Here is a 214,871-nt window from a genome sequence, read left to right as displayed (position 1 = left end):
TGGTTGTGATTTTCTTTTTGGTTGCTGTGCCAGAGGGACCCTTGCTTTTCAGGATTCCCAAGGATTAGAGCTTCCATGTGTCGAAGGTAAGGACAGAGTAAACAGGATGCATAATTCTTAGGCAGCATGCATGGCTGCAAAAAGGCCTTGAGGTTTCATCAGCCAGCATTTCTGAAGCATCTTCTATGCAGCAAGCATTCTGTAAGGTGATGCCCTCAGCAGTAGGCTGGTACCTCAATAAATATTTATGCAATAAATATTTGCTGAATGGAATATGTGTGTGGCATTTAGTGACCTTTGGTTCATTCTCGCTGAAGAGCCCAGCAGCTTCTCACATGCAAATGATGCCACAGTCACCCAAGCCCCTGTCACCACTGCAAACACAGACAGCTGCACCTTGGAAGATGGGAACCTGAAACATTTTCATGGGCTTACTTAGTTGATGGAGGTGATGGTGAAGGTGGGAGTGGAAGCTGTGGAGGTGTGGCAATTGAGAACACTGGGTCTCAAACTGTAGCATGTATTCAAATCACCTGGAAGGCTTGTTAAAACAGATTCCTGGGCTCCGCCCTAGTAGGTCCTTGGCAGGCCTGAGAATTTGCATTTCTAACAAGTTCCCAGGTAATACTGATTCTGCCGGCTGACTTTGAGAACCACAGAGCTATCAGAGTGGCCCTTCTCAAGCCTGGCTACACATTAAAAATCACCTGGTAGCCCCCTCCCCACTACCCTAGCAGAGACCAACTAGATGAGAATCTCTGGGAATTGGTCTGAGGTTATGTCTCAGCTCTACAGGTGATTCCAATGTGCATCCAGAGGCCATAATCAGTGCCTTACATCAACCAAGACAAATGTAAACATGATAGGGCAGAGAGAAGGCCCTTGGAGAGAGCCTTAGACACATGAAGTATAAGCTAAAATTCTTCTATGTCAGTTAGTTTGATTAGTACTGACTGCCAAATAGCAAAAGAAGCCCCCACAGATCCATGGGGTGGGGGGAGGCTCAGTACTTTTAAGATTTGTGAAGGGGTCCCAAGAACAAAACAATTGAGAACTAGCATTATTAGCTCTATGGTGAACAATAGGACCCTCAGGAAGTGCCAGACCTGGGAGGGAACTTGGGTACCCTACAACCAGGCTCTCATTTTACAGATGAGAAAACTGAGGCTCGGCTCTCTAGCGGTTTGCCGGCAGGTCACCCAAGGGGCAATGACAGAGCCAGCCCTGGGCTCTGATGGCAGCTTCTGTGCTTCCTGATTCCCATCCCTGGGATTGAGACCGGGGCAACGCTTTTCCATAGGTGTTCCTAGATTAGCAGAGGATGCTGGGAACAGCTTTCTGTGGCTCATTCTTGCATAGAAAGAAAACCCTCCTAAAGGTTTTGGAATCTCGCCCTTCATGTTCACTGTGCTCACACAAAGCTCTTCTTTTCAGAAGCAGTTCTTTTCTCAGAACACTTCAAATGTAACAAATATACATCCATCAGCGTGGAGCGGCAATCAGCTCACTCACTATTCATTCGAGTCGGTGACCCAGGGCCTCCGCGCCCTGGAAACGCTCCACGGGGACACCGCGCCGTGGCAGAGAAGCTGGCCTCCACACAACCCGCTGTAAACAGCTTTGCAGAGATCTTCCTCTGGAGGGCACAGATCCCTGGGATTGCTAGGATGAGGTTTCTCATTCTTTCCGAAGTAAAGGGAACTGGCAAAGTTAAAGCAGGAATGAAAGAGCTTTGATCTTATGAGGCGGAGGTGCTTATCCCAGCTGGGGTTAACAAGGAGGACATTCAAGCACTGCGAGTGGTCCACTCCTCGTTCTTGCATGCCCCAGCCCTGAAGGCAGTGGGTTGCAGCTCTCGTTACCCACCCTCCAGGTGGATCCGCTTCCTTCTGCCCGCCCTCAAAAGGCAAAGAACCACTGCGGGCTGATGGCGCCCTCTGGAGGCCGTGATGGGAAACTGTGTGCCTCAATTTTGCAGCCACGGCTGCCTTCCCCTCCCCCACTTTCCAGGGGCTCCTGCCCAGGTCGGGCTTCCCAAGGTCTCTTCCCCAGTACATTACACACACTCCTTCCTATGTGTGAGCACATAGATAGCAAAGCACCCAGAGGCACGCATACCCTTCTTTAACCCCCCGGTTCATCTCAAGTCTTACCTGTCAGTTATCTCACGTTAAAAAAAAAAAAAATTCCACCTCCCTCTTTTCATTCCATTTGTGTTGCCCAGAGTTTAATCACATCTGACAAGACTCACAGGGGTGTTAGTGAAAGAACTCTACCAAGCGAAAGAAACACCACCTGCAATGAAGGAAAACTGAGTGCAGTCAACAGATGTAATCCTGTAGGGCCTGGCGGGGGTGCCAGGCTCCCAGGTAGAGGAAACCACCATCGCAGTTTGCAGAAGACTAATGGAGCTCCCGGGTCATGAGATTATTAAGTGCTAAAACTGGGACACTCCCATTAAAACTGTGGCAGTGGGTCGCCCTACTTCAAGGACTTGGTGGTCCAGAGGTTTCGCCTTCCTGGGAGATTTCTCCTTGATTCATTCGGGAGAAATGAAAGAACTGAGTGGGGAAGGAAAAATGAAAGTAAGTATTAAATAGCTCTTATAAATTACAGGCATTTGGGGCGCACCCATGCTCACGCAGACACGTAGGCAGATGTATAGAGTACACCGATTTGGATTTAATGTAGGATGACTATTGATTCCGTTTTTGAAGCATTCATATTAACAATGTCCCTTAAATAAAAGCAATCTCACATTTTTGTCAAAGAAACATTAATAATTTCCACTTATGCACGTTTGCGTAATTTCTTATTACTCTAGTTAAAAAGCTTATGCATCTCATAAAAGCTAAAAAGTAATAGCTGCTTTTAAATTTTATTTTTTATTTTTATGAGTACATAGTCGGAGTATGTATTTATGGGGTATATGAGATGTTTTGATACAGGCATACAATGCATTATAATCACATCAGGGTAAATGGAGTATCTATCACCTCAAGCATTTATCATTTCTTTGTGTCACAAACATTCCAATTATACTTTTAGTTATTTTTAAATGTACAATAAATTACTGTTGATTGTAGTCACCCTGTTGTGCTATCACATTATTTATTCTATCTAACTATATTTTTGTACCCATTAACCATCCCCAATGTCTTCCACTCCCTACTGCCCCTCCCAGCCCATGGTAATCATCATTGTGTTCTCTATCTCCATGAATTCAATTGTTTTAATTTTTAGTTCCCACAAATGAGTGAGAATATGTAAAGTTTGTCTTCTGTGAATGGCTACTTTTTATTGAGCACTTGACTACTGAGAACTGCACTGTCTTTTTATCATACACAAATGATGGATGAGGAAACTGAGCCTTAGAGAGGCAGGTGACCTGCCCAAAGTAAATGGCAGAGAAATATTTGCATTCAGGTCCCTGACCACAAAGCCTGTGCTCTCAACCACACATATTAGATTTGTTTTGTATGTGGTCTATTACCTCATAAAAATAACAATTGCTTAACATTTTATAAGCATCTCCCTCCACTGTCATCCCAATAGTCTTTCAGCCTGCAATTAATCCTCCTCCAGTTTGTTTCCTGTGGCTTAGAATTTTGTTCCCTGGTAAAGGGCAAGTATCCCCTGTAAATTTCCCAGTTGACCAGGAGAGATCAGACTTGAGCTGCAGTCACACCTTGAGCTGATTTTTTATGGGGGAACATTGGCGAGAAGTCACAAGCCCTAGCTGGCAGTCATGGGACAGGGAATTGACTTCCTGAGAAAGAAACCCAAGGTACTTATACAGCATTTGGAGTACACCATAGATTTTGCCCTTTCTGAGATCATTTTTTATCTCTTTATGTTTGTTGCTTCCTGATACGGGGAACAAATTTGATGATATGGAACAGAATGAAGCTAAAAGTGAAAGGGTCTCATTACTTTCTCCTCACCTCAAACCAACTTTCTCCTCACCTCAAACCACATGCTTCATTTTATTTTTCTGTAAATATTACCTTGAAAATAAAATTCAATCACAATATTTTCTACTTATTAAGCTTACTCTTATACATTTATTTTAAAAAATCATTTAACTTTCACCCACATTGCATGAGATCACATTATGCTGGCATCACGACTTAAGGGAAAAACAGTAGGTTTCTCTTTTACAAATAAAGATTACAGATAAAAAAGAATCATTGATTAAGCTGGAAATTCTTTAGGCTGTTTGCATTTTATTTCCATTAGCCTCTAGCAGTTAAATTCACAAATAACATTTTTCTGTGGCTCTATGCAGGGATCAAGTGTACCTGCTATCTTTCGTTGAGCATTCCTTGAGTATCTTTCTGGTTGGCCATGTCCAGGCTATGACCCCTGCAGTAGCCTGTTGATACAGTAAAAAGAAAACCAAAAGCACAGAAGTAATAGATTAAGTAACTGTAAGATGCAAGAAATGAGGATTCCCAAACCCAGAACCATCTGGTCCAGGCGATATGACTGACATATTCCCTCTTTTCTCTTCCTTGTTTGTCCACAACATGAAACCCCTAAGTTCTGAGATCTTTGGACCTGACCAGTTTCTCTCTCTGCATCATAGTCCCCAAACTCTAGAATTCCACTCACAAAGAAAAGGCAAGATAGCCCACGGGTCTTTGAGATTATGTGCATTCCTGAGCGGCTGTATGTTGGTTCTGCAGTAAAGCAAAGGGAAAGTTAAAGAGAAGCAGTAACCACAGAATACAATTTAGTGCATATTTTTGCAGATCTTTTCCTAAGCTATAATCTATTATATTCTTGAGGTTTTGTTGGACTCTTCTAAATAGGTCGAATTATCTGGTGGTTAGACAGTTGTGACCTTTCAATGACTGGATAGACAGCACATGCTTTTGTTCCTTGTCTCTAACTTAATATGTTCTTTTTAGCTCTTACTTTTGAAGGGATTAACTTTAAACCATTATCAAGATTTCTCTTTTAAAACAACCCATTCTTTGTCACTTGAAACTCTATCACTTAAGAACTTTGAGTCTTTTTCACATTTGTATGTAGGAGGCCTTATGGGTTTTCAACCCATTTATAATGGGAACCAATGATACAGGGAAGAGGTCAACCTTAATTCAAGGCCCACCATATGGAGGCAGAGAATTTCAGATTCCTCAGCACCCAGTCACTTCACCAATAAAAACTTGGAGGGGTTGGGGAGGGGGATATGAAAGATAGGTTTTGTCAAAATGGAATTTTCTTTTTAAAAAATTGATCTGTCACTCAAAAAATATGCATTGAGCACTTCCTGTATTCCAGGCACTGTTGTAAGTACAGTGGAGATGATGGTGAGAAAAGGTGGACAAAGTCTCTGCTTATATGGAATTTACATCCTAGAGAGGAGAGAAAGATCATAAACAAGCAAATTAATCACTTACATTACTGGAGATTTTAAGCTAGAAATATAACATATTTTTGTCATAAATTTGGATAATACAGAGGAGTATAAAGCAAGAAGTAACAGTGACCTTCCCAAGCTCCCTCCAAGTCCTTCCTGAAAGGTAACCATTGTTGTAATTTAATGTGTAATTTCTACCACGTGTATGCAAACATATACGTTGATTGTGGGGGAGGGATCACAATGTACATATTACACGGCAACTTGCCTTTTTCCTCCTTGGCCAGGTATTAGATGCAGCTTTCCTCATCAGAACATAGATCTACCACATTCTTTGCAAGGTCATAGTGTGAATGTATGAATCCATTCCTCTATTGGCAGGCATCTTGTTTCCATTTCCTTGTCATTACAAACACTGCTGCTGTGAACACTCTTTGTATTATGTCATTTGTAATGATAGCAGTATTTCTAGGAGCTAGAATCCTTCAGCTGAAAGATCTGGGTCAAAGGGCATGCATATTAGATTGATTTTGCTGATGATGAATGCATTTGAAAAACACATAGGAGGGAAAAAGAGAAGAAGAGATGAGGACTCATAAAAAGTATCAGGAAAAGCAGTGCTTAGTAAAGAGTGCAAGCAGAGCAGGATGGGAGCAGAACTGACCACAGAATGTAATTATACCATCTCTTCATTGGCCTCCCATGAATTCCCCATAAATTCCATAGCTGGACAGTTATTTCATTTAAGCTCCACAAAAATACATGTCAATGGTTCTCATTTGGTACTATTTGCCTTAACTCATAGTATGTTTTAGGGAAACCCAGTAAGTGTTGGTCAAATTCAAGCCATGAAATATGTATTGAATTTATCCATACATTACATTGTATTTATTTAATTCAATGAGTAAATATTCCTGGAGTGCCTGCTATGTGTCAGACACTGTGCTGAACCCTAGAGATTCAGCCGTGAATCCAGTAGAGCCCATCAAACTCAACAGCCTAGTGTGGGAGAGAGTTATCAATCCAATCCCGGAGCATAAAGTTGCCAGTGTGACATGCTAAGAAGATATCTGATATTTACAAGAGCCTCTGATGGGAGGCTTGATCCAATTGTGAAGGCCAGGAAAGTTTTCTCTGAAGAAAGTTCTCCTGAGTTGAGTTGGGAAAGGTTTGCTTATTAGGTAATAATGTGTAGGCTAAGACAGGAAGGGCTGCTTGGATTTACTTAGCTACGTAGATCAAGAGGGAGGTAGGAGGGGACCTGATCCAAGCCTCAGTAAGGCGATAAAATTGGCAAGGATGGGGTGAAAGAAAGCCAGGTGGGTCTGGATGGAACTTATAGTTCATGACTAAGCATGAGACTTTGTGGAACAATGTCAGCTTCACTGGAGAAGCTGATGAGGACAATGAGATCCTTAAAGAACCTGACACTAGCACAATATCCAGCACATAGTAGGAACTTTAAAAAGATTGATTAAAAGCACAAAGGAATGATAGCTCATGACTAATTAAGCCTGAGCATTGAGCAACCATGCAGATACACCCCTGAATTTGCAGGGCTTGAAGCAAGTGTACAAATGAAGCCCACACAGCATGTGCCTAAATATTTTAAAGTTGTATATAATGCCACATCCACAGCCATCCTCTGTTCTTACCCAGTGCCCTGCAGTGTGATCCCCAGAGAATGATGCTGGTGTTCTTCCCCTGGGCACTCCTGCTGCCTGTGAACTTGAGTGATTTCATGGCCCTATCAAGGCAGGTGGGGCAGAAGGTGGCCCAGGCTCCCAGGTTACCTGGACCCACCTGGACCCACTGGACCTGGGATGGAGGCTGACTTATCAAGCTGCCCAGGAAGCCAAGGTTTCCTGAAACTGTCATCCAAGCAAAGGTGAAGTAGAAGGCACAGTGATCTGTCTGCCTGGACATCCACTTGGGGTGATTTGGGGTGTGTGACTTGAACCAAATGGCAGCCCTTGTACACTTCCCAGGGCAAAAACCATAATCCTTCACTTCCCCTCCCTACAACCTCCTGTGGCCTGAGAGGCCCAATTGGATGGCATGTTCTCTTGCCCCAGTCTAGGGGTGGTGTTGATACTGAAACTGTTTCTGGATTAATAATAGCATCATTGAGTTTATAGTGTAGGAGAGTTACTGCTCATATTATTCACTCAGGTGCTTCTTTTTTCTGGAGACCTCCCATGGGCCAGGCCCAGCTGGGACAATAGGGTTGAACACCAAGGCCTGGTCTGTGTGCTCAGGGAGCTTGCACTGTGGCTGGGATGACAGATTCTACACAAGCAGTTGCAATTGAGATGAGTGTCACGAGAAGGGAAGTCCAGGGTGAAGAAGAGGGGAAGCGACCTACCCATGGTCACAGGGCTAGTCCAGTGAGTGGCTGAACTATGAATAAATCCCACCTTGGTTGGACTCTTGGATCCTTTCTCACCTCCCCATCACTGCACCGTTCAACCCGGAGCTATGGGGCCGCCTTGGAGGGGAACTCTAGTGGCAGCTCCCGGACGCCCCTCAGTGAGCACATCTTGAAGAATCACAGACACCGTCCTCGGGCTCTTTCCATCTCACTTCTGGGTCAGCCCAAAGGGGAAAACTTCCCCAAACACATCCTGCCCCTTCAGCAAGTGCTCTCCAACTGCTTCCATGTGGGGAGCTTGAGAAAGGTAGGGCGTTTGATGCCGGTAGGCAGTACTGACCAGCCCAGAACAGCTGGCACTGACTCCGTGGTCAGGGCAGAGCCCTCTGCATTTAGATCAGCAGCAGATTTGGCCCATGGTGCGTCGGACAGAGCTTCACTCTCCCTCTCTACAGGCCAGCCCTCGGCTCTCAGCGGTGGCTGTTCTGAAAGACCCTGGACTGGACACGGCAAAGCAGAGCATGGGTGGCTCTCTCTTCATCTGCTTTTGCCATCAGGAGCTGGATTATGCTTGAAGGGCTGTATGTCCTCTTGCATCTGGACGAGGTAACCATAGAGAGAGCCATGTTTTCCTGGGAGCCTGGACAACCTCTGTTCCTCTGGCCATGAAGGTGGAAGAAATGCAGAGGGAGAGTCTGCTCAGATCTAGTGATGATAAAGTGTCCAGGGGCTCTGGTTGCCTGGATGGCTGGGACTCTCTTTCCAGTTTTCAAAGATATAGTCCAGGAAATAAGGAGAGAAATCTTAGGCAGAGGCTTTGTGTGGTGTGAGCTGTGCTGTGAACACCGTTCCTCCAGGCAGAGGGGTGGAGGGTGCTGTTCCCTTCTCCCAAACGAGTGGGAGTGGGGCTTCAGCAGCACCTTAGGAAGGCTTGACATGTGTGACTGCAGTTAAGGGAGGCCTTGCCCAGAGCCAACGGACCCAGAGGGATCTGAAGACTAGAGGCTGTGCCCTCGGCCAGAGGCATGGGGCAGAAGAAGGGAGAGAGAGCATGGCTGCTGCGTGGATAAACACAGACTCTTCTTTGAGAATGGGTCAGTGTTGCTTGACTCTTGGGAATGGTGTGAGGACTTGCAGTTGGAATATCAGTCAGGAGCCACTTAAGAGGAATCCTGCCCAAGATGGTGGCCTATGGGAAGAGCACATCCCTGTAGAAAGAGGCTGTGGGCTCTAACCCTGGAATAGGTGAGGGTTATGGGAAACTGCCCACTGAGATGGAGGCATGGCCCCTGGCAAGGTGAGTGGCAGCTGAGAGTCAGGGAGAGGACCCTCCAGAAAACCAAGAAAGATTTCTGAGAGCTTTAAATATCAGGCAGGCCCAGATGGCCTGGAGCTGGTTTACAACCTCCTCTGCTTTCCATTCACCTTCCTCCCCAACCATGTACCACAACTAGGAAGGAGAGGAGAGGGAGGGCAGCAGAAAACGTCCAGGGACTGCTGAAGTTTTATCAGTGGAGAGGGTCTGTGAGAGGTACAGATAAAATAGGCAAATGTTTTAATTACGTCTTTTGGGTTCCGTTAGTTCAGTGTTGCATTTACATTTGTGGCACATTGGCTACTTGGGAGAGATTATGGGATTTACCCATACTGCAGCAGGTCAGTGGTGGAACCCAAACTGGAATCATGGCTATGCCACTCCAGTACCGGTGACAGGGCAGGATGTGCAAAGGGCTCTGGAGGGGAGCAGGCAAGAACCACCTCTGGGGAGGGCGGAGAGTGGGTGGCACTGAAGAAGGCATGGCAAGGCAGGTGCTGGGGCTGGGCCTCGCTGGAGGGGTGAGGGGCTGAGCTGGGGTGCTTGGCAGGGCAGCTGGTTCTGTGGGGAGCCCCTGGATAGGGCTAGTGGAAAAGGCTTTTCAGAATCCTTTCTCTCCTTCTCTCCACTCTCATCTAGAGCTTCACCCATGACCTAAAAACTCAGGTTACATTGAACTGAGGTCCCGTGCACCGAGGCACAGACGACCCCACTCTTCTCCATCAGCATCTATTTTCATCTTGAGCACCACTGGCACCGCCCTGGGCTCCTTGCATTGTTCGCTTTTCACCTGGACTACTGCACTAGGCTTTTTATCTGTTTCCATTTCTATCCTACCCCTACTCCCTGACAGTCTATTTTCCACCAAGCTCCCAGCGTGATCATTTAAAAATATAAATAAGATGATGTCAGTTCCCTGTTTAAAAAATCCTCTTACTGTGCTCGGAATAAAATACCAGCTTTTAAATATGGCCTGAAAGTGTCTCTGCGACCCGGCCCTGCCTCTTTCTGCAGAGTCCTCTCCCAGCCCTCCTCCTGCTTCCCACTCTGGCCACACTGGCCTTCTGCAGGTCGCTGGGCTGCTGGAGCAGTCATCACAATGATAACTTTTTCTCAGGAATATTCTTCCCCCTGCCCTTTGCCTGGCTAGCTCCAGCTTATCTTTCGGGTCTCAGCTTCACTGCCATTTTCTTAGAAAGGTCCTCTCATTCTCATCAGGCTTATTCTCTTCAGAACATTCACCACCAGTCTTTTTATTATGTGTTTATTGTATGTGTTTACCATACAATACTACAAGCTCCGCTTTTGTAAACGTGGAACCTGCTCAGCTTACCACCAAGTCCCAGAGCCTAGCACAATGCCTGGTATGTTGTGGGTACTCAACACAGTGTGACCACGTGAATGATGTACATGTTGTCTTTGACACACGCTGGCCTCCAAGTGTCTGTCTTCCACACTGTCCCTCTTCCAGTGGCCAGGAGGGCCTAAGTACAGTCTTCTCTAGATCTCTCAGCTTTCAAACCCAAAGAGCCAGTGCCCCTGAGGACAGGGCTACCCTTGGAAAAAGACAGACCCATGGTGGAGACACAAATACATCCCTGGTGATTGTTTGCTAGTTACTTAGATTCAGATTCACATCAATGAGATTAAGAATACCTGCCTTGTAAGTCTGTTCTGATGACTAAATGAGTGTGAGAGAAAGGGAGGACATTTCCAAAGTGCTTACTATGCAGTAGACCCTGTGCTATTAATAGGTCCTTTATGTATCAGGACATTCAGTGGGAATGACTTTTATGAACCATCCTGTGAATGGAAAAGCTCTAGGCAAGCAGGATTTTGCTTACTTGGCAGAATTTTAGGTCTTAAAGCAAATCAAATACAGAACATTGATATAACTAAGGGTAGCAATCTGCAGATGATCAGATAGAAAGAGATTGAAAACAACAGTGCTGTCTTTTAGTGTGTCCTCTGGCATTGCTCTGAATGCTTTATAACACATTTCATTCCTCCACAAACCTATGGGATACATTATAATGATTTCTGCTTCATAAATGAGGAAACTGAAGCTCAGTGAGGTTAGGTAAATTGCCCAGTTATACAACAGAATGACCCTGCATTTGGAGCCGGTCTGTAGGGCACTGCATAGCTCCGTTTTGGACTGAATTTGTGTCCTCCGCAAATTTGTATGTTAAAGCTCTAAGCCCTAGAGCCTTAGAATGTGACTATATTTGGACACAAGGCCTTTAAAAATGTGGTTTAGGTTGAATGAGGTTATAAGGGTGGGCCTCAGTGCAATATGACTTGTGGCCTTAAAAGAAGAAGAGATATTGGGGTGCCTGTGAACAGAGGCAGGGCCATGTGGGGACACAGGGAGAAAGCAGCCATCTGCAAGCCCAGGGGAGAGGCCTTAGGAAGAACTGAACCTGACAACACCTTGACTTTGGACTTCCAGCCTTTAGAACTCTGAGAAAAATAATTTTCTGTTGTTTAAGCTACCTAGCCTGTGGTATTTTTTTATGTCAGTCCTAACAAACTGATCTTACCTTCTGAGAAAGGCTGTTATCTTGCTGGCCCTTGGGCCTTATTAGAGAGGTCTGGCTGGAGGTTGGAAGCATTTACTGAAGGATCCAAGCTCAACTGCTCCTCCAAGATGCTCTCTGCTGTTTCCATTTCCCACTGTATGTGTGTGTGAAGTGAGTGGAAATCTGGTTTACAAAGGAGAGTGACTCCTGGAGTGGGGCAGAAGACCAAAAGGAAAGAAGATTTGGATCTGGAAGAGGAGGGAGAAGAGAAAGAAAAAGGATAAAGAGAATGAAATGAAGCTATAAACAGGAGTACATGAAATGACAGAAACAAACTGGAAAAGGGAGAGGCAAGGAAGAAACCCGTGGGAAAAGGAAGGGAGATTGTTGGAAGTGGCTGAGGACAGAGAAGAGACCAATAAAGGAGGGAAAGAGGTAAAACAAAAGTGCAAGGTAAAGAGGGAAGAAGAGGGAAAACAGAAAACGAGAGGTAGGAGATGATAGTGAGGATGAAAAAATGCAGAAAGGAGGGGAGAGAAAAGAAGACAGAAATAACAGGCTCTGCTTTCCCTGAGAGCCGGCTGGCGTGTGCTGCTGTATCTCCTCTGCTCAGCCTCTCCCTCCTCCCACTGAAGTCGGTGCCATGCAGTTGTGGGCCAGTTGCCTGGAGTCAAGAACACAGAGCTGGACCTGGGGAAGGGGAGGAAGCCACAGGCTACTGGGCAGCAGCCCTTGCCTGGGCCCCTGCTCTTCAGGCCTCTGTGGTCTAGCATGAATGCCTAACTTTGCTCCCAGTAGGTCCCACGTGCTAAGAACTTCAGTAAGCTAATTTCAGTGAAGAGGAAAAGGAAGGGAGAGAAAAAGACAGGGAAAAGGAGAGGCTGGCTGGGGACTGGCTGACACCATGATGTGAGCAATGACCAGTAAGAGATCCCCGGGGACCACAGCTCCATGCCAGAGCCCAAGGGATGGGAATTTGTTTCTTCACCCATTCATTCCAGTATTGTCTGGCATATGAATCTGGGAATATGGTGAGAAAAGGAGGACAGTTCCTGCCTTCCTAGTACTTAATAAGCCAGTGGTGAAGAGGGAAGCATGTTTGCAAGGGGAGGAGGTACACAGTATATCTAAAAGCTCATGATCTAACAGGTGACTGCTGAGATCCTGTTTTCCTTGGCAGATAACGCTTCACGGAATTGGCTTCCTTTCTATGTCGCTACTTCCTGCTTTCCCAGGGGTTCCACTTGGGCCATTGGTTTCATGCCTGTCTACTGACTAATGATCACTAAGCCAACTTTAGCTTGTCACCTCATTTGAGGCTCACCAAAGCAGGTGGGACAAATGATCTGATGCTACACAGCCTTCCTCTAGAAACTTTTATTGTAAGAGGAGACGTTGTCCACCCAAAGGAACAAATCTTAATACTGGGATCTTACACAAGAGGATCAGGGTGTCTATTTTTAAAGTGAAGAGATGGCCACCTGGAACCTTGCCATCTTTCACATACTTACTATACCAAAGTTCTGAAGTTGGAGATGGAGCCAGTCGGGGGACAGAAGACTGTCTGGGAAAGTCCTGAAGTCTATGTCAGCAATGCTTGTCTTTCTGAAATTCAGTTTCTTTCCCCACTGTATACTGGTGCCAGTAACTATGCAAGTGTGTGTGTCTGTGAGGGTGGGGATATACCACAATAACTAAGTCAGCATTTCTTCCAAAGCTCACAATCTAATGAGAGGGCAAACAAACATCAATGACTGTGGTTGTGGTAAGAGAACTAAGTGTTATAGAAGGGGGAGAAGTCTGGATAAGCTTGAGATGATGGACTATAAATTGGTCTATGTAGCATGAACAGGGCTTTGTAAAGAGAAACAGGCATTGGTAGGAAGAACAAGCTTTTGGAAGGTGGAGCAGGCTTGGTAGGAGGAGCACAATTTCTAATGAGAAGGGGTGTTATGGTGCTGAGATTTGTAAGAGGAGTTGCACTTTGTAACGAGGCATGCGGGCTTTGTAGGAGGCACAGGGATTTAGGAGGAGCAGGGCTTTTCTAGAAGGAATAGAGCTTTGTAAAGAGGAGTGGGCTTTGTAGGAAGAGTAGGGCTTTTAAATAAGAAACAGGGTTTGTATGATGGGTGGGGCTTTGCAAGGAGAGGCTGGGCTTTGTAGGAGAGCAGGGCTGTGTAAGTAGGAGCAGGTCTTTGTGAAGAGGAGCACATATTTATAAGGAGAAACAGTGCTTGTAACAGCATCAGGACTTTGTAAGGAGGAGCAGGGATCTGTAGGAAGGGCAAAGCTCTATAGGGAGAAGTAGGGCTCTGTAAAGGAGCAGGGTTTGTAGGGGGGTTGGGGCTTTGAAGGAAGAGCAGGACTTTGTAAAGACGAGTTGGACTTTGAAGAAGTGGGGATTTCTAGGAGCAACAGGGCATTGGAAAAAGAAGCTCTCTTTAAAAAGGAGGACTTTGTAAGTAAGAGCAGGGTCTGCAGGAGGAGCAGGGCTTTGTAAGGATATAGTGGAATTTGTAGGAGTGGTGCTTTGTGAGGAGGAACAGTGCTTTGCAGGAGAAACAGGACATTGTTAGGAGGAGCAGGGCTTCCTAAGGATAAGTTGGGATTATTGAAGAAGTAGGACTTTGTAAGGATGAGCAGGGCTCTGTCTGAGGAAAAGTGATTTGTAGTAGGAGGAATGCTTTGTATGAAGAACATTGCTTTGCAGGAGAAGCAGGGCTTTGTAGGTAGAGTGGGGCTTTGTAGGGGAAGCAAAGCTTTTTAAGGAAGATCAGGGCTTATAGGAGGAGCAGAACTTCACAGGAAGAGTAGGGTTTGCTGAAGGAGCAGGACTTTGTAGGACAGCAAAGTCGTGAAGGAGGAAAAGGCCTTTGTAAGGAGAAAGAGGCCTTTGTGAGGAAGAAGAGGTATCTGTAGAAACAAGTTTTGTAAAATGGAGCAGGGCTTTGTAGGAGCAGCAGGCTCTGTAGAGAGGAGCAGGGCACTGTAAGAAGGAATAGGACTTTGTAGGAGGAGCAAGACTTCCAAGGTTTCCTTGGGAGGACTAGAGATTCTTTGGAGGAGCTGGGATTCCTAAGAAGAGCAGGGTTTGTAGGAGGAGCAGGATAAGGATAAGCAGAGCTTTTGAGGAAGAGCAAGGCACTATATGCAGAAACAGGGCTTGTAGAAGGAGCAGGGCTTCCTAAGAGGATCAAAAGTTCTTTGCAGGAACAGGTCTTTTTAGGGAGGAGAGGCTTTTGTAGTGGAGGTGCTTCCTGAGGAGCAGTTGGGCTTTGAAGAGGGAGCAGGTTCTATAGGGACGAGTGGGGCTTTGTAAGAAGGAGCAGGGCTTCTTAGAAGGAGGACTGTGTAAGGAAGGCTGGGCTTTGTAAGGAGGAACAGGGCTTTGCTGGTTTCTACTGGTAGTGATCACTGCATATTTGTCCTCTCCAGGCATTATTCTCTATTTGATTGCTAGTGGCAAATCCTGGCACTGCAAAGTCCATGGCAAGGGTTGGGGTGCCAAGTGGGGTTGTACATGGCTTCCAGCAAAATACTACCTGCATGTTCCCCAGCCACACGAAGAGCAGAGTGACTCCCAAGCTTCTCACGCCTGGCCTGAGTGCAAGACCCCTCTTTCCCTTTCCAAACCAGTGAAAAGATAAGTGCTGAGCCTGTGTGGACAACACACTTCTAAGACCTAAGGCAACTGTGACCTCTTTTTGCAAATGTAGGGTGTGGCAGACATTAGCAGGTCACAAAACTTTCCTCTTCCTCCTTGGGATGTGGCTTCACTAGGTCCTCCAGCCTTGCTTGCTGTTAGGTGAGGCCATGTTCTGGCCAGTGACATGTGATGAAAGCAATGTGTGCTACATGTTCCAGCACTTCCCATGCGCAGTCCTCCACATTCTTTCCCATTCTGCAGCAGCCTTGAAGAGAGTGGAGCTCAAATACAGAAGGAAGCCAAATTCTGCTCAGAGGAAAGCTGCTTTCCCTATCTCACCGAAGGACTAGGGTTTCTAGCTACCTCCAACGTTTCACTAACATTAAGACAAAGCTTCAGGCATCAAAATCACAATGGGGCCAAGCTAGAAACCATCACAGTGTTCCTGACATAAATGTCTTGCTTTGGCCTAATGAATTTCTGAGGCAAGTGCACATGGAAAGTATTAATAAACAAAGCTTAGCTATCTAACTGGCTGAAGGAAACAGTCTTTCTTTCAATTCACTTGGGCCTGCCTTTGATTCCTAATTACTTTCAAAACGTTCTTTTGGATTTGATTAATCTAACAAAACAAAAAATCCTTCAAGGGTGTGTGTGTATACACCTTAACTAGTATTTGAGGGACAGTGTGCCATTTAAAAATAAACAGCTGAAGAATCCTTAGAAAATATTTATGATCTCAAATACTCAATAAATTTCAATAAAATTTGCTACAGGACTAGTACTTAAAGGAGATATTTTTAATGAAGGCTGCAATCTACAGTGACTAATATTAAAGATGACAAACAATAATAAATTATGCAATTTAATTTTTAATAACAAAGATACTGTATTTTAACATGGTGAAATATACTTGGCTAAGTCCAGATTAAAAAAAAAAAGTATCTAGCCCAACAGTACAATTATACAGCTTTGTACAGAACATTCCATAGATCAACAGAAAATACATTTGAGCACAAAAATAAAAAATATTTAAAGAGAATCTCTAAGCAGCATTTTATTTCTGCAAAAGACATATCTTGTACTGATTAAATATCTACAAGTGCTTTTCCTTTACAAAAATACATATATTCTTAATAGACTAAGTCATTAACAATGACCTGGTAATTCTTTCACTTCAATTTGAATGATTTATAAGCTAAATCTTACAACCACAAAAAGGTTTTTATTTGTATTAAGATGTTACCACTTTTGACAAAAAGCTTAAAATATTTTATATTTCAAAGGAAAATTAGCAACATAACTTTACAATATATTCTATGATATTTTGATTGTGAGGGCTACTCTATTTAAAACTGATGATCTCTGTTGTGTTGCTCAGATGCAGGAAAGCAGCAGAACACTGGTACTCCCCCAACAAGCTCCTGTCGTGGACCACAGCTTCATAAGGACACTTAGGCCCCCACCCCCATTCTAAAAAATACAACAAAAGAAAACCAAACAATGCTAGGCTGATCCCATTACATTTTTAATGTGTAGAACTCCTGCTCCAGTGGACTGATGTGCAGAGGATGGATAAATAAATTTGTTGACTATCTCTCCATCACCCAGAAATATTTAATCTTCATTTGCACTAGATTAGTTTCTTATTCCATGAAGCTCCATAAGATGGAAGAAAACTAGACTCAGTATTTAACATATCTGTTTCACTTGATTCTAGATTTAAAATTATTAAAATTAAAAATCTCTGAAAAATCAGTCTCAGTTTGGAATTATAGAAAAAGGGGCATAGCAAGTATACAGACACATTTGAATGAGCATTTAAAATAATTATTTTTAATTTTATAACTTTCTGAAAGGAAGTGCTCAAGCATTTTAATTTTATTTGAAAATATAAAGAAAGCAAGTAAACATTATTTATGAAAACTGTATTATACTAGGAAGATAATTACTTAAATTATTGGAAAAACATCACTGCAATAAAAACTATTGAACACTGTATTGTACATTTAAGTACATTTGAATGAACTTTCAGTCTGATATTTTCCGTCAAAATGCTACTCAACTAGGTTTGTCAGGTAAATCCAGAAACAGTTGTTGTGTGCCTTGAAAGGGTTTGAGTCTCTGGTGTATTTAATATTTTTCACTTTTTCATAAACCAGATCTAGCAGACATGTTCCTTACTTCTACCCAAACTGTAGGAAAATATATTACAAAATATTGATAATTGCATTTCAAGTTTTGTGTTTCTAATCCAGAAAATTAAAGTTATGGCAAACTCATTCATTTTTGAAGTTCCTACTACCAACCAATATCTTATTAGTATAAAGCTTGGCTTTCTGGAAAATTCCTTATGATAAACCAGAGTATGTAATAGAATGTGCATCCATTTTCACCCTATCCAAGGAGTTTTACCTAGTGACCTATCAGAAAGACTCCATAAGATAAGTTTTACCTTTAAGGTAGCTCATAGCATGAGTTCCCAAGGAGAAACGGTACAATGGGGATATGGAACTTCCTCTTGATGTACATGCTTGTTCTGTGACCCATTTTGTCAAAGTTGGCTGTATGGCTAAATTCTAATAACAATAAACTAAGTGCTGAGAAACAAGACCAAGAGTTGCATTTTTTTTGGAGATGGAGACTCGCTGTGTCACCCAGGCTGGAGTGCAGTGGTGTAATTGCGGCTCACTGCAACCTCCACCCTCCTGGGTTCAAGAGATTCTCCTGCCTCAGCCTCCCATGTAGCTGGGATTACAGGCATGTGCCACCACACCTGGCTAATTTTTGTATTTTTAGTAGAGACGGGGTTTCACCATGTTAACCAGCTGGTCTCGAACTCCTGACCTCAAGTGATCCACCTGCCTTGGCCTCCCAAAGTGCTGGGATTACAGGCATGAGCCACTGTGCCCGGCCTAGAGTTGCTTTTTAAGGGGAAAAAAACCACAGGCCCTTATGAAATATTTTGAATATAGAGAAAGCACTTACTTATATAAATCCCATAGAATGAAGTCTTTTCTATACAAGTAAGTGTGTTGGCACTTTTACCAAAGTCTGCCTTTAATAAAATTTCTCATATTATGAAGAATACAGGAGCTAAATCTAAGCTTAATTTTAGTTAACACTGCCTCCATGAAATAAAAAGCCTCTCAAATTAAAAATCTGAACTTTCTTTTCAAAGTATGTATTTCTCTCACTTTTCATGCAGAGGAAGGCTATTTGTTGTGTTTACCTCTTTCTCATCTTTGAGGATTTACTAAGATCTGTTAGATGATGCTGAAAAACAATGAACATATTTGAAAGGAAGTGTGTTCTGATTATTGCAAGAAAAGCCTGCATTTGACTGATCTCACCAAGAAAATTCAGTTTAAAGCCTTTCTTTGGTGATATTTTAGCAATTAATCAAGGTTATTGCCTAACTATATAAAATTAAATTGCAATCTAAAAATTTCCAACCTCCAAACTGTTAAAACCGTCTCTCCAACATGGTTATTAATTTACTGTAAAATGTCTTTGGTGATATCTATATTCTTATGAAAATCTTCCAAAAAAATTAACTTACAAGAGCCTATTTAGATATGAAACCATTCATAAGAGACAGGTACAGATAACTCAAACTTTATGCAGTAAATTTAAAACAGAAATGCACTTTAGTAATGAGGCACTTTCTCTTAAATATTTCAGTAAAGCTAAACAGTTCACAATATTATATAACGAACTTTTTTTCCTTAAAGAATCAGTTTAAATTTAGATTACATTTGAGTGTGTAATGTAGTTGAGCAAAGTCATCACGTTTATAAAATGTGGCACATTACTATGGGATAGATGTTTAATGTATAAAGAAATAATATACTCCTCTAAGAGTAGTTAAAAGGCATTACCCAAGTTACCTGTACTCCAGACTGAGTATTACCTCACAATGAGCATTTTAGTTTATTTTTTCATACTTTGTAAAGCTGTTTTGCTAATCTAGAGAAAAGGCCATATATATTTTGATTTCTCTATTAACTGATGTGATTACTTCAATTAAAGTAATGTTTATAAACCACAGTCATTCTTTATATCTAAGTTCCCTTGACCCTTTTATACTTATAATTTCTAAGGCAGATAAAAGAGATAACAAAATCTTTTATGGAAGTAAAGGTCTTTCAGTTTATTGCTTAAGAAACAACAGATTAAAGAAAACTTTTAGTTTTAGTCTCTGATGTTACAGATTCAGATGATTCCTATAGGTTATTTATATAAAGAATTCATTTTATCATTTTATAAGCACCCTAAATTTATAAAGCTAACCACAAAAGTTGCCTGTACATTTTTTCTATACCTAGTTTCTTGCAAATTCTACAATCTGACTTAAGGGATAATTAACGGGGAATACAGTGTATTACTAGACATGAAAGTAGTCCTATCCTTAGAAAGCTGTAGTTGAATATACCAAAATAAGTCAGTTGAAGAAATCTGTGATTCTAGTAGTAATACCATATCACTTATGACCATCAAAAAAATGTGTACCTTTCTCCAAACGACAACTGATGCCTTTCTTTATGTAAGCGTTTCACGTGTTTTGGCACATATTCCATTGCATTTCAATAAAAATGTTAATGCATTATCAGTAAATAAAAGAATTCTATATAAAACTATTCTCAGTTTCATAATTGCTTCCTATATATTTCCTTGGAAAATAGTGAAATTACATATGACAAGGCAACCAGCCAAATTTAAAGAGATTTTGTAGATAAAATTCATTTATGACCATTAAGTTTTGGCTGGGGGGCCAAAACATGAAAGTCTCACTTGTGATTTTTAAAATGCACTCTTAATTCATTTTGAGTTAATTAAAATTCTATTTGCAAAACACTATTTTAATCGCTGACCTAGGTGTGACAAATTTATAATAATTTGTAAAAGTTCTTAGGGATGTCTGGGAACAGTTTCACAGCATAGAAAAATAATTTCTGTAGCTAGACAGTAAATTCAGTTTTTTCAGCCATTTACAGTTAATGAAAATCTGCCTTTTAAATTCTGCTTGGGAGCCATTCCAAGAACAAAAACAATGTAACAAAACAAAGTTAAAGTATTGCCATAACCTTTTTCACCAAAGTTGGAACAACAACAGAAAAATTTAATAGACTTTTTGACTCAAAAAAAGATAGAAGGAACAGATAATTATGAAGTTTCAGCCTTTTACATAGTGAAATATATTAAGATTTAGCTGTACTTTGTATGTTTGCTAGAGTTGTACAATATCTTATTTCTAAGAATCATTTTGAAATTCAGAAGGCATTGATTTCTGATACATTTTACTGGAAAATGTGACACATTTACCACATATGCAGTATAAAAACTAAATGTGTGTAACACACAGATTGTGCTCGTCATATTTCTCAAATATTTTTCCTAACTTTCAAGATTTTTTTCCTAAGTTTCAAAGGTTAGCTTGTTTGTTTCAAAGCAATTTCCAAGTAAGGTTTTTGAAAACTGTAAATACTAAAAGATTTAAAATGACAGTTTTCATATAATTTAAGGTAACAAGACTTTCTTTGACTTGCAGACTAATCCTAAAACGAATGGAAGACTTAACAAAACTGCAAAATACAAGACATTTTGTACTTCTGATCTTAATGAACTCATGTATAAAATAATAATCTTCTCATTTCCCCAATTACTACAGGATTTAAAATAAAATACCCTTAACCTATTAATTTTGGTTAGCATAGTTCTATACTGCATTTATTCTATTTTATGCACATAGTTTGGAAATGTGAAAGGTAACTAACAGTTTTAATCTACAACTGTTTTGAGACTTTTGAAATCCATAAAATAGCTAATGTTATGTGCTCTAAAAATCCTAATATTTAAAATCGTCATAACCCTCTGCATGCCACAATGACATATACCTAAGGCCAACTTAAAAAGAGAAATAATGCACTCATTAAATAACAGAAACAATGTAATGATACATGAAATGGGCTATACAATGACGTTTCATGAAGCAGCACCTGCTTGTCATAAGGCATTATGAAAGATTAACCTTACTTACACATTAATTTTATCAGAAGTAAATGTGATCAGCTGCCAACATTTTGAATGGTTGGGAATCTAACTTCAGTTCAAGAGGTCACATACATTTTCAATCTGGAGGGCTAACATGCCTTCCTTGTGCAATTGGTAGACTACACGGACAGATGCTTAGAATGTCTACAATTATGTTGTGCTCTAATGTTACAGAATAATTGGAATTCTTGGCAAAAGGACTTGCACACTCAAGAATGAACTTTTTTTCACACAAAAAGCTTACCAAGAACAAGACAGTGGCTCAAAAACCACTTTTCTAAATATATTTCCATACAAAATAATTTCAAGATATAATTATTAGTTTCTTGTACAGTACGCTATTTAAACAAGAATAAAAGAGTAAGTATGTGAAAACTGCAACACCACAAAAATTGAGCCGTTTTACTAGTGTAATTAAACATTAGAACAATCTTGGAACAGGCAAGCAAAATATTCAGAAGGGTGAATCATGGCGGCACAGCTAACTGATTTTTACCATGACTTGCACACTTTGAGACAACACAAATACCTTATGCAGATGGTTCAGTAGCAGAATGGCACTTGGTTTGCTCCTAATAGAAACAACATGAATGCAACTGACAATTTAGAGATAGACAATGGCCTTATTTGCATGCTGAAAATCTGGTTGTGTTCCTCTAGTCCACACACCGTTAACTGTGCAATCTGTTGACGAGTAAACAAATAGTGCAGGATTCATCTCAGTGAGGTCTGGGCCCCTTGGTCTAACCGAAATCAATTCTTGGTCGATACTGCAATACCATAGGGTATGACTACAAAATAAAGACAGATAATAAATAAGACTGTATTTGGATAAAAACAATACAGTTTATATACGAAAGATTTTAAGAATTCGGAGTTATAATTTACAGTATTTCCTGGTACTAGTGATTACAACAGTTAAAATTCGAGTTACCATTAAAACTCTATTTCTTTTGATTGCCATTATTTTTCTAGAATCAGCCAAGTTTTCAATAATATGCAGCAGAGGTCAAGTTCAAAGGCCTACAGACATCATACAGGTTGTATATATGACTAGTGCTAGCACAACACTTAGGAGAGGCAAGAACTGGGAAGGACTGAAAGTTACACACCCTGCTTATAGGCATTCAGTTAGTAACCCTAGGAGGCGAACAAGACAAATCAGCAGCCTGGATTCCACTAAAGCTTAGGCTGGTGAGAGCCCACTAAATCACAAATCAACAAAGAGACCCCCTCTGCTAGGAACCTGTAAAACTGGAGTAGTGTTCACAAATCATATTTCTTACAAGTTTGAAACATTTTTTTAATTTAAAATTTATTTTAATGATCCTTTAAAAATATTGAAAAAGTAGCTGATTGTTACATGAAACATTTAGGTCACTACCTCCTTTCAACAGTTGATACTAATAAACATTTGGATTTGACTATTACATAAAATAACTGAATGGTTCATATTGTTTTTCATGTCACTATGTAGAAAAGGTATCATATATCTGGCTATCATACAGAACTAGAGAGGAAACAGCTTCTTTGGAATAAAGGCATATGGCATATGCAGAGGTAGCTCTGTGTTTGTTTTTACCCTGTACCATATCTTATAGAACCAAAACATCAGTGGTTTTCCTTTTCTTAAAGCTGCAGATACCCCCTCTTAAAATGAAATTTGAGGAGCTACTTTTATGGAATCAAGAAGGGGCTTAGATGGTCACTGACTAATGTTTCTCCATCTTGGTATACATGAATGTAAAAATACGGTATAGAGAACTTTGTATTCTTTCATATAGATAAAAGGGCTAGACTGAGATTTAACAATCCTGAAAATGACCATTTCAGTGCTTACTATAGCTATGCTACACACTGGGAAGACTCAATGTTGGAATCGGTAACCATTCAGCTCAGGATGGAACTAGAGGGCAGGAATACAAATGCCCTAGGTCTTGCTCTCCCAGGTGAAGTACAGCAGATGCTACTACAGCTGTCTAAGGGCTGGAGTAAAAGTCTCAGATAGTCTCTCAGGGTTTCCAAGGTCTAAAACTTCTAAAACTGTTCTGGTTTTACTTGTTTTTATTTTAAACTTTATTTAGTTCCCCCTGAATCAGAATACCTGGGAGGGAGCAAGACACAGATTATCTCCATTTTACTAAACTCTGGATGTTTCTGAAGCCCAGCGAGATTCTGAGACGACCAATATCCTTTCCATTCTACCTCACCCAACCCACAGCTTGCCCTTCACTATACTAACTGCTCTAGTTTTGCATTTGATTCCTGACTCTATTGAATCTGCACATTTTCTGCAAATACATAAGCCACTCATTTTAGAATGCATTCATCATATATGGAAGTATCCATTAATTCTACTAGGGATAAAGGTACAGAGGGAAGTAAAATGGCTTGACTGGCAATGCTTGGGATTTTCTCAGTTTCGGGCTGAAAATGATTTTGTTTTCTCCTCCAAGTAGCCATTTGTTGTGTGTTCTATAAGAACATATGAAGTTTAATAATTTTATTGAAATGTGTCACAACACTGAAAATTGTAAAGATATATTTTAAGTTCTATTTGTGTTTTGGTTTGTTTTCTGAAATAAAATGGCACCACACTAACAATAATCAAATATGGCTTATAATTACCTCTTAGTGTTAAGTGACTGCACTAAATAGACCTGCGTTTCAGTTTCTAGTCCTCAAGGCTCATTATGTAATAAAAATAAAGAACAGATACTTTCAGAGAATACATTTCAAATAATTTTAGAAAATGATAAAACTGTCTTTGATGTACTTTTTTCCTTAAAGAATGAATTATTTTTGTCAAAACTTGTTTTTAGTGTAGATTTGGAAAATACAGAATGGTATCAAGAAAAAAAGGAAAAATATTTAAATCCTACCATCCAAAGATAATTACCATAATAATTTTAGTGTATATTCCTCTACTCATTTTATCTACATTCATTTTTTTTCTCAAAACTGGAATCATGCTAAACATATTATTTAGTATCATTTAAATTTTTTATCTATTTAGCAATTCCACAAACCTATTTCCATACCATTTGGTACGGTGCTACATAATTTTTAACAGCTGTATATTATGCTGTTATAGAAATGAACTGTGAGTTATCAGTAAGTCTCCTTTTGCTGTACATTTGAGTTTAGTCCTTTTTTCCTTTGCTATTATAACTTAATCTTAACCCACTGATCTATTTCTTTTGCCCCAGGATAGATTCCTAAAAGTGGAACTGCTAGTTCAAACAGCATACATATTTTAAAGAGCTTTTTGATAAACACTTTTACACTGGTCTTCAAGAAGGTAGTTCTGGCTGGGCGCAGTGGCTCACGCCTGTAATCCCAGCACTTTGGGAGGCCGAGGCGGGCAGATGACGAGGTCAAGAGATCAAGAACATCCTGGCCAACATGGTGAAACCCCGCCTCTACTAAAAATACAAAAAAAAAAAAAAAAAAAAATTAGCCGGGCATGGTGGTGCATGCCTGTAATCCCAGCTACTAAGGAGGCTGAGGCAGGAGAATCACTTGAACCTGGGAGACGGAGGCTGCAGTGAGCCAAGATCGCACCACTGCATTCCAGCCTGGCAACAGAGCAAGATTCCATCTCAAAAAAAAAAAAATAAAATGTAGTTTTATTTTTCTACATTTTTAAAAGAAATTTGAATGCCCATTCCTCTATAGCCTCATCAATAATGAGTACTATCTTTCCCCACCTCCTAATTTGGCAATTTAATAAGCATAAGATAGTATTTTTTTTCATTTCTTGACTAAGAAAGTTAATCATTTTAATATGTTTATTAGCCCATTGTGTCTCCTTCTTGTGTATCTTGCCTGATCATGTCCTTTGCTCATTTTTATGAAAAGCTGAGCTTTTTCTTACATATTTGTATGAACTCTTTATGTATTAATAACATTAAACCTTTTTCTATCATACATTGCAAATATATTTTATGATATTTTTGCCATGTGCTTTTAATATTAATAGTCAATTCAATTTTTTTAGGTACAATGTGAAAGGCCATCCCCACTCTGAGATCAGTTCTTCAACTATATTTTCTTCTTGATCTTTTATAGTATCATTTAAAATATTTACCATTTTAAGCCATCATAAACCTATACTGATATAAAATGTGAGGTAGAATTGAATTCCCCACCCAGTCTCAGTATAATTAATTAAAAATAAGCCCTACTAGATCTGCACTGTCGTGCTCCAGCCCCACTGGCCTCCTTGCAATTCTCAAATAACCAGACATAATCAATTCTCAGGGCCTTTGCAGTGTGTTGCCTCAGGCTTCAGTGCTCTACCTCTGATATTCACATAGCAACGTCTCTCAATTTCTTTTGATCAACAATCCACCACCTCAAAGAGGGCTTCTCTTGGCTATCTTATCAAAACTATTCTACTTATCTATTTTACTTTTTCTTCTAACACTATAAATTTTAACCTGTTTATTTTTTGTCTGTTACCATCATTAGTGTAAGTTCCATGAAAGAAAAGATTTGTGTTCATTTTTACTTCTGTAACTTGAAAGGCCTAGAAGACTGCCCAATGCATAATACTCAATAGATATTTGTTAAATTAATCATTTTACTGCATTAATTTGAAATACCCTCTTTACAGACTCACACATACTAGGGGTCTGTTGCTGAGCTATTCTTTTTATTCATATGTCTATGTTTAAGGCAAGACCTTATTTTAATTACTTCAGCTTTAAAATATGTTTTAGTATGTGGTAGTACACATTCCCTCTCATTACTCTTTGTAAACACATGACTGATCGAAGCACCTGCTGATATTTCCTTATGAGCTTTAGAATGACTGACTTTGTCAAGTTAAACAAAGATCTGGTAAAAGTGTGTTTGGAATTACATTTAACTTTATAATTTAATTGTGGGGTGAACTGGCATCTCTATAAAATGTAATGTACTATTACATATATATATACATACACAGATTGATTAATAAGGAGATGAGAAGAGAAAGAGAGGGGAAGAGGAGGCAAAAAATGTGGCAAAATGTTAACTGATGAATCTAGGTAATCATAAAGAATATTCCTTTGTATAATTATTTCAATTTTCTGTTGTTTTGAAAAATTTTTCAATAGGAAAACATCAGGACTTCACATTGAATTTTATCAAACACCTTCTCAGTATCTACTGATGATTTTTAACCTAGAGTATATATGTATAAAATATATAAAATGTATAAAATATTTTATATTATACACTATATAATATACACTATATTATACACTATTATAATACACTATATTAGTGTATTATTTATCATCTACTTATATTCAAAATCAGATTTGGTACCAGTTTTCTAATTGTGGGTTCTCTGTCAGTTTTTGCTATTAAGAATGGCAAAGTGGAAGGATTCCACCTTTTCTAATGATTAACAATAGATACAGCATAGGAGTGATATATTCCTTGAAAATTAGAGAGAATTCAGAACATAAAACCATTTAGTTATCCTTTCAGGAAGTTAAGGGTGCATCCTATTAGGTACAAGTTCAATTTCCTTACAGGACTATTAATGAAGACTATTAATGAGCCATTAATGAGGTGTTGAAGGAAGAAGAGGAAATTTGTATGGATTTAGAAATTTGGTCTCACTCCAGTTTTTCTCTAATACTTTGGATCATGGTTTAAGGACATCTTCATTTCTAAGGAAATACATAGGCATCAACACCAAGAGCAAAAGCAGAAAGCCACATATTGCACAGGTTATAGCTACAGGCAGTGTTATCGTTACAATTCAGCATTCCCAAATCAGCCATGAGGCTAAAGCAGCTGAAACATCTATACACCTCGGATATACACAAATCTCACCAGCTCAGTTAAATTATTTACCCCAGACCCTTATCTGCATAAAGAGAAGAATGATCTTTCTCCCTCAGACTTGGCCTTCAGAGATGTTAAATTTACTTACTAGATTGCTGAAAAGCTAGGACTTAAAGAGTATGTATCAAAAAGCACACATTTTAATGAAGGCATGAGAATTCCCATATCATAGCACTGACAAAAGGCTGAAGAAAATTCTAGATAAACTGCTAATTAAACATTTTCAATTAGCAATTTCAAGTGATTCTTTTAATGCTTAACATACATTCATTTGTCCCAACGCCAAAACTGTAACACTGGAGGTAAGTATGCCAGTTAAGTTTGTTATGTAATTACAATTATCCTTTCTCCCTGGCTCCAAGGAAATAAAGATGAAGACTCATTTAATTATTGAAATAAAAGAACGATGGATTTTATTATTTTATTATTTACTTGTTTGTCTGAGACAGAGTCTTGCTCTGTCACCCAGGCTGGAGTGCAGTGGCACAATCTCAGTTCACTGCAACCTCCATTTCCTGGGCTCAAGCGACCCTCCCGCCTCAACCTCCTTAGTAGCTGGGACTACAGGGGTGCGCCACCACACCCAGCTAATTTTTGTATTTTTTGTAGAGATAGGGTTTCACCATGTTGTCAAGGCTGGTCTCAAACTCCTGGACTCAAGAGATCTGCCCGCCTCAGCCTCCCAAAATGCTGAGATTACAGAGGTGAGCCACTGTGTCTGGCCTAAAAAAAAATTTTTTTTTGTCTTGCTATATTGCCCAGACTGGTCTCAAACTCCTGGCCTCAAGCAATCCTACATCCTCAGCCTCCCAAAGCACTGGGATTACAGGCATGAGCCACCATGCCTGGCCCAACAATGGATATTTTAAAGAAATGGTATGATTAATTCACAGGGTTAAGGCTGATCATCAATCACATCTGTACCCAACAATAATCTTTACTATACCCTTGTCTGTTTCCCAAATTTTTAAAATGTATCTTTATCAGATAAACTTTCCTCAGACACATGTTCAACTTTTCTTAGTGCATTACTAAATTAGCTCACTATCATTTTTAAAGAGGTAACTCAAGTACTAGGGAAGGGCTAATAAGCAAGCTCATAATTAGAATCAGCTGTTGCTGTTATTTAGCTTCACCTAATTTGGCATTTTATATTTCACTTGTGGTTGAATGATTCACTGAAAAATAACATTCATACAAAGAAAGTAACGTCTCAAAATCCAATATGGAGTAGAGATTTCTCAAGGACTGAAAGTAGTAATTATTAAAAATTCCTGATTCATAAGTAATAGCCTTAACATTTCTAATTTTTTAGTTCAGTAAAATTAAATAGATAATTCAGGAGAACTAAAATAATGGGAAATCTTGGGTATATAAGTTGAAAAGATAAGTTTTTGTAGCTCCAGTAACAGTTTTACAAAGTTAAATGTCTTAGGAATTGAGTTTGGGATGAATGTGCTCACCGCCATGGTGTCATGATGGTCATATGTACAGTCGTGAGTGCCTCTTACCTGATACAAAGGGCCATCCTGAGAGCAGACTTGCGAAGCTGAGCAGTTCAGACACCGAAACTGCGGAGGAGATGAACTCATCAGATAAGAGGCATCCACAACTGGACACATATTTAAAATTGATTATTTAAAATAGTTTAACGTCAAACACAAGAGTCAACATGATTAATGGTAAATAAACACTTTCCAAAAAAATGGTGGTTGTTTTTGAAAAAAAGATTTTAATAACTTAGTAACTGGTAAAATTTAGCTTGAAGTAATTTTAGCATCTAGATGAGTTTTGTTTAATATTCTGCAAATGCAAAAATGGTGGCCTCTCCTTTCCATATCCTTTACAAATACTATTTCCTGGGAAAATCTCACTTCTTGCATACACGAGGGACATCCTCTTTCTTCCATCCCTTCCTCTGATCACTGTCTCCTAGATCTCTTCTTCAACTTCCCCTGAAAGTAATATTGTTCAAGGAAATCAGAGCTCTGGGAGGGACGTGGAACTCCGCTCAACCTGTCAGGCATCTATTTTCTGTTTCATAGTAGGTTCTTTATGTTGCTTTACATTGCTGATTATATTAGCATTAGATTATATATATATATATTAGATTATATATATATATAGCATTAGATCTATATTTTAGTCACATTTGTGGTCTTAATAGCTAAGGCCCAGAACTGGCATATATCAGCCATCAGATGTTTTATGAGTAAAGCAATGAGTGAACACACTTTAAAACTATTGAGTAGATTCATTTGTAAACCTACTACTTTAAAACAGTTTATTCACATTTAAAAAAATCATTCCCAAATCCTAATTCTTAAATACTATGCTAAACTCTTATTAAATGTAATTTTAATTGTAATTGGACTACAAAACATAAAATGTATACTTTAAAATTATGCATATATGAATTCAACATTGCATACTTTTCAAAATGGAAAAAATTAAATACATAAAAAATATAAGGCACAAATTAACCAGGATATTTCTAACATAGCAAAGTAGGTTTTTAAAAGATATACTTTGAAAGATTTAAATAAGCATTGATTAAAACAAATATATTTGTAGCCTTTTAAATAAAATTTAAGGAATTTTCTATTTTCCCGAAATACTTTAGTAATTTTTTTCTCTAGCAGTCAGTCCTTGATTTTAGGTACAGTGTGCATCAACATGCTGTAAGGCGGGCTCAGCTCAGCTCTCTTTTAGCAACCTTCTCCTTTCTCTCCAAAGAGTCCCCAAGCTCTGGTCCATCAGACTTTGCATAACATTGAAAATTCTAAACAGGGTCAACAAGAGTAAGCTGGAAAGTGGCAATTTCACTAAGTGATTCTTTTTTTTTTTTTTTCTATTGATCTCTTTGGTATCGGTCAAGATGTATATACTTGCTTTTCTTACAATTGCCTACTAATGCAAATAAAGCAAAGGAAGACAAGCATGGTGTAGTAACTTTAGGTGCTGGACTGGCAGAGGTTGCTGGAAGAGATAAAACTAAATCAGGATGAGCTGGGAAAAGGGGCTGTACTGAGAACTACCCAAGAAAAGGTGAGCAGGAAGAACGTGAGTACACGATGAAAGCTAAGGCTGGATAGAGATATTGACAATAAGCTCTCAGGGATGAAACTAAGTGAAGGAGGAGAGAATTATAATCATAATAAACGTTAATATGCATAAGCTATTAATAAAATAACATTTATCATGTCAGACACTCTGCTAAACACTTCAGTATATAATATTTCATTAATTCTTAGTTTTACTCAAATTTGAAAGAATCAAAAAACTGAGGCAAAACTAGGAAGCAGGACACAATTAGAAGAAAATAGCTGTAACACATAACAGCAAAAGATTCATATTCAGAACACATAAAGAGATCCTAGAAGTCATTAACAAAAAGACAAACATGATGAAAAAGAACCAAGGGAATGAATATGATAGGTAAGTTCACAGAAGATATATAAAATAGATGATATGCAGTGTTGGGGAGGATGTCAGAAAATGGGCACTCTCATTCATTATTGGTATGATTATAAATTTCAAATAATATCCACTAAAACCTTTTCAGAGGACAATTTGTATCTATAAAAATTTAAAACATATATACTCTGCTGAAAATCTACTTCTAAGAATCTAGCCAATGGATATGCTTGCACATGTGTAGTAGGTACTGGAACACCTTGCTTGTAATGTCAAAAAATTTGAAAAAAACTAAATGTCCATCAAAGGGGTGTGTTAATCAAATTATACTACAGCCACAAAAGGAGTTATTATTAATGTATTAAAAATTGTTTCAAAGTTTACTGATTCTGCACAAGACACATTATCAAATTTTAAATAAGTTGTAAAACAATACATATGATTCCATTTATGTTTCAAAAAATGTGATGACCCCTGGGTATGAATATTGTGAAGAAAGTCCAAGTATTAGATGGATGACAGATCAGATGATATGACATAAGTCCCTTCCAAACTGAGATCTGATTCTGTAATTCTGCATCCTCAATTTATAGATGTGGAAACTACAGGGAAAGTCAGTAGTCACAGATCACATCTCCTGAAACACTATTACTCAAAGGATGGTCCAAAGATCGGATGCATTAGCATCTCCTGGGAGTTTGCTGGAAATACAGTATCTTGAGTCTTATTCCCAGACCTACTGAGTCAGAATCTGTATTTTACCAAGATCCTGAGATGATCTGAATTTGCATTAAAGATCAAGAAGCATGTTTTTTTTTCCTTTTTTCTCCCACTAATAAGAAAAAGATTAATGCCAAGCTTGAGTATAGAAACTTGAGGTGGCAATACTGATATGAACTGAAAAAATTTTAAGAGCTAAGTCTGACCAGCTGTTTGTTTTGATTCCTAAAGATAAAAATCTTTCAAAAATGCATCACAATGGAGACAAGGGTCTAGAGAGGGCAGGGACCATAGAAAACAGGCTTAGCCTGAAGTGGAACTACCCCAAGACAAAGGAGAGCAGTGGCACAGAATATGTATGGTGCAGGTGAAATACTCCACTATACTTGAGAAATTGAGGCAAAATCAATTATCCTGAGATTCTTCCTAAGAGGCTAGAAGCAGAGCAAGATAAAGGGGTAATCTGAATATGGAGTACCCTTGTCAGAGATGAAAGACTCCACGGGGCAGAGAGTGGTATCCAATATGAGGAGGAAAGAAAATGACAGATCTACTCACAATGTGTAGAATAGATGAGGAGACATCCCATAGTGCCAAATAGAATAAAAAACCCGCAAAGATGCCAATTCCAGCCAAATCAATCTAGAAATATAACGCAATGCCAGTCGCAATCCTATTCTAAAGCTCATTTGGAAGAATAAATGGGTAAAACTAGTCAACACAATTTTCAAAAGAATAATTGGGGATTTTTCCCTAATAGGTACTAATACACATGATAAAGCAACCTAGAAGGCCCAACTATTTTGCCTTATAAAACATGTTTAAACTTCATCCAAATTTATCCCAAAGAAAGTAGACAACTGGAGGGTTTTAGATAGGGGTGTTATGTGGCCAGATCTTTATAAAAGGTAGATGATGTGTAATGCTCGTACAGAGTAAGACTTGCTCACAAGAACAAAACAATGTCTAGGAACACACACACAGACATATGCACACACACACATATACACACATACGCACAGACATGGTGACATCTCAAAACAATAAGGTTAAATATGGATTATTCAATATTCAATACATTGTATTTCTGATTTAAAAACAATTTGAAATAAATTAGAATCTTAACCTTGTGTTTTTGTATAAATAAATTAATCTTGGGTAGCTTAAAATGCTTAATACAAAAAAGCAATAGAAACAAGAAAAAGAACCACATAGTGGTCATTAGTTTAGGAAATAAGCTGACTCCAGCCCAAGGCAGAGCTAGTTAGCCAATAGGTAGACTAATAAGAGCTCTTCAGACATGCTGGCATCTTGCTGGCAGTGGATGATTAAATAAGAAGGGATGTGATCACAACAATATGCTATAGGAGCTTAATCAAGAAATGATTGTTTTAGTGATACTGCTGCATTCATCCATGTCACTCAACTGTCAGAATTCATCTATTAATATTATAATAATTTGTAATTGGAAGTTGAACAAAAATTGAAAATTTAACAGAAAAAAAGGAAGCTGAGATTCAGATAAATAAAAATTATCTGTAGGATATATTTTGCATAACCATTACCTTGTAAAAGATAACATTTTCATTCAATTTATTCTTTGAACAAGTATTGATTGAGTATATATGCTGGGCACTGCCCTAGGTGCTGGAGATTTAGCAGTGAACAAACAAAAATCCCTGTCCTCAGATTATATTTTACTTGGAGGACAAACAATAAACATAAATAAGAGGCATAATATGCTGGAGGTGGTATGAAATACTATGGAAAACAATAAGGCATGAAAAGGGAGTAAGAATGCCATCGGGAGAGGGGGTTGTAGTTTTAGAGGAGGTCAGAGGCCTCACTGAGAAGGTGAGGTAGAAGCAAAATTATTTAAGTGAAGGGGGTAAAGGAAACGAGGTAGGTGGATACCAGGGGAGGTGAGGGCAAGTGGGGTGTGGTTGAGAAAACAGGCCAGTGTGGCTGGAGTGCTGTGAGGCCAGGGAGACAGAATAAACGAGGAGACAGAGTATCTGGGGAAGACTGTATGGGGGCCACATATGTAGGTCTCTAGAAAGATTCTGAATTTTACCTAAATTAAACATTATTGGAGGAATCAGAGAACGGAGTGGGCATGTTCTAACCTGTCTTAAGAGGATCACGCTGGCTGCTGTGTGAGGTGAAGATAGAGGTGGGACAAGGGTGGTGGCACAGAGCCTTGCTAGGAGAATGGCGATGGTGGGTTGGACTAGTAGTGAAGTGGATGTAGTGAGACATAGCTGGATTCTGAATGTATATTTTGATGGTGAAGGTTACAGAATTTGCTAAGAAAGGATGGATGAAAGAAAAAGGCAGCAATCAGTGCTGACATCAGGGATTCTGGTCTGAGCAACTGGAAAAATGGAGCTACCAATCTTAGAACTATTGAGGTTGTGATGACTGAGGGTGAAACAGGTTTGGAGAAGGAAAGCAACTAAAAAACAGGTTTGTCACACCAAGAAATGAAATGGGCTAATATATTACTTTACTGTTGCACTAAATGTAAAAGGTAGTAATTTTTCTGTTTATTGGTTTAGTTTCCACCTGAATGATGAACCATAGCTACTGAACCACTTTTTGAACTTTTATTAAAATATGCCTTAAACAACCAAAAAATTTAAACTATTCACAAATATGTAATCAGAAATGTAATTACAGTAAGGACTGATTTAAATCATAGTCTCTTACTAAAAATGTCTATAAATTAGCTCTTTCATACTTTGACATTAAAATAATGGCAGCTGGGGCAACTTTGGGAGGAGTTCTTGTAAAGAACAAGTGAGCCACTTGTAGAGGTCGTGCAGTGGATGACCACTTACATCTCTTTAACCTTAAGGCAAGTCTATTCATCACGATGATTTCAGTCACTAAAACACACTGCAATGCCTGCTAAACTATCAAAGAAAGCTGAAGTTACATTCAACACAATATTATGTGTAATATCATAATATCCATTCCTCAACAGTATTGGGTAAGAAAGAATTTACTACCTGTGCAATCTGTACCTGGTACCTGGAACATTTTGGTTGTAAGGATTAACTGAGGGTGATTGATGTATGTACAATCATTTAAAACATTATAAAATGTTACAGAAAGGCAGGTTGTTAATTTACCAAATACAAAGGTAGTTAGATCTTTAAAAATATGAGCCACAAACATGTATGATGAGTTCTTCAAGGCCACACACTATTTGGTGGCTGGTGTTAGAATGTAATTTTTTCCTCCTGCTGCTAGCGAAAGCGTTCAGTCTCACAAAGAAGGCTTTAAGCAGGGCTTTTACTACATCTCAAGCAGGAAAATAACTTCTGATTTACAAATGTAGGCGCTTCATTTATTATTATATGACATCAAGACATTTCTTCTGCAAAAGAGCCAAATATCTTACCCATAAGACAATGAGTTTTTGAGGCTTGTTTTATAATAATTCCACAAATGTTTACATTCAATATAAATATGTTTTGGAAATATGGTAACATGGCAACCCTCATTATATCTGGATTCTTATTTCTTATTCTTGTGTGAGGTCAAATTTCTTAATTTTGTGTTTTTTTATGATTTACATTTTCATGAGAAAATATAATAAATCTAGTTTACAGAATAAATTACAAAGAGTATGGCATATTGTATCATAAACACAGAATCTTAATGTCCAAAAGATAATCTTAGATGTTATCTACTCCAACCTTATAGCCAATCTTAATTCATATTTATTTATGCACTCAGATTATGAAGATAATTTCTGATAGCATTACTGCTATATTCCTTAGTGTCATATATGAGTCCTACAATCCCTAGTACCTCAAATTTGCCTAATATCCCATGCTTGAACCTAAGTTATAGTTACTACTATAGAACTTAGTAGAACCTAAGTTACTACTGTATTCCTTAGTCTCATATCTCAGTCTCATATATTAGTCCTACAGAATTAACCAGAATCAAAGACATAGTTCAAAATACAAAATTCACCTTTTGGGTTTTTTGGGTTTTCTTTGGTTTTCTCCTTTGAATCATTTCTCCCATATGCTTAGGGCCTAAGGCACAATAATCTAATTCTGGCATCAGAAAGCACTGCAAACTCACTTACCCTTAAGTCCGAGTTTATATTTTCAATGAAAAGGAGGTAGCTGAAAGAAGATTATTTAGATTCTACCCTATGTGTCCCCTCTACCACAACCAAAAACAAACACCCTTATCAACCATTAATCATATTAGGGGAGAACTTAAGTTTCCCCCACTCCCATTCCATATACATAAATGTTCCAACAACTTATTGGGTTTAAAAATATGTCATTTTCTCTGTCTTGGTTAGTAGAGTCCTGAACATATTTAGATAGGGTTTTAATCTCACTTTAAATCTAATACAATCACATTTACCACAGACCTTGATTTTATACATAGGACCAATTATCAGAGTGCTAGGAGAAACAGTAGCAAGAAAAACCAGTTTCTTCTCCTTCCCAAGCTAGTTTGTCTTTTTTAGTTTCTAATATTGTTAAACTTGAGTAACATAATGGTATATAACTAAATAAACACATAGGTAAATATAAAAGCAATTTACGTTTTCGCCTCTTAGTCGCCATCTTGTCATGTAGATGAATTCCATAGTATGATCCTTCCCCATAATTTCACCATTGCACAGCACATCCAACTTTAAAAAGAATCATTATAGATCTATTAACATAATGTTGAATTCAAAAGTATTTTGCATATTTTTTGAAATTTCAAAAAATATTCAAAGAGTTGGAACAAAAGTATTATCCATTATTTTAAATAGGAGGCATTTATTCTCCTAAAGCATTAACAATTTGGATATGTTACTCATATACTGTTACTATGCTGTATACTATATACAAGATACTGTTTATCTTGTCACATATACCTGTATCTCAAGTTCATACACATAATTTACAAATGCAATGTAACCTTTCTTAGTCCAAATCTCTGTCATGTCTCTTAGAGGTTTAAGGCATAGTTCTGTGACTGCCCCTTTCTGAACAAGAACCTGCAGAAACCTCACAGTTCCTCTCAGCTCCTTTGGCTTCTCAATTCCTCTCTCAGAATTCTTTCACCTTCCTGAGATTTGAAGGGGTTACTATCTTCTTATTAGTTTGGGGTTGAAGAGGGAAATTAATGAATGTGGATACAGTGATTTATGGGGCCTTAAAGGTATATGAGAATTTTCAGTAATTACCAATAGCTAATTTGATACAAAAGTTACGACTATGCCACAGGTCTGTGTCTCTTAGGGCTGTCTGGCTTCTCTGGTTTGCCTGGTCGGTGATTTGCACAATACTTACAGGATCCTCTTCCCACTTTGCACAAAGCTTCAAAAAAGCGTACTTATCAGCGTTAAGTTTTGCTCCAAGTTGCAAGAACTGAACAACCCCTAAATCTTTAAGAAGGCTACAGGAACGGTGGCTATAATTCACTAATTCAAGAAAGCATAATTAAGCAAATGTTTATCATCGATCCCTATAAATAATATAACATTTTAGTTCTCCAGCTATTAAAAACAAACTGGAAAGATTTCATTTGAAGTGTGGGAGGGGAAGAAGAATGAGTTTTAAATAATTCTGCATCTGGCTAGACAGAGACTACAGTTTTGAACTTTAAGATGAGTATAGTTTCAGTTAATTGTATTAGACATGTGAAGCAAAATTATTGATTTTTTGATGATTTATGATGACTTATATGGACCTCAAAATGTTTTTCAGGCATCATTTTATTAACTTTTGAAAGAATAAAGGAGATAATTTCATTTTTCTTTATCTTTTTTGTAAATTAATTCATAAGCAAAGTAAAGGGTCTCACTTAGGATGCATTTTGCTAATCAGGTATACTGCATCTGTTAATGTCGTTTAACAACTAAACTATCTTGCCCCAGTTAGCAATGCTGTTACAAAAGCTTCAGCTGTCAGGTATTTCATTAAATAATCCCCCTGCATGCTAGGCAGCAAAATAAGGGGGGAACAGAAAAAGATTCCCAAAAGTCACAGGAAAAGTCCTTTGCATTGGGATACATAAGGAGGTGTCAGCGTACTGAATCTCTCCCCCTTCCATCTTTGTTTATAGCAAAATATATACATGCCAGAAGTAAGACTCTCTTAGTAATAACAGCTTTCTAAAAATTAGAAAATGCTAACTCAATGAATCAGACTTAAAAGGAAATAAAACCGTACATGGTATTTTGCGTGAAGAAAATAAAGTGCAAACCAAATCATAAAAACAATTTATTATCTATTTTTCACTGTAGTTGTATCCATACATTGTTACTATCATTTATTTTTACCAAGTACATTGGGCTTTATAGTTAACTTCCATAATTTTTTCCTAATACAAACGTTGATGTCTCTAGAATTTTAAAAAATATTTGTAGAACCATACCATAATAACAATTTTCAACCCATAGACTAGTCATCTGAGAGAAATTTTCAAATAAGCTCAGGATCAGCAGCTTCCTCAAAACATGGACATAATACCTATCAATGTCTATCACATTTTATTTCTCCTATGACGACTCTTCATGATATTCATATTACTGCAGATAAGCCAGAAAAACTATGCTGCCTTTTCTTCGATGTCTTTGTTTATATAGGAAACTAGTCCTGGTCTTTAATTTTCTTTTCTTTTCTTTTTTTGAGATGGAGTCTCACTCTGTCGCCCAGGCTGGAGTGCAGTGGCGTGATCTCGGGTCACTGCAACCTCCGCCTCCCAGGTTCACGTAAGTGATTCTTGCCTTGTCCTCCTGAGTAGCTGAGATTACAGGCACCCGCCACCACACCCGGCTAATTTTTATATTTTTAGAACACACAGGGTTTTACCATGTTGGCCAGGTTGGTCTCAAACTCCTGACCTTGAGTGACCCCACTAGTCTCAGCCTCCCCAAGTGCTGGGATTACAGGCATAAGCCACCACGCCTGGCCTAGTCTTTAATTTTCTAGATGCTACTATCAGAACTCGAAAGGGAAGAAGGGGAAATTAATGAGTTGTAAGATTATCATTTAGGCAGGTGAGAGATGATATTTCCTTACTATGTTTTAGTCATAACTCTAGGATTAAAAACATTCTCTAAACATGGAACACATGAAAAGCTATGCTGTGATCAATATCAGGGCAGTTTACCTCTTCTGTAAATAAACTGGTAAATTACATTTATGCAGCTATAATATGTTGGTTATATCTACTGCTAAACAAAACCACTTCTGCATTTCACGGAAATGTGATTACTTATGAAATTCCTTGTGATAAAAAGACAATGTTTTACATTCTGAAGAAGTCTATAAAGAATTGGTAATAATGGATCTCAAAGATCTCAGATAAAAAATGACATGCCCTAAGGCATGAATACATTTAGCTGGTATATTTATTTTGGGAGTACTTAATGTTAAGTTCTTTAAATATCTCCTCTAATTATAAAACACTAAATGTATTAGTATCATAGTTTATTCAGGATATGTTCAATTAGAGTATACATATTACCTAAGTAGATTAATACATTCTGAAAATTAAATTTTTAACACAAAAATAATAAAAGTTTCCACAAAAATTAATTTGAATATATTCTCAGTTTTCACTTTTGTTAGAATTTTACTTCAAATCAGAATTATCAAAATGATCAAGCTTAGATATTATTTAACTTACCTCATAAGAACTTGGAAGTTTTAGTTTTAAACTTAGAAATTTTTTAATAGTTCCCACAGTTACACGTGTAGAACATCGAATGAATTTCTTCATTAAACCCTAAAGGAAATAAAGATTACCAGTTAAAATGTTCTATCTTGCTTCTGGTGAAACCATAGCTACCAGTTTCACTATCATTTTGAGTATTTTTAAAATGTATTGTGAAGACATTTCAATTTATAGCTTTTTAGTATTTGCGAGTAAAAATATTCCTAATTATTGGATACTTACATGACATTCTTCAAGAATATATTATCATGTGTACTAGGAAAATCCTGGCAAATAGGCAATCTGCTTACCTCTAGACATTTTAGTAAAGAAAACATGAGCTTAAATTAAAAAGAAAAAAAGGTCACAAAAAGCATAAAAATATATATTTTTTTTATTATTTAAGCTTTTATTATTATTATTATTATGCTTTAAGTTTTAGGGTACATGTGCACAATGTGCAGGTTTGTTACATATGTATACATGTGCCATGTTGGTGTGCTGCACCCATTAACCCGTCATTTAGCATTAGGTATATCTCCTAATGCTATCCCTCCCCCCCCCCCCCCACCCCACAACAGTCCCCAGAGTGCGATGTTCCCCTTCCTGTGTCCATGTGTTTTCACTGTTCAATTCCTACCTATGAGTGAGAACATGTGGTGTTTGGTTTTTTGTCCTTGTGATAGTTTGCTGAGAATGATGGTTTCCAGCTTCATCCATGTCCCTACAAAGGACATGAACTCATCATTTTTTATGGCTGCATAGTATTCCATGGTGTATATGTGCCACATTTTCTTAATCCAGTCTATCAATGTTGGACATTTGGGTTGGTTCCAAGTCTTTGCTATTGTGAATAGTGCCACATTAAACATATGTGTGCATGTGTCTTTATAGCAGCATGATTTATAATCCTTTGGGTATATACCCAGTAATGGGATGGCTGGGTCAAATGGTATTTCTAGTTCTAGATCCTTGAGGAATCGCCACACTGTCTTCCACAATGGTTGAACTAGTTTACAGTCCCACCAACAGTGTAAAAGTGTTCCTATTTCTCCACATCCTCTCCAGCACCTGTTGTTTCCTGACTTTTTAATGATGGCCATTCTAACTGGTGTGAGATGGTATCTCATTGTGGTTTGATTTGCATTTCTCTGATGGCCAGTGATGATGAGCATTTTTTCACGTGTCTGTTGGCTGCATATATGTCTTCTTTTGAGAAGTGTCTGTTCATACCTTTTGCCCACTTTTTGATGGGGTTGTTTTTTTCTTGTAAATTTGTTGGAGTTCATTGCAGATTCTGGATATTAGCCCTTTGTCAGATGAGTAGGTTGCAAAAATTTTCTCCCATTCTGTAGGTTGCCTGTTCACTCTGATGGTAGTTTCTTTTGCTGTGCAGAAGCTCTTTAGTTTAATTAGATCCCATTTGTCAATTTTGGCTTTTGTTGCCATTGCTTTTGGTGTTTTAGACATGAAGTCCTTGCCCATGCCTATGTCCTGAATGGTATTGCCTAGGTTTTCTTCTAGGGTTTTTATGGTTTTAGGTCTAACATGTAAGTCTTTAATCCATCTTGAATTAATTTTTGTATAAGGTGTAAGGAAGGGATCCAGTTTCAGCTTTCTACCTACGGCTAGCCAGTTTTCCCAGCATCATTTATTAAATAGGGAATCCTTTCTCCATTTCTTGTTTTTGTCAGGTTTGTCAAAGATCAGATAGTTGTAGATATGCGGCATTATTTCTGAGGGTTCTGTTCTGTTCCATTGGTCTATATCCCTGTTTTGGTACCAGTACCATGCTGTTTTGGTTACTGTAGCCTTGTAGAATAGTTTGAAGTCAGGTAGCGTGATGCCTCCAGCTTTGTTCTTTTGGCTTAGGATTGACTTGGCAATGTGGGCTCTTTTTTGGTTCCATATGAACTTTAGTTTTTTCCAATTCTGTGAAGATTATAAAGTATAAATTCTGAAACATGAGGGACATTTTCTAAAACATGGTATCACAGCTTTTAAATAATTTTAGAAAGAGCAGTGATGTCAAATGGGACTCTGAGGAGCCATAGGGTTCAACAGAGAGAGGCTGGTTAGGCCACAGCATGCCTCAGAAATTAGAAGTTGCATAGTGTGGACCTTGTGTTGGGGAGAATAGTGTCTGATAGGCTGTGCCAGTACTTTACTGGAAAAACAAACTTCTCTGTGCCCGATGTGTCTCATTTGTAAAATGTGCAGAGCAGTACTAATTCACTCTTTAAGCTTGACTATCACTAAAATATAAGAACCAATCCAGAAGGGACACCCAAGCTGAAAATGAAGTAAAATGAGGTTGCAGACATAATAAACATGAACCAATATGTGAAACAAAATTACATTCCACAACCTCAAAAGTTATCAGAATACTAAAACACACAAAACAACAATAGAATCTTTTAAAGATATTACTCCTATTTGTATGTATAGGAAATGAGGTCAGCATCACTAAGTCACAACTGTTCAGTCAATGTTTATTTCCTAGCAAATGTTTTCCTAGCAAAACATATTTCCTGGCAAAGACCAACAGAAATAAATTAACAAATAACAACCTGGTCACAATACAGATGATAAAATATCCATTAAAAGAAAACAGAAGTTAAAAGTTACATCTAAATCAACACATATTCTACCCATTTCAAATGTGAAGATGGATATTCTAGACAGCATGAAAACAAAGGGATAAATGTACAAGTCTATCTTCTCTGTTATCTGTTCACCTTCTCAACTATCCCAAGGTTTCCTGTCAATTTTCTTCTTGCCCCAAACAGCTTACAAAGAATCATTAGCACATTTTTACAAGCCCCAGTTAAGTCAGAGAAGAATATAAGGGTGTAGGTTGATCATCCCCAGTCTGAAATCTGAAATGTCCCAAAATCTGAAACTGAGGGCTGAAATGAATGACATTCATTTCAGATTTGGGAGGTTCAACTGTAAGTATATACAATGCCAATATTCCAAAACCCAAAAAACTTCTGGTCCCAACCATTTTGGATAAGGGATACTCAACCTGTACTGGAAGACTCTTAATTTGTGTATTTTTCATCTGTCAAGAAATCAGGAAGAATCTCCAGAAATGATGTTGGTATCACTACTTACAATCTTTCACAGATTAATTATAGTTTTTATACTATTCGCAAAGTTGTACAACCATTACTATGATATAATTCCAAAACATTTTCATCATCCTCAAAAGTAACCCAAATCTATTCACAGTCACTCCGCAACCTTCCCTCCTCCCATCCCCTGACAACCCTAATCTACTTTGTCTTTATCCTTGTCTGGACATTTCGTATAAATGGAATCACATAATATGTAACCTTTTGTGTCTGGCTTCTTGCACTTAGCATAAAGTTTTCAAGATTCATCTATTTTGTAGCATGTATCAGTACTTCATTGCAGTTTATGACTGAATAGTATCACATTTCCTTTCATTCTGCTTTTCCATTCATCAGCTGATAGACATTTGGGTTGTTTTCACTTTCTGGCTATTACGAATAATGCTATTATGAATATACATATACAAGATTTTGTGTGAACATGTTTTCAATTCTTTTATACAGTAGTCCCTCCTTATCTGCAGTTTCATTTTCCTTGATTTCAGTTACCCAGTCAATATATCACTGTCCAAAAATACAAAATGGAAAATTCTAGAAATAAACAATTCATAAGTTTTAAGCTGCATACAATTCTGTGTAGCATGTTAAAATCTTGCACCATCCTACTCCGTCCTGCCCAGGTTGTGAATCCTCCCTTTGTCCAGCATATTCATGCTGTATAGGCCACCTGTCCATTAGTGACTTAGCTATCTCAGTTATCAAATTAAAAAAACCAGTATATACAGGATTATTTGGTACTATCTGTGGTTGCAACATCCCCTGGGGGTCTTGGAACATATGCTCCACAGATAAGGGGGGGACTACTGGATATGACCACATACTTAGAAGTGGAATTACCACGTCAACTCTTTGAGGAACTGCTAAAGTGTTTTCCACAGTACCTGCACTTTCACCTTCCCACTAGCAACGTATAAGGTTTCAAATTGTCCACATTCTCTAACATTTATTATTTTCCTTAAAAAAAATTTCTGGCCATCCTAGTAGGTATAAAATGATATCTCATTGTGGTTTTGATTTGCAGAGCCCCAGTGACTAGTGATATTTAGCAACTTTTCCTGTGCTTATTGGTCATTTTTATAACTTCTTTAGAGGAATGTTTACTCAAGCCTTTCGCCTTTTTCCAAATTGGGCCATCTTTTTATTGTTGATTTATAAGAGTTCTTCATATACCTGTACATTAAAGGCTTATCAGACATGATTTGCAAATATTTTTCCCGTTCTGTAACTTTTTTCACTTTAAGTGTCCTTTGATACACAAGAGTTTTACATTTTAATGAAGTTTTACATTTACAATTTATCTATTTCTTTTCTTTTGTTGCTTGTGCTTTTGGTGTCATTTCTAAGAATCCACTGCCAAATCCAGGGTCATGGGAATATCTTAATTTCTCCTTCCTTTTGGAAGGCTATAGATTTTTGATGAATATAAACTTAACTAGTTGACAGTTTTCTTTCTTTGAGCACTCTGCATATATTATCCTATTGCCTTCTATCCTCCACAGCTTTTGGTGAGAAATCAGCCACTAACCCTACTGGGGGTCCTTTGTGCATGAGTCACTTTTACATTGTTGCTTTCAAGATTCTCTCTTTGTCTTTGAATAGTTTGATTATGATGTGCCTAGGTATGAATTTCTTTGAATTTATCATACCTGAAGATTGTTAAGCTTCTCAAATATTTAATATTCTTCATCAAATTTAGTTGGTTTTTAGGGGCCATTATTTCTTCAAATATACTTTCTGTCCTTTTTTCTCCATTTCCTCTCCTTCTGGAACTTCCATTATGTGTATGCTGGTAAGCTTGATGGTGTCTACAGGTCTCTGAGGACCTGTTCATTCTATTCTGAGGACCTGTTTCTTCATTCTATTTTTCTGTTTCTCAGACTGAATAATCTCAATTCATTTAACTTCAATTTTACAGGTTATTTTTCTTTGGCTCAAGTCTGCTGTTGAGCCTCACCAGTAAAATTTTCATTTCTGTTGCTATACTTTTCAACTCCAGAATATTAAAAGACATTTAATATTCTGTATTTGGTGAGATCATTTTTGTATTTTCATATAGTGCCCAGACCATGGTTTTAGTTCTTTGTACATATTTAAATAGATAATTTCAAATCTATGCCTAATAAGTACAATGTCTGGGCTTCCTCAGCGACAGTTTCTATTGACTGCTTCTTTTCCTGTGTATGGGTCAAACAATCAGCTCTCTGTAACTGCAGTCCTGCATTTGTGAATTCAAGCAATCACAGATCAAAAATATTTTTAAAAACAATAAAAATAACAATAATAAAAATAATATAGTATTAACAACTATTTACATAGCATTTTCATTGTATTAGGTATTACAAGTAATCTAGAGATGATTTAAAGTATATAGCAGGTTGTGCATACGTTACGTGCAAATACTACACCATTTTATATAAGGGACATGGGATCCACAGATTTTGTTATCCATGAAGGGTCCTGGAATTAATCCCCAACATATACTGAGGGACCACTGTATTTGTTAGTATCTCTCATATTTTGTTGTTGTTGTTGTTGAAACTAGACATTTTAAATAATATAATGTTGCAATACTGGAAATCAGATTCCTGCCTGCTCTTCAGTCCTAAACTAATTCCATAAAGTCTGTATTCTTTACCATATGTAGTGATGAAAGTTTCTGCCTAGAGGTCAGCTAATAATGGAACAGAGATTTCTTTACACATCTGGAGCCATTAAGTTGTTCAGTCTTTCCCAAGAATCTGGGTATGTGTTTGGGGGCATACCACCAATATTCAACTAAGGTGTTGACAACTCTGCCTTGGTCTTCACTTCCTACTCGTGCAGACCACCTCAAGGTGAGGCAGAGGTGAGGGCTTAGGGCCTTCTCAGGTCCTTCCCGAACATGCATACAACTCTACATATGCACGTGGCCCTCTAGATTTCAAGGAATATGTCACAGCCTTTTGAAGCTCCTAGGGACAGCTCACTCTCCAGCTTTTCCATTTAAGCTTTTTGGTTAGTCTCTTGTTTGCTCCAAATGTTATCTATACCTCAGGCAGTTGTAAAGTTGAAACATTTGCCTGTAATTGTTTTTGACAAATGCCCCTTTCCCCCACCCACAGAGAAGGCTTTTTCCATGGGGGCAAGCTCCAAGTCAAGTCGAATACTGACAATCTTGTAAGTGGGGTCTCCGAGGAAACAACCAGACAAGTCAAATAATGACCATTCTTTGGCAATGAGGCTTTGAAAGAGCTCTACCTCTGTTCTTTCCCTTTGGTCCCTGAGAGGCTGCAATGGGAAAGCAGGCTGTTATTTTCAAGGCTACTGCAGAATTTGAGCAGGGGCTGGAACTAAAGCAAGTTAAAATGCCACAAAGCTCACCCTTTATACTGACAGTTAGTCATCTTCTTGATAAAATGCTCTATATGCATCTATAAGCCTTTGTTTAATATCAGATCTCTGACAAAGCTGACACTGAACATTTTTGCCAGTATTTTTATACTTTTATGGAAAAGTGAATTTTCAGAGATACTTACTCTACTCTTTTTATTGACATCCCACTCTTGACTTTGACTTCTGTATTATAAAAGCAGTAGATATTCTGTATAAACTATACATGCAACTACTGCCCCACCACATTTGTGAATCACATCCTACTGCAGAGGAATGAGATGGCTGAGAAGGCTATAAAGCAATACAGACATTGTGCCTCTGCCACTAAGGGATTTACAGTCTAGTATCAAGGACAACACACATATAAAAAAAAGATAGTATCAGTGCCTAGAACTCTTAGGCGCATCCTTAATAGATAACAAACTAATCCCTAATTGACAGATAAATATAAGTACTACAGAATTTCAGAAAAGGGATTCACTAGGTTGGGAAAAGCGTCACAAAAAATAAAAATCTCTGGGTCTTGACAGAAGCATAGGATGGTGGAAGAGGAAAGAACACGCCAAAAAGGAAGGGTTGTTCAAAGTTTTAGAGGTCTTAAATATTCGTAACACAAGCTTTTATAAAATCTAGATACAGATCTTTTGTCAGATATACGGTTTCCAACACACACACACACACACACACACACACACACACACACACACACACACGAGGTGGAGGGGAAGAGACAGAGAGAGAGAACGAACACATACATAAAGGAATAATCACTTGTTTTGAAAGGACGATTTACTAATGGGTTTAATGGGAGATAAACTTATTAAAAGAGGTGCTTGTTAGTGAAGGGCCTTGAATACTAATGTAAGGAGTTATGACTTAATTGTAGAGGCCAAAAGGTGGCAAACTTTTGGCCTGTACAATGGCCATGTACTCAGGCCAAATCTGGCTGGCCATCAATTTCTGTAAGTAATGTTTTATTGAAACACAACCATGCCCATTCATTTACTATTGTCTGTGCTGCTTTAGTGCTATAATGAATAAGTTGAGTAAATTGCAACAGAGACCATATGGCCTACAGAGCCTAAAATACTTACCATCTGACCCTGAGATTGGTCATGGCCCTCACTCTGGGCCTTACACACACTCAGGCAAGTGGCCCTAGCCCTGGATAACAAAAGAAAAATTAAGGGTACAGAAAACACTTAATAACTACTTAAAAAATGTAGATATAAGGGTGAGCAGCACTAAACTGGGGGAATTTTGCAGGACTTAGTGACTGGTTGAAAGAAAAGAGTAACAGGTCAAAGATGACGCGAAGCTTTTGAACTTATTTGATTGGCTGAAAGACAGCAGTCATAACTAAAACTGCATGTTTGGACCAAAGTTAGATGAAAGTATAATGAATTAGACAACTTAGACAAGTCAAGTTTCCGGTGTTAGTGAAACTCTCCACTGGTCTATTTAAAAATAGAGACATAACACTTCAGCTTGGGAAAAAAAGCAGGGCTGGAAATGAGGACTTAAAAGTCCTTTGCATAAAGAAGAGCACAACAGACACGAGGCCCTACTTGAAGGTGGAATGGTAGGGGGAGAGACAGGATTGAAAAACTACCTATTGACTATTATGCTTATTACCTGGGTGACAAAATAACCTTATGCCAAACCTGTGACACACAATTTACTTATGTAAGAAACCTGCACATGTACTCCTGAACCTAAAAGTTAAAAAATCCTTTGCGTAGTTGAAGCCACACAGAAAATGGAGAAGATCTCCTAAAATAGATACAGAGAAAGTATTAGGACATACTTACATATATCAAGTAGAAGGCAAGAAGTAGAGGCAGTGGAGACAAAGCAGGAATGGCCCAGGAAAAAAAGGAAGAATCAGGGTAGCTTAGTAAAAGTCATTTATAAACTAAGAATGAAGGTACAAGGATGAAGAAAAGAAAGAGTGAATGGATAAAAGGTCAACTAGAATAGCAAAGTGTCAAAGATGTCAAAAAGGAGAACAACAAGCAGGGGTGGTTAATTTTTCAAATAAATTTCTAAAATTCAATCTTTTATACTTTCATATGAGAAATCATGCAGAGAAGTGGACTTTACGTTTGTTTATGAGAAGATATTCAGCCTTTCCATTTATTTAACTTTCAGTATGAGCTAACTCATGTATTGGAGAGCTAAAGGATGACCATGAACTCTATGAAAAAGAACTTCCCAAAAAGGGGGATGACTTTTGGGAAAGACCATAAGAAACAACTGAAAATACTGTAAGGATTAATAGGTACAGTGGTCATTTCTCTAAAGATAGATGCACTTTATTACATGCCCTGTCCAATAAATTCCCCTTAACAAAATCAATTACCTTAACTATTTGTATGTATAAGACCTAACCAAGTTCCTTGAGTGAAAGATGTTTTTTCTTACTACTTACATCTTCACTGTCTACTATTCACATAGTGGATAAATATTCACTGAATTACTGTGCTCATATATGTTGTTATAAGATGCTAGGAAAACTTAATCTGAAGTGAAAAATTGTTTTTCACTTCCTAATAGGAAAATGCCATTAAACGTATTAGTAAAAAATTCAACCCACTAGCCTATAGATTTACACAGAGGAAGTAAAAGAAAATTAGAGACAATGAATATATGCATTTGAATAAAACACAGAATACAGAGAGATAAACAATATTCTCAGTGGCTGACATTTGCTAGGATAAAGTGACAAAAATCTAACAGCTGAAGTAGTGAAGATTTGTAATAAAAATAAAAGCTGCTTTGTAATAAAAAGGTAGAAAACATTATTAAAGTAACACCATTTAAAGACCAAAGAAAATCTATAAAAGCAGAGTGTTTTAAACTTCCTATAAAGATCCTCTAAGGAAAGATTCAATTAGCAGAGGCAGAGGAAAACAGTACCAGAAATGGAGATTCTATAGGAAATAACTGACGGCCTTCAAGGAATTTAAAAGTTCAGAGGCATTTTACAACATCTAATTTTACTTCAAAACTAATTGATTAAATTATTCACAAAATATGTTAGCTCCGACCTGGAAATCTTGTTGAGTTGCAAATAAAAATAGAGAAATAAAGGATAAAATTAGAAGAGAATGAATAAAAGGGCTAGAACTACCAGTGACATGAAATTCTCTAAGTTGGTCACCACTCTAAAAAACAGAAACCATGCATATGAATTCCCAGCAAAGGTATAAAAGGAGAAACAGAGGTGTGATTCTGGGCATTAGCCACTAGATGGTGGCATTGGCCCAAGACGGTTCAGTTGTGGGAACTGTAACCATTTGTAAGCATAGGATTGTCAAAGAATGGCATTTTATTTAATTATGTTAATTAAAACTTTGAAAGCAAACATTTTGAAGCATTAGAAAATTTGTCAACAAATTATCAAGGGTTTACTATAAACTGATCATAAAAATACCACAGTACTTGTTCACTCACCTTTACTACATTGTCCCCTGATTGCCCATTATTTCGTAAACAATCTAGACAGATAGCAATTTGTGGGTCACTTCTGTGATAATCTTTATCATCTTCATTTTCATCACCTTCTTCATCTACTTTCGGTTTGTCAGCTTTTGCAGTATCATCTGTATAATTTAAACAAAACTAAGTTAGCTATAAATCAAAGTTGATTTTAAAGTTAAGCAATCATACATTGATAATCAAAACAAAAATCAACTTTAAAAAATTTCCTAACAGTTTTTGAAGAAGAACTTAGTATCTTTAAAATGTTCCAACCAACTCAGCAATGGAAATATTTTGTAAAAAAAAAAAAAAATTGGAAACTTATTAACATGGCTTAAGATTTCTAGGCTCATTGGGACATCCAAATGAAAGATTCAGGACTAGCTGTATTTAGCCAAAAAAATGATTACAATTACTAATTAGACTATATTAGAAAGTGGACAGGATATATAAAAATACTTCCAAATTATTTATAGGTGTATATATAAATTATACTCAAGTTTATAAATAAGTATACAAATTAAAACCAAATACTTTTCAAATGATAAAATTAAGTTCTCAAAATTTCAAATTACTATTCATAAAATCAGCCAGTGAAAAAAACGAGTATAATGAATTAGCTTTTTAACATGTATATAGCTATTAATACATAACATGTTACAACTCCATTAAAGAAATCTCAATGGCATACTTTATATTATATACAAATGTATTTCACCTATTACAAACCTGTAGCCTATAAATAATGCAGCTATATTTATCATTCATCTGTTGAGTAGTTTTAACTATATGTTGGATACACATCATACAAGGCCTGAGGGAACAATACTGAAACTAGAGCTATCATCCTTTCTCTCACAGTGGTCAGGGTATGGAATCAAATAAAGGCAAGTAAAAAAAAAAAAAGAAAAAAACCAGACAAATACAGGATGTGAGAGGTAAAATGGACTATGCATGCACATATAAAAGAGACAATAAACCCAAACTTTGGGAGTGAAGCAGGGACGATTTCCAGATGAGATACCTCTAAGCTAACACTTGAAAAAATCAGCCAGCTAAACATTACATTGTAGAAAAGCTTCCCTGCAAAGTGACTGGCCAGATCCTTTTTGATGACTGTAGTAAAAGCACTACAGGTATACCATAGAGCGGGGAGGTGGGTTCTCTTTTTTCTACATGTTTTCTTCTCCTTATTTATAGAGAATATACATAGATAGGAGTTGCCTTCTATGAACCAAACTCCTAGCTCCAACAAAAAATCCCAATTCTCCACCCAAGCTAAAGACCAAATACCAGAAATACTTTAAAATGGGAGAAACAATAGGAAAAGGGAGATAAAATTCACAAAGTAGGCTACAGCCCTTCACAAGTTAAACTGTGATACGTAGAACCATAGAGTAAACCTACCACGTAACTTCTGATGACAATCCCTCAGGCTCCTGTCCTCTTGAATAGGCAGTCAAAAACTGGAATATTTAATTAGCCTTATCTTATCTGTATTTTTACTAGAGCACTACTACTATAATTGGTTGTTATTGTTTAATTGCAGTGTACACGTGGGTAAAACAAGCCCTAGTTATTTTTTTGGCCAGGCTTAGCTTCTTTGCCATTTTTTTGTTGTTGTTGTTACAGATAAAAAATAGTCTCTTGCTACCTTATTCTAGTCATCAAAACTATTCTCAAACTTCCCCTGCTCTAACAGCCTTGCACAGTTAAGTTGAACGAATAAAATGATAATCTCCATTTTACAGATTAAAAAAGAGAGATCTCATCCACCTTAATCATGTATAATTGACAATCCTATGATCTTATGGGAAAACCAAGATTGGGAGGCTGAACTTACAAGTGACCCTATAAGAACACACACACATTCTTGAATAAATGATATTTAGGACATCCTAAATTAAATCTCATATTTAAAAAAATGGGAGCGATACTAGTTTCTTATAATTTTAATATCCCTTTGTGTAGATTTTATACATATATATATACACTAAAAGCCTTTTATCTGCTCAGCAATGTTTGCCCCTTTGCTGAAATTATTATTAAAAATTACTAATTGCTGAGTCTTTTGGGACCCAGAGGAGAAATCTGGGTGATGGAGAAAATTCCCATAAGCACCCAGAAATACTTTCTAAATTTCCATGATGTATAAGTTTGTATCACCTGAGCTCTACTTATAAAAACTTCATTCCAGAATATCAGAGCATAGTAAAATCTCCTGATCTGGCTCTCAGCCACATCTCAGCTCCCTCTCCTTTAGAGGCAAACTACAAAATAAACAAAACAAAAAACTCTTCACTGTTTAGTTGCAAGCTGTGGCTATTTCTTACTTCAGCTTCCTTTAGCTCCCTAGAAATTACCACTATAAACATCTAGCCAATCTTTTCTTTTATCTCCCTTTTCTCTTCCCAAAGTCCAATTTCCTCTATTTCCAATTACCCTCACTAAAGTGACTTCAGATTTACACTCATTTATATAAAATCTCATATAGAGAAAAAGGTTCGTAATGTAAATAAAAGGGTGCATGAATTTTGTGCAGGAAAAATGTGAGCCTGAAGAGACATATTAGTTCACCTAAACTACGAAAAGCTGACCAGTTTAAGAGGTGCTGTCAGAAACAGATATAAGAAAAAGTCACCTTGTCCATTTTCTTGAGGCTTATTTTTCTTCCAAAATTCAGATTCACGCTCAAGTTCTTCTAATTTAAAAGAAAGAGTATAAAAGTAAAAGTCATGAAATCTTTAATAGAAGTGTTGATTTCATAAAACACAAAAGTCTGCAAGAACCTAAAGAGCCACTTACGTTCTCGTAGTCCAGGGACCAGCTTAAATATAATTTCCTCTAATGTATTGTCCAACCTTCGAAAGGGGGGAGAAAGAAAATACTAACAATGAAGACACCAAGATCTGACATGTAAATAGTCTGAGATGTATAATCTCATATATGTTACAAAATACATACACAATTTTAGCACATCTACTATACCACACTCTTCTGTCCACGGAACACACTTATTTACAGCCTTCCCCAGTAGTAGACTGATAACAAAAATGGTCCCAGTCCCCAGCTCTCTCTATATCCAGACTCTTGAGCAAGACTTTGAAATTCCTTCCTTGACTAAGGATGGAGTTTATTCCCCTGCCTTGGAAATACGGTCTGGCTTTAAAACTTGTTGAGGCCAGCAGAATGTGGCACAAGTGACTGCTTGGTTCTAAGCCTAAGCCTTAAGAGGCATCAAATGCTTTTGTCTCTATTTCTCTCTCTCAGAATCCTGCTACCACGAGAACAAGGCTGGAGGATGAGAGACCATGTAGAAGAGAGCCAAGCTGCCCTGCTGAGGCCATTTTAGACTAGTCCACAGACAGCCCATCCCCCAAGATCAGCACAGCAGATTACCCAATGCACAGCTAACTGCAGTTGCATGAGTGAGCCCAGCCAAGACCAGATGAACCACCCAGCTAACTCAGGGAACCAGGAGGAATAATAAATGCTTGCTTTTTCAAGCATCAATTTAGGGGTTGTCTGTTATGCAGCAACAGCAGATACGCCCATTCTCAAAATCTCTACCACAGCTCTGGCTCTTTCCTCTAAAGGAAATAATCTCCATTCCTCTCTTCTGAGAAATTTAGACCACTTTATTGTTCTACCTTCTGAAATGAAAACTTAAAATGTTTATCTTGACATTTTTCTCATTTTCTTTCCTGCCATATAACTAACTCATCTTTTTCATGGCTTTTTGTCTTCAATCCCATTCTCTTGCCCCCACAACACCCCCTTCCTGCCTCATCTCCTTCATCCTGCTCAACAACATTACTCTTCTACAAGACTACAAACACATAGAGGTTTCTCACATCTTAAAAAAAACCCCAAAACCTTTCTCAACTCATTAACTCTTTTCAAACTATTATTCTGTTTCTCAATCTTTCCTTCTAACTGGAAAAAAATGTGAAAATAAAACCTACATTATTTCTGTCACATACTCTGTTTTGCTTCTTTTACTCTACTGAATTCTCAAAATCATCTATAACTTCCATACTGAATAGGTTTAAAATTTTTAGAATTAAAATTTAAACTTAAAAATTATTTTTTAAGTTTATATTTCTTCCATATTGCTCTGCAGCAGTTTGACAGTGTTGTCTAACACTGCCTGCCTCCCTGAAAATTTCCTTTTTTTTTTTTTAATGTTCAAGTCTGTTCTTTCTTTATTACTAAGCATTTTTCTTTTTCCCAGCTACTTTTAAATCTGATATTCTCCCTTGCTTTGTACTCTGAACTCTTTGACCTTTTCTGTCTTCCTTGTGGATTTCATCTGCTTTTGTGGCTTCAAAACTAACATATAGGCAGATTATCTATCTATCTATCTATCTATCTATCTATCTATCTATCTATCTATCCATCTGCCTGCCTATATATCACATCTCTCTATTGATTTCAAGTTCCATATTTCCAACAGATGCTAAACATTTCAAGTACCTCCTTTTATTAATCTATGTCAAGATTGTCTCATCTATCCTCCTCCAATAAAATACTAAGTACCCCAGTCATTGTCTTGCTTTTTTTAAACTAAATTTTTAAGTGATACCATAATTCTTCCAAATCAGCTCAAAATATGAGAATGATCTTAACTTCTCTCTTTCCCTTCATTTACACATTTACTCACCAAGCCACATTCAGAGCTCCCTCTCAATATCTGTCCCACCTATTCTCCCAACAATTCTTCCATTCCTTCAATTAATTACCATTCTGCTTTGAGCAGAGCAGAGACATGTTCATAATAAATCTTCCTAAAGTGCTAATCTGATTGTGTTAGTTCCCTGCTCAAGGACTAATTTCTCTCTACTACCTGACTTCATGTGTTTATATAACTTGAGTCCAACCTACAAACCATAACTGGTACTGTTTGCTCACTGTCTCCCTTCTCTAGCCAACTGGCTTATTCAATTATCCCAAGAATTCCTTGTCTTTTCCAATTCATTTTTCTCCCTCATGTTTTACATCCTGGCTCAAATACTCTCTGTACTCTCCGACCAAACCAATGCTACCTTATTCTTCAAGACAAGGTCATTCGTAAAGTTTTCCCAGACTATTTAATAGTAGGAGTGCATAAAAAACAGCACTTCTCACTACATACAAACAGATCAGGAACCAACTTAGTTTCATTTCTGTTTCCTCTGAAACATTACTTACTACTTTGATGCCCTTTCTGTCCTTCCAGCCCAATTTAGGACTAATCTGTTCTATGGGCAGTCATTAAATCACTTCCTTATATGTACCCTTGATTTGTCTCTCTCTTACTTGCTCAAAATTATTTAGTACAACTCAGGTTAAATCCAACTTTCCATCAACTCTGCACTGGCACCCATGGCTGGATAAAAACACAACCATACTCCTTCAAATTCCTAACTACAACCCAAACATGCCTTTAAGTTTGCCAGGAATCATACTACACTCACAAGTGCACTGATCTTCTCACTCCCCTGGACAACACGCTTTTTTCTCGCCCTAACTCTCCAAATCCCTTTCCTCTATCCTTAATTTTGACAGACAAACACTTTCTTCTCAATGAAAAATGTCAAAGCAATGAAAAACAAACTTTCACAGGCCCCGGCCACCATACCTACCTATAGCATCTGCACCATGTACTCGCTGTCTGCCTGCCTGTTGCTACAATTTTTTTTGTCAATGCTCCCACTGAAAACCAGTGTCTCCTCTTAGGCTGTGAGATTGCATTCCCTACTCTCCCACATGATTAACTTTCTGCTTTCTACTGGATCATTCCCTTCAAATATGCCATTATTTCTCCTATATCGAAACAAAATAAAGAACCTTCTTGGCTGCACTTGACAGCAACCCCCCACCCCATTTCTTTGCTCCCATTTGTAGCAAAACTCCTTGAAAGAGTTGTCAATACTATACTCACTGTTGCTAATTCCTCTCCCTCCTTTCCTCTCTTAAAACAACCCAGTTAGGTTTTTGGCCTCACAGCTCTAAAGAAAGTGCTCTTTTCAAAGTTGATGACCTCCATGTTGCTAAATCCAACCAAGAATTCTCAGTTTTCACCTTACTTGTACCCATGAACAACAAATGACACAGGTGGATCACTCCGTCTCCTTTGACATACATACTATCTTCACTTGACTTCTAGAGCACCACACACTCATGGATTTTCCTCTACCTCACTGGTTGTGCCTTCTCAGTTTCCTGTGCTGGCTCCTCCTCTTCTCTCTGAACACTTAATGCTGGAGTTCTCCAGGGCTCAATCCTTGGTCCTTTACTCATGCCTCTCTGTACTCACTCCCTGAAGTGATCTCATCCTGCCTTACAGTTTGAAAGACCTTCTATATGTTGAAGACTACCAAATGTTTTTCTCCAGCCCAGACCTCTCCCTTTGAGTTCTAGACACATATATCCACTTACCAACTTCCTCTCTTCTCTGAAATGAATAACTCAGCATGTCCACAATTGAAGTCCTGATCTACCCCTTCCTTGCTCTATTATTAATCTTCCCAACTCAGTTAATGGCAACTCCATTCTTCCAGTTGCTCAGGTCAGAAATCTTAAAGTCATGTTCAACTCTTTTCTTTATCCCATATCCTATATCCAATCCATCAGCAAACCTTGCTGGATCTACTTTCGAAATATATTCAGAATATGAGCATTTCTTGTCCCCTCTACTGCTACCACTGCTCACCAGGGTCATTGCAATTACTTTCTAACTGTTCTCCCTGCTTCTACCCTTGCCTTGTTATATGCACGGTGTTCTCAACACCGTCATCAACATGTTCATATCGGATCAATCCTCCAACCAAAATCCTGCAGAGGCTCCCCATTTCATTCAGAGTAAAAGATAAAATGTTTACAGTGGCCTACATGGCCCTTCATATTCTGGAATCTCATGATCTCTCTGCTCCTGTTGCCCAGTATTCTGTCCCTCACTCACTGTTCCCCAGCCGCCCAGGTCTCCTTGCTGGTCGTCCAACAAGGTGTAGATACACTCCTGACTTAGGCACTCTGCACTGGCTGCTCCCTTTACCTGGAATAGGCATGCTTTCCTAGACCTATCCATGGTTAACCTCTCACAGTCTCCAAGTCTTCGCTTAAGTCTCACTTTCCCACAGAAGCCTATCATCACCATCTTATTTAAAATTGCAATCTGCCCCCACTTCACACTCTTGACCTCCTCACCCCACAACACTTTCCTCTTTCTTGCCTTTGCAATTTTCACTTTCTAACATACCATGTAAATTACTTATTATATGGTTTATTGACTGTCTCTCACTACAAAAATATTAAATCTACAAGGGCAAAGATCTTTATTTTGTCTGCGAATGGACCTCAAGCACCTAGAATAGTGCCCAGACATAGCAGGCATCCAGTAAATATTTGCTGAATGAATGATTCCCCTCATGGAGCTCTCCATCTTCCTTCTATTGTCTATATAAGTGATGTCCAATAGAAATATAATGTGAGTCAAATATGTAATTTTAAATTTTTAGTAGGAACATTAACACCAGTACTTTATACTTTTTATATAAAACTAACTTTAATGTTTTGCTATATATTAAAATATCTTTAATAATACATTTAGTAATTTTTATTTATTGAACAATAAAGTTATATTTAGTGGAAAAATATTTACACTGCTTCAGGTTTTAATTGAAATTAAATTAGAAATCCTATTCCTCAGTTGCACTAGCAACATCCAAAGTGCTTAAGAGCCACATGTGGCTAATTGCTACCGTACTGGAGAGTACAAATACAGACTGCTTGTTCCCCAGGCCTGCTGCACAACTGTCATATCCCTTCACCTCTCTGCTATGCTAGAGTCATTTATTCTTTCTTGGTTTATGCTCCAGCACATCTCCCAATAGCTTACTGAGAAAAAGTACATAGAAGGTAAATTTTTTGCTACATGTGTCACAGGCAATTTAGGCTTCTAATGAAGGAGCCTAAATTCCCCTTATTTCTGGCTAACAAAATCCAATTATGTTCTGGCTGCAATGTGGCCACCTGCAGGGATAATTCATGATTTGTTAAAGCATTTCAAAACCCACCACATCACTTTACCTAGTGGCTGTCATGTGACCTAGTTTTGGCTAAAAAGAAGCCTGCTGTAGGAAACTTTGGTAAAGATCTTCCCCTCCCCACAACCTCCTTAGTCTCCTGGTATACTCAGGCCTCTGAGCTCAACTATCACCATCACCAGTTTGCTTTCTAGCTTTCAGTTTCTGCTGACATCTCTTCTGCTACCATTTCTTCTTATCCTTTAAAAAGTGTTTACTGAGAACCTATCATGTTTCAGGAGCTATCCTAGCTGTCAAAGATACAGGATATCTTGTTTTTATTATCTCTGAGTTTATGTCTTTAAAAAAATTCCTTTGTGGTAATTTCGGTGGAATTTTAGGAGGAAAAGATCTCTATAAAGGACATCATTAAATTAAGAAAACTGGAATATGGAAGTTAGGTTAAAGTATTATACCAACGCAATCATACTGTGGTTATGTAATATAATATCCTTATTCTTAGGAAATATACACTAAAGCATTTAAGAGTAAGGGGCCATGACACATGTAACTTACCCTCAAATAGTTCAGAAAAAAATAAAGCATCCAATACACATATGCACATGATAAAGCAAACGAGATAAAATGTTAATAAGAAGCTAATCTGGGTGAACAGAATGCAAGTGGCTCTTGTACTACTTTTATTTGGGGGATTCTAAGTTTGAAGTTATTTCCAAATAAAAAGTTAAAAAATATATGATGTTATACTTTAGCCAAGGCAGCGGGTTTGATTAAACAGTGACTGGATTCCTTCAGGTATCTAATGGTCAGAATCAAAAGATTAAGATAAATTGCCTTATGATGTGGCCCTTTAAGAACAGAGAAGGTAATAATTATTAACTGTCTGTTTTTATTAACAGTTTATTTTAATAAAAATAAGTTATTATAGATTTTAACAGTTGGTAATAATCTTTCATTACAACTGGATATTAACAGTTTTTTATTTTAAAATTAAGAAAAGAATTACTTGAGAGAAAATGTTTGCTTTATTCAGTTTCCTTACTGCAGTACTACTGACATTTGAGGCTGGATAAATTTTGCTGTGTGGGGCCTATCCTGTGCATTGTAGGATGCTTAGTAGCATCCCTGTGCCCTGTCTACTAGATGCCAGGAGCACCCACCCAGATCTGACAACCAAAAATGTCTCCAGATATTGCTAAATGTATCCCGGGGGCAAAATCACCCCTGGTTGAGAGGCACTGATATAGATCTAACCAGAACAAGGCTTACTCAGAATTACAGACCAGAGTTGACCAGTGGTTCCCAAATGTTAGCATATATTAGCATCATCTAGAGAGCTTGCTAAACGAAGTGATCTCCAATCCCAAAGTTTCTGAGTTAGCAGGTCTGATGTGTGGTCTGAGACCTGTCACTTCTAACATGATACTAATGGTTTGGGAACCACACTTTGAAAACCACAGGGCTAGACATTTACCTGTAGACAAATTATCCCAAACAGGCATTAAACTTGAAAAACAAAAGGCTGAAATGTAAGATTTGCAAATCCAGATTTATAGAATGATGGCAAATATCACACAGATAAGAGAGTTATGAAAGGTTCCAGAGACTATCTAGCTCTATCTTTAGATGAGTAGCTTCTTTTTTTTTTTTTTAAGTTCAAAAGTACTAAAAAGCTAACTACGGAATTGACCCCTTTTGTGCTTTTCACTGGATTCTAGACGAGTAGTTTCTTAAAGATCACACAGGTGATCTGCCTTAGAGCTATGGTGGGAACAATGAAATGAAAATGGGTCTAGTGGTGAGGACATATGGCCTGTAGCTGGGAAGTGGCATTTGAGGTATTCTGTGAAACCTTAAGTCAAGTCATATCACTTCTCTAGATTTCCTAATTGGGAATAAAGGGATTTGGATTAGAATCTCATAGACCACTTCCAGTTTTAAAAATATATGATTAGGCCAGGTGTGGTGGCTCACACCTTTATCCCAGCACTTTGGGAGGCCGAGGCGGGCAGATCACCTGAGGTCGGGAGTTTGAGACCAGCCTGACCAACATGGAGAAACCCTGTCTCTACTAAAAATACAAAATTAACATGGTGGCGCATGCCTGTAATCCCAGCTACTCAGGAGGCTGAGGCAGGAGAATCACCTGAACCTGGGAGGTGGAGGTTGCGGTGAGCTGAGATTGCACCATTTTACTCCAGCCTGGGCAACAAGAGTAAAACTCCACCTCAAAATAAATAAATAAATAAATAAATAAAATATATATTATATATATATATGATTATACTGCTAAAGTTGAGGGGTAAATAAATGGTAGTCTTAAAAAAATCTTTTAGGTTTTACATAAATGTTTATATACTTTTTGAATATATGGTAAATTAAAAAATTAACAGTCCTAATATTAGTCTTTCTATGAGTTCTTCCTCTTTCTACTACCACGTAGCTCAACATAACATAGACTATTAAAATACTGAAAATACCTGTAACCTAAAGTCACTCTTACAGCCTAAGAGAAAGTTGTACTTTTAGTTTGGAAATGTATTTCTTAAATATTTAAGATGTAAAACCTTATTTTTAATACTCCTTAATAAAATACTTTAAAATAAAATGCTTTAAAATGAAAATCATAAGTCCTATATTAACTGAGTCAAGACAACATGAAATATTATGACATACAATAAAAATTAAGAGCCTATTCAATTTATGTAAATTAGATGAACTGTAAAATATAACATCCTTACCTCAACATTTCTAATGGATTTGTCTCATGAACTTGGTTGCCACACCTTGGGCAATCATTGCTATCTTCAAAGTGCTGAACAATACAAGTCTTACAGACTAAGAAGAAAGAAGATGTTAGGTTAAAATGCATCATATGAACGCTCATTTAATGTTAAACTAAGTGTAATTAGAAACAGACCTTAAAACTACCTACTACAAGTAGAACATCATTATTTAATTAAGCTTCAAAAACTTTACAATTGTAACACTGTAATAAAACCCAACTGCAATAAAAGTCTACTGCCACAAACAAAAAGCATATGCTATTTTGCTTATTGTTTTCTTAAATGCATTCACACACCAAATACTACTCTACTTATCATCATATTAAACTAAAAAAGCCGGTGTATTTACATAAAATAGGTTTTTCTCATTTAAAGAAGTAGGACAGAAAAAGATAAAAACTAAGTCTGCATTTATTTCCTTTGCTAAACATTTATTTAAATGCAACATAAATAACTCAATACAACTTGAGAGTTTTCAACCTGTTTGCATTACTTTTATTGGCAGGGTGCTCCAGGGACAAACTGGGAGTTACAATGGACTTTGCTGGCCTTGGCAGGGTGTAATGAGTTTCTGCTCATAGGTACTATAATTCCATGGAGCACAAAGTATGAATAATGGTATCAAGTTGGGACAAAGACATGAGAGGTAAATTGGAAGAATGACTGAAAAACTGACAGGGATAAATAAAATTTCAAATAAAGATTCTAAACAAAGACAATGGAAACATGACTTGTGGATTTGGGGCCACAAGCCTATATAGCCCACATTTCCTACAAACACTACTAATCTCTCTGGCTATAAATCTCTCTTATCTTTCACCTAAGCTTCTACTATATACTATGCCAAGTTTTGCCCCAAAACCTTAGACAATATTTACAGTACCTGAACTATAAAATATTAATTCAATTCCTCATCCCAATACTCCTCCTCCATTCTATTACCCCGTATAACCTGAAATTTTCACATGGTATAGATTGGCTCTCCTACTCCCCTTTCACAGCTGCATTTCAAGCTACTTCTTTCTCCTCAAGATCAACACTATCTAAAAGTTTACTTAAATGATTGGTCAAAACTAAACACTAGGATTCTTACAAATGAGATTAGGTTTGAAAATGTGACATATCACATATACTGACCAAAGCAACAATGGTCATGGAAGAACTCTACCAGGTATCTAATTTTAAAATCATTTAGTACATACAGAGATTAGCAGCATTTCCTCTTGTTTGTTTATTCATTGATTCAATAGGAATTTACTGAATGCTAGACATTATATTAGGAGTCGGGGATGCAGGGGCCAACAAAACAAAGCCCAAATTCTTATGGAGCTTATACTTTATTTAGGAAGGCAAACAAACAATTTTAGTTAGTGATAAGTGGTATTTTTACCTGCCTCCCCCTCTGCCCCCCAAAAATAAGATAGAGACAGGGTGCTGGGAGCCGGCAGCTATTTTAAATAAAGTGATCAGGATAGGACCCCTTAGCGACCCCTAAGTTGGTGACATTTGAGCAGTTTTGTTGGATGAATGTACCTGAATCCCATACTCTCTCTTTTCACCATTACACACAGCTATTAGGATAACATTGCCTTCATGACAATTCTCACAAAATGTGGGTAAAAGACAGTATCAGAAAACCTTAAAAAAAGAAAAAGCTTAGATATAAAAGCTTGGCCTAGAGCTATTATGTACAATTGAATACTTTGCCTTCTTCCCAAATTTCTTGTCCCCAAAAGGGTTTCTAAATGTCTTCTCAAGTCAAAATAATCTTTGGGAAGAGAGAACTGCCTTATTATGCCAAGCTGAAGTAGAAGACAGAGAAGCTGAATTCCTTCAGAACATTGCTGGTATTTGCTCTTTTCCCAGGGATGATAGATAAGTCTCTGAAATTTGGGAAAGAGGCAAAAAAAAAAAAAAAAAAGAAAGAAAGAAAGAAATGAGAGTGGAGGGATTTTAAAAGCCTGATCCTGACATGGAGCTCTGATCTTTGTAGTTCAAAAGGTTTATTGTACTCAACGGGTTGGCAATCCTTGGTTGTCTACCAGGCTTGACCAAATAGAGAGGTATGTGACATGCCCAGAACAAGTCCTCACCTGGATCAGCCAAAAGGCTAAGGGTAGGACCCTATCCTCCCAGAAGCTATACTAAGCTAGGCTGCTCATGAAAGAGTTGTAGGGCTCAAGCATCCAAAGGTGCACACATTAAAGAGTAAAGTTATGCTAATTGCTTAAAGTCAAAGCAGCACCAGTACCCAAGAACAGTGATGGGGAATATTAATCTATATTCTAGATCTGGACTAACCAATAGAGAAGTCACCAGCCACATGTGGCTACTAAGCATTTGAAATGTGGCCAGTTTAAGTTCAGATGTAATGTAAGTATAAAATACACACTAGACTTCAGACATAACCTGAACAGGTAATCTCAATAATTTTATATTAATTACATTTTGAAATGAAAATATTTTAGAGATATTGTGTTAAATATATTATTAAAATTAATTTTACTTGTTTCTTTTTTAGTGTGGCTACTAGAAAAATTTAAATTATACACATGGCTCACATTTTATCTCTACCGAAGGGTGCTATTCTAGATGGAGACAGAATCCCTCCTATCAAGAGGTGAATTTATTTTCACACCAACAACTGAGATGCAGTATCTTATTCCACTTTTGCTGGTAAAAAAGAGGTTTCAATAGGCCCAGTCACCTGCCTATTCTGGTGAATGGCAGCAAAAAGACCTAAATTCAGGTTTTCTGATGCAATTTTTTTTTTTTTTTTTCAGATGGATTCTCACTCTGTCGCCTAGGCTAGAGTGCAGTGGCGCTATCTCGGCTCACTGCAACCTCTGCCTCCCAGGTTCAAGTGATTCTCCTGCCTCAGCCTCCCTAGTAGCTGGGATTACAGGTGCCCATCACCATGCCTGGCTAATTATTTGTATTTTTAGTAGAGACGGGGTTTCGCCATGTTAGCCAGGCTGGTCTCCAACTCCTGGCCTCAAGTAATCTGCCCACCTCGGCCTCCCAAAGTGCTGGAATTACAGGCGTGAGCCACTGCGCCCAGCGTTGATGTGAATTTTTGAAAGCATTTTTTCAGAGGCTAATACCAAAAACTGTCTTTCCTGACAATTTTTTTTCAGATAGTTTTAGTAAAAGACAACTTTAAGATGCTGAACAATGTAATATTCTGACTTGCTTTGTTTTTCGTTTGGATGATTTGGTAGTAGTTGTCATTACTGTTATTATCATAGTTAACACTTAATGGGTTTACGTACCAGGCATTATCTTAAATATGCACATGTATCCAACATATTATGTCCATGTATGTCCTAATCAACATATATTTAATTCAATACAATTTAATAATCTAATCTTTACTACATTCCTATTAATTAGATAGCATTTGGCCTCTTATAGATAAAAAAATGAGTAGAGAATTTGAGCAAGTTGTCTAAAATTATGAAGCTAGTAAGTGGTTAAAACCAATATTTGAATCCATTTTCTTAACCAATGTATGTGTGATACATTTTCTTCACACTTTATTTACATAGGTCTACAATATATAGAAAAAGAATGTCTTATTCCTTATTTTAGGAGCCTTAAATATGTCTACTTGTACAATTAGATCTCCTTTTAAACTGTATAGAGCCCTCTTCAGTAGCTTATTTGTTCCTTTAAAAAAATCTCTAGAAGATACATCTCCCACATGGCTTTTAAAAACTGTTAAAGCACAACCTTACATAAATTAGAACCTGAGGAAATCCAGGCTTGAAGCTCGGTGAAACTGGAAAAAGTAAAATGAGGATTTGGTTTCCCTTAGATGCTTAAAAAACTTCTCATTACTACAAAACTCACTTCTAATTCTTAGTTTATAATTTGAAGTCCATACTAGCAGTACAGCACATTTTAAAAATATCTTAAAGATTTCATGCCAAACTCTCTAACTGCTCAACTACTGTAGTGGTTAATCCAATTGGTCCAAGAATGATGTTAAAAAGGTCCTGGTCTAAGGTTAAGACTATGTATACAGACCAAGTAGAGTCTTCATTCTCAACAGCTACTCCACACAGATTCTATAGCCCTAAGAAGCACCTGGGTCAGAAAGGGAGTTAGGCTCACCAAAGATGTCCTCAGGTGGGAAAACACTTAAGTAACAACTTAGCTAATATTTAATGAGCACTAACCAAATATCAGGCTTGGCCTCAGGACTCCGTATGGATTATAGTATGGACAGTTACTATCCTCCCTGGGCAAGTGAGGAATGTAGTGCTGGAGAGCCTGAGTAGGCTGCTCACAGCTGCACAGCTGTGCAGCAAAGATGGTATCCATCCCTGGACTGCGCAGCTCCAGGCCTAAAATCCAAACCACTATGCAATGCATCTTAGAATTAATAACATTTGGTCCCTGGCATCAAAATAAAAAATTCATATCATATATTTTTTAAATTTATTATTATTTCTTTGTTTAAGACAGGGTCTTACTCTGGTCATCCAGGCTGGAGTGCAGTGGCATGATCATGGTTCACTGCAACCTCAAACTCCTGGGCTCAAGTGATCCTCCTGCCACAGCCTCCTGAGTAGTTCGGACTACAGGCATGGGCCACTGTATTAGTCTGTTTTCACGCTGCTGATAAAGACATACCTGAGACTGTGCAATTCACAAAAGAAAGAGGTTTATTGGACTTACAGTTCCAAATGGCTGGGGAGGCCTCACAATCAAGGCAGAAGGCAAGGAGGAGCAAGTCACATCTTACGTGAATGACAGCAGGCAAAAAGATAGAGTTTGTGCAAGGGAACTCCTCTTTTTAAAACCACCAGATCTCGTGAGACTTATTCACTATTGAGAAAACAGCGTGAGAAAGACCCGCCCCCATGATTCAATTACCTCCCACTGGGTTCCTCCCACAACACATGGAAATTGTGGGAGTTACAATTCAATTTGAGATTTGGGTGGGGACCCAGCCAAACCATATCGGCCACCATGCCCAGCTAATTTTTAAAATTTTTGTAGAGACAGGATCTTGCCATATTGCCCAGGCTGGTCTCAAACTCCCATATTAAAGCGATCCTCCTGCCTCAGCCTCTCAAAGTACTGGGATTAACCAGCACACCTGGCCCTTTATACTTACCTCATCACAAACATCATTAAACTTTTGCCTAATGTTTACTAAGTGAATTCCCTACTTTTACCATTTGTTAGATTTGAACCAGGTTGTTGGACAAATTAATAGAAAAATGGCCACTGCATCATCTAAAGCAGTGGTTCTAAAATTTAAATGGGCATCATGATCACTAATTAGAATTTTTAAAGAATTGACTCACAGGCTCCATCCCAGACCAATTAATTCAGAATATCTAGGAGATTAGCACCAGGACTATAACTCTACAAAACCCTCTCACTGATGCAGCCAAAAGATGACTGGGAAACATTGGCCAAGGGAGACTAGGAGGTAGTCACAAAAATCTTACTGACTAGTACCATTGTTAGGGTGCCCATTCCAGGATTTGGCTCTCTGCTAAACCATCATCAGAAGTCACTTTATTATCACCATTAAGAAACCATTATGACAGGACAAAAAATAATTAAAGAATTTGTGATCAATGTACTCTCCCTATAATGCAGATATACATGAAAAACCAAGGTAGTATAGCATAGTTGTTCCAGATAATCTTGAGGCAGACTGCCTAGATCTGAATCCCAGTACTGCCATTAGGCAAACTACTTTGTGTTTCTGTGTACAAGGGAGATAACAAAGGTACCTATCTCACAGGGTTCTTGTGAGGCTTAAAGGAGATAACATATGTAAAGTTTACTGGTTTACAGTGTCCGGTAACTTGTAAGTATTCAATAAATGTGAGCTTTACCATAAATTAGATCACTGGATAAGCATAAAATGATAAGGAGAATCAGCATCACAATACTGAATAATATCAGACTATGATTAGCTTGATGCACTAATCATAAATAACAGATATCATGCTGATGGAACTTGAAATGTGTATCATTCACTGGTATTAATTCCCTGCCGCCATTTCTACCCTAGCCATTTCTACCCTAGTGATAGTCTTGCAACTCAAGTATGAAATTTAAGACACATTGCTTCACCTGAATAGGAAGAGCCTATCTTTGAATGCAGTACACTTCTTTTACTGGGGTAGGGTGAGGTGTGTGTCCAAGATTGACCAATGCTTTTCTATTATGCATTCTTTCCTTCACTTTATGTTTAATTTATGTTAAAAATAAACATATGTTTAAATTCCAGTACAGTCCCACTGGTCTAGAAGCTATTTTGTTTTGCCTCTTCCCAATTCCTTTGCATATACCCTCTCTGATGCACTATTACATGTTGATTTCATAGTTTAACTATTATAGAGCTATCCTATTTCCTATTTTCAAGTTCTTGAGGGTGTCTATACAAAAGGTACAAGGTCATTTGTTGTTGCTATCTTAGATGTATGTGTGGTCCACCCAGGTCTCTTATGTATCACAGAGAGTGAGCTTCCCAGCTTTGATGTCAAAATATACAAATTTCTGCTCTTGAGTGCTAATTCTGCTATCATTGATGATAAAACAATAATAATCTTTTCTCTCATGTCTTTAAGTGTCTTCATTCATTAGTAATGCTCTGTTTATTAAAACTGACCAAAGGCTGACTTCCTTTGTTAAAATCTTTTAGATGTGTTGGTTTTATCTGTCAACTTAGATGCATATTTTTTCTTCCTTCCTTAAGCAGTTCACAATCTTCATACACATTTCTTGATAATGCTCATTTTATATACATTTTTGTCTTGAAAACTCTTATCTGTTAACAGTTTATAAGTAAACTGTGGTCATGTTCAAAGAGAAGAGGCATCAGTTTCCTGCTTTTGATACCTATTCTTACACGTGAAACTAACACTAATTTAAAAAATCCAGAATAGCTGTAATTCGCTTCCATGCATCTTCTTGTTTTATTTGTATAATGAACTAATTATTCTCTTATGTATGTATATGTGTATATATATTACATAATGTGCCATATATTGGCACGTTTCTTTCTTTCAAAGGCCTACACGAGTTGCAATTTCACAGAGAACCCTAAGGACAGCATTTTCTTCTACTGAGTACAACACTTTATTTATTTTTTATTTTTATTTTTTGCTAAGACAAAGCAACAGGCAGCGAAGCACACCTTGCTTGAACAGGGTTAGGAAAGAGTCTGGGGGTTTAAGCATGGTCTGGGGATCTTAGACTGAGCAGGCCAGCAGACCTTGAAAGGTCTAGGAAGGCAGAAAAGGTTACCCTACTTCTGTAGGCTGGCTTGTAGAGTCGAGTGGGACCCCAAGGTCATAGAGGCTGGTAGCTCAGTGGTAAGACTGGGATGGCCCCATTCCCTGTCTTACCAATATAAATTCCATGATCAATCAAAATAATCAATTCCTCACACATACCCTTGATAGTGTCACTCTTTTGTACTTCGACTCCCCTTCCCCTCTCTTCTTTGGTCATACTTGCTCAACTAAACTCTAATCCTGGCTAACTCTATCTAACTCTCTATGTACTCTGCCTCTACAAGATTACAGTGGAACTTTGTGGAAGAAAAACATGCAACCATGCTGACTGGTCTCTCACCTTAAATTCATGACCATGAACCTCAAGTGAATCCTTCATCTGCCAGGCTGTCATACTCAATGCCCCAAGTCCATTATGCTTCTTGCTAGTATTTCACACCTTCTCCTCTCTCTTCAAACCCCCAACATATCCTCCTCCATCCTCACTCTCCACTGAGGACCTCACTTTCTATTTTACTGAAAACAAAAGGAAATAAAATAACTGAAACAAAGAGAACTTTTACCACCACACCTATTCACCTACTAGCATCTATACTTTGTGTTCTTGCCTATTTCCAGAACTTCATGTACCTATCTAAAGCCATCCTCTGCCCTATATGCCAGATCCTGTCACCATGACCTAAGAACACTGATCAAGTAATTGTCCCCTTTCACTTACATCTTTTGCCATCTACTGAAGATTCTTAATGACATTTAAACATATTTCCCCCGCTCAAAAAGAACCCCCTAAAAACACTTCTGTTGACCCTACTTCCCTTATTAGCTATTTATTTGCCTTCTTTTGCAGTAAAACTCCTTGACATAGTGGCACTTATTCTCTTTAACTCCTCTCTTCCCATTCTTTTTTCACCTTTTCTTTACTTTATTAAGATTAAATACTTACGTATTCATAGTACAATATTCAAAACCAGAAAATAAAAAAATTTCCAACTGCTGACATTATCCAGACTTTTGCTCCTACCACTTCATTGAAACTGCTCTTGAAAAGACCACCATGACCTATGCATTGCTAAATCTAGGAATCTATTCTCAACCCCATCTTACTCAACCCACTTAACACAGTTGATCCCACCTCCTCAACACTGTGTTTACTTTGCCTTCCAGGACCTACTATTCCCATTGTCCTCCTATCTCACTGATTTCTCCTTTTAGTGGTACCTCAGGGCTCAGTCCTTGGTCCTCCCTTCAAACTTTCATTGTTTAAATAATGATGCATATGCTGATCATTCCAGGAGTCATAAGTCCAACTCCCAAATGGACATCTCCATTTGAATATGTTATAGCTTACATTCCTTTTTCTTTTCATGACCCACATACAATTCATTAGCAAATATGAATTTACCTTCAAAACCTATTAAGATTCTGATCACTTTTTACCACCACCTTGATGCAAGCCATTACCATCTCCTGCCTGGATTACTGCAATGGCCTCCTAACAGGTCTGCTTTCAACATAGTAGTCTGAGTGATTCCTTTAAACATAAATCAGATCATATAATTCTTCTACTCAAAACCCTGCCTGAAACGGATCTTCATTTCTCTCAGAGTAAAAGCAAAATCCTTAAGATGGCTCTACAAGAACTGCACCATGTGCCTGCGGCCATGCCCAACCCCATCACCTCTAACACTCCTTCACTCACTGCTGTCTAGTCATATGGGCCTCAGGTCATTTCTCAACAACTCAGTCACACTCCTGCTTTAGAGTCTTTAATTTTGCCATTCCCTCTACCTGAAACACCTCTCCCCTCAGATATCTGGCTAACTCCTTTACCTGGTCTTTGTTCAAAAGTCACTCTTAATGAGGCCTACCCTCAACACAAGTTTACTTAAAATTGTAACACCTCACTGGCCAATTTCCTTTACTCAGCTTGACTTTCCCCTTTTCTACAGTATTTATCACCTAATATAATACACACTATCATTTGTTTATTGCCTACTAGGTTGTTTGATGAGTCTCAAGTGCCCAGAATTGTATCTGGAAGACAAAGTGCTTAGTAATGATTTATAATATAAATGAGAACACAATGGTTAGGAATACTAAAGGGAACCAAAATTGTAGACCCTACCCGTGTTACTATTGCAGTCAAGTCAGAAAGAAGCTTACATTTTCAACTAAAGCAAGGGAGACGACTGAGTTTACTAGTAATTTTTTTGACAATTAAAGTAAGTTAGGCCAGGCACTGGTGGCTCATGCCTGTAATTCCAGCACTATGGGAGGCTGAGGTGGGAGGATTGCTTGAGTCCAGGAGTTCAAGAGCAGCCTGGGCAACATGGTAAGATCCCGTCTCTAAAATAAATAGGCTGGGCACGGTGGCTGACACCTATAATCCCAGCACTTTGGGAGGTCAAGGCAGATTGATCACTTGAGCCCAGGAGTTCAAGACCAGGCTGGGCAACATGGCCAAACCCCGTCTCTACACAAAATACAAAAAAAACTAGCTGGGCATGGTGGTGCACACCTGTAACACAGCTACTCAGAAAGCTGAGATAGGAAGATCGCTTGAGACTGTGGGGGATGGAAGTGGGGTAGGGAGGTTGCAGTGAGCCGAGATCTTGCCACTGCACTCCAGCCTGGGCGACAGAGTGAGATCCTGTCTCTAAATAAATAAATGTTAGTTCAATATAAACTAAAATATAACATTGATCATTTGCTATTAATTGAATGTCAGTGGTTCTGACATTATATATTCATATATGTATATATGAATACATATATATTCTGAGAAAATATAGCTTTGTGCACTGGCTTTAAATTTTTGACATAATACTGGTAAAAATCAGTACATATAAAACACCAGAAGTCTTCAGAGTACCCAAATGAAAATTATCTTTTGTCTTTTTTACAGTTAGACTAATTGTTTATAATGCTTATATTGAACCCTTGTGCTAGACTCTTAAACATACCTGTATACTGATCATGATTTCTAACCATGAATATTTTTGTAGTTTAGGTTACACACTTTTTCTCAACCCAACCCTGATATCAGTTCCAACTCATTCTGACCAAGATATATTCTCATAAGTCAATATAGAAGATTTCACTTTTTTACGTCTGTTGTCCTTTGGTTTTGTGCTTTAGTGTCCACTATGACGTTTTGCTCAACTATTTAAACATTCCTTGCTATCTAATACATAGTTTCAAAAGCTAAAAGAACTATACACATAACTTTAACATTATTACTAATAATAGATGACACCGAGATTAAGACCTATAATTATTCTTTCTTATTTAAAAAAAGTCATCAAAATGAACATTATAATCATTTTCATGAATGAATGACTAGTTTCTGCCAAAATACTGTTTGAAATATGTAACATCAGTATACCAATGACATCATTTCTAGTATATCTTAAAACATTATATTTGCACCTAGTGAGACGATAAATATAATTTCTATTTTGGCCTTTTTTATTCCAAAACATGTTTTTTATTCTTATTAAGAATACATTATTGTAAAGTTCAATTTATATCTTTTTTTCATTAAAATGGCTATTCATTCAGAATCATAAATTCAGATCAGTATTGGGTACATAACAGTTACATAGTCATGAAAACAGGTTTATTTTATAAATATTAGCTATAATTTTAATTAACATGTTGCTTAAAAATTTTTAGAAAATAAAGCTAAGCAGAAAAAAGAAAAATAAAATTAGGAAAATGTCATAACATATATTATGTAGATGTACCTGAGTCACATATCCAGGATTCAGAACTCAGCTCTAGCACTTACTGGCTGTTACTTAACCTCTCTCAGTCTTACCTCTGGAATAAGAATCTGAAATACTCTTCCCTTAAACCTTTTCATAGATTGATCCTTCCTATTATTTTAGTCCCTGCTCAGATGGCCACTTCCAAGAAAGACATTTCTGTTTTTAACTCATAGCATTTGTCATGTATAGCACCTGAAATTCCACTTTACTTACTTATTGTCTGTCTGTCCTATTAGAATGTTAAGTTCTAGGAAGGCACAGACTATGCCTGTTCTATTTATTGCTGTGTTGCAGTGGCTAGAATGATGACTGGCACATGTAAAAGTTAATGAACATCTGTTGATGCTTAAATAATACCACCTAACTAGAAAGGTTCTTGGTTGGGTAAAATAAAACAATGAATGTAAAGCTCATGATGCCCCATATAACAAACATTCAATAAAACAATAGCTAATATTTCATTCCTTTATTAGCATTTGTTTTAACAATTCTATGATTAAAAATACAAACTGCCTACTTTAAAGGATGCTAGTATTATAAATGTCTGATCCAAAGCAGTGCTTCTTAAACTTTAGTGTACCAGAGAATCACCTGCAGGGCTTGTTATTACAGATTTCTGGCCTTCTCTCCAGAGATTCTGATTCAGTAAGTCTACAGTGAAGCCCCAAAATGTGCACTTCTAATAAGTTCCCAGGTGATGTTGCTGATGGTGGATGCAGCTAATTCAGAGGTTTCCTTTGGGTAGCATGTGTATGTAGTGTAAGATTTTCAAATATTGAATATCAAAGCATCATGAGTTTTCTGTACCTTAAGTACTTGTATATTTATGGTATTTGTTCAAAAACAATAAATGGTTGGTAATACTTAAATTCTGTCATCTTAGGGTTAAGTTATTCCTTCCTACATATTACCACATAAAATCGCCGAGTCTCTCATCACGTCAACTATATTATCAATTAATCCTTCTTTGTAGAAGTTAAAAAATTAGTATAACAATGTGTTTTTGCAAATAATTTATTCTTAGGTTAGGGATTACTGCCATAATCTCTGAAGAGCAGAAAGAGGAAAGAAAGCTTTCCTTTTCTGTACCACAGAATTCTATGTCTATAAACATCCTTTTTTTTCTGAGGAAAGAATCACTAGATTCTTAGAGGGGCCTCTGACCACAAAAGGGTTAAGAACCAATACACTGTATTGGTCACATTTGAGCTGCTGGAACATAGCCCCTTTGTCCTTAGTTTAAGTAAAAAGTCTTTTGTTTTAAATCAACAACCTATACCACACCCAGCAGATACATTCTAAGCAGCTTTAAAGTTTCTCTTTTCACCAGGGTCACCTGGTGAAAGAGACAGAACATCCCTTAATCTAGGGCCATCAATTTCTAGTCCCCAGTCCAGAGTCTCTCCCTCTCCCTAAGACCCCAAAGATGCCTATGTAGATCCTAGGAGACAGTTTTCCTAAATTTGTAATTCCTAACCAACACTGCCTGTATGTTTCAAGTTACTTATCACTGCATTTGAATCTTTGAAAGGAAAAATACACAATAAAATAACTTATTAGCCATGCATTTATTCATTTAAGATTTTATTGAGACACTTAACCCAAATCTGCACGTGGTAGGGCACATCTTAGAGGGGATGAGTTTTAAAGGATGGGTAACTGCTAGCTGGGCACAGAGGAGGCATTCATTTCAAGGAGAGCAAACAGCTGAACCAAGTATTTGTATGTGTGAGTGTTAGGTGGTAGGGGAGGAAGTGGTAGGCAGAAACCAGTCACCACTAAGTAGCTTTAATGTATCCTGAGGTCAACGGGATACCTTTAGGAAATTTTAGGGTGGGTTAAGAGTGATAATGATAAAGACAGTAAGCTGTTTCTAATTATTACCACTTGGACACAGTTAAGAATGTGCTGCAGTGGCTTTGGTGAGATGTAATAAGAATCTGAATGAGAACAGTAACAGAGGGATGAAACTAAAGGGACAGATTTGAGAAGTATTAAAGAGAGAGACCAGCAGGACTTTGCCCAGTTTTGTTAGTGAGGGTAAAGAGTCAAGCATGGAGCGTATTTCTTGCTTGGATAACTGAGTGCTGGCATCCCATTTGATCATTCGTAGATATGCTGAGTTTCAGGTGGCTTCAGGACATCCAAGTGGACATCCAGTAGGATTCTGCAGCTAAGAAGAAAAGCGTAAGCCAAAAATAAAGATTTGAGAGGCCTCAGCATAGGTAGCTGAAGTCTCAGAATACATGAGTTCACACAGGAAAAAAAAAAGAACATACATCTAAATACATGTGTTAGAAATTTCTTCTTGGCATATAAGTTTGCTCAATAGTGTATACATTTCACATTTATCTTATTTACCACTCTACCCCCAGTGGCTAGCAAAGTGCCTGATATGTAATTACTTAGTTTAAATAATAAAATAATTATTTGTGCAGACGTGTTTATTTCCTTTGGTTTGTTAGGCTATTAAAATTATCTCACAGCCATGTAAACCATGGTTAATGCGGATTTAGTTCATCTAGTATTAAGTGATCATTTAAAGCTAAAACTCATTTGTGTTTGAAAATTTTAACTCATTTAAAAATTTTATCTATTTATCAAATGTCCCTGGCCTACTGAAGGGAAGAGGTATTAGTAGGTAAAAAGAGTCTAAATATGTGGTTTTTATGATGCTGATTTGATCATGTCATCAAATGTGATCATGTGATATGATGATGTGATTTTTTGCATCTCCTGCCAGGACCCTGGGCTGCCCCACCATCTCTACCTCCTATTTCCTTTTGATGAGCTCACCTTTTGGGCCCTTCTTTCTACATCTACCTACATCTACAGGGCAGCCCAGCAGTGCTGGATCCAGAATTTCTCTCTGAGAGAATGGGGAAGCACCAACCTATCTGGTTTGAGGTGAGAAAGAGTTGAAATGCACTTGCATAGTCATCTGAAAGAAGACTGAAGTAACTTCATTTACCCATATCAAAGCAGAGAGAGCTACTAATAATCCCTGCCTCCCGCCCATAAGTAGTCCTCTGCACCACTACTCAAGGGCTACTATCTGCCTGAGATGGCATATGGTCTGTAGCTTCAGGAATTTCACAAAACACGAGTTTCTTCTGCATATCATTCTGCTCCAGTATCCTGATACACATCTGCTAATCTGCTATTATATCACAGTCTGTCCTTCCTCATTGCACTTAACAGCATTTTTTATTTTTATTTATTTATTTATTTTTTTACATTTCTTAACTTGATTACTCTTTCTTCACTTGACCAGAGAGTCCAGAAGGACAGGTTCTATGTCTGGTTTTGCACACCAATTATAAAGCTTCATTTATGCATTTCAAACTTGAACAGTAAGATGAAAATCTTTATATTTTCTTATGAGTCTCCATAAAACCTAGCGTTTACTCATTCTTAACTCATTCTTTGTAGCATCATAACATTGTAGACTTTGTATAAAATAAGTAAGATACTCTTTGTATATGCCTAAGTCAAGATCTAAAATATTATATGGTACTACAATGTCACTTAACATTTCTCACTTTCTGCCTTTCCATTTGGTTATTTAATTTTATAACCATCCCAAATCACAGAACAACTGTATCTATCCTACATTATATATAAGAAAACCTTGTAGAAGAGTTGAAACCCAGGATATCACCACATATCAAAGACCCAACCAAAGACTGAGGAATACTGCTTTGCAGTACAATTTATGTTATCAATATTTGTTTGTATTTATATTGAGGCTTAGAGGCAAAAACTATCCCACTTGCAAAGTATTCTTTTATTTGTATAAATATATATTTGTATTTATTTGTATATAAATATTTCTAACAAGGGAATACCTTGCAAGTCGGATAGTTTTCACCTATAAGCTTCAATATAAATACAAACAAACAATACAGAAATCAAAGGACCTGCGAGCACATAAAGATTAGTGCTACTGGAATCCTCAGATCTCCTCAGAGATGCGATGGAGTACCTGACTCTATTATTTACTCTACTTTCTGTGTTCTCTGTTGACGATAAAGGCCACATTTGGGACTTACCATTGTATTTAAATCACATTTCTACAATGTTCATTCTCTCTCAGTAAAGGGGCTTGATGGCCACCAAGGGATCTTTCAGGCCAGGATGACATGTGCAGTTAAACTGTCATTTAATTTACCCCTTTAGGCTTTAAATTGCTGTTGAGAACATATATATGTTATATATATGTTGTATATATGATATATATCATATATATCATATACATGATATATATCATATATACATATATATGTATATATCATATATATGTATATATGATATATATCATGTATATGATATATATAAAAAATATATCCCTTTGCTTATAACCTAATTGTTTATACTTCTATAATCTTTTGTTTTCCTTTTTTTAAAAGTTACATTTAAATTGGGATTTCACTATGACCCAAAGAAAATTTTCTTCCAAAGGACATATATAAAATTTGTAGCATATAGATAGAAATGCGAGAGTTTGTGCTTTCTTCTCATCATCCAGAGTTGACAGTTTTTGCTGGATGAATCCAAAAATTAAAAACAATGAACAAATGTTCAAAGAAGCAAAACAAAACACACTGTGGACTGGGTCCAGGTTCCATGCTTGGTGCAACGGGAAACAGGGAAGTAGAATATAACTCTAGGGTAGCCAATTGGTTCTTCCTTCAAAGTATGTCCACAATACAACCACCCTTCTCCACCTCCATTTCATATCTTATAGCCTTGGTTGGAGGCCCTATAATCTTTTAGCTTTCCTACAGTAAGAGGCTTCTAACTGATTTGCTATTCCTTAAACTGGCCAAGTGTATTTCCATCTCAAGGCCTCTGTACTTAATTTTCCCTTTATACAGACTGCTTTCCCATATATCCACAGAGTCCTTCAGTCCCTTCAGGTTTCTGTTCAAATGTCATCATATCAAAGAGGCTGACCCACTATAAATTACCTCCATGTCTCCTATCTACAATTGTGCTTTGTTCTTTTTCATACTACTTATCACTAATATGGCATTTTTTAAAATTAGTTTTCCTACTAGAATTATACTTCTTGAGCAGAGACTTCTTTATTATCTTGTGCCCTTCTTTATTATCTCGTGCCCCAGCACAGTGCCTGACACACATAAAGTACTCAATAAATGTCTGTTCGATGATAGTTAATTAACTGTTCAAGTTAAATAACAATACAGGGCAACAGCAAACTAGTAATACAAGATAGTACATAGTTAATTGCTAATTGAATAAGATGTGCCAGTAATACCCCAAAGGAGTATACATCAGCATCACTTGGGGAGCTCTTCCAAAATATGCATGCCCAGGCCTTACCACAAGACCCACTTTATCTCCCCAGGCAGGGTCCTGAGCATGTGTATGCTTAAATAGCTTCCCAGATGATTCTATTTTTTATTGTGGTAAAATAAATGTAACATAAATGTAACATAAAATTTGCCATTTCAACCATTTCCAGATTATTCCATCTAGCATTCATTTAAAACTACTGGTATAACATTAAGTCAATTCAGCAGAGCAAGAATAGCTGAAAAACGAGGCTTACTAACAAAAATAAAAATAAAAATAAAAGTACCATGGTATATTAAAGAGCATGGGTTTTGGAGTTGAATGTAGGTCCACCACTCATTAGCTATGAGACTAGACAAGTTACTTATCCATTAGTTTCCACATCCATAAAATGAAGTTAAATCTCTATACCTTCTCTCTCCCCCTACATCTACTCCAAACTGCTCCCAGGTCATTGTAAAGCTAAGATGAAATCACATATATCTCTATTTTGATGCACATACTAGGCATTAAACTATAACTTACTGGAATTACTTTTACTGAAATAAAAATGAAATCATGCTGGCAGAAACACAAAGAGTATGTGTAATCTTGGCATAAGTGGCAGTAAAAAATGCCTCTTCCTCTTCCAATGGGACAGTTGAGAATGAAATCTGCTAGGAGCTCCACAGGTATACTACTACTAGAACAGTGATTCTCAAACTTAAGCATGCTTCAGAATCACCTGGAGGGCTTGTTAAAACAGATTGCTGGGCCCACTCTCGGAGTCTCCGGTTCATTAAATCTAGGGTAGGGCCTGATAATCTGCATTTCTAACAAGTTCCTAGAACTTGTAATGACACTGGTGCTGCTAGTCTAGGAATCACACTTTGAGAACCAGCGAATTAGAGTCTGCATATCCTAAAAGAATCTCTGAGATTAATTCCTTGAGTATAAATTTTTAAAATAAAAAAACCTGAAATAGTTCACTTAAAAAAACCATAACTGATAATATGCTTATGATTTTTAGAATATTTTACAATGTGATAAGAGTCAACTACTGAGATTCAAATAAAAGCAAAATTTCATGCCACTGGCAACCCAATGACAAATATTCTGAAAATTCAAAGTTAAAATAATTATTAGAATACTCATTTCTTAAAAGTTACAACATAGATAAAAACAAAACATGGCAATTTTAAAAGAACAAAATGTACATATAAACTTTGATAGGTATAATAACCTAAAAGAATACTTACATGTATGGAGGCATTCCGTCACTGTTGTTGGCTTGATCAGATACCCTTTACAGATATAGCAGGTAATGTAAGGATTAAAATCTTTCACCAAGTGTTTCCTTTGGGTAGCCATTCGTGGCTAGTGAAGACTGGCTTTAGTAGTTTGGGCAAAGAGGGGTCCTAAGTAGATGAAAGTCTGATCCCAGGAGCTGGTGTGTCGTTCCCAGTAGGATGTCCTGAGGCATGAGAACTAGCATCCAGATTTATCATGAGATCGCTGATCATCACTCCTTTTGGTGGTTCCGCTTTCCCATGTCTGTTTCCAAAATCATTTCAAAAAGATGAGAGAAAAAAGCGTCAAATTCCTCATAATGTATTAATATCATTCTATTAACAGCAAGTGTTACATGTTCCCAATTGGGTGAATAGGTGAATAGAACATATCCTTCATTGTATCATTAACTTGCAAATCTGCTATAATTCAGAATAATGACAAATTCATCCAGTCCTGGAACCTCAACTATCACCTCTATACTAATGACACCCAAAGCTATTAACTACAGTTTGATATCTTTACCTCTTCACTAATGCATTTTAACTATCTGCTTGACTGCTCTATTAGGAGTCCCTGCCAATACAAGTTAAAAGATTAAAAACTGAAGTAATTATCCTCCCTATCAAAATGTTCCCCATTTCCATTTTTAACCCTTCATCCAGTTACGAGTCAAACCAAGTTGATATCCTCTGCTATTCCATGCCCGGCTGCCCTACTTGTATATCGCCTCTCCACCTGCAGTCCATCTTATATTCTGCTACGAGGCACATTTTATTTTGTGACACTTGGGTCTTCTTATCAACGAATGTCAGTGTCTTCTCTTTACAAACAGAAAAATGTTTCTCATTCTGTCACATAAGACCTTCTACAGGTTAACCTTAATATACCCTTCAACAACTTTCTTCAACCTGAAGGGATCACTCCTCTCCCACCGTCTCCTCTGCAGGTTCTAAGCACTCTATCCAACACGCCCTTTCTCTCCTCTGTCTGCATGCCACCTATCCTTCAAGCCCTTCTCCAATGCTATTCTCAGTGCAATCTTTCCCTAGTTTTTAATGCGTACTTCTTTCCTATTACATTTGCCTTTTATTTTGATTTATAGTTACAATTCATTCTTTACCTTCTTTATTAGACCAAAAACTCTTCAATAGAAACTGGTCATATTTAGTAGATATATAACCTGGATAATGCTACTTTCCTGTCTCAGGTTTTTTTTTTTTTTAACTGTAAAATATGTATCCTCTTAGAAAACACAACATGAAAGGTGTTGATTTTCCTAAGTGCATTCTATAAACAGGAACTTTCCCCCATCTTAGCTGTTAACTCATTGGTAAATATAAAGCAACCGGAAAGGTAAAAGGCATTCCATCAACACATACCCACTGCGAATGTGCAGGGAATAGGCTCTGCGTGTAATCATCCTATCCTCTTGGGAAACCGTATTCGCGCGTGTAACAGAAAGCAAGCATAATCAAAAGACAGGGAATCAGGGTTCTGGCCCTTAGCCCTGTATGACCTTCAGCAAAGCGTTTCATATCTGTGCCTGGGTCTCGGCTTCCTCCTCTATAAGTTGGGATTAACTGCCTTGCCTTTCCCACAGGTTTGCCATGAAGCTCCAAAGTAAGAGAAAGTCCTCTGGAAGAGGAAATGCACGGTCCCGACCTGGGGTGGTGCTAAGATCCTAAGGCACAGAGCCCTGTGACCAAGACAGTTAAGGGAAGCAAGAACTTGCAATGACGGGGCGGGGGCAAGGGGGAACTTTTCTGCGTTCTCCGGCAGGACCCAGCGGTACAGCCCTGTGGGGTCCCAGCACAGCCGCGCCCGCCCGGCAGGTGCGCGGGCCCAGGCCCCGCGGGCGCGCTGCTCAGGCCGGGGAGAGCGAGCAGCCTTTGCCGGGGCCGGCGTCCGCAGCCGGCCGCTCTCCCCGCCGAGGTAGGCACAGATCCGAAGCCCCCGCCCGGGTTGGTAGCCCCCTGCACCCGAAGGGCCCTCCCGGCTCCAGGCTGGGCCGGCCAGGGCAGGTGTCTAGAGGTGTCGCTCTCGCCTGAGGCGCAAACTTGGGTGAGGAGTCTGGCGTCCCTGCAGCTCCCCAGCCCGCCCGGTACCTACCCAGCGGCCGCCACCGCCGCCGCTCCTCGCCCGCCAGCGCGCCGGCCTCAGAGCGAAGGAAAGTGAAACAGAAACAGCACCCGCCGCGGCCTGGCCGGTCCCCGCGCCCCGTCTGCTCTCCCCCTGCAGGCGGGAGCGCGCCGGCTCTGTGGGGCCACTCGGCTCAGGCCCGACAGGGCGCGGCGGGCCTCGGGGCCCAGGTCCGGTGCCGCCTCCAAGGGCAACTCCACCCACTTCCAACCGGCGGCGCCGCCCGCCCCTTCGCCCGGCCACGCCCCCGCCGCCCGGCCACGCCCACCACCACGCCCGGAGGCCGCGCCTGCTGCCTGCGCTGCTCGCAGGTGCAGCTGCCGCCCTGGCTCCCTGTGCTACACGTAGCTCTGGCCAAATATTATCTCGGTTCTTCTTATCCTCACCGTCCACCCCTTCGGTTGTTTACATCATAACAATGACTGGCATATTTTCCCTGGAGGGTTTAAAAGCAACGGTCAGTGATGAGACTGACGCACCCTGAGAATTTGTCTCTTCAGCTGAGTCTTCCCCAAGTCTGTCCCACCTGCGCCGAAGTGGGGACAAAGCCATCCCTTGATTTGCACCTTATTTGAAAATGACTGACAAACTTGTTACTGTAGCGTGGGTCCAGAGATCATGGTCGTTGACAACTATAAGCAAACGGGAACGTTGTGGAGGTTGAGGGTGGGGGGAGGGTGAGTGGTAAAGAAGCATTACTGTTTGCAAGGTTCAAAACAAACAAAAACCCAGTACTCTTTCTAGTGGACTTTGAGATCTACAAGAGACCATTCACTGCAAAAACCTTCATTCAAAAACGTGTATTTTAGAAGCCAGAGCAGTGATGGCTTAAGAAAATGACAATAGTAGAGGGTAGGGGAGACTGTCAATGCAAGATATTTGCTTTTTCTCCAACTGATAGGCGTTAACTTCTTACTAAAGTGATAGATGACTCTAAGTGGCAAACCAACAAACTTAACAACCGCTAGTCCAGCAGCCATACAAGTGTTCAAAGATCCATTTCAAATTTAAAATGCATCAAGCAGTAGACCAAGGCAGCTTTTTAAACTATCCATTTTATAATCAAACTTTGACATGTTTAAAAATTGCCATTTCTAATATCACAGCAGGAGCAATACATTTTCTGAAACAGCTTTAAATGACCACATTCGTATAGTCCTTTAAAGAACCATTTTCCAAAATCATACATGCCAATGTCCAAGCTGGGATCAACTTCATAAATCGCAGCAATCACAATGAGTAAGAGAAAACAAGTGAGGTCAAATGACTTCATGGCAGTAGGATTACTCTTTATGCTTCATATCTTTCATTTCAGAGACTAAACAGAACAGTATGTGAAAAATCACACTATTTCTAGTGTGTTTAAAATATGCATTGGAGGATATTACTGTATATATACCACAATATATAAAAAAGACTTGGTATTTTCCTATTTTGTGTCTGAAACTATTTTAAATATGTTTTAAAAGAATAACAGTGGAGTCCAGGGGGCTTAAATGTGATTGGTGACCAATCACAAGTGCGGTTAATCAGTATTCCTGAAGGAAACGAGCTTGAAGGCGGGTTTTAGGATGACATATGTTAGCAATGAAGGAAGGGGTCACAAACATGTGATATAGCAGTACCTGAGGATGAATGTGGAGGTGGGGTTGCCAGAATGGACTTGGGATGAGGGAGAACTACAACTTTTGTAAGGCAATCTGTGCTTTGTGTCTGGAGAGGCAGCAATAGTTTGCAGTTAAGTGTTCTGTGGTTTCGCCTCTGCCTTCTTCAGCAACCATTCCATCTCTCCCACCCCAATTTAAAAAAATGCACACATACACAAAATAAAAACAAGTTTAAAAACTCAAACATTTGTCTGGTTAAAAAAATAATAATAGGCCTGGCACGGTGGCTCATGCCTGTAATCCCAGCACTTCTGGAGGCCGAGGTGGGCGGATCATGAGGTCAGGAGTTTGAGACCAGCCTGGCCAATATGGCGAAACCCCGTCTCTACTAAAACAAAAATCAGCCGGGCATGGTGACATGCGCCTGTAGTCCCAGCTACTCAGGAGGCAGAGGCAGGAGAATCGCTTGAACCTAGGAGGTGGAAGTTGCAGTGAGCCGAGATCGCACCACTGCATTCTAGCCTGGGAGACAGAGCAAGGCTCTGTCTCAATAATAATAATAAAATAAGAATAATAACAAAAGTAATGGTAAGAGGGAGTGTTGTGAAATGGCAACTTTCCTGTGTGATGTGTATGCAGATTGTTAAGTATTAAAACATGGGACTTTCAGCTGCTGTGCTGCCTCTCCTTCTCCCCTGGGGCTCCTTACCAGTTACTTATCCTAGTCTAGTCCCTTGGTACTGCCAGTGGGGGCAGAGGACAAATGACGGAAGCTACAACATGAGGGGGTAGCTCTGATAACAAATCTCAAGTACCAGTGGGACCCTCAAGTAAACAAAGGCCTGGAAGCAACTGGATATAGGACCAGGGGGAAAAAAAAAGGCAGGATAAAGGAATAATAGCTGGGAGTCCCCTTATCAATAATGTACTTCAGCTTTCTCATTTTATAGATGTAGAAACTAAGATCCTGAGACGTGGTGAATTCATAATTACAGAGCTGATTCTGGTAGAGCCAAGACCAAAACAAAGGTGTCAGCTTCAGTTTTCTTTAATACCTCTTGAGAGTACTTCTCAAGTCCCAGAACTTAAGGGAGGTCTGGTAAGAAACAGATTAGGGCTGCGCACGGTGGCTCACGCCTGTAATCCCAGCACTTTGGGAGGCCAAGGCAGGCAGATCAACTGAGGTCAGGAGTTCAAGACCAGCCTGGCCAACATGGTGAAACCCTGTCTCTACTAAAAATACCACAATTAGCCAGGCTTGGTGGCAGGTGCCTGTAATCCCAGCTACTAGGGAGGCTGAGGCAGGAGAATCACTTGAACTTGGGAGGTGGAGGTTGCAGTGAGCCAAGATCGCGCCATTGCACTCTAGTCTGGGGCACAAGAGCGAGACTATGTCTAAAGAAAAAACACACAGATTAACTTTTTTTGTTGTTGTTAAACAAGGAAGAAAGAAAGGGAAGAATGGATGAGGAGAGGGAGGGAAATAACTGTCTAGATGGCACTTAGGAGCGAAGTGGCCACTGGAGATTCCCTATCAAAGAAGCATAATCCCAAAGTGATAACTGCTGCATTTGAGTATTGGCCCAGACTCTTCCAGAGAACCACAAATGGCTCTTAATAACTCCTGGAACTACTTGGAGCTATCTGTATACCTAACAAATGTTTTCATTACTTTATATTTTATATCTAGATTTTTATTTCATTTATGGCTGGGCAATGGGTGGGTAGGTAGTTCTATACTAAAAGTTCACATTCCTTTCCTGCCTAATAAATACATCATTAATTAACTGACTTTTAATGGCATAAAGTGATTGAAAAATGTGGTTATATATTTACATCTCCCTGAAATATTAAATAAGGTGAATTTTTCAGCTGGGTGCGGTGGCTCATGCCTGTAATCCCAGCACTTCGGGAGGCCGAGGCGGGTGGTCACGAGGTCAGGAGATCGAGACCATCCTGGCTAACATGGTGAAACTCCTTTTCTACTAAAAAGATTAGCAGGGCGTGGTGGCAGGTGCCTGTAGTCCCAGCTACTCAGGAGGCTGAGGCAGGAGAATGGCGTGAACCCAGGAGGTGGAACTTGCAGTGAGCCAAGATCGTGCCACTGCACTCCATCCTGGGCGACAGAGAGAGAGACTCTGTCTCAAAAAAAAAAAAAGGTGAAATTTTCATTATTATAAATTATGTACCTAAGAATGCTGTTTAATATTTTAACATAGAGTGCCTTTAACATATAAACTACTCTCTGTAATATAAAGGTCTTCCTATAGAGATTACAGAAAATATTACAATTGAACATAAATATCCTATAAGGCCCACATATATTTATTTTATGACCATGAATATTATAACTCTAAATCTATGTTTGCCTAAAATCAATGATGGATGAATGGTAGGGGGAACAGAGAATTGAAGAGAACTTCCAATCACCCTTGACCATGTCATTCTCTTACTGCACCCCTCTCCCACAATCCAATAATTTTCAAGGACTTCCCTTGCTAAATGTCTCTTAAATCCCTCTGTTTAGCCACCCTGTTCAGATCCACTATCATCTCTACTCTCTATCACTCAATGAACTCTTAAGTAGTCTTCCTACAGCTCTTTTCTGCCAAAGCATCTTCCACAGCACAGCCAGAAGACTCTTTCTAACTATATAAATGAGGGTCATGCTGCTCTCTGGCTTTAAAAAACCTCATTTCTAGAATAATGCCCAAACACTTAATAAGGCCATTTCAGATCCTTGTCACTTCTACAGCCTCCCCACCCCCACTTGAACTCTGTGCTCCAGCCATAATGTACCTCTTTACTCTCTAGCTAGATAGATATGTCTTCTTCCAAATGACCACCCTGTCTTTATCCCCTCACCCTTCCCCACCTCTGCTAAGTCTGACCAACCCTTATATATCCTTTCACGTATTAGCTGATTTCAAAGGTCACCTTCTCAGGCACCTCAAAGCTGCCAAAGAGCCTCCTGTATACACACAGACCATATTCATACATTAACAACTCACATTTATCCTCTCAAATCAAATATCATACTCTTAGATTATCTGATTTACTCATCTGGATCTCCCACTAGAGTGTAAGCCCAGTGGATCCACTGCTTGGCTATGCATATCCCCAGCAGAGTGGACGGCAAAAAGCAAGTGTTCAAACAAATATTTATTGAAAAACTGAATAATTTGCAGCATACATTCTAAGAACTGATCCTATGTATTCTTTCTTGGGTTTCTTCTTGAAGCGATCCTTACAAAGGATGTGTTAAGGCATAATCCCTGCCTTCTTGGATTATTAATTAAAATCACACCAGGGAGTACAGACTTATCCACAAGAAACAATTATGGAGCAATATATCAAAATTTATTAATAAAGTGTTACATGGAACATGATCAAGTGACAAAAACTCTAGTTGAAAGCAGCAGCACTATGGGTGGACAAGAAATTAGTCCTAAATGCCTTCTCTGCCAGTTACAAATGAATGGTAATGGCATATGAATGATAAATGAGAAGGCCAGAAGAAAAGTGTGTTAGCTGTCAACACCAGCCTCACCATGGCCAGTATCAGCAGCTCTGAGAAGAGGCCCTGAAGGGCTGGGTGGTGAGATTTCCCCGTCCCATCTCTTTTCAAAGACAGCAGACTCAGCAAAAGAGGGCACATTTGAAAATAAGAATATTGCAGCTATGGGAACTAGATCAGACCTGACAGCCTCCTAAGGAGAAGGACGTATGTTTTTATTTCTATGACGTTAAACAAGGGAATTTAAGCTGCTGACGGGTATTCTCCTTTTCTAGCTTTTTGGATGACTATTATATGCATATTAAGAAGAATCTGTGAACAGGGAGTTTCACACAAGTCACCAAGGCCGAGGTCTGTTCACAAACTATATTACTGAATTATAAAAGACGAGGCTTTGATACCAGATCATTTCAATATCACCATTTTAATTTATTAAATTAAGAAAACTGAAGAAAAATCCAAGGAAGAGAAGTAATTACATGTATTCATTTATGCTTTTAAAAAGCAAATTTTGTCAAGAACTGTTGTTCCTGATTTGAACAACTTACAATGATATTTCACTTCCCAAAAATGTTAGGAGGGTGATGCTTATTACAAGTACTGATGAGGAAGTTAATTAGAACTTCATGATTATAAATTCATAGATCACCATTTCCTTTACAATATTTCCATAACTATTGATTCTTTAATCCTTTTTACCAGTGAAGTCTGAAATTTTAAGTAGAACACTCATTTCTACTAGAAAAGGAAAGACTTTCTGTAATGAGAACCTGAACTTATAAGCATAAATTGATTTTAAAATAACTGTATTCTGGCTTATATCCCCATTTGGGGATTCTCTGCTCCTTCCTTTCAATTTAGTTTAATCAACCTTTCTCTGGATCCATTTCCTTCCTTGTCTTCCTCAGACCCAATGCAATCATCATTAACTTTCTCCCTGTTCTGGTTATCATATTTTATCTGCAGTTCTTTAGCCTTTTGGCCGTTCATCTGTTTGTCGTGCTCCTCTACCAGTGTGCTTGTCTGCAAATCAGTACTACTAAAAACATGTTATCCCGGTCAACTGGGTTCTTAATGCTGCGTTTTGTTTTGCTTTGTTCTTATAATTACTCCTGTATATGCCTGGACAAATTGTCTCCTATTTCTCATAGCCATGATTTTGAATTTGATCAGTTCCCTTAAATTCTCTAACCCAGAGGTAGCTAAGTATAGTCCCTTCTTCTGGTAGCAACCTCCCTGGAGGAAATTTCCCCTCCCCTACAACATGCAATTGTGCTGCTGCTCCAGCAGTCCCATGGCCGTCTTCTCTCTGTGCATCTATCTTTGCATGACATTCTCCTTGTCTGTCTGTCTCTCCTTTTTTTTTTTTTAACATATATTTTTTAAGACAAAGTCTGTCTCCCAGGCCAGAATGCAGTGGTACAATCACGCCTCATTGCAGCCTCAATCTCCCAGGCTCAAGTGATCCTCCCACCTCAACCTCCAGAGTATCTGGGACCATGGGTACATACCACCATGCTCAGATAATTTTTGTATTTTTTGTAGTGACAAGATTTCACCATATTTCTCAGGCTGGTCTTGAACTTCTGGGCTCAAGCAATCCACCCACCTTGGCCTCCCGAAGTGCTGGGATTACAGGCATGAGCCACCATGCCTGGCCTTTTCCTCTTCTTATAAGGACATGAGTCTTACTGAATTAAGAGCCCAAACTGATTATACCTTCAAAGAATATGACCTTTCCAAATAAGGTCATATTCACAGGTAGCAGAGGCTAAGACTTCACCAGTTCTTTTTGAGAGACTCAATTCAACCCATAGCAGGCATTTAGAATAAATCTGTTTAATGTTTAACATGTAGCACATAACACTTAATGTGGCACATTAAAATAATGAAGTGGCTGGGCATGGTGGCTCACATCTGTAATCCCAGTACTTTGGGAGGCCGAGGTGGGGACCTCTCTGAGGTCGGGAGTTTGAGACCAGCCTGACCAACATGGAGAAACCCCATCTCTACTAAAAATACAAAGAAAAAAAAGAAAAAAAAAAAGCCTGGTGTGGTGGCGCATGCCTATAATCCCAGCTACTCGGGAGGCTGAGGCAGGAGAATCGCTTGAACCTGGGAGGTGGAGGTTGCAGTGAGCCAAGATCACACCATTGCACTCCAGCCTGGGCAACAAGAGCAAAACTTCATCTTAAAAAAAAAATTTTTTTTAATAAAATAAAATAATGAAGTTAATGAACAAAGTACAGAAACGTACTTATAATATCTGACGTAGAACTAATTTGTGCTACTTGTAGCCAAATAGAGGTTACTTATGCATACGTATATACAAATACATACATATATATCCACACATATGTAGAGTATATTTTAAGGACTGCATGGACTAAGAAATAGATGTGTTCCTTCAAATATTAGTCATACTTTTGATTCATCTCTCTTACATTTTCTAAAACACAAATAGAATTAATACTAATTAATAACTATTCATGCCAGTAAATGCATGGCATTATATTTGGAGTGCTAAACAAGAAACTATTAGCATTTACAAGCTTTGACCCTTGGAAACACTTAAATTGCACATAAGAACACTCTCTATATCAGATATGGAAACATCTATAATATTCAGAATAAGATACAGACGAGCAGTGCTTAGGAAGTATAACTTATTGTGATTAAAATGTGAGTGTAATATTATCCTTTGAAGATGCTATTTCTTCATGTAGTGTAACACATATGCTGTACAATTTTTCATAGTTTCTACCATGAAGATGAGTCTGAAGCACAACTTATTCAGATCTTTACAAAGAGAGAAGACATCAAGCTTAATAAAAATCCAAACGTCCCAATAGATGAATTAAACTTACTTCCAGCTAAGAAAAAAATCTTAAGATTAAAGAAAAACTTTAAGCAAGGGTATTAAAACAGAACTCTTGTTTTTATAGAGAGCTGCCTTCCATTTTCTTACCTACCCAAAGTGTGAACACAACAAACAGAATTAGCGGGCATGCGTTATAGAAGTTAGGCTGTACAATTCTTCTAGGGATATTCATAGTTATTTTCCACTTTGATTTATTCAGATTCAATTCTCTATCTCATTCCTGTCAGTACAGTAGCCTCTGAGTATACAATATAAAATATTAATCAAGAAAAAAAAAGCAAACCAAACTTCCAGCTGCTTCTGGTCAAATAATTCATTTCCTCTAACTGACCAGAATAAGAGTTCTCTGTGACTATTAAGAGACACTCCAAATTACTGTGATCTAATTATTTCTCAATGGCTTTTAAGCATGTTCATCAAATCTGTGAAATGGGGACGTAGTGAAAACAGAATGGCCTCATGCAACACATTACTTCATGTCTCTTCCCGTGCCTTCTTGAACAGTGTGGAAATTATGGTGACACCTCTAACACCTCATTTTCAACTGCATGAAGGCAAAAAGCAACTCTACAAAGCTTTCTCAAGCTTCAATTAACCTATTTCTGAGTATCAGCTTTATGTCTCTCCCTTGCCTAATAACTAACAATGGAATGAGCTCTTCCAAGTACACAGTATTTTGCTAAGCATTTTATATCATTATTGTTTCATTTATTATTTATAGCAATCCTGTAAGATAAATAAAATCATTGTCCTCATCTTATAAATGAGGAAACCATGGCACAGAGAGTTTGTGCAACAACCAGTATCACACCGCTCCTGACAATGGAGGCAGGAGTGGAACCTTGTGGTGCAGCTCCTGAACCATTCTAGTGCTGCTCAACCACCTTCCAGACCACTTTGCTCTGCAGCACTGCAACACCTCTGGGGCCTGGTTCCAGATAAGCTCTATAACCTTGTCTCCACTCTTTCCAAGACAAAGCCTCTACTTTAACAACTCGACCAGGCTTCTCACTATCCCTTGAACACAGTGTGAATGCCAACCTCTAGCTTCTGCTTACACTGAGCCCTACTAACTGGAATGCTCTCCCTCCTCCTCCTCTTCCTCTTCTTCACTATTCAGTTGCAATTCTACATCTTCCTAAACTGTTCATTCTTCCAGCCTTTCTACCTCATAGGAATCTCTCTTCCTAGGAAGATAGAAGAACTGCTGGAGACCCATGAACCTGATACCTAAGTTGGTTTTGTGTCAGTACTGACGTTTCACATTTATGCAGATCAGGTCCGATAGTAAATGACCTGAAGGCAGGGACAAGTATCGCCCCTGCAAAGGTCTGGGAACCTGGCAGGAGTTCAACAAATGCTGGATAAATGTACAATAACCTCTATAGCAATACAGTAAGAGTAACACAGCACACTGTCATGGAGAAACACTCTAAGAAATCATTTCAAGACTTTCAGACATTAAAGGCACCACCTAACTTTCCAGAATATTCTTTAACTTAACAACTAATCCCCCCAGCTAATCACATCAACAAAGTATGCATTTCTGTGTCTGGATATAGCCAAGTCAGTATTGTATACATGTGCATAAACAGCCAGGGACTGACATTCAAGCAATGTTCAAACATAGCATTGGAAATCTAATGAGGAATTTAAGTTTGCTGTAATCAAAATAATGCTTGCAAAAAGCTGATAAGATGGGAAATAAAAATAAAATGTACTCCATTACCATTCCTTTTTGCTTTGGACCACTTATTTAACAAATGCCTCCTGGTACCTAATGCATGGTAAACACTGCTTTAGGCACTGTAAAGGATGCTACTATAGTCCTTCTGGGTTTTTGTGTGAAGCAGCTCACCTGTCTGATAATTCTTCGTGTCAGAAAAAATGAGATATTCTTCTACATTTAAATGAGAGAATAGGTGAAACTTGCTCTCCTACTTACTACTATCTCCAGAATACATACACATTTTTGAGATGTTACAGTGATTTGAGTTAGAACTGGAAACATTTCTGATTTTCAGTGATTATTTTTAAATGTAGCTCACAGGACAGAGAAAGGGAGAGACCAAACAACAGAAAGCAGGTGTGGTCTTAATTGGTACCAGGTGTCTAGCACTAGAGGCACTGAAACAGCCTTTCTGCTTTCCACCAGGTGTTGGCACCCAGCCATGACAAAGCCCTTGAATACTGTGCTAGTGGCCTCCACAGACCACAGGTTCTGCTGGCCCTGTGCTTCTATAGCAACCACTGAACCTCTGTGGGCCAATGATCTCTTACCAAGCTAAGCCAGTTATCCAGTTTGACATTAGAGATCTTCAGGTGGCATCCTCTAACAAAGATGACTTAAAAGGTACCACCTTGTGTATCTTACTAGATTTGCAGGTTAGCATTTAGAAGTAATGAGTAATGTTTTCACAGTGTGGCTACGTTAAACACCCTTCTATAACATATACATAATTGAGAGATGGGGAATAAAATTCATACTAACTCCACATCGTTCAATGAACACAAGTGTGTGCTGTGACCAGGAAGCACAAGAGCTGTAGCACTCTCTGGCAGAAAAAGGATCTCAAGCAGCAGGTGGACTGTTTGCTATAAGGGGAAGGGCATCCAAATCTCCCAGCAGACAGGTGGGGGCCCATCCCTCTAGGAAGAAGGAAGCGTTAAGGGAGAGCAGTGGGGCATATGAAGTTGCAAATCACTTATATGTTAGAAATTGCCCAAGCTTTATAGATTGTCTAATGCTATGATCTGCTATCCATCTAAATGCCAGAAGTGGCAAAAGACACAAATGGTAGAGATTAAAAGGAACAAATAAACAACAAACAAAAACACCCATTTGGGAATCTCAATTTCCACATGTCAATCTCATTGAGTTGACACGTGCATATTGGTTCCACATTCATTCATTCATTCCCCAATGCCCATTGATAGCTACTAAACTGGGAGACTCTACTCCTACCAGCAGATATCCTCCAATTCCTTTTTCTTTTTAATCTAATTTTTTTGTAAAGACAAAGCCTCACTATGCTGTCCAGGCTGGTCTCAAACTCCTGGTCTCAAATGATCCTCCTACCTTAGCCTCCCAAAAGTTCTGGGATTACAGGTGTGTGCCACTGTGCCCAGCCCCATCCTCTGACTTCTGACAGATGTCTAAAGAGGAAGCCCCTCACTTGTAAAGTTCTCTTCTTCTACAAGGAAGATTCCATCAATTAACATAATTAATAGACTAAGGGAAAATATTAGTCAGGTAACAGATGAGTAAATGAAATTATGTCAGAAAAAAGGATTAATGATAAAATGTAAACACATTAAACAAAGTTACTAAGCAACACAAAATACTATGTATATTTGGAATTCTGAATAAATGAATTGAATGTAACAGTAACAAACTACAAATGGCCAGAGTGCCAACAACAATCTGCCTATAAATTACTTCTAAAGGGAAAAAAAGTATTTGACCAAAAGCCACTGAAACCTACCAATGGCAGAAAGCTCACACTCCTGTAGAGCAAGAAAAATGAGAATTTTCTTTTTGATTAGGAGAGCTTAAACTGCCTAACTTCCCTTGGTACCAATAAAGTTTGGTTTGACTAACAGAAAACCAGTAGAGACACATCCAACACTGAAGGTGTCACTATTTCCCATGGTCCCAGAAACCAGGAACTGAAGCCAGCTCCCTGAAAGTTCAGGATTTCAGGAGAAATGCAAAATAAGCATGAGTGTGAGGCCAGCATTCCTCATTATCATGATTTCTGGGACTCAAGCAGGTGGGGTACACATCCTCTCTCCCCTATGCCTACCAGAGTTCATATATTTTCCAAGAGATCATTCTCTTCCATGATAATGAGGTGAATTTTTCATACTAATACAGGGAGAGCAATGTGTTTTGGCTCTTTCCAATGAGCCCATAGATGCCTACAGCTTTGTTACTTCAGCCAGGGTCCACAGATCAGCCAGCATCAGCAGGGAGCTTGTTAGGAATGCAGAATCTGGGCCCTCAGGTGATTCATACACAATTAAAATTGAAGTGGCACTGTGAATGGACTAAAAATGTTTCTTACTCCCGGATTAGGTATTTCTCTCCCCAAGGATCAGTGCAGTTAGGCCAACTCTAGGACAATCTGAGCATCAAAATGAGCAAGAGGAATGGATCATACACACTGAATTTAAAGAAAATAATCCATGAGTCCATATTTACAACAAGCAAGCAAATAAACAAATGGGAGGAAAAGAAGAATCCTTCTTTTCAAGAGAATGTCAACTTATGTAAGGAATGAAAGAATTATAAAATCACTATTTTATAACCATGTTATTAATTGATTCAGGCAAGAATCTCCAGGGATCCTAAAACTATTAAGAAAAAATTGCTGGGTAGAGGATATTTACATAGTTGTACAGTGTCTCTTGACAGAGATAGTCTAATTTCATGTAATTAAAATTGATACTATAAATTTATGAATTACAAAGGGGAAAAGGTACCCCTACAATGGAGCAATCCATTGGATGCTACCTAAACAGTGATTGCATTTAACAGCACTAATAATGGGATAATCTGACATTATGTACCTGCTGAGATGATGCTCTTAGGAGGATACATTATCACCTATGTAATGTTTCTGCCCAAAATGTCTATCCTGACTATAATCATTTGGAAACATAAAATAAGTCCACATTGAGGGCCATTTTACAAAACAAATAGCCTACACTTTTTGAAAATATTAATGTCATGAAAGGCAAAGAAAAATTGAGAAAGATTAAAGAAACTTGATAACTAAATACAGTGTGTGATTCAGTCCCACTGAATTGGGACTTCATTATTGTTACGGTTATAAAGGATATCATTGGGACAGGTCTGCACATTAGATACTATTATAACAATGCCATATTTCCTGAATATAGTAACTGTATGTCCTTTCTTAGGTGATACAAACTGAAGTATTTAGAGGTAAAGGGTCATGTCTGCAACTATTCTTAAATGGTTCACTGAAAATTGTAGTAACATGTATATACAGAGATAAAGCAAATGGGGCAAAATGTTAAACAGTGAATCTAAGTGAGAGATATACGGATGTTCATTGAAAGATTTTGGCAACTTTTCTGTAGATTTTGAATTTCTCAAGAAGCTGAAAGTAGAAAAAATGTGTAAGATCAAAAGTAATGCAATGACAAATGGCTCATCTCACAACTCTCTAGTAGAAGAATACTACCACCAGCTGCACATCCCTCACCAAAGTGGTCTTAAACTTAAATACAAGTAAATGATAGGCTGAAAAAATTCCTCTTTAAAAGGTTTTTAGGAAAAGGGTCTTTCTATGCTAAAAGCCCCTTCTTAGAAAATGCACCTCCTAATTCCTTCTACAGTGGGCCAGGCTATGTTCTCAGCACAGGAAATATTGCACTGAACCAGACAAAGCCCCTGTTCTCACGGACCTTGCATCCTAGAAGGAAATAGGCAATAAACAAATAAATAAGGTCATGTAGTGATCAGTGCTGTAAAGAAAAATAAAACCAAGAGGGACTCTGGGGCAGTGCTATTTAAAATAGGGAGGTGAGAGGACTTAGTTAGGTGACATTTAGCACAGATCTGAATGAGGTAAGGGACTAAACTGTGCAGGTAACTGGGGGAAGAGTGTACCAGGCAGAGAATACAGAATGTAAGGCAAAGGCATGGAGGCAGGATCATGCTCAGGTGCAGATAGCAACAGAGAAAGCACAGGAAAGGAAGTCAGAGACCATGCAGTCCCCCACAGGCTGTTACTGAGACTTCACCCTTTACTCTAAGCTGATTGCTGCCTCCTACCATTTCTACCTACCCAATGTTCTTGCTCCAGACTGGCAACTATGCAGTTGCATAATGAAGGGACCACTGTGGGGAAATGCAGCCAAGTGTACTCTCCTAAGTGCACTGAGGCTCCATGCAGGCTTTCCCTATCTGCTAGTTTCATCCCAGGTGATATCTTCCTCATACTCTGCCTAATTCCTTTCTCCCTCCCACTCTCTTTTAATCCTCATTCAAAGGCATCAGAAATTGTCTCTTTGGTTTTTGAGATTAAAAAAAAAAAAGTGGCTTATCATGGCTGACATGTTGAAGAGTCTTATTTATAACATCTAGTGCTTGTTTTCACAGAAGTCACCATCCTTTCCAAATGTTACATCTGTACCTACCTTTCCATTCTCCTTTAATCAAACCTGCTTTTTCTCCGAGTTCTGCTGTTCAGCTCCTTGACGGCAGGAGCTACCCTGTTCATTCTTTCATTCCTAGTGGCAAGCACAGACTTTGGCACATAGTAGTTCTCCGATAAATATTTGTGGCACTATTTTATAAATAAAAGATTAAAAAGCCAATTTATTGTTAGGCTGTTGCCAAAATTTGCCAAAATGTTGGTATACCATGTCTTTTAGTTTTTTTGTTTGTTTTTTGACAGAGTCGCAGTCCGTCACCCGGGTCGGAGTGCAGTGGTGTGATCTCAGCTCACTGAAACCTGTGCCTCCCGGGTTCAAGCAATTCTCCCACCTCAGCCTCCCACGTTCAAGCAATTCTCCCACCTCAGCCTCCCAAGTAGCTGGGATTACAAGCATCCACCACCGTGCCTGGCTACTTTTTGTATTTTTAGTAGAGATAGGGTTTTGCCATGTTGGCCAGGCTGGTCTCAAACTCCTGACCAACAAATGACCACAAGTGATCCACCTGCCTCGGCCTCCCAAAGTGCTGGAATTACAGGGGTGAGCCACCACGCCCAGCCTCAGTTTTATTAACTGTAAATATACTGTCAATGATTCTGATGTGGTCCGATGCAGGGCAAGGAATCTGGCATAAAGTAGAAACTCTCTAGGTGTTTGATGGATAGAGGAATAGTTCAATGGACAAACACAGATTAGATAGGACTTGTGTGGCCTGGCCTGAGAAACTCATCATTTATAATGTTTACAACATTGTTTGTTCAGGAAAAATGTACTTTGAGCTTGGTTCAGTTTATGAATGAACACTGGAATATACCCTTGTCACTTAAAATACTAATATCTAGGTCTGTGGGTGTGTTTTTATTCACAGATTATCTGTGAAGGATTTAGAGTGCCAGGTCTGACTTGGGGAAGGGTGGCAGATAATTTGCTCCATGTTAGCTGGGCCGTGTGTGTGTGTATATGTGTGTGTGTGTGTGTGTGTGTGTGTGTATTTAAAATGTCTAGTCATTTAGAAACCCAGAAAAAAGAAAAATCGTTCCATAATAGCCTTTCAAAATATTTGGGAACAATTGCGCTCAAGGCTGGATGACAGGGAAAATCAAAGAAATGAAGATTTTGCCCAACTTAGTGACTCTAGTGAGAGAGACAAATATATTTTATGCATTTAAAATAACTGTATTTACATATCTAATCTCACTGGACCATAAGAATTAGCATCCTAAACTGTGTTACATATAACTTAGTTTACTCATAAAATTTTAAAAAATTGTTTATGTAGATAAAAATTACAAATTTGCTATATAGTTTACAGATATATTTCAATTTAAATATAGCTATGTATTCCAAATTTTAAGAAACATTATTTCTGGTATTTTATGAGAAAGAAGTTAAAACTTGAACATCAAGGAAATCTTTCACCATTGTGCCCAGATAAAGGCATTTATTACATTTCTTGATCTTGGTGACCTACACAGAATCAAAACAATACCCAAAGTACTCATTTTCACAAAAGACAGTGAGGCAGTGAATGGAGGAAGGAATCTGAAGAAGAGAGAGAAAAAGGGCAGGATGTGGCAATAATGAGTTGGCAGTGGGGAACTTTTGCTATGTACAACTATTTTTATCCTCGGAGCTCTCCTTCTTTGCATTTTCTGGGTTCTCATGTTTATCATCTTCCAAGACTTGAGAACCAAACATTTGTCTGGAAAGGAATGGCTCTACCATTTCATATCCACTTATTCTGTGTTTTAGTAACTTCCAAACAGGCTGTTTGTAAAAATGTGCCTGGAACACAATAGTAAATAAAATAGACCTGGCCTGGTCATCATAGGGTCTGCATTCTAGAAGAATTAAATTAATATCTACGAAGTAAATATTAGTTAAAAGTATTTAAGACAGTTACTTGAGTGCAATCATCTAACAAAAGGAGGAAAGACTAATGTAAGGTTTTTTTTAAAATGAAAACCTTAATTCAGATTAAGGTTTAATTAAAACCTAATCCAATAAGTTCAATTTATTATCCAATGCTGGAATCCCATCTAAGACATCCCTAACAGCCCTCTTCCCTATTGCAAAGCTTGTCAGAATATTTTATGAGGAGTAAAGAGTAGACATAAACTTATGCAAATTAAACATTATATTCATAATTCTAAAAGTTTAATCTTTGTAAAACCAAATCACTATTCAAAAACATGTTCTCTAAATGTTATCACTACCTTATCTGTAGTTCTGGTTACAGATATTAGAACATTTTTATGATTTTGTGGTGTCATGCTTCACAAACTCAACAATAAACATCAAATAGTTGTACAATCACTTATGAAAACTGCATAAAAGTGTTAAATTAGCTTACACTGACATAACGCTCATTTCAGAAATGTGGGCCTGACTGAAATCATTAGGTTCACAAAAATTAAACAGCCTAAAACAATCAGGTTTAAAACTTTTAAATATATACACTTGTTTTTGTTGTTGACAGATTTCCTATATTAAAAGAATAAAGGATCTATAAAATTTATTTCAATTTCAAAATTACAATGGAAATGAAAAATGTTAAGAGAACGGAGAAAACAATAGGAAAGAAAATTTCCATTAATACAGGTAATTGGTTTATCAGGATGTAGTTTTCAAGAAATTAAAAACATGAGTCTTGTACAAATATATATTAAGCATATGTCAAAAATTTATTTTAACTCAGCAGGATGGCACATCTGGTTCAATGTAATACAGGAAAGACTGAAGTGTATACAGTCAATGAAATACAGAATACTGAAATAAGATTGCTAATTTAGATATAAAACTAGTTACTATCCTATAGGGCAATAAAACTATAACCTTTGGGGTTATTTTCTTTATCAGACAGAAATCATTTTCAGGGGATCAATCTACAAATTAACATCTAACTTCATAGAATCTGGATCCTAATAAAAAGTAAGTTAAACAAAGGAACACTTTCCTAGAGAATTACATGATCCTTGGCTGGTGTCTCAAGTGCTCCAAGAAAACGCTAAAAAGACATGCAATCATCCTGTGCCTTATTCCCAAATGTTGGATAATTTTTCTGAACATTTTAATATGCAACAAAACCTTGGCTATACGAAGCCCTCATGAATGGGTTAGTCTTGATAGTGGCATGCCCTAGAGACCTAAATTAGCCCTTAAAATGCTTAGTACCAAGGGGTTTGCTGGTAGATTGTGGCTGAACACTTCCCCTGCCCCTACCTCCATCAAGGCTGCAAAGTCACCATTTTTGTTTGTTTGCTTTCTTGCTTTTTAAAATCATGTTTGGCCTGTATTCTGCATCAGAAAATTTGCTGCTTACCTTGTATTGTTTCTAGTCATTTTCACCAACACATTTCTTTACTGTTTTTCTTCCTTTGAAAATATCCCCTCATCTGAACATTAATCATGTCAACCTTTTAAGCAAAGAATGATCTAACTCCTTCAACATAAATACATCTAAAAGTTGAGTCACAGTTTGATAGTAAGCATATTATATAGCATAAATGGCCAATCTTTTCGCCTAACTACCCCTTGCCCCAACATTAAGAAGCACATTGAAAATAACTTACTATTTAAGATCAATAATTAGTTAATAACCTCTATTTACTGAAACCAATTAAGTACAAGAAGGAAGTTTTCAAGGCTTCTAAGGAGTCAAATATAGTAAAAACTTCTGGCTGTATATTATATTACAGTATCCCTCATTTAGACTCTTAATAATTAACAGTAACGATGACTACTATGCAATGACTACTCACTATGTGCCAAATACTGTGCTAAGAGCTTACAAATTTATCCTATTTAATCCTCACAACAATCCTGTTAACTACTTTGTATTATTTGCCTCATTTTTCAGAAGAATAAACTGAATCACAGGGAATTAAATTAACTCTCTCAAGGTCACAATGGTGGCTTTTACTGAAATCATTAGGTTCACAAAAATTAATCAGCTTAAAACAATCAGATCACATGGTGGTGGATTCAAATCCAGGTTATTTTGCTTCAGAGTCTATAGGCTTAACCACCATACTACATCAAAAAAGACAGAAGAACCATAAAAACAGATATATCGACCATCATCATCATAGCACTTATATAGCACATTTTATACGAAGGCATGGTTCTAAGCAATGAACATATAAAAACTTATTTATTTCTCACAATAATCCTAGGGGGTGAGTACAATTATTCTTCTCAATTTGGGAAAGAAGAAATTGAGGCAAACAGTGGTTACCCCTGGTCACAATGCTAATAAAATGCAAGGCTTGGATATAATCCTGGACAGTGTAGCTCCCAAGTCCAGGACCCTCCCTTGATGCCACCCTGCTTCTTCTAACAATTTCAAAAGCATAGTGCCAGTAAACAGTCCTAACGCTTCAGAAACTCTGAGGTTGGAAATCACCACATTAAAGCACAGAACCTTAACTAAATGTTCATCACTATGATCAAAAGTCATCAAGAACAGATTAAAAGGTTTTCATTCAGCCTTGTTAAGAAGGCAAAAAAGTAACACACTTAAACAAAATTTCATCCAAGATGGGTTTCTTAAAAAAAAAAAAAAGGTTTTCTGGAAAATGAACTCAATACAGAACAAATGAGGTGTTACAGTAGTGTTAAAAAATCTTTCTGCAGACATTGTTTTTGTTCTTGCTGCCTTGGGGTTTCTCAGAATTCCCTCAGGGGCTGTGGGTGGAGGGAGGAGGGGAGAAGATAGTTCTCCACTCCACCTTCAAACACATAACTCTGTTTACGTATTTTTTTTACACATTGGGCTTCCTGGTAAGCTTTCACTTTGATGGGACCTAAGCTCCTGTTTATGATTTGAATGAGTTCCCCAAATTTCATGTGCTGATAACTTAATCTTCAAATTCATACGTTGATGGCATTTAGAGGTGGGGCTTTGGGAGGTAATTAAGATTAGTAATGTCACTGGGGGGACCATGATAGGACTGGTGGCTTTACATGAAGAGAGACCTGAGCTGACACACTCAGCCCCTCACCATGTGATGCCCAGCTCAGAACGTTGCAGAGGGTCTCCACCGGCAAGAAGGCCCTCACCAGATACCTCACCCTTGGATGTCCCAGCCTCCAGATATGTAAGCAATACATTTCTTTCCTTTATAAATTGCCCAGTCTCAGGTATTCAGCTGTAGCAACAGAAAACAAACTAAGACAGCTCCCATGAAAATGTGGTCTAAGTGGGCAGCTCTTCTCACTTTTATAAAACTTTCCCCATCACCTCCCTGGTGTCTCAGGAGTTCCACTTCGCACTATTTTTCCATTTGCCTCTTGAATCTTGTGCTTGCCCAAGCTCTGACCATTCTCCCACCTGACCCTCCCTTTCCACTTCCCTCTGTCAACAGTAATCACGAACACAGCTAATGTTATCAACCTCCTACACAGCAAGCTCTAGGTTAATATTTTTACATCAATTACTTCATTGAATGCTCTCAACACCCTTATGAATTGGGTTCTATAATTGGCCCCACCGTATACAGAAAGAAACCAAAGCTTAATTTGCCCACTGTCCAATGACCACGAAGTGATGAATATAGGATAAACTAGATTGCCCACTAGAAAGGCCCCCAACTCTTCACCAGTACACAATCCTGCCTCTCAGCCTCTGCCAATTATGTTCAAATTTCCCACTGAGACTGTGTTCAAGACTCAATATCTTAAAAACAAAACAAAACAAACAGCACCTTCCCTTCTGGCACAGCCCCTTATAGCAGCACCTCAACAATGACAAATGCAATGCACAGCTTTCAATGCAATCTCATCCATACCTGTTGATATTAATGCTTATAAAATCTTCTCTTCTTCTTTCAAACATATATGTGCACTTCCCAGAAAGGGGCTACATCCCCTGTTCTTTCTATACCCTCACTCTCTCTTAACTAGATTAGTTGAACAATTTTGGGCACTGAGTAGGAAGATATTAATAATCAGCATAAAGAACCCTGGTCAGTAGTCAGGATACCAGAGTTCTGGTTCAGTTTCAGGCAATCCCCTATAGCAGACACTGTCACTGTCTCCTCCTCCCTCTTATCTCCTCCATGCTCATCTCTACATGCTGAAGGCAGCCTTCTTGAACAACTGTGGCTTTTATTCTGGCTCTGGGAGCAGGCTGGGCCCTCTCCCAGAGTGAGGCAAAAATGCAGGGAAGTTAGCATCTCCAGGAAACAGCCCTCAGTCAAGGAGGATGGATAGTTGATGGGCAAGTAACCCAATTTCCCTGTCCTTTGGGTAGGATAGCCTGAAGCGTGTAGACTAGTTCCTAGAGTTCCTTAAACGGATTGAGCTCCAGTTGCCCACAGCAGTAATTCTCTTGAAACTATACCCTTTATTGCTTTCTTTTTCCTCCCTGTCCCACTTCTCTACTTTCCTGTTGATATTTCTTGGGAGAACCTCTCAACTAAACCACTTACTCTCAAATTCTTGTCTTGGGGTCTGTTTCTGTTTCTGGGGAAACCACACTAAAATTTATTCTCCTTTGTTTATTTACTCCACTTCCCTATCTGTCAAACAAGAGAGTTGCATAAAGGATTTTTATGGCCTCTTTGGACTCTAACATCCTAGGATTTCAATGAACTCAATCAAATTTCAGTATTAAACTAAAACTAGCCTTGAATGTTACTTCTTAACTAAAATACTGCATCATATTTTGGAGCCGTGGCTGAATTTCACGTACATTAATGTGGAAGATGCTGGGAAGCAGAGATCAGATCCCTCTTCAGAGAAGCCTTTGGGCTGCACTTGATGGGGATGTTGTTGGCCTCTTGCAGGCATGTCCTCAGCTGCAAAGATCCTCCTTGCCCAAGGTCACTTTCCCAAGGATGCAAGGACTGAGGGATGCTGGAATATAAAGGCCTGGCCATCTTGGCCCAAGTCAAGACAACTCTGAGGAGTCATTCTAGTTCCAGAGCTCCTGCCATGCTGGCTCTACAGCTCAACTCCTTTTCTGCCCCCCTTGCTGCCTTCCCACCCTTCAAAGGGCATTCCCTAATAAACATCCTGCATACAAAACTACACCTGAGAGTCAGCTTCCCAGGGAACCCAACCTGTGACAAGTACATTTTCTACTTGTTTATTATGTCATAAAATTCACAGACTCTGGAACTTTGCTTGTGGAAGCAGGGATGATCCCTTGAATGCTGTAAGACCCAGAAAGTGGTAGAGACACAGAAGAAAAAACTAGGCTTTTAATAAAATGGGAGAGACAGATACAAACCAGCATGTATGTGATGCAGTTTCAGTTTCTGAACAAAAACAATAAATACATAAAAGGTCAGCATGGCCAGTGAAACTGAAAGCTAAGAACTCAGATGAGGCAATCACAGAGGGTGATGAAAGAGAAGAACATCTGAGAGAGGAGAAGAACAAGAATGGCCTGGCAAGAAAAGGAAGAAGACTAATACGAAACACACTCAGCCAAAGACCATGGGGTAGAAATAACCCATCTGAAGAAGGGCTCTTCATTGCACAAAACTACATCCAATCCTTAAGAGGTACTGCCCCGTGGTATAACAAGGCCAAAATGTCATCCTGGCAATTGCTGCTAATTAAACTCAGGATTGAATCAATGCTACTGAATAGGCCAGGGAGATTCCCGTGGTGCTGCCACTAATCAGGGCCTTTACAGAAAACTCCCAAGAAGATGGAAGGACAGAGACAAGCTTCAACTCTGCAGCCCGTAGGCAGGTCTGCCTTCTAGAGAGAAAGCCAGTGATGCTGCTTTGCCAATGGTCATGCTGAAATAGTGGTTTGGGGTGACCTCCAGGAGAGTAGGGGTCCTAGGGGTAGGTAAGGAGGGTGACCGAAATTTAAAACAAGGTGTCAGCAAAGGCATTACTGAGAAGATGGCATCTGGGTAAAGACCACAAAACAGGTAAGGAAGTTGGTCTTATAGTTATCAAAAGGATGAGTGACTACACAGAGAGAAAGGAAAGTGTCCTAAGCAGGAACGATGCTGATGTCCAAGGTTCCCCCAGCAAGGGGGCCAGTGTGGTTGAGAATGAGCAGATGGGACTGAGGTCAGGGAGACAGGATGGGTCTCGCAGGTTCTTCTGGGCCACTGTAAGGACTGTGCGTTCAATTTAGAGAAGACGGAAATCCAAGGAAACACAATTACATAAAATGACGTGATCTGACACTTCTCTTCCCCTTCTCTGGGTTTACTTTTCTCCACAGTATTTCTCATTGCCTGAAAAGTAAAAATGTTATATATTTATCTCTACCCATTAGAATGTAAGCTCTGTGAGGGCATGTATTTTTTGTCTGTTTTGTTCACTGATGTGGATTCACTTCCCCAATGTCTGGCACTTAGTAGATAATCAATATTTATTGAATGAATGAAACATCTTGAGAACCAGGAGAACTCTTTCCTAAATGGCAAAATGAATCCAGACAAAGAAAATCTTGTTTCTATTTCCTTGGAACGTCTGTTTTTAAATAAGTGTTATGAGGCTGAAACAAACAAAAAAAAGTACTATCTCTTGTAGGTACTTGGGAGGGGCCCTAAAACTAAATATGTTTCTAATTTCTAATAACTGGATGCCACGGTTCAGGGGGAAACCACAGAAGCATGAGCAGTTTGGGAGATGTTACATTTATGGGATTCATTCATTAAACGCATATTAAGTAACAGAATCTAAGAGATCCTCAATACTGAGATTTAAAATGCACTGGATTCCAGGGCTACTGCCTTTCTGGGTGGGGCAGGCAGGTCATTCTCAAGGCAGGAAGAAAGATGTGGTGGGGAGGGGAACATTTACAAAGTACACTTGTTCCCTCCCTATCAGGATGAGGACTCTCCTTTGAAAATCACTGACCCAAGTGATTCTCAGAGTACTCCGAATGCAAAAAGTTTGGGATTCACTGGTAAAAGAAAATGTGTCATTTTTTTCATATAAAAGTTTCCAACATACCTATAGTTTAGGATCCAGAAAGTTTTTTGTAACCAGTTTAGATATCTTTTCATGATACTTATGTTTCTAGATCAATCTGGACTCAATACATGACAAAAATGATTTCTGTTCACAATGGAAAAGGGCACAGGTAAAATATAATTGAAATTTAATATAACAAAATGAAAATGTACTGAAAATAGGAAGGAAAAAGGGGAATATGGTGGGAGAGGATGATGTCCAGTACCGGTTGACAGAGGAGTCAGTAAAGAAACCCATTTTCCCACTGGAAGCAAGGCTCCCACGCACTCTCTACCACCATTAGCCCTTTCCCCAGTAAATTCAAAAGTTCTTTGTGAGCTCACACCAGTCATTTAACTTCGGTGAGTCCCCATTGCTTCACTGTACAAAAGGCTACCTTACAAATCCCACTCATCAGGGGTTAGATAATATAATACACGGAGAACACTTAGCACAATGCCTGGACCACAGGAAGCCCTCATCCTCAATAAACATCAGCAGTTGTGATAATACTGCCCGTGGAGATTTTATTTTCCAAAGATATACGTCTGTGCAGCCATCCTCAGAAAATAATACATCACGGAGCAGTCACATAGAGAGAGGGACATGCCCGAGGAGCCCAGGAGTCTCAGACCAGACCCAGGACATGACAGTCAGCTCGCGAGCCTTCAGACGATTTCCCCATACTTCGAGCCTCCCCTGCTGATGCCAAGCGGAATGGAGACAGGCTACGCTGCTGACCAGACTCCAAATTCCTGACTCACAGAAACTGTGAGAGATAAATGATTACTGTTGTTTGAAATCGTTAAGTTTTGGAGTAGTTTGTCACTCAGCTTTAGACAACCAGGACATGCCATTAACTGGCTCACTTGTCCACGTCTAATATAAAAACCACATCATTTTTTTTTGTTGTTGTTGTTTAAAAAGAGATTTGAATGGTTCCACATCATGCACAGGATAAAAAGAATCTGGAGGCTCCTTGACAGACTGTGAGACTTGAGGTGGGGATTATATCTCGTCCACCAGTGAATTCCCAGTACTTCATCAGTTCCTCACCTAGTAAGTGATTTCACTGGCTGGGATGAAACCAGATGACAGGGAAAGAGTAAACAAAGAAGATGAATTATGATAACCAGGTATTCAACAAGTATAGACAAGGCTCCTTCCATGCAGTGCTGGGGATACTATTGTCAAGCTGCCCTCATAGAGTCTGTGAGGGGGACCAACAAGAAATACACAAATAGCATTTGTCACCCTCTGAAATATGGAAAAACACATCAGTGTAATGGAAAGGAGCTGGGCAAGTGTGGGTCAGAGGTGGGGGATGGGGTGGGATATTTTGTCAAGGTAGTAAGGAAACTTTCTCTGAAGATACAACATTTCTGCTGAAACCTGCATGACTGTGAAGCCATGGAAAGATCTGGGAGAATAAAGGAACAAGAAGGCTTAGCAAGTGCAAAAGCCCTGGGGTGAGAAGGGACATAAAGCTCTGCTTTGTGCTTCAATGATACTGTGGGGCTTGGGTGTTTCAATGTGCATGCACAGGTTTCTTGCTTAGAAAGTCTAATATATAAACATTTGAACTTTGTAAACTGAAATTAGGGTCTGATTATGGTTTATTGGCCAAAATTTTAGGAGATACTTTTGTAATTAGCACATTTCTGCATTGGACATCTTTGCCTCACATCACTTCTCTTGGCACTGACATTCTAGCCCTTGCTGACAGAATGTCACTTCAGCTGCACCGTCACATGTGCTTTCCACTCTGGGCCTTCTCTGCCACCATGTGGAATATCTGTAGGAAACCAGTGAGCCATTCTGACAAATGTGCAGTCCCATGATAGACTTAACACGCCATGGGGCAACACTTGACCAGCAGGGGATGCGAGAAAGTGGACAAATAATGAATATCACCCACCCCAATTTTATCTAGTAGCCAATTTTAAGGCACATTCTTGGAGGGTGTCCTGTGGGAACAGGTCCCAGTTGCCCACAATAGTGACCAAGTTGATGAACAAACCTTGGATTGGGTTTCCTTTGTTCCCTATTAACTCTTACCAGTCTCAAATGCTGTTCTTTGGGATTATTCCTCAAAATAAACTAATTGCCCCTAAGCCCCTGTCTAGGCTCTGCTACTTTAAAGAACCAGTCTAAGATAGCATTTAAATTTCATTAAAAAAATATGATTTAGGCCAGGCATGGTGGCTCATGCCTGTAATCCCAACACTTTGGGAGGCCAAAGCAGGAGGATTGCTTGAGCCCAGGAGTTCGAGACTAGCCTGGGTAACACAGTGAGAACCTCATCTCTACAAAAAAATTAAAAAATGAGGTGGAGGATTACTTGAGGCCAGGAGGCCAAGGCTGCAGTGAGCCGTGACTGCACCACTGCACTCCCGTCTGAGTGACAGAGACCCTGCGTCTCTCTCTCTCTCTATATATATATATATACGCATGCATATATATATGCATATATATACATATGATTTATATTCAATTATTTAAGGATATTATTAACCCTCTAAGGCAAGCGATCTTCTAGGAGTCTAGACAATGGATAGAAAGGATAACAATATTGGGCTTTTCCTTTCTAATTCCACCCTAAATTTTCTTTTCATATTTGACTTTTTTTTTTTTAAGGAGGTGATAGCTAATGTTCAGAGGCACTTTTTTCAACGGTGTATGGTGGCATTTACTCCTTTAAATTCATAACCACAAACTTTAAGTGGGCCTTTAATGCTGCAGGCAATCTATGTGACCCTCTTCTACTAATCTCCCAATTTCCCGATGGACTATTTCTCATCTTTTCTCTCTCTTAAACCCTCAAACCACCTTCCCCATCCTCACTCTCAGCTGCTTCCTATTCCACTGAGAAAACTGAGTCATCAGAAGAGAACTCACACACACTCTCACCACATCTACTCCCCCTATACTCTCTGCTTTCACCATAGTGAATCACAAATGCCCCCACACATGGTCTGCATCTCATCTTTATTGCCCTACTTGAGGATAACACCCCAGACACTCTTTTCTTTCCCTTATATCATCAACTTTTGGTCTCTGAGGGACAGCTCTCATTAGCACACAAACACATCCTTAATACTGTCTTTTTTAAAAATGAAGACAATACAAGTTCTCTTGACCCCCACCTTGATCCTCTTGTCTTCTCTATCTCTACTTATGCTCTTGGTGATCTCATTCAGTCTGTGGCTTTAAACCATCTCTATGCTTTTGAATTCGAGACCTTTTTCTCCTCACCTCCAGACTCATATCCACTGCTTACTCTGTGTATTCATTTTATATTGCTGTGATAACAAATTATGACAAACTTAGTGGCTGAAAACAACACAAATGTATTATCTTATAGCTCTGCAGGTCAGATATCCATCTCCCTGGGCAAAAATCCAGGGTTTGCAGGGTTGTGTTCCCTTCTTGAGGTTATAGGGGAGAATTTGTTTCCTTGCCATTTCCACCTTCTAGCAGCCACCCACATTCCTTGGCCAGTGGCCCCCTTCCTCCATCTTCAAATCCAGCAACGTCACATCTCTCTGGCCATTCTCCCGTAGTCACCTCAGCCTCTGACCACCATGGGAAAGATACTCTACTTCTAAGGACTTCTGTGACTAGGTTGGGCCCACCAGATAATCTAGGATCATCTCTCCATCTCAAAGTTGTTATCTTAACCATCACATGTGCAATGTCCCTCTGGCTCCCTAAAGTGACATATTCACGTTTTCTGGGGATTAGGATGAACATCTTTAGAGGCCATTATTCTGCCTACCACACTCTGCATCTTTAACTGGATGTTTAACAGACATGTCACACTCAGTATGTCCAAGCTGACCTCCAATTCTCCCTCCACCACAGATCTCTCCACCCAAAGTTTTCTGCATCTTGGTTGATAACAACTCCATTTTTCTAGCTATTCAGGCCTGAACCCAAGGAATCATCCTAAACTCCTCTCTCTCTTACTTCCCAAATCTAAGTCACAAAGAAATGGACTTTGTCTTTAACACATATCTAGAATCTGATCACTTATCACCATCTCCACTACTGCTGGTCTAAGCCATCACCCTCTCATATTAGGATTCCTGCTATCACTTCCTAATTGGTTTTCCTGCTTCTCCCCTTCCTCTTTACAGTCTACTAGAGTCTATTTTCTGAGCAGCCTTCAGCCAGTTTAAGCATGATCCTTTAAAAAATTACATCAAATTATATTGCTTCTGTGATCAAAATGCTGCAATGACTCCCTAGCTCACTTGGAACAAAAGCCAAAGCCCTTCATGGTCTCCACCCTCCATCCAGGGTGGAGGGCCTTTCTGACCCTATCTCCTACTCATCCCCCTGCTCTCTCCCCTCCAACTACCCCTCGCCACCCCTCAAACACGCAGGTGTACCTCCCCTTAGGACTTGGCTGTCACTGTTCTCTCTGTCTAGAACACATTCTTACTCCACTATCAGCTTAATGTCCCACCCGCCATCCCTTTTAGTTTTCTATTGCTGCCATGACAAATTACCACTAATGAAGTAGCTTAAAAACAATACCCACTTAGCATCTCACAGTTGTGTAGGTTAGAAGTCTAAGTACAATTTGGCTGAGCTGGGTCCTCTACTTAGTCTCACAAGGCCAGAATCAAAGTGACAGCAGGGATGTATTCCTTTTGGAGGCTCTAGGGATGGATCTCCTTCCAAGCTCCTTTGGGTCTTTGGCTGGATTCAGTTTCTTGCAGCTGCAGGACTGATGCCCCATTTCATTGGAGGCCGTTCTTTGCTCTTCAAGGCTACATGCCTTCCTTCTTGCGTTTGCCATGCACTCTCAGCATGGGTGGATGGAGTCTGTCTCACATTTTGGATCATTCCAACTGTTGCCACAACTCTCCAACTCTAGCCAGTATAATTTCTCGACTTTCAAGGGCTTATTGATTAGATTGGGCCACACAGATAATCCAGGTTAACCTCTATATTTTAATATTTGTAACCATAATTAGGGCTGGAAAGTCCCTTTTGCCATGTCATTTAACCTAAATATTTACAGGTCCCAAGGATTAGGGTATGGACTTTTAGGGGTCACTCTGCCTGCCACATCTCCTTTCCTGACCATGGTATTTATACTACAACCCAGCTCCCTTCTTCCTACCCACTTTTGATTTCTCCTTTCTCTGCTCTATTTTAAAATTTTTCCACCACTGCTCTTACCACCTTATAACAAACCATATAATAAATGTTTACTATGCCTGTTTTATTGTATGCCGTTTCCTGATAGAAAACAGACTCCATTAGATCAAGAATCATTGTTTTGTTTATTGATATTCCAAAGACTATCTGGTTGGTACTCAGTAGGTATTTCTTGAATAAATAAATGAACTTATCTTTCCATGGGGTTATTTTTACTTTCAACAGTTTGAAAATGCTAATTAGAGTAAAGATTCTTAATTGATGATGAGCAAGATGGATAAATACCAAAGAATTACTTTCTTAATATTTTCCCATGGCTGTGGTCAATAGCATCTGACTAGCTTAGTTCTTATTAATGAAGACTCACAGCAATGTATTTAATTATTGTTTTTATGAAAATAAGAATGCTTCATTTTTAGACTATTATCCAGGTATACGAGCAAAACACCTTGAGTTGTTGAGTTAATCTTGTCTCAAATGTATAGAAAAATAAACTAAAATAGTCATAAATGCTTTTTTAAAAAAATTCCACAAATTCCTCTGGGGTGGAAAACTGAACCATTTTTGTTTAAGGAAGTACTATCAGAAATGAGTGAGACTTGCTTAAGTTTAAGACTACTAATTGCCTTCAGCCAGTTTAAGGCTGGAAAAAGGATGACAAAACTATAAAGAAAAAAAATAATTTTGGAGCCAAAATCACATTAGAAATAAAATCCAAACTTTATAGAGGAGGAACCTGAGGCTCAGAGAGGGTAAATAACTTGTCTAATCTCACAGCTCACCAGTGATGTGATACTTTGGATAAAGATTACTACAGGAGAGAGAGTGAAAATTAAATTTCTGTTATTCCTTTAAGCATTTAAAATATTCACTTAATGAGCTGATTCTCTACTTCAAAGGGCTGGATCCAACATGAATGCTCACAGACAGTGAGACTTTGCCTACCAGCCTTGTACTTGTCCCAACTAGGTCAAAATGTCTCATTTTGGGTGGAGTGTTCTGGACAGGGGACAATCCCAAACAAGCATGGCCAAAGATCTTGCAATCAGAGTGATTCTCAGAGGGCTACATAGGACATCACTGTACTGAGGACAAGCTTATGATAACACACACCAAGAAACCAAAAAGCTTATGGGGTAAAACACAATTGTGTCTGACTAGATTACCTACGTGTTAGTAGGAAAAAGTGCAGTACTCCTTATCTGGGTTTTGCTTTCTGTGGTTTCAGTTACTCATGGTCAACTTCAGTCCAAAAATATTAAATGGAAAGTTCCAGAAATAAACAATTCATAAGTTTTAAATTGTGTGCCATCTGAGTAGTGTGATATCTCATGTGGTCCCTCTCTGTGGTGAATCATCCCTTTGTCCAGTGTACCCATGCTGTCTGTGCCACCATTCTTAGTCACTTAGTAGCTGTCTCAGTTATCAGATTGACTGTCACAGCATCACAGTGCTTGTGTTCAACTAACCCTTATTTTACTTAATGGCCCCAAAGCACAAGAGTAGTGATGCTTGCATATTGTTATACCAGTTCTATTTTATTAGTTGTTGTTGTTGTTAATCTTTTACTGTGCCTAATTTGTAAATTAAACTTTATCATATGTATGTATACACAGGAACAAAATATAGCATACATAGGGTTCAGTATTATCCATGGTATCAGGCACCCACTAGGGGCCTTGGAATATGTTGCCTGTGGATTAGGGAGAACTACTGTAACTGTCAGCGTAAGGATTTTGACAAAACCTGTAAGTATTTATAGATCTGGACTCGTTGCCAGCAGAAAGGCAAAAATGAAGTGAAGCATATTTTAAGGGAAGAATAAATAAGATATATTTTGAATAGGGTTCTCACACAAACACAAAAGACAGCAGGAACTGATGTGAAATAGTTTCTAAATTTACCACATCACAACCTTCTGCTTTTTGAATACCTATAACAGGAATGAAAACCAGCACAATAATCCAGATCTACATTTGAAGCAACAGCTCATTTGTTTGGTATTTAAGACAATCTTTCATTCACTTTTGAGCACTTAGCATTAAGGGGAAAAAAATCAAGAAATTGGTTTATTTAGGCAACATCCAGAGAATGATTCAATGGGAGAGCATCAATGTTACACAGAAGGAGAAAATAAGTCTATTTCTGGAGCCACCAATCAACTTTCCTCACCATGGTTACAGGCTGTGTTTCATAACTTTCCAGAATCACAGATGATTCAAAATGACCTTGGTAATAATTTAGACCAAATCTCATGTTTTATACATGGGGAAACTAAAGCTTAGAGAGGTGGGGCAGATTATCTGACACCACAGACCTTTAGCGACACATCACAACCAGAACTCAAGTCTCCTCACTCCTAAGGAAAAATGTGAAATCACTTACTGCTGTGGTCTGAATGTTTGAATTCCCCCAAAATTCATATGTTGAAATCTTAACCCCCAAGGTGATGGGATTAAGAGGTCAGACCTTTGGAAGGTGACTGGATCATGAGAACATGATTGGGGTTAGTGCCCTTATAAAAGAGATGTCAGAAAGCCAGCGAGTCCCTTCCACTATGTGAGGTCACAGGGATCAGGTGCCACCTGGAAACCAGGAAGTGGGTCCTCACCAGAGACCAATCTGCCCATGCCTTGATGTTGGTTTTTCCAACCTTAAAAACAGTGAGAAATAAATTTCTATTGTATATAAACCACACAGTTTGTGGTGCTTTGTTGTAGCAGCACAAACAAACTAAGATCTTAACCTCAGGAAAAAAGGTACACTTTAATTTCTGTCTGGCTTTTATTGATTTGTAAACTATTTGAAATTGTTTCAGCAGTTAAAATCTCCATATGTTTCCACATGGTTGAGGAAAACCTCTCAAAACTACATTTTTATACTCATAACCTCAGTGCAACTTGAAAATATAGACGTGTTCAATATGAAAATATTAATGTGCTCAATACTGGCTCAGATGCTTCTTAGGATTTTAACTGTTTCCTACCAGGCAAGAAGGCCTAAGTGAAAAAGAACAGATAAACCCCATGCATTATGCAGGGCTCTATGAAGTGTGTTATCCTAGATTTTAATATTTATGTATATTCTTTGGTCTTTTTAACTTTCTTCCATTTTCATGTAGATATGTATGTATATATGGAAAGATCTTATCAGCTTGGATATTTGGTAAGGGTATATCAGAATAGAAATTAAAGCAATACAATTTTTATGTCATATATTACTAAGAAGAATTCATCTTGAACCTCAAACAGCAAGTGTAGATTCTCAATACTTTACAGAGAAATCTTATATTCATTTATCTAGCATATATTATTATGGGTGTCTACTATGTACCAGGCACCATGTTGTAAACTGGGATTTCAAAACATCACCTCCCTGCCTTTGCTGAGTGCACTGTCTAGTGGAGATAGGTATGAACAGATACCTTTCATGGCATGGAAAAATGGGGACAGAACACAGGGAGATGACCAAGAATCATGAGGGTCAAGAGAAGATGTCTGGAAAAAGGAGAAAATTATCAATCAGGGTTGTAAAAGAAGATTTTGCCAGGCAAAGAAGAGAAGGAATGTGTTTCAGATGGAGGCCATGGCCATTATGCAAAAGCACAGATGAGAAGTGGAATGTCTTAGTCAGCCCTGGCAGAATGCAAGACTCCACCTTCTCCACACCTGTATTCCTGCAGCCACATGCTAGCTAATCTTACTTTAAATCCATAATCACCTATCTCAGTAGACCTTAGATGCTGCCCAGCAATCACACTTCATTTCCCTAGTGCTATCTACTCTCCCTTTCTCCCAAACCACTCTGTATGCCTCTTTACCTTTCTCTTCAAGCCTCCAATATTTCTTTCCTGATGCTCCATCTCAGCTAAGGAATGAATAAACTGCTATCTAGGGAAATAACAAGTGACAAGGGTGGAAAAAAGGTTGGGGAGGTCAGCAGGCTCCAAATGACACTCTGTAGATCTGGACTTTTTTCTCAGACAAGGAGCCAAAGACCTACTACCTCCATAACAGAGGACTCTGGCAGAAGATTCCTAAGGGGCAAGAGGGGAGGCAGTGAGGGTCAGTGAGGAAATTAACGTGAATGAGAATCCAAATGAAGGTGATGGCCATGAAGTAGACAAGATAACATTAAGGAAATAAAATCAAAGTCTACTTTATAATGAAATAGTGGGTACATAAGGGAGAAGATTCCAATTTCTTAGCAGCAAAATTATATTTAATTTTAATCCACTGGTTTTAAAGTTTATTGTTCCTAAGAAATTTCAATTAGCATAATTTTAATATACATAAAATTGTATTTTCTGCTTCTAGGGTCTTCCTTGTAATAATAATAAAACAACATTTGAACTGAACTAAAGCCTATGATTTTAGAGCCAATAGAATCATCCATCTGCTTTTCCAGGTGCCGTCTGTCACCCCTTTCCTTGACCAGGAAAGGGAACTCCCTGACCCCTCGCGCTTCCCGAGTGAGGCAATGCCTAGCCCTGCTTCGGCTCGCGTATGGTGCGCTGCACCCACTGTCCTGCGCCCACTGTCTGGCACTCCCTAGTGAGATGAACCCAGTACCTCAGATGGAAATGCAGAAATCACCCGTCTTCTGCGTCACTCACGCTGGGAGCTGTAGACCAGAGCTGTTCCTATTCGGGGGAGTTAATGGGTGCAGCACACCAGCATGGCACATGTATACATATGTAACTAACCTGCACATTGTGCACATGTACCCTAAAACTTAAAGTATAATAATAATTTTAAAAAATTAAAAGTTTAAAATAAAAAAAAAATCATCCATCTGCCATTAGCATTGAAAGAACTTAGGAATAACAACAGTTCTTTCATCAAGATGTTAAGTCACTTAGTTTTTAGGACAAGTAACTGTATAGAAAATACTCTAAGTTTTTTCTAAATAATTAGCAAAGGAAAAATAAATACTAGAATTCTGGCTACACAGACATTTTTCAGGTACATATATTTATAGGTAAACATATACACACAGATAGTAAGAAGTAAATATATAGACTTCTTTGAAGAAAACATGAAGCATTGAAGTTGTGTATATAATACACTTTCCCCATGATCTCTTACTGAAAGGATGTAGAAAACAGAAGGACCCCATGAATCAAGAGATACCAACTTTGCATTCATTTATCACTTCAAACCTCTTTCCTATATCAAGCGATAGCTGGGTTTTTGTTTTTGTTTAATGAAAAGACTATTTGTTTTTCCTTAGGTGTGCTTCTCTGATAGCGACCTCTACCTCATCTCTGGGAATCTAGTAGTGAAGAGGAATCCCTTCTCTATGGACTGTATCCACAAAGCAGGTGCATTCACATCATAAAAGCTCAGTAAGGTGCCTGCAGATCACTATAAAATCTGCACATGAAGATCTTTATCTATCACAGCAAAAGTGTGCAGAGCTTGTAACAGTGGTTCCCAAACCGATTTGCACATTAGTGTCAAATCTTATATATCTATCTTATATATCTATATATCATGCTGAGGCTCCATCCTAGAACAATTAAATCCGAATCACTACAGATAGGTCCCAGATACCAGTATTTTTTAAAAGTCCCCAGATAATTCTAATATGAAACCAGGGTTGAGAACCACTAGCCTGAAGCTTCTCTAATGTGGTCTGCAGACCAGTTGCATCTCCTGGGAAACTTAGAAATGCAGAATCTCAGACCCCACCTGAGACTAACTAAACCAGAATCTGCAATGTAATACCATTCCCAGTATTTCTGTGCACATTCAAGTATGAGAATCACTGGCCTAGCGATTTTCACTGGTCTTGCATTGTGTAGGCAAGTTCTAAATGACACTCATAAGATGAAGCAAACCCTCACCTTGAAGATCACACTTTGATCCAGCAGTATAAATGTATATAAATGTAAAGCAATCCCCCAGAAACCAGCTGGGACAGCTCCCTATACATGGAAAGAATGTTAGAGGCAAGTCCTATCAATATATGGAGCAGGGCATTGGCTTGAAGTGAAACAGTTACTAGTACATCCCTAGTTGAATCTAGGGAGGCAGGGGATGGAACTGGTGAAAGGTACAAAAGAAACTTTGTAACTTAACATTTTAAACATTTTAATTTGTTACATATATGTGTGTATATATACACATATATATATACACACATATATATACACACACACACATATATATATATGAAGTTTTTCCCTGAGGTCTAAAATATTTATTTCATCTACACAATAAACATTTCTTTCAAGTATACAAAATTTCTTTCATTGAAAGTTCAATGCAACAAGACTTCCAACCTTGTGAAATCATGCAGCTTTTATATTCCTTCATCTCTTGCTTGCTAATCACCTAAGAATTCTCGCCATAGACAACTAGTGAGCTATGAAAACTGCTGGTGATCCCAGTTGCAACCTGGCAATACTGCTACTGGTGAATGAACGCCTGGTAGACCACAGCTGCGAGAGTCGGGGCAAAATCCAGGTGAGATCAAATAACTTGAGGGCAACCTGAGGGTACAGCTGATTTAGCCCAAGAGGTAATGTTAAAAGTAAAGAAATACCAAAATGATTTTAAGTTAAAATTTACTTGAACTTGAACTCTAAAATTACTGCACAGGAAATTCAAGATGTCATCAATTTAACTACTGTCTGCAAAACATAAAGAAATAAATATTGAAGCAGGGAGCGGCCAAGATGGCTGACTAGAAGCAGCTAGGGTGCATGGCTCTCAAAGACAGGAATGAAAGGGGCGAGTAAATACAGCACTTTGAATAGAAACATCCAGGTACCTGCATTGGGACTAATCAAGGAAACAACCTGACCCACAGAGAACAGAGAAAAGCAAGGCAAAATGATGGCCCACCAGGGAGCCCCACGGAGTCAAGGGAATCTCCCCTGCCCAGGGAAGCAGGGAGTGAATGTGTGACCCAAGGAAACCATACTTGCCCCACCAATCTTTGCAACTCCCGGGTCAGGAGAACCCCTCATGAAACCACTCCACTAGGGCCTTCAGTCCGACACACAGAACTATGTGGAGTCTTGGCAGAGCAGCCGCTCAGGCATACACAGAGACCCAGGAGCTTTACATAATCCAGCTCTGGGCTTCCTGGCAAAAGTAACTACAACTCAGGCAAAGAGGGAGGTTAGACCTCCATACATACCCCTAGGAAAGAGGTTGAATCCAGGGGGCTCAGCAGTGATGGTCAGTGGGCCTCACTTCCACGGCACCTCACAGGACAACACACTGGCTTGGAATTCCAGCCAGGCATGGACAACAGTGTTGCATGGAGCTGTGACACAGTTCCTGGGGGAAGGGGTGGCTGCCATCTTTCCTGTTCCAGCCTGTGGGCTTTGGAGAGTCCAAACGCACGGGGGCGGAAGGGATCCCCCAGCACAGCACAGCTGCTCTACCAAAACATGGCCAGACTGCTTCTTTAAGTGAATCCTGGATCCATTCCTCCTCACTGGGCAGGACCTCCCAACCCAGGCCTCTAGCCACCCCCCACTGGTGTTTTCTGGCTGACAGAGATTTGAAAACCTCCTGGGAGAGAGTTCCCAGAAGGAGGGGTGGGCCACCATCTTTGCTGTCTGGGTGACTTAGCTGTTCCAGCTTCATGCTTGGAGAACCCAAGCCAACTGCGGGCAGAGGGGGTACCCCTAGCACAGTACAGCTGTTATAAAAAATGTGGCCAAACTGCTTCTGTAAGCAGGTCCCCTATCTTGTTCCTCCTGACTGGGTGAGACCTCACAACTCGGGTCTCCAGCTACCTCCTACCGCTGCATTCAGGCTGGCAACAGGTCCATAACTCCCTGGGATGGGACTCCCACAGGAAGGGGTACACTGCCATCTTTGTTGCTTTGTAGCCTTCACTGGTGATACCTCCAGATACTGAAAAATCCAAGGCCACTAGGGACTGGAGCAGACCCCTAGCAAACCACAGCAGCACTACAGAAAAGTAGCCAGATTTTAAAAATAGGAAAAAAAAAAAAAAACAGCAACCTCAAATACTGAAGGTAGATAAGCCCACAAAGATGAGAAAGAATCAACACAAGAACACTGAAAACTCAAAAAGCCAGAGTGCCCTCTTTCCTCCAAATGACTGTATCACCTCTCCAGCAAGCGTTCAGAACTGGGCTGAGGACAACATGGCTGAAATGACAGAAGTAGAATTCAGAATATGGATAAAACCAAACTCTGAGCTAAAGGAGTACATTATAACCCAAGCAAGGAAGCTAAAAATCACGCTAAAACATTGCAGGAGCTGACAGACAAAACAGCCAGTAGAGAGTACTGTAACCAACCTGACAGAGACAAAAAACACACTACAAGGATTTCATAATGGAATAAAAAGTATTAATATCAGAATAGACCAAGTAGAGGAATCTCAGAGCTTAAAGACTGTGTTTCTGAAATAAGACAGGCAGAGAAGAATAGAGAAAAAAAGAATGAAAAGAAATGAACAAAACCTCCAAGAAATACGGGATTATGTAGAGACTGAATCTACCACTGACTGGTATACCTGAAAGAGATGGGCAGAATGGAACCAATTTGGAAAACATATTTTAGGATATCATCCATGAGAATGTACCCAACCTAGCTAGACAGGCCAACCTTCAAATTCAGGAAATGCAGAGAACCCCAGTAAGATACTCCATGAGAAGAACATCCCCAAGACACATAATCATCAGATTCTCCAAGGTCGAAATGAAAGAAAAAATATTAAAGGCAGCAAGAAAGAAAGGCCAGGTCACTTTCAAAGGGAAGACAATCAGACTAATAATGGACCTCTCAGCAGAAACCCTACAAGCCAGAAGAGATTGGGGGCCAATATTCAACATTCTTAAAGAAAAGAAATTCCAACCCAGAATTTCATATCCAGCCAAACTAAGCTTCAAGCAAAGGAGAAACAGATTCTTTCAGACAAGCGAATGCTAAGGGAATTCATTACCACCAGACCTGCCTTACAAGACTCCTGAAGGACACACTACATATGGCAAAGAAGGACTATTACCAGCCACTACAGAAACACACTGAAGTACACAGACCAGTGACACTATACAGGAACTACATAAACATGTGTGCAAAATAATCAGCTAACATCATGATGACAGGATCAGATCCTCACATATCAATACTAACCTTAAATGCAAATGGGCTAAATGCCCCAATTAAAAGACACAGAATGGCAAGCTGGAGAAAGAGTCAAAATTCATCGATGTGCTATATTCAAGAGACCTACCTCACATGGAGAGACACACATAGACTCAAAATAAAAGGATGGAGGAAAAAAAAAAAAAAAAGCAGAGGTTGCAATCCTAATTTCTGCCAAAACAGACTTTAAAACAACAAAGATTAAAAAAGACAAAGGGCATTACATAATGGTAAAGGGTTCAATTCAACAAGATCTAACTATTCTAAATATATATATAACCAACACAGGAACACCCAGATTCATAAAGCAAGTTCTTAGAGACCCTAATAGAAACTTAAGACTCCCACACAATAATAGTGGGAGACTTTAACACCCCACTGACAATATTAGATCATTGAGACAGAAAATTAACAAAGATATTCAGGAACTGAACTCAGCACTGGATCAAATATATACACAACACTGGATCACAGAATATACATTCTTCTCATTGCCACAAAACATGTACTCTTAAAATTGTTCATATAATCAGAAGTAAAACACTCTTCAGCAAAAGCAAAATAACTGAAATAATAACAGTCTCTTGGACCACAGCACAATCAAATTAGAACTCAAGACTAAGAAATTCACTCAAAACCATACAATTGCATGGAAATTGAATAACCTGCTCCTGAATTACTTTGGAGTAAATAGTGAAATTAAGGCAGAAATCAAGAAGTTACTTGAAACTAATGACAGCAAAGATACAATGTACCAGAACCTCAAATAATGAAATTAAGGCAGAAATCAAATTCTTTGAAACTAATGAAAGCAAAGATACAATGTAACAGAGTCTCCAGGACACTGCTAAGGCAGTGTTAAGAGGGAAATTTATAGCACTAAATGTCCATATCAAAAAGTTAGAAAGATCTCAGGTTAACAACTTAACATCACAACTAAAAGAACTGGAGAACCAAGAGGGAACAAATCCCAAAGCTAGAAGACAAGAAATAACAAAAATCAGAGCTGAACTAAAGGAGATCGTGACATGAAAAACCATTGAAAAGATCAATGAATCCAGGAGCTTGCTTTTGAAAAAAATAATAAAATATATAGACAACTAGCTAAACTAATAAAGAAGATTCAAACAAACACAATCAGAAATGATAAGGAGGGCATTACCACTGACCTCACAGAAATACAAACAACCATCAGAGAATATTATAAACACCTCTATGCTTATAAACTAAAAAATCTAGAAGAAATTGATACATTCCTGGACCCATACACCCTCCGAAGACTGAACTAGGAAGAAACTGAATCCCTGAACAAACCAATAACGAGTTCTGAAATTGTACAAAGAAGAGCTGCGACCATTCCTATGGGAACTATTCCAAAAAATTGAAAAGGTCAAACAAACACAATCAGAAATGATAAGGGGGACATTACCGCTGACCTCACAGAAATACAAACAACCATCAGCGAATATTATAAACACCTCTGTGCTTATAAACTAGAAAATCTAGAAGAAATTGATAAATTTCTGGACACATACACCCTCCAAAGACTGAACTAGGAAGAAACTGAATTCCTGAACAGACCAATAATGAGCTCTGAAATTGTACAAAGAAGAGCTGCTACCATTCCTACTGGAAATATTCCAAAAAACTGAAAAGGAGAGACTCCTCCCTAATTTATTCTATGAGGCCAGCATCATTCTGCTACCAAAACCCAGCAGAAATACAACAGAAAAGGAATTCAGGCCAATATCCCTGATGAACATTGATGCAAAAATCCTCAACAAAATATTGGCAAACCAAATCCAGCAGCACATCAGAAAGCTTATCTGCCACCATCAAGTGGGCTTCATCCCCGGGATGCAAGGTTGGTTCAACATACACAAATCAGTAAGTGTAATTTATCACATAAACAGAACTAAACACAAACTAAAGACAAAAACCACAATTAACTCAATAGATGCAGAAAAGGCTTTCAATAAAATTCAACATCCATTCATGTTTAAAACTCTCCATAAACTAGGTATTGGAGGAATATACCTAAAAATAATAATAAAAGCGATATATGACAAACCCACAGCCAACATCATACTGAATGAGCAAAAGATGGAAGCATTCCCCTTGAAAACCGGCACAAGACAAGGATGCCCTGTCTGGCTACTCCTACTCAACATAGTATTCAAAGTTCCGGCCAGGGCAATTAGACAAGCGAAAGAAATAAAGTGCATTCAAATAGGAAAAGAGGAAGTCAAACTATCCCTGTTTTTAGATGACAGGATCCTATATCTAGAAAACCCCATTGTTTCAGCCCCAAAGCTTCTCAAGCTGACAAATAACTTCAGCAAACCTCAGAATACAAAATCAATATGCAAAAATCACTAGCCTAAAATCAAATTCCTATATACCAACAAGGGTCAGGCCAAGAGCCAAATCACAAATGAACTCCCATGCACAATTGCCATAAAAATAATAAAATAGCTAAAAATACAGCTAACTAGGGAGGTGAAAGATCTCTACAAGGAGAACTACAAACCACTGCTTAAAAAAACCAGAGATGACACAAATTGAAAAACATTCCATGCTCATAGATAGGAAGAATCAATATTGTGAAAATGGCCATACTGCCCAAAGCAATTTATAGATTCAATGCTATTTCTATTAAACTACCATTGACATTCTTCACAGAACTAGAAGAAACTATTTTAAAATTCACATGGAACCAAAAAAGAGCCTGAATAGCCAAGGCAATCCTAAGCAAAAAGAACAAAGCTGGAGGCATCATGCTACCCAACTTCAAACTATACTACAGGGCTACAGTAACCAAAACAGCATGGTACTGGTATAAGAACAGACATATAGACCAATGGAACATAATAGAGAACCCAGAAATAAGACCACACACCTACAACTATCCAATCTTTGACAAACCCGACAAAAATAAGCAATGGGGAAAGGATTCCCTATTCATAAATAGCATAAATAAATGGTGCTGTGATAACTGGCTAACCATATGCAGAAGATTGAAACTGGACCCCTTCCTTACACAATATACAAAAATTAACTCAAGATGGATTAAAGGCTTAAATGTAAAACAAAAAAATATAAAAACCCTGGAAGACAGCCTATCATTCAGGGCATAGGCATGGGCAAATATTTCATAATGAAGACACCAAAATAACTGCAACAAAAGCAAAAGTTGACAAGTGGGATCTAATTAAACTAAAGAGCTTCTGTACAGCAAAAGAAACTACCAGCAGAATAAACAGACAACCTACAGAATGGGAGAAAATTTTTGCAACCTATGCATCTGACAAATGTGTAATATCCAGCCTCTATAAGGAACTTAAATTTACAAGAAAAGAAACCAACCACTCCATTAAAAAGTGGGCAAAGAACATGAACAGACAAATTTCAAAAGAAGACATACATGCCGCCAATAATGTAATGAAAAAAAGCGCAACATCACTGATCATTAGAGAAATGCAAATCAAAACCACAATGAGATACCATCTCACACCAGTCAGAATGGCTATTATTAAAAAGTAAAAAAAAATAGGTGCTGGTGAGTTTGTGGAAAAAAAGAAATGTTATATAGTGTTGGTAGGCGTGTAAATTAGTTCAGCCACCATGGAAAATAGTGTGGTGATTCCTCAAATACCTAAAGATAGAAATACCATTCGACCCAGCAATCCCATTACTGGGTATATACCCAAAGGAATATAAATAATTCTACAAAAAAGACACATGCATGCATATGTTTATCACAGCACTATTCACAGTAGCAAAGACATGGAATCAAACTAAATGCCCATCAATGATAGACTGGATAAACAAAATGTGGTACATACACACCATGGAATACTATGCAGCCATAAAAAAGAACAAGATCGTGTCCTTTGTGGGGACATGGTTGGAGCTGGAGGCCATTATCCTTAGCAAACTAACACAGGAACAGAATACCAAATGCCACATGTTGTCACTTTTAAGTGGGAGCTAAATGATGAGAACATATGGACACACAGAGGGAAACAACACACACTGGGTCCTTTTGGAGGGTGGAGGGTAGAAGTAGAGAGAGGATCAGGAAAAACAACTAATGGGTACTAGGCTTAATTCCTGGATGGTGAAATAATCTGTACAACAAACCCCACGACACAAGTTTACTGATGTAACAAACTTGCACTTGTACCCCTAAAGTTAAAATAAATTTTTAAAAGATTAATTTTTTTTTTAAAAAAAGAAACAAATATTGGCTCCCTGACAGCCACTCTGATTATTCATGGGTAATCTAACTCACCTCTCCCATGTCTCTCCCTTGCTTTCCTCCTATTCCTCTGACTTAAAAGAGACCACACTAGTTCAGATCTGAGGATAGAGAGGACCTGACTTGAAACCAAAGTAATGAGAGAGGACAGGATGGGAAGAACACAAAAGATGTTTAGGAAGCAAGCAAAGATGTTTAATCTACCTGGGCTAGAGGAATTAGCCCTAGCTCCTTATCAGAAGCAGCTAGCAAGCTTTTAAAAATTACTAATTCCCTAGGGCTTACCCAAAGCCAAGTAAGTCAGAATCTTGAGATAGGAGAGTCATTTGAATTTTCTAAAAGCTCCCCCAAAAGATGTTGAGATAGAGTGAGTGCTGAAATCAGTTGTAGAGGATGAATCTAACTTCCAAATAATAATGCTTCATGTATTACATTGGTGCAAAAGTAATTGCAGTTTTTGCCATTAAAAGGAATGGCTCTGGACACAAGTAAATCATTTTCCAAACTATTCATCATCATTACATTTTTTTTTTTTTACTATTTTTAATCAAAGTAACCCATGAAAATTATTTTTAAACTCAAAGTGTACTACTATGTTTAAAATGAGAAACAGCAGGCCAAGTGCAGGGGCTCACACCTGTAATCCCAGCACTTTGGGAGGCCGAGGTGGGAGGACTGGCTGGCCCAGGGGTTTGAGACCAGCCTGGACAACACGGTGAAACCCTGTCTCTACAAAAATTTTAAAAATTAGACGGGTGTGGTGAATTGCACTTGTGGTTCCAGCTACTTTGGAGGCTGTGATGGGGGTATTGCTTGAGCCTGGGAAGTCAAGGCTGCTGTGAGCTGTAATCACACCACTGCACTCCAGCCTGGGCAACAGAGCAAGACCCTATCTCAAAAAAATTAAAAAAAAAGAAAAGAAAAGAAAGAGAAACAGCAATACCCTGCCTCACCTCTCCAGTCACTCCCAAAGGCAAACTACTTAAAATTTTAGCAATTTCTTCTGACATTTAATTGCATATTCTTAAATGTTTAAACTGCTGTCTTGATTTATTAATTTTAGACATTATTGATATAATTATGGCTGTCCTATTGTACACTAACTTATTTTTTTCCATCTCATAATACTGTATATTTATGTAAATGTTTTTTCCCAGCCTACCTTGCAGTCAGGTATGGCCAGGGTCAACATTTTGTCTGTGTCTTGGTACAGCTATACCAATTGCTATTAAAATACTTCCAGGGACAGTTCCAAGATGACTGAATAGGAACAGCTCCAGTCTACAGCTCCCAGTGTGAGCGACGCAGAATATGGATGATTTCTGCATTTCCAACTGAGGTACCGGGTTCATCTCACTGGGGATTGTCAGACAGTGGGTGCAGGACAGTGGGTGCAGTGCACCGTGCACCAAGTGTGAGCCGAAGCAGGGAGAGGCATCGCCTCACCCAGGAAGCACAAGGGGTCAGGGAATTCCCTTCCCTAGCCAAGGAAAGGGGTGACAGATGGCACCTGGAAAATTGGGTCACTCCCACCCTAATACTGCGCTTTTCCGATGGTCTTAGCAAACCGCACACCAGGAGATTATATCCCGCGCATGGCTTGGAGGGTCCTACGCCTACGGAGCCTCGCTCATTGCTAGCACAGCAGTCTGAGGTTAAACTGCAAGGCAGCAGCGAGGCTGGGGGATGGGCGCCCGCCATTGCTGAGGCTTGAGTAGGTAAACAAAGCGGCCAGGAAGCTCGAACTGGGTGGAGCCCACCGCAGCTCAAGGAGGCCTGCCTGCCTCTGTAGACTCCACCTCCGGGGGCAGGGCATAGCCAAACAAAAGGCAGCAGAAACCTCTGCAGACTTAAACGTCTCTGTCAGACAGCTTGGAAGACAGTAGTGGTTCTCCCAGCATGCAGCTTCAGATCTGAGAATGGACAGACTGCCTCCTCAAGTGGGTCCCTGACCCCCAAGTAGCCTAACTGGAAGGCATCCCCCAGTAGGGGCAGAGTGACACCTCACACAGCCAGGTACCCCTCTGAGACAAAACTTCCAGAGGAACGATCAGGCAGCAACATTTGCTGTTCACCAATATTCGCTGTTCTGCAGCCTCCGCTGCTGATACCCAGGCAAACAGGGTCTGGAGTGGACCTCCAGCAAACTCCAACAGACCTGCAGCTGAGGGTCCTGACTGTTAGAAGGAAAACTAACAAACAGAAAGGACATCCACACCAAAACCCCATCTGTACGTCACCATCATCAAAGACCAAAGGTAGATAAAACCACAAAGATGGGGAAAAAACAGAGCAGAAAAACTGAAAATTCTAAAAATCAGGGCCCCTCTCCTCCTCCAAAGGAACGCAGCTCCTCACCAGCAATGGAACAAAGCTGGACTGAGAAAGACTTTCACGAGTTGAGAGAAGAAGGCTTCAGATGATCAAACTTCTCCAAGCTAAAGGAGGAAGTTCAAACCTGTGGCAAAGAAGTTAAAAACCTTGAGAAAAGATTAGATGAATGGCTAACTAGAATAACCAATGCAGAGAAGTCCTTAAAGGACCTGGTGGAGCTGAAAACCATGGCACAAGAACTACGTGACGAATGCACAAGCTTCAGTAGCCGATTTGATCAACTGGAAGAAAGGGTATCAGTGATGGAAGATCAAATGAATGAAATGAAGCGAGAAGTTTAGAGAAAAAAGAATGAAAAGAAATGAACAAGGCCTCCAAGAAATATGGGACTATGTGAAAATACCAAATCTATGTCTGATTGGTGTACCTGAAAGTGACAGGGAGAATGGAACCAAGTTGGAAAACACTCCGCAGGATATTATCCAGGAGAACTTCCCCAATCTAGCAAGGCAGGCCAACATTCAAATTCAGGAAATATAGAGAACGCCACAAAGATACTCCTTGAGAAGAGCAACTCCAAGGCACATAATTGTCAGATTCACCAAAGTTGAAATGAAGGAAAAAATGTTAAGGGAAGCCAGAGAGAAAGGTTGGGTTACCCACAAAGGGAAGCCCATCAGACTAACAGCTGATCTCTCGGCAGAAACTCTACAAGCCAGAAGAGAGTGGGGGCCAATATTCAACATTCTTAAAGAAAAGAATTTTCAACCCAGAATTTCATATCCAGCCAAACTAAGCTTCCTAAGTGAAGGAGAAATAACACTTTACAGACAAGCAAATGCTGAGAGATTTTTTTCACCACCAGGCCTGCCCTACAAGAGCTCCTGAAGGAAGCACTAAACATGGAAAGGAACAACTGGTACCAGCCACTGCAAAAACATGCCAAATTGTAAAGACCATCGAGGCTAGGAATAAATTGCATCAACTAACGAGCAAAATAACCAGCTAACATCATAATGACAGGATCAAATTCACACATAACAATATTAACCTTAAATGTAAATGGGCTAAATGCTCCAATTAAAAGACACAGACTGGCAAACTGGATAAAGAGTCAAGACCCATCAGTGTGCTGTATTCAGGAAACCCATCTCACGTGCAGAGACACACATAGGCTCAGAATAAACGGATGGAGGAAGATCTACCAAGCAAATGGAAAACAAAAACAGGCAGGGGTTGAAATCCTACTCTCTGATATTTTTATTTTCTTTTCCTTGCATTTCTGCTTTCTGTGATTTTTTTTATTGTTGTTCATTTGTTTTGGGTTTTGCCTTTTTTATTGAAGGCCTTCTTCAAATGTCTCCTATTCATTTACATTTAAGAACAAAGCATCAAAAAGCTGACTGCAAGTTCCATGTTCACAGGGGTAGGGGGAGGAGGGAGGAAGGTTATAGGGTTGTTGAATGATGGGCTCACTGTAGAAAGAATGGGTGGTAAGTCATTTTTCTCATTGTCGGACCTCAAATGTCAGTTTCTGTAAGTCCTTCTAAGGCTGCTCATTTTACCCAGAGAAGAGTCCTCCAGTCCTAACTGAATTACCTATCCTAGGTTTGGGCTTGGGGAGGAGTATGGAGTCTCACTGTTTAGTGAGCTGAATTTCATTAAATTCCTTTTTCAGTTGATCATTGTACCTTTCTCTTCTGTTTTGTCTGGCATCCCTACATCCAGAACCTCTATTTTACTTTAATTTCTTCAGAAAAAACATGCCCAGTCTCTGTTAAAGACTTCATCTTGCTATATGGCATAGGAGAAGTGAAGTGAGGATCTAGTTCCCTTACAGATTTTCCACCTATCCCTCATTTTCAGGCTTATGCCCCACTCCAAAGCCTCTAATTCCAGAAACTTTCTGGAATTCTTAGGGATACAGTGACTGTTTCTTTCCAGCATCTCCTCTCAACCTCAGTTAAAGGCACTTAGGTATCAACTTCCTCTGTTATACTAAGGCAGTTGCCACAGGTCTATTTGCTTTTCATCTTCCAAAAATTTGCTGATGCCTCTTCTCTACTGTTGCCTCTTCTCATATTTACCATGACTGTAATGGTGTTGCAGGAGAGACTGACAGTAAACACATGCATTCCATCCACCAAATTCTAATCTGAAGTCCCATGAACTAAATCTCAAAACCACAGAGATTGCCACCAAAGATGAATCCTCATCAATTTCTTTTAACAGCCATAATTTTTCTGTATTTTACAGACATGCCTGATTAGATAAGATACTTTCCTAATTAATGTTTATTATCCTTTATTTTTTGATCATAAAAAAAAATTCAAGAGAATCCTTCTAGATGCCACAAGACTTTTAATCTATTTTTAATCTATTAATTCATTAACTTAGTCTTAAAGCATGATAGGATTTATTACAGTAGATTATAATCAAACAAATAAAAATACAGTTTTTTGTTTTTTGAGACACAGTCTCATTCTGTTGCCCACGGTGGAGTACAATGGTGTGATCTCAGCTCACTACAATCTCCACCTCCTGGGTTCAAGTGATTCTCGTGCCTCAGCCTCCCCAGTGGCTGGGATTACAGGCATGCACCGCCACACCTGTCTAATTTATGTATTTTTAGTAAAGACGGGGTTTCACCATGTTGGCCAGGCTGGTCTCCAACTCCTGGCCTCAAGTGATCCACCCACCTCAGCTTCCCAAAGTGATGGGATTACAGGCATGAGCCACCGTGCCCAGCCTAAAAATACAGACTTTTTAAAAATGCAATGAAGCTTTTTCACTGAATCCTTCATGCCACTTCATATCCAACCTACAGTGGCCCAAGTTGTAGCCCAATTACAATTAAGTAGTAACTTGGGCCACTGTAGGTTAGATATGAAGTGGCATGAAGGATTCAGCGAAAAATCTTCATTGCATTAAAAAAATGCAGTGGCCCAAAGGTATTTACCTTGATAACTATCAAGCATTTTCCAAGAAGATCTTTGCTGCCCAAAATCATCATCAATACTGGAGTCTTAGCTGTTTTACTTCTAAAGACAGGCAAAGGAAGGAAATCAGAACTTTTAACAAATAATCAAGCATGAGGACTTTTCTCACATATGAGTATCACAATTTTTTTTACTTCCATGCAAAGGACACCAATCTGAAGATCCTTAGCCTGAAGAATTTAATCTTTAAGGCTGAAAACCTAGCACTTGTCCTAAATACTAAATTCACAGTTTAAGAAATAAGAAATAAATTACCAGAATAACTACTGAATAAAACACTAATATTACACTTTTGATCTTGCTCCACTTGAAAGAAGTGCATATTTTGGACTTGCCAAAACTTATAATTGCCTCTTGCTACTACTCATGGCTTCTGTGGAAAAAAAAAAAAAAGCCAACTCCCTCTAGCAGAAGAATAAAAGATTCCCATGGAAGGAAAAAAAATTAAATTGGTCTATTTCTTGAGCTGGGTGGTAGTTACATGGATGTTCACTTTTAAAAATTCATTTAACTGTGTATTTACATTTCAAAACTTTTCTGTATATGTGTTATATTTTACAATACAAAAACTTTTTTTAAGGTTAAAAGAGAAATAAAAAGGCAGAAATTTCATTTGTCATGAAACACATTGCCTTAATCTCACTTGGCCAGAATTATTACACACTATCACAGGGATAACAAGAGAAAAGTTGTCATAATTTACTTCAAGGGCCTAAACCAATCCCCCACCAAATTTCCATAGTCATCTTTGTTGTTTTATTCAAAACACTTTAAAAATTAAGCTCTTAAACATCACAGTGTGTGTTGCATCCCATATGGTAATAGTGATAACTTACCTTTGCATAACACTATTTACTTGCAAAGAGTTTTCACATTGAATACCTAGGAGATAGACCAGATGTAATTTTTTTCCTACACTACAGATGAGGAAACTTAGGCACTTATTATTGATTAGTAAGATCACAAATAGTGACAGAATCAGGACTAATTCCAACTTCCATACATCTAATTAAGGGTTCCTTTAACATTTTATGAGGACAAAGAACTTTCTACTTTTCAAAGTTCTGAGTTCAAAAACAGGATCTCAAAGCTAGTAGTCCCTGTCATGGCATTTGTGAGTTTCCTGACATTCCCAGTGAGGAAGGAGAGATCCACTAAATATAGCTGTGAAAGCAATAAACTAAGGACCTATGCGCAAACCTTTTTCAGTCATTTAATTCACTTCTAGTTGACATAACAATGTGTCTGCGGCCACAAAGGTTAGTTTAACTTGGGTGCAAACACAAAAGTTATGAGTACTCAATAACCTATGTTCAAGGGTAACCAACACCTTTTTGCCATTGAGGAAGTGTTTAAAGGAGAGATATGACCCATCCATTCCTGGCTTCTTATATGACACCATACTATTCCACACAGATGTGGAGTAATTTATTTGGTTGGTGTATGACAGTCATGGGTCTACTTCACAGTATGGTGAGGAAGTGTTCTAAGATTTTTTTGAGTGGATACTTTAATTACTTCTTCTGCCCTAGAGGGCATTTTTTTTTTTTCTCTGAAGGGGAGTTTCATTCTGTGGCACAGGCTGGAGTGCAGTGGCACCATCCCAGCTTACTACAACCTCCGCCTCCCGGGTTCAAATGATTCTTCTGCTTCACCCTCCGGTGTAGCTGAGACTACAGGCACATGCCACCACGCCCAGCTAATTTCTGTATTTTTAATAGGGTTTCATCACGTTGGCCAGGCTGGTTTCAAACTCCTGACCTCAAGTGATCTGCCCACCTCCTCCTCCCAAAGTGCTGGGATTACAGGCATGAGCCGCCACGCCTGGCCCTAGAGGGCAATATTAACTGAGATTCAGAGATCCCAGTTATTTCGAGAGCTAGCTCTGCCACACGTCTGTAATCCTGGGAAAATCACATATATCTAAAAATGTTTAAAGGATTTTAAAGCTTCCTCATCTTTAAAATAAAGGAACAACTTCCTTATCTTTAAGGTACTTTCCATCTCTATGGAATAAATGCTCAGAAAGGCTTTAGGAGGTGTATTCCATAGTTTTAAAGACAGACACTGACACTGATACAAACTCATTTTCATATTTTGGCCTCATAGTTCCCAAAGACCAATGATCTTCTACCTCCATTGGCCTGTGTCACTCAACATCCCCAAGCTCAGCCACACTTTCAATTTTTGTCATTACTCAGAACTGATCCCTCCACAATAACCCTGAAAGTTCCTCATGCCCTTCACCACTACCCTCAGAACCTCCCTCCACATTCGTTTTTCCCTTTCCTTCACTCTTGCTGAATCAGCCATTACACACTCTAATCTCATATCCCCTGCTATTCTCCCAGCCCATCGACACTCTAGTGTCACTTGCCTTCCTACTCAACCAAGGGCCCATATGGAGTTGGCAGTTTCAGTGATACTCACAGCATCTCTACTTCCAATTTTCTGAGCATTGCTGGAGAAAGTCATGAAATACAGGAGTGATTCATCCTATCACTAGGCTAAGGCCTTCTAGCAACTTGTCAAGCCCTCATCACCTTTGGCTCCCCACTGCGCAAACCCAAAGTTTACCAAACCTTTTCAACTCTCCTCCACTTCAGCTTTACACTTCACTCCCCACTTACTTTTGGCAAATCAATATAAAAAAACCAACCCATTTCAAATGCAGCCACCTCCCAGCCATCAACTTTCCTCTTCAGAACTCAAAATTTCCTTTTGTTTTCATCTAACTTCTTTCTTCCTCCATGCCACATCTGTATTTTGTATTCTTCTACATTCTAGGCATTTGGACAAATGTATAATACCATGTATGCACTGTTATATCACAGAGTAGTTTCGCTGCCCTAAAAATCGTCTGTGCTATACCTGTTCATCCCTCCTCCATCCTAACCCTTGGCAACCACTGATCTTTTTACTCTATGGTTTTGCTTGCCCAGAATATTGTGTTGTTGGAATCACACAGTATGAAGCTTTTTCAGATTGGCTTCTTTGACTTAGGAATATGCATTTAAGCTTCCTCCATGTCTTTTCATGGCTTGATAGCTATTTATTTTTAGCACTAATATTCCATTACCTGGATGTACCACAGTTTATCCTGAATGACATCTTGGTTGCTTCCAAGTTTTGGCAATTATGAAGAAAGCTACTATAAACATCAGTGTGCAGGTTTCTGTGTGGCCACAAGTTTTCAACTCCTTTGGGTAAACACCAAAGGACACAACTGCTGGATTGTGCAGTAAGAGTATGTTTCATTTTGTAAGAAACCACCAAGCTGTCTTCCAAAGTAGCTGTACTGTTTGACATTCCCACTAGTAATAAATGAGAGTTTCTGTTGCTCCACCTCCTTGTCAGCATTTGCTGTTGTCAGTGTTCTGAATTTTGGCCATTTCAATTGTGTATAGTGGTATATCATGGTTGTTTTGATTTGCATTTTCCTGATGACATATGATGTGCAGTATCTTTTCATATGCTTATTTGCCATCTGTGTATCTTCTCTGGTGAGGTGTCTGTTAAGGTCTTTGGCCCATTTTGTAAATGGGTTGCATATTCAGTTTTAAGAGTTCCTTGTATATTTTAGATAACAGACTATTATTTGATATGTCTTTTGCAAATATTTTCTCCCAGTCTGTGGCTCATCTTTTTATTCTCTTGACAATGTCTTCTGCAGAGCAGAAATTTTTAAATTTTTATGAAGTCCAGCTTATCAATTCTTTCATGGCTGTGCCTATGATGTTATATCTAAAAAGTCATCACCAAATCCAAGGTCATCCAGATTTTCTCCTGTGTTATCTTCTAGGAGTTTTACAGTTTTACATTCAGGTCTGTGATCCATTTTGAATTAATTTTTGGGACAAGGGTGAAGTCTGTGTCTAGATTAACTTTTTTCTTTTTTTGCATATGGATGTCCAGTTGTTTCAGCCTCACCCATTTGCTGAAAAGACTATCCTTTCTCCACTGTATTACCTTTGCTTCTTTGTCAAAGATCACTTGACTGTATTTATTGGGGTCTATTTATGGGCTCTCTATTCTGTCCCATGATCCATTTGTTTAATTTTTTGCCAATACCACTGTCTTGATTACTATAGGTTTATAGCAAGCCTTGAAGGTAGGTAGTGTCAGTCCTCCAACTTTGTTCTTCTCCTTCAGTATTGTGCTATTTTAGGTCTTTTGCCTCTGCATATAAACTTTAGAGTCAGTTTGTCAATATCTACAAAATAACTTGCTGGGATTTTGATTGACATTACATTAAATATATGAATATAGTTGGGAAGTCCTGACAATATTGAGTCTTCCTACCTATGAAGATGGACTATATCTCCATTTACTTAATTCTTCTTTGATTTCTTTTGTCAAAATTTGATAGTTTTCCTCACATAGATTTTATACATATTTTGTTAGATGTATATCTAAGTATTTTGTTTTGTCTGAGGTGCTAATGTAAATGAGATTGTTTTTAATTTCAAATTCCACTTGTTAATTCCTGGTATACAGAAAAGTGATGAACTTTCATATACTAGCCTTGTCTCTTACAACCCTGCTGTAATTGCTTATTAGTTCCAGGAGGTTTTTTTGTTGTTGTTGAGTCTTTCAGTTTTCTACATAAACAATCATGTCATCTTCAAACAAAGGTTTATTTCTTCCTTTCCAACCAGCCTATCTTTTATTTCTTTATATTTTGCCATATTTTCCCACAAGTAACTTCTTTATTTGCATCATGATTAGGGTAATCAATTCAATTATTCAAAAATAGGCTCTCTTTTAAGATTAAAAGTGGGCATTATTATCCACTTTTATCCTGTATCCTGTATCCAGATATTATACCGTAAATAAACTGGTGTGAACTAGCACTGCCCTGGGCAATTGCATGTATGGTTACCCTATCCTATCTCTCCTGCTTGAGGAGAGCCTAGTGTATTAATTGCCCTCCTACGTCCTCCCTCGATCTTCATTCCTTTCCTCTGCACTTGCAACCACTCTACGCACAATGCACAAATGTTATCAAGCCTTCTTTTTTTTTCTTTTTTTTTTTTTCTGAGACGGAGTCTCACACTGTCGCCCAGGCTGGAGTCCAATGGTGCAATCTCGGCTCACTGCAACCTCCGCCTCCCAGATTCATGTGATTCTCCTGCCTCAGCAGCCCTAGTAGCTGAGATTACAGGCACACACCACCACACTCGGCTAATTTTTTGTATTTTTAGTAGAGACGGGGTTTCACTATGTTGGCCAGACTGGTCTGGAACTCTTGACCTCATGATCTGCCCACCTCGGCCTCCCAAAGTGCTGGGATTACAGGTGTGAGCCACCATGCCCTGCCGGTTTTGTTTTTAAGAAAGCTTCATTGACACTTTTCTTGCCTCAAGTCATTGCCTTCTCCCTATCCCTAGTCTCTGATTTTCACAGTCCAGTCACAATTTACATTTGCTTTCTCCATTTCCTTCCCAAGCCAGCATTCTTCAGGTAACTAGCGGACTTGTCCCCACTAATCCCCACTGCCCAACTGACTCTGTTCCTCGAAGGCTATTGACGATGGTCTCACTGACAAATCTAATGTCCTTTTCCCAGTCTTCAACTCAGCCCATCCTCTACCCTATCAGGATCCTTCGAAATCTCCTTCCTCATCTTTCTTTGCCCAATCTTTTCCTCATCCCCCTCCTGCTTCTTTCTTCTCAGCATCCTGTCTACCTCCTCCTATCTCCCTCAAGTCCACAAATACTGGCTTTTACAAGGCTCTATCCTAGCCTTTTATTCTGCTCACGATACTCTGAACTTTCTGACAGGTTCACCATCCCCCTCCATAAGGATGCCCCAAATCTTTCTCTATTTTTAATGGCTCTCATCCATCTAGATGGTCCATAGCCACATACAAGTTAACACATCCAAATCCAAACCAATAATCACCTCCATTAATTAGACAAATATTTATTGATTGCAGACTACTTGCAGGTGCTTTACTAGTGTCCCTTCCTATTTCAGTCCTTGCCAACATCAACTTCAGTGACTCAGCTTCTGTCTTTGATTTCTTCCTCAACTCCTACATCCAATTGCCAACAAGTTCTGTTTCATTCACTTCTATAGTATCTTGCCCAACTCATCTGCCTCCACCCTAATTTAGGTTCTCATCATTTCTCTTCTGGAGAATATTTCAACAGCTTAAATGGACTACCTGCGGCTCCTGTGATGAAGATTAATCTCTTAAAGCATAGTCTTGATCACATCATTCCCCCATTTAAAATATTTCTGATACTTATCTACTGCCAACTAAACAGTCTCCTTAGCCCAGCATTCAAGATGCTTCACAATATAGTCCTAATTTCCCCTCCCCATGCAGCATTCTCTCCCATTATACTGCCTCCGGGCTCCTCAACCTCCAGTTTAACCACATTCTTCTCAAATCCTGGACATGCTCATATATCCTTACCTTCAAGTCTTAGCACAGACTGGTCCCTACATCTCTGCCGATTGAAGTCGTCTCAATTTTTTAAGCCTTGCTCAAAATTCCCTAATTAAGTCTTACCTTTTTTCTGGCTAGAAATAGTCTTTTCCTCCTCTGAATTCACAAAGTATTTTCTTTATGCCTCTCTAACAGTTCTCCCATGTAAAACAGCCTTTAGTTATCTGTCTTATGTGCTCTACATGACTCTTAAGCCTCTTAAAGAAAGAGTATCTATGTCTAATTAACCAGTATTCTTCTTATATTGCTTTATATATATAGTAAGCTGGATGAGAGGTTGAAATATTCAAGTTAACTTCATATCCATCATATAGCATGTAAAATAATGAAAATGTACTTATCATAAAAGTTAATTTAGACAAATTCTTAAGAAGGTCTAGAAACTAACCATTTTTGTAGTTTTTGTTGGATCAAGGATATATGAATTACCTTTAACTAAAATTGCAGGAGAACTGTATATTTCTTTATTGGTTTCTGAAACCATAGAGCTGGACAAGATCTTAGAGATCGGTCATTCCCGTCCCCCATCCTGACCACCTATTCTCCAAATGAAAAAACGGAAACTTCTGAGAGATTAAGCTGCCCCCATGGTCACACAAGTCTGTAGTCATAACTATAGCAGTTACCATTTATTAAGAGCCTTTTATACACCACACACGTTATATATATACATTATCTCAGTCTCACATAATCCTTCAAGGTAGATGGCATTATCCCCACTTTAGAGATGACAGAATGCTCCAAAAAGTTAAGTAACTTTCTGTGGAAAGCTCTACTTATTAGGGGCAGAGCTGTGTTTTAGCCCCAAATCTGACTGGCTGCAAAGTCTAGGCTTTTCTATTGGATGCTGTGACAGAGGCAACACCCATCAGATGTCCTGACTCCTGTCTCCTGTTTCTCCAGTAAATAATTATACCAAGTAAGCAAACATGCACACTTACAAGTTTTAAGCCTTTAAAAAAAACTGGAGGCATAAAAATTAAACAGTAGTTTCATTATTGTAAAAGTTCTAAGGTTAATTCTAGGTTATTTACTGCCAATATCTAATTCTGTTGTCAGAAAACTTCTTCAATGTGGAAAGGAGATATGTTTTCCTGCTTTTTCACTTCCTAAATATATTTTCAACTTAAAACCCATTTATCCAACTGCTTTCAATAAGCATTTGTTGAGCCCCTAGATGTTGCAGGCACATGGGAGGATACAAAGGTGAATAAGACATTATTTTTCCCTCTGAGAGTTCACAAGCAAAAGGCAGACAATCAACTAATGATAGAAACCATTCTTCTCCACCTATAGCAGCTCTGGCTAATTCAGGAACTTCCAACCACTTAAGCTCTTTATGAGAGTCAGGACTCTTGGTTCTGACTCTTGCCCTGTACCTTAGGCAAGTCATCTCACTATGCCTTAGTTTCTTTAGTGAAGGGATTGATTAAAAAGGAATGAACTGCGCCAAGTAATTTCAAGGTCTCTTTTAGCTTTAAAATTCTATTGTCTCTGAGCTTACTCTTGAGATTATGCTTCTGCAAGTGATCACAGCTACTATTATGGAAAGGGAACTGCTAGAAGCCCATTCTTCTTCAGCACTAACTTCAGAAGTACTGAGTCCTGAAAATATTGCTACAAGACTGGGGCTAATTAACATGCCTCCAAAGTTTATTTATAATATAAACTTTATCAAAGTTTATCCTCTAAAGGGATATTATTAAATATGACATACACATTCTTTTTACATTATATCACTGACTTATAGCTGTAATTCTTTAGAATCCATTTAAGATGTTTAAAATATAATTTTAAATAACTCCTTTTATGTACTCTTCTGTGGCATTACCGACATGAACAACAACAAATCAGAGTTAAGGCCTCTGCAGCATAAATCCTGTTTTCATTTGATTAAATTAATACTTCATATTGGATCACTTGAGCCTGGGAGGTTGAGGCTATGATTGCGCCACTGCACTCCAGCTTGGGCAACAGAGTGAGAGAGACCCTGTCTCAAACAAAAAACCTTCATACTAAGTGGTATTTATTATGAACCTTCCCAAACTGCAGCTAAACTTCAGGCTCTTTTCCAGGCAGTGGGGAGGGAAGATATGGAAATATTAGTATTCCAAATGAGTGGAAACATAGGACTGTGGGATTTGACTTTGCTGATTCCATTTCAATATCCTGCACCTTTTCTTCAATTAGCACAGATAATATTTTTAATCATCCAGAAGTTACATAGTAACATACTTTCTCTTGACAGAGCTCCACATGCTTTATCTTTTTTCATACTAAGTGTCTTAGGATATGATGCTCAAACCCTTGTGGTGCTGTAGGTTAACATCACAGAGGAGAAAATCAATCAAAAGAAAACCAGGAGGAAAAAGAAGAAAATTAGAACTGCACCAACTTGGTGACTTTCCCACAAAAAAAAAAAAAGCACTGAATTTCAACTGTCAAAAACAGTCCTACCAAGAAATCTGGAAAAGAGTTTATTCATTCACGATTCAACAAATACTAAGTGTTTCATATATGCCAGGCACTGTTCTAGGTGCTAGGGTTATAGCAGTGAACAAAACAGCCCAAATCCCTAGCATAGTGGAGCTTACATTCCAGTAAGAAGAGATCAGACTAAAAGAACTCCTAAACAAAGTAAGATCAGATAGCGATTAAGCGCAGTGAAGAAAATAAAATAGTATTATGGGGTGGCTCCTGGGGGAGGGGACAGGAGATAATGAAGGCGATCAAGAAGGCCTGGCTGAGTAGATGCCGTTTGAGGTGAGTCTTAAATGATGAGAAAACTTTATTCAGTCTTACTAATGTGAGGTGGGAATGAGTCAAGTTAATCTTTGAGAGTGATCACATTGGGAAAAATTCTGTATTCATGAATGGCAACTGGGGTTCCTTTTAGGATCTGGCTTTTTAAAAACCCTCAAAAAACTAGTCTTAAGGAGTCTTCTTTTAAGATCCACTTTTAAAATTTTTCTAATTACTTCAGAACTACTTAGGTAGACGCAATTACTAGGAGGATTCCTTCAGAGTCTGATACCTCCCTCACTTGACACCAAACACTGAATGAGACAGGACCCAGCCCTGCAGCGAACCGGCGCTCCTCAACCGATTAATGTAGCCAGGTGGAATTTTGTAACTCTTTCGAGAACGCAAAACAAGCCTTGGGGAATGTGTGGACCCTGACCCCCCAAAAGTTAGTGTGGAAGAGGGGACCCCGCTGCCCTTTTGCACTAAGTCTCCCCCGCCCCTCCGGGCGTCCCTGACCCCCCCCCCAAGTTATTGTGGAAGGGGGGGACCCCGCTGTCCTTTTGCACTAAGTCTTCCCCGCCCCTCCGGGCGTCATCACTGCAGAGGGGCCACTCTCCCTGGGTCAGAGGTACATAGCGAGTACGCGCGCGTGTGTGTACCCCGCATGAATCATCGGGGCCCGGTCCGCGGGGCGATGATTCATTCACCGCCCTGGAGCTCACGGCCACACGTTCCGGGTGTACTATGACGGCCGCACACGCAGCTTTCTTAATATTAAACAAATGTTTCAAAGTACAAACGCCTGGGGCCAGAAACCTGTAGACCCAGGAGAGGTGGCAGCGAAAAAATAGCACGTTTCGGCCGCTGCCCGAGTGTTGGCGGGGAGGAGATGGAAGCAGCGGGCACGTCCGTCCGTGCCCCCCCACCCCACCACCCCGGCACGCGCGCGGGCAGCGCCCGCAGGGGGCGCGGAGGGCGTACAGGTGGGTCCCGCTGGGTCCTGCCTCCTGCCCCTCCCTGCCACTCGCGGAAGGCCACCGCGCCCTCCCCAACGCGCCTCTCGCTCGCCCCTTTCCTCTCCGTGACATCTTATATAATAACCTGAGCTAATCAAAACGGAAGCGACGCGCGCAGCCGGGAGCAGATGCTCGCGCCCCGAGCCAGCGGCCCCCAAACTAGGCGCCGGGGCGCGCGGCTGCCGGCGGGGGAAGGGCCCGAGCGCCGACTCAGGTCGTCCCTCCTCGGCGGAGGCGCCGCTGCTGCCGGTCCCCATCAGGAAGCCGCGAGCGTCACAAACTGCGTCAGCTTCTTCGAACACATTTCATGGTCTCCCTCCAGCCAGGGAGCCGCTGCTCCCGCGGCGGGGCCGCGGCCAGGACTGGAAGGCGCCCCTCTGGGGAAGAGAAAGTTCCTCGGGGCCCTCCCCTTGCCCGCCCGGCGCCCGGCCCCGCCGTGCCTCCAGCCCCTTTCCGCGCGCCGCCAGCCCGGCCGCGCCGCCCACCGGCCCGCACCGAGGTCAGGTTAGGCAACTTGTGACCCCGGGGCGCCAGGCGGCCCCCTCCCGCCCGCCGGGCTCGCCTGGCTCCCGGGGCCTCCCCCCCGGCCCCGCGGAAAACAGCCACGCCAGAAACTTCCCTGGGCCGCGTCGGGCGGGGAAGCCGCCTGGGTCCCCGCGCATCGCCCTTACCTTGCTCTCGAGAGGCCACGATCCGGGCGGGCCGCGCGGGGCGCGTGGTGCGCGAGCGCGCGCGCGTGGGGCGGTAGGTGAGGGAGCCCGCGCCGGCGGGGGCGGGGCGGGGCAGCGGGGGTGCGAGCGGCGCGGGGCGGGGGCTGGGCCGGCCCGGCGGGCGGGCGCGAGGAGAGCAGAGCCCGCGGCGGCGGCGGCGCTGGCGGCGGCGGGCGCGGGGCGAGCGCGCCGAGGGGGCGGAGGAGTTACCGTGGGTTTGTTTACGCATTGCTGCCCGGCTCGGGGCACAGCCCGCACTCCCTGATTGGACACAAACTGGGGCACAGCCTCTCGCCGCCGCCCGCCAGGCCTCCTCGAGCCGCCGCCGCGCAGCTCCCGGAGCGTTCTGCCGGGCACGGCCCACGGCGGTGCCCAGGCCTGGAGGGGACGAGCCGCGGCGGCTGCCCCGGGCGGGCGTGAAGCCAAGCGTTCGCTCGGGGCTCGCAGTCGCCCACCTGTAGTGGCCCGACCTTGGCAAGGAGAAATTCGAAACTTCTCAGGCTGGAGACTGCGAATCGTACAGCCTCTGAGGGGGCACCTTCTCCCCCCACAGACGGAGGAAGCGTGCCCTTGAATAGATGGAAGGCAGCTCGAATGTCAGTATGCCTCCCTGGCGATGGTCAAGTCCAGGCTTCCCGTATAAGCTGCCCTCCACCCGAGAGCTCGCAGTTTCTTTTCCTGCCTCCAGCTTCTTTGCTTCTAATCGCAAAGTCCCCCCACCCCACCCCACCCCCGCCACCCCACCAGAAGTGACCTTGCCGCCCTGATGCTGAAGATCCTCCAGTGACTCACCATGGCCTCGAGCCTTAATGCCTCATTCTCAGAGTCATCAATAGCTGGGCCTCCATTTTTCAGTCTCCCCTCCACTTCCCTACCCTCACCCCAAAGCCTCCGTTTACAAACAACACCTGAAATGTGTCTGTCCTTTGACACTTTATTTTGATCCTGCTCTGTTCTCTGCCAGAATACCCCTTAGCCGCCTCCACCTGTCAAACTTTCTTGGACTCAGCTCCTGTAGCCGTCTCCTACCATCTCTGTGCAGTCTTCCTGCTCCCCCAAGCAGAATCCCCCCTTGTGGCTGGCATCATTCTGACTTGGGGATCAGTTGTGTGCATGTGCTGTACCCTCTCTGATCTGTGGATTCCTTAAAGAGGAGTCTGCTTTTAACAGAGCTCTGGTGATGGGAGAAATGAAAGCTGTAAGACTAATATTGCCTCCGAGTGTCTGCAGCTCTGGTGAGACTGGAAAAGTTCAGGAGTCTTTATCAAGAGGCTCTCCTGATAGGTCCGCAAACCTCATCTTGCAGGAAGCAAACACTTCCAAAAACTGAGCATGCCCTCCATTTTTCCTGCGTCTCTATATCTCCTCCCCACCACACCTAGCTATGTGCCCTCCATACTCATAATGGGCACTTAAGTAACCCTTGAGGAATAAAATTGAATTCTACAGAGATGTTCCTTAAGCCAAGGCTGGCGGTGATCAAAGAGAATAGAGTAAATCATGAAAAAGTAGACATGAACCCAGTCATTTTACAGCTAATTCCTAGGCTAAGAGCCTTCCGGCCCTGTTAGGTAGTGTGGGTTTGTCGCTGTCTGATCAAACACTGAAGTAGACCCTGACCCTTCTTGACTCCTGGGACTGCTAGATTTTTTTCTCCGATGCGCTGCTTGCAGTCCCATTAGGAAAAGTGTCTTTGAACTCTGCAAGTGAATCCAGCGAAAGTAAAGTTTTCTTTCCCAAGCGAGTCAATAGCAATAATTTAATGCAGCAAATTAGTTACAAGTGTTGAAAGAACTGGACGTTCAACTAGGGTAAGGTGAGGCAATCCTGAGATTAGCAACTGCTGGACGTGCCTTCTCCCCTGAGGCTGGAGGGGCAAAGAGAGGAGACAGCCAGAACCCTGGAGGGCTTGTCCAATAGGAGTTGGAGCCACAAAGTTAGTGCAACTACTGCGGCAGACATCTTCCAAAGTAGGGGATGAGAGTCCCCCTGGCTTCTCCCTTCCTCCCACCCTCCAAGCCCACCCAGTGGTGGAAAGCAGGAGAAGCCAGTGGACAAGATGACAGAGGGCAGGGCTCAGAATCCCTACAGAATATGTGACAGCCGCAAAAGGAGAATGGGTCTGAGAGCCCAGCGGCAAATGACTGGCACCTGGGCTTGGGTACTGCACCTGGTTGCCTCTCCCTTTAGGCCGGATTCCGCAGTGCAGCAGGAACTTTCTCTTCCCGAGGCCTAGAATTCTCTCCTTCTTACTTGTCCCTCTTTGCCCTTCTGCTTCCATTACCGTTCTATCCTCTTCTTCGCCGTCACTCCCTTACATTTCTTTTTTCTCTCTCGTCTTGTGTACTCTGGCTCTCGTTTTTTCTTTGTGTTCCCATATATCTCCGCCTGACTTCTTTTCCCCCCCAGAGTCTCTTCTCCCCTCTTCTTGTCCTACTCCTCCCTGGGCAGGATGGCAGCTTTCTTCAGCATGAAGGAGATGACCAGTTGCCTATGGAAGGAAGAGATTAGGAATTATCATGTTGCTGCCCTTCCAGACAGTGTAGTAGATATTTTACACACGTTATCTCATTTAATCTTCATCTCACTCCTACTAGCTGGGCAACATTTAATATAATCTGGTGACTTTGCTATTGCCTGTCACAAGGAAGGCTTTGTGCCCGTCACCAACAACACTGCTGACGGTTCTCTTACCTTTCCTGTACATGGTTCCCTGCAACCTTTCTTCTTCTTATCCTACATCTTTTCCTTTCATTAGCACAGATACTTCGCCCAAATCCCAATGCCCAACAGTCTAATACATCCGCATTTTAAATCCCCAAAGACTGAGAATGGCTATTTAGAGGAGGTGCATTTCAGCTGGCACTTGAAGGATGGATAGATTTTCAACAGATGGAAATGGAGGAAGGGTATTCTTGGTGGAAGAGTAAATTATGTGGTTTACCTTGACTGAAACAAGGGATAACTAAGAAATGAAGCCATATTTCAGAAACTTGTCTTCAGCTCTCAGTTCTCTGAGACTATTCCGAAACACAGATTAACCATGAGCATATTAAACATAGATATGATTTATATAATTAGAATCATAGTGTTTAAAGCCAGAAAGAATTTTCAACATTGTTTGGTGCAACGTGTCCAGTTTTAAGTGAGGGAACTGAAGCCCAAAAGACTTAATACCTGGGATATCATAATGATTAAACATGGGCATTAGAGTTTGACTACCTGTATTCAAATCCCTACTTTAACAAATTTTAGTTTATCTGACCTTGAATTATCTGTGGTTAAGTTTTCTTATCTATAAAATAGAGAAAAACGATAGAATCTACTTCAGTGGGTTGTCATGAGAATGAAATATCGTCATATGTAAAACACTCTTGCCCAATTCAGACTGCCATAACAAACTACCATAAACTGGGTGGCTTAAACAACAAACATTCATTTCTCACAGTTCTGGAGGCTGGAAGTATGACATCAGAGTGCCAGCACAGTCAGGGGTTGGCTGAGGGCCTTTCTTCCTCCTCTGGAGTGCTGACTTCTCATGGTATCCTTACGTAGTGAAAAGACACTGAGCCTCGGAGCTCTCTGGGGTTCCTTTTATAAGGGCAGTCATCCCATTAATGAGGACTCCACTGTCATGACTTAATTACTTCCCAAAGGCCCCACCTCCCAATACCATCACACTGGGGGGTAGGATTTCAACATATGAATTTGAGGGGAGCCATGAACATTCAGTCAATTATAGACATGTTATAGGTGCCTGGCATATAGACAGTACTCATTAAATATAGGCAAAAATATTATGACTTCCTGTGGCTATCCAGCTAGTAAATACCAGAACTAGAACTGGTACCCCAAGTTTTTGTGGCCCTAATTGTATGTTCCCTGCATTATTTGAAGCTATGTCTTATGATGCTTGTTTAACACCATCTGTGAAGATATGGTGCTCCTCTAGTCTGCTGTTTAAAGAAGTGCTCAGTTATCTTTCTAGCTCCAATTTCTCTACATTTCCTGCTTCCTGCTTCCTGCTTCTGCTAGCCCTGGTTCCCCCCACCAGTCCTCAGCAATCTTAGCATACTGTGAAGTTCCAGGGGAGGAAGGGAGCAGGAAAAATTATCAGTAAACCTGTATTTTATAGTCAACTGTTTAGGTTACAAGTTCTGATATAGTAAAATTTTACTAATTTAAATTTCAAAGGGCCAAAAATATTGAGTTAAAGATATTCAAATTATCTGTTATTCTTCAGCCTACAGGGTGTCAACTCTACCAGCTTAAATTTTAGTAGTTCCTTAGGGGGATTCACTGGGACCAAGAAAAAGCATTGTTTGGGGTATCTAATTCTTCAACAAAGTTGTGATGGAAGAGAACAAATTTCTTTGTCCCTCTTCCTTTTTACCTAGTCGCTGGTCCCACTTTTCAAAACTCCTCCAGCCCCATGACCTTTATGTAGTCCACTCTCTCTTGACCATAAGCATCTTGAGGCAATGAACCACAACTTACTTGCCTTTTAATGTCTAGAACCTAGCTCAATATCTGGAGTATAATAGGCAGCCACATGTTGTTGAACTGACTGACTTGAGTAATGCTGCACCAAATACCAAAGGAATCCCTTCCTCCTTCCCCTTCAAATCTTTGTCTCCTCAGTTCACCGTAGCTAGTTGTCATCCTGTTACCCTAATGCACCGGAAAGCATGGTAACAGCTGAATGTGAAATAAATGTACATTTTATATTATGAAGTACATTTAAAGAGGTTTATTTTAATGGTGTAAAGCCAGGCAGTATTTTAAGAAGATCAGGAAGACATTTTTGGGGCAGCTGGACTTTCCCAACACCTTCATATCACACCACACAAACTGAAGCTTATCTCTCCTATAAATAAAGGCTACTTGACTTTCATTGTTACACATTTTACTTTAGATTTCTTAGGTTAATTGTCGACAGCCTGTATTCTACATATGGGTGTATTAATTAATCCTGCCTAAGTCATTTCTTAAAAGGCACCATTTGTCTTAATCTTAAAAAGTAAGTAATTGTCCCACTTCTCTCTTTTACTGCAAGGCCAGACTAATGATCCAATACCTTGATCACTCACTGCCTCTTGAATTCCTGAAGTCTACCTTCTACTTCCTCTAATTCATTTACATGCTTCCTCTAGGAAGTTGGAAGGAATCCAAAGGATTAATTCTAGATCAACTTATCATTTTTGAAAGAGGAAATTGAGGAACAAGAATGTTAGTGGCAGAATCTCCAGTTCCCACAGCACTCATCCCATGCTCCATCCTCTTATCATGTGTCCTTAAAACACAGCTAAAAGTGAATTTTCCACTGTCAACTCCCCTCCTGACTTCCCTATTTATGCCAATCACCACCATCCATTGGGCTCTTTAGGATTAAAATGGGTGATCTTTGATGACTCCTTCTCTTTAGGCCTCTACTTCCACTTTGGGATGTCTCTCTTGCTTGTCTTTTTTGTCTGAATTGCCCCATGAATCAGGGCATTTTCTCTTTACAACTGTTATTACAATAGGTTGCTAATGGTTTCACTGTCTCCAAATTCTTCCTCTTACAGAGTGAACCCAGCAGAAGAACCAACTTCAGTCAAAAATTTTATAGGCATAGTAAAATGGTGCCATTTTGCCATATAAAATCAAATTCAACATGCATTCAGACTATCAATAAAATATGAGTTTATATTGTCAAGCCTTTCTGGTTCTGAAATATATAGTAATAACTAGCTATGTGATCTTGGGCACATTTAATTCTATGAACTGCAATGTCCTCAGTCTGTTAACTGTTGATATTGTTAGTATATGTGCCTAACACAAAGGGTTGTTTGAAAATTAAATGGGATAACAAATGTAAAGTACTTAATAGTAATAGTTGCAATAACTATTTGTTGTGGTCCTACTATTGATCAAACATTAGTCTAAGCTATTTAAATGAATTATGTCACATCAACCCTATAACATGGATAACATTATTATTTCTAGATGAGAAAACTGAGGCCCAGAGAAGTTAAAAAACTTGCTTAAGGTCAACTAGCTAAGAAGTGGCTAAACCAGGATTCAAAACTGGGCAGTCTTACTTGGACAAACCTGTACACCAGTCTGTTACATGGAAATAACTTAGTATATAGTAGTTAATTTGTTATTTATTATCATTATTACCACTTTAAAGAGAGGAAAAAACCATTTTTCTGCTTTCCTTAAAGATTTGTTTCTGAAGTTGAGCCTTAGCATCACTTTTGGAAGAGATGGATAATTCTTGATAATTAAATGTGCTGGGTACCACTTGTTTGTACTTCCCAAAGAGAGGTAGGAAGGATGGTTAGGGGTTCTTGCACTGCCTGGACCTTGTAATCACCCTGGTCCTCCCCATATCCACTTTGCCTTTCATAATATCCTTAATATTATAAAATCGAATGACACAGGCAATCTCTGACTCAGGCATAGTTCATAGTGACAGGCCAAAGATTTATTCTCTGATTGCCCCTTACAGTTCCTTTAGGGCTTTCTCGTGGATAGAACCAGAAAATTCTCTGTGTGTAGCTCTGCTTGTTCTACCTCAGACATTTCTGCCTCAGAAGACAATTTAAGAAAGGGAATCTCCCCAGTGGCTTCCCAGCAAATAATTCTTTTGGTTTCTACTATAGTTATTTTATTTCTTGCCCCTAGGGTATCTTTTGCACCACAATCATCAAATAGTCTTATCTAACCATCTTCTGCCTGCTGACGATGCTAAAAATAGAATAAAATGCCTTATTACTGGTTTTGAAGTTCCTTTCTAGGTACCCATGAATTATTATATTTCTGCCTTGTATGTGGCACACCATACCCTCCCTGTTCCTTTCCTTTCCTCAACAGTGTGTTTTCCCCCTGAGCATCTGGCTGTTTATATTTGAACATCTAGTCTTTTGGATTCATAGCAAAAATTGACCTTGCCCTTCTAATAATGAGATTTTCATAGATCCTAGAATCATAAAATGCTAAGTCTTGAAGGAATTTTATAGGTAACAGAGGCCAACAGATTCCTTTTCTAGTGAGGAACCAAGACCCAAAGAAGCCAAGGGTCAGATGCAAGCTACAAAGCCTATGATGGGAGGAAGCCAGAACCATACCGAAGACATCTGCTCCATTTGTTTCTTATGAGTTGGAGTAGGATACCTGGAAATAATGAGGAATTCACAGTGTATTTTCCCCAAATGTTTTAAGTTTTTGTATCAGTGGTTTTCTTAATACATTTTCAGGAGACCTGGAGGAATAGAATTCCATGATTTAAAAAATTGAGGCATAGAAAGACAAGAATTATAGAGCTGGGATTGTGTCCCTTAAGGATCATCTTTCTTTCCCAGTGGTACTTTGTACAGTGCTTTGCGCACAGCCAACCCTCAACAATGTTGATGACAATGGTGGTTAAGGATGACTATGTCTCATATTTCTCTGTTCTCAGTCCTTTTCTACCATTTTGTTCCCCATAGCCCCAGCTATTTCTGTGTTTCAAGCCTTCTAGAAACCTGCCTCATCTTGTTTGGAGTTTAATGAGGGCATTGGGTATGTATTCTGTAGCTGCCTTCCATAGTTATGATGATAGTAATAACTTCAAATGATTAGGGATCTACCCTCAATCACACATATACATTTTGAAACCTTTCTAAACTTGAGGAAGTATGTTCCTAATATGTTACCAGTTATTGCAAAAAAGAAACATTCTCTGGTTAGAATGTTTCTAACCAGAGAATGGAAATACCAGATGAAACAAAATTAAACAATTTAATGTTGATTTGTGTTTATAGAAATTTTCAGGATCTTTAGAACACTAATGTGAACCCTGAATTTCTAAGGGGACAGGGTGATAAAATATGTAGAATTCCCCAAACATATTTGACCATAAAATCATTTACTCATTGAACATCTTTCTAATGGGACTGTTTCAAATGATCAGATACCTTTCCCTGGGGCTTGTTTCCTTCTGAGTAATGTCTAAGACCGTGCCTCTTCTCATTATTTATCATTTCAGGACAGATGCTGTTATTTCTCAGCCTGGATTTCTGTTATTTCTCATCCTGATTTTCTCTAACCATAAGCTGTTTAATTCTGACCTCATATGTGAGCTGCTCAGTTCCCATAATCATCTCAGCTGTCCTGTTCTAATCTACAGTTTTCAAGGTGCAGAATCAAAAAAGTTAACGATAATTACAGTGATGACAACTAATATTTATTGAGTTTATGCTGTGGACCAGACGTTGAGCTAACGTGTTATAACATCCTACTTAATTGTCACCACAGCCCTATGAGGTAGTTATTAATATTTTCATTCTACACACGAGGAACCTGAAGAGAGCTTATGTAACTTCCTCCAAGAAAGTGGCATGTGGAGGAATTGGAGCTGGGTTTTTAACCTGTGTTCGACTTTTACCTGATACCTGGCATTGCCCTTTCAGTGCTAATTCTCTCTCTCTCTCTCTCTCTATATATATATATATATACACACACACATATATATGTGTGTATATATATGTGTATATGTATATATATGTGTGTGTGTGTGTATATATATATATTTTTTTTTCATAAAAATGTGCTGCCTCTCCGAGCAGAATCATTTTAAAAGCAAAGGGCCCGTGGTCCAGCCTTCAGTTCACTCTTTTGTGCTTGGCACAGTACTTGGCATTCTGTAGCAAATACTCCTATGAAAGGAGAGATTAAGGAACTTGCCAAAACCATTCAGGTAGTAAATGATAGACCCACGTTTTGAACACATACTCCGCTCATCACACCCTCTCATGGAGTTCTCATCAGCACCATGCTCAGTGTACCAGGTGAGTCCCCCTTGTTTTCTGAGGCCACCCCCACTCGGCTTCTGAGCATCCCAAACAGGGAGTTTTGTCCACTCCTAACCCCACGTTCATTCTGCCCTCTCCCTAACAGAAAGCATCCTAAACCTTGTGAACTAAATTTACTGGTAAATGGCTAGTGGGCTAATGGCACTTTGGTGGTTGTCCTTTGCTAATTTTATTGTTGTTAGGAAGATGTCCTCAACCCCAGCACTTTCCATTTGGGAGCTTTTCCAGAGGTCAAAATCTCTCAATTTACAACCAAAACGCCAGGGCGGCAGCGAGAGTGCGCGGCCCGGTTGTGGTACGCCCCTGGCAACCCCGCGGCACCGTTACCTCCACGCACGAGCCATTGGCGCACCCCGTTGTAGCCATTGGAGATGCCACACGGCCTTTTAGGAAGGCGGGCCATCAACTGGTGTTGAGGAGAGAAACGTGGCCACCTCCCCGTGGGCGGGTGCTGATCTGCGGTGGAGACTGCGCCCCCACGCAGAGAGCAACCGAAATCCCCTCGGGCCGCTGGGTCTTGCTTGCATGGCTGGACGCCGCCTGTCCAAGGCTTTAGCGACCGTGTCTCCCTTCATGACCTTGGCCTCTGTGACAGGCAGGCCCGGCAGCTGCCCCAACATCCTGGCCAGCTGGAGCCTGTTTTCCTCACATAGGTTTTCTCTAAACTTCATCACGTCAGGTTCGAAGCGCACTGCTGAGAAGCCCCACGAGAAGGCCCGGACATCTCCGTACCCTGGCTCCAAGGTGGAGCGAAGCCTGGTTCCCCATGAGAAAATGAGCTGGCTGGTCGAGTGGCGAGAGTAACGCCCGTGGAGTACATTGCCAGCTCTGTCTTGCCTGGGCCCGTGTGGGCAGACCCTCAAGTGGGTGAAAGGAACTTCTCTCCTAAGTTTAACGAAAAGGGTGGGCATGTGGAGAGAAGGAAACAGCATGGCTTGTATGAGATTGAGAAGGGTAGACTTAGAAATCCTGCACCTCGGACAGGACTGGTTGGCCAAGGGCCTTTGGGGTGTTGGGGCCCCAATCATGCTGTAGATCCCATCTTAACCAGATGGAAAAGGGATAGCAAGGGAAACGAAATTACCCACCCTATTTCTAGAAAAAATATCCTGCAATTTGTAGCCATCAAAAGGAAGGACTGTGGAGAATAGGCAATCCCAGGGGGTATGGTGGATCCAGGAGAGAAAATTAGTGCTACATTGAAGAGAGAATTTGGCGAGGAAGCCATGAACTCTTTACAGAAATCTAGGAAAGAAATGCAGGAGTTGGAGAGACAATTGCACAAACTCCTCAGTCAGGAACATTTTGTGGTCTCTAAAGGCTACGTGGATGATTCTAGAAACACAGATAACTGCTGGATAGAGACAGAGGCTGTGAACTACCGTGATGAAATAATGGACCATCTTCCTCTGGAAGCTGGCGATGATGCCAAGAAAGTGAAATGGGTGGACATTAATGATAAACTTGAGCTTTATGCCAGCCTCTCCCAATTTATTCAACTTGTGGCTGAGAAACGAGGTGCCCACTGATGTGAGGATATGTATCCTGATTGCCAGGGATAGTAGCTTGGAGTCTCATGTGAGCCAAAGGCCTTCAAATGATCAAGAGTGGATAAGAGGCAAACAGCACATAACTCCCACTAAACAGGACAGGGAGGGTCACCTCTTTGGTGATTACTTCCAAAACTGTGCTGTGTGAAGGCTTTGTATTAGGGAATAATAATAGACAAATACGGGGAAATGGGATCACAGAATTTTTGGCTTTCCTGTTAGAAGAAGAATATACTCATATGCTGTATATATTGTATACATGGTTTAAACTAACTTACACAGCTACTGCTCTTTGGAGAATTGTAAGAAAAACAATGACATCTTCCTTAACAACCATAGCCTCTACTTTTCAGCCAGTTTGCATTTGTCAATTCTTCTTTCTCCTGATGTTTTAATGTGGCATAATCTAATGTATAATCTGACTTTTGAGTTAACATTTATTTTTTAAATTTAGCTTTATGTGGTCTTGTATTCCTTGCTTTTGAGTATGGGAGCTCTCTGGCTTTTCTTTTTTGTTTTTTTAGAGCTTCAGTTTTATGGGAAAAGTTCAATCTCTATTTTGGTCCACAAGGATCAAGTGCTTATGAACCAGACCAAAAAAAAAAAAAAAAATGCAGTGACAAAATGAGCTTAGATCCAGCCCTCTGGTTATCAGAACTCTTTCTGTCTGAACAGAATAAACTAAGCTGAAGATACTGATTTCTTCTCATCTCAGGAGAAGACCCTACAAATGCAGATTCTTGTCATGCAGGTGCCTTTATTGGGACATGTATGTAATCCAAGCCTAATGAAAATACAATAATTCACACCTACCTTTTCTCAATTAAAAGAAAAACACAATATGCCAACAGAGAAGATGCTTATAGTCAGGTTGCAAACACAGAGACAGCCTCTCTGACAAGAATGTGATTCCAATAGCAACAAATAGGTCAGAAACCTGTTTTCTTCTTCCGTTTCTCATCACCTAAAGCCAGTTAAATTTATTTGCAACATATGGAAAATTAACTCAAACCACTATAACAAGCCTTTTATGACTGAGGGAAAAATAAAGACAATTGCAGGAGTTGATAGCTTCATAAGAGGATTGCTTCAATAATAATAGCTGGCACATTCCACTTACTATGTGCAAGCACCCTTTCACATGCTTTATGTATGGTGACTTATTGATTCCTAAGGATCACCCTATAAGGAAGATACTCTTATGTTGCAGGTCAGGCTCCCTGGGAAGCAGACTCCAAAAGGGAGATTAGATTACAAGATGTTTACTAGGGAGTGGTCTTGGGATCAACACCTGGGGAAAGAAGGAGAAGAAAGCAGGATTGAGCAAAGTGAGCAGTTGAGCTGGAATGCAGGCCCAATGGAAGCCTCAGCCAACTCCATCTGGAACTCTGGAGCTGGGAAGTCCCTTCTAGCTTCCCTGAATTGGAGTGATGGGGCCAAGCCTTTATACCCCATGTTGATCAATCATTAGATATGGCTGTCCCTGGAAGGAGGTGTGACCTTGAGGGAGAGAATTTCTTCAGCCAAGACAATCCCCAAAAAAGACTGACAGTTAAGGTCCATCTTCTGGTAATATTCCCAGCCACTGTGAAGTAGAATCTGGGAGGAGGGGGTGTGGGGTGCATTGCAGGGTCTACTACATATTATTATCTCGGTTTACGGATGATATAACTGAGGCACAGAGAGAGGTTACAGAACTTGAACAAAGTTATACAACCAGTAAGTGGTGGAGATAAGAGTAGAGCATAGATCACTGGGCTCCACAGTCCACACCCTTGACCACTATACCATAATCTCTCAATAATTACCCTCCTATAGTTTCCAGATTCCCTGTGCACTGTTCCTTTAAAGAAAAAGAAAGAGAAGTTGTCATACCATTATATCTCTTCCTACATGCACATTTGAGCAGAGTTCTCTTTCTAAACTTGAAGGACAGTTGGATGATTTTGTTTTTCTTTTGAAAAATGTTGTGTTTATGTGGGTGATGACAGTTGTAAAAAGTTCACTTATGGATGCTCATCATTGTTCACGCCCAGGAATAAATTTAATACATCACTTGTGCATTCTAAAACTGCTTCTATTTAGGATGGAGCCTTTCGTCCTATATATTAGTCTTCTCTCATTCACTTTTCCAGGTGAGATATACCCCCTATCTTTATTTAAATAATGTAAGCACCCAGTTTGCCTAACATTTTTGAATGTTCCCAAAACCAACTTCATTTTTTTCCCAAAATGTAAAGCTCCTAAAAAATACATTTACATATATTTATTACTCAATCATTGCAAAAACATAAAATAATGGTCTTTAAAAAGTCTCAAATTTAATATATTCAGAACAGAATTCTTGATTTTCCCCCCAGAAAACTGTTCCTCCATCACTCTTCCCTGGTAATTGGCACCAAAATCCACCCAAATTGGAAAAGAAAACAAGGAATTATCCTAGATTCCTTTATTTCCCTGTACCAGCACATTCAGTCCATCTGTAAAATTTACTCAGCTCTACCTACCACAAAATACATCCAGGGCCAGTAGCTGTTCTGCCACTTCACTGACCACCCTAGTCAAGCCACCAACTCTCCTTCTTTAGACTCCTGCAATGGCCTCCCAACAGGCCTCACTTCTGCTGCCCTCCTCCTCTTGCAGGTCATTTCCCACAAAAAATGAAATGACATTTTAAAAAATCCCAGTCACATCATGTCCCACCCTCTTAAAACCACCCGATCACTTCCTTTTGTACATAAAATGCAAACTCCTGATGCTAGCTACCTGTTCTGGAAGATGCATAATCCTCCAGTCTGATTTGGAAAGCTAGTAACATTCCACTTTTGACTAGGCTGGCCTTCCTCTTCTTAACACGCTTCATACTTGCTTCTGCCCCAGGGCCTTTGCTTTGCTTTTAACCTGCCCAAAATGTCCTTTCCATACAAAGTCAGTTCCTTAGGTCATTCAGGTCTCATTCAATTAACAGCCCCTCAAAGAGAGATGTCCTGACCACTTCAGCTAAAGTGACCCATACCGTCTGTTCCTACTCCCTTACCCTGATTTACTTTCTACACAGTATTTAACACTAGCTCAAATGATCTTACACATATTCTGTTTACCTTATGAAGAAGAGAGCCTTGCATAAGAGCAGGGATTTTTCTGTCTCATTGATTGCTTTAGCCCTAGTACCAAAATAATGTCTGGCATGTCAACAAATTATTTGTGGAAAATAGCTGCTGTAAACATTTTTCTATATACTCTTTCCCCCTTTTTAAAAAATTATAATTGTGGTCTAACTTTAAAAAAAAATTTTAGATTTCCAAAAACATTGCAGAACGGTGCACATGATTCTTGTATAACTCTGAGCCCAGCTTCCCCAAATGTTGACAACTTATTTATTCATAGTAGTGTTATTGAAACCAGAAAATGAACATTGATTTAATACTTTTTACTATTAATTAATCTACAGATCTTATTCAAAATTTTCCAATTATTCCACTAATGTCCCTTTTCTATTCCAAAATCCAATGATTCCACATTTCATTTAATTGTATCTCTTTTATTTTCTCCAATCTTGGAAAGTTCCTCAATCTTTTTTGCCTTTCAGGAACTTGATACTTTTGAGAGTACTGGTCAGTTTTTTAGTAGACTGTCCCACTACTGACATTTTCTCACGAATAAATTGAAGTTATATATTTTTCGCAGATGTGATTTTCTTGGGTAAAGTTGTATATTTAAAAAATTGGCCAGGTGTGGTGGCGCGAGCCTATAATCCCAGCACTTTGGGAGGCCAAGGTGGGTGGATCCCAAGGTCAGGAGATTGAGACCATCCTGGCCAACATGGTGAAACCCTGTCTCTACTAAAAATACAAAAATTTAGCCAGGTGTTGTGGTGCGTGGCTGTAGTCCCAGCTACTTGGGAGGCTGAGGCAGGAGAATAGCTTGAACCTGGGAGGTGGAGGTTGCAGTAAGCCGAGATCATGCCACTGACTCCAGCCTGGCGACAGAGCAAGACTCCATCTCAAAAAAAAAAAAAAAAAAAAAAATTAAGCTTTTTTTTTTTTTTTTTTTTTTTTTTTTAGCGTAATCACTATGAGGCAGTAAATAGAATATGCTATATATTTTTAAATGTCACTGTGGAATTTCCAGTCACCTTGTATTACTTTTGACTCACATTTTTATATTTTTATGCATGCACACACAATATTTAACTTTCCAAGTCCCTTCTCTGTAAAGGACTTGAGGTCTAGGAAGTGCTAAATTTCATTACCTATCCTCTCTATTCTCTTCCTTCAAGTTCCTGAGATGACAGTGAATGCTGTGTTATCCTGCTGTATCAGTTACCTATTTTCATACAAATACTTCAATCCCAAAACACACTGGCTGGAAACAACAAACATGTAATTAGTCTGTAAGTTTAAAATTTGACAATTACGGTTTGACTGGGTGGTTTTTCTGGTCACTGCTGGGCTCATTCACATGCTTGGGAACTGGGTGGCTATTGGCTGATCTAGGATGACCTTAGATGGGATGATTGAAGAGAAACTTCTTTGTGTCTTGTCTCTCATTCTCTATCAAACTAATCCAGGGATGTTCTCATGGCAATGGCAGAGGAGCAAAGGCCAAATGGAAACATGCAAGAGTTCTTAAGTCCCAGGCCTGGAAGTGACAGCAAATCATTTCCCTGCACTCTACTGGACAAAGCTACAACATCAACCTAGATTCAGTGAATAGGGAAATTACTCCATGATATCGTTTGGATATCTGTGTCTCCATCACATCTCATGTTGAAATGTAATCCCTAGTGATGAAGGTGGGGAGGTGTTTCGATCATGGGGGTGTATCCCTCATGAATGGCTTAGCGTCATCCCCTTGGTGATAAGTGAGTTCTCATGAGATCTGATTGTTTAAAAGTGTGTGGCACCTCCCCCAACTCTCTCTCTCTCTCTCTCTCTCTCTCACTTGCTCGCTCTGGCCATGTGACATGCCTGCTCCCGCTTCACCTTCTGCCATGAGTAAAATCTCCCTGAAGCCTCCCCAGAAGCCAAACAAATGTCAACAACATGCTTGTACAACGCAGAACCATGAGCCAATTAAACCTCTTTTCTTATAAATTACTCAGTCTCAGGTATTTCTTTATGCAATGCAAGAATAGCCTAACCCACCCCATGAGAGAAAGTAGAAAGTCACGTGGCAAAGGGCATGGATACAGAGGGAGTGAAGAATTGGGGCCATTTGCACAGTCAATAACCCCACATCCATTGTGCCTTTTTTTCTAACAGCTTTGAGATATAATTCACATACTATACAATTCCCCCAATTAAATTGTCCAATTCAGGCTAGGTCTGGTGGCTTATGCCTGTAATCCCAGCACTTTGGGAAGTTGAGGTGAGAGGATCACTTGAGGAGTTCAAGACCAGCTTGGGCAACATAGCAAAACCCTGTCTCCACAAAAAAACAACAACAGCAAAAAACAACATTAGCCAAGCATGGTGGCATGCACCTGTAGTCCTAGCTACTAGGGAGGCTGAGTTGGGATGATCACTTGAGTCCAGGAGTTTGAGGCTGTAGTGAACTATGATGTGTACTGTACTCCAACCTGGGTGACAGAGTGAGAACTTGTCTCTAGAAAAAAAAAATTAAAAATGCAGTGTTCAGTTCAGTAGTTTTTACTATACTCACAGGTTGTGCCACAAAGACCACAGTCTCTTTTGTAGAATATTGTCAAACCCCAGAAAGAAACCCCACACCTATTATTAGTCACCCCCATTTTTCTCCCTCCATACCCTCCAGTCCTGGCAATCACCAATCTACTTTTTGTCTCCATGGATTTGCCTTTTCTGGACATTTAAAATAAATTGAATCATACAACAAATTATCTTTTGTGACTGGCTTCTTTTGCTTAGCATGTTTTCAAGGGTTTTTCCATGTTGTCACATATATCAGTACTTCATTGCTTTTTATTGCTAAATAATATTTATCTGTACTGCTATATCACATATTTATGCATTCATTAATTGGTGGACATTTGGATTGTTTCCACTTTTGGTTATTATTAATAATGCTGTTATTAATATTTACATACATGTTTTTGTGTAGACATATGTTTTCTTTTCTCTTGGGTATACACTTATATCTAGGAGTGGAATTGCTAGATCATATGGTAACTCTTATGTTTAACCTTGAGGAACTGCCAAATTGTTATTCCAAAGTGATTGCACCATTTTACATTTTCACAGTCATGTGTTAGGGTTGTAATTTCTCCACATTCTTGTCAACACTTGTTATTGTCTGTCTTTTTTATTAGAGTTATGCTAGTGGGCAAGAAGTGGTGTCTCACTGTGGTTTTGTTTTACATTCCCTTATAGCTAACGATGTTGAGCATCTTTTCAAGTGCTTATTGACCATTTATATATCTTCTTTGGAGAAATGTCTATCCTGATTTTTTGTGCATATTTAATTTGTTAATTATCTTTTAACTATTGAGTTGTAAGAGTTTTTGTTAGTATATTCTGGATACAAGCCTGTTATTAAATATATGATTTGCAAATATTTTCTCCCATTCTGTAGGCTGTCTTTTTACTTGCCTAATGGTGTGTCTGAGAAAGCACAACAGTTTTTAATTTTGGTGAAATACAATTTTTAAAAATATTTTTGGTCAATTGTGCTTTCAGTTTCATATCTAAGAAAGTGTTGCATAGTCTAAAATCACAAAGATTTACCCCCATATTTTCATCCAAGAGTTGTAAAGTTTTAACTCTTACATTTTAGGTCTTTGGTCCATTTTGAGTTGACTTTTGTATATGGTGTTAAGCAGGGGTCCAATTCATTTTTTTTTCATGTGGCTATCTGGTTGTCCCGGAACCATTTGTTGAAAGATTGTTCTTTCCCCCATTGAATTGTCTTGGCACTCTTGTCAAAAATCAGTTCTCTAAATGTGAGGGTTTATTTCTGGACTCTCAATTCGATTCCATTGATCTGTTATGTTTATCCTTATGCCTATACCACACTGTATTAATTACTGTGGTAAGTTTTCAAACTGGGAAGAATCTGTCGTGCTTTTGCACTTGGTTGTTCCTTATTTTTCTTCTGATAATTTTCGGATTCATCCCATAAAACTCAACTCAGACGTCTCCTTCTCTAAGAAGCTTTCTCTAACTCCCATTGGTAGAGTTAATCTTTTATTCCTTTGTGTGTCCTTATATATTTCTCTATTGTTGAATTCCATTATAATTTATTTTTATTGAAGTCAAAGGCTGTGTCTTACTCATTTTTACATTCCCACTGTCTAGTGCAGTGTCTGATCTACAGTAAGTGCTCAATAAATGTCTACCAAAAAGCATAGAAGAGATAGAGGTTTTGTCTGCTCAACACTGCAGTTTTATCTGTTAACATTGCTGGGGCTTTTTAGCATAAGTCCAAGAGTATTTGTTCATGTTGGTGCAACTTTCTGCCACTTTTCTCATCTAGCAATTGTTGGGCAATTGTTCACTTTGATGAATCATTCCAGTTATTCTCAGCATGCTGCTGAACATTCTCTTCTTTTTATCAGGGCCTTTATCTAATAGGATGACAAACTGATGAAAGTAAAATTATGGGAATTACAAAGTAACAGGGTGGTGTGGTTTGCTTCATCACTTGCTTAAAGTTTGGTACACACTGTCCCTGTGCACCTCCCTTTTCATTGCTGCACAATAGTAACAATAACATACATTTACTGCATGCCAGGTACCATGCAGGCATTATCATGAATGCTGCTTATCCCGATCAAAGGAAAGTTTTTAAGATTGCTTTTTGTTTAGCAAAGAAAAATCTATGTGTGCCACTTCAAACTGGCAGCTTTTCGAGTCCAGCAGCAATTTTTCTTCTTTCTTGGCATCTACTATGGCTGCATATATATGTAGTAAGAACCAGAATGAAATAGAAAAACCAAGAAACATTTTTTCCTTTATCATTAAATAATTTAGAGTGAATAAAGGAGTCAAAGACAAATAAAAGCCATTTGATTCAGCTCTGATGAGTTTTATAATGCTAACATTTACATATGGCAGTATACTTTCTAGGTGAGAAAATTGTTGCCTTTTAGGAGTTCTTGAAAGGTTTTGATAGTATACACTTTAAGAAATGGAAGATTGTCAAGACTTTCTCCATGGTTATATGTCACTTGAATGCTAAAAACCACATTTCAGTGTGGTAAGTTTTGTTCCTGGATTTGTCACTAGCTATAGGAACTTGAGCAAGTTGCTTCACCTATCCAAGTTTCCTTAGAACTTATAATTCTATAAGTGTTATATTGACAGATATACACAACAATTTTATGCATTCATAATTGGAGACAGTATATAGACTTACACTTTTATAAATATTATACATTTATAAAAATCAACCTTTTCAAAACAGGAATAAGGATTTATATATGTCAGAAACCTGAATCGTATTATAGCTATAGTTTCTTTTAAGAAGGTATTTTAAGAAAATTGGTATATTAGTTATCTATTGCTGCTTAGCACTATTATCAAAAATGTATGGCTTAAAACAACGCACATTGATTATCTCACAGGTCCTGTGGATCAGGAGTTCAGGGGTAGCTTAGCTGCTTCAGGGTAGCAAAAGGATGCAATCAAGGTGTTGCCTGGGGCTGCTGTCTGACCTGAGGCTTGACTGGGGAGGGATCTGCTTCCAAGCTCATGTGGTTGTTGACCACATTCAGTTCCTGGCAGGCTGTTGCACTAAGGGCCTCAGTTTCTTGCTGGCTACTAATCAAAGGCTGTCCTCAGTTGTGTGCCACTTGGCCCTCTTTGTAGGCCAGCTCACAACATAGCAGCTTGTTCCATTTGTCAGAAGCAAGTCACAAGTCCCATACCTACTCAAGGGAGAGGAACCACAAGGCATGAGCACCAGTAAGTTAGGATCATGGGGGCCACCAGAGCATCTGTCTACTGCAATCCGAAAACTACAAAAGGTACAAGAGCAGTGGAGTAGGATAACATTCTAGAAGGCACACCATCTCCAACACACACACACACAGAAAAAGACAGAGAAAGAAAGAGAAAGAAACTTTTGCAACAGGGGGAGCATTAGGTTTTTCCCTTATTCTCTATTTCAGGAAATGCTGCCATCCATTGCTCAGTCCTCAAACCCAGGAGATACCTCTGACTCTGTTCTCTAGCCAGCCAACCCCCTAATCCAATCCACCAATAAGATATTAAAAATGACCGTTCTCTTTATTTTCACCGTTCCTTACCACTCCCAGTCACCACTGTCTTTCCCTAAGATATTGTTCCACCACATCTCTCAACTGGCCTCATGGGTAACACTCTTGCCCTCTCCTTTTTAATCCACCCTTCATATAGCAGCCAGGGTGCTTTTCTTAAAACATAAACCAGAGGATGTTATTCTCCTGCTTAAAATCTTCCATTGGCTTCCCAATGAATATAAATCCAAGCATTTAAATCTGACCTATAGGACCCTATATAAACTGACACCTGCCTATTTCTCTAACCTCATCTGTTCTATTAAATTTTTCTTTACACCCAATTACATTTTTTGATTTGTTATAATTACATAAATTTATTTCATAGTCTAAAAATAATTTTAAATAAATAAAATTAGTATTATTAAGTAATCTAACAAATAATATGGTGTTACCAATATCACTTGAACAGGGTAAAGTAAATTTTAATAAAGCCAAGCGTTTGAGGCAAAGTTGTTGTTGTTGTTGTTGTTGTTGTTGTTGTTTGAGATGGAGTCTTGCTGTGTCACCCAGGTGGAGTGCAGTTGTGCCATCTCGGCTCACTGCAAACTCTGCCTCCTGGGTTCAAGCAGTTCTCCCATCTCAGCCTCCCGAGTAGCTGGGATTACAGGCATGCACCAATGCACCACCATGCCTAGCTAATTTTTGTATTTTTAGTAGAGACAGGGTTTCACCACGTTGGCCAGTCTGGTCTTGAACTCCTGACCTCTGATGATCCACCAGCCTCAGCCTACCAAAGTGCTGAGATTACAGGCGTGAGCCACTGCACCCAGCTAAAAGTGTTTTGTTTGTTTGTTTTGTTTTGTTTGTTTTGAGACAGAGTCTCATTCTGTTGCCCAGGCTGGAGTGCAGTGGTATGATCTTGGCTCACTGCAACTTCTGCCTCCCAGGTTCAAGCGATTTTCCTGCCTCAGCCTCCCAAGTAACTGGGATTACAGGCGCACACCACCATGCCTGGCTAATTTTTGTATTTTTAGTAGAGACGGGGTTTTGCCATGTTGGCCAGGCTGCTCTTGAACTCCTGACCTCAGGTGCTCCAACTGCCTCTGCTCCCAAAGTGCTAGGATTACAGGCATGAGCCACCATGCATGGCCAAAAGTTGTTTTTTTTTTTAAAAGTAAGAAACATTTAGCAGTTGTGGCTTTGTGATTCATGCATTGCATCATCTGTCACATAATTTGATGCAAAATGAGATAACCTAAGTTAGATAAAGTTTTGAAATAAGATAAAATCCCAACTGAAGCTACTAATATACATTGAAGCTGCAATAAGAGAACAGGTTTATCTACAAAGTAGTGAGTTTAATTCTTTTGAAGGGGACAGGCAAAGTTTGTATTATATATAACGTTATCCGAGGTTAATAAAAATTTGAAGTTAAAAACCATGTCTGACATAAAATCTAAAATTGATTACACATTTACACAAGTTAATTTTCTTATATGGCATATTTGTTAAAGCCAGAAACGTTCACTTTTCAATGATCTGGGTCCACATCATTTATTTATCATAGTCTACCCAAACCAACTTGGAGTATTCACTGGAATGAGCTATAGCAGGAGAGCACATCCTCTGGAGGTAGACTGAAGTTGAATCTGAACTCTGTAGCTCAGTAGCTGAATGAACTTGCTCAATATGTTCGAACTTACTGCACCTCAGTTTCCTCGTAAGTAAACAGAGACATTAATACCTACCTCTCAGAGTTACTTTAAAGATTAAACAAGACAACTTGTTTAGTAGCACACTGTGGAGACTTAGTATGTGTTTTTTTTTTTCTTTTTCCATCACTGCTTGGCTAATCCATCCAAAGTACCCTAAATTTATCTGCTTTCTGTTTCCATTCCCATTATAACAGACAGAGAATCAACATAGGCAGAAGAAAAGAATTATAAAAGTATTATAAAGGTAGAGTCATCAAGACATGTGTAACATAGAGGAAGAATGAGACAGAAGCCACATATGAAATAAAGATTTCAGCTGGAATTGATAAGTCCCATGGGGATGCTGTAAAGATACAGGAAAAACTAATGTGCTTTTTCTACTCATAAACCACTCACCACTTCTGACACCAAAATGGGTGTGGGAATGTTTCTCTATACACAAAGCAATCAGTGACAGGAAAAACCGAACTGTTTTTTCCTACTCTGTTACATAGTTACATATGTAATACTCAAGAAAGAACACTTGTGTGACCAGATGTGTGGGGATTTTCCCCTACACATGAAGCAATTCTGCAGCAGACATCAGCTGGGTGTCCTACAATTCGATTCAATTCTGACACTATGTACGACGTGGAGATAGAATGAGATCCCACGGGTTGAGGACTCAGTCCCACAAGACTGCCCCCTACTTTAGATGCCAATTTCAAGCCACAGTTGTGGCCTATGCATCTGACTGACCAGCTCTCTAAGTTGGAGTTCCCATGACCTCCTTGGGCTCAATTAATTTGCTAGAGTGGCTCACGAAAACTCAGGGAAACACTTTACTTATGTTTACCATTTATTATAAAAGATACTACAGAGGATATAGGTGAACAGCCAGATGGAAAAGATGCATAGGGCAAAGTATATGCGGATGCATTTGGAGTTTCCACGCGCTTTCCAGGTGAGCTGCCCTCACAAACCTCCATGTGTTCAGCCTGTTCTTTTGGGTTTTTATGGAAGCTTCATTACAGTCATGGTTGATTAAATCACTGGCCATTGATGATCAACTTAACCTTCATCCCCTCTCTTCTCCCTGGAGTTTGGGGGTTGGGGATGAAAGTCCCAGCACTGTAATACTGCCTTGATCTTTCTAATGGCTAGTCTCCATCCTGAAGCTGTCTAGGGATACCAATCACCAGTCATATCATTAGCATACAAAAGACACTCTTACCACTCCAGAGATTCCAAGTGTTTTTAAAAGCTGTATGTCAGGAAACAGGGATGATAACCAAATATATGTTTCACAATATCACAGATGCTGAAGAAATTTGTGTTTATTTGTGAATAGGTAAGTCATGGAAAATGACAGGACAATTTTCTGGTAAGCGATATTGTCCTAGTCTGCTCCTGATGCTATAACAAAATACTTTAGACTGGGTACTTTGTAGACAACAGAATTTTATTTTGCAGGCTAGGCACAGTGGCACCCACTAGTAATCCTGGCACTTTGGGAGGCCAAGGTGGGAGTATTACTTGAGCCCAGGAGTTTGAGATCAACCTGGGCAACATAGTGAGACCCTGTCTTTAAAAATATTTATTTTCCACAATTCCGGAGGCTGGGAAGTCCAAGATAAGGCATTGATAGGTTCAATTGGTGGTGAAGGCTCATTCTGTGCTTCCAAGATGGTGCTTTGTTGCTGTGTCCTCAGATAGCAGAAGCGACAGAAGGGCGAGGAAGCTCTCTGAGGCCCCTTTTGTTAGGGCATTAATCCCATTAATAAGGGTGGGATTAGTCTCTGATGGCCTAATCACCTCCCATAGCGCCACCTCTTCATATCATCATCTTGGGGTTTAAGTTCCAATATATAAATTTTGGTGGGACACATACATTCAAACCATAGCAATATTATTTATTTATTGAATAGTCTATGTCACTGTTTCCCTTCTCTGCACTTTGAATGTAATGAATATTAATTTGAAATAGAAAATCTGTACGGTTCTTGAAGGTGTTTTAGAAAAAATAATTTTCAGGTATTAAATGTAATGGAAATTAATTACTTATCTTTCTCATCAGAGTAGTTGTTTGATCAGACAAATACTCTTTCACTGTTATTTTCAGAGTAGCAGAGCCTTTTGATTTTTTCAGGTTCTTTTGGGAGAAAAGATACTGCAGTTACTTGCAATTTAATGAAGACAATTCTTTTATGGCTTCTCACTTTGGAATGCTGTTAGATTGTGTTAGGATGGTGTAGGAAGAATCATATTTATAAGCTCTACATGATCTTGGTGGTTTTAATGGTGTCATAGATTCCAAAATATCACTATACAAGTTTTATTATAGGGAGGCACTGTTTCATACCCCACTCATTCACTTTAGTTTTATTTGGTTAATAACCCGTTAACCCAAAATTCATTCACTTTCTTGCTTTGTTAACCCCGAAAGCAACAACTTATTCCTTGGTTAACCACAGACACTCAGATTTTCCCTTCCATTTGGATTTTATTGACAGGTAGGGTGACCAACTGTCCCAGTTTGCTCAGGACTGTCCTGGTTTTAGCACTGAAATTTCCATGTCCTGGGAAGCCCTCCATCCAGGGAAATCCAGGACAGTGGTCACCCTATCAGCTTCGTTGGTCAAAAATATGTATTGAATATCCTCTACGTGCCAGGCGTTAGAGTCACAGTGGTGAACAACACAGATATCATTCCCGCCTTCATTGAACTTAGAAATATGCAGCTAGTCCATCTGGATCACACGGGAAGGGTGCTGAGGTAGACCGGGCTTTGTGATAATTAATATTCAAAAAACCTTTTTTTTTTCTAATTAGTTACTGTTGTTATTCAAGAAGATCCCATTGATTTCTATATGCTGGTTTTGTATCCTGCCAACACATTTACATCTTTTAAGCTTTTAATGATTTTAGATGCTCTGGGATTTTTCTATATTATGTAATCATATTGTCTGTGAATGACAAGTTTTCTTTCTGTCAAATTTTTTATATCTTTTTTTGATCTTATTGCTCTGACTAGGACTTCCAGAATACTATTGAATAGAAGCAGTGATAACAAATATCCTAATCTTATTACTCAAAGGGAAAGTTCTAAGTTTTACCATTAACTCTGATATTTGATGTGAGTTTTTGGGAAGATAATCATTATAACATTAAAGTTTCCTTCTGTTCCTATTTGCTAATAGTTGTATTAGAAATTGCTTTTGAATTTCATTGAATAATTTTTCTGTATCTATTAAGAGAATTAGAAACATTTTCCCATTTTGCTGTTAATAGAATGATTTATGTGACAAATCTGTATTCCTCCTCCTGCCTCAGCCTCCTGAGTAGTTGGGACCATATGCTACTGGCCCAATTTTTTAATTTTTTGTAAAAAGGGGGTTTAGCCATGTTGTCCAGGCTGGTCTCAAATCATGTGTTTGTAAGATAACCCAAGTTGTTCATGATGCCGTGTGTGTGTGTGTGTGTATGCGTGTGTGTATTTTTGGATTCAGTTTGCTAATGTTTATGTATGTTTGTGTTTTTGCATTTTTGTCAACATATAAAGTTAATCTAAAATTATTGTGTCTCATGCCATTTTTTCCAGAAAATTCTTGTGTACAGTTAGCTTTCGCTGCATAAAAAAACACTTCAAAACTTAGTGACTTGAAACATAAACATATATTATTTCATATAATTTTCTGCCAGCTGTGGGTGGTTTACCTGGTCTGAGCTCAGTCAAGTGGCAGCTTGGCTGGGGTCCAGATGACCTCACGTAATGGCACTAATATGTCTGGTGCTTGGCTGGATGATTGATTTAGGAGGCCTTGGTTGAGAAGCTTATCTCTATTCCATTTGGTCTCTAACCCTCCAATAGGCTAGCCCAAAGTTTAGCTTTTTCACATGGTGGTCCAGGGTTCCCAAGATCAGCTAGAAAAATCAAGCCAAAATATGTAAACTTCTCAAGACTCTGCTTGTGTCACATTTGCTAGTGTCCCATTGGCCGAAGCAAGTTACATGTCCAAGCCCAAAGACACCTGAGAAGGTAACACAAAGAATGGGAATTATGGTGGTCCTTTTTGCAAATAACTTACCACATCTTGACTCTTCCTTGATCCTGAGATAGTTCTAGGGCTTCTAAGGACAAGGACAAAAATTTCTTACAATACTTTCCATCCCTTCATAGCCTGGCTCCTAGACCAAACTAAGATCCCTTTAAGCAGCCTACATTCATGGAGAGTGGTAGAAAAGTCACATTAAAGACATACAAATCGCAGTTAATAAAACAAAGACTGCGTGGAAGAACCTGCTTCCCTCCCTCTCTCCCATTCTCTTCCCTTCCCTTCCCTTCCCTTCCCTTCCCTTCCCTTCCCTTCCCTTCCCTCCCCTCCCCTCCCCTCCCCTCCCCTCCCCTCCCCTTCCTTCCTTCCTTCCTTCCTTCCTTCCTTCCTTCCTTCCTTCCTTCCTTCCTTCTTCCCTTCCTTTATGCTTATTGGGTTCCTATTAAGTGCCAGGCATTGTGCTAGGAATTAGGGATAAAATGATGACGCGTAGTTCAGATTTTGGGCAAACAAAGGAACAGAGAACTACCAGGCTATGAAAAACTCTTGATGAAGGATGGGAGCAGACATATAGAAGGGGTTGACATATTGTATGTGAGGAGCAGCATGATTGGTAAGAATCTTAAAATCTTGTGATTTTGGAATTATCTATTTTAAATAGATATTTTAAATAAACATATGTATATACATAATTGGTCATACAAGATATTCATTGTAGGCCGGGCACGGTGGCTCACGCCTGTAATCCCAGCACTTTGGGAGGCCGAGGCAGGCGGATGACGAGGTCAGGAGATCCAGACCATCCTGGCTAACACGGTGAAACCCCGTCTCTACTAAAAATACAAAAAATTAGCCGGGCGCCGTGGCGGGCACCTGTAGTCCCAGCTACTTGGGAGGCTGAGGCAGGAGAATGGCGTGAACCCAGGAGGCGGAGCTTGCAGTGAGCCGAGATAGCGCCACTGCACTCCGGCCTGTGTGAAAGAGCGAGACTCCATCTCAAAAAAAAAAAAAAAAAAGATATTCATTGTAGTATTGTTTGAAAAAAATGGAAACAATATAAATATATTTGAGTGGAAGAAGAATTATATAAGTTATGGTACTTCCATACTATGAAATTCCATAAATCGGGCACGGACTTGGTGGCTCACACCTGTGTTCCTAGCACTTTGAGAGGCCGAGGTGGGTGGATCACCTGAGGTCAGGATTTTGAGACCAGCCTGGCCAACATGGTGAAATCCTGTCTTCACTAAAAATAGAAAAATTAGCCAGGCAAGGTAGCAGTGAGCCGAGATCCTGCCACTGCACTCCAGCCTGGGCGACAGAGCCAGACTTCGTCTCAAAAAAAAAAAAAAAGAAGTAGAATGATATGAATTGACATGGTAAGAGAGTAACATATTGTTATTGGAAAATGAGAAGTTTTAAAACAATATGCATATATCATTTTGTTAAAAAAATATGTAAATATATATGTTCATGTGTGTGTGCATGCGTGTGAAAATAGAAAAAAAAAAAAAAGACACCAAATTTGAAATAGTAGCTATCTCTAAAACTCCGAGGAGTAAGATTAGTGGGAGGATGTGATGGGACCTTTTTTTTCGCTTTTACTTTATATATAATTTGAGTACAATTTGAATTTTGAAAAATAACATGTATTACTTTTTTGGCAATTTTAAAAATAAACTCTGTTTTAGATTTACAGAAAAATTGAGAAGCTGGTACACAGAATTCTCATACACCCCATACCTAGTAGTCCCGATTAACATCTTTCATCCATATGGCAAATTTGCCGCAATTGATGAACCGGGATTGACACATTATTACTAACTAAAGTCCTGATAATTGAAAAATCTTACTAGAAAAGTACAGAGAGGATGGGGTGCGGACCTAATCGGAATGCCTGCCTCAGAAACGCTGGGATAGTCAGGCATCCCTCAAGACACCTATTAGCATGGGGACCTGGGATACATGGTGAAGGCCTCTGAAGCTGATGATCAGATCCTGGGACCCCTGCGTCACACAGCTCAACCGAGAGGACATAAAAAGGTTCACAACCTCGGATCAGTATGGCTCCAGGAAGGCAGATAATTTACCGTGAGAAAAAATATATTTCTGAGTGCTCAACACATGGATGTGGTTGGCGACTCTTAAGCTGGCTCTCCCACTCCATCCCCACACTCCAGAGCTCGTTTCAAGTTCTTCTACAAAGTAGGCTAAGCAAGAGAGGCAGGGCATCCTAAGAGCATAAAAATAACTGTAATCAACGGCTGTCCCAGACCTCAAAAACTGGATGAAAATATTGTCCCAGCTTCTGGAACTTCTTCAGTGATGGCAGCAAGGGCAGCAGAGCCCAGCACCACAGGCTCTGGCAGGCATGGCCACAGTGAGAGTGTACAGTGGGATCCAGCCACGGGTAGAGGAGGCAGGGCAGACAACAACAATCAAAGTGCTCACAGGAAGAGGATACGCTGGGAAGTTTAGGGCGCCAATATAACCTTTTGAGATGGATAGATGCAAGTGTCTTTGCACTTTTTACCCACACCTCATGGATGCCAAGACTGGTGTAGCTCAGGGAAACAAGGACTAGACGGAGAGTGATAGAGAACCTTAAGGCACAAGCAGTCACCTTCAGTAATGCAGCCACGGTAAGAGGAGCTCCTGCACCCTCCCCTGTGCTCCCCAAAGCACTGGGTATGTGCCAATTGGAGTTGCTCATATCGGCCTCTATTTCTCCCATTAGACTGAACGCCTGAAGGTTAAAGGCCAAGGCATGTTCAGTCTTTTATATTGTCTTCTATATTTGTATTTCCTATAGCATTTATTCCAGTATGTGCTTGACACAGGTTTATTGAATTCAGCAGTGAGCCTGCACTGATATGTTACAATAAGGAGGGAAGCTACAAAATTAGACCAAGTGATAAGAGCCAGGAACTTACCCCCAAAGAAGGATTTAAACAAATTGTAGCAATTCCTGAATCAGGACCACATACAGAAATAAAAAGTTTGGGATAATACTAATTCTTTCTTAGAAAAGCTAGCCTTTAAATCCGCAAGGAAAGAAATATATTGCATTTTATCCTGAGTGGTGATCAGGAATAGCTACAGAAAGTGGCTGTGGGTGAACTGTTACATAACAATGACAAAATGATTGAATTCAGAATCTGGCAAGGGAGGGGGGAGTTTTTTTTTAAAATCCCATTAAGATGCTTAAGTTTTAAAAGGAAATGAAGCTAAAGTGCTAGATTGAAATAAATACCTGTAGTTACATTTTTAAAATAATACAAAGAGAATCTGAAGACTTTAAAAATACTTTTGTGAGAAATGAATGTCACCAATTTTACAAATTAGATGTTGGAGGAAAAAAATCACATTTTGTTCACTAAAGGAAATCACTGGAGGTAAAATAAAAGGGTTTCATGGGAGAAGGGGAAGATTCTACAAATGAAAGAACAGAAAAGCATATAACTTCCGTCAGATCAAGTTCATATTAGCAATTAGGCAGAAATTAAAGAATCACATAGAACAAAGAATACCATTTTTAATATGAACCAGCTGTGAGTGACTAGGACCCTATGGAATAAGTCACTTGAGCTGTGAGATCAAGGACTACTAAATTAAGCATAAACTACTTGGGGGAAGTTTTTCTGTAAGGAGAAATCATGTTTGAAAAACCCCTTAGGAATCCTCAAGGGGTTACATCTACTTATATTGAAGGGAAACTGTGGATGTGGTAGATTTGGTCTATTATCAGCCTTTGTCTAGATTCACACACTATAGACATGTTGAGATTTTGTGAAACTGAGGACAATGTTTAGTCAAGGGCAGATAGTTGTCTTTGAGACAGGAAACATGTAAAGCTAAATAAATGGATGCCTTTTAGGGGTGATAAATACAGATGGCAATCCTACTCAATTTCTTTATGAATGACCTGGAAAGGCAAAACCTCCAAGTTTTCAAATAACAGTTACTCTGTGAAAATGAAACCTAGGATGTTCTTCAGTTGAGCCCTTGTAACCTGGTGTAAGCACACCACAGGAGCCTCAGGGTAAGCAAGGGTTAGATATGCACATGGGCCAAATAATCTGGTTTATTCTTTAAGGATGTTGGGCTTGTGCTTTAAAGATGTTACTCCCTGCCTGTTAGTCTGATCAAAGAAGGAGACCTACAAATTAAAGTCCCCTGGATAAGTAGTTCTCAAACTTTTTGGTCCCAGAACCAAAACATTAACATTTATTGAGGACTCCAAAGAGTTATTTATTAGTTTATTTAAGAATCACAATAAACCCATTACCTGTTAATGTAAATAAAACAATTTTAATTAACTATATTTTTCAAATGAAAAAATAGTGAGAAGAATGGTATTGTTTTTCATTTTTATCTTGTGAGATAGGGTTTCACTCTGTCACCCAGCTTAGAATTTAGTGACGCAGTTTTGCCTCACTGCAGCCTCGACCTCCTGGGTTCAAGCAATCCTGTCAGCTCAGCCTCCCAAGTAGCTGGGATAGCTGGGACTATAGGAGTGCACCACTCCCTGCTAATTTTTTATTCTTTATGGAGACGGAGTCTTGCCATGTTGCCCAGGCTGGTCTTGAATGCCTGAGCTCAAGCGATCTGCCCACCTCAGCCTCCCAAAGTGCTGGGATTACAGGCATGAGCCACTGCGCCAGGCCCTGTATTGTTTATTTTTGTAAGTCTCTTTAGTGTATGACATGAGTTGTATTTTTGTAGATTTCTTTAATGTATGTAAGAATTGGATGAATACATTTGCTTCTACATTCAAGCTGTTGCTATGCTGTTTTAAATGAAGTATATGAAGAAAATCTGGCCTCATAGAAATGTGTAGTTGGAAAAGGAGTTTATTTTCATAGCCTTTTGAGATAATTGTGGATATTCTTCTTTGATATACACCAAAACTCAACAAGTGGTAGTTTTTTAGTTGCAGTGTAGAATCTGTAATCATATCAATTAACTTTTCATGTTCTGTTATACTAAAATTTATTGGTTTATCTTTCATTTTGAATGTTTTAAAAATATTTAAATGTGTACATAATTTTTGTAACATAGTGAATTATTCATTTGGAAATTATTGATTACTGAGTTCTATAGGTGTTGCAGATGTTAATATGTTTCATTCTACAATATCAAAAAAATGCATTTGTTACTACCGTGGATCTCATCAGGAAAGTCTTTAGATATTCAGAAGCTGTTCAGTTGTCAGTGAAGAATACAAGTTTTCCAAAACTCTAATTTTTGCTTGAAAACTAGAATTTTGTCATTGCCAACAAATTCCTTCAGTTTTATTTTTTTCGAAGTGATAGGCTCACTTCCTTCATTCTGGAAAAAATGTGTGCCAGCTCCTATAGTCATATTTTGTTTTTCTTTCAAGTAAAACTTGTGTTCCATAAAGAAAAACAACCAGTGTAGCTCACAATTCAATTGCACGAGTGCGTTTTCTCAAGACAACATTCATATTTCTAATGATGCAGAAGTGATTTATGAGTCGTTCTCATTTTGTCACCCAGGATATTGAAAAGACATGTTCTCAGGGTCAAAACTTAATAAAATTAATTATTTGTACTGCTTAATCAAGGACATCTTAAATGAAATTAGATTTTTTTGAAGAAACTCTGAGTGTGTGGTGGTAAATACAATGAGGACTAGTGCTAAGGCACCAGCAGTTTTATCCACCATTGCTTTTGCACCATCTGTATTAATCCAGCACAGCACCAAATACAAGTGATTTCTTAGTATCATTATGAAAATACTTTGTACTTTAGTGATCATCTGAGAGGGTCTCAGGGACCTGAAGTGTTGTGTACCACACTTTAAACACTGTGTACATTGCTTCACTTAAGATAGCCAAGAAAATGTTCAGTCTCATCAGACTAGTATTAGAAACTAAATACAAGGAATTTCATAAAAAAAAAATCTGCTCCTCTAAAAACGTCTCTTCTATAGTTGACATGTCTGTCTTTACACATAGGACAATGATTTGGAGAAAAGTAACTATAATTATTCAGGGTTGGAGGAACCACCTATAAGAGAAGAAAGACTAAAATAATTAGAATGTTACTTCAGAAAGAGAGGGGGTTTGTCTATAGTTTAAAAGGTCATGATTTCATTTGTTTGGTATTTTTCAAGCACTTGTAGAGTTCTATGTATTATATAAAGAGGCATATCCCTAGGGCCCTGCTCTTATAAGAGAACTTGAGTGTAGTTGGTAAGGCAGGATATGTAACTGTAGTAAGGGAAATGAGAATCCAAGAACTAAATAGAGACATAAGACAACAATATCAGAATTTGCCGCAAGCCAACATGTGATTCAAAGTTTAATGAATGGTACAGACGATCAGGGCTCTGCAGTCCCAGGTGAATCTCACCAGTCCTAGCCTCAAGATAGAGCTGCTGTCTTACTGCCAACAGCCTGCCCTTGCCTTCAACCTCCCTTCCACCCAATTCTGCCACCAGTGAGATTTCAGACTAGCAAGGCAAAAGCTTTCTCCTGACTGGTGTGGCAGGGTAATTAGGGAGCTCTGAACATGTGTTTGTTCCTGCTAGGCCTTCCTTGATGGTCCCAGCCTCTAGTGTGTTTGCAGGGCTACACCTCAGAAGCTTCTTGAGGTCACACGCTTTTCCTTACTTTTGTGAAAGCCTAAATGTTTAAATTGAGAGGATGATGCCAAGTGGCGTACGTAGGGAAGCATGAAGCCAAAGCAGGTGAGAGGAAGCAATTCCTGAATATGGAACAGGGCTTTAGTTGGTGAGGCAGAGCTCCAGGCAGAGGGTGGGACCCCAGAGGGGCTGGCTGTGCAGGCACCGAGGGAGGCTGCCTTGTGTCTGTTACTGAACCAACATTCATGGAGCGACCACTATGAGTCAGGCGCTGTGTGAACAGAACCCTGGTGATGAGGGTCTAGTGGCTGCCCTGAGAACCTGCTTAAACTGTTTCTAAACTTGGTTATTTAACTTTCTCACTCCAGATGTCTTTATGTACTGACAAGCTAGAAAGCTCTTTTAATCCTCTGCATACTCTGCAGTGGCTATACTGCCTCTCCCACCTAGATGGCACTCCCCATATTGTTTTCTAAAAAATATTGTGGGTTCATGGAGAGTTGGTGAGCTTTTAGAGGTAGAGGAGAAAAACCTAAGAAAACTCCAAGGTGACCCTGAAGGTCTGCTTGGGAAGGTTCAGAAGGAGATAGAGTATAATGTTCCTTCTGTTGAACATGAAGGAGAAAATAAACAAAACAAGATTACAGACAGGTACTTTCCTAAAAGCAATGCTTTGAAAAGGTCTAAGTGAAGGCAGACCTTCAGGCTGTGTAACAGCAGGCATGTCAAAACCTGCTCAATAGTTCCCACCAAGATTTTGGTTGGACGCTTGGTTATTTGTCAATGTGATGGAAAAATGCCTTATGCCAGGCTGCTGGGGGTTTGCCATGAAGAAGAAACAGGACTACCCTAAAAAAGAGACAGAGAAAAGCAACAAAAACAATGGAGACTGAAGAGTGGGAGAGAGAGGTGGTTTTCCAGTGTATGTACCAAACCCATACTTCATCCTTCCAGCTCTCTGCAGGTTGTTGGTCTCCTCATCACTCCAACTGTGGCACTGGAAGGCCTTTTCCATTCACTCACTCCATTCGTGGCTTGTTTGGCCCATTCATGGTGGCACAACTTGGAGAACTAAGGGCCTTTTCCAAGAAACAAGGATTCATAACTTTCTGGGCATGTTGCAGAATGAGTGAACTTACTGGGAGTCTATTTGAATAAGTGTCTCTAGCCTGATGGAGAGGAATTTTTCCCAAGAAAGGGAGTTGAGGTGTACAAACTTGGTTCCAAGACAAGAGATTGGGTTTGGAGAAGTGGGGTCATTCTCAATGTAATTAGAGGTATAGCAGGGTGATTTAGGGAAAGAATTTAACAAGTCTAAAAAGATGAGCCATTAACTGGGAGAGAAGCTATTTTCAATACATATAACTAACAAAGGACAGATTCCTGATTATGTAAAGAATTGTTAAAAATAAAAACTCAGCAGAGTTGAGCAAAATATATTCACAGACATTTCACATAAGAATAAACAGAAAGGATTAATAAGCTTAAGAAAATATTAGCAACTCCATTAATGAGTAAAATGCCCATTAAAGCCATAATGAGATAATAATTAATGATCACCAAATTGGAAAAAATTAGCTCAATGATGTCACATGTTGGCCCAGATATGGAGCAATGAGACTTTTCATACAATACTAGAAAGAGGGTAAATTGGAAAATAGTTTGGTATTATCTAGTAAAGCTGAACATTGTGTACACTGTGACCCAGGAATTATTTTAGGAGTAGGAATATACCCTAGATGAACTCTTGTGTATGCATACCCGAGAAGATGTTAAAAAATAGTCCATGGCAGCATTGCTCATAATATTTTTTAATAAATTGGAAACACTTAAAATCCAATAGCAGTAAAATGTATAAATAAATGTATATTCACACAATGGAAAACTCTATAAAAATGAAAATGAAAAAGCTACAGCTATACACATTAATATGAATGAATCTAAAAAGCAATACTGAGTGATGAAATCAAACCACTGAATGATTTATTTTATGTGAAGTTCAACAAACAGGCAAAACTAAGTAATACATAGTTAGGCATACCAACTCCTGTGGTAAAACCCTGGAGAACACAAGCGCTGGGCACGGTGGCTCGTTCCTGTAGTCCCAGCACTTTGGAAGGCCAAGGTGGACGGATCCCTCGAGCTCAGGAGTTTGGAAGCAGCCTGAGCAACATGGTGAAACCCCGTCTCTACAAAAAATACAAAAATTATCCAGGTGTGGTGGTGCATACCTGTAGTCCCACCTACCTGAGAGGCTGAGGTGGGAGGATTGCTTGAGGCCAGGAGACTGAGGTTTTATGACCACAGCAGTGAGCTGTGGTCATAAAAACAAGAACACAAGGGAATAACAAGCATGAAATATAGGGTCGTGGTTACAACTAGAGAGGACTGGAGAGAGGGGCATTGATTGTGAAGCATCTAGGTAACTTTAAAGGTATTGGGAATGTTATATTTCTTAAGGTAGGTTAGTTTAATTTTAAAATTATTATTCTTTTTAAATTATACATTATGTATACTCTTACATAATACAGCTTATGATAAAATTATAACTTGGAAAATAATTTGATTAAGAAATTAACAGCACCTTTCTTTGTTGGCTAGAAGTTTATCATGAAAAATTAAGAGATATTTTATATCCCCCCTCCTCTCTAGTAGATTGTTTCCAAACATGGGACAATGCTTTCTATTTTGCATGTCATTTTGCAATATGACTTTGCCATGTCACCCATCAAAAGGTGGAGTCTAGGCCAGGCGCGGTGGCTCACGCCTGTAATCCCAGCACTTTGGGAGGCTGAGGCGGGTGGATCATGAGGTCAGGAGATCGAGACCATCCTGGCTAACACGGTGAAACCCTGTCTCTACTAAAAATACAAAAAATTAGCCAGGCATGGTGGCGGGCGCCTGTAGTCCCAGCTACTTGGGAGGCTGAGGCAGGAGAATGGCATGAACCCGGGAGGCGGAGGTTGCAGTGAGCCGAGATCACACCACTGCACTCCAGCTGGGCAACAGAGTGAGACTCTGTCTCAAAAAAAAAAAAAAGTGGAGTCTATTTTCTTGCCCCTGGAATATGGGTTGACCCTGTGACTTGGTTTTCTCAACAGGATGTGGTGAAAATAACATTGTGCAAATTCTGAGGCTAAGCCTTAAGAGAACACACAGCTTCTGTTCTCACCCTCTTAGAATCCTGAGACCACCATGCCATGAATACAGCCAGAGGGAAGATCATGTGGGAAAAGAGGCCCAGTCATCCCAGCTCTCTCATCTGAGCCAGCCCCTAGCCAATGCACCTGCTGAATATAGCCACATGAGTCAGCCCAGGCAAGACCAGCAGAAGAATAATTCAGCTAACCTCCAAAATCATGAGATATAAGAAAATCATTGTTGTTTTCAGCTATTAAGTTTTGGGGATGTTTATTAAACAACAATAGATAACGAGTACAGTCCCCCATAGTAGAACCTGCGATTGGTGAAGTTCCCCATAAAAGAACATGAAGCCAGCCCACCCAGAGGAGTGCCTTGTGCCAGACAGACATTGGAGAATCAGCACTGGACAGAGGCATCGCACTGTAGAAAGACCAATGATAATAATAGCAACTACCTGGAATTAGATCCAAGTACTGCCACCGTTTTCCAGGTGCTTTATGAGCTTAAGGGTTGTTATATGAGCCTGCTAAATGGGAGCTACCACCACTCACTTATAACAGACACCTCTAGCCTCAGGATATGTAGACTTAGAGTCAGATTTCATTCATTTAGAAAAAGTGAGCAAAAGTGCTATTTCTTTCAGTGAGTTTCATGAACAATTCACGTGTCATATACCAGCATACATGGCTGGGATTATCCCTGATTCCTCTCCTACTTCCTGCCACATCCCAACCCCTTTAGGATTTAGGCCAGAACCTTCACAGAGACGATGACAAGAAGAGGTATCACAACCTCTGAACTAAATGGAGAAACTAGGAACACAAGATGAAACTGCTTATGAGCTGGACACATTAGTTGGGGTTGAGGGAATTTTCTTCAATCCGGGAGTTGACTGTTGCCAAAGCTTGGATTTGGGGATTAAGAACAAAAGTGAACAATGTCTTATACAATGGAAAGGAAAAAGGAACAGTGGTGGAATATCTGGGGTATCACTGCAGTCTGGGCAGTGGGCCTATATTGGGACAGCACTTGGAAAGAGACAATATGGAACCTGTGAGAGCTCTCATTCTGATCCCAAGGATAGATGTCTAGGGGGAAATTAAGTCTGATGAGGCCTGAGGAATCGCAGGAGTCAGCTATGCTTGTGGTAAGGACATTATTGTGGGAGAGCCCTGCAGAGTCAGTAGGATTAATGTAAGCAGGTAGTGAGTACTAAGGGCCAAGATGTGTACAGCAATGTGAGTATCTATCTGTCCGTGACTCAGCAGGAAAGAGATGGCCCCCTCAAGCTGGGTAATTAAAGAGAGTTTAATAAAAGGTTGATTTCAGTGGTGTGGACAGGGCTTAGGGAATGTGACAAGGGATGGTGCAGAATCCTGAAGCAATGAGAGAATAGGGAGCCTTTACCAGCCTAAAGGGGAAAGGGGAAAAACCAGTTACAAGGGCTTAAGGAAAGAGAAGTACAGAGAAAGCTGCCTGACAGGAGCTGTGAAGCTATGGCTTTCCAGAGACCCTACTGATACACACCACACCTTGGCCAAATCCAACTAATGCCAGAAGGCTGAGGAGCCTGGTTAACGCAGACCTCTACAGATCAGTCTACAGGGCCACAGAGTGGAGTGGAGGGGAGAGTGGAACTGGGGAATCAAGTAGAAGATATCAGCACAGAGTACATAGCAGGGCCAGACAGTATGGCTTTGCATCTTCCTCCAACAATGAGGCTCTACCTTCCAAAGATAAAAGCAGAGAAAAGGCAGGGTGGAGATGTGGGGATGGGTGGTGGCTTGGGGCCTGGTATGGTCAAGATTATTACTTATTTTTTTGTAAAAAAATACTAATACTTGTATCTTTTTTAAAAGTTTACTGTTTATTATTATAAAAAATGCATGCTCATTTGTAGATGCAACCAATCAACAAAATACAGAAAAATCGGAAGAAGGAAACAAAATACAATGGTAATCTTTAATCTCATCACCCAGGGATAATAACCATTTGCATTTTGGTGTTCCTCCTTCTAGTGTTTTTGTCCATGTGTATGTATATGTGTGTGTGTGCAAAGGTGTATATGTACCTTTGTGTTATATATCTACAGGTTACTTAAAAAATAATTGAACACATTACAAAATTCATTGTACTGTACAACTTCTACTTGTAGATATACATCAAAAACTTTATGTTTGTACTGCCTTTTCTTTGTAGACTTAAGGAAACAAAGAACAAATCCTGGCTGTCACTGGTGGTGGCAATATGCTGGGATGAATAGACCACAGAACTGATGAGTGACCTGTGGCAGAAGGGGCACGTATGAAACATTCGTAAGAGGAGAGAAATAACTCTGAGAGTTTCTTTACAAATAGATTTTGATTACATGTTCACATACAACTTAGTTACTGAATAAGTCATTTTGGTAAATATCCATTTCTTTATGAATAACTGTATTTTCAAAGTTAAGATCTATCATATGTACAGTTTATAGCTTGCTCTTCACATCTGCCATTATACTGTGACTGTTTTCCTGTGCCATTAAGTATTATTGTGTGAAAAGTGTTATCACTCTACTCACAGTCCCCGAAAGGGACCACCCTGATTACTACAAGATGCTTCTCCTCTCCTAACCCTTTCAGTCATAGCTGTTTGGACCAGAGATAGGCCAAGGGAGAAAAACCATGGGCCCAACTATGCCAATCAGTTAGTTTCAAGATGTTAGCCTGAGGGACACAGGCTATGGTGAACATCTTGTTCATAAATTTTTGTGTTATATGTATGATTATTTCCTTAGGGCACATTCTTGGAAGGTCAATTACCTGGTCAAAAAAAAGGGTGAGGTTAAAAATCTTGATATATATTGCCAAGTAACTGTCCAGGAAAAATGTAGAATGCATATCTTTATGTGTCATAAAATGCCTTGCTGATATCCCTTTTTAAATTTGCATTAGGATAGAAATGTTAATTTATTTCAGAACTCATCCATTAACATGGTTCTGATAAAAAAAGCCATAATAAAAATCTCACAAAAGGGGCTTTATCAGGCTGTGTTTCCCTCTATTGATCAATTTATACTTTTCTAACTTTAATGGAGCCCGTTGCTTGAAAGGTTAGCTTCAAGCAGTTGCCATGGGATCTAGATTGGGGAGAGAATCTTGCAGCACTGGGAAGAAAACAACAGAGTGTGCAGATGCCCCAGTGAGGAGGCAGCCAGGTTCTGATGGATGTGTGTGGAGGGTGGGAGCCAGCGTGATTCTGCAGGCTCTGGCCATCAACTTTCCATCGGTTTGTTCTTTGCCCCTTACCAGGGTTGAAAATGCCAAAGGGGTAGTCTATTTTCCTTGCAAGATTCAGCACAGTAGGGACACTTAGCAAAGATTTTTTTTTTTCATTTTGTAGCTGAAGAGAGAAAATGAGATATTAGAGAGGAAAGGGTATTCTTCTGGGGACAAGGTCTATGGCCTGAGAAGCCTGCCTTGTGGCTATTGTGGAATGGAGGCAAAGGTTTTCTGAATGCTAGCATGGGGTCAGCAAACTATGGCTCTCAGACTGTGAGCTAAGAATGTTTTTTGTATTTTTATACAGTTAAAAAAAAGAAGAATCTTTTGTGATATGTGAAACTTTTATTACATTCATATTTCATTGTCTATAAATGAAGTACTTGGGCAGTTGAGTAGTTGTGACAGAGACTGTGTGGCTCACAAAGCCTCAAATATTTACTATCTGGCACTTCAAAGAAAACATTTGTCTACCCCCGTGATAGAAGAGTAGCTCCCACGCCTTGAGCACTTACTGCATGCCAGGTATTGTAGTAATCACTTTATATGCGTTTCCTCATTTAGTTTTCCCAACTTTTGCTACAAAATAGTGGGTATGTAATTTATTTATGTTTTACATCTTGAAAATGAAAAGTTTGAGAAGTTAAATTTTTGATACCTGGTAAAATGGTGAAGCTGAGTTTCAAAGCCAGGTTTCTGACCAGAGAACCTGAAGGTTCTGATGAATAGTGTGATCTGATGAATAGTCAATAGACATGTTTCTACAATGTTCTTTAGGCCTTCCTGTCTTCTCAGATTCCTAAACTGTAGTGAATCTGTAGCTGGTGTAGAACAGGATAGAGCACAGAAAATGCCTGGTGTCAGGGATTAATAGATGTTAGCTAAGATTATTATAAAAATATAATGATTTATAATAATGAAGTGTCCAAATAATTTACTTTGTCCTTGATATCCTTAGGTCAAATTATCGTTGTTTGTTTCTCTCTCTCTCTCTTTCTACACACACACACACACACACACACACACACACAGATACACATGCCTACGTCTTCAAAGGCAACAGTCTTGAGATAAAACTTTGTTCACCATTTCCCCTTCTTAAAGTGCAGCTTAGTACTGTTTTCTTTCTCTGCTCAGCATATCCATTCTTTTTGATTTCTATTGTGGCTCTAATCTCTTCCAGCTGTTGCTGCAAATCTTTCCCTTCCTTCTCCCTCCACCTCACTTCCCTAATCCATCTCCATTTCTGATCTCTCTGTAAAACTCAAAGGGCTTTCTGTCCCAGGAAAAAAGAAGGCTTTACAGCATAGGAGGTTTGCCATGCCCATGCTCCAGTAAGTGGGGCAATATAACGACACAATTACGTTTTTGACATTTAGATGCCTTTTATGAGCCATCTAGCTTTGTGAACTCTGTTTTCTGAAATCAGAGGTTTTCAAAGGTGGAAGAGATTTTATACATTCTTTAAGTCAATCTCATGACTATTATTAGAAACTCTTCTAGCACCTCCTTGACCCATGGGTACCCAGGTTCATTTGGATGCTTCCAGTGTCCAGGGGCTCACTTTTCTCCCAAGGTAATCTATTCCTTTGTGAGAAAGCCAATTATTAGAAAAAGCTCTTCCTTAAGAGTTTGCCACTCTGTTACATCTATCCAGCGGTCTCAGGAGTCAAATAAAAAACCCTACTCCTTCTTCCACAGGATAGTCATTCATACATTTGCAGGTTGTCACTATGTCTTCCTAAACCCTCCCTTCCGCCCTTCCACATAGACATTTGTGTCCAGTCCTCATGAGAGTTCTGATAGCTATCATTGGAAGGAGTTCAGTTCATTGTCATGATCTCTTTTAAAGCACCTGGAGCAGTGCTGGACAGAAAATACTTTACATGGTCTGCCCAGCACCAAATTACATAGATTTGGACTATCGGCAGTGTGACCTTGCAGATTGGGATGAAAAGCAAGGCAAAACCTGGAGAGATACCAAGAATTTAGTTGTAAATCCAAATTGCAAAAGTTGTGTGATCCTAAAGCAATCACCAGTATATGAAAAAAAGTAGGATGTTCCACCAAGTACAAGGACTTTTAGAGTTAGATGAAAAAGCACTTAATTATCTTAAGAACCAAAGAAATGCAAAATCCAGTCAAATGATCAGTTTGGGTAGGAACTGCAGATATCTAGGCGAATAATAAAAACTAGGGATAGTATAGAACTTGGATTCAGGGAAATGGGTTTCTTGTCTTCCCTTCTCCCTCTTCTCTCATCCCATAAACATTCTGACATTATGTAGTATTACAATAAAAACTAATTGGGTACAAAGCATTTCATCGAGTTTTCCAAAAAAGAAAATACAAATGGCTCCCCACTAAAATCTCTGATCATTTTGTAATTTCATTCTGAGAAGGTAATTTTCCACATTATACACATATGAGGGGGTAATCCCAAAATTTGTACAGGATAATAAAATAATTAACTTAAAGGCTAAACACTTTCCTATCTTGGAAGATTTAGAAGTGTGTAGATATGTTTTAAGAAGAATCAAATGTAGTATATTAATATTTTTATATCATGAAATTGGTGTATAGTTAGCAATTTGCATATTTGAAATAATTAGAAAAATTTTTGAGGGTCATTCTTGTTAACCCAATTTAAAATGTGTAATTGAGAACTTGACTTAGACTTACAATTTTAACTGAAAATCTTACTAAATTTATATACAGTATTAGAACATTTAAGAAAATTTGAGACATCATATTTATAAATATATTATTTTAATATTAATTGCCTAGGAAGTTTTGTCTTCTAAATCAGTGGATAAAGATATTTGCCAAAAAATAAGAGCTATATTAAATTTATAAATACAGTTCAAATGTTTTAAGGCCTTTAAGTTTATAAGTAGGGCCAAGTATTATTTCAAAGTCCTTTTTAAAAATGATTGTTAAGGCCGGGCGCAGTGGCTCACACCTGTAATCCCAGCACTTTGGGAGGGCGAGGCAGGCAGATCATGAGGTCAGGAGTTTGAGACCAGTCTGGCCAGCATGGTGAAACCCCATCTCTACTAAAAATACAAAAAAGAAAAAAAAAAAGATTGTTACACGAGTTTACCTGTATAACAAACCTGCACATGTACCCCTGACCCTAAAATAAAAGTTTAAACAAGATTGTTTAAATTTACTAGAATTGAGTGGTAGACTTTGTCACTTTAACTTAAAAGCTTAAGAAATAGATTTTTAAAATACATATCTTAAAGTATCATATATTAAAATTTAGAACCAAAATTAATACCTCGAATAGTCTTTTCAAAAGTCACTTCAAGGGTACTGAAAAACCTCACAGTGAACAATGATCTCCCTGATGGTCAGCAGCCTCCTAGGTTGGGTTGCTAATTTCAGCCCAGGCTGAAAAATTCTTATTCATACTGAGCTTGCAATCAATTGATCCCTAACTTACCCTTTCCTGAATTTTTGTCATGTGAACTACTATCATGTTAGGGTTACCCAGTTCTGAGCTTGTGCAGTTCACATTTCGGACATGAGAACAGGACTTTGCATTTATCCTTATCAATTGTCATCTTACTGGCTTGGGACCATTATTCCTTTCTTGCTAAAATTAAATGCGGGCTGACTGAACTAGTTTTGTTTCTCTCATCAACCTAGCTTTCTATACTAGCTCTTCTTCCCCAGATGCTATGGCTGTGGGTGAAATATGAAAGCTTCCCTGTGTTTAGCTCCTCCCACATTTATCCAAATCAAATTTTCCTTTACAGCATAGCTCAGTTTCCTAGGCCTCAGTCCCTACTGCTTTCCCCTTTTCTAACTTCCTGTAACTTCCTTTCTAATCCATCATTTTGTCCCTTAATTGTATGATAGCGTGCGCTGACTTAACTTTCCCTTTCAGGGCGGTAGCTCCTGGAGTGTAAGAGCTTTGACTTATTTGTTCTTCAACAGCTAGCACAGAGCCAGTGGTTGGTTGATCTATAGGCATTTGTTCAATGAAAGAATTTCCACAGAAGCATCATTACATACAGTCTCATTACCACCTGTGTGCAGACACCTTTTCAACCATACAGATATGACTGACTTCTCAGACTCTTGCCAGGGCATCTCTCTAGTTATGTTAGTCATATTAGTAACAGCAGCAGCATCAATCATAGCAAATCATTCCTAAACACTTAACGTATGTGACAGACATTGTTCTAAGTGCTTTATCTGCATTAACTCATTTATTCCTCACAATATGCTTGTAAGACAGGTACTATTATTATTTCCACTTAGCCAAGGAATGGATGAGTAACATACCCAAGCTCATACCCTAGTAATTGGTAGAATACACTGGTATCTGCATGCAGATTGGTTCCAGAACTTGCACTTTACAGGGTGCCCAGATAGTGCCTTAAATGTGAATTATATGGAATATGAATTATATGGAATTTTATATTGAAAAGAACTTCAATTATCTTCTAGTCCAGTGATCTTCAAACTGGAGCATTTGTATCTCTAGAGGAGTAGAAGTATTTTTCAAAGGGTACTTGAGCACAGATATTTGAAGAGGATCCATTTCTAGATCCTGAACTTCCATATTATTATTATTAAACTTTATGTTTTATTAAATTAGGTCTGCGTAAGAAGTGGTTCCTGTTCACAGTAGTCATTTTCCCACTTTACAAAAGAAAGACATGTTCCTCACCCACCTAAGATCTTACTTTGGTGCCTTATTACAAGTTGTGAAGCTCTCTGGGCACTAAGCAAAAGGAAGGCCTTAATTAACAAAATAGCACCACGAATCCCAGGACATTTGATCTTTGGGGAGCATTTCTATGTAAGCATTTTCAGTAAATTGCCTAAACAGATGGAAATTGAGGGCTTATCCGTGATTCCAAACTAGCTAATGATAGAGCTGAGAGAAAAGCTACATCTCAAATCATGAAAAATGAATTTCAAAGTAGGGGTTTATAGGGAAAGGATAAGTTTGGACGGAAAGAATTGGAGAAGGGATTTCAGTTGGGAGGACAGTAGTATAAAAGAAAGTTTGGGGGAGAAATGAGTAAGCCCTATATCAGGGACCTATGGATTTTTCTAGTTTAGGTCTGGTTTTGAAAAGAATGAGAAAATGGGCTATTTCAATGACAGTGAAGGGATTTCAAAACTATCCTTAAAGAAACATAAAGCTGCTGTAAATTCCTAAACAAAAGAATCCTGAATGCTTTTGTAGGAGAACTGGGTGGGATAGAGATCTTAAAGAGAATGTATTCAAGAGGCTCTTGCAATAATTTAGGGGTCACATAAAAGTGTCTAGACTCAATAGAGGCTACACAACTGGAAAAGAAAGAGCTGGTCTGAAATACGTTGCAGATAAAATAATCAACAGGACTTTGGAGTAAGTACTGTAGAAAAATCAAAGATGGCACCTGAGTTGTGAGCCTGGTGACTGAAGATAACGGTGGCGCATTATACTGACTTTAGTAAGGAATGAGTGGGGAGGCAAGAAGAATCATTCACTCACTTTTAAAATCCATTCAACAAGTATTTATTGGGCAAATACTATGCACCAGTCACTACTAGATGGTGAGGTGAATATACAGAGGGGAATAAAATATATGTTGTTACTATCCTCTTGGAGCTTGGTCCAGGAAGGAAGAAAGATAATAAGCAAGACAAATACCCAAATTCCAGGTGATTGCTATCAAGGAAAGAAATTGTGTGTGGATGATAGGGAATAACAAGGGAGGGGTTTCTACTTAGAGCGAGTGGTCAGATAAAACCTATTTAGGTGATATTTAAGATGACATATCTAAAGCATAAACCTAATCTCTTTTTTGCTGTCCAAAGAGGAATAAAATAGGGAAGTAACATTTCTTAAGCACTGAAGACTACAAGGAGTTTGATACCATATGACCACGTTCTTATTTTACGGATGAGGAAAACTGAAGCTCAGTAACAACCTGATCAATGTTACACAGAATTCAACATCATGAGCCCAAACGATGTCAATACCTGTAAGTGATTGACATCACTTACAGGTATTAATCATCTCTAAGGAGATGATTAATAATCATTAATAATCTCTAAGGAGAATTAATCATCAAAGAAAATAATCTTTAGCAAAGAAGTTAGACTTGATCCTGGAAGGACTATAGCAGACATTATAAAGAAAGAGGACATGTAGCTACTTCAGATGAATTCAGTTCTCTGGATTGAGACAAGTCCTAGACACTGAAGGAGATTTGGACTGTAATAGACAACCACTGTCAGAACTCTCTGAAAACATGGGGAAAACATTAGTGATGAACAAATGTACTCCCTTTTAACATAGAGATGGGAGTGGTAGCTTATGAAAAGAACAGGTCAATAGAACTGATATTGATCTCCCTGCCAATTTCTGGACTAGTGTGCCAACAGACAGGTTAGGAGCCCAAGCTTAGTGCCAGACATACTGCAAAGGAGCAAATTGGGTTCCTCCACTTCCTAGCTGTGAGCTCTGACCCTGAGCACATCACTTAACCTCTCTGGGCTCAGGTTCTTCATCTGCAAACAGATGAAAATGACCATTTTATAGGGATGTGAAGGTGCAGTGAACTCATGTATATACAGCACTTAGTACAGTGCACAGTAGATGGAGAGCATTCAATAAACAGTAACAATTATAGTTACAATTTCTCAAATTGCTTATTAAGCACATGACTGGCAAGTACTTAGAAAAGGAAGCGGTAATAGCCAATCAGTCCTTCATTCTACAAATAATTCTTGAGTGCCTACCAGGGGTCTTTCCTAGGGGTCTTTCCTAGGGAGAAAAGAAAAGATGCAAAAAGGAATTATGATTTATTTTCTGCCTGAAAAGGAAAGATTTGGCTTATTCATTAACTATCCTGTTTCCATCACTGGTTATACCGTACACAGTTCTTTCTGCCTGATCTGGCAGGGAGGTTGTAATTCTGCATTTTTGTGTGTGGCATTGCAATCTATCTGTTGCCATGGAGAGATAAAGTGAAAAGAAGGCAAACCCTGGCTTCAATACAAACAGTGTCAAAGAACAAATATAGAAAAAAAGTAATGAAAACAAATGGAAAAAGCGAAATGGCTTTCTGCTTGAATGTGTATATGACAGCATGAAATCTGTTCTGGCATGAGGGAAAACAGGAAATAGAACCAATACCTTATGTTTTAAATATTTGTTTAAATTCATATTTTTAAATGTGAAAGTCGCCATGAAGCTATCATAAGAAGAATGCAGAAAATATTAATTGCAAATCATTTTCGTACTTTATTTTCTTTGTGGTTAGAGCTAATTTTATAGCGATTTTTTACTCTGAGGAACCGACACCTAGGTTGTTTGAATTGCAAAGATGATATAAGGATATGTGGCTCCTTTTCATTTAGACTTGCAAAAAAATTTAAGAAATTTTAGTTTTATCATTTAATTTCACATTCTCTTTCCCTAAACACATACTCTCCTGGTAGAAAGGCATACTTCTTGGGATGGCATTGGAGACAATGAGGCAATTGATATTTATTAAACACCTACTACATTGTATACATTTTCATATATATTATTTCACTTAATGTACACAACAACAAGGGGCCGAGGATACTCTATTTTTAATAAGGAGCTAAGGTTCAGAGGACCTGTGGGACTTGCCCAAGATCTCACTGCTAACAAGGCAGGTTAGGGATTTTTGACTCTAAGCTTGGAGCTCTGACCACTTTCTGATACTACCTCCTATCAAACTCAGTGGTTTAGAGGCCAGAACACAGGCTGGGAAGAGGAGACCTGGGTTCTCGTTCCCAGTGTTAAAGCTGTGGGATAGTGGGAGAAACTACTCTTCTGGCGTCATTTTCTTATTTGTAAAGGAAGAAACGGAGGGCTACAAAACCTGGGGTCAACCTCCAACTCCATCCCACAGGCCTACAATCTGTGGTCAGAGGTGGATTCACTGTGAAGCTAATAAAGTTTCACCTCCAGAAATCCTTACTTGCACAGCTTCTGTGAATGATAGCTGCTGCAAGGAGCTGTAGAATGTTCTAGATGGAGAGAAAAGCTACATCGCCATCAGGAAACATTCCTATGTACTCATTTCTGGAAAACCACCTAAAAACCATTCTCAGAGGAATGGTTCTGAATTTCTAAGATTCCAGGAATTTGAAAGTCTAAATAAATATTCACTTTTGTACCTGATTTGTTTTCACATTTTTTTAATCCTTTTTTTCTAATGAAGGCCTTACAAATTGTATAAGCATCAAGGTCTGTCTCCCTCTGTCTTGATTCTGTGGAGCAGGTGGAAAAGGGAGCAGAAAAAGAAGGGAAACTGAGGCAGGAGACTTCAGAAGCTTCCTTAAGCTGCCCAAGTGCCCTCAAAGCTGCCGGCCTGCTTTGTACCCCATAGTTCTTCCCTGGAGAGGAAAGTCACATTCTACAGAGATTTTGGGGCCTACGCACCCTCCTGGCCCTTCCTCAGACACGTGACTAGTTCGAACAGCTGCTGTCCTGACTTGTGAGCACCCTGAGATGCCACTCATGCCCATCAAGCATGAGCTCAGATCCTCCCCAAGTAAAAGCTTTTATTGGATAAGCATCAGGGTCTGTCTCTTTCTGTCTTGGTTCTGTGGAGCAGTAGGAAAGGGTGCACAAAAAGGAGGGAAAGTGAGGCAAGAGAGTTCAGAAGCTTCTGCCTCAGTTTGTTTTATTTAAAAATTTTTTAAAACAATAATTTAAAAATGCCATACAAAGAAAAGGATAGAAGTCCCCACTCATCAGCTCTGTGTGTGGAAACTTCTGAGGGACAGTGGCAGAGAAAGGCCTCCAGGCAGGAGGCCCTGCGGAGGAAAGAATGCCTTTGACAGTCAGTGTTGCAGCAGTCTTGGGAATCTCTCAAGAACCAACTGATACTGAGATCTTCCACCATATTCTGCCACCCGCCTGGCCCATGTCTGCTAGCCCATCTTCCCTGCTGTCTTTGCCACTCCCACCGCTTATGGTTCTCACTTCACAGTGTGAAGAAATCACAAGCAAGGGTGGGCAGCAAGTTCTCAGTCTGTGTCTACATGGGAATCAAAGCAGCAGTCCGGATAATTCAGGGCAGAAAACTTTCTTTTGCATCAATCTTGTTCACTTATTTCAGGCATTTTTCTTTTTGAAATGTCCGGATGATTACTTCCAATTTCCACTTCAATTTAAAAGGCAATAAATAACCTCTGAGCTCCTTTCCCAAGCAGCTTAGTTAGAAGAGGCAGAATGGTTGAGGACAGAATGAATCTTTTTGAGGCCTATTGCCTTGTTTCTTGGGAGACCCATTTTGATCTTAAGTAGACTAGAGCTTGCAGAATGTACATGCAGGGCCTGTGTTTGTCCCCATACTCCTTCCTACCATCCTGACTGCCATCCTCACCTTCACCCTAACTTCCAGTTCCAATGATCCTGAACCTCTGGGGGCTCAGCCTTTTTTGTAGGCATGGCCTAGAGGCCTAGGAAGGCCTGAAATGAGGTTCTGTGAATACCCAAGTCAAGCTCTGTTGATCTCTCTGGAGACTGGCACTGCCCAATACAACAACCTGCTGTATCGGGAATATTCCATGTCTGTGCTATCCAATGGAGTGACAATGGACTGGAGTGTATCAGTCGCATGTAGCTATTGAGCACTTAACATGTGTAGCTAAGAACATGAAGTTGTAATATTATTTGATTTTAATTAATTTAAATTTAAATAGGCTCATGTGGCTGGTGGCTATCATGTTGGACAGCACAACTCTAGGTCTCAGATGACATGTGCCCCACTCCCGTGGATCAACTTATGTTCCTGGTTTCAGACCAGAGTCATTGGGCAGGCGAATTAATACACTGTTAATGAGGAGGAATTGGTGGTATCAGACTCTCCATAAATATCTGAAATGGGTCTCTTTGCCCTTGTTCAGTAATTGACATTAAAGTGAGAAGCAGACTCATATTACAGAGTCCCCACTAGGTGAAAGCATCATAATTATATTATGTATATATGTATGTGTCTGAGACAAAAACATTCCACAATCTTCTGCCTCCCCAACCCCTTGATAACTTCTGTTAGGCTGATAGGAGAAAAGGTTGCTTACTAAAGAAACAAGAGAAGTAGAGACCAGGTAAACTATGTTATATATGAAAGAGCTTGAGCTTACAGGGATGGGAAATGTGAAGAAGATACCTGAAGGGCAAGTAGAGGGTATCAGCAAAGGAGTCAGGAGTGTTAGGGAGAGAAAGAGATGAGAGGTTGGGGCACCTGCCACCCAATGTGGGACTTTAGGGACTTGGTTGTGTCAAGAGTTTTAAGGAGATTTTGCTCTGTATTAGGTACTTCAATAATAATTTTCATAGCAAACACTTTTTAGTACTATGTCCCAGCACTGTTCTTTATATCTATTAATATATTTAATCTTGAGCTTCTAGGCCTCGGCTTTAAGAGAAGCTGAGTCCTCACAGGTTCAGGACCATTGAGACTGAATGTTAGGGCAGAAGTGAGGGTGGTGGTCAGGGTGGTAGGAAGAAGAATGGGCACAAACACAGGTCTTGCATCTAAATTCTGAAGCTCTAGCCTACCTAAAATCAAGATAGGTCTCCAAGAAACAATGCAGCAGGCCTCAAGAACATTTGTCCTAACTTAGCCATTCCATCTCTTGTCATTTCCAGACCTACAGGGTAAATACTATCATTGCCTCCATTTTACAGATGAAGAAACAGAAGCACAGAGATGACCTTGGTAACCTGCTCAAGGGAACACACACAGTAAGTGGGAAAAGCAGGATTTGAACTTAGGCAATCTGGCTCTTAAGTCCATGGCTTAATCACACATGTGTTGCCCCTTCTAAGTCCCGTTTGCCACTTAAAGAGACTTCTTAATATATACATATTACTTTTCAAAGTATTTTGGAATTGATTTCTGTTTCCTCTGAGTGTGACGCCCTGGCCATACAGGATGGGAGGAAGCTGGCCCAGATTTATTTGAGACCCACACACGATCTCCTAACAGCTCAAAGAGGTTTCTATGATCATCCTTACTTTACAGGTTTGAGAGGATAAACCAAAATTATGGTTTTGGCTTAACCAAGTCATGTCACAAGGATTTGAATAAAAGTCTGGCAAGGCAGCCAGATCACCTGAGGTCAGGAGTTCGAGACCAGTTTGGCCAACATGGTGAAATCCAGTCTCTACTAAAATTAGCTGGGCATGGTGGCATATGCCTGTAATCACAGCCACTTGGGAGGCTGAGGCAGGAGAATTGCTTCAACCTGGGAGGCAGAGGTTGCAGTGAGTGGAGATTGTGCCACTGCACTCTAGCCTGGGCAACAGATTGAGACTCTGTCTCAAAAAAAAAAAAAAAAAAAAGTCTTTGGGACTTTTCTTCATGTTCTTTCAATTACCAATATTTTTTTACTCCACAGTTACACTTACTGCCTCCTCTTAGCTTTAGGAAAAATGTCACTGGCTTTTTCACATAAACTTCAAATAAGTGAGAAGATATTGAGGAAGTCTGACAGAAAGGAAGCAAGCCACAATTCTATCATTCTGTCTCCTGGAGCTGGTAGTTTCTTACAGGGCTACTCCACACTAAGTATGAGAAATGGATCCCAAAGGAAATAACAGCAAAATGAAGATGGTTTGTAGAAAATGAGATTTATGAGCAGAGGCCAAAGGAATTGGATTCATAGATTTGTAAGTATGTTTTTCAACTCTTTCTACATGAAAATGACTTGAAAAGCTTTTAAAATACACATGCCCAGGGTGCAAGGCAAGGATTCTGCTATGATTTGAATGGTTGTCCCCTCCCAACTCATGTGAAATTTAATTGCCACTGTAACTGTACAGTCTTAAGAGGTGGGACCTTTAAGAGGTGATTAGGCCATGAGTATTTGGCCCTCATGTATGGATTAATGATGTTATGGTGGGAGTGGGTTCATTATCATGGGAGTGGATTCCTTATAAAAGGACAAATTCAGCCTCCTTTTGTCTCTCTCTTACCTTCTCACTTTCTCACCTTCTGCCGTGGGATCACACAGCAAGAAGGCCCTCGCCAGATGCTGGTGTCTTGATCTTGGACTTTCCAGGCTCTAGAACTCCGAGAAACAAATTTCTATTCATCATAAATTACCCTGTCTCAGGTATTCTGTTACAGCAGCACAGAAGGGACTTGGATTCCAATCAGTAGGTCCGGGAACTTTCCTCTAAGCCCTGGCATAGAGATGAGGCAAAAAGAAGAGATGGGCATGTATGTGGCTGTGCAGCTGGTCACATTTTCACAGCAGCCCCTTAACAAAGTGGGCGTATATTTGGACACTACAGGCTGAAGGTCTGGGTTCAAATTCTGGTTCTGATCCTTATTAGCTGAATGACTTTAGCCATGTAAATTAATTTTCCCAAAGTATAATCTTATCATCTGGAAAATAAGGATGTTTTTCTACTTTCCTACTACCTGTTATGTGGCATTGGGTTTGAGGATTATTTAAAACAATGATGGGCAAATTAACCTGGCAAACAGCAGGTGCTCAAGGATTTTGATAGATCTGATTTAAGAATGAATGGAGAACATTTGGAATAAAAATATCTGTCAAACATAGGGATATACTACCAAGAGCAAATGAATTTCACTCTGGGGATTTAAAATAATTTGTGATTTTCTGGGCACTGATTACTGAGTACTGCTGTATACTTTAAAGTCTCCTTATAATTAAACAAATTGGCCATGGAATTATTTTCTGATGAATTATAAGACATACCTTTCATTTTTAAAGGAATTTTTTAAATTAATAGTACACTTTTATCAGTGAGTAATTATATTTTTAATTGCACAAATGTCCATCAAACATGTTCCTTTTCAAATGCTACAAAGCACTGGGCATTTCCAGAAAAGTCTGTTATCTGTTAAATGGCTGCCATGGAAATTCTTTTAAAGGCTGAGTACAAACCAGACCTGCATTAAAGCACTTTAGAAGTATCAACACAAGAGCTAATTAATTTTCTTCAAAGGCATTAAACTAGTTTAGAATTATGACTATAGCATTGAAGGAAATGAATAACTGAAGTTCTAGCAAATAACTGTGTATCTTTCAAGGAAAGGGTAAAGTTGTAGAGTGCTAATCCTCCAACTATTATAGCAGAAATACCAAAATCTGCAAGTGGGCACAAACACTCACTCTCTGGTTTCATTCTCAGAAGAAAAAAGAATTCCTAATGTGGAATCATTGTTTGTCCTGCTCTTTCAGAATGTGATCAGCCAATGTCCATAGCGACCATAGGGAAATTCACTTATTTTACCCTGAATTTTTATAGAAAATAGAAGAGACCCTTTTGCGAAGAAGAATATAAATTTAATAGGCCCTGAGTGTATTTGCTTGGCATTCCCTGAAGTCCACTTTAGGGCTGGCATTGTTGCCAATCATCTTCAGTCAGCAGAGCCCCAGTTAAAAATATCTGCCTGCTGTACCAAGAAGGCAAAGATAGTACTGCCTTTTAATGAATCTTCTTGGCTGCCTGTTTCCCCAGTTTCCTCCTTGCTCCAACAAGCATACTATTGCAGGTTGGGTTGCTTGAGTAGGCTCAGCTCTCAGCCTTATTACCGTCTTCTTAGACACCTTTGCTCCTTGAGAGCCATGTGGAGGAAGAAGCGAATACGCAGATTGAAGCGTGAAAGGAGAAAGATGAGGCAAAGGTCCAGGTAAACTGCTAGCATGTGCACCGTGGAGGCCACAGGAGCAGAAACATGGAATGCTGGAGGCTGGGGATTCTGGTAGAAGTTGTTGGACTGCATGCCACTGTCTGGAACTTGTCTCTCAATGGATCTAGAACTTCCATCACCAACTGATCACCAAGACCACTTCTGTAAGACCCACCCTGCTCACACCAAAACAACTCCTGTTGGTCCTTTGCCCTGGACCTGTGATATTCTAGACTAGTTCTGCTCTCAGTTGTGGCTGAGTGTAACATCTATATAAGTCATCTCTTCTGCTATCTTCGCTGAAGAATTTTTTTAAAAAGTAGGCTAATCAGTAGAGACTTAAATCCTAGGATTGACCTTCTGTATGAGCCTTCATTCATGACATTCACACCAAATGCTACAGATGGGCCTCATGATAATGGTGGACATGTTCTTTTACTATCTAAATCACATTATCATGGCCGGGCGCGGTGGCTCATGCCTGTAATCCCAACGCTTTGGGAGGTCAAGGCAGATGGATCACCTGAGGTCAGGAGTTCATGACCAGCCTGGCCAACATGGTGAATCTTGGTCTCTACTAAAATTACAAAAATTAGCCGGGTGTGGTGGTGTGCGCCTGTAATCCCAGCTATTTGGGGGGCTGAGGAAGGAGAATCGCTTGAACCTGGGTGGCAGAGGTTGCAGTGAGCCAAGCTGGCGCCACTGCACTCCAGCCTGGGCATCAGAGTGAGACTCTGTCTCAAAAAATAAAAAATAAAAATAAATGTAAAAAATCACATTATCAGTATTGTTACCCCTTTTTCCTGCTCACCCCAAGTAAAATTCTAATTCACTGATAGATAGGCAAGTTGGAAAGAGCTAGATTTTGATGTCAGAGAGACCTGAGTGGATCTGCTGCTTTTCAGCTACATGACCTTGGGTGGGTTATTTAACCTCTTAAGCCTGGGTTTCCTTATCTATATGATGAAAGTAATGAAATCAACCTAATGTAAGGATTAGAGGAAATGATGCGTGTACAGCTGCCAGTACATAATAGGCTGACCTTCAGTCAGAAACATAATTTTAAAAAATTGATTCTTCTTGCTCCTGACCCACCCATAGTAACTTGTTTGGTAAACAATGCATTAAATTATTATATAAAAAGTTAAGGAAGCATAATATAGAGAAACTTCCATTTCTGTAAAATTATTGAAGTATACCAAGCCATAATAATCAATCCCTTAGAAAAGCAGATTATAAAACTGTATATGCTTGTTATAAAAACACATGCATACACACACGAACGTTCGCTTTAATGGAAAAAGCTTTGGGACTATGCAATAAGAGGTTATCAACGGTTCCCTGTATGGTTGGTGAGATTTCATCTTTTTGCACAAATGGATTTTCTAATTTTCTTCAATGAATATGCATTACTTATGAAATTAAAAATCCATTTCTAAAACCATTTTGTAGCACTTAAATGGCATTGTTAATTTAAAATATAACTTTATCCCAGTTCCATCTTTTGCATCAGGACATTGGCAGCCTGGTGCCCTGGAAGGCTTCCTATTTGCACAGTGGCACAGGAACAGCAGGTGCTGAGGCCTGTGTCTTAAGGTCCAGAGTCTGAGAGATAAGGGAGAGAGGACCTAGTGAAGAATCAATGAAGAGTGCCTCTTTATTCTGCAAATGGGGGAAATTGCATTGCTAGATTAAGCACTGACTGGATGTTCAAGATGCAAAACACAGGAACTGTTCCTGAAGAGCATCAGGCAGGAAAAGGAAATGCTAACCTGGGGAATGGTCTTCCAGGCAGGAAATCTCTCTGGAAGAAATATAAAGTGTACAAGGGCATCCAGTCAGCATCTGTCACTCCTAGATTTTCTCCCATATCTCTCTTAATTACTCTGTCCCAATAGGACTGCCCCATTCCATGCACCTCCATGCCATTTCACACTTCTAGATCTCCACTTATACTTCTGCAAATACACACATGCACACACAGGCACACATGTGAGTCCATATAAACACATACTTGTATTTTCCTGTTGTTCAGATCCTGTTCATAGAAAAAGGGCAAAAGATGAGATACCATCTCACACCAGTTAGAATGGCAATCATTACAAAGTCAGGAAACAACAGGTGCTGGAGAGGATGTGGAGAAATAGGAATACTTTTACACTGTTGGTGGGACTGTAAACTAGTTCAACCATTGTGGAAGTCAGTGTGGCAATTCCTCAGGGATCTAGTACTAGAAATACCATTTGACCCAGCCATCCCATTACTGGGTATATACCCAAAGGACTATAAATCATGCTGCTATAAAGACACATGCACACATATGTTTATTGCGGCTCTATTCACAATAGCAAAGACTTGGAACCAACCCAAATGTCCAACAACGATAGACTGGATTAAGAAAATGTGGCACATATACACCATGGAATACTATGCAGCCATAAAAAATGATGAGTTCATGTCCTTTGTAGGGACATGGATGAAATTGGAAATCATCATTCTCAGTAAACTATCGCAAGAAAAAAAACCCAAACATCGCATATTCTCACTCATAGGTGGGAATTGAACAATGAGAACACATGGACACAGGAAGGGGAACATCACACTCTGGGGACTGTTGTGGGGTGGGGGGAGGGGGGAGGGATAGCATTAGGAGATATACCTTATGCTAAATGACGAGTTAATGGGTGCAGCACACCAGCATGGCACATGTATACATATGTAACTAACCTACACATTGTGCACATGTACCCTAAAACTTAAAGTATAATAATAATAAAATAAAATAAAAAAAAAGAAAAAGGGCAAACCTTCCAAGATCCAAGGACCTCCTACAGGCTAGGTTGGATTAGGTGGGGGATCTTCCTTGGGAAAGCTAAGGGCAGCATGGAAAGAGGGAGATTCCTAAATATGGTTGATCAGAAAATCAAAGGTCCGAGTCAGGGAAGGGATACCCCAGTATCCCAGCCTAGGGAATGAGCCAAGGCCAAAACAGAAACTATAGATCCCAGGCCAGAAGCTAAGAAAATTGGGAAACTGACCAGAAAGAAACAAAGTGGGTGTGCAGATCAGTAAAGGACAAGTGCTTGAAGTCAGGCAAACCTGGACTTATCTGTGCTTCACCACTCCCTAGTGTGATCTTGGGAAAGTCTCCTCACCTCCCTAAGCCTTGGCTCCTCATCTGAAAAATGAGCTTGATTACACAACCTTACAGTGTTGTTGGGAAGATTCAATCAGGGGCAGACATGCATGTTAGTGTAGGCCTGGCTTAATAACAGGCTCAGCTGTGTGGCTCTAGCCTGACCATCTAGCTTCAATGCAATGGAGACTGCAATGGGAGTGGGGAACCCCAAGGGCATATCAAGTGGTGATGGGCCATGGCATTGCTACCCTGGGTGCCCTTTATGTAGAGAATTTAAAAGTAGTAATAAAATGAAATAAAAACTGTTGCTGCACAGGCAAGCTGAGAGCCAAATCATGAATGAACTCCCATTCCCAGTCGCCACAAAAAGAATAAAATACCTAAAAATACAGCTAACAATGGAAGTGAAGGACCTCTTCAAGGAGAACTACAAACCACTGCTCAGAGAAATCAGAGATGACACAAACAAATGGAAAAACAGTCCATGCTCATGGATGGGAGAATCAATATCATGAAAATGGCCATACCGCCCAAAGCATTTTATAGATTCAATGCTATTCCCATTAAACCACCATTGACATTCTTCACAGAATCAGAAAAAAAAAAACATATTAAAACTCACATGAAACCAAAAAAGAGCCTGAATAGCCAAGGCAATCCTAAGCAAAAAGAACAAAGCTGGAGGCATCACGCTACCCAACTTCAAACTACACTACAAAACTACAGTAACCCAAACAGCATGGTACTGGTACAAGGACAGACACATAGACCAATGGAACAGAATAGAGAACCAGAAACAAGATTGCACACCTACAATCATCTGATCTTTGACAAACCTGACAAAAACAAGCAATGGAGAAAGGATTCCCTGTTTAATAAATGGTGCTGGGAGAACTGGCTAGCCATACACAGAAAATTGAAACTAGACCCCTTCCTTACACCATATACAAAAATCAACTCAAGATGGATTAAAGACTTAAATGCAAAACCCAAAACTATAAAAATCCTAGAAGAAATCTAGGCAGTACCATTCAGGACATAGACACAGGCAAGGAATTCATAACAAAGATGCCAAAAGCAACTGAAACAAAAGCAAAAATTGACAAATGGGGATCTAATTAAACTAAAGAGCTTCTGCACACCAAAAGAAACTATCATTGGAATGAACAGACAACCTACAGAAGGTCTAATATCCAACATCTACAAGGAACTTAAATTTACAAGAAAAACCCAAACAACACTATTAAAAAAAAAAAAAGTGGGCAAAGGACGTAACAGATACTTCTCAAAAGAAGACATACATGCGGCCAACAAACCTCAATATCATTGATCATTAGAGAAATGCAAATCAAAACCACAATGAGATGCCATCTCACACCAGTCAGAAAGGCTATTATTAAAAAGTCATAAAACAACAGATGGCTGGTGAGGTTGTGAAAAAGCAACACTTTTACACAATTGGGAGTGTAAATTAGTTCAACTATTGTGGAAGATAGTGTGGCGATTCCTCAAAGACCTAGAGGAAGAAATACCATTTGACCCAGCAATACCATTACTGGGTATATACCCAGAAGAATATAAATCATTTCATTATAAAGACATATGCACATGTATTCACAATAGCAAAGACATGGAATCAACCTAAGTGCCCATCAATAATAGACTGGATAAAGAAAATGTGGTACATATACACCATGGACTACTATGCAGCTGTAAAAAGGAACAAGACAGTGTCAGTTGCAGGGACATGGTTGGAGCTGGAAGCCATTATCCTTAGCAAACTAATGCAGGAATGGAAAACCAAACACTACATGTTCTCACTTATAAGTGGGAGCTGAACAATGAGAACACATGGACAAATGGGAGGAACAACACACTCTGGACACTGGGGCCTGTCAAAGGGTTGGTGAGGAGAGCGAGCACCAGGAAGAATAGCTAATGAATGCTGGGCCTAATACCTAGATAATCTGTGCAGCAAACCACCATGGCACACATTTACCTATGTAACATACCTGCACATCCTGCACATTTACCCCTGAACTTAAAATAAAAATTGGAAATCAAAAAGAAGAAGAAGAAGAAGGAGACGGAGAAGGGAGAAGAAGAAAAGTGTTGTTGCAACCAGCAATTCTAAACAATGTCAGTGCTAACACTCCTCCCTGCTAGGGAGCTGCTCCACTCCCACACCCCCTCTCACTCCTACCCCAGCCTATAGAATACTCTGGCCTGAAGAATTAGCAAAGGAAACGGCCACCACCAGATTCTCATCTCTTTCCCAAATGGGCTGCTGCTCCTCTGAGTGGAGGGAGGAAACTACACCTTCTCCCTCCCTGCACAGGGCCAGCACTGCAGAGGTGCCCCCTGACTTCAGAGTTTTCAGGGTCTCAGTTCCTCTTCCCTCTTGGCCAAGTTCATCTGTTCTGCCTGCAGCACCTCGTCATTCTTCCACACTGGGAGGGCAGGCCTTGGTCCACACTCACAGGTACCACATGGGAGACCATTTCTGGGAAACTGGGGGCTCTAAATTTCTCCAGAGAAGAAGCCTCAGACAAAATCCTGGGGGAAGGGCAGGGAGAACTTCAGCAGAAAGGCTCTGATCTCAAAGATGTTATTATTTTGTTTCAGGTGCCCCTCTCTCTTCCTCTCCTCTGTTAACACACCCACACACCTGGTCTACCATGCCTCACTATTAAAGATACCAAGAATTAGAGTCGGCTTGTGAATTATTCTTCCTTCTCATTCGAAAGCATTGGGAGGGAAACAAATAGTGCCGGCCCTGTGCAGGGAGGGAGAAGGTGTAGTTTCCTCTCTCCACTCAGAGGAGCGGCAGCCCATTTGGGAAAGAGATGAGAATCTGGTGGTGGCCGTTTCCTCTGCTAATTCTTCAGGCCAGAGTATGCTATAGGCTGGGGTAGGAGTGAGAGGGGGTGTGGGAGTGGAGCAGCTCCCTAGCAGGGAGGAGTGTTAGCACAAAGAATACTTCACAAGCCGACTTTAATTCTTGGTATCTTTAATAGTGAGGCATGGTCTAGACTGGGTGTGTGGGTGTGTCAACAGAGGAGAGGAAGAGAGAGGGGCACCTGAAACAAAACAGTAACATCTCCTTTGAGATCAGAGCCTTTCTGCTGAAGTTCTCCCTGCCCTTCCCCCACGATTTTGTCTGAGGCTTCTTCTCTGGAGAAATTTGGAGCCCCCAGTTTCCTAGAAATGGTCTCCCATGTGGTACCTGCGAGTGTGGACCAAGGCCTGCCCGCCCAGTGTGGAAGAATGACGAGGTGCTACAGGCAGAACAGATGAACTTGGCCAAGAGGGAAGAGGAACTGAGACCCTGAAAACATTGAAGTCAGGGGTCACAAGCTCAGACACGTAAACTAAATAAAGCTGGCTGGTGTCAGAGGGAAAATACTATAGAATCTTTCCTATTTGTTTAGAAATTCTGGCTCTTTCAATGTAGCATTGCATTTTCCCACTTACGGTGGGAATATGGGTACAGATAAATATTTCTATGCCCATGTTAGGAAAACAAAACTCTTGGCTTCTGTACTGTGGATCCAAATCCCCAGGGTGGGGAGGCACTGTGTAGCTCAGAGCAGGCTTGTCCCGAGCGAAGTGTGGGTGGCTGCTGCTGGGCTCTGATCCCTGCAGGAATGGGGGTGAACTGAAGCCAGCACTCCTGATTTGATGAGGGAACCTAGCAGTCTGGATTGTCATGGGAACTCTTCTAATATTTGAATGTTGGTTCAATTAAAAACAAGAGCACAGCATTGGAGACCAAAGAAAATACACCAGATGTGGCCCTTAGGCCACTCTTTTTTGAAGTCTGCATCAAACAAAGTTTCTCCTTTGTTCCCCAAGGGAGGTAAGATAACAATTTCCTGTGTAGGCTGAGCCGTCCTAGAGTGCAGTGGTGCGGACACCTCTCCCTCACCAGGGCTGGTCATACCCCACAGCTGCTCTTGTGAGATAATAAACGCATACAGTCCCCTGGGCAGTTCCTAAGGAGAAGTCCAAGGCTGCAAATGGTTCTGCCATTTCGTGCATCCCTTCCACTTCTCCCTAGTTGAAAATTCTTGTTGTCCTAAAGGTACTCATGGCCAAAGGCAGCTCCAGCATTTCTATTTAGAAAGGATTTAGGGCTGACAATCTGGTTGCATGGAAGATGGAACTTGAAGCTGCCTTTACACAGTGCTTTATAATACTGATTGAGAAAAGGCTGTAAATTGTCCTTATCACACTATGAAGAGAAAGCTGCCTGAGGCCCTCATAATATCTCCATCTCCCCGGTGGAAACATTCTTAGCATGCCATCAGAGACACAGCTGTTCCCACAAGGGCATCAGTAAATGAGCAGGTTTTATTGTGGTATCTTTTTCTCAAGAATAGTTGTATCCTTGCAATTCTTTTAAGCCAAACGAATTCATCTTTATTAGTGAAATGCTGCTCAGGGCACTCTGTTTAAATCCTTTTAGGATTAAATACAAAGACCGGAGATCACTCACCAAGCCAGTTGGATCCAGCCTCTGCTTGCCTTGCCGCTCCGACCTCACACAGCTCATCCTTCCCTTTCACTGAGTGGTTTTTAGTTTCTTGAAGGTGTGACACTTTCTCCTTTTAGTGTCCCTTGATTTAGCTGGCTCCTGCCATCGTTCAGGCCACTTGAGATGTCACTTGCTGTAGATTGTCCTCCCTGCCCCTCCACCCTCTGCCTTGGGGCTAGATGCCCTTCCTCCATGCCCTTTCAATCATACCCTCTGATTGTGTTACTGATTGTGATCCTACTGCTCTGATTGTGATCTTACTGCACTGTTCAGCCTGCTGCAAGACAGGTTGCTCCAAGAAGCAGAAGCAGAGTCATAGTCAGGAGCAGAAAAGATTGAGGAGAGATTCTGAAAAGAAAAGAGGAGCGCATCCATGTTCTAGGGCTGCCACAACAGATCACTATCACCTTGGTGGCTGAAAACAATAAAATTGATTATCTTGAAGTTCTAGAGGCATTCAGGTTCAGATGTCCATTATCAAGGTATCAGTAGGGCTGCATTTCCTCTAAAGGCTGGGGGTGGGGTGGAGAATCTCTTCCTTTCACTTCTGGCCGCTCCAGGCACTCTTTAGCTTGTGGCTGCATCACTCCAGTCTCTGCTTAGGTGGTCGCATGGCTTTTTCCTCTTCTCTGTGTCTTTTTCCTCTGTGTGTTTATCTTATTAGAATACACGTGATTACATTTAGGGCTCACCTGGGTAATCCAGGATGGTTTCCTCATCTCAAAATCCTCAACTTAATCACATCTGTAAAGAATACCCTTTTCTGAAATAAGGTTATATTCACAGGTTCCAGAAATTAGGATGCAGACATATCTTTTTAGGGGGAGCATTGTTCAGTCTGGTGGAGGGAGGCAACTAGAAACAGCTGCCAGACCATGCGGCAGATCGCTGCCGACAAACAGGGATCTCCGGAGTAGACTACACACTAGAGCTTTGGATGGAATTGGCCAGGCCTTGCTCTGCCTTTGGCTAGGGGCTACCGTGAAAACAGAATCAACTCTGAAGAAGCTAAAAGCTACCAGCCAATGACAGTCCTTAAAACCCAGCTTTTTTTTTTTGAAGGGGGATCTGAGCAGCACATCTCTGCCACATTTCTGCCACAGTCCATCCCTTAAACTGTGCAAGGGGCAGTTTTCCAAGGCTCTGGTGGGCCCTTCTTCCTAAGGGAAAACCTATAAGAAGGAGGGACAAACTGCAGCCCCTCATTGCTGCAGCTGGTCTTGGGGCTACAACCATGCTCACTGTCCCCTCTTTCACCAACCATTCTAAATTCTCTTTGCCCTCAGCTACTACCTTTTCTGGTCTGGGTAGCCTACCCAATGGTGAGTCCCAGACTCTGAGCCCCTGGTAACTATACCTATTTTAGACCAGCATTGCTGCTTTTGTCCATTCATAGTCACAACTGGTCGAGGGAGTACTAAGAGGTCCCCTGGTCCATCAGGAATATGGGTTCCACACATATTGCCCATTCTAGTTGAATGTGAACTGTTTCTGATGGCCTTTTCTATTGGGGATTGAAAAGCATGCATTTGCCAAATTGGTGGTTGGGTACCATAAACCCAAGGCCATATTTATCTGCTCCCACAATGGCACTATGTTGGACACAGCAGATATGATCAAGGTCATTGCTTGGTTGTACTTGTGGTAGTCTTCAGTCATTTTCTAGGATCCATTCAGTTTCTGAAAGGACCAGACTAGGGAATTCAATGGAGATATGACAGGGACCACCATCCCTGCATCCTTGCCTCTTTAATCTCTACTATTCCCCCAGGGTGCAATACTGTTTTTGATTTACTTATCGTAGCCAGCGATTTCTGAGCCCTCCACTTGGCCTTCTCCGTTATGACAACTCTGGTCTAAAAGCCAAGGACCTAGTGAGGGAGTTACATCAACTGCCAAGTATAATAATACCAATAATACATTTTTGGACAGGAAAAATGACCCCTATATGGGCCCATGGATCAGTGGACTCACTATAAACCATACTTTGGCCAGGAATCTATTTATTGCCTGACATCCATGTCCTCCGCTTCTCACAGGAGCCCATGATCATGCTCCGGATCTTTACGTACCAATGATGATTCAGACCCTGCCTCCAACAGCTGTTGGAAGGTTTGGCTATTTTTCTTTTCTCAGTGTAAAGTCAGTCAAGTCAATGGCAATAGGTTCCTTTGGAGAAGGACACTGGGAATCATCACAGTGTGCACTTGCCAAGGTATTGTAGGGTCCTTCCCCTTGCAGACCTAGTCACCTGGTCACCTAGTCTCCTTGCAGACCTAGCCAACAGGTTTTGAATCTGAAAATCAGCTCAGGCCTGGAAATTTGGCAAAGTTATTATTACTTTTTATTGAGGCAATTGCCCTCAGCCTCCTGCTCACCCATTCTTCCTCTCTTCTGATTACATATATAACATATATGTAATATATGTCAAACATATGACAAACAGCACTCTTTCTGGCTGTCTAGTTTGTCCCTAAGAATGCTAAGTTCTATTCACCGTCTCCCTCTATAGGTTAGGCCCTCTTGACTGCCACTCTGTTCTTATTGTTTTTTATGGTAATTACAATCTCCTGGCTTCTGGCAGTTAAGTACCACCACCTGGCATCAAATTGGTTTGGGAGCACCCAAGAGCCCCACTGTCATCAGAAAGCCAAGTTCTCTGACAGACTCTTCTATTGTCAGCCCTGGCCCCACATTCCTGATGGCCTTGGTAAATGGTGTGTCCTCTGATTGGCTTTCTGGCCTCTCCTAATACACCCATTCCTGCAATCTTACCTCCCCGAGCCTTTTAACCACTTCCCGTATGTCTTCCATGGCAAGCAGGCATTTCAATCTCTCAGTGGGGGCCACCACTTTCTCTAGGCTTCTAGGAGGTACCCTAGCAGCAAGTTCACAGAAGCAAGTTTGCATCATTTCCTGGGGTGTTAAATCCTGTATCTCAATAAAGTGACCCCAAGTAAAAAAAAACAAAAACAAAAAGCAACTCTCCTTTATCCAGACTTATGTTGCAGCCATTTTGATCAAGCACCCTGATCCCTGATGGCTCACTCTGATGCCAGCTTGCAGCTCATTTGTGCCATGGTCACTTTACTCCTTATCAGGCCCAGCATATTCCTGGCTCAGATGTGTTGTGATGTGTGCTGATGTCCAGGAGTGGAGGAGGGAGCCACCTATTGCCTTTTAGGGGAAAGCCCCTTGTATCATCTTTTTACACAAGGAATGTGCTAGCTCTTAATTGAGAAGGGTGAGCCACCCCTACAGGTTCAGAAGGTTCAGAGGAATCTAGAAATGTTTCAGTCCCATGTGTTAGAGTCCCAGCTGTTGCCAAGTGGGGCCCTGACTTTGGTCTAACAACCCTGCTTTTGTTGAGCATTCAAATGTCTTTGAAATTCAGTAGCTCTATTAAATCCTGTGCTTCATCTTCAGCTTTTTCTGCTCACTCACAGTCTTGGATTCTTTGTAGAAACTATTTGCACACTTAGTTTCAGTGGTTTCTTAAGTATTCTCAGCTTTTCTTTATCCTCCAGTAGGGCATCAATGTAACTTAGTAATAATCAGCAAATTCTATTATTTTCGTACATAGAGATTCCCCTACATTCTAATGCTTGAAACAATGTATTCCTCTTTTCCTACATGCCATCCTGGTCTACCATTGGTGAACCTTTTAAATAACTGGACCTCCATCTCATGCCATGGGCTGTCTGTACACTACCTACCACCAGGCATGATGTCCTTAAAATCAGCGAAGTGGTGAGTGATCTAGTTCCCAAGTCTTTATCTTACCACATCCTTTCTCAAACCATTCTTGGTACCAACTGTTGCAAGTTGGGTGCGGTGCAGTTCTCAGCTCACTGCAACCTCTGCCCCAAGCTCAAGTAATCATCCTGCCTCAGCCTCCCAAGTATCTGAGACTACAGGAGTACTCCACTACACCCAGCTAAAATTTTTTTTGTAGAAATGGGGTTTCACCATGTTGTCCAGGCTGGTCTTGAACTCCTGCGCTCAAGTGATCCACCTGCCTCAGCCTCCCAATGTGCTTGGATTACAGGTGTGAGCCACTGCACCCAGCCAACAATGAGTTTTTTTAAAGTATGTCTTTCTCATGCCATATTTGGGACACAATTATAGTAAAAAAACATTCATTGTTTATCTGCAATGCAAATTTAACTGGGTGCTCTGTGTTTTTATTTGCTAAATCTGGCAACTCTAGCTGGTGGGGGTCACTCCAAGATGTACATGCTCTTAGATACCACTGCTTTGCCCAGCCATTGTCTAGGAGTCACTGTAAGAATAGTGTGGTCTTGGCTTGAAAGCCAGGGTAGACCCAAAAGTGCTAAGTACTGGGGGCTGTCAGCTAGCCACACTCTTGATAGCTGGGCAGCAACTACTTTCTTGAAGGCAGAACTGCATCTGCCACATTTATTTTCAGTTTAACTGTTGTCTCCCTTGCTAGATGTAAGCCCAATGAGGCTGAGAATTTTCTTGTTTGTTGTCATATCCCCAGTGCCTAACAGGGCTTGGCTTATGGCAGGTGTCCATTGTTACTTCTTAAAGTGAACTGTAATTAAGGCTTCAAGGAGCAGTGGGCATTTAGGGAGAACAGAGAGAAGTCCTCTTGTTGTGTCCCCAGAATCACACTCTGAGTTCTGCTGACTCTTCAATGGCCTTTCCTGCTGAGTGTACAATAAACACAGGTGATATGGTTTGGCTGTGTCCCCATCCAAATCTCATCTTGAATTGTAGTTCCCGTAATCCCCACGTATTGTTGGAGGGACCTGGTGGGAGATAATTGAATCATGGGGGCAGTTACCTCCATGCCGTTCTCATGATAGTGAGTGAGTTCTCATGAGATCTGATGGTTTTATAAGGGGCTTTTCCCCAACTTCACTCTATTTCTTTTTGCTCCCGCCATGTGAAGGAGGACATATTTGTTTCCCCTTCTGCCATGATTGTAAGTTTCCTGAGGCCTCCCCAGCCGTGCTGAACTATGAGTCCATTAAACTTCTTTTCTTTATAAATTGCCCAGTATTAGGTATGTCTTTATTAGCAGCACCAGAATGGGCTAATATAGTAAATTGGTACCAGGAGTGGGTTGCTGCTGTAAAGATACCCGAAAATGTGAAAGTGACTTTGGAACTGGGTAACAGGCAGAGGTTGGAACAGTTTGGAGGGCTCAGAAGAAGACAGGAAAATGTGGGAAAGTTTAGAATTTCCTAGAGACTTGGAGGGCTCAGAAGACAGGAAGATTTGGGAAAGTTTAGAATTTCCTAGAGAATTGGAGGGCTCAGAAGACAGGAAGATTTGGGAAAGTTTAGAACTTCCTAAAGACTTGTTGAATGGCTTTGACCAAAATGCTGATAGTGATATGGACAGTAAAGTCCAGGCAGAGATGGTCTCAGATGGAGATGAGGAACTTGTTGGAAACTGGAGTAAAGGTCACTTTTGCTATGCAAAGAGACTGGTGGCACTTTGCCCCTACGCTAGAGATCTGTGGATCTTTGAGCTTGAGAGAGATGATTTAGGGTATCTGGCAGATGAAATTTCTGAGCAGCAAAGCATTCAAGAAGTGATAGAGCATAAAAGTTTGGAAAATTGGCAGCCTGACCAGGCAGTAGACAATAAAAACTCATTTTCTGCAGAGAAATTCAAGCAGACTGTAGAAATTTGTATAAGTAACAAGGAGCCAAATGTTGAATCACCAAGACAATGGGGAAAATGTCTCCAGGGCATGTCAGAAACCTTCTCAAAAGTCCTTCCCATCACAGGCCCAGAGGCCTAGAAGGAAAAAATGGTTTCCTGGGCTGGTTGCAGGCCCCCCCCTGCTGTGTGCAGCCTTGGGACTTGGTGCCCTGCATTCCAGCTGCTCCAGCAGTGACTAAAAGGGGCCAAGATACAGGCTGTGCCATGGCTTCAGAGGGTGCAAGCCCCAAGCCTTGGCAGCTTCCATGTGGTGTTGGTCCTGCAGGTACATAGAAGACAGAATTGAGGTTTAGGAACCTCTGCCTAGATTTCAGAGGATGTATGGGAAAGCCTGGATGTCCAGGCAGAGGTGTGGTGTAGGGGCGGAGCTCTCATGCATAACCTCTGCTAGGGCAGTGCGGAAAGGAAAGGTCAAGTTGGAGCCCCTACACAGAGTCCCCACTGGGGCACTACCTTGTGGAGCTGTGAGAAGAGGGCTATTGTCCTCCAGACCCCAGAATGGTAGATCCACTGACAGCTTGTACTGTGCACCTGGAAAAGGTGCAGACACTCAATGCCAGCCTGTGAAAGCAGCCAGGATGGGGCCGTACCCTGCAAAGCCACAGGATCAGAGCTGCCCAAGGTCATGGGAGCCTACCTCTTGCATTGGCATGACTTGGATATAAGACATAGAGTAAAAGGAGATTATTTCAGAGCTTTAAGATTTAACTACTGCCCTGTTGGATTCTGGACTTGAATGGGGCCTGTAGCTCTTTGTTTCTGCCAGTTTCTTCCATTTGAAATGAGTGTATTTACCCAATGCCTGTAGCCCCATTGTATCTAGGAAGTAACTAACTTGCTTTTGTTTTTACAGGCATATAGGCAGAAGGGACTTGCCTTGTCTCAGATGAGACTGGACTTGAACTTTTGAGTTAATGCTGGAATGAGTTAAGTCTTTGGGGGACTGTTGAAAAAAGCATGATTATGTTTTGAAATGTGAGGACATGAGATTGGGAGGGGCTGGGGTGGAATCATGTCGTTTGACTGTGTCCCCACCCAAACCTCATCTTGAATTATAGTTCTCATAATCCCCATGTGTCAAGAGAGGGAACTGGTGGGTGGTAATTTAATCATGGGTGTGGTTACCTCCATGCTGTTCTCATGATAGTGAGTGAGTTCTCATGAAATCTGATAGTTTTATAAGGGGCTTTCCCCTGCCTTCACTCTGAACTTCTCCTTCCTGCCACCATGTGAAGAAGGACTTGTTTGCTTCTCCTTCTGTCATGATTGTTAGTTTCCTGAGGTCTCCCTAGCTATGCTGAACTGTGAGTCAATTAAACATCTTTCCTTTAGAAATTACCCAGTCTTGGTTATGTCTTTATTAGCAGTATGAGAATGGACTAATACAACAGGTAACGGGTGGAAGATCAACTCTAGGTTGTATGGTCTGAGTTCACCGTCATTGAATTCTTCATCAGAGTTAATTCTTTTTAAAATTAGCTAAATGGTTTCTAGTAAACAAATTAGTTTCTAGTTGAGGAATTTCAAGAGAGACCTTGTATGTGAGGTCAGCGCTTGTTGCTAATGTGTCCATGTTTGCTTACCTCCATATATATGTCCTACAGGGGATTCAACTCAGCAGACTCTGAACAGAACTTGCTCTCTTTTGTTCCACTATGGACTCTTCCATTTTGTCTCTTCTATCATATATTCCAGATTTCCTTGCCCCACTCAGCTGCCATATGCAGCTTCCAGCTTTTGAGTAAGGTCTGCAGATTCTGTCCCATTTTCACTCTGATAGCCATCTCTTCCTCTACACTCCTGTTACACTTTTGTAGTTTTCATCTTCATCATCTCTTACCAGTATATGACTATGTCAGTTGGTCTCCCTGCCTTTGGTATTGCCCTCTCTCCAATCCATCTTCCACACTGTTGTCAGGCATTTAGCTTTGAAACATTAAAATAAATTGCATCAAATCAAATCAATCAAATCATGTTATTCTTTCCCCTCAAATCTCCCTTTTATCCGGGATCATGTCCAAACTTCATCTTATTACTCTGCTTGCCAGAAAAGTTTTACTCTACTTTTAAATATACACTCTGATTACATCACACTTTTACTTTACTGGTTCCCCATTACTGGTCGGATAAAGTCCAGTCCTTTCTGCATGGATTACAAGGCTCTCTGTGGTCTGGACTTGCTATAATTTGTGCTGTGTCTTCCCTCACATCTTCTGCTATGACTTACAATCTCATGAACACATCATGCTCTATCAGGTCTGCCAGCCTTTGTTCAAACTAGTCCCTCTGTCTGAAATTACTCTTCTTCTACCCTTCTTGTTGTCTGGATCAGCACTTCTCAAACTTTAATGTGGTACCAACCACCTGAAAATTTTTTTAAATTCAGATGCTGATTCATTACATCTGGAGTGGGGCCCCTATTCTGTATTTCTAACAGGTAATGCTGATGCTGCTGGCTCACAAACCACACTTTGAATAGCAAAGTCCTAGATAACACTTACCATTCAAATGTCAACAAAGGATTATCACCTCTCTGAAGACTTCCCTGAACCTTCCAGAAATAATTGACTACTTATTTCTTCCTGTACCTACAGTTTCCTATGACCTTTATCAAAACACTGGTGACATTTTGTTGCATTTTTATCAGTGTCTGTCTTCGTCTTCTAGACTGGGAGCAGGAACCATATTTTATTCATCCTTGGATTGCATACTGTCAGCACAGTGCCTGACATGTAACAGGTATTCAGTAAGAGTGTTGAATGAATGAGTGTTGGGTCATCCTCAGAAAAATGAAAAGTATATTTACCTTTAGGATTCTCATTCTCCTCAACTTTCTGATGTAAAACTTAAGTATGCTAAATTAGAACATTTTTGGTTGCAAACAGCAGAGACTGATATGGTTTGAATCTGTATCCCCACTTAAATCTCATGTTGAATTGTAATCCCACCCAAATGGTGGAGGTGGGTCCTGATGGGAAGTGATTTGATCATGGGGGTGAATCCTTCATGAACAGTTTGGCACCATCTCTTTGGTGCTGTTTTTGTGACAAAGTTTTTATGAGATCTGGTTGTTTAAAAGAGTGTGGCAAATACCCCTCTCTCTCTTCCTCCTTCTCTGGCCATGTAATATGGCTGCTCCTGCTTTGCCTTCTGTCATGAGTAAATCTCCCTGAGTCCTCCCCAGAAGCAGAAACTGCCATGCTTCCTGTACAGCCTGCTGAACTGTGAGTGAATTAAACCCTTTTTCTTTATAAATTACTCAGTCTCAGGTATTTTTTTATAGCAATGCAAGAATGGACTAATACCAAAAATTGGTACCAAAGAATGGGGCATTTCTATAAAGATATGTGAAAATGTGAAGCAACTTTGGAACTGGGTAACAAGCAGAGGTTGGAAGAGTGTGGAGGGCTCAGAAGACAGGAAGATGAGGGAAAATTTGGAACTTCCTAGAGACTCGTTAAATTGTTGTGACCAAAATGGTGGTAGTGATATGGACAATGAAGGCCAGGCTGAGAGGGTTTCAGATGGAGATGAGGAATTAACTGGGAACTGGAGCTAAGGTCATGTTTGTTATGCCTTAGCAAAGAACCTGGCAACATTGTTCCCGTGCCCAAGAGATCTATGGAAGTTTGTCCTTGAGAGTGATGATTTAGGGTATCTGGCAGAAGAAATTTCTAAGTGGCAGTGTTCAAGATGTTGCCTGGTTGCTTCTAACAGCCTATGCTCATATGCATGAGCAAAGAAATGGCATAAAACAGAAACTATATTTAAGGAAGAAGCAGAATATAAAAGTTTGGAAAGTTTGAAGCCTGGCCATGTGATAGAAAAAAAAGTCCATTTCCAGGGAAGCAATTCAAGCCAGCTGCAGAAGTCTGTATAACTAAAAGGAAGGCAAATAATGATAGCCAAGACAATGGGGAAAAGGTCTCAAAGGCATTTCAGAGACCTTTGTGGCAGCCCCTCCCAGCCCATCACAGGCCTGAAGGCCTAGGAACAAAGAATGGTTTCTTGGGCTAGGCCCAGGGGCCCAATACCCTGTGCAGCCTTGGGACACTGCTCCCTGCATCCCAGCTGCTCCAGCTCCAGATGTGGTTCAAAAGGGTCCAGGTACAGCTTGGGCCACTGCTGCAGAGGTGCAAGCATAAGCCTTTGCAATTTCCATGTGGCATTAAGCCAGCAAGTGCACAGCATGCAAGAGCTGAGGCTTGGTAGCCTCTATCTAGATTTCAGAGGATGTATGGAAAAGCGTGGATATCCAGGCAGAAGCCTGTTGAAGGGGTGGAGCCTGCATGGAAAACTTCTACTAGGGCAGTGCAGAGGGAAAACGTAGGGTTGGAGCTCCCACTGAGGCACTGCCTAGTGGAGCTGTGAGAAGAGGGCCACCGTCCTCTAGACTCTGAAATTGTAGAGCCATTGATGGTTTGCACTGTGCACCAGGAAAAACTACAGGGATTCAATGCCAGCCCATGAAAGCAGCCTTGGGAGCCCAACCCTGCAAAACCACAGGTTTGGAGCTGCCCAAGGCTTTGGGAGCCCATTTCTTGCATCATTGTGCCCTGGATGTGGGACATGGAGACAAAGGAGATTATTTTGGAGCTTTAAGATTCAATGACTGCACTACTGGGTTTTAGATTTGCATGGGGCCTGTAGCCCTTTCTTTTGGCTGATTTCTCCCTTTTGGAACAAGTATTTACCCAATGCCTATACATCCATTGTATCTTGGAAGTAACTAACTTGCTTTTGATTTTATAGGCTCATAGGCAGAAGAGACTTGCATTGTCTCAGATGAGACTGGACTTTTGAGTTAATGCTGAAATGAGCTAAGACTTTGGAGACTGTTGAGAAGGGATGATTGTATTTTGCAATGGGAGGACATGAGATTTGGGAAGGGTCAGGGACAGAATGATATGGTTTGGATCTGTGTCCCCACGCAATTCTCATGTTGAATTGTAATCCCCAGTGATGGAGATGGGACTTGGTGGGAAGAAGTTGGATCATGGGAATGGATCCTGAATGAATGGCTTGGCACCATCCCTTTGGTGCTGTTCTCATGATAGAGTTCCCATGAGATCTGGTTGTTCAAAAGTGTATAGCACTTCCCCCACCCCTCTTCCTCCTACTCTAGACATGTAAGATGCTTGCTCCTGCTTTGCCTTCCACTATGAGTAAAAGTTCCCTGAGGCCTCCCCAGAAGCAGAAGCCACCACACATCCTGTATAGCCTGCAGAACCATGAGCCTATTAAACCTCTTTTCTTTGTAAATTACCCAGTCTCAGGTATTTGTTTTATAGCAATGCAAGCATGGACTCATAAAGAGACCCAACTCACGTTTGCCTTCTCAGATGGGTTCAGGTAGCTGGGAAGGATACTGAGAAGCTCTCAGAATTGAAAAAAAAAGACATGAACAATCAGGATATTGGAAGGGGAAGCCTGGGCCCAGATACACCAGAGATATCAGAAACAGGTACTTGTTGGCCTTTTCCTTAGGAGGTGCTATTGGTTGGCTCACACGAGTTGCCTTCTGTGCATCTCTCATTTCTGCTGGTCTCTGCTTCTTTTTGTGTTGAGCTTTTAATTTCCTACTACAAACAAGCCTATTTCAGGTTGTTGGACTTTGGGTTTTCAGCAGGCCAAATTTAGTATCACAGCAAAGAAAAGTCATGTGTCCACCTCTGTGGCCATGACAGGGTATTAATGGTGAGAAGTTGTGTGTGTATGGATGTGTGTATGCATGTGTGTGTATATGTACATATGTGCTTTTGTGGGGTGTGAGGGAGAAGTTCTATTAACAGAAGAAATGAGGTGGATATCTTACTACTTTAATCCCAGCACTTTGGGAGGCCGAGGCGGGTGGATCACGAGATCAGGAGTTCAAGACCAGCCTCGCCAATATGTTGAAGCCCCATCTCTACTAAAAATACAAAAATTAGCCAGGTGTGGTGGCATGTGCCTGTAATTCCAGCTACTCAGGAGGCTGAGGCAGGAGAATTGCTTGAAGCCGGAGGTGGAGGTTTCAGTGAGCCAAGATTGTGCCACTGCACTCCAGCCTGGGTGACAGAGTGAGACTCCGTCTAAAAAAAAAAAAAAAAGAATAGCCACTCTAGTCAGCTAAATTACCTGCAGGTCAGAAAAATTGTTATCAACATAGAGTGGGGAAAAGGGAGAGAGACAGATGGGCTGAGAGGAGGACAAATGCAGGGACACTAAATTCATCTTCTGCTGTCTGCTCCCACTAGTGGCAAATACCGGTGCAGTCTGTTTAGAGTATCTGTGAACCAAATCTCCATGCATGTCAGTATCCTCTCATGAGGGCCATTCAAGCCGTGTGCAGCATTCATTAGTAGCACTATAGAAGGCTTACGGTAGCAAGGCATGACTTTTGAATCACTAGCTTTGGTTTTCTCATCTATAAAACGTGACTAATAATAATGCCCACCTCACAGAGGTGTCATAAAGCTTAAAAAGAATCATGCATGCAAAGCACTAACTTTTACTGAGCTAAAAGCAAGCAATGCAAAGTAGGACAACAGTTCTTGTTAAAAAGTTCTGAGGAGTTAAGAAATTCTTCCTAGGTCACATAACTTGTGGTTTAGAGAACAGGGTTTTAAACTCAAAGTATGTCTGATTTCTGGGCCTGTGCTCCTTTCACTAGCTCCATAAACATGCAACCTTTTCATATGGAGGTTTGAGGTTAGACAGGAGCAATTTCTCCCTACTTGTTTGTCACAGCCCGTTATTATACAATAGCATAGTTTGACTGCAACTCCCCTGAGAGTCATGGGGAGAGTGGAAAGATCTACAGTGAGAAGTGTTTGCTGAGGACCACACATTGTAACTTTATCATTAGAATTAAGTCTTTAGAAACAAATGAGGAAAAACTGGGAGTTTTTAATACAAGCAATGGTTTACCTAAAAGAAGTGCTTCTTTCATGAAAAGAAAATAATCTAGCAATATTCCACCTTAAAGAAGGAATTTCCTCCTGATTTCTGTTTTTAGGTTATTTGCTTTTAGCTGTTCTGCTGCCACTTTTAACAGTCTGAGCTAACTCCCTCTCCATGTCACTATCTTACTCCAATTGCTTGGCTACCTTAGGAAATGCAAACTAATTTTAATATTAGTCTAAGCAAAAATAGAGCAGGATCAATTGGCTGCTGAAAAGAAATACCATGACACATACTTAAATGAATGAGAAGAACATGGGGGATTATCCCATAGTGTTTATTAGCCCAGCAGGGCTTTCTTAGGGACATGTCATCTATAGAGAAATAATACTCCAATTTTACTTGTCTCTGTTATTATGTATGTCTGCCGAGGGTGTTTGGGTAGAATAGCAGCATAGCTAGTCTACTTTGGCTAATCACTCTATCACACTCTCACCCTTGTGATTAACTCTAAGATAAAAACAAATAAAACCCAAACAAACAAGATGAAACCCTCAAAGCAAAACCCAGAAACAAGACAAAGGAAATGTTCCTTTTCTCTCTTGAACCCTATTTCATGGTTATTTTAACATATTTTATGTCTTTACATATTTTGTAGCCATTTTGTATTTATCATTACTTTACTCTCTGTAGCCATCAAGAAAAAATACTGAAAATGAACAGTACACATCTCCTGCTCAATGTCTTTAGCCACTCTGAAATTGTCTTTGGAACAATCTGAGTGGTTTGCAAGCAGATGTGATTGCCGAGTGAAGAGATTCTTAAGCACCTGAAGAAATAACAAGAGGAACTGCCACACTCTGGGCACACACAAGGACCAGGCAAAAGCCAGGAGCTTTATACCTTTCAATTCATTTGATCCTAACAGCAACTTTATGAGGCAAGACTTTTCCTTATGCCCATTTTGCAGATAAGGAAATCTAGCCTTAGGTCCTCCATCTAGTAAATGGGAATTGTGATTTCAATCCATATAACAATAATAAAACAATGGCCAACATTTGTATTAGGCTGTGTTTGCATCATTATAAAGGAATATCTGAGACTGAGTAATTTATAAAGAAAAGAGGTTTAACTGGCTCATGGTTCTGCAGGCTATATAGGAAGCATAGCGCCAGCATCTGCTTGGCTTCTGGTGATGGCCTTAGGAAGTTTACAATCATAGCAGAAGGGGAAACAGAGCTGGCACACCACATGGTGAGAGGGGGAGCCAGGAGGTAGTGGGGTGGGGACGGGAGGTGCCAGGCTCTTTAAACAACCAGTTCTCACATGAACTAACAGAGCGAGAAGTCACTTATTACCATGGGGAAGGCACAAAACCATTCGTGAGGGATCCACCCCCATGATCCAAATACCTCCCACCAGGCCCCACCTCCAACATTTGGGATTACATTTCAACATAATATTTGGAGGGGACAAACGTCCAAACTATACCAACATGTATTAAGCATTTATCATTTTCCAAGAGCTCTTCTAACAGTTTGGCATGCATTAACTCATTTAAACTCCATAAAATCTCTGAGAGATAGGAACAATATATAAACACTTCAATTTAGCAGATAAGGATACTGAGGGACAGTACAGCTTAAAGCCTGATCTCTCGGTGGGGGCTGGAGCAGCTTCCTCCTTTGTGATTTTCCTCTGCTTCAGTCGTATTCACCTCCCAGAGACTATCATCTGCCCCTGCTAGTTGTAGAGCAGATAGGATTCAGAGAGTTGGTTGTATAAGCTCTATTGTGACCTCTTCTGGCAATTAGATTAGAAAACAATTACATTTAGCTATAGCATATTCATTGGGGAACAGGGTGTTTCAGGAGTTGAGTAAAAAAAAAAAAAAAAGCATTTTTTAGGAAGACAAAATAGGATCATACTCAGTATTTCCTTCTAAAACTTTATTCTTAGCTCTTCTGCCTGAGAGTTACACTGTTGAGAGAAAACGAGGCTGCACCTGCCTTAAGGGCTGCAGAATGTTGCTACATTGCTGTGGCAATTTTCTGTCCAAAGACATGGAAAAGGCTATGCCCCGGGCAGGGGGTCAGGCCAAGGGATCTCCAAGGTCACTTCCAAGGAAAATTAATATGTCTGGGAGACACAGGAAACTAAGGACCCAGGAAGTTCAGTCAATATTGGGCGAGTGTAGGCACTCCTCTGGCTGTTGCAGGACATCATTGACCCTTGTGAATCTTAAAGGCCAGTGCATACCAGTGCTGGTTATATTTACACAACGGGCTAAAATTAGCTGGCATGCTCTCCTGGCAACTGGAAAGATATAAGGCTCCCAATTTATCTAGCAATGCTAATTTGGGCAAAACCGAAAATGGTTCTTTTGCTGTTCTCAGTGCATAGGCATTCCACAACAACAGCCTTTTCCTTCCTCTTCCTCTTCTCTACATTTAAGGAAATTTCAAATATAAATCCAGGCTGACTTTGGTTCTGGACAAAACTACAAATATGGAAACCTAAAAGGGGTCCTATAAACAGAAGGGCTTAGGGATTTCTCTGTGTTCGAAGTAGAACAAAAATAAGGTAAAAACATGTTACTATTTTCCATTAACACTGGAAGACACGAACTTAGAAGGGCACCAGTTAGCACATCAGCATTGTGCAGCTGGAACCTTCAGGGGAGGGGTGAATGAAGGCCTTGAATGTCATGGTAAATGCCACTCAAGATGTAAGCAGACCTAGATCCACCCCTGGCTGGAATTGTGAATGTCTTCACCTCTTTGAAGTGCCTGTAATCTGTCTTGAAGAAGAGTGCAGCTCCACAGGTATAAGTTTCACATGTATACAGCTCCACATGAAAGGGAGATAGAATAAATTATTCTTGCCCACTAAAGAGTAATATTAGGACATGAGGCACATATTTGTGATACATCCAACAGACCCGCTGATTGGAAGAGAGAGTGGAGAAATGAGAAGAACCCAGGTTTAGGTGTTAAAGAGACTTGAGTTCAAGCTCCATGGTCTCCTTGGGTAGCAGGTAGTAGACCTGAAATTACTGTTCAAGCCTAGACTTGTCTTTAAAGGGTTATCAGGGAAGCCAGTGATGGTGAAATTTAAATTGAGTATCTGGTGTCTGAGGATGGCTAAATGAAAAAAACAGGGAATATATAGAAGGAAAAGCATTTGAAAGAATAAGTAAGGTTTCAATAAAGTATAACAACTATTATATTAAAGGTGTTATAGAAAGAGACCAGAAAATGTAAAAAAAAAAATTTCATTAGGGAATTTAAAAATATAAGTACAAATTATAGAACATTCTACCTAACAGCTGCAGAATATACATTCTTTTCATCAGAACATGATACATTCTCCAAGATAGAACATATGTTAGGCCACAAAACAAGTCTCAACAAATTTTTAAAAATTGAAATCATATCAAGCATCTTCTCAGATCACAGTAGAATAAAGTTAGAGAAACTTCAGAAACTATATAAATACATAGAAATTAAACAACATGCTCTTGAATGACCACTGTATTCAATGAATACATTAAAACAGAGATGAAAACATTTGGAAGCAAATGAAAATGGAAGTACAACATAACAAAACCTGTAGGATATGGCAGAAACTGTGCGAGGAAGGGAGTTTGTAGCATTAAATGCCTACGTTAATAAAGTGGAAAGATTATAAATTAACAATCTAATCATGTACCTCAAGGAATTAAGGGCAAATCAAACTCATATTAGCAGAAGAAAAGAAATAACAAAGATCAGAGCAGAACCAAATGAAATAGAGACTAAAAAATACAAAGGATCAATGATATGAAAAGTTGGTTCTTCCAAAAGATAAAATCATAAACCACCAACTAGACTAACCAAGAAAAGGAGAAGACCCAAATAAACAAAATCAGAAATGATAGCGGAGACATTAAAACTAATACTAAAAATATATTAAAAAATCAACAGATACTATTATGAACAACTATACACTTATAAACTAGAAAACCTAGAGGAAATGGCCACATTCCTAGAAACATACAACCTCCCAAGATTGAACCAGGAAGAAATAGAAAACCTGAACAGATCAATAACAAGCAGCAAGACTGAATCAATATTAAAATGAAAACAAAAAACCTCCCCACAAAGAAAAGCCCAGGCCTAGCTGAACTCACAGTTAAAGTCTACCAAATGTATAAAGAATAACTAGTACCAACCTACTGAAACTATTCCAAATAATTGAGGAGAAGGGATTCTACTGTAACTCATTCTGAGGCCAGTATCTCTCTGATACCAAAACAAGAAAATGACACAACAAAAATAGAAAACTACAGGCCAATATCCCTGATGAGCATAGGCACAAAAATCCTCAACTAAATACTAGCAAACCAAATCCAACAACACAATAAAAAGATAATACACCATTAACAAGTGGGATTTATATCAGGGATGCAAGGAAGATTCAACATATGTAAATCAATAAATATGATACATAAACATAAACAGAATCAAGGACAAAACCTATATGATTACCTCAATAGACACAGAAAAAGTATTTGATAAAATTCAGCATCCCTTCAGATAATAACTGTCAATCATCTGAGACCAGCCTGGCCAATGTGGCAAAACCCTGTCTCTACTAAAAATACAAAAATTAGCCAAGTGTGGCAGTGGTCGCTTGTAATCCCAGCTACTCGGGAGGCTGATGCAGGAGAATCATGTGAACCTGGGAGGTGGAGGTTGCTGTGAGCTGAGATCGTGCCACTCACAATTCAGCCTGCGCAGCAGTGTGAGACTCCATCTAAAACAAAACAAAACAGAACAGAATAAAACAAAATATCAATGTCGTTTTCCACAGCATTAGAAAAAAAATCCTAAAATTCATATGGATCCAAAAAAAAGAGCCAGAATAGCCAAAGCAATCCTAAGCAAAAAGAACAAAGCTAAAGTTACCACATTACAAGTTCAAACTATATTACAAGGCTACAGGAACCAAAACAGTATGGTGCTGGCATAAAAATAGACACATAGATCAATGAAATAGAAAAGAAAACTCAAAATAATGCCATTTTTTTTTAGCAAACTGATCTTTGATAAAATTGACAAGAACATACACTGTGGAAAGAACACCCTTTTC

General features: G+C 39.7%; 1 protein-coding gene and 1 pseudogene across 17 annotated transcripts; one reads left to right on the top strand and one right to left on the bottom strand.

Moving 5' to 3' along the window:
* Positions 1 to 16,076: 16,076 nt before the first annotated feature.
* PCGF5 (polycomb group ring finger 5) lies at positions 16,077 to 138,178 on the bottom strand. Of its 17 annotated transcripts, none has more exons than XM_063781961.1 (10): positions 137,933 to 138,178; positions 77,347 to 77,641; positions 59,707 to 59,803; positions 51,744 to 51,799; positions 51,580 to 51,639; positions 48,912 to 49,060; positions 38,920 to 39,018; positions 35,837 to 35,926; positions 28,632 to 28,691; positions 16,077 to 22,067 (listed from the first exon to the last, which is right to left on the bottom strand). In XM_063781961.1, exons 2-10 carry the CDS (start codon positions 77,456 to 77,458, stop codon positions 22,020 to 22,022), a joined length of 771 nt encoding a protein of 256 aa, XP_063638031.1. In that variant the 5' UTR covers positions 77,459 to 77,641; positions 137,933 to 138,178; the 3' UTR covers positions 16,077 to 22,019. The 17 variants fall into 17 exon arrangements, with proteins under 17 accessions (XP_063638031.1, XP_016774327.1, XP_016774328.1 ...); XM_016918838.4 differs by lacking the exon at positions 137,933 to 138,178 and adding an exon at positions 137,439 to 137,614; XM_016918839.4 differs by lacking the exon at positions 137,933 to 138,178 and adding an exon at positions 100,408 to 100,784.
* Positions 138,179 to 146,718: 8,540 nt separating this feature from the next.
* On the top strand, positions 146,719 to 148,320 carry LOC134807194 (ADP-ribose pyrophosphatase, mitochondrial-like; annotated as a pseudogene).
* The last annotated feature ends 66,551 nt before the right edge of the window (positions 148,321 to 214,871 follow it).

Source organism: Pan troglodytes, chromosome 8 (assembly GCF_028858775.2).
Source record: "Pan troglodytes isolate AG18354 chromosome 8, NHGRI_mPanTro3-v2.0_pri, whole genome shotgun sequence".
In the NCBI taxonomy this organism is placed as follows: domain Eukaryota; kingdom Metazoa; phylum Chordata; class Mammalia; order Primates; family Hominidae; genus Pan; species Pan troglodytes.
This window is presented reverse-complemented; position numbering and strand designations above follow the sequence as displayed.

Coding starts and splice junctions, on each gene's coding strand:
- PCGF5 (XM_063781961.1), bottom strand. CDS start 77,458: ATGGCTACCCAAAGGAAACACTTGGTGAAAGATTTTAATCCTTACATT. Junction 51,640..51,743: donor GGTCCCTGGACTACGAGAAC/GTAAGTGGCTCT, acceptor CTTTTAAATTAG/AAGAACTTGAGCGTGAATCT. Junction 22,068..28,631: donor AGGATGGCCCTTTGTATCAG/GTAAGAGGCACT, acceptor TTTATTTTGTAG/TCATACCCTATGGTATTGCA.